This window comes from Scaptodrosophila lebanonensis, unplaced genomic scaffold, assembly GCF_003285725.1.
Source record: "Scaptodrosophila lebanonensis strain 11010-0011.00,11010-0021.00 unplaced genomic scaffold, SlebRS2 tig00000092-arrow-pilon, whole genome shotgun sequence".
NCBI classification, from domain to species: Eukaryota; Metazoa; Arthropoda; class Insecta; order Diptera; family Drosophilidae; genus Scaptodrosophila; species Scaptodrosophila lebanonensis.
In genome coordinates this window covers 552,617-830,493 of record NW_022060566.1, presented here as the reverse complement: position 1 = coordinate 830,493, position 277,877 = coordinate 552,617, and the positions used below count along the sequence as shown (strand labels likewise).

At 39.3% G+C, this 277,877-nt stretch overlaps 11 protein-coding genes and 1 pseudogene across 14 annotated transcripts; 6 read left to right on the top strand and 6 right to left on the bottom strand.

Annotated features, from left to right (window-relative positions):
* Window positions 1-14,232: 14,232 nt before the first annotated feature.
* On the top strand, window positions 14,233-15,493 carry LOC115627357. The gene is made up of 2 exons (XM_030523006.1): window positions 14,233-14,284; window positions 14,340-15,493. Exons 1-2 carry the CDS (start codon window positions 14,275-14,277, stop codon window positions 15,491-15,493), a joined length of 1,164 nt encoding a protein of 387 aa, XP_030378866.1. The 5' UTR covers window positions 14,233-14,274.
* A 37,193-nt stretch (window positions 15,494-52,686) lies between these two features.
* Window positions 52,687-211,728, top strand: LOC115627081. Of its 3 annotated transcripts, none has more exons than XM_030522630.1 (7): window positions 52,687-53,859; window positions 91,964-92,022; window positions 123,346-123,463; window positions 148,795-148,827; window positions 185,256-185,351; window positions 207,190-207,457; window positions 208,028-211,728. In XM_030522630.1, exons 6-7 carry the CDS (start codon window positions 207,226-207,228, stop codon window positions 209,491-209,493), a joined length of 1,698 nt encoding a protein of 565 aa, XP_030378490.1. In that variant the 5' UTR covers window positions 52,687-53,859; window positions 91,964-92,022; window positions 123,346-123,463; window positions 148,795-148,827; window positions 185,256-185,351; window positions 207,190-207,225; the 3' UTR covers window positions 209,494-211,728. The 3 variants fall into 3 exon arrangements, with proteins under 3 accessions (XP_030378490.1, XP_030378491.1, XP_030378492.1); XM_030522631.1 differs by having other exon boundaries at window positions 91,964-92,026; XM_030522632.1 differs by lacking the exon at window positions 148,795-148,827.
* On the bottom strand, window positions 98,788-100,026 carry LOC115627083 (protein crossbronx-like). The gene has a single exon (XM_030522633.1). The coding sequence runs from the start codon at window positions 99,745-99,747 to the stop codon at window positions 98,929-98,931; it is 819 nt and encodes a 272-aa protein (XP_030378493.1). The 5' UTR covers window positions 99,748-100,026; the 3' UTR covers window positions 98,788-98,928.
* LOC115627084 lies at window positions 167,775-168,526 on the bottom strand (annotated as a pseudogene).
* Window positions 211,729-215,480: 3,752 nt separating the features above from the next.
* Window positions 215,481-215,984, bottom strand: LOC115627346 (uncharacterized protein CG13380-like). Its single transcript, XM_030522993.1, has 2 exons — window positions 215,873-215,984; window positions 215,481-215,809 (listed from the first exon to the last, which is right to left on the bottom strand). Exons 1-2 carry the CDS (start codon window positions 215,889-215,891, stop codon window positions 215,544-215,546), a joined length of 285 nt encoding a protein of 94 aa, XP_030378853.1. The 5' UTR covers window positions 215,892-215,984; the 3' UTR covers window positions 215,481-215,543.
* A 683-nt stretch (window positions 215,985-216,667) lies between these two features.
* On the top strand, window positions 216,668-217,140 carry LOC115627356 (transcription factor jun-D-like). The gene is made up of 2 exons (XM_030523005.1): window positions 216,668-216,739; window positions 216,800-217,140. The coding sequence occupies exons 1-2, from the start codon at window positions 216,694-216,696 to the stop codon at window positions 217,138-217,140; spliced, it is 387 nt and encodes a 128-aa protein (XP_030378865.1). The 5' UTR covers window positions 216,668-216,693.
* Window positions 217,141-229,823: 12,683 nt separating this feature from the next.
* On the top strand, window positions 229,824-230,664 carry LOC115627343. The gene is made up of 2 exons (XM_030522989.1): window positions 229,824-230,009; window positions 230,087-230,664. Exons 1-2 carry the CDS (start codon window positions 229,901-229,903, stop codon window positions 230,587-230,589), a joined length of 612 nt encoding a protein of 203 aa, XP_030378849.1. The 5' UTR covers window positions 229,824-229,900; the 3' UTR covers window positions 230,590-230,664.
* Window positions 230,665-232,366: 1,702 nt separating this feature from the next.
* LOC115627291 (succinate--CoA ligase [ADP/GDP-forming] subunit alpha, mitochondrial) lies at window positions 232,367-233,783 on the top strand. Its single transcript, XM_030522923.1, has one exon. It carries the CDS (start codon window positions 232,581-232,583, stop codon window positions 233,616-233,618), a length of 1,038 nt encoding a protein of 345 aa, XP_030378783.1. The 5' UTR covers window positions 232,367-232,580; the 3' UTR covers window positions 233,619-233,783.
* Window positions 233,784-238,116: 4,333 nt separating this feature from the next.
* LOC115627306 (microtubule-associated protein RP/EB family member 1-like) lies at window positions 238,117-242,225 on the top strand. Of its 2 annotated transcripts, none has more exons than XM_030522948.1 (3): window positions 238,117-238,241; window positions 240,213-240,370; window positions 240,433-242,225. In XM_030522948.1, exon 3 carries the CDS (start codon window positions 240,500-240,502, stop codon window positions 242,123-242,125), a length of 1,626 nt encoding a protein of 541 aa, XP_030378808.1. In that variant the 5' UTR covers window positions 238,117-238,241; window positions 240,213-240,370; window positions 240,433-240,499; the 3' UTR covers window positions 242,126-242,225. The 2 variants fall into 2 exon arrangements, with proteins under 2 accessions (XP_030378808.1, XP_030378809.1); XM_030522949.1 differs by having other exon boundaries at window positions 238,160-238,241; window positions 240,217-240,370.
* Window positions 242,226-252,618: 10,393 nt separating this feature from the next.
* On the bottom strand, window positions 252,619-253,855 carry LOC115627233 (27 kDa hemolymph protein-like). The gene has a single exon (XM_030522855.1). It carries the CDS (start codon window positions 253,841-253,843, stop codon window positions 252,875-252,877), a length of 969 nt encoding a protein of 322 aa, XP_030378715.1. The 5' UTR covers window positions 253,844-253,855; the 3' UTR covers window positions 252,619-252,874.
* A 17,313-nt stretch (window positions 253,856-271,168) lies between these two features.
* Window positions 271,169-271,980, bottom strand: LOC115627295 (cysteine-rich venom protein 6). The gene is made up of 2 exons (XM_030522927.1): window positions 271,855-271,980; window positions 271,169-271,788 (listed from the first exon to the last, which is right to left on the bottom strand). The coding sequence occupies exons 1-2, from the start codon at window positions 271,925-271,927 to the stop codon at window positions 271,601-271,603; spliced, it is 261 nt and encodes an 86-aa protein (XP_030378787.1). The 5' UTR covers window positions 271,928-271,980; the 3' UTR covers window positions 271,169-271,600.
* A 1,567-nt stretch (window positions 271,981-273,547) lies between these two features.
* On the bottom strand, window positions 273,548-276,531 carry LOC115627355 (UDP-glucuronosyltransferase 2B10-like). The gene is given in 4 exon segments (XM_030523004.1): window positions 273,548-274,457; window positions 274,459-274,601; window positions 275,955-276,214; window positions 276,273-276,531. Coding segments are annotated over 4 exon segments (1,572 nt in total).
* Between the last annotated feature and the right edge of the window lie 1,346 nt (window positions 276,532-277,877).

Genomic DNA, 277,877 nt, shown 5'->3' with positions numbered 1-277,877 from the left:
ATATGGCATATATGTAGATATTGTAGTAAAAGGAGACTAAGTAGGAACTATTTAATCTATATGGCATAGATATTGTAGTAAAAGCAGACTAAGTAGGAACTATTTAATCTATATGGCATAGATATTGTAGTAAAAGGAGACTAAGAAGGAACTATTTAATCTATATGGCATAGATATTGCAGTAAAAGGAGTAGCTGGTCGATATAGCTTACGAGACAGAACTGTGTCTGACCTGTTTTATTCAGCTCTTTTTACAATATACAATTCTATTAGCATTTTCTGCAGATTGCTTAAGTCTGTTCTTAGCTTTTAATACATTCGTTTTATCACTACAAGGTATAGAACGTTATTCAAGAAATAGCTCTGTCTATAACAACTTCAAGAATATTATTTGTTTGTTGAAAAAAAAAGAGTTCTAATGTAGACGTAGATTTCAATTGAATTTTAAGAGCTGAACCAACTGTCTTTGGAATGTCGGATCTTCCAAGTTGATGTTTTCTTTCGAAAATATGATTTTGATTCTCCCTGTCCTTATCCTGCTGCCCGAACACACACAGTCGAGTGTGGCTTCCTAATTGCTTTCTGAGACGCTGCTTTCACTTTTCGAGCACTTTGTGTTCTTTCTGTTCCTAGCCTTAGAATCTGTTGCAAGATATGTGCACCTCTACCTGTAGCTGTGTGTGTGTGGCTTTATTCAGGTCACTGGACATGCTAACAACAGGAACAACAAGTCAACAGTGGGGCAAGGAGGCGAGGAGTCGAGTCTCTAACTCGACTGCGACACGTCGGAGGCAATCAAAACGAGGCGGCTCAAGTGACGTCGCATATAAAGATCCTTGTGTACGAGTAGTGTATCGAATGCGCAGCGATAAAAACAAAAGTGAAGGGAGCTGAACAGAAGAGAAAATGCGGTGAAAAATTGCTGGAAAAAAAATATTGTATGTACATCTAGAAAACATTGCGCATACGTCGCGTGTGCCGTTGCTGTTGGACGTTGCGTTTATAGTCGTTGAGGAGTCGCAACTGAGAGTGGAGGCAGTGGAGGTGGCAGGGGAGGCAGGAATGGCAGTGGAGGTGGAGGTGGCAGTGAAAGGCGGGTGACAGCACTCTACAAACCACGCTCGCTGTACGTTTGCTTAGCAAATGATGAAAAATAACGTAGAGGCGTTGCTGCCAACATTTGCCAAAAGTGCTAGAGATGGCAACTTTCTTATCTACATATATGTGATATATATCAGTGGTTCCGAATCGAGTGGAAACTGGTCCTAGTCTGAATAATTTTTTTCATTATTATTCAGTTATAATTGGAGATAGTTATGTTATGGGCAGAAATATGTGAAGAAATCCAGTAATGCCTCTTCTTCTATCTTCTTAAATTATTTCAATTAAAATTGAGTCAGCAGAAATGAGCAATTTCTGCATGCTATATCCAATCAAAAAGTTCGATATTAACTATCCGTAGCCTACACTCGAAAAAAAAAACAAACCACAGCTATACTAGGAATATTTCTTTCAAGAAAAAACTCCAATACCTAAGCACTTTTTTTTAAACTTTTCCATAATGTTTTATACTTTTTTGTTGCCTAATTGTGTCTCAAGAGAAAGGGCGAAATCGATGTCATCGCTGGAGCGAATAAAGTATGTTAAACAAAATCTAAAGTAGTTGCTTTCTATGTTGCAGATCAACCGATTAATAGAGTAATGCGGATTATTTATTTATTAGTAATATTTCTCTCTTGCAACAACAAATGCCACATAAAATATTGGCAATACTCTTTCTGCAGCTCAGCTTTTCAGAGAAAGAAACTAAAGGATTTTTGAAGATAATATCTGGTAGGACTGTCATAAGGCAGTTAGAAACGGTACAGTGCCGCTTCCCTCACTAGCCGGTAAATCGGAACTTGTGTATGTATGTACATATATATATATATATGTATATATATATGTGTGTGTATATAGACAGATACATACAGCAGTCTATGCTTGTACAAGTATCTATGCACTCGCATAGATAGTCGTCTGTCTGCTGCGTCCGCCTCTCTGCTGTCTGCTGTGCGCTGCTGCTGTCAGTCTGTTTGTTTTGGGCTTTCGGCTTTTGGGCTAAACAATCACATAGGCGGAGGAGACAGCAACAACAGTAACAACAACAACAACAACAACAACAACAACAGCCAACGATTGCGACTGCGATTGCTATTGCGATGATGGTGACGCGAGAGTCGTGTTGGAGGCCAAAATCGAAATTGGGCTAATGAAATGCTTGTTAAGTGAAAATGAATTCGCCCAGTTGGCGACATGACTGCGCATGTTTGAACAAGCCAGGCCGAGACTTGGCAATTAATGAGCACTGGCAACTGAAATGAAAAGAACTGCAGCAGCAGCAGCAGCAACATCAGTTCAGATGTGGGTGGAAATGTGAATACGAAATGGATCTAAATGTGGACATAAGATTTATTTACATGCCTTAATTATGCTTCACTGCGTTTCTAGAATTTTCCAATTAAACAAACAATTGTCGATGCGTACATTTGTTTCTTTGTGCTCTGCGTGCAATTATTTAACATTATTTGCCTTTGTTGTCCGTTCTTGTTTATTTATGTACATACATACTCGTATGTACTCGAATGCTGCTACTGTCATATTAAAATGACTTTTAGTTTTTTGGTTTCCTATGGCATTTATTTATTTGCACCTACATTGTATGTGTATGCATACTTGTACAAATGGATGGATGGATGCATGTGGATAGATACTACAAGTATACATATTTATAATTTTCCCCTCTTTTCGGCACTCAAACAATTTTGATTTGTTGTTTATGCAACGTATGTATTTGTTGATTTGCCATGCACATTAGGCAACAATAGTGCGACTACGAATATAAATGGCAGCCACATTTTCAAGCCAACTGTGTGAAGGTTCGACTCCAAATGTGGCATGTGCTGCTGACCAACCAACTGTCCCTTCTTCGGGTCATGGTAGTACGTAATGTGTAATTGACAAATTATAAAAATATGTGTGCTACGATTGCGCAAAAAAAAAAATATAGAAAAAAAATACCAGCAGAATTATGTAACTGCTTAGAAAACACAAAGATTGTGCCCTTGAAGCCCATCGAGGAGAATCAGCAATAGAATCTCATTAGGCACTCAAATGAATTTGGCAGTAGCACCATGACTGACAAATTCTTCAACAATTCAACATTGATTATGCAATTGGAATCAAGGATCTTTGCTGTTTCTTATTTGTCCTTCACAGCAAACGTTTATTTTTTTGGAATTTTTCTTTTGAAGCATGCCGATAGAAGATTTTTCTGCTGATTGACAATTCTTCTATAGTCAGAAGATAAATCCAGCCGCAGAAGCACTAGGTCGGGACAGGCTATGTGATGCATATACATATCTACAAGAAGGGTTCATTTTTCAATCAACACTTTTTGTTACCTCTATAGCAGTGCTCTTGTAGAATACCTATAGAATAGCTACCATAAGAACGATCTGTGCAATTTGTTTGTTTAGAGAGATATTTAAAACCCATATGTAAAACCGTTTAGTTTTATATACTTCCTCTTTATATTCTGAAAATTCAGCCAAATCGGTGCTTGGGAAAAGCATGGGTATAGGGCATTCAAGAGTCGAACAGGCACGACCTTTACGTTTTTTTAAAATGAAAAACTCATTCACTTATAGTATTTTTGAATAAGCGAGGATTATACCAACATCCCTTTTCTAGGATTATTTTCTTTTTTTCGTTTCGTTTCGTTTTTCATTAATTCTCTCACAATATAATGATTAATTTTGAGTTATAGTTTACAGCGTAACCATCAGTGAGTCCAGGCGACTCATAATAAAAACATTTTGAAGTTTAAAAGTATTTCTTTACAACACTTTTTTTGTGAAAATTATTTATTTTAAATTTTTTTGGCTAAATTGTAATATTATCCATTATTCGTTAAATTTTACTTAACCATCAGTGAGTCTAGACGACCCTAAATAATAAATAAATTTTTAAGTTTAAACATATTTCTTTACAAACATTTTTTGTGAAAAATATTTTTTTATTTTTATTTAATTCAATTTTTATGATTCTATTTTATTATTATCCATTATTTGTTTAATTTTACTTGAAATACTTAGATTATTCGTAATGGTTAGACCCCATAAATGATGGACCACATTTGAAAAAATTCTTTCTCAATTTTAAAAAAGTTTTCTCTTCATATCTTTCGCTTTTATTTAGGGTTCATAAAAAGATGCCCCAAAGAATAACTCTAAGACACTTTGCGTCTGTTTCAGAGAAATCCAGCTTGATGTGCATTCTGAATTTGCTTTAAAGAGGCTCGTCTGTACTATAGTATGTAATTGAAGAATCGAATGCAATATTGACAATAAAATACAAGTATGACAATGTGGCTTGGTTGGCCATCTTAATTGTGCACTGCGCTGCCTGCTTAAATCCAGAGTCCAAGAGTCCGGGCAGCTGTTCAGGAACAAATGAATACGCATAGGCCGTATCGGCGGAGGCGGAGGCGGAGCTGAGAGGACCTGAGTCGAAGAGACGATGTGTGCAGGCATTTTCCAGCTCGTTGCTTACGTTTGATCGCCGGCCATCGAAGCCGAGGCGTTACTTTGGTTGCCTACCACTTTGCTGGTCATTGCAATTTTCCAGCGATTTCATTTTAATATTCTCTCACTCGCTTCTGGGACGCTGTGAATATGTTCGCTTTGCTTTATTTTCATTTTCATTTTTATTATTTTTTATTTTTCGTGCATTTTTATCACCTACCCGACGGGCGCCTTTGTAAGGCCCCATGGCTACAAGCCGACTAGCTGAGCGACTTTAAATGCATTCAACATCCATACATATAGTACACGAATACATATATATGTACATATCATATGTGCATATATTTCACACGTGCTGCGGCGCGCCCCTCAGCGACTCATGCATTTAACATGCCGACAAGGATTTGCTCAGACCAGAGCCAGCTCCAGCTTCCAGCTCGCAGCTCTCTTCTCAGTAGGACAGCCACTTGCAACAACTTGCTTTCCATTTCCAACGATTTTGTGGCTGCCCGACCGCCAATGAGCCCCGAAGATGCGACCCAGCGTTGCTGCAGGCGAGGCGGATGGGGTGGGGCACGAAAAGCCGCGGCTTGTTTGTTAATATGACAACATTTAATTTTTAATCGCAGAATCCGACTGGCAGGATCTGAAGCAAAAACAGTTACCGTCCCATTGTCGGTTCACGCGTAACCCTACGTGTTACATATGTTCAATGGAGGGCGCAACACGCACGAGTTGTCGCCTGCCCCCCGCGCCCTCTCCAACGCCCATGATTCCCAAAGCAGTCGAGCTGAGGAAGCGCGAGAGTACACTGCCAAAAAGCAGCTACAACTTGGGCTATAAATAGAGTTAGGAAAAAAGAAAGAAAATATTTATTTACAACTTTAATTTTTTACAGCTTTACTATAAATAGAATTTAAAAATTACAACTTGGGCTATAAATAGAGTTAGGAAAAAAGAAAGAAAAGATTTATTTACAACTTTAATTTTTTACAGCTTTACTATAAATAGAGTTTAAAAATTACAACTTGGGCTATAAATAGAGTTAGGAAAAGAGAAAGAAAAGATTTATTTATAATAAGGAAAAGACATAAGAGAAATGAAATGTACAGATAATAGAGAAATTAGCAGAGGATGCGTTCTCACCAATTATCTGGAAGGAGAAGTACGTTGTGAAAAGCAAAATAATATACAAAATATATGAAATAGAGAACACTACAAAATTGAGAAATTACAATAGAAGAGAATTAAATACCAGTCCAATAGCTCTGAATAAAAAAAAATTAAGATGCTTGGAAGGGAAAAATTCAGAAGCCATTGATAATTAAGATATTTAGGAAAAAGATATAGAATACAAATTTAAAAGCAAAGAGCAGAATGCAAAAGAAGATAAGCGAATAATCTGAGTTAAGGTTTATTTTTAGGAATTTATTTATTTTTATTTATTTCATCAAAAAACAAAGCAGTCGATGCAAAAAAAAACAATACAATAATGAACTTAAACTTAAAAAAAAAACTAAAGAATGAACATCTAATAACGAATCCGACTCGGTGGGGGGATTTTATTTGCCAAATGGCCACCTATGTCCCGATTTGTAGCACAACAGTAGTCCCAGACGTTATTAGACCTAAAAAAAGGAATTAGAGATGAAAATATAACAATCAGAAAATAAGTTAAATTTAAAAACAATATTAATAAATTCTAATTAAAATACTGAAGATAAAAACCTATAAACATAAAAATCAAATTCACCAACAAAGCAAATAATAAGTATAATAATCTCTAAAGAAACTACACTTAATTCGCCTATATGGAGTGTATGCTTTGAAGCTAAGTATACATGACTTCATATAAATATATAGATTACAACTAATTTTTGATAGAGTTACTTTTAGTCTTCTTTCTAAATCTCAATTCTCGAATGATGACATAGATAGTCTACATATATAATGGTTTTTTTTTTCAGCTACTTATACTGAAAAATATTCCTTTAGAGTTTTTTAAAGCACGGAATGAAGAGAATTAATAGAGTTCGAGAGAGAGTTCTCTACTCGAATTTAGGATCTGCAGAGGACTACTATATATATATAGAAGATCTTAATATAGAAGATATAATTTAAAGACTCGATTAAAATCACTTGCAAAATGCATTACATTAATCTCTTACTTAAATCTCCTCCTGTACAAAGCCTGAAAGGAACAAAATAAAGCTGATCTTTACTTTGATCAATTCTTCACGAAAACATTATTGAAATGTTAGTAAGGACTATGGCTAGAATCAAAAACAACGATCGATGCTCACGACTTGATTATATAAAGCATTTTAATGAAATGAATGAGGTGTTATTTTCGAATGATGAGTGATGGAATTAAATTCTGGCTCTCTCGGCTTGGATCAGTTTGCTTGAGTGCGTATAGTATTTCTCTCAGTGCAACTTCTGGCAGCCTGCATCATCGACTGCATTGCCCTGCATGTGCGGCTCAGCCTGTGTGTTGTACTGTCGTTCTGTCAGTCGGTCGGACGGTCGGTCGGTCGGTCGGTCGGTCGTTCGGCTTATATGCCTTCACAGACTCGTGTGCTCCCCATATGGAGGAGGTACGTACCACGTAGAAGCCAGATGGATAGATATGTGCCGTGTGCTATGCGCTTCAGACTCTGCGGCAAGTTATTATAACAGTTCATTGATTTTCAATTTTCAATGCATTTCACAGCGCGAGCATTTCATTGTTTGCCCCTTTTTTTCCGTAGGTCTCAGCCCATTTGCAGTTTGGTGAAAATTGCAGAGCTCCTGATGCCGTCACTGTTGCTGCCGCAGCCGCAGCCGCAGCCGCTGCTTCTTGTTCTGCCTCTGCTGCCACAGTCGACGGGAACTGCAACAAATTTCCGCACTGCAAGTTCACTCGTATGCATAAATTTATGGAAGGCTTTATTGTTGCCTCGTTTTTTTTTTTCATTTGGCTTAAAACCATTTTAAACGATTTCTCTTGTATGAGTTTAAAGTTTGAATCGAGTAGGTGGAGTGAGGGGGGGGGGGGGGGATGTGTTAATAATACGAGACGGCTGTTTCGTTAAAGTTAATTTTTGCATGAGATGAACAATGTTGGCTATTTATTCAAGCCATGTCTGGTCAGGTGAAGTGTCATATGAGCCGGTAAAAAAAATACCTCTTCTGTTCTTTATAAAAATATTCTGCAGCTATTATCCATATGTGAATATATATATGAAGTTAATCGGGGGAACAAAAATAGAGGAATCCTTGTTAGACAATGAGAATTACCCAACATACTACTTTTATTTGAAAATAGGAAAACGAATCCAACGGTTGATTACGCCAAAATATTTCGACTTGGTTAGACCGTTTCCGAACTCGATCAACTTTTGTGAAAGTAAATTTGTCTTAAACGTCTGCACCGTTCTATTTCAAGAGATTTAAAATAATGAAAAATTTTGTGAAAAAAAATGGTTAAAAATGCTTCAACTATTCTACTTCAAGAGCTTTATCTTGGATCTCATTTTCCGCTTGTGATTTGTGCAACAGATAACAAATTTTCAAAACTTGTGTGAACAAGAAATTGTTAAAAACGCCCTTACTATTCTACTTCAAGTGCTTTATCTTCAATATTATTTTCCGCTTGTGATTTGTGAAACAAAATAATAATTTTTAAATATTTGTTGTAAAAGAAATTATTAAAAACGTTTGCATTTCCATTTCAAGAGCTTTGTCTTGGGATCTAATTTTCCGCTTGTGATTTGTGTAACAAATTAAAAATTTTCATTTTGTGAAAACAGGCTTTCACGAGCTGTATATTTTGTGATTTGTGAAATCAACCCACTTAAACGTTTTTCATAACTTCATTTAGATTTCAGGATTTCGCAAATGCTTGCAACAATACTTAATATTCAAATGTTGCTATACTATATTTATGTACTTTACTTAACTTTGTGGGATCCTGCAGTTCGATTCTAGTCCTCCTCCTCCGTTCCAGTCGTCTGCAGATAAAATACCAATACTTTCAAGGAGGAAGCTTCCTGCTTCTTTGGCGGCTCAGAGCAGCCTCAACTGTCAATTCCCAAACACCCCAAGCATCCAATTCCACCAATAATTTGTCTGTCAATTGGCATATGTATCGCAGACTTTTCTTGCCACAATTTTCTCAGCTTTGGCAGGGTTTGGCTTTGTTTTTTTTGTATATATTTTTTTTGGCTTAGTCCCAAACAAGCGCGACGCCCACGCAACCGTCGAAACGGTAGCCGGCCCTCCGCCCGAACGGAACTTATGCAATGGGCCGTCGCCGGTGAAATAAAGTCGGCAACAGAGAGAGAGAGAGAGAGAGAGAGAGAGAGAGAGAGAGGGAGGGAGAGAAAAAAAAAGAAGCAAACCCACTGCAACGTTGCCTATCTCTGCTATTATCTTCGCTTATTATTTATTTAACATCAATTTGATTTCCGTTCAGAGCATTTGGCGCATTAAAATCGATCCAAGTGAGACAGCCTCGAGGCTCGAGAGTAGTGCGACAAATATACATACGAGTATATACTATATATGTATGTACTTGTATACTATACCTGGGGCCCAGTAGACCGCACATCAATGAAAGCATTTATGTGATACAATTGCAATAAAAGCAGCAACAACAATAACAATAATAACAACAAGAGCGAAAATGTTATTGTGGCTGGCTTTGACGTCGCCGTCGTTTTAGTCGTTTTCGTCGTCGTTTATTGTGACACATTTGGACCGGAGTTTATTGAAAAGCCGCTTTTGTTAATTGCGACTTGGACCCGGTGCGGATCGAGTGCCGGGTACCGGGCCTATTGGCGTGCCGCGGTCGCATCTTTCGCTGAGTAAGACGCTTTGATCGTTGCCAGGCCTGATTTGGCATGCCTAATTAGAAGCACTTTCCCAGACAGAATTGTCACAATCACAATTGTCGAGGCGTCGACTTTGTCTTCCACATAGCACTAGTACCTTTGTATGTGAGTGTGTGTGTGCGCGAAGGTATGTTGTCTGGTCAGGGCTTACTTTCAAAATGACCCAGACAATGCTCAAAAGGTTGGTACATCGATCGAAGGTAGGTTTGAAAACTTTTGCAAAATATTCACGGGAAAAATGCACTGGAAAGATGTGTTCATCAAACGATCTAGAAAGTGTTAAAATTATACTTCTTCGAACAAGGTTTGACTGCAATTTGTGTTGAACTGTTCAAATATTGTTTTCCAATATTTATTATATATACATAGACGTATTTTGAATTAGTAAGCAGAACAGTCTTTCCTGGACTTACTATTTTTGTACTGCAAAACAAAAGTTTGGACTGATCGTACATCTAACTAAACGGATTTGGATTCATCTGATTATGAACCACAAAGGTTGGATTGAAAAGTTGAAATATCGCAGGATAATATTTCATATCACAAGTCCTATAGTAACTCCAAAATTGCATTCAAAGCATATCAATAGTTTTGGAAAATTTGTTGAAAAATTGATAAAAAGGAAGAGGAATCAAGCCGTTCTTCTTTATGTCGGAGCAGGACCAATACTACAGACAATACTCTCCGAAATCTGGCATCGTAAAATTTATAATTTATTTATACATAAGTTTCAGGATTCTTTTTCGTTTGACAATTGACAGAATCTAAAAACTAATGAAATATAATGCAGTTAATGAAGAAAACGTGCGATTATAAAAATTAGATTCTAAAATAATATTTGTTTGTCTCCACAATGAGTTGAAATTCTGTTAGCGCCTTCGATTAGTCTCTCTGTCTGTCAGGTGGACAGACTGATCCTATATGACTATTAATTTTTATAATTTTCAAACAATATTATTCATATCAGCAAATATTGTTAAACTTGTCTTCAAATGTCAATTAGAATTGTTTAATTTTAAATTATTGTAGGCTTTAGTATTATTTTGACTAAAAACTCGATTGTATTTCAATTTATGGATTCATTTTTAGCTTACAAGTTTCTATGGAAAGGTTACTCTGATTGATGATTGATTGATTGATGGTGTATAGATCCGAAATGTATGTAGTATGAAATGTATGTTCGACTCTGAAAAATAGTTATGAAACGGATGTTGCTTAGCTTTAATTGAATTGAAGAATTTACTAAATACTAGCAGAGATGAAGTTTATGGTAGTGCTTAGGGCTCTTATTGACTGTACAATCCAAATACTTAGGCCTGTCCTGGTCCTCCAAAGTATGTGGATTAGAGCTGTTCCCTTGTTGTTGTCTTTAATAATCTTCCAGGGTTTCCAAACACACACTCTTTTCCCCCCATATAGCAGTCATTGAGAATCGAATTTAAAATTCCAACAAAAAAAAAAAACAAAAGCTTAAGCAGCACTATAATAAAAAAAATTCTCCACAATTTACACTCCAATAAATTTTATGCAGTTGGCCATAAAACCAGCGAGAAACCGAAGAGGTGAATGCACTCCAAGGGACCCGGATCGTAAGGCATGGCTAACTCACGGCAGCTTCACTGTAGCGACGATCAAATTGTGGTCCGTAGTAGGAGCAGCAGCAGCCTTGAAAAAGCTGAGATTCCCGCAATGATCACCCTTTTGCCGGTGGCGCTCCTCATGGGCTACCATCTGCTGGACGGCTGTGTCCAGCACATGGGCAGGCACATGCAGACGACGCTCGCAACGCCAACGCTGGCCACACTCATCTTCGCCCTGGCGCTGGGTGATGGACTGCTTCGGCTGGAGTGGTCGTCGGCGATAAAGATGTCGGCACTGCATCAGCGTCCGCATCCACATCCACATCCACAGCACACACTGCATGCTGTGTGGCGTCTGATGCTGGAGCTGCTGATCATCTATGTGTCGCTCGAGGCTACGCTCATGAAGCTCTGGTGCAGTCTGGAGGCGGCGGGCGCCGTGCTCTGCAAGTGGCAGTTGATGCCCTTTGGCATTGAGATTCGGCCGACGGCCGAGTGCGAACTCTGGGGGCTGGCCGAAGTACTGTTGGAGCGCACCAAGCTGGTGTACCTGCTCCAGCGGTACTTCAGCCGCATCCGAGCGCACATGCGCGCCCATGGCTGGCTCCTGCTGGAGACCTTGTCCCGACTGGCGCTGTTGTGGCGACGACGTCGACTCTGACTCACGACCCAGGACTCACGGCTCTAGCCAGGCAGGTCTGGGCTGGGCGAAGGTGAAGGAAGTGCAAACAAATAAGCGAAAGTTATTCTTGGTTATGTTTAAGCTGTGGCGTCTATTTCAACTTCTCTTTTCTTGAACTCTTCCCTTTTGGCCGCCAATAAAACTTGTGCATAGGTATGTATGTATGTACTCGTATGTGTGTACATATGTATGTATGTGTTGCAAACGATTATAATGGCAATTATGTATGTATGTATTACATGGTATAGTAGTCCGCTATCCGCTCGATAGCGACGTTGAGCTTCGGGCAAGCCGTGAGGATCAAAAGCAATAACAATAAACAAAGTAATGCTCTAGTATGTATTAGGGATGTAAAAAAACATCGATGTATCGAGCATCGACGATGTTTTTACCACGATGCATCGATGTTTTCCGATGTTTTTTTGCTAACGATCTCTCGTCGATCCATCGATGTTTGTCCAAACATCGAACATTATTCATGTTTTGTTTGACGGTCACATTTCTTTGTGTGGTTTACCGAATATGGTATGTATATTTATATCATAAATTATTTGATGTTTTCGTTAAAATGTGTATTTTATAATATAAATTTTAGATTGTTAAGTATTTGATCTTCTTTTTTTCGTATGTAATGCAACGCGTCGTTATTTTAAAAACTGTTATAATAAGTTACAAGTTCATCAAAAGTCAATATTACGAGTACTATTTTGATTAATAACATTAAGTAAAATGCTATGACAGTCTCTTTTGATATATAAACACTTTTTATTTCAAGCTTCTCTGCTGATTAGCTTCCTAATAATAGCTTTTTTTCTATGGAAAGTTAATTTTTTAAAACATCGGTGCATCGATGTTTTTTTGCGATGCATCGACCATGCATCGATGTTTTATAACGAGACATCGATGTACATCAACATCGATGTTTTCGCTTCGATTTACATCCCTAGTATGTATGAGGAGAACGAACTGATACTTTCGCGGACAGCAGTAAAACTTCGTATGCTTTGGATGCTTGTGAAAATGGCTGTCAGCGATCTGGCAACGCTGGTCTTTTGTTTTGCACAACTTACGTACTGTACGCACACAAATATACTAGGAACGTAAGTCGCGGGGAGAGTGAAAACATCGATGCCGATGTCCATCGATGGGTATTTTTATAAAATCGATGTGTTGTCGATACAGGAAAGCTTAAAAATATTACTTTTTCATAAAAAAGACGCTCATATAAGGGGGAAAACCTACAGGATGTAGGAGAGTTTATAAATTTAAATATGTATATATTAAAAGTACTTGACGTAATATAAAAATTCAGATCAAAAATGATATTAATACCAATCTTTAATTAACCTTCCCACTTTAATGGCAATTACCTAATATTAAATCCAAAAGCTTTTAAAATTGCAATTAATTAATTAATTAAATTCATTGATTTACATACATATGTATATATAATATTAGACGTGGCTATACGCATACTTTCTAGGTATAGAAATATACACAAAGACCTATAATGTATGTAATGTGTGTAATGCACACAAATCAAGAGCGTCACCATTTCTTGTGGTTTTTGGGATTTCAGGAATATTTTTAATGCGAAATAGAACTGCATTTTTTGAGACTCTTGAATGCTCGGATCGGCAATCACCGTTGACGGCGAGTTTTTTTAATATATTTGTAGCGGTGTTTCAAACCATTTGCTATCGGTTTCCTTATATATTTTTAATGGGCTTTCTAGACATTTTCTGGCGCATTTTCTACCCTCTGTTTAGCTACTTATAATTGTTTTTCTTGTGTTTTTATAGCGGGTCTAGCTATTCATAGCTGTTTTTAAGCCATTTTCTAAAGGCATTCTAGCTCGATAACTGAAAACGATAACCATTTTCTAGCCATGTATAAATAATAATAATGTAAATAAATTCAAAATAAACTGATAATACAAAAATGTAACCGATAATCTTAAGAAACACATTATATCGATACTTTTAAGAAAAACGATAAATAATAAAGATGGGGCACTTTAAAGAGAGTGGCGGGAGAGTAAAGAACATAGACGGATATAATTGTTTTACACATTAATGAATATAAAGAATAAAGACTCCCCTCACCAATCATAAAAAAAAAAAATAAACTTGAATCAATATTCCAATACAAACATTAAGTTTCACTTCTATCGCATGTCGCCCTGGCAAACAATTTGCTTGCATCCCTAAAACATACTCAATTATTGTATCGATGCCAATATATATATATATTATTTCCATGCCTTTTGTAACAATTATATATGAAATGCTTCAAAACAAAGATCACATTAGCGCCCGACAAGCAAACTTATTTCCGCTTTTTGATGTGCGTACTGACCGTAATTCCTAAAGAACTGAGTAGTTCATCGAGTACTGAGTACATTTGGAAGCAAGTATGTTGTAAACTAAGCTTTGCAGCTTGTGACAATTGTGTCAAAATTGTAGAGTGTATTAAAACGAATTTTATTGTAAGACTAACACACAAACATACATAGAAACAAACATTTTGAAAACACAACATTACGAACACGATTTAATTTTATATTAGCAGACATGTATCGATGTAAGTAGCGCTACGCACTAGTTAAGTACTTCCCACTAAACACTCGCGTACTCAGTCTGGCATGGTGGAATTTCGACAGAGCATGCGCAGCTCATTCTGGACTGGATCAACTCGCTGCTCCACACAAAGTACACGTCGCTGGCCCAGTTACGCAATGGCGATATCTGGAGCCAGCTAATGGAGGCCGTTGGCCAGGATGTCAGCAAGCTCGAGCTGCCAAATCTGGCGAACAACCGAGGCGATTTCGATGAACTGCAAGCGCTGGCCAATTTCAAGGTTCTGAAGTCTTCGCTGCGAACAGTGGCCATAAATCGGGACCAGCGCGTCAAGGATTTGATAAACGAGAGCTACGAGGACATTGTGCAAATATCCAACTTCTTCGACGAGCTGCATGGCAAACAATGTGTGCATCAGCGGCAGGCCATGCTGTGCGGCAGTGGCAAGTGTGAGGGGCAATGTAGTCAGCAGGCCGGCGAGCTAAAGCCCTCGGAGGTGTTGCAGATGGCACAGGAAATGGGTCTGCTGGACATTTTGGGACGCAAAATGAAGGAGAAGGTGCAGCCCTCGTTCATAGTGCCGCCAAGTGAGCCGCAACCGTATCTGAAGCAACCGATGAGAAACAAGAAGGTCGTTGCGCCACCAGATCTTTCAGATCATCCGAGCCCGCCAGAGCTGCCGAAGCTAGTGACGCCGCAGAATGTGCATCTGTTTTTTGAAACTCTGCCCGCAGCGATAGCGGAGCCTTTGTGGCGCAAACAAGAGCTCAAGGCCAGTAGAAAAAAAGTGAAGGCCAAATCCGCCAAGCAATCGCAAGATGATCTCATGACGGCAGTATCAAAGGCACTGCGCTGGTCACCCACCAACCGGCGCAACTATGTGCTGCCCAAGCGTGCCACACGCTTGCGCCAGAGCCGCGAATCCTCGCGTCGACCTCCCGGCGACTCCACAAAGAGGCACGCCCAGCCGCAGCGTCAGCTGACCAGGGAGGAGCAGCTGCAGGAGGCGGAAAAGGAGCAGCGACGCGAATATATAGCGCGACGCCAGCAGGAGCATCAGCAGCTGGAACTGATGGTGCATGCCTGCATCCAGCTGAAACAGGGTCAGCGTCTCATGGAGCGTCTCTGGCGGGAGCACAAGGCACGCAAGAGGCAGGAGCGCGAGAAACGGCGACTGGAGAACTTGTCGGCCATTGGCAGGTCTCGACCTTAATTACATTTTTCTTCACTTTTATTTTTTTTTGTACTACACACACACAGACACACTTACATAATATAATAATCAAGCAAATGGACATATCTGCCCCCCATTTGTTGTTGCCTGCCCCCTCAGTCTCAAAAGAGCGCGTGTCTTTATAAGGTTTCCCTGCAGCGGACCCCAATTTCCTCATACCACTCAAGTACGCGCGGGCCAAGCTGCTTTACCTGGACACCTGTCGCAGTTTCTTTTGCTGACACAGCACAGCGAAACGGCAACAACTTGCTGCTTGGCTTGCCTCTAACTTTGTTTACTTGTAATTACTTTGACCTTGTGGGGCAACGATGTCGACGCCGAACGCGCAACGCCAGCACCAGCCCCGGTCCCGGCGCCAGCGGCGTTTCACAAAACTGCACCATCGAACAAATAGCGAGCAGTTGTGTTTAAATTTGAAGAGATAAACCTATCGTTGTGTTCAATGAAACAGTTGTGCCGCACCATATCACATTTAAAACTCTTTTTGAAACACTTCTAGTCTTTTTTGAAAATAGTTTTTTTTTTTTTTTTTTTGAAAAAATACAATTATGCTACTACCAATATGGCAGCTTAAGTTTGTTGAAAAAAGAGATGAAAAATCAAAACAATTTTTAAGATCAAAACGCAATCAGTAAGTTCGTTTTAATTATTGATTTTTTTGAGAAATAGTAGATATTTAAAATTTGTTTCACCTTGAAAGTTTTCACAGAACAGACCAGTGCAGATGAGAGTTGGTTGCAACTTCCTACAAAGATGTTGAATGGAATTTAGATGTGCAGAAGTTTAGAGACTAGCTTAATAATTTCTCAGACCAGCTCGAAAAGCTTGCCTTGACCGGTGCTTGAAATTGATCATCGCTTATATTCAAATATACTTATTACTTTCTCTGACCTCCTCAAAAAACTTGCTACACTTAACTGAAAGTTAAAACCCTATATCAATTATAGTATGCCCGAATCATTTGAGCTCCACTGTACGTTCTAAACCTGAGGACGAGCAATTGAATGGGGGTTGCTGACAAAATAAGGCTCTATTAAAACACAAAAAACGTAAAGCGCAGAGGATTGAGAAATACGCTATAAACATAAGATGCACTCGAACGATTTTAAAAATATTCTGAAACGTTACGCTAAAGAAATCAATCACCACAATCAGGAAGCAGGCAGGTCCAGCTAGTGATGCTTTTTAAAATATCAGCAATAGGTGTGTTTCTATATTTATAAATAGCATTTATCTACTTTTCTGGAATATATACTAAATAGCATTTTTAATTTATAATTTTCGAAAAATTTCAATTGTCTTTCTTGTTCACTCATCTTATAGAGACATAATACACACCTAAACAAAAGAAATATTTAAAAAGGGAAATGGGCGTTTATTGTGTTTTTTTGTTCACTTATTATGTTCCACTATCCATTATTACTTGAACAAAAGAATAATTTGCATGTCTATGGGGTGAGTAGACGCACAACAATCATTTTGTAAGCAGAAGGGAAGCAAAATGAAGGCTGAAGACGATGCTTCATCAATCACGAAACTGTTCATTCAAGCATGAGGGCAACAGAACGTTTGGAATGGAACGGAATGGAATGCAATAATGTAAGGCGATGCTTCATCTCTCATTCAACTATTCATACAAGCAAGAAAGATGGAACCTTTGGAATGGAACGAATAATTAACAATCCAGCATGCAATGATGCATTCTTGCAGATGTGCCACAACAAAATGGAAACGGATCGCTTAAGAATGACATTTTGATTACACTGTACCTGCACTGTTAACGGACTTCTTTGTGACTTTCTTGTAAATAAAAACTGGACTCTTGATGGTGGGTGGCGAGCATAATTAAAAATCTTAGCTTTAATGAGTTTTTAGTTCCTTCACAATAACAGTTCCAAATGAAATCCTCGTACACGAGACTTGTTTGAGCATCTAGCTTAATAAATTGAATTTCCCTGCATTTCTCCACATAGCTAGAGAATGAATGCATTCTCGTTTATTTCTCGACCATTGTCCTGGGCACCACACTGTCGAGTCCTTTGCGCCTTAGAACCTGCTCGCACAATTCCATTTCGGCTTGCATTCATTTCACAGGTATGCATTTAATTTGGTCGTTAGTCGTTGCATGACGAATGGCCTGGCTAGCTGGCTGGCCGGCTGTCTGACTGCCAGTTTTGATGGCGATGACCAACAAAGGACTCCGTCCGACACACAGTTCGAGCCAAAAGCGAGAGGTTTCCCGCAGACCGTGTTGTCTGCATAACGATTCCGAGGCATTTGGATGTCTTTATTTATGTAAGTTCATAAAATTTAATTACATTTTAAAGAACTTCCGTGTGACCCTTTGACAGTTGTAGCTTTGTTCCTGTTGCCAACTCGTATTTATCATTGTTGTTGTTGTTATTGCTGTTGCTGTTGTTTCTCCTCACCTTAAAAAGGCGCTGAAGCATTAAATAAGCCGCGGGGGTGTTGTTCATTGGCTTCCCGTTGCTGCTGCTCTTGTTGTTGTTGTTGTTGTTACTTTAAGGGGTTGTTTTAGGCGCAGTTGGTCAGTCATTTGGCCGCTGCCGCTCCCCCGAGGGTAGCCTGCATCGCCAGGCGTTGCAACAACTGCTCAGTGGGCCTGTGCGTCCGAAGGTGTATCATTAATTAAGGAAAAAGGCAACACAAAGCACATGCCAGTGCCAACCACCTAGAGGCATTTGCGAGGCGTATTTGAAGTTGGAACATGACATGGCTTTGATCTACATAATGCTGCAATTTACAGCTAAAGCACGTCCCCCTTACCTAACAGCCCATCTGGTTTATTCCACAAAAATAATTCCACTCCGAGCCAGGCACAATGCATCGATTTCTTGTACGTGTACTTATATTTTTGTCTCATGATATAAATATAAATAAATTTAATTAAACACTTGATAATTCGAACATCCCATTCCAATCAGAATGCGGTATTACTATTTACCTCACAAATTAGGATACTATTTATTTGTATGTATTTAATGTGGTTCGTATTAAAATATAAACTCTACATACGTAATTTATCAGAATATACAAGTACAAATAGAGTCCTATGATATCTAAGGTAGTTATGCTGATTTTTTCGACCATAAAAACTTAATAGATATTATGCAAAAACTAACCCTTTACCGCTTCAAATAAAGTCAACATTTTTATATAAATTGGTAAACATATTGTTACGTGCGCGAAATAAGTCTCTGGAACAAAAATATATTTTGTTGTAAAAACTATGGTGCTTTATTTTTTCACTTCTTTTTTCTAGAAGGAAAAATTAATCAGCAAAAATTAATCAATTTAATATTTTTAATTAATCAATTTAATATTCTCCCTCCATCAATTTTTATGACTAATAACCCAAGTATTCCTCGTAATATAACCCCACCTTCGTCATTTAATATACTTAATGTATCACAATTTAAGTCCCATCTTATTGTACAAAATACTAACCAACTGTTCAGTATAAAATAGTTCTTACTAACCTTTTAAGCAATAGAAAGGCACTTCGTCAATTGGCAATACTTGGAGAAACACATAATATTCTGCCTTTGGCAATACTTGTAGAATATAATGTGGAGAAAGCTCAAATATCAAACAAACAAATTGAAAGAACTTGCTCTTCTAGCCTAAGATGTTTGAAACACTTTCGATGGAGATGAATATTTTCATTTAATTTCATTTTTCTTAATGAAGAAACGCTTAGGAGTTTATACGGTTTATAGAGCAAAAACTCTCTTGGCTGGATACTTGCCGTCCGCTTAAGGGGAAACTGAAATATTTAGTTCACAGAACGTGTTTTGGAAAAAGTCTCCGCCTAAATGGGGTGTCTGGATAAAGAGAGAGTTTTACTGTCTTTTTAATATGATCAGAAAAACTTTGCACTTGCCTCTTTGATGAACTGTTTTTATTATTTATTTATTTAAAGAAATAAAATTACAGATAAGCTTTGTTATTCTACGTTGTAGCGACGTAGCCTTAAGCTTAACTTAACAAACAATATGAATTATATCAGTATTATAATGAATTTATATTAATTGAGCTATTTACAGAAGTGAATGGATGAATTAATGAAGATATTGAGGAGTTGTAATAGAATTATAATTTATGAATTAGATTTGATGCTTTAAGAAACTTTACGAGTATTTTAAAGTTGTCTTTTTACGGACAAAAAAGAGAAGTGGTTGGGTTGGGTTGGGTTGGATGGCTCGACTTTATTTTGGCTTATCTATTAAAATTAACAATCTACTTAAAAATCAGTTGAAAGTCGAAGCTACAGTCATGTCTAATAGCAACTTCCCTTCACAGCAGATCATTATCAGAGGCGACAAAAGGACCTGAACAAATAAAGAGCTAAATATTTCATTTGTATTAAAACATTTAAATAATAATCTTAGCCAATTAAGATGAATGAAGAGTGTAAGCTAATTTGTACTTTTACTCACTTTTGTTGGTTCTTCAGTTCTGTGGAAGAAATCTACCTATAGCCGTTCACAACTATAAAACAGACTATTCATACTAAGGTCTGTGAGATGGGAGACAAGTAAAATGTAGCTTTTAGTGGCAAGCTCCACTCATAATTTTGACATTTTTTTGAGTTTTCTGTGGAGTTTGTTGCATCTGTTTCGTGCGATATGCTCTCCTACATAGACGGGTATATACTTGTATGTATGCATGTTCGTCAGTTGGAACAGAAAGGCCCCTTTCATAATCCAGTTGATCAGCCTATGACACCAACTAATTAGCATTTGCATTTGCATTCTGAAATTCCAATCCAATTCTGGAGGCCATCAGAAGGCACGGGCATGGCATGGCATGCCAATGAATTTTCAACATATTTCAATTTGCCGCATTATTCGATACGTACGAGTACGTTTCCAATGTAATTTCGGAGCGAGGCTGCGCTACAACCATCTACAACCATCCATCCGACGTCCGATGTCCGACACGTCGCGACGTCCGTCCAAGCCAAAGCCAAAGCCAAGCCGCAACCAAAACGACACCCGCGTTCACAATAGGGGATGGCGTTGCAGCAGGTTGGTGGAGGCTCCAGGCTCGAGGCTGTAGACTGGAGGCTGGAGGTTGGAGGTTCCCTCGACGGCGCTCTGTGCCACAAACCGACAATCAACGTTTAAATGATGATAGCAGGGACAGCCATGGATGTGGGTGTTGCTGTTGCTGTTGCTCCTCTATTGGAATGGAGTGGAGTGGAGTGGGGAGGGCAATGGGCAGAGGTGAGAGGTGAGCTAAGCAGCGCGCGTCAATTACATTTCGTTTCGGTTTGCGTTGCAAAATTTTTGGTTTGGTAACAAAATTGACGGCCTTTGCCACCGGCAATAGCCGACGGTAGTCGTTGGCAATCGCTGACGATGTGCCGGCTAGGGGGAGACCGAGGAGATCGTACAATGCACAAGACCAACATTGATTTAGTGCTGCCAACAACGTTGCCACATTGCCAAAATGTGCACAACGATATAGATATTATTGTTGCTGCTCTTACCAGTTTCTGTTGCCAACTGCTGTTTCTATTTCTGTTTCTGTTGCTAGTCGCATGTTAACTCTATAAATGGCATTGGATTGTCGGCATTTCAATTTGAATGGCCTGGCCGGGATGGTAACTGGGACGTGGGGGGGTTCTATTCGAGAAATTGGAGCATGCCCTGACCAGAGGTGTGCCCCAAACTGCAAATCATACATACACATGCATTGCATTCCACGAATACACTATCACTACATACATACATACATACATATGGGCTGCGAGTGTTTTTGAAACAATTACAATTCGAGTTCCTTTGCTTAAATGACCTCAACAGGCACCACCAAATTAAACGTGGTTCTTCCCTCCCACAACCCATGTATATTTATGCCGCTATCTACCAGCAGTGAGGTTACCTAGAAAGCAAATGTATTTTTGTGTGATCGTAAAAGATAGAGTAGTTGAAACATTACTCCCACTGTACTCCCCTCACGTTGCTTACGAATGGATTAAAATCGAACCATTTCCAAACTAACAAATTGTTTTTTTAACATAAAAATTTGAATGTGAAATTAACCCAATTGTGGGTTGAATTTTTGCAAAAACAACTCGGGGGAAAATGAGTTCCTGATAGGAATGATAGGATGTTTAGTTACATACACGGATGTTATTTCAATTCCATTATTTTAAACTGAATGGAATGCGTTTTACGCTCTTGTTTAAGTTCGAAAAATTTCTTAAGTATTCCTATACCGAGCTCTGCTCAGTACTCACATTATTACTTAACCTATTTATCGAATTTGTATTATATCTTGATGAGCTCCAGCTCTCATATACTCGTATGTTAATGTGAAAGACAATCCCTCATTCTCCTCGCAGTAGATCATTCTCTTGAGACACTTTTAGTTAACTGCGAAGAAACGTATATATTTTTATATCTGGAATCTTAATATTTTTTCCTATACTGCAATTGAAATTGTGTGAAAATTCTGCAGTGAAAATTTTTTATTTGGAGAATTGAAAAAAATATTGTTATGTTGTATCACCTCAAAGAGAATTCTCCAGATGAAATGCTGACTTAAATTTCAGCATCATTCTCTCTAGTTAAAGCATAAAAGTGCTGTTAAGACTCTATGCTCTACAGCACCGGTCATTATTAATGACAATTCTCCAGATGACATTCCAGCATCATCATCTCTTGGTGGAGCTTAAGTAGTCCTTGACAAAAGCTCTCAATACTCTATATATTTGAGTACTGTCTAGCTGGATATCATAGGTTATCTTAAAGGGAATTCTCCAGATGATATTTTAACATCATTATCTGTTGTTGAAGCTTAAGTAGTTCATAAAAGCTCCCAGTACTCTATATATTTGAGTACTGCCTAACTGAATATATACCATAGGTAATCTTAAAGAGGATCCTCCAGATGATATTCCAGCATCACCGACTCTAGCATCAACATCTCAAGCTAGATATTAAGCAGTCCATTATCATAGGTCATCTAAAGGAGAATTATCCAGAGTCGTCGTCTTTAATTAGAGCTTAAGTAGCTCATTACAGGTACGAATAAAAGCCACCAATACACTATCTATTTGAGAACTGCCTTGCTGGATACCATAGATTATCTTCAGGAGAATTCTCCAGATGATATTCCAGCATCATCGACTTAATATATCTAGTTAAGTAGTCGGAATGATGCTGCATAGCTGGATATTATATGTCTTCTAAAGGAGAATTTTCCAGCTCCATCATCTCTAATTAAAGCTTAAGTAGCTCATTACAGGTCTGGTTAAAAGCTGTCAATAGAGTATCGAATAGTGCATAGTATGGATTCCTACGACTGTTAAAATTTGTACACTAATATTTGATTTCATGTTTAATTGAGAGCTTTATCTTCTGTTTAATCTTTTGTTCATAGATAGTCGCAGCTAATTTGCCGTTATAGCTTCCCTATTTCGCAGTAGACTAGGGACGAGCATTACAAACACTACAAGTATTAGACGAAACACTATACACAGTTATAGCTTCAAGTTGCTGTAGCATTGAGAATAATTTAGAAGGCTCCAAATCGATTCAAAGTTGATTTGAAATATTCATGATTGAAGATAAAAATGCGTGCTTTCTTTTCAGATTGGCGAGCAATCTCGGCCAGAGTTGACGGCCCAACTTAAAGAGCCATTCAACATTTGTAGCACACTTGTGAGCTGAACTTGTTGGCTTTGTCGCTTCATGTTATTGTTGTTGTTGCTCTTGTTGCTGTTGTTGTTGTTGTCCGCAACAAAGCAACCCCAAGCCAAGCCACATAAGTCGGATAGCTCAGTCGCCACTGCCAGCTACCGACCCCATCCATAATGCATGAAACCAAGGAAAGAAGCAGGCAGCACTCACCGTCGTCGTCGTCATCGTCATTGTCGTCATCGTCGTCATCGTCAAGCGACATCGTTGCCTTCCTCGCAATAATTTACCTTTTGGCATCGACAAGTTCCATGCATAAAAAAGTAAGCGTTCCATCATTTCAGGTAGAGAGAGGGCCTGAAAAGCATGTACTCGTACTGTCCCGCTGCCCAAAACTCTTGCCACTGTCATCGCTTTCGTCATAGCATCAAAAAATATGCTCCACAGCCTTCACAAGTGCCGTCCAAATAGCAAAAGGTGCAACGTTTTTTTCGCTTTTTCGCTTTTTTTTTCTTTTTCCTTCTATCACTCTGATGGCAGGCGCCAAAGTCCTCCCTTCTTCAATAATATTTTTGTGAACGGCCCCCTAAACTGCCATAGTTGCTGTTGTTGGCAGCATTCTTTTTTTTCGTTTTTCGCTTACTTTTTGTAGTAGTAGTTGTTGTTGTTGTTGTTGTTGTTATTTGCAAAAGTTGCGGGCCCGCATGTTCTTGTGCTCGTCCTCTGTCCTCGGTCCTGCGTCATTGTCGTTGTCGTTGTTGCCATCCTGTAGAACGCCCACTGCCTGCCACATCCAATGGAATCTGTGTGTATCAGTGCACAGGATTTATGTGTTTATATTGCGAGTTTGAAGTTAGTTTGGCAGTGCGCGCTGCTGTTGGCCAGTTGTTGTTGTTGTTGCTGTCTTTGTTGCCTTCATGCGGTTGCACAACTGGCGGCCTGGCGCATAAATTGCAACCATGTTTATGTATTTCAAAAACTGTTGCAAAAAATTCCAAAACACAAAAAAAAACCAAAAACCAAAAACAGTGGAAAATGTTGGCGGCTGTCCCGCACAGACAAGCTGCCAGTTTACCGTTTGGCGCATCGCAGGCTCGAGTATAGCCATTGAGTTCAGTTCAGATTGAATGCTCCGGGCCATCAAAGAGTGGAGTGCGCGAGTGTGTGTGTCTGTTCCTGTTTTCTCACTGGGGAGTTGTCAGGCTGGGCGTGCAATTGATTCGCTTGACAACCGGATCTCTGAACCCAGTACCATCTCCACATTTCTGGCCGTAAAGTCTAATTGATTTCAGATATTTGCTAGTATTATCCCCATTTTAGCCTCAGCTCGTAGGGCTTCTAAATATGAGAGATAAGAGATGAGTCTGGGTTTCGGAAAGAGTCTTGTCTACAGTCTGTCAATCCTCTCGATTAATCCATAGGCAACACATAGAATTCCAAAGACTATCTTCTAAAGCTGTCTCTCAAATGGAAGAGTAATGCAAGGCTTTGGAATACTAATCAGCCCCGCCGGCTCACATCTAGAAATCGAGTCTGTTCGAATAAAAAGTTTTGCTAAATTCAATCCAGAAGTGGGTTACTTTGACTTTTTCTTATTTATAGAAGACTACTACATATTCATGATAAAGATTACTAGAAAGTACAAAGAAAGAAAGAACAAATAAAGGGTCGTCTTTGTAAAAAAGACTTCCACAAAAAAAAAACTCTTCAAGGGTGCTTCAGAAAAGAATAAAGATTTGGGCTTCGGTTTTTTTTGAAATCGCTTGAAAAATTCGAAATGCAAAATTTTCTTTGTTGCAGACTGTTGGTAAAAAAAATATAAGGTTTATATTCCAATGATTATTTTAATGAGGAAATATGTTTTTGTTAGTGTTTTTTTTTTTTCTTTTTATCAAATCCTTAGAAATACCTAAGATATTTAAAACTCACTCAACGAGATTTTTGTGGCAACGCGACAATTCGGTTGATATTTTGGCTGAAAAGATTTCTGTAAGTTTTTTTCGGGAACTATTTTTACAGCTGCTTTGCACTTTCAAAAAAAAAAACAAGATAGAACGGTACAATCGAGCAAGCCCGACAGTAAAATAGCCTGTACTCTCCACAAAAAAGAAAAATTAAAAAAAAAAAATTTAAAAAAAAAATTAAATTATTAAAAAAATGAATGAATGAATGAATTAATTAAATTAAATGAGAATACATGTTTATGTTCAGTTTTAACAGCATACATTTACATCACGTACCTATGCGTGTTTATATGCGTGTATGTATGCAGCACAAAGTTGAACCAAAGCAGCAACAACAACAACAGCTGCGGGCAGCGCTGCCGACAGAGGCAGCGCATGAGCAGCGATTTTACTTATGGCTATAACTTTCTACAGAATTGACCTATCATGATGAAATTTGGCATACGGACACATTAGTACTAACTGGATGTACCTACCAAAATTGATTTCAAAATTCCGAGAATTACGGAAGTTATAAGAAAAAACACGAATTGCGGGGGAGTGGGGGGGTGCATCGAAAAAAAACTCAAACTCGTACTTTCTCGGCCTTAGGAGAATATGGAAACCAAGTTTGGTTATTCTAGCTCTTATACTTTCTGAGATCCTTGCGTTCATACGGACAGACAGACGGACAGACGGACGGACAAGGCTATATCGACTCGGCTTCTCATCCTGATCAATAATATATATACTTTGTGGGGTCTGCCACGCCTCCTTCTGTGTGTTACATACATGCGCACAAAACTAGTATAGCCTTTCACCCTTTGGGTACAGGCTATAAAAACTCAAAGTAACACAAAAAATGTAAGAGCATAGAAATAATTCTGTTTCTTCTTTAATCAAGACAGCTTTTATTAAATAAAATTAAAAATACTTTCAAAACATCGTGTACAAATTCAGCTTGCTCTGAACTTCTTAAGATGTTATACAATTGATTGAAGGTGATGCAAAATCCGAATGCATCTAACTTATTTAATGTTTACTGTAAAAGAAGACTGTCTGTCGTTTAGGTGTTTAGCTCGATATTATCGATGTAGCTGGCTTAGATTCGGGGGATTATCTGTCGTTAATTCCCGCTAAAGTCTTTTTATGAAGGTCATTTGTAAATCATGACGTATCCGAAGAATCTTTGTTCAAAAAGCTCTCAATAATATTCAATTGAGACTTTGAGTAAGTTACAGGATTTTACAAAACTGTGGCTACCGGTAGGAGCCATAACTTTTTTTTTTTGAACCCCAAATCAAATATATTTTGAACCGTCAATTGGAAAGGCTTAGAAAGTGTTTTTCGAGTATTTTTAAATTTTCCGCGAAATTATATGAATTATAAGTAGAATTTGAGTATTGAATTCGGATGTATGGAAGAACAACTACAGATATAGTTTTTGTAGAAAGCAAGGGCTTATTACAAATCGGTTTAGACGTTACTTTGGAGGGGAATGTAGAAGAAAGAAAGTGAAGAAACGCAAAATTAAATGAATTATAGAATTTGAGTATTGAACTCGGATGTATGGAAGAACAACTACAGATATAGTTTTTGGAAGTTTAGTTATGTAGAAAGCAGGGGCTTATTACAAACCTGCTTAGACGTTACTTTGAAGGAGAATGTAGAAGAAAGAAAGCAAAGAAACACAAACGAAAAAGAAGATGCGTTTAAAAGAAGACGAAGAAGTGCAGAAAGTAATGATTATTTATAAACACAAAAGAGACAATAAACCGATTCTTCACCAGAACTTACTTTTGTAGTATTTCCAAGGGGGGCTCTACAAGCTCAGTGCTCCTTAAAGTGTCAAGTGAGAGAAGCCCTAAAAAGGATTGGATTACAAATGAAATATTGACAAAGCTATATAGCTGATTCCTGTAAATCAGGCAAATTCACTTGTGATGTAATCTTAAATGTTTGCAGTCTATAGATGGCTTTAAAAAATCTGCCGGTTTTTTTGTTCGTGCACATCGAACTCTGGAGCAGTGAGTGCTAAACACTTTTGAGCAGTTGTTGTTGGTGCGACCCCTACCCTGGCACACCCACAGTCGAATGGATATACGAGTGTGTACTACGCGGATGTGTATATACATATGTATGTACTTGTATGTATGTATGTAGAAGTGCATAAATCGCTTTAGCCAAACATGCGCGTTCGCATAATTTTCAATATTGCGTCAATAAAAAATAATGCACGTTTGTGTTTGGCAGAACGAAGGTTGAAAGCCTGTGTGTGTGTTGGTGTGTGTGCTCTTGCGTGAGAAGGGGGATGGATGTTGGGGGTTGGGGGGAAACAGCAGCAAAAATTACATTTAAAATTGAAAAGCGTTCGTTGCTCTCACATTTCGCAGCCACTTCCGGCGGCAGTGGCTGCCATTAACACCTTGCTGGCAGCAACAGCAGCAGCAACAGCAGCAGCAACAACAACAAGGAGCTGGCTAGCTGCTAGCAAGGGTTGCCACCTGCCATCGAAATGGGGTGGAGGCGCCCTGCAAGATTTATGTATTTATGTGTTGTGCCATGTGTTTGAGTGGGTGCAATATGCTAAAAAATTTCGCTTGGCAATTTTTCATCTGCATAAATGTATATGATCACAAATTTTTTTCTCATTTGCTGTTGCTGCTGTTAGGGAGTTGCTATTGCTGCTGTTCTTGTTGTTGTTGTTGTTGTTGTTTTGGTTGTTACCAAACGTTTGGCGCTAGTTTGTTGCAAAAAGCAATCTAAACTTTTTCATTTGCAGCATCGACACATCGACGCGAAAACCGAGTGCTATATATACACACATATTATAGTTCAAAAATTGATAGATGGAATGAATTTAGAAACAAACTACATTCAAATACATGTACAGGGTGCGCCATCTTTTATGTCGGTATGTAAACATTGAATATCTTTGAAAATAAACAACCGATTTTCAAGTATGAGATATTTTTATTTAATTTGGTTCTGTACTGTAATTTCTTGAACTGAGGTTTTCAACACTGGTCTACTCAAGTCAATCGGTTCACTAATGACAAAATTATTCAATATTTACATACCGACATACAAGATGGCGCACCCTGTTCATGAACTCGTTTGCTGCTACATCCCCGCTTACTTACTTTTAGGGTATTGTGGCAACTGAAATGTGTGCGAGTTTTAGTTTAGATTTTGTTTTCAAACATTTTAAACCTTTTTAGTCTGATCTGATGATTTGATCTTTAAAGCTTTAAAGCTGTTGTATGATTCTCAGATCAGATATCTTATGAATTACACAATTTTTTGGATGTTAATGGCTCCTGAAAACTAAAACTCAAGTGGGTGTTAAAACACTTTTGATTGAACAGTTGAAGAGTTCATCTTAAGAGATAAACATGTGATATAATTCTCGCAATTCTTTGGTAGTTGAGGTGAACATCTGGTTTCTGCCAACTCATACACCGGTTGGAGTGAAACTTTGCTGCTCTTTCAAAATATATTTAGAACAACTTTTCTTGAGTAGCTGAGGCGTTCATCTTTAAACTAAAACATGTGGTATGATTCTCAGAGCAGACTTCTAATAAATTTCACAATTCTTTGGTAGTTAATGTTAACATCTGGCTCCTGAAAATTAAAGCAATGGTGGGTGTTAAGCTTTGCTGCCATTTCAGGATGTATTTATAATACTTTTGATGGGCCAGTTGATGAGTTGATCTTAAAAGTTCAACATGTTAAATGATTCTCCAAGCAGACTTCATATGAATTATGAATGACTTCTAATGAATTCTTTGGTAGTTATTGTGAACATCTGTTTCCTGAAAACTAAAACATGTTATATGATTTTCCGAGCAGACTTCTAATGAATTACACAATTCTTTTGTAGTTAATGTGAACATCTGTTTCCTGAAAACTAAAACACCAGGGTGTGTTAACCTTTGCAGAATATATTTAAAACACTTTTGATTGAACAGTAAATCTCCAAAGATGAACATGTTATATAATTCTCACAATTCTTTGGTAGTTGATGTGAACATATTTTTCCTAAAAACTAAAACACCAGTGAGTGTTTAACTCAGCTTCACTTTCAGAATATGTTTAGAACACGCTTGATTGAACGGTTGATGAGTTCAGGATTAAAGTTAAACATATTATATGACTCTCACAATTCTCTGGTAGTTTGTGTTAACATCTGATTCTTAAAAACTCATGCACGGGGGGTGTCAAACTTTTCTGCCCCTTCAACACGAAAGGACTGATCGGTAGTTAATACATATTTAAATATTAGCGATTAATGTTTGCTGATGTATAATAATTCTCTAATTCTAATTGCTATGATTACTGATTGGTTAAAATATTGGGATTTAATATATTTACGAAAAAAAACTCAGATAATATTATTTTTAACGGGTAGACAGAAAAGAAGTGTAGTTTAAATGGCAAGATTATTTGTCATCTGAAATAATGATATATAATTGCATTTTCTTGCATTTCTGCATCGAAGACTTCATCATCTCTTCTCAGAAACATTGACAACATTTTTGTTGCTCTGCCCGGGGGCAGTATCAGCGACATCGTCGATCCATTTGGATTGTTGCTGCAACTGCGGCAAAATTTGTACTTAATGCCATTGTTGCTTGCGGCTCGCGACTGGCCCATTAAGTGTTGCAGTTGCAATTCGTGGCAACACATTTGGCCACTCTCATGTGCCCGCCAGCCATGCTGCAATGAACAAATTTAACAATAACAACAACAACAATATAGACTCTGAGAGACACAGAAAGGTGGGCAATCTTCGGAATGCCTCGAGTGCTCGACACGCTCGCAAAGGGCCGCCAAACGCTTGCGACATCTGTCCGGACAGCTTCAAGGTCTGCGTCTGCGTCTTCGTCTGCTTGTACCATTAGACACTCGACTTGTAGCCCCCGACAAATGAATCTTTAACGAGTGGCGTAGATGAACAAAAATAAAACTAAGAAACAAAAAGGAAAAAAGAAAAAACGAGCGACCCACTGACCATCAATCGAAAAGTGCATGGAAATTGAAGTCGCTTTGATGAACGCAATGAACAATTGCTGCAACAGTCCACATTGTAGCTTCAGCTTTATGGTGTATAATTCACGATCATTACTCGTATTATCAGCAACTGCCTCGTCATCATTATCACCGCCATCGACATCGCTATTTTTGTTTCCATTTCGTTTGTTGGCTCATCAGCATTTCCAACTAATTGTCGACACCTTGTTGAACGCCTCAAACCTTTGTGCGTAAGGTAGAGCTTTTCATTATCTTTAATGTTTTATTTTGTGCTTTGAATGGCGCTGATTGATCTACATACTCGTCTATGGCATAATCCTCAGTTTGGAGGGGCGGAAGTGCCAAGTCTTCCATTACAAAAGTATTGCCTGCACACACACACACACACACACACACACACACTTACGCATAAACACATCGCAAGCGTTGCATTCAGAAGTGTAATCGATTTGCGTTTATTTCTTTGCACTGCCTATCCATACGCGCTCGTTGAGCAACAATGCAGAGCAGTTTCATTTCATTTTTATTGTTATTTCTGTTTTGTATTGTGTTGCTCTTGTAATTGGTAGTTAAAGGCTTTGTTTAACCCCAAACTGCTAGCAGTGATACGGAAGAGCAAGAGCTACTGTATATTCAATTTTCTGCATAGTGATCGGCTCACTAGACTCACTAGATGGAAATGAGAATTCGAAGCTCAGTGAGAATTACTCCAGAAATCATGACATCCCCTTTGCTGATGGATAATAAGTCTCTGATGAATTATTATGATTACTAATTGGTTAAAAAATTGTGATTTAGTATTTTTTGGCAAAAAGAAATCAGGAAGCAGTACGGAAATAAGACTTAGTAAGCAATTTATATAATTATTCAAACCTCATCCAAGATATTTCCAAATAGTTCAGTATTTCTAGCTCGTAGATCGGTCCCAGCCATTTAATTCTATGCTAAGCAATTAGGGATTAATGTTTGCTGATGGATAATAAGTCTCTGATGAATTATTATGATTACTAATTGGTTAAAAAATTGTGATTTAGTATTTTTTGGCAAAAAGAAATCAGGTACAATAATATTCAATGGGTGAAGAGAAATGAATGATGAAGTTTGAAAAGACCTCAATCTATAGGGAAGCCGTACGGAAATAACACTTAGTAAACAATTGATGTATGTAAATATTCAAGCTGATCCAAGATGTTTCCAAATAGTTCAGTATTTTAGCTCGTAGATCGGTCCCAGCCATTTAAATACTTTGCTAAGCAATTAGCGATTAATGTTTGCTGGTGGAAATTAAATCTCTGATGAATTATTGTGATTACTGATTGGTTAAAATATTTTGAAAAAATATTAGTATTTTTTGTCAAAAAGAAAGCACTGTACTCAGTTCCTCCTCTTGCTCCAGAAAAAGAAGTGCAGACTCCTAACATGCCTGCTCGCAGATCATGCCTAGAAGCTGGGCGCTGGATCAGTCTCTCTGAAGGGTCTACAAAAGCACAGTGGTCGAAAAAATAGCTCTAGATATCATCTATCGTGAATAAATCGGCCCATAAAAAGTTAAGAAGGCTTTTGATATTTTATTGTACTTAGTATGTAGTTTAGTATTATAAAATTATAAAATTCATTCTAACAGATCGAAAACAGATTTATTCAAAACTGGCTCATGCTTAAGTGGTAGCTTTCCCGTTATAAACGGTTTTGATGTAAGGAGTAGAGGATTGAAGAAATCTTCTGTTTGTTGTCACGTGAGAAATTTTTGTATGTCCTTATTCAGCAGCTTCCTTGCTCAACTCCTCATGCGGGCGACCTGAAATACACCTAATTCTGTTTTTACACGGTAGATTGGTTCCAGAAACAACCGTGTAAAAAAGTCATTGATCTTATGCAAAAATATGTGATTGGTTCCTTATCTCTAAGGAAATACAAGTATATATGAACTTTTAATTTTGAAACCGTGTTATATCAAAATCGTGTAAAAAAAGACCGTGTAAAAAGAGAATTAGGTGTACTTGCAATATGTTTGAATGAAACAAATGAATTAAGCAAAAATTGTTGGCTTTTATTTTTCCTTTCGGTGCAATAAATCGAAATAGTCGCCCATTTGTAGGTATAGGAAAACAATATTTAGGGAATACATATTAAGTTATATCTATATTTGAGTTTGGCATTTCAGCATTCAATTTGAATTTGAAAGAGCGCTGGGAAAGTTTGTCGATTTGCGAAAACTAAACTTCTTCGTCTTCGTCGACTGCATACTGGAATCGTGGTGGCGCGATTTCCGCTCTTAGATAATACATAGTAAGTATGTACTTAGCAGAGGTATGGCGGCCAAAAAGTTGCAGGAAGAAGAAAAAAGTTGTCGACTACTTCGCTGCCTAATCAGCTGACCAAATCGCAATTCGTGACAGAAGGAAGAGCCGCATGAATTATTCAAGGCGGGCCGCCTTTAGGCCCGGCCCGGTCCGGTCCGGCCATCAAGGTCTGCATTCTTCTGCCGCCCGCTCTCTGCCACTGGCACGCATGATTTGAACTCCGGCACAAAAGTTCAGCTCAGTCTTTGCACCTTATGTGTGACAGACGGTCAGACAGACAGAGGAGACACAGTAGTCTCCAAACTTAAATTTGCTGCCAGCTTTTGGACTGTGCGTGTGTCAAAGAAAAAATCGCAAAAAAATGTAATGTGTATAAATCCAGGCTCTGTCTACTCTATGCAAAATGCAAAAGTTTAGCTACTAAATCTTTGCAAGTGGCACATAAACTTTGCAAAGCAAACTTTTTTTCTCAACTGCAAGATAAAATATAAAAAATAACAAGAAAATCCAGTGCGAAAATCTAGAAAAAATGATACAGTGCCAAAAAAAAAAAAACCAAAACAAAACAAAAAACAAACAGAAAGTGCCAAAGAAACTTGAATACAAAAACGGAAGGAAGTTGAAACCTGAAAAGAAAAGCAAACCAAACCAAAAGCAAACATGGACAAGGATATGGACATGGACATGGACATGGACATGTACATTACATCGATAATATTTATGAGCTCCGTATTGATTAACTTCGTGTTCATTTATTGATCATTTGATGTGCTTGCTAATTGGTGCATTAAGTCGCGTTTGGCATCCGCTTCGATTGTGTTCACAATTGGCGGAAGCTGAGCGATTCATGTTATCATCATCGTATTCGCCAATTAGGTTTCAATTGATTGGCGATTCAACAAACTGACTCAGCGATATTATTAACCTTTCAAATTTGTACATCTGCTATTATGATTATGGCCATCATTATTTGCATTAAGCAATAATATAATTAGCATTCAAAAGCTATTATGCACACTGCAGCAATGGCGAGAGAGTTGGGAGATGGGCGGCCAGACTGTTACCAGATATCTACAAGATATGATGCTATACCCAGAAAAACTTCCGCCCATAGCAGACGTATAAAGAAGGAGAAAAAGAGCAAACCCGCTCCTGCACTTTGGGGGCGTAGTATTGGCGCTCAATTATTTCGCTAATAACTTATCTAAGATTGGTCCGATTTGAATGAAACTAGAATTATTATTATATATATACAAAACTGTTACATGTATATGGAGAAAAATATTATATATAAAGAATTATTATATACAGAACTTTATTAATATTTATTAAGAGTGCAGCTTTGCAAGTATCGGCAGTATTGACGAAATTCTGTAGCATTAAGGCAAGGGAAGAGAATTTAAAGAAATTAAATAAACTTGTGTTGTCTGGTGATAGGAAGAATCTACATACTAAGTTTTGTCAATGTGGGCTCAGACGTTTGCAAAATCCAGGCGTTCATACAGACAGACGGACATGTCTAAAACAATTTCTCTCTTCATTCTCATTAAGAATATTTGTGTTTATGGGATCGTTGATGCTTCTCCTTGAAACACAAACCCATAACACACACAAACCCCCTTTAAAACTAGGTACTCAGGAAACACGGAGAAGTCAATTATTACTTAACACAAATAACTAACACTGATATGGACAACGTGGAGCACTCCATATTCCACTGTGGATAATGCAAAGAGACCAAATTTCAGGTATCACAACAAAGAACAGCAATTATTTTGATGAGAATAAAATATACACTTTTGTCAGAAACTAGTTATTGGCTTAAGGCATCAAAAGAAACGTTTCTTCTCAATTACATATCGGTGGTACAAATTTAAAACTTAATTCTAAATAAAACATAAGAAATTGATTGTAGATGATTATTATCCAGAAAACTGGAGATTTATTTTATTTATGAAGTGTTCCTATGCGATGTGAAATACGAACAGTAGGTACAAGCTATAGCTCCGTGGCCTGAATCTAAGTCACTATAAAATTATTGCTAAAAACTAAAACTGGAGATTAGTAGCGGGCTATGTTGGAGACCGTCTACATTTCAATAAAAGAACAGAGAAAGGATGAGAGCGTTTATTTAAAGTAATACACCTTTTTCTACCTTGAGTTGCATTTTTTACTTCATTTGGATTATCGTTTCAAAAAACTTCCTCAGAAATATTTGATACAACAAAGTTGTTTCTCAGTTCCTAAAGTACGGAATGGTCGATTGTTTTTTAATGGGGACTATTACATTACATCATATTCGCTGTTCGTCTGTGGATCGAGTTATCCCATAACTTAAAAGTAATCAGTAGTAAAACGCATTTTAGAATTAGTATGGTATTCTAGCACACTTTCGAGATAACAACTAAATAAAAATAAACATATACATATGTACAATTAATAACAATAAAAAAGAGCCAACAATAAAAACACTTTAAGTTTAATTATACATATATAACCAAAAAGGTAACTAAATTAATAAATTTAATAAATAGGAATAACATTAAATTGAATGTATTTAGATAAAATTATATAATATGTATTGTTAAAGTATATTGATATAGATCTAAATATTTAGTGACTAACTTAAAAGTAAAATACTTGTAAGGCTAGGATAGCCTAGGATTGCAAATAAAAATTACATTCCGTTTCAGGCGACAGAGTCTACTCATATCTACTTTGGAAGCGCATTGTAATTACCGTCCATTTTGTAGATAACTTAACCCTTCAATCATCAATCCTTCAATTTGTCAACTTGCTGATCGTTTGTAAAGACAGATTTCCATTTTCGGCATAAATGGAGGTGAAGAGTTTTGGCATATTTCTGCTCAGAAAAGGAATCCTTTCTTTGTTTAATTGTAGAAATACAACAAAAAAAAACGATTTATGACAAGCACGGGGAATGGCGAAGCTAACTAATATTTTGCACCGAGCCATGATTAGCTGTGGGGGGGGGGGGGGGGGGGGGCGGGGGCGAACAATTTCCTACCAAACTATTTTTGTAGTTTGAGGAAAATGCAAAGTGACACAAAAAGTTTTACTTGTTTGTTTGCTGTCTGCAGCGTTACGAATAGCAACAACAACAACAACAACAATTACAACAACCAACAAAGTGACATCAATGGCTGCAACAACAACAACAACAAAATGGTGGCAGAAAAAAAAGGAGGAGAAGAAAAAAACGTTCATTTACGTAAATGTTTGGCTGTAGCTTAAGTAATGTGAGAAATTAATCAGCAAATGGATTTTCAATTTCCCATTAACACTGCATGGCAGCAGTGCTTGAGCGGGGGCTGAACCTGAGGCTTAGACGGGGACTATTGTAAGTCCCGATGGAGATGGTATCGGCGTCGTCGTCGACGTCGGCGTCGTCGTCGGCTTTGTCGTCAATAGCGGAAGCATTAGTTGGCCCTTGGGTGTCTGTTTGTCTGCCTGCCTGCCTGCCAGCCTGCCTGCAACGCTCTCTTTTGTCTTTTGCAATGCTGTCGCTGCAGCTTTTTGGCACAAACAACAACAACAACAACAACAGCAACAACAAGAAGAAGTAGTGCCAACAACAACAGCAACAACAACATTGCACAAGAGCATATGTAATGTTGCTTGGCTTTAGGCCACTGCCCCACTGACTGGCTGGGTTGGACAGCTTGCAAATCTTCTTGTCTTTGGGCAGATGCAGTCGCCGCACAAAAATACAATATATATATATACATATATATAATTAGATAATGCCAAAGAAATCAGGAAACATGTTGCATCAGTTGCAGCTACTGTTGCTGCTTTTGTTGCAGTTAGCTATTAGGTGTTAACTTGTTACCTGCAGTTACATTTGCACTTTATCGCCATTGTGTAAGACACGTTCGGTGGTAGGCACTGTGCAGCACTGTGGATTTTGGACAACAATTGCATAAATGCTAAATGCTGTAAAATATTGGCCAAACAAGGGTCTTAGGGTCGGTGTCGAAACAAATTCAGTTTTGCTATTCAATGTTTTGAAGCCTTCTTAAGCATTTAGAGCAAAAGAAATGCACATTCGTCTGCTCAAGCACTTGTTTGTCTGTATGAACCGCTTGATCTTGAGAAATATATATGTGCCGAAGACACAAAACTATCCATTTCCATTGCTCTAACATTATACGTATTTAGTGCTAATTTTACTTTTGCTTCAATATAATTATTAATACTATTTCGTTCAGTTTCTGAGAAATGCCATTCCATACCAAAATCGGAAGAATTTTGAATTGTGCGGCCTGTAAAAATTTTTGTTAAAGTTGATTTGGGTTATGAGCGGATTGGGCAATGAATTCAGTTTCAAAGCTGTCCTCACATAGCTAAGTACTTAGAACAATTCCTTAGCATTTAAAGCCAAAGACATTTGTTTGTCTGTATGAGTCGCTTGATGTTAAAAAATATGTATGTGCTGAAGACACAAAACTTCTGTTTGCATTGGTTTAACATTTATATCTTCAGATAATTATATTTTACTTTTGCTTTTATATAATTATTAATAGTATACATTTATAAATATTTAAGCTTTTTAGCTTATAAAGCTTCATCAAATTTGTAAAATATAAATATATATTGCGAAGATTTTGTAATGATTTTAAAAACTGGTACATGGAAAAGCTAGATGGAAAGAGTTTCAATTCAAATCCTATCCTGTTCAACGTCTTAATCATTATTTCAATTGTTAAACACTGCTAAAGACATTTCCTTAACAATGTCTTTAAAGAAGAGAATGGAAGAAAAAGACACAAGTAAATCATTTTTTAAGAAGCTAACAATAATGTCAAGCTTCTCAAATATTGAAATTATTTAAAAATTTTAAAATGTATTCAAATTAAACAGGAGATTTGTAAATGTTCAGATTAAAGAAATAATGGTGAATCATATTAATTCGAAGAACTGTAGACTCTTAATACGACTTGATTCTGAATTGTGCTGTCGTTGGAAACTTTTGTCGATGTTGATTCGGATTATGACGCACGTTTAATAATAAGCTTCTGTGAAAGGTATAAAAACGAAAGCTTGAAACCGAAAACAAGAGGTGTAAATTGAATGAGCAATACAACTGATACTCGTATTGTTGACCCAATTCTTTATAAATAATCGTATTCGTAAACGTATGCTTTATAGCTGGAAGTTCTTTTCAAAGCGTTCATCACGATTTCGGATACAAGTCCACATATGTCTGTATATATATATATATATATATATATATATATATATATATATATATATATATATATATATATATATATATATATATATATATATATATATATATATATATATATATATTTATATCTCTGTCTTGGCTTAACCAACACAGAGTTGGCCAAGTGCGGGTTACGTGCTGACTGGCTGCTTGGCTTCCCTCCCGCTCCTGGCTGGCTGCTTAACTCTTGCGTTTATCGCTCGTCCCGCGCTCATAAAGTGTCACGATATTCATAAAGATAAAGTCGCATGTGCGTCGTTTAAGCAGAACGTGCGAGTAGCAGCATCATCTGCACGTTTTTTCCCAGCTTTTTTCCCCCGCCCCGCCCTGCCCCGTCCCTGTACTCTCTGATGAGTACATCATCCTCTGACGACGCCTTCAACTATAACGGACTGCTGACTCTATATATATACTTGTATGTATATACAAGTATATGTGTGTGTGCGTGCATCAGATTTTTATCGCTTTGCTGGCAAGTTCCCTGCTCGGCTCTGCTCTGTTCTGACCGGTCCGGGGGGAGCCGGAGAGGTTGAGCGGCCTTTTGTGGGTTGCTGCTGCTGCTGCTGCTGGTGCGCCTTTGTCGGCAATTAAAATGCCTATTAAGCTCTATTAAAATACCGTTAGTCGGCAAGTGGCCATTCGGATTGAGGCAGTGGCAGTGGCAGTGGCAGGGGCAGCTGAGCCTTTAAGTGGTCAAAGCAGAAATTTCGTCTATGATTGAGTAGCGTTTGTGGCCAATATAATGCAATTACACATGGCACACACACACTCTCACACACACACACACTCACAAGCACACATTAACGAGCTTGCACAAAATGTCATTACAGCTACAACAGCTACAACAACAACAAGAATAGCATCAAACACTGCCGAACAACTCAATTAATTTTGGCAAAATGGCTCTCAAACGAGTTAAGTAGACTCGGCGGTTGATTGGTGCAGAAGGGGAAGGGGGAGGGGGAGGGGGGGTGACCGATCTAGTCACTAATCACAATTAATTTAGTGAATGTGCGCAACAATATTTAAAATAAGTAAGTAGAACAGGTTTCCATTTGCCACTCCAACCACTTAATACCGCACTTATCTTGCTGATCACATAATTGAGATAATTCACAGGGGAAAAAAGGTTCATCCATCATCTACTATACATCCAAGTACAGTGAAAACTCTCTCGACCAACTTTTGCCCGCTTAAAAGGATACTTAAACATTTAGTAAACCGAACAAATGTTTTTCTAGAACAGTGTCCGGCTAAACGCGATGTTCGAATAAAAGAGATGTCCATTAAGAGAGTTGGGTGATAAGTTCTCTGACGGAAGCGCTTAATTTTTCATGTGTCTACACATGACCTTTACTGCGAAGATTCAAAAACGATTTCGAAAAAAAATAAAACTCAAAGCATAATCATTATTTTATAAATTTTATTTTTTTGCTCATCAATAATGATTATTGGTTAATTTTTAAAGTAAAATTCTAAATTGATCATAAAATTGTGAGCGAATGAATAAAGAATTCTATTTATAAATCATGGTGAAAATGCATAGATAATCCTTAAAAAAGGATATCTGTAAACTCCTCGCTTGTGCAAAGTAGGTAACAGGTAGAAGGGAGAAACATTTCCGATTCCATAAATCACATATATTTTTATATATATTCTTTATCAGCATTCGCCTCGTCGAATCGATCTGTCTGTTTGTCTGGATGAACATCTGGATTTAATTAACGGCTGAGCCCATATTAAGCATTCTTGGTCTGTAGATACTCCCAATATCCAGGCAACACGAGTTTACTTTAGTTATTTGATTCCTCCCTCCACTGCAGAATTTTTTCAATACTCTGCACAATTCCACAGCCTCATAAATAAAACTTTGCTTACATATTAAATATTGTATATTTGAATTTTCATTTAAATCGGTATATTTTTAGAATAGTTGTTAGTACTTATAGGATTCACTCTTCTTTTTCTTCTTCTTTTTTCTGGATCAGGGTTGGAGAAATCTGTTTAGTAAATAGGTTAGTCCGAATGAACATCGGAAAGAATTTGTTGTACGGACCATAGATGTGAGGTTCAAGAGTTTACTGGAAACAGGTATACGGGTAATTCAATCTAAAGTTTACAAATCAACCGTTTATGTTTCCAGAACAAGAACAAAATGTTTTAGTTAAGTGATTCTGTATTCATAACAGAAATACTATATTTTATATCGAAACGCACTTGAAGTACAGAATAAACGAGTGACTATGCAGTTTTATATTGCAGAAAAGTATATTATTAAGGATTCCCAACCGATTTATATAAATTATAAATGTTAAATTGTACTTAAGACTGAACACCTAGCTTAAGTTGTATTTGTATAAAATTAATTTAAGTTATAAGTATAACAGTATAATTAAAAAAAAAATTATTAAAGAGTTTTAGGGAAAAAACGATTGTTTAATTTTAAATGAATTGCATTCTTGATTGTTATTTGAACGGAGCTTAAGAACAATGTGCCCGAGAAAGGGGAGCCATTAGACGGACTGGCCTTCCAGTCTTTTATTTCTCTATACTTTTAAATTAGGAAAGGAACATCAATTAATGAAGTACTGACTAGCCTTCCAGTCTTTTATTTCTCTATACTTTTAAATTAGGAAAGGAACATCAATTAATGAAGTACTGACTAGCCTTCCAGTCTTTTATTTCTCTATACTTTTAAATTAGGAAAGGAACGTCAATTAATGAAGTACATAATCAGATTAGAGAAACCCTTCAGCAGCCTCACATTCTCGCTGCAGTCCTCTGCAGGATATTTCCATAAATATTGTATTAAATGGCTGTAAACTTTTACGAGTGTGCCCATGAGTTCATTTTCAATTTGCGTTGTAAAATATTAGCTCGTAAATGGTAGAGCGAGCACTTTCTGTCGCTCAGGTTCATTGACTTTGATGTTAACATCCTCCTTAGGTGCTTCTCGCTTTCAGCAATGCCGCATAACATGTTGCACTCTCATACTCGTAGCTGCAGCGAGTGGCGGCATGTCCTTAAAATCAGAACCCCCCCCCCTCCCCTCATCCCTCCTCCCACCCCACGCCGATCCACCGACTTACCACATTTGTCGTTAAATTCAACACACCGTAGCCTTATTAAGAGTCACAAACTTTTAAATTAGCACAGACAATGCGGGCGAGCGTGGAATTCGGCATGCAAGTGGGCGTGGCATCAGCTTACAGTCTGCCGCCTGCTGTTTCCATTATGTGCCGCACAGTGACTCAAAAAGTAGCTTAATAAACGAAACTGAAAGCATCAGCTACAGCTACTTATTTATACGAGAATGACAATGACGTGCTAATCATTTATTTTACTTTCCACTCACTGCTAGTTCTTGGTTTCTTCATCTTCTTCTTTTTATTTTATTTTTTTAAATTCAAGCCGCTTTCGCGATTAAATAAAATTTTACTAAAATACGCTTTAGCTTTAACAAACACTTTGGGGAAGGGACTTTTATTCGATGTTGAACTTTTTCAAAATGCTGACACAGATAGGGATTATTTATTATTAAAAAAATATATATAATTTAAGTCAGCATCTTCTTTAGAGCTAAGAACAAGCTTTTGGAATGACTTCGACGTCCCTTGGACGCTTTCCTCTCATGGAAAGGCATTTTTTCATAACGGATTAAGTAATCTGAGCAAGGCTTGATGGTTATAATGACAAATGGTTTCCCTGTTTAACACAAATAAGCTCTCAAATAAATCGTTTTATCAAGAATTGACATGATTCACACACTATTTTACCAATACTTTACGAATTTTAACTAGTATAACAAATCAAAGTAAACTTAATAAGAAAAACCAATTTTTTTCCTCAATCAAATATTTCAAATTCTGAACATAAATCTTTTGAAAAACAAATAAAAGAAGGTTCCATTTAGATATGCAAACGCAATGCAGGGGAAAAATCTTTTATACATATACCCCTACATATTTATTTCTAGTTCTGAAATCTTAAAAACTCATTGAAATATGGAACAAAAATGAAAGGATCTATGCTTGCAAATATTCACGTCACTGTGCGATGCTGACGTCTCAAAACTTTAACGAGCAGCAAAGGGAATGGGAGAGTGGGAGGAAGAGTAAGAGAGTGTTGGTGAGAGAGAGAGAGAGAGAGAGAGAGAGAGAGAGCGAGAGCTAACCAAGAAATTATTATCAATGTACGCATAATTCATTAAAACGAGCAACTTTTGGCTAAAACTGTAGTCTGACGCCTGCCTGCATGACGGCGACGACAGGGACAGGGATGGCGACAGCGACAGCGACAGAACGTCAAGTGCAGCTGCAGCAGAGAACGGTAGACAGTCGGTGGGAGCGAGGGAGTGAGTGAGTGGGTGAGCGAGAGATGGAGTGAGGAGAGAGCTTTGAGTTTGCTCTCCTGCTGCTTCTTCTGCTACTGTCCCCTCTGCTGCTGCTGCCTTTTCTTCTTCTTCTGCTGCTGCTGCTTCTTCTGCTGCTGCTGCTGCTGCTTCTGCTACTGTCCCCTCTGCTGCTGCTTGTGCTTATTCGATGACAGCGCTGGCGACATGCGTTGATGATAATAATGTCAAAGTGCACTTTGTCATTATATCAAGCCGCACTCTCACACTCACACTCACACACTCACACACATGATGTTGTCGCTGCACGCCCGGAAGCGGAAGGAAGAAACTAACTAACTTTGTTAAAAGTATTTATGCGTGTGTGTCTGTGTGCGTGTGTGTGTGTGTGTGTGTGTGTGTGTGTGTGTGTGTGTATTTGTATGTGTCACAGTGCGCGCCAATGAAGTTATCGTCCAAGTTTTAAGCGTGAACTTTTTGCCATGCGAAAAGCCACGTACCCAACCATAAGATCCGAGCAGCGCTACACTGCATTGAAAATTGGACGCCTACTGAGAAGACGATGGCTGGCTGGTTGGCTGCCTTCCTGGCTGGCTGGGCTAGCAAAGGAATGCGTTGACTGCGCGTCATCAAGCCCCCACAATGCCTTCCCTCATCATAATTCGCTATTAGAAGTCACTTAAAAAGTTTCGCAAGTTTTCTATGCGCCGCCGTCGCCGCCGCTGCTGATGTCGACCGAGCACAGTCCCTGGGTAGCATCTAAGAATTTCTGGGGGGATGAGAAGACAAGGACGAGACTGAGACTGAGAACGAGAACGAGAACGAGCCCATCACGGCTGGCACAATTTGCGCCAAAAAGTTTCGGTTCGGTTTCTGGGTTAAAGTTATATTAATTGCGCGGCGGCATGCACTTTTAATTGAATAATTTCTTAATAGGCGTGGTGGCGCCCCCAAAAGGCCTCAGTTAAACGTCAAGACAGCAACAAGGCTGCCAAGGATTTACAGAAGGCAGTGTGGGAGGGGAGTGGGCGGCAACAGTAACCGATTAGAAGAAATTATGAAGCTACATTGAAGAAGAAGATAGCGACAGCAACCAACACTTATAATAGTCAGTCAAGGTTATAGTTGTAAGGGTATGTGTGTACAGTGATGGAAAACATAATAGAAACGGCATTTCTTCTTCTTCTTCTTCATCACTAGAAACTTCAGAAACGTCTATAATTTCTGGTCAAGTTATATGCGATAATTGTTTAATAATAATTGTAGAAATTAAAGTTTCTTTTTTTTGAAGGAATGGTCGACCTTAATCCTATTATTTATGGCGATTATTAAAAAAGAAAATGTCCAAAACTGGCGACGATTTTTGGCAAAAAGTTTCAGACTATGGATCCTCTTCAATGTTTGCCAAACTGGTGAAAAATCATGGTGGCATTAATTGTTAATTACTTGGATTTAAAAATTTCTATTTTGCAATTTCTATTTTTTTCCAACCAAAACAGAAAAAATACGTTTTTTTTTTCAATTTAAATATTTCGTTTTTTAAATATTTAGAAAAAATAATTACAATCTGAAAGAATGGAAAAAGAAGAAGAATCTTGTCGTTGCTATTATTTTTTCTAATTGTTAATTACTTGGAATTAAAAAATGTATATTTTTCAATTTCTATTTTTTTCCAACCAAAAAAGAAAACAGACGTTTTTTCGCGATCTAAATGTTTATAGAGCTTATCTTTGTTCAATTTAAACACTTAATTTTTTAAATATTTAGAAAAAATAATTACACTCTGAAAGAAAAAATATGTGTGGAGAAAATTTCGAAAAAAATATGAATCTTGTCGTTTCTATTATTTTTTCCAGCGATGTATATTCTTGTATATCGTAGTTTTGTTCTTTGAGTATTCTCTTAAGATTTATAGCTTTAGTGGAAAATTTGACGCAAGAGAAGTGATTTTCTCAGTCCCTTATTTATTTCGCTGTGCTTAACAGTTCTCTTCCCTGAATTCTTCCGAGTAACTTTTAATATTTTCTTAAATTAGAATATTTAATGTATAATTTAATCTTGATTTAATAGTTGATTTTTAAGGACAGATTTTAAATAAAGCAACAATTGAAAAATAATAATAGAACGGAACTGGGATTGTCTGCTCCAAATACCTGTGCCAGCATAAGGATCTCAATAAATGGCAAACGAAACCAAAAGCGTGCTGGGTATAGTTTATACATAAATAATAGCATTAAACGATTGATAATTGTTTTATCAGCAGCTCTTCCCACACCAAAAACTTAATCTACGGGTCTCTGCCTGTCTGTCTGTCTGTCTTACTATACAAGTATTTGTCAGCTCTCGGCTGTCCGCTTAATTAACTTAATTTGTTTAATTTCATTGCATGTAGAAGAGAAAAAGCGCATTACTTTGTTGTTATTTTCGTTTTTTCGTTTTTTTGTTTTCTGTGTATTTTGTTTGTTGTGCTTAATTCAATATTGCGTATACGTTGTGTGTGCGGGGCAGCTCGTTCAGCATTTTTAAAATTAATTTTCATGCGCATTACAATTGAATTAATTTCGCACAAAGGCTGCAGTCCAGAGCGATGCGTCCAGTGGCTGCCACCGTCCGATAAGTATGCGGCGGTTGCCCCCCTCTGAGCCCCTGCCCCTGCCCCCGCCCCATCCACAGCCCCTATCACTGCCGATGCCCATGCCCATGCCTTCATGGCCGCACATAAAAGTATGCAGCCTGCAAATAAATGCATAATTGCTTTTTAAAGTGCAGCGGAGTGCGAGCCACGCCTACTACGCCTACACTAGACTAAATGATTTGCATGCAAACGATGCTGGCTGAATTAATGCATTTGTTTATCATATAAATATATGAAACAATTAGTCCTTTTTAGTTTAATTTCAAATAAAAACATTCACTGGAAATTTCAGCGAGATAACAAAACATTTCCCATCCCCCACCCACAACCCCTTAATGCAGACTCGGCTGCAGCAAGGAGAATCCATTTACTAGTCTAGTCTAGTGTAGTGTATTTAATAATTACCTGAAAAATAAAAACCCCACTGCCGCTGTCGCTTCCTTTAAAGCCAACATCCATTTGCTTGTCTGCCGTCATATTGTCCTTTGTAGCAGACGCTGCCCAAGCAGTAGCAGCAGCAGCACCAGCAGCAGCAGCAGCGCCTGCAGCAGAGAGAGTGCAAGAGAGAGTTTTAATGAAATCGACGGCGATCGCCTAAAACTGGCCGCATAAATTAAAACTGCAAGCGAAACCAAAAACGCATGTCGACGCAGTCGCTGCCTTTGCCTTCGTTTTCGTCTTCATCTCCCAACTCTCGATGGACGCTAGTTCCAAGTTTCGCTTCGCTGCACTTCATTACCGACTGCCTCTGTCTGCTGCTTTGAAGCTTCGCTGCTCAGTCTCACGGCGACGCCGACGCTGCTGTCGACGCTGACGTGGCCGCTGACTGATTAACGTGATTTGCTGATGAATTTGACGCTGAAGCAGCAAAGTTTGAAGTCGTTGTAGTTGCTGTTGTTGTTGCTTTTACTCTTCAACGCTTCTTTGGCTTGTTGACTTTTTGTTGTTTGTTTGTTTGTTTGTTTGCTTGCTAGCTTGCTGTTGTTGCTATTGTTGCTGCTGGTGCTGGGTGCTGTTGTTTTAATAACTCCGGCATAACCCTAGCATGACGGGGCGCCACAGACACAAGCTATGTATGTATATGCTATAGCTATAGCCACATCCATAATTCGCATCTTCACATTCACAAGGTTCTTGGGTTTTAATTGAAACTTTGCCGTTCCACACGCTCAGCACAGCGCAGGCCGGCACGTTTCGTTTCGTTTCGGCTCAGCTCAGCTCATCAACATCGAACAAGTGAAAGAAGCAGCAGCAGAAGCAGCAACAACAAAAGTAACATAAGATGAATAAGAAGCAGAAGCAAACTGTAACTGCCTTTGCCTTTTGTAAATGTAGAAAAAGTCAAGCGCAACGAGCTTCACGATAATGAAGTGGCAGCACTGGAGCACAGCAGAGGCTCTCTGCTCTCCCCTCCCTTAACAACGTACCGTTCCGTTCCGTCCCGTTCTGTTCTGTTCTGTACCCCACCTTGAGGCTGGGCAATCCAACACCAAATGTGAAATGGATGAAATGCTCTCTGGGCCTTTGACCCGGCCCTCAGAGGCCATGCACTTTGGCTTGATTTTGACTGCCGATAATGTCGAATATGTTACCGGCAATGCGAGAGGATAGGGAGTATAAGTGGGAACACAGACAGCAAGCATACAAAGGGACAGCCGATAATTAGACGCAAGGAATCAGTGAAGTAAAATTTGATGGAATGCTGCAGGAGAGGCATTAAAAGCTACTGACACATTTAAATTGTGTTCCCAAAGCGAAAGCGCTGCATTTGGGCCATAGTCGGAATCGGAGTCGGAGTAGGAGTCTTGGAGTGTTGGGGGTGTGGCAATAAAATGCTGAGCGCTCCAAAGGCCTAAGTGCTCTCTAAGTACGGGCTGGTGAGGGATGTGTGGGATGAGACGATTTTTCTGTAAAAGAGGCACATGCCCAGACACTTGGACGTATGTATGTATGTATGTATGTATGTATGTGAGTGAGGGAATGTCAATATTAACGATGTAAAAGCTTTAGAAAATTCCACTGATGCAGAACTACTTAACTGCCAAGCACAATGATGATGATGATGATGGTGATGCTGATAAGGAATGATGTTTATGTGGATTAAGAAGCAAAAATCGAAATTCATTTCATACACTCCAACTAGAACTGTAGAAAAAAGAAAACGACTGCCAAGGGCTTTTTGTGATGGCGCTGAAGTGTTGAAACAAATAGGAAGTAGAACATGAGCAGCCGACTCTTGCATACACTGATAAAAAAGTTGCATAGTACAGATGAATATTTTCACATTCAATTTAATGTTCTACTATTTCATATTCAAATCAAATATAAACATCGTAAATTTTGCTAAAAACATATTCAACTCGTGATTTCAATATGAAAAATATTCAAAAACAAAGTGCAAAACTTCGTTATTAAAGTGTGTCATATTCAATTTAATGTTGAACCATATTAAATATTAATATACACACACTTAAAAAAACAAATAGTTAAATTTACTATATTCCATACTAAATTTTTATATTTTTCTGAACTTTAATTTGAAGTTTTTTGTAGTCTATATAAATATACTAGAAATATATTAAATCATATAAACGTTAAAATTACTCTCTGCTAAAAATGGTTCTATAGAAAAAAAAGAAATGAATATTGAAATAGAAATATTGAATATAAATATTCAATATTGAAAAAGGGTTAACAAACCAGTAGAGCAGACAAAAAAGTGGAAAAAATATTTTATAATTATAGAAAAGAAATCTTTGGCGTAAATCAAACCCACGTCTCCACATCATCACTTGTGATTTAATATCGTCACACTTTGAAATTAATATTTTAATATTAGAAAAGAAATAAATATTGAAATAGGAATATTGAAAATGCATTAAAAAACCAGTAGAGCAGACAAAAAAGTGTAAAAAATATTTTAGAATTATAAAAAATAAATCTTTGGCGTGAATCTTGTGATTTACTTGTGATTTAATATCGTCACGCTTTAAATTTAATGTTTTCATATTAAATTTATATTTACTAAAACACACGATGGTGCAAAATCGATGGTAAAAATAGTTAAATCTATATTGAAATTTCAGTGTTTTTTTTATAAGTGTACTAGCGCTAAATTTAATTCATTTTTTTTCTTTTTTTTAATATACATATGTACCATAAACACTGTATCAAGCTTAAAGGATGATATGCTGAGAAATAATAGAGAGATATTTCTTGGCCAATTGTTGTTGTTTTTGTTGTTTTTTTGTCGGTTACTGCTGGCTCTTAAGTAAATCCCAAAACAAAGAACATATATTTTCATAAATATAGAATTTCCATGCCCTTTTATTGAAATTACATTTTTGTGTGCATTTTTTTTTTGGCATGTCTGTTCCAGAATCCGAGTGTCAAACGGAATTAGTCAGTGGAATTTTTGTTGTTGTTGCTGTTGTTGCCTGTTGTTGAAATCGAAATTGAAATGCAAAGCAGAGTAAATAACATAAAATGGACAACGAGTTGGCATTGGCATTCAAAATTGTTGATAAATTTTCGGCCTATGCTTTTGACACTGAGCTGTTGCCAAGGTCGACAATTAGCTGCTACGACAGTAACAACAGCAACAGCAACAACAACATTACCAGCACTAGCCACAACAATAACAACAACAACAACAACTATAGCTATTCAAATATGCACAGGTGCGAATGGATCGGCAGAGCGCTTGCTGGCATTTAAATGCATTTACTTGGCTAGACGTGGCAGCAACATCAACATCAACAATTACAGCAAACTACAACAGCAACAACAACAATTGCGGCAACTACAACAATGAGCATTTAATTACACAATTACCCCGCGTCGCTTGTTCGTTGTCTATTTTCAATTTCAAAGTCAAGTGCAAAAATCCAAGTAAATTCAAATGAAATAAAATCAAAGGGGGGGGCTGCAGGGGGGGGGGGAAGCAACAAAATATATACAATCACAACAATGATGATGATAGCGATGGCGATGGCGATGGCGATGACGTCGGCAGCAGCTCATTAAAATGCCGCTGAGTACACACGATTGCTTACGCATCGCCCAGCGCTCAATTTCCTTCTTCTTCTTTTTTGTACCTAACCCCCCACAATTCCCAACTGTCCAAATACCAGTTGGACACCTGTCGCACCGATAGCCTCGTGACTTGGCCCGCTTACGTCGCAGACGTGAGCAAGCAGAGATGTGTAGAGACATTGTATTCCCCACAATATCCTTAACATTTGCATCAAGATCTGCGATTATATTTCCCATTTCCCCTTAATCCAGCGGGCTGATTCAATTCCCAGTACATGAGCAATTCATAGACACATTTTCGAATAAATAAATTGTATTTATTTTATTTAATAAATCAACAAATTATGCTGGCGATACAGATTACCAGAAGATGTTCTTTACATTCATTTACAGCAAACATATAGAATAATTTGATGCTATAATTATAAAAAATTACTATACTATGCAGTAATTTATAATAATAATAATAATAATAATAATAATAATAATAATAATAATAATAATAATAATAATAATAATAATAATAATAATAATAATAATAATAAATAAATAAATAAATAAATAAATAAATAAATAAAAAACTATAATGTCTCCGACAGGTTGGGCGAATTTAATTTCCTATTTGGCCAGCTATGCTCCGATCTTGAGCAACCTTTATATGCACAAATGCCAGAGAGATGCTGAGGCAAAGTTTGCTGCCTGTATGTCCTACAGTCTTCAATATTGAGGCGTTCATTCAGACAAACACATAATTGGAACAATGGACGCAGAAGCTGGCCTACAGAGCTGTCTAGAACGTAAAAAAATTGCTTATACTATAGTTTGCAAATCTGTGACTAACCGCGTGCTCAGTTCTTTCACGATATAAGGTGCGTTCCCAAAGCAAATGAGTCTTTTTATAAATGGAAACACAGAGCTAATATTTTGAAAAAAAAAAAAATAAATAAATAAAAAGGTTTTTTTATAAAATCACCTTCCGACTCAATCCAAAACCTATTCGAACGAGTGTTTCTTCAGAAGCCTTCGACATCCCTAAAACGCTTTCTTCCAATGGCAAATCCAATTCCCCGAAAAAGTAATACTGGGGATAATGGGATATTTTGGCAACAAACGATGAAACCGATTTTTGCAAAAATAGAAGAGTTAGAAGAAGAATTTTTGATTATAATTTGTTGCAGAGCAAAAGTTGCTTTATAAATTCTAAAATCTATCTTTAAAAGGGATTTGATAAAAAGCGAGTAATTATAGGTCTATAGAAGAGTTAGAAAAACAATTTTTGATTATAATTTGTTGCAGAGCAAAAGTGGCTTTATAAATTCTAAAATGTATCTGTAAAAGGGATTTGATAAAAAGCGAGTAATTATAGGTCTGTAGAAGAGTTAGAAGAAGAATTTTTGATTATTATTTGTTGCAGAGCAAAAGTTGCTTAAAAATTTATAAAATCTATCTTTAAAAGGGATTTGATAAAAAGCGAGTAATTATGGGTTAATCAAAGAGTTAGAAAAACAATTTTTGATTATAATTTGTTGAAGAGCAAGAGTTACTTTAAAAACTAACCAAACAGGAGAACTATAGTAGGATCGGATTAATTATTCACTCGTTTATTCTTTGTTTGTTTTTGCACAGTTCCAATAAATTCAATGAACAATATAATACTCCTCCTGCTAAAATTCCTGTAATTTAAATAAATGTTGCAATTTTTGGAGGCGTCTTTTTCGGGCATTATCGTTAAGATGTTTAATTTCTCGACAACTGTTTAGATCCCAATTAAGATTTGCAGATGAAAACAATTGAAATTCTTGTGCACACATTGTTAATCGGCGTTACAAAAATGCTTCGATTTTGATCTGCATAATGCCCGGCATCCTACTCTCCTGTGCCCGTACCCGTACCCTTACCCGAGCCTGTGCCTGTGCCAGTGCCTGGGAAGGCGAATAAATAAACAAGCAATCAGCAGGGCCGGCCAGAATTTGTGCTCAACATTTTCTTATGCAAATTAAAGAAACATAAATCACTTTTTGTGCGGCAATCTCCATGGACTGCAAACTTTTCCCTGCTTCCTGCTGGGGGTTCATTTATGCAAAATAATAGACAACGGACTACCAGTAGTAGCCGGCTATATCAGGTTGCCAGGTTGCCGGTTTGTTACTCGTGGGTCGTCGCCAGACAGGCAGGTGGCAAACGCTGCACCGCCGGCGGCGGTCGCAAAAGTTCGCGGCCAAGCGATGCTGACACGTGCATAATTACGAGCGCATTATGCCATGCTTGGGCCGACTTGGGGAAGGTGGGGGGAGGGGGTTTCGCGGTAAAAATTACGACAGAGTAGTGGAGTAAGGGCATCCCTTGCTTGGTTTCAAGTAACAAATGACTTGTGGCCATAAATATGCAACACACACACACACACACACAGATCGCAATTGTATATAAATAATTGTAATTAAAAGCTAATAAAAACCAGAATGCATTTCATTAATAATTATTATAAGAACGGCATGGTTTAGCAAGTAGTTTACGATCTCCAAGAAAAATGCAAGCATTTTATAGCACTCTTTACAGGCAGCCCAAGTGCAATCGTTACTCAACACTACTAAAATGGTGGCAATGGGGATTCGCTTCCAACACCCTTCTACGCAACTTACATATTTTTTTTAAATTTGTATGAAAGCTTAGTGGATTTACATATCTTTAAGAACAATGGAAGCATTTTACAGCACTCTTTACTGGCAGCCGAAGTGCAATCGTTACCCAACACTGCTAAAATGGTGGCAATTGTGATTAGCTTCCAACACCCTGCCACACAACCTATTTATTTTATTAAGTTTGTATAAATGCTTAGTTGATTTACATATCTTCATATTTGTGTATATTTATTTAATTACAGCCCACTCCTTCTTTCAGTGCCCAATTCCCTATGCGATGGACATTTGAAAACAAACAAGAGAAATGTCGCATTTGATTGACGAAAGTAATAAAGAGCGGAATAAAAACAAAAACAATCGTATCCCACCGACGCGACGACTGACTGCTCAGCATAGTGCTTCGCATGCCCCCAAATCAAAATATTCATGCATATTTATGTATCTTCATTTGTTATGCTGAATTGGCAGCAGGGTCAGAAGCACGTGTTAATTAAAATGAAATTAATTTTGTAAATAACCGGCTTGAAAATCGAAATGTCTGTAACTAGCTGCTGTATGATTAACAGCAATGTTAGCACTTAACAGCGCCACTGTTAAGTGCATGGCAACACAACACGCAACATGTTGCGGTCCACTGTCGCAATGTGCCAGGCGAACATGTTGGAATAGTCTGTTACACACACACACGCACACACACACACGCCACACACATACATGCGTTATTCAAACTGTTGCGCGGGATGCGCTTGTGTTGGCGAGTATTTGTGTGCCTGCCTGCTGCTGCATTTCGTGTTTTTGTAAAGCAATAAAAATCACAAATGTTGATAATAAGTCATACGTGTATGCACCAAACGTTTAGCAACATTTTGACGTTTCCATCAATGATTTTTGGAACACCAGTCAGCATCAATGCATCTTTATACTTATTACAGGCTTACAGATTACATATATGTATGCATAAATAATCATTGGCTGCGTTCAACAAATTATAATATTTAATTAGATCGAACAATAACAGTATCGTATTGGTATTGGTTGAAGCGGCAGCGCTGTGCCAGCCACACAATTTGTCAAAGCGGCAGGCGCGCATGCGTACGTGCTTTGCAACCAGCAGTAGCAGCAGCAGTCAACAGTAGGAGTCCCAACAACAGCAACATCAACAACAACAACGAACGCCTTGTAATGGTCATGGCCCAAACAAAACATGTTGCGCACACAAAGCCACTATAGCAACGCAACATGTCGCTAGCCGCCGCTTGATTCATTTTCACTCGTACTCGTCCGTTTGTTTAGTCGTTAGCCGGCATTCATTTGATTCGCAACGAAGTGCGCGTCGCTGGCGGTAGTTTCTTGTCCGCTTTGATAAAACTGGTCGCGTAGTTTCGTACGAATTCTTTTACGTTAATTTGGCGCGCCAGTTTCCCAGTTTTCTTTGTAAGCCAATAAAATATACATATGTATGTTAATAAAATGAACATATAAAACAATAAAAAAATTAACAAAACAACGAATTATAATTATAAAATAAAGCGAAAAAACGAGTCGGGAGCATCGCAAATGCAATTGATTAGAAAGTGCATTTACTGTTGTTTAATTGCCGCAGGACAAGTGTCGGTGTCGGTGTAGGCGTCGCTGCCGCCGCTTTCTTTTGCTCTGCATTTTGCGTTATTCGTCGCGTTGCGTTGCGTCGCGTCGCCGTCGCTACGTTCACGTGTTATGCGTGCGTGTCTTTTTGTTGTGTTCGTTCGCGCTTCCTTTTTTATGACCGCTCTTATTCCCATTGCATTTCGGGCTGATCTGTGCGTTCGTCTTTCTCTATAATATTCGTCGTTTTTTTTTGTTGTTTTTTTTCTGTTGTGTGTATAAAATCAAAAAACGTATGTATGCATGTTTGTATGTACATAGCCATTACAAGAGTAACGACAAGAGTAATTTTTTGTCGTGCAGTGCGTGAATAAATTAAATCCAAAAAAAAATCTTCATCATTCAGAAAAGTCAAGCAAAGGCAACACGTTAAAGGAGGAGAAGTGGCCGCCGCGGCAGCTACAACGAAAATAATTATATACATACACACACAAATACATACATACATACATTCATATGTACAAGCAAATAAGAAAAAATTCCAACAAGTTGAAAGAAATTTAAAACCGGATTCAATACCAACAACAAATAGCAACGACCGTCAGACGGCACAACAACAACAAGTACAACAAAAATTTGCTGCTGCTTTGAACTACACTACCAATAACAACAACAAAAGCAACAACCACGCAAACGCAAACGCACAACTCTTGCTGCGTTGTCGTCAACGTCTTCACTGATCCTCAGCAGCAGAGCCGCAGCCGCAGCATCCAGCAGCTGCCAGCAGTGCAGTAGTTGTTGTTTCCTCTGTAAACTGTAAACTCTGTGAACAGGCGCAGCAGGAGCGACAGAGCGCTCTCCGTGCATTGGCTTTGTGCTCTCTTTCGGCATTAGAAGGTGAGTGGCATGCAGAAAACAGAAAACAGATAACAGGCGAAAAATTTGTGCTTAGAGATCAACTTCTGTGTTATGCCTGTGTTGTTGTTGTTCTATTTAATTTGCTTGCTTTGTGCGTACGCATGCATGTATGTATGTATGTATGTATGTATGCACATGCATATATATGTATATTTATATATGTATGTGTGTATAAACGAATGTTTGCAAGGCTAGGTCAGTAATTGGTCTCTACTCTTTGTTTGTTTGTTTGCTCCCCTAATTGAAAAATTCTCGGAGACAATTCTTATGAATTGTTTCAATACGATTATAGTAAATACTAATACATAGATTTATCATTTGCTCCAGCAAGCTGATCAAAATGTCTGGCTGTCTACCAATTGTTTGTGTTGGTTGATAAAAAAAATGAAATGTCCAAATAAATGTTATAAATAAAGATAAAAAGTAATTGATCGGTTTAAATAGCGATATCATTATGATTTATGTAGGTATACTTGTATACAGACTTAATTGGTCTGGGTGTTTCGTAATAAAACTTGTCAAGGAGTGTTTGTTTTCTAATAAAAAATAAATAGAATGGAAGTTTGTCGTGTCTTAGTTTTAAAACGATTGCTGGCTAGACGGGTTTCGGTATTTCAAAAGAGTTTTCAGGATACAAATGGGGCTCACAGCTAACTCAAAATTTCTAAGGCAGATTGAATTTCGGAATAATATTATTTATTTGCAAAATTGTCTGTAACTGTTCCTGGCTGTTTGCAAAAAAGCTAACGATAAATCGCTTTACTGTTTTGAAAAACACTTAAAAGATCTTGCTACGCAATTATGAACGCTACAGCTGTGCTCAAAATAATAGTAGTGCTATTTCAAAAATGTTGCTCGATAAAAAAATTTATGAAATGGTGTTTTATTTATTAAGTATACTATATTAACAAGTAAATCAAAGTATGTATTAAAGGAAGGTATGCCTGGAACGAGTGTCAATTTCAATTCTCGGATCCGATAAAGCAACATTTCATGCCTAATAGAGTACCAAAAACCTGAAATCTTTCGATCTCAAAATCCCTCTAGGAACCAGTCGCCAGAAAGTTGTTCTCCCGCATTCCCCTAGGCTCTGGCATGTTGGATTAAAGTCCTAAGTGCGATTATAACCGGCTTGGGAAACCCAAAATATCAACTTACCCAATGGGGGCCAATATGCCATTTCATCAATACACCGATTCGGTCAGCATAATGTGACAGGTGTTGGCCAATGGCAGCATTGGGGGGCAAAAGCCAACCGCGTCAACGAAAACAATAACAATAGTAGCAATGAAAAGACAAAACAAAAACAACAACAACAACAACAGCAGCAGCAGCAAAAAAAAGCGCTGACATAATGAGCTAAAAAGCTAAAAACAATGTGTGACTGACTCTCTCCCTCTTCCACTCCCTCTCCCAGTCTCTGGTGTCGTAGCCCCCCCTGGCCCCAGAGCAACGCCGGCTGTCACGTCGGCAACAAGAAGCATAAGTATAATTGTAGATGCATATGCATATTCATATGTTAATGCTTTGTGTGGCGCTTGGCGCCGTGGTAATTACAACAACAACAACAACTGCAGCAACAATAACAATTATAAAAGCAACAACCAACAACACACACTTCTAGTGCATATCTAGTTATGACAAATGCTGTTAGCATTGCACTTTGCACAATTTTGAGGTTGGTCGCTTGCTCGACTTTTACACACGTACATAGATATATACATACATACATACATACATATATGGATATATTTGTATACCCATGTAAGCGTGTCGGTTCGTACACTAAATAAAAGGTCAACTAGGAAAGGCGATAAATGAATAAAATAACATCCATATAGAATAATCACAAAAATATTTATGAACAGCTAAGGAGTGCTTATTGAATGCTTATCGAAATTCTGATTAAAATCAATTGATTAGTCAGTCGCTAGTGGGAGTTCCCGCGCTTCGTCAACTCGTCAGCAACATTCAAAAAAAAAAAAGAGCCACACAAATGTATAAATAGAAGGCATTCATACTTCCCATTATAACAAAATTAAAACTCACCTAAGTGCAGCTGCCAGATCAGCAATGGTTTCTTTTTAAACATAATTGATAATGATCCTACAAATTAATAAAAATATATATGTAGTCTTTCTACGAACCAAATACAAAGAAAATTGACATGAATATAATGAATAAATAATATGAATGTTTTTAAAGTTCTAGCCTTTCGTCAATCATTCAGTTATCAAATGAAAACACAAAATCCAAAACATCAAGGACATTCATTAATTAAATCATATAATTGTTTTTAAAAATTTCGTAAGAGAAATTCGTTATCTTCAATAGTCGAAGTGTCGTTTTATATTTCCTGTAGACCCATAAGTCTTAAGCGATCAGAGTCTTCTGCATTTTTTTTAAATTATAGATTTTTGTCTTGGTGTACCAGTTTTTCCAAAAAAAAAAAAAGCCCGCCACAAATTACGTTAATTCTTTAAGTATGAAACCCATGTTTGTTTAAAAAACCCAGACTTTTCAAACAAACTTCAGAGGCCATTCCAGAAACCAAAAACCATACATACATCATAGAACCATAGATCCGAATTTTTAGTTTCCTATCGTTGATCGCTAATCAGTTAGATATTATATATACATACATACTCGTATATAGATTGGTGATGGAAACTTCAAAAAATAATTCAATGGACATTTATTCGTAAAAACTTTAATACCTATTAATCCAAATGATTTTCATAACCTATAAATCCAAATAATTCTCATGAATTGGCATTTATATTTTCACCACATACCACATATCTTTTTAATGACATTCAAGTCTGGACTTGAGCTGGACAGTCCGAAATAGAACTCCAAAGAAAAACATGCCTTAAAAAGTTTGGTTGCAGGATAAATGTTTCTCCAATCGGGCTGTCATCATCAGAAGGGAATCACAATATTGATACTCAAATATTGGAAATGGTTCATCCCTTCCGCCATCACTCACTTTTTGTGTTCAAAACAGATATGGAAGCAGATTTATTTTCAACCAAAAGTTTATTTTTGTCTGAATAAACAAACAAAAGAGTCCAGATTTGGGAGCTTCAGCGTTCTTTTTCATATCCTGTTAGATACCAGCCGTCTTCCCTTAACATCGGTGACATTTTTTCTCTACGTGTGTTTTTTGTTGTTGTTGTTGTTGCATTTTGTTACACTTTCGATTCAGCGATTAAAGCCATGGTATCTTGGAGATGTGCTGTTGTTGCTGTTGTGTTTACTTCTGTTGCGTACTTAACAACACTGTGATAATTTCCAATTAAAGTATTGGGCCAGGCCCCAACCAAAATGCCACTCGCCAGGTGTTTTACAGGCTTTTGGGCTCCCAGACTTCCTCCGCAGGTCTCGCCAGCGCCAAAGTTTTCTTCTCTGTTTTATAATTTTTATTTATTTATTTATTTTTTATGTATTTCATTCGTTGTTGTTTATGTTGTTGTATTTTCTGTTTTTCGCCGGCGAGCGATAAACGCGAATGCCGGCATACTCGCATAATACCGCTAATTGAATTAGCGCCTCATGCCGCCCGGGCACCAAAAACCAAATTGGATTAATGCCGAATATGTATTGTATCGGAAGAGACTGAGGGAGCATTTAGTAGAACATTTGCGAAAGGGCGCACACGGCTCAGACCACCATGAATGTACATACTCGTATATTAAAATTGAAAAATAAGACGAGAGCAATACAAAAAAAAAAAAAAAAAAAAAAAAAACCAAAAAAAAGAGCTCAGCAATTGTTGCAAAAAAATATTGCAACAATAACAATAACAGAAACGAGGCAACGGGTCAACAGGCTTCAAACAAATGAAAATAGTCGTCACATTTGTTGTTGTTGTTGGTGGTGTTGCTGTTGGCATATCTTTTATGGCCACGATATCGATATTTTGATTAGAAGTGGTTTTTTTTTTATATTTTTGCGCTGCTTTTGAGTCTGCCATGCAGATGGAAAGCAACGTTTGTAAAGCGAAAAAAATGGTTGTAATGTTAACAATAATATAAAAAAAAAATTAAGAAAAAACGAAAACAGCTGGCAAATTCGCATTCGGACAATGAATGGGTCTTGTTGAAAAGTTTTCGAAAGCAAACATCGAATATAACAATTATGATGATGTCTGTGGGCTACAAAGCGAAATATCCGCACAAAACATAAAATCAAATCCCGATAAGCGTTCGTTTGAATGGCGTTTTATGTCAACAATAACGAAAACCTATTGGAAATGGATTAGTTATGCAATAGTTGGAGAGTACTTCCTGGACACCAAGCCATGAGGGATTCCCAAAACGAACGCATTGGAAATTATTTCCTAAGCCAGATGTACAGGAGTGAATCTATTCTTTTCATTAAAATCTCAAGGCATAAAAGCCGTTGTTAAGAACAGTAGTAGGAGCGAAAAGTATTGATTATGATAGTATAGTCTCTCATACTATACATAAGAGTATACATAAGAGTAAACAAGTAGACAATTATATATAAATTATGTGTGCAAAGTTTGGTTTAGGTAGCATTTGAAATGTGGACGCTATTGACGAAATTCTGTAGCGGGGGAAGGGGGGGAAAATTAAAAAAAAAAAAATAAACTCGTCCTTACTCGGACCTAGGAGAATCTGGATGCCAACTTTGGTTATTCTAGCTTTTATAGTTTCTGAGATTCTCGCGTTCATCCAGACGGACGGACATGTCTAGATCGATTTCTCTCGTCATGCTGATCAAGAATATATATACTTTATGGGGTCGGAGATGCTTCCTTCTGTATGTTACATACTTTGCACAAACCTAATATACCCTTTTTACCCTACGGGTACAGGGTATAAAAAACATTGATTATGATAGTATAGTCCCTCATACTATATATACGAGTAAAATAAATTGTAATTTTTTCCAGAATATTTCATTTCGATAAGCAGAACTTCAAATACATACAAACAGCGACAAATTTTTGGGAAATCAGATAATTCTCTAGAAATTGTTTTTTATAGACCAGTTAAATAAATTGAACATTTTTCCAGAATATTTCATTTCGATAAGCAGAACTTCAAATACAAACAAGGAACAATATATTTTGGGAAATTCAATAATTCTCTAGAAATAGGCTCAAAAGTTCCCTAATCGAAATGGAATCTAATTTGTTATTCTTTTCGAAATAAGCATCCAACAATACTTGAAAATTCAATAATCCTTCAGAAATTTTGTTCGATACACAGAACTTCAAATACAAAAATCCAACAATATAATTTTAGAAATTCAATAAATACATATCTAGAAATTGGTTTCAAGTTTCCCCAATCGGAATGGAATTTAATTTGTGACTCAGTGACTCACTCGCTATATCAGCTGTTACTTCCACTTGATCTTGAACTCGATTTACATTCGATCGACGATTCATGTTGCGCCATAACTTTGCATTAATAAGCGCAATAAGTGTCGGAGCTCAAATGTGACAGCTACACAGCAACAAATCACATAGAGTTCTAATTAAAATTAAAGCCGACGAAATACAAAAAAAAAAAAAAAAAAAAAATAAATAAATTGTTTAATGAAAACAAATCACAGGCGGCCCTCATTTGAAGAATAAAATAACACACAATTCGATTTCAATTGATTTTATCGCCTCGAATCAAATCGAGATAAACGGCGCCGACGCCGATCGACAGCCGACAAACGACAAAAGACAGCGGACAGACGAGAGCCGAAAACCGAAAGCGACAAATGCTTTGCATATCGAACAATTAATTATTCATTTAATTGGCACATACGGCCGCCCGCCCGATCTTACACATCTATATGTATCAGATATGTATCTGCCCAAATGAGTTTTGTGAACCTCAGCGCAAAATTTTGTTTGGAAATGTGCGCGACCTCAAGTGTTGGGCGCTTTTGAGGCTCCCGTTGATAAGATTTCCTCCTGAAAAGCCCCAAAATGTTTGTTTCCCACATTTATTTGTCGAAATTTGGTAATAGGCTGTTTAATCATATACATATATACGTACATATTTAAGTATATTGTGAAAATATCAAATATCAATAGAAGATAGCATTTCTTACCCATAAACCCAAATAGCGCAGAGACAGTTAATTGTAATCAGTTAATGAATTGCTGATAAATCAAGCGTAAGATAATTGGGCAATAAGTTATTACTTAAATGTAACCAAGTAATTTATTAGTGAAGCTCTTTACAAGTCTGCGATAGTGCTTGAACAATGCTCTGATTGATAAGTCTCTATAAAGTTATTAAAACGATTACATAAATATCAGAGAAATGATACACTTAAAACATAATTAAGTAATATATACATATATGTATATATAAATAAAGATTGACGAAATCTTGTTAACATATACTGACTTCCCAGTCCCTGCCATAAAAAATAATTATAAACTTTTTTGCCCTAAGAAAGGGGTCTTCTCCAATTCTTGCAAACACACCCAATGGAGTAGTTTGGATCGTCTTTAAGACACACACACTATGTCCATCAAAGCTGTTCAGTTGTTGAATAAATATTTATGACTGCTTGAAGACCACAAACAGTTAATTGCAGATGATGATCATTCTTTGTTCTGTCCCATGAAATTCTCAGAAAGTTAAGCACCAGTCTTCTGAATATTAGAATCTATTTATGCTTGTAGTTAGTTACAAGTCTGCGATAGTGCTTGAACAATGCTCTGATTGGTAAGTTTCTATAAAGCTAATAAAATGATTACATAAATATCAGAAACACGATACACTTAGAAGATGAAGAAACGGGTCTTCTCCAATTCTTGCAAACACACCCAATGGAGTAGAAGAGTTAAATGTTTTATACTTACGTTTGGATCGTCTTTAAGACAAAGCTGTTCAGTTGTTAAATAAATATTTATGACTGCTTGAAGACCACAATCAGTTAATTGCAGATGATGATCAGTCTTTGTTGTGTCCCATGAAATTTTCAGAAAGTTAAGCACCAGTCTTCTGAATATTAGAATCTATTTATACTTGTAGTTAGTTATTTTGTTGAGAGAGGCATTCCTTTTGTTTAATTGACTGGAGAATGAAAACAAAGGCAAATGCATTCATTATAATGGGTTTAAAGCTCTTTCTCTTTCCGGGCCTTTCGAACCAACACTTAAGCCGAAATCAAGTAAGTTTTATGATTGGCATTAAAAATATATTATGCATTGAAGTTAATTGTGTATTCATACAGACATATTTATATATAGATATATATATTATTTGCAGAAGCATTCATGTACTCATATGTATTCCTGCATTTGTTTACTTATGCAAAAAAGAAAGCTCGGTTCGTGCAATGATCATCTGATGGCCCTAAGGCCATGAACTACATACATCATTCAATCATATTCATTCATCACAGCAAAAAAGCCAGTGGAGCTGGAGAAGAGAAGCAAAACACTTGAGGCTCTTTTCAGCATTTCATGTCTAACTAATTAAAAAGTTATCCGCAAATTTTTTGATGTCTTTTTGATTACAGACCGATGGCTGGCTGGCTGGCTGGCCTGCCCATCGAAAGTCCCCCAAATATTTGCTTTGATTTCATGCAATTTTTTTGTAAACATCTACAGACATGCACATATACATTTGTATTTATTGGGGCGAAAGGCCTCAAAACAATGCAAAATGAAGTACTTATATGAATGACTCGCACTGTACTAAATGAATGCTGGCCAATGGCAGTGGGGGAGAGGGGGTTGAGGGGGCTGTGTAGGTGGGGGAAGTACTGTTGATTGCAGAGGCTTCAATTTCACATTGAATGCTAGTTCGTGTTGTTTATTCGAATTCGGGCATTTGCCTTACCTTAATTCCGAACAATATGTGAAATTTGAGCTTTGACTTAAATTTCGCGTACATGCCCCGCCTCCCCCTCCGCCCCCACCCTCACCATCGACCCTGCCACTGACCCTCGTGCTCGTAATTAGACAGACGATGAGGCAAGCAATCAAGCAATGGGAAAGTTGTACGGCTGTGGATGTGAATGGCATGGATTTGTGTGTGTGTGTGTGTGTGTGTGTGAGAGTGTGAGTGTAGGTGATGATGCATCAATGAATACTTATCAATCATTTATTGCTCAATCATGGCCTGAATAAACTTAAGCCTCTTACAACGATAAGTGCTTATATGTGTGACCTGAAATCGGGTCGGTATCATCCAACACGTTAAGTATGCAGTTATTATTATTATTATTCGGTCATCAATTCTTTCATAAATGAATTGCCTTTCAACTTTTGATCGTATAACCCCATTCCTTCCGCATGGTACCGCATGGTACTATAAATCTATTTTTATGGATGCAATTCAATTTATTATATATTTATTGGTTTCCCCTAATTAATGTTCTTAATTGAATGTTTCCTCACCGAACACATTTATTTACAATCTCCCTATCAAAGGCGTGTTGCTTATCGCTATTATGGACAAACTTCCATACTTCTATAACTTATTTATAAGATAAGGGCAAGCGTTGTAGAAGAGTTGTAATCGTGACAGGTACTTGGACACTTTGATATCAGCAGACCTATTGATCATCATTGTTGTTACTGGGTCATTTGGCGTTATCGTTACAAGGCAGCAAGATCAGTTTAGAACCAGCCCAATATTCGGTCATACTTGTATAGCTCTAAATAGGTTACATATGTATAGTATAAATCAATCAATAGCTTAATTATGAAGGAGGGAGCACCGTTGTTGAAAATTCGACTCACAATGGGGGGAAGGGAAACAAACTTTTGTCAGAAATGTACGTTGAAATAAACTCTAGTTAGGCTGCAAAGAGAAGTTGAGCTAGAATTAAAAGTTAGGAAAAGTGGAAAGAAAGTTAAACCATATTAAAAGCTCATAAACGGACTGCTATGTGGTTGTAAATAATAATAAAATAACATAAAATGTTACGGAAAATTAAGGAAAATTTTCTTGCTCAAGTTAGTATCAGGACTCTCTTTATGTAACTATATATTTTTTAAAATTTATTTATGCATCTAGCTGGCTATCTCTTTTACGAACTATCCATCTATCTAATTGTATTTATCCATCCATCTATCTATTTTGCTGCAGCTTTATAACTCTCTATCTCCACATCTATGTACATTTCTACCTATGATGGTTTGGAAATTTCATTTTCATCGCTGTTCTCCATCTCTCCTCTCTAGCTGTTCTCCCTGTCTGCCCCATCCGCCTCCCCCTCCCCCTCCCCCTGTACCCAGTGCAATGTTTACCACTAAATGCGCCAACCTTTTGAGCAGTTCTTATTCCCATGGTGTTGCTCGTAGAAGGCAGCCAGACAAACCACAAAAACTGAAATTTCTTTAGCTGATTTATTGTAAAATGCGCTTATTATGTTGTTTTTGTTGTTGCATCTCAGTTTGTTCTTGTTGTTGTTGTATTTTTTCGTATTTCCACTTCAATTGTCTGCTGTGCGGCGGTGTTGCATGTTTTTTTTTTTTTTTTTGTTTTTTGGCTGGCTTGAAATTATTTTATATTTAGCTGCCTGGCTGCCTGGCTGGCCCAGCATCTTCTTCTTCTTCTTTTCTGCATTCCCCTCCGCTGCCACATCTACACCCCTTGTGTGTCTGTGTGTGTGTGTGTTCTTCGTGCTACAAGCATGCTCTTGTCGTCTGGGCTTCTTAAGAGTTTTCGCTGTTGTTGTTGTTGTGGTTGTTGATTTTCGCGCACTTCTTGGCTGCTCACGAAAAATACGCAAAAAAAAAGAAGAAAAACTACTCGCAATGAGCAACGATGAGTGAAAAAGTGCACAATGAATGTTTCGTGTGGCATGATGTGAGAAACGTGTTGATGCTGCTAGATGGAAGAGGGTATGGGTGTGTGGAAAATGGCATGGGGAAGAGGGAAGGGGGCGAGGGGTAGCATACTAGTTCATGTATATACATATATTGCAATTGTTGGTCAGAAATAGACATTAAAGTGCAAGTGAAATCGTTCAATCGCCGGGCATAGCCCTTTTCTTCTATAACTCCCTACCCCCAGCAATTGGCTTTATCAATTGAGGCCCCCTCTCCCTCCCTACCCTCAAACCACGCCCATTCAGTTGCATCTTGCCACAAACGTCAGCTCCCAAACTCGACTCGACTCGACCCTCCAGTGCCGCCTTCTCCCCACTCCTCCCATGCCCCCATTCTCCCAGTCTCTGACAAACTTAAGTCCCAGTTGCCTTATCCATGGAGCATACAATGCCGTGCATTATTGTTGTTCTTGTTGTTTTTGTTTGTTTGCTGTTGCCTCGATTTCCACAGCTGTGCAACACGTGTGAGACAACGACGACCAACAAACAACGAACGAGGATGATGATGATGTTGGGGATGGAAATGGGGATGGGAGAGGACGACAGGAGTCGCCCCCAATTTCGAGGAATTCATTTGGCCCCAAACGACTGTTTTTGCTTTTGTTTTTCCGCTCTGACCGACCGCCCGTCCGCCTGTCTGTTTGCTTTTTGGTAATCGTGGTTTATTTTTTATTTTTTATGCACTTTGTGGACAAGTCAGAGTCACACATGCTCGCAAGCACATACATATATACATACATACATACATTGGTACATACTCGCATGTATATAGGTTGGCACGTGTGTGTGCGTGTGTGTGTGTGCGAGTACTTTTTGTGTAATTAAAATAATAATAATGGCGCATTGCACGAGTGCCTCGCTTTGGGGGGCTGCTCTCAAGCCGTCTAGGTGTGAATAATTTGCTGCTCATTGCAATTGTTTTCTTGTTGTTGTTGTTGTTGTTGTTGTTGCTGTCGCATGTCTTGTTGTTGCCGGCTTAGCTTTTTGCATAGCATTTACAAGTAATGATGTGTTTACAGATTTCTGCAGCATTTGGGGGCATTTGCGAAAATGTGACTCATCAGCTCTCTACCTCCCTATCCCCTCTCTCTCTCTCTCTCTCTCGCATTCTCAGATCCTAACGAAATTTTGAAACGGAAATCAAACAAATTGCTTATAACAGATAAATACATTTGCAATCCAAGAGCTTTCGAACAACCCACTAATACAAAACGAACATAAACAACGGCCGCTGTTGACAGAACTTGGACAGAAAATTGTTTCGTGGCTATAACTTCCTTTAGAGATTGTCTACAAATCAATAGTTGCATAATATTTTGGCGGTTATCAGCAATAGCTTCAACTAGAGAAGTTTGGGGAAAACTAGTACTCCTTTCTCGCGTCTGAAAAGAAAGTGTGCCCTTCGTAACATCTTGGGTTTTCGGCAAGGTAGCATTAAAAATAGAGCTGTAGTGCCACGTTTTTAAACATGTTCTTAATTTGCACAAATGGTAGCTAATAATAGGGTAGAAAGTCACATCCGACTCCATTCAGTATATATTCTTAAACATTCTTCATATATATATTCTTAAACACTAAATCGATGTCCGTCTGAATGAACGGCTGCATTTCGGAAACGTCCAAGTCCACATTGTCTAGACTTGGTATGTAAACTCTCCTCCTTTTGTTGTTATTCCTCCCTTGCTTCTCCCGCTACAGAGCCTTATCCACAATTCTTCTCTACCTTTTTTTTTGTTCTTCTTCTGCAGTCAGACTTGCTCGTCTGTAACATTCCCTCCTGTTTGAATTAAAAGTTAATTTGTTCCCCCCACAGAGACCGCTTGAAAGACAACATTTAAAAAAGAACAAACTTCATTTGATTTTAATTGCTTTTATTAGTTTATTGAAGTTCGTTGTATAATCGAATAAAGTATCATCATGAGTGTTCAATTGTTTAACACTATTTTTAGCTGATTTGCTGCCTTGATTTATTTTGTCTTAATCATGTGGTGAGGTTGATTACACGTTTCTCAACAAACTATCTTATCTTTTTTTTAATTTCCTATGAGGAATACTTGTATATATATATATACAAGTATATAAATATGGAGATAACCAAATCTATAATGACAATAGCAATAAATAATGACAATAATAATAGTTCCCAGTGGCGATCGTGATGCTTAGAATCACGAAATTCTGAGAGTAAACCTTTTCCAAATAGAACTCTATAGCTTAGAACAATCAACCGCTTAATATTTAGGGGAAAACCCTCAGGTTGAAAGAATCGGAATACTTGTACTTATCCCTTAGAACGAGAAGCATACTCTCCGTACTACCCAATTTTTAACGAAATATGACAACCCTATTGGATGGCTTATTCGTTGGCATAGTTGTTGCTTTTTGAATTCCTGAATCATCATGATGTGATGCCACAGTGTTGACTGCTTTTAATCAAATCTGTCGCATCGATCATTTCTAAGCTGTGTGGTAAGCAGAAGAAGACAAAAGTTGGTTGTGATTTGTAAACTGGTCTTGACTTGTTGTGGCCAACTCCGTGGCAGCTCCGATCGTAACCAATGCGGAAGCGTTGACAAAGCCTCCTTCAACTCCAACAACAACAATAACAAATAGTTGTTGTTGCTGCTGCTGCTGCCAACGTCTTTGCCAGTTGCATGCATAATTAAAAGTGGAATCCACAAAGCTGTGGTGTGTGTGTGTGTGTGTGTGGTTCGCATGGAGGCAAGAATCGTCGGTAATTCTAGATGCGGCCAAACATATTGACAACTTGGGCGCCGCCGATATTGATTGAAAGCCAAGCTATAGACAACATTAAACCAAACGCGCGCATGCAAAACACAAAACAGATACAACAGCAACAACAACAACAACAACAAGAAAAGATGATGAAGAGAAGCAAAAAAAAAAAAAAAAAAGCGAAAAAAAATGATGTGGAAAAAATGAAGAAGCGACAGCCAAGAAAGCAAGCAAAGTAAAAATTTGCAAACGCAACCGGTTTTGGCCTTTGTTGTTTTTCGTATTGTCGTTGCTGCTGTTGTTGTTGTTCTTGTTGTTGTTGGTATTGTGTATGCTTTGAACAAATTCCTGCTGCGGCTCCCGCTGCTTCTTGGCGAAAAGAAAAACCGAAAAAAAGGAAAAAAAATGGCGTAGAGAGCAGGGCGCAAAAATTGAAGTACGGAGCCGTAGACGACGACGACGAACAGCACGATGGCGATGATGATGGCGATGATTACGATAATGACGATGATGGAGTCGACGCATGTTTTTTTCCCAAAGACAACGGCAACAACAACAACAACAGCAGCAGCAGCAGCATCGACAATACATAGCAAGCAACACAGGTTAATGATGACGATAGGCCACATCATTATCAGCATCATTATAAGCATTGAGCATTTTTCTAAAGAATTTGATGGCAATTAAAATATGTGTGTGCCTACAGCCATGATCCAACAAATAGATAAAACCAGCTAGCAACAATTGGCATTGGAATTTTCAACTTTCAGGGACTTGGTGGAGAAGCTTTCGTGTTGAAATTTGTCGAAAATATAAAACCATTTGTTTTAAGTTACATTTAAATTATTGGTTGATCATCACGCTGATCACGATATACTAATATATTAATCGACAATACACTAACATGTATATCGAATGAGGTAGAACATACATATATCGATAATAAGGACGATAGAGAACCGATTGTTAGGGAGGAAAACCTACATACCCGTATGAAGTTTAAATAAAGTGAAGAAGTGAAAGAAAGAAACCTTCGATATAGTACATATATCGATAATAAGGAATATAGAGGACCGATTGTTTAAGAGAACTAAAAGCGTGTCCGTGATAACCGGAAAACCGGGTGTAGTTTTAATAGAGTGAATATTGCGTCGTCCTTATAATTGTTTTTATTCAAATAAAATAAATAGATGCCGAACATTAAGTGAATTACCTAAACATTTCTGTTCGCAGACCAAAACCTCTTTAGCCTCTGCGATATTTCTAGGCTTGTGTCATCGTCCTGGGAGCTAGGATTATAATTATGTTTATCTATGATTTAATTTTTGTTAACAATCGAATGACAATTGCAGTTTTCTTACTATTTGATGACTTCTTTTCTTCTTTCCTCTATTACGCCTGCGATTTCTGAACGGATCAGCCAGCTAGTCAGAGCAATCAATGATCATGAATACTAAGTATTGCTTGAAGCAACATTCTAAAGTCAATCGAGCCAATTCAAAATAATTGAATTCTTCTTCTTCTAAATGATCCGCATTCATGATAGGTGCTTGGAATCGAGCGCAATGGCTGATTTTTATACCCTGTACCCGTAGGGTAAAATGGGTATATTAGGTTTGTGCAAAGTATGTAACATGCAGAAGGAAGCATCTCCGACCCCATAAAGTATATATATTCTGAATCAGCATGACGAGAGAAATCGATCTAGACATGTCCGTCCGTCTGTCCGTCTGGATGAACGCGAAGATCTCAGAAACTATAAAAGCTAGAATAACCAAAGTTGGCATCCAGATTCTCCTAGGTCCGAGAAAGGACGAGTTTATTTTATTTTTTGGAATTCCCCCCCCCCCCCCTTCCCCGCTACAGAATTTCATCAATAGCGTCCACATTTCAAATGCTACCTAAACCAAGCTTTGCACACATAATTTATATATAATTTTCTACTGTTCTTCAATTCTTTTATTCAATTTGGTCAATTCTAAGAAAAGTTATTAGCGAAACAAATTCTCGCCTATACAACCCCCACAAACTGCAGAAACAAGTTCGCTCCTCTTCTTCCTCTTTTTGCTGCTGCTATGGGCGCATATAACTCAGCGACGGAAGTTTACCTGGGTACAGGGTATTATACTGTCGGGCTTGCTCGACTGTAGCGTTTTCTCTTGTTTAAACTGTTCCCAAATCGATTCAAAGCAATTGATCGCAAATACATAATAACTTGCTTCAATTCGAGATTTTTAATTATTGTATGGTTTCAAATCATCTGTGAAAAATGTAGTAATTTTTCAAGAATAAATACATTTCTTGATGAAATCAAAAAACCCAGCGGAAGCTTTTAAACATTTATTTTTGTAAAAACAATGAGATATAGCTTCTTCTTCTTCTTTTAAATGATCCGCATTTATAATAACTGCTTGGATACTTTCCCAAATCGACTTAAACCAATTGTGAAAAATCGATATATTTTTAGTACTTGGGTACAGGGTATTGTATTTATATTGAATAGCATCATATATATTTTCCATACTAGCTACCAGCTAGTATAAAACAACTTAATTGCACTCCGAAGCATTGAGAATTGTTTTGTTGAGAGTTCTACGCATAAACATACGAGTATAATCGTAAAAGTTTCAAGAATTGGTTTATCGGTTCTAAGCATAAATGTTCCAATAAAATCGAGAACTTGATACATTTTTCTTCCAAAGTATGTGTGTACATACATATATGTTTGTATGCACATATATGTATGTATGTAATATGTATAATCGTGCTGTGAAGCTCTACAGACAAGCGCTGGCTCTGCGCTACCATCATTATCATCAAGTTGATGTTAATGAGGTGTACTCTTGAATTAATCTGGTGTATGGGCAATGCTTTCAGGGCATGCCACACAGATGTCTTTCTGTCTGTCTGTCTGTCTGTCTGTCTGCCTATCTGTCTGTTTCTGTGTGTGTGTGCGCAGAGTGAAATGTTAGTCAAACAGTCCGGTGAAAATCGCCGGGTACCTCAAACCCAAACTCCAAACTCGATGCACTTGTGTTTCTCATCAAGTGCTGGCGGCATACGAAATCAAATCTTGAGACCGAACTGAAGATGCCACCTAAGAAAGTTTTGCCTATTTGTGTGTGCACAGCCAGCAGATGAAATAAGTAATAGCTGTTTGTCCGTCCAATGGGTTGCATCGAGGGAAATAAAACAAAAAAAAAAAAATAACAACAAAAACAACATGAGCTGCAAGATTTAGTGCTCTTGAAAGGAAGCGGCAACACGATCATGAAAAAAAAGCGCCATACTTTCAGAGCGAAGCGTTTTCTATCATGCCATCAATCTGGCCGCAGCCCCCATCTTATATCCATGCCCACCCAGCCCCTCCCCCAACCCCCAACTGCCCGTGCTCTTGGAATCCCTGACAAATGGAAGCTCAATTGCGAGCATTAGAGAGACGCACCGTGGCCAACAATTTGTTGATAAGACAGCCCAGACAAGACCAGAAGAAAGAACGGTAGAAATAATGACAAAAAAAAAAAGAAAAAACAAAAAAAAACACAAAACTACAATGACGGCAACTAGAAGAGAAAAAAAAAGCAAACCAAAAATCTTCTCATGCGTGCCAACAAATACAACAAACATTTCACTTTGGTGTTGCACGACGGCAGGTAAGCAACAGCAATGAAATGCCAAGAGGCAGCCCCAGAGGCACACACATGGTGTGTGTGTGTGTGTGTATTGGTGTGTCTGTGTATGTGTGTGTTGCCAATTGGGTGAATGCTAGCAGCAAACTACAAAAGCAACTTCGACTGCGACTGCAAGCAACATGCGATAAATATGTGAGCCAGGCCAGGCCAGCCACATGCCACATGCTGCACAACATCAGCAGCAGCAGCAGCAGCAGCAGAAGCAACAAAGGCATAAGGCAGCATAAGAAACAAACAACAAATGCAACAGCAACAACAACATTTAGAAACAAGAGAGAACGCTACAGTCGACACTAAAATACCCTGCGCTCTCCAAAAAAAAAGGAAAATGAAAAATAAATTATTAAAAAAAATTTAGTTAATTAGTTAAATTAAATAGAAATACAACAATGGCTATAACTTTCTTCATAACCTAACCTATCATAATAAAGCTGGCATACAGACTCACAATCCCTAACTAGATGTAGTTTCGAAATTACGGGAATTATGGAAAAAACACGAATTGCGGGGGAAAGAAGGGAAAGAGAAAGAGAAAAACACAAACTCGGCCTTTCTCGTACTTAGAATAATCTAGATACCAAATTTGGTTATTCTAGCTCTTACACTTTCTGAGATCATTTCGTTCATACAGACAGACGGACATGGCTATATCGACTCGTTTATTCATCCTGCTCAAGAATACATACCCTTTGTGGGGTCTGGCACGCCTCCTTCTGTCTGTTACATATATTCGCACAAAACTAGTGTACCCTTTGGGTGCAGGGTATAAAAAAAAGAGCAATAGCAGCAGCCGCAGCCACAAGAGGCAGCGACCATCCATCCAGGCACATGAGTGGGGTGTTTAACAGCTTCCCGTTGAGCGCTTAACCCATTTCCTCGCCAACCTCGCCACAAGAAAGGTCTGGGGGGGGGGATTGCATTATTGTTTAGGAAGTTCAGAGTGCAACTCCAACAACAATAAACACATTTATAACTTTTTTGAATATTTGTATGCGGGCTATAATTTCGTTGCCAGCATTCGATTAAAAATGAGTTAAAAAACAAAAAGAAATACAATGACATCCAATAGCCCCGATGCGCGAAATGCAATCAACCGATTACAAAGTTCAAATTCTAATAAACAATTGATGAAATAAATAATATAAATATGTTCAAAAAAATAACACAAAAGATAATATGAATATATTAGCCATAAACAATTACCACAAAGTCTCTGACCCAGTGGAGGAAAATTTATTAGCCAGTCCGGCAAGCTGCGCCGTGTCGTGTCATCTACATTTTAAAAGTGCTTTAATCGGTTATTCGCACTATTTTGATCATACTCTCAGACAGATCTCTAAAATGTTTACGTAATAAATAATCCACAAGCAATTTGACCTCAAAATTACAAATTTAAAGCAAGTTTTTTAAAACAAAATAAACTGAATATTTTAAAAAGAAATCAAATGCTTCACGTAGCTTCATAGACTGTACATTTTTGTGAGTTTTCTCTTTTTCGTTGATTCAGGTAAATAGATAAAATTGGATAATTAGACAGTGGATAATTAAATAAATAATTAATTGAAACGATTGGTTTTATAAAAATGTTTTCATTCTCTTTAGAAATAGTTCCCTCTATAGCCAAGATTCTTTGCTTAGAAAGACAGTAATGTGCAAAATAATAGAAACTTTGGAATTAAAAAATTTAAACACTATTTCTAATCCTCGGGAACGATTTGTTACATTACTTGCTGGTTTGTCCAAGGCAGCAAAGAAGTTGTACAGCCATGCTCAATAATTTATTTATTTTAAAAATATTTCTATGTCTCAAAGGTATTCTACGACTTTATTATCTGCTTTTTAGAAATGGGAAAGGATGAGATTCGTATGAAAATAAATAAACCCCACAATGACTGCAAAACGCCGTAATATTGGAATAGGGAATAGTAATAAATGGACAAGGACGGACAAAATAATCTTAAAATCTAGAAAGCAAGTTGCTAAGATGAGTGAGACGAAATAACGGGTTCTTTTTCATTTATGTCAAGATGTTTTTTTTTTTTTTAATTTCAAAACTTCCACTATTCGCAAAAAACGAAGGAGAGTTGTGCCTGTCCTTGAATACTTTAAATAAATAGCCATGTCTTGTAAATTTATATTAAAGCAAACATACAAACATGGAGGATCGGTCCAATATATATTCGTGCATTCATGGCTGTTTTTTTCGCTTTATTTCCATAAAGTAGAATCATAATATGAAAATATTCCCCTACTGTTTACACGTGAGTCAGAAAAATATGCCATTATTTTATTATATTTTATTTAATATTTATATATATTTATATAAATTTATTTATTTAATTGAGTCGATGAATCGCAAACGTGTACAGTTGTTGGACATTTGAAGGTACGCTGCCTGACAATGGGTTAAGCTTCTGGATGCCGAACTAACGTCGACACAGCCTGCGCATGAGTGGACGGCTGACTGCCTGCCTTGGGGGCCAAACGGCCAAGCGGTCAGCCAGCTAGCCAGTTTTCTTCTTCCTCTTATTTTTTTTTTTTCATTCGGTAATATAGAACAGGTACCAAGTAAGCAGTTGCTGGTTGCTGCTGCTGTCGTCGTTCTTGTTGCTGTTGTTGTTGTTGTGGTCGACTGGTTGTTGCCGTGGAAGGCGCAGTGCCCGGTCGGTCTGGGTGCCTTCTCCAGTCTCCCTGCCTTTGCCATGTGTTGTCAGTTGATTGTTGTTGTTCTTGTTGTCGTTGTTGCTGTCTTGTCTCTTGGCTGCTTTATTCGTTTGCTGGAAAAATGTTTTGAGGTTAAAGCGGGTGGGGCTAGAATTGGGTTGCTTGGCTGACCAGTTTTTGATCATCATCGTCATCATCATCATCATCACCACCAAGAGACAATTGCGGTTGGTGGGTGCAGATGATTTAACTAACAAGCCACACACTTGCATATGTTTTTGATATGCGCTTTGTGGCTGGCTAGAAACAACAACAGGAATTGGTACGAGTGTGAAGCTGTGGAAATTGTGAAATCAATTTTAATGCATTTTCTAAAAAGTGTCAAATGCACACATTTGTGTCTAAGAATTGCATTTTTTGTCTATTCTTTTTGATATGCACACGAAATTGAATTTTCATTCCATTGTACGAGTATACAGTCCACATTCAATATAAACAGCAGCACCTTAACAAACATTAAAAGCTGCGCCTGAATGAGAAAAGTTTAAAATACTCTGTAGTTCTAAAATAAAATGAAGATTATTCCGGTTCTCAATATGACCGTACCCTTACTGTTGCTGTTAGTTGTTTGCACATTCTTTTAATCCTTAGACATGTTCGTTCTTCCTGCCTTTCCCCTTTAAATTAAAAATTAATAATTCGTATGTGAAGTGTATATTGTAGATTGGCTTCATTTATCGACAACAACACCTATCCGTGGCACAACAATATTACAACTACTCCTGACAAGGCCTAGTTTTCAAGGACAGTCAGAATTTGTCATGAATATTATACGAGTATTTTATATTTTATTTTTCGCTCTTACTACTCTGTCTGTGAGGAACTGCAAATAATTGACCAAATAAATATTGTTCTGGCAGTCAGAAAATTGTGTTGCAAGCTCGTGAAAAGCCTGGGGACACAATAAACAAAAGCACTTACATAAATGCGCTTAGGGTCCTGCAGCAGTTGCAACATTAGTCCAGGTTCTAGTTAAATCTGCTACCCGGCTGCAAGTCTCTTTTCCGCCGCCCAACAAAGCGATTTGAAGGCATATTGCCAAAAAGCTTTTTGTGCCATGCTCTCGTTACACCACCACCCTACACACCAGGCACTGAAAGGTATATTCGTTTTGGGCCAACACTCGAGAGAGGGACATTACAGTGCCCATAGAATAGGAGTCACTTTCACAGATCATCCTATTTGTGGCTCTGTTCGATTGTTTGTTGTACGCTGTGAATGCAAAAGCTATGGATAATGGACATACCAATGTTTCCCTAAATAGATTCCTTTTATTGAGGAGCAGAAAGCCTCCCCCAAAGCCTCTCTTTCTTCTGGCATTTTCTTCATCCATTTGGCAGCCATCTGATAAAAAGTTTTATTCATTCATTTGTTCGTTTGTCCGTCTGTATGAACACAAAGATCTCACAAAGTATAAGAGCTAGAATAACCAAACTTGGTGTGCATATTCCCCTTAACGCTAGGCAGTTCCAGTTTCCACTCCTCTATTGATGATTTTTCTATAACTCCCTAAATTCTCCAGCATTATATGTACACCTGTTTTATATCCCACAATTGGTTGCTCATGCGTTTATTTTTGTTGTTTTCGGGTTTAAAATGAATCACCGATTTAGATAGTTGGGGGTTTTTCATCGTACGTTTTGGGTGTAGGGTGCTCTAAAATCAATTTCGTTTGTGTTGTTGTCATTATTTTTGCTGTTTCTCGTCCTGCAACGTGCAGGTTGAGACTCACCTTCAGCTACAGCCTCAGTCTCAGCCTCAGTCTCAGTCGCTGCCTTAGCCTCAGTCTCTGGCTGCCGCAATGTTCGTGCACGCCCGTTTATGCAAATGCACGTGAAAATATTCAAGATATTTCACTTTTTTACATACTTTTTTTGGTTTTGCTGGTGCTTTCCATTTCAGGCCACTCCACCTCAGACAGCATCGCAGCCGTGCAGCACCCATAAGACTACTTAACAAAAAAAAAAAAAGAGAAGTGTAAAGCCCGCCTGCCGGCCCCTCTATTTGGCCCCTCTATTTCGCGACATTTTTCGATTATTGCGCATACTTTCGCCTGCTACTGCTTGATGCTGTCGTTGTTTTTGTTCTTGTTTTTGTTGTTGTTGATTTTTTGTGTTTTTGTTTTGGGCTGAAAAATTTGTCAACGCCTGAAAATGCAATCAGCCTCTTTCTCTGCCAGCGTCGCAGTCGTAATCGCTGCCTCCCATGCCATTGTGAATGAATGAGTGGCGTTCGTCTCGAAGTGCAAAAAAAAAAAAGAATACCAAGAAGAGAAGTATAAAATTGTATTGACAACGTCAACGCCAACGCCACCGACGCTAACGTCGCAGACGACGCCGACGCGCCTTGTTTAATGGTCGGGCTGTTGTAGTTGTTGCAATGAGGGCCCGACGGCCTTTTGTGCAATGAAGCAAAACGCCTGCCGGTTTATTCTCTCCCTCTCTCTCGTCTCTCCGCTTCTTCACTAGTACTTTAGTCTGCGGCTGCGGCTGCACCCGCTCACTTCTTTTCGTCTTTGCTGCGCTGCCGCTGCTTTGAAGCAACAGCACCGCAGCGCCCTCTCCCATCTTCTAACAGTCGATGAGAAGCCGCACCCACGAAACGTGAAGTTGTTGTTGTTGTTGCGTTTTATTTTTATGGAGTTTCAGCGCCGTTTGCTTTATTTACCAATGCCACGACCACATCGCCCCCCTCCTCCGCCCACACCTCCTAACTGTCAGCCCTTCATCCATTTGCTGATTTGCGTGCGTTGCGCGTCTTTTGTGCAAGTGAAAATTTCATATCAATCGATTTATTGCTGCAAAGTGCAATGATTTTTATTTTCCTTTCAATTTTGTTGTCGTTGCCATTGTATTGTCGTTTCAGCTGTTGCTGTAACTGTTGTTGTTGTTATTGTTGTTAAGTAACCCCACCACGACCGATGTGCGAGTATATTTTGTTAGTCATCGTAAAATAAGTGAAACGCTCAAAAGTGGCCGTAGAGCGCGTTAAGTGGCACACGAAGCTCAAATCAAATCAACTCTCTTCCTTAAGTGTAAGAACTCCTTGGGTCGACAGACATTGCGATCCATATGGCTCGGAGGGACTACAACCAACTAGCTCCAACAAGCCATGACTTAAAGCTCTTAAATAGGCGCCTATGTAAACAGTTAGTTGATCTTCTTTAACAAACGCAATTACGGTCTATAACCACAATATTTATTAATATATATCAAGAAGGAAGGAAAAGAAGTAGATGGAAAACAGCCGAGTCTAAATACCAAGTTCATTCTTATGGCAAGGCACTCCTTTTTAATTTTATTTTTAATTAATAAACTATATGTTCCCATTAGCTGAAGAGTATAACAATTTGGCAACAAATAACATTGAAACAACGTTGTTATACTCTTTATCCCAAGTGTGAAAGCGTATTTTACGAAGATCATGATCAGCATATGATCTTCATATATGTCACTGAGCATTTTTGATCTATACTTAGTAAAATACTATACACTTGGTGAACTTCTTCTATCCATACTCTGGTCAAACTTATTATAGCCCATTTTTTAACTCATTGTTTTATATATCTTTAGTAACATATATGCTAAGAAAATTTGGTACTCATGACTTTTATATAGCGTCTCACTATCATCCGAAGTTTCATCAAAATTGGTGCAGCTTTTCATATATATAGTTGCCATAGGATTGATAGGCTGATAACCACTCTTAGTGAGATAACATTTTTTTCGTTTATAAAAAAATGCGTTTTATATACATAGTGCATAATAATATTCTCCAGTTTCATCAAAATCGTCTTACAGTATAGCTTATATAGTATAGTTGTTATAGAAACGATCGCGGCAGAAATCAAGATGTTTATAAGTAGATCTAGTATATTAAGCAAATTAGTCATTTATGAGTTTGTTAGTGTCTCTCTCGTACCCTGCCCCCATAACCAATCGATATGGCCATGTTCAGTTGTCTTACAGCTTGAGTTATATTAAATAGAGAAAGAAAACTTGGAATGTAGAAGAGTCCTTCTTATTCGATTCGACAGTGCTTTGTGTTGCGATCTCCAATTCCTATTCCTACTTGTGTACTTGTAAGGTATGGCCTCTTTCGAGGCCCATTTAAATCTCTATTTGTAATTCTATTACTGTTATATTGAGCATGCTTTGGTTGATACTCATATAACTTAGTTATAAAGCAACACCTCAAAAATACTACTTAAATAACTTGGTTATAAAGCAAGTAACAATTTGTAGGCAGTGCTTAAAATATCTTTGACATCATCTGTTATATCTTTTTAATAAATCTCCGAACCTTTCCTTTTCGTTACAGGTATGTGTGCCCAGCATTTTGAAATGGTTGATCAGGAGATACCTATGAGAGGTAACATCGGGCTTACTCCTAAAAAATACTCAATTATTTCTTAGTTTGATTTCTTCAGCTGTTTTGGCCTAAAACTTGATCAATCCCGATTGTTTTGTATGATTTTTTCATGTCAATATCAGTTATAGGTTCACTTAATAACATTCCTATTCATCTTCGAAGATTGACGCACAATGAAAATATTGAATTGAATTGGATATGCACACATATTATATTATAGCCAAAGTAATTTTGGTTATACGAGTATGTAATTAGGTTAAGGGGGTTAAATGTGCTCACATACTCGTACACATATATAATATATATACATATATAGTATAGTAGTAGTATGTATGTGTGTTTAACACGTGCCTTGGCTTGCAACTCGTGGACCTTATTGGTAAGCCGTATGATGCAATTATAGCCCTGAGCTGACCTACGAACCAGGCGCTGAACCATGGCTTTCGGGCCAACAAACAACAAATGTTTCTTGTGTTTAATTAACATTTTGGGCAAATGCCAAGGGCCAAAATGCGGCCAAGTTTACGAGGCGCTCATGCGCACGCGCACGCGCTGTAAATATATTTCGTTATGACCAACAGAAATATATGTATACATATACAAAGTAAAAATTTATGTTTAGTTCAAATTAATAGCGCAGCAAGCGCAACATGCGTCGCAATATTATTAATAAATGAAAAACGCACCAATATAATACAAGCGCTTTCATTGTCTGGCAAGATGCGCACGCATGCATATCGAGAAGATGAAGCCCCAGTTACAGATACAGATACAGATGCGCAACTACCAGCAGATATAACAGACAACCGACTCGTATTGTGGTAGACAGAGCAGACCGCCTTGCACAAGTTCGCCATTTAGGTTTATGTTACTTTTGCTTTTTGCGAAACTTCATAAAAATCGCATTTTGGATTTCGCAGCGATCGCATAAAGAAACTTTTACTTTTCATTTTCAAATAATCAGAGAGAGCAGGGTAGGCAGGGCAGAGCAGAGGGGAGTAGGGCACACTTTTGGCGGTCTACCTGGCACAACTGCAACAATAGCAACATCATTGTGGTCCAAAAAGTTGATTACTGTTGGCATGCAGTCAACATTTGACAATCATGCTTCACATGACAAAAGCCTCACCTGCATGAAGTCGACTTCATGGATGCCTTCTCCAAAGAAATGTGAGTGAAATGAGAAGAAGGAGAGAAGGCTGCTAGTTGCTAGGCATGACTAGTTCTTCTGCAACTCAAGCTTTGTATTGCCAGCTGTAATATTTTTTGAGATCTCTGCGTTCATGCATGCAGACAAAAGGAGAATGAGACAAATCTAGCTCGACTTTCTTCTTCTATATGCCCTTAGCGTTCGAATATTCCCTGTTTAGAGAGGCTTCATTGTTTCTAGCATGCCATATATTGATTTTTAACTAGTTATTCATTGGGCATCAAAAAACCCGCACTCCAAGTTTTGTGTTTCCAGCTGTTATATTTTCTCAGATCTCTGCATTCATACATGCAAACAAAATGAGAATGAAATGCGTAACTTAAAAGAACAAATTTGTCGACGGATGTGTTTAGAGAGGTTTTATTGCATGTAGGACAGCTATATAATGACACCAGCGTTTCTGTATCCCCCAATTCTTGCGAAATCTATCCGAAAAAAACATAACTAGTTCACTGGACATTGAAAAACCCGCACCCCAAGCTTCACCTTGCCAGCTGGTATATTTTCTCAGATCTTTGCGTTCATATGTGCAAACAAAAGGAGAATGAAATGCGTCAAGCGTTACTTTCTTGTTTCTAATCGGGCTATTAAATGAACCAATTGGTCGATGGATCTGTTTAGAAAGGCTTTATTGCTGCTAGGATAGATATATAATGAACCAATTGGTTGATTTTAAGAAAAAATTAATAATAGTTCAGTTTGTTGACGTCAGCTTTTAGTTAGTCTTTCTAGCTATATAATCGGTGCATTCTAGTCGGCGTTTATTTTTTATATGCATTTAAAATAAAAATCTGTTTAAAACGCAAAATTCTTGTTGTCCTATCTGTGGGAACAACTTCTTCGATCAGCTTAAAATCTCCGCCATGGCATGCTAATAAAAATCTAGAGTCTTTTGGACCATGGTGCAATAGAAATACTCGTATTTAGGGTGAATGGAGCTCTGTGTTATTATGCCATTGCCTTGGCTTGGCTTGCATTTGCAAAGCCCAATAGCAACCGTAAGCTGCAATTGCTTCGATTCGATATTTTTGTTGCAACAAAAAAAAAAAAATAAATAAAAAATAAACAAACGAAGCGCAACGAACGTGCGGCAGCTCCACCTCTTGGCCCACCAACTACCGCCAATGAACGCGGTTGCAAGTTGAACAAAGAAGAAGAAGAAGAGACAAAAATCGCTAAAGAAGAAAAATATTTATTGGCCTGTGCAGGCATTTGGCAGCTTTTAAGCAAAAACAACAACAACAACAACAGCAACGACGACGACGACACTCCTTGGCTGTAGATCGCACGACCCGCAGCCAAGTTTGGTGTTTGGTGTGTTTGGTGTTTTGGGCTCCTTGGCAGCCGCAAAAGCGTTTTGGCCAAATGTCAAAGTGACAAGCGCCTTTATTTGCGCGCATTTGACAATCGTTGCTCCGGCCTGGCCCGGCCTGGCCCGGCCCGGCCCGTGCCTCGAATGCTAACTGCTAACTGTAAACTGTTAACCGCTGCCACGTAATTTGTAGGTGTAGCTGCAGCCATGGGATTTCCGCGGTGGGGTCGCATCTCTGATGCAATGATTGCTCGATGCCGCCGCTGCAGCCATCGAAATGGTGGCAACCTTGTCGCCGACCCACCTCCCCCCCCTCCCTTCCCTCGCCTATTCGAAACCTACTTAACTCGGTTGGGCACAGGTACGGTTATGGTGATCCAATGCCCAAATTGATTTCACTATTTCCCATCAACATGCATGCAGATTGGAATTTAATTAGCGCTCATGCGCACCGTGGTACAAACAACCTAATTATCCACTTAAAAACCAAAGCATGTATTCCATTTCATTTCATTTAATCGCCTCCAAATGCGTTTCCTGCATTTTGTAATCCCAATATACCGAATAAATTGTTTGTGGGCTAAAGGATAAATCCTTTCCGCTCATTAGGTTTCGATTAGTGTTCAATTTTCTGCTGAATAGAAATGAATAGAAAATTTGCAAAAAGTCAGCAAAAAACGCGACCAAATTATATACGATACTAAAAATATAGGTAAGCGCATTTTCAAACACAAGTCAATAAAAATAAATAAATGCTAATTAGAATGGAATTGTAGAGCAAATCAGAATCGAAATCAAATCACCATAGTGATTACACTAGTTGCTGATAAGGTGCAGGTTAGCGTTTTTAAAGACATTATGGATAGATCCATTTCTGGTCCGTAGCATTAAAATAAGTCGACTTAACTTAATTAACAAATTGCGCTGTCGATACAGATTACAATACAGATAGAGATTGATATTATATTACACTAAAGATCTAAAAGAATATTACGTTATAATTTCAACAGTTCAACAGTTAAGAACCCCTCAGAAATAAATGTCGAATAATGTCTATTCATGCCTAAGACACGTTGCCCCCATTCACAGCCAAATGTGATTACACCTAATTCTGTTTTTACACGGTTTTGATTCAACATGTTTTGAAAATTAAACAATTTATTTATGGTTAAACGACATTATTTTAAATAACATATGATCATTCTCTCTTTTAACCCGGTTTTTTTTTAGCCACTTTTTCTGCAACCACTCTACCGTGTAAAAACAGCATTAGTTGTATATCGCATACGAGTTGTCTGATATTTCGCCAACCAAACCGATTTGGAACAGCAACAGAAAGAACCCAAACGCCCTGCAATCGACTTAAAAAACTTTCTATAAGAAGGTACTCGCGTATAGAAACAATATTGATTTATTTAAAGTGATTCGTTGTCTAAATATATCTACAAGTAATGAGACAAATCAAAGATTCCTTTTTTCATTTTTGTTTTCTATTTTAACTTAATTAAATTTTTTGATTTATTAATTTAAATTGTTTATTTTTAAAATACTTGTCTCTGACTACAACGATTGGCTGCGAATCGGGGCACAGTTGGCCGATTGGCAAATAAAATGTCCCCATCGAGTCGGAGGCGTTTCTTAGACATTATTATATATTAATTCGATTTTTCCTATATGGGCTTATTTAAGTTTGAAAGGCTTCATTAAAGCGTTGTTGTATGCTTATGCCTACAGCTTGTGTTTGTCGAACAATGAATTTGTAAAATTAAATCAAAAATAAATGAAATATGCAGCTTAGTAGTTAACGATTTGCTGAGAAGCCTTTGAACTTTACTTAACTGGGTCTTCAAATTATTATAATCCTTTATACATGTATGTATGTATTTGTATGTATGTATATACATTTCAATTGTATGGTAATCGCGCCCACCATTGCACCGAATCATAAAGCCTAATAAGCTGCCATTATTCTATTTTCAACCATTGTGCGGCGACTGCAGCTGTCTTGAGACGCCTCAGCGTCAGAGAGAGCTCGGCTTCGGATGCTCTATAAGCGGCTTATCAGCGGCAAACGCAACTGCAGCCAAAAGACAAACGGGCCAAAAGGCACAGTGGGGAAGGGGGGGGGGGGGAAGGGGAAGGGGGAGGGCTAAAGTCTACGGCAATGTTGCTGGTGTTCAAGCCACTCAGCAGCCGACACGCTTTTGACATTAATTTACGTCGTACCAGCGCATACACACATAAATATCTATATATATATATATATATATATATATCTATATATATGTATGTATCTATGTATACCTACATATATCACAGTTCTTTTTTGTTGTTGTTGTCTTTCTATGACAACAGCCAGTTGTGCTTGCCTAGCCTTGCTCTGATCTGTTCAGGCCTGCTTATGAATAATTTGCATTAGACGCATTTCAACACACATACACACACACACAAACAAACACACACACACACACACTTACTCACACATTTTAACACACGTAGCCTGGCCCTTTCTATTGGCAGTTAACCTGGCCTGCTGACCAGCTGTGGCTGCCAAATGTCCCTTTTTGTCTGGATTTGGATTTGTTTTTGATAAATCGCTTTGAAATTTATTTTCGGCTGCTGTGGAGCTTGGCCCCCATCCCCTGACCAGCCAGCCCCCACCCCCCATAGACAAAACTGATGCTGATGGACCAACCAAGCGACCGACAAGCGACTCGACTCACTAACTGACTGACAGACAGACTGAATGACAGACAGACTGACTGACTGACAGTTCTATCAACTGTGTGCGACTGGCCATTTATTTGGCCAACAGCAATATGCCCGTTAGGCTGCTGTTGCTGTTGCTGGCCAGCTCGACACAGCCCGGCCCGTCTCGTCTCGTCGTCATTGTCAACCAATGTTCCAGTCAACCGGTTCCAGTTTTTGGTTTTAGGTTCGGGTCTGGGTCGCGATTGGGCTGCAACTGGTTAGCCATTTCTAGTTTACACTTGGGAGCGCGTTCTAAAAGGTAAAACGAGCCGTTACACCCCACCTCCATACCGCTGTGCCACCCGGACTCCTGGGCTAACGCGCAGCCAGCCCACACAATCGTTGGTTTTATCTTATTATTGGGTCGCATGCCTTTTGTTGCGGCCGGCAATGGCAACAGCAACAGCAACGCTTTCCCAGATCGGGCCGACACGAACACGCGCGCACATTCTGCTTCGCATTAAAGTCAAATACAAAATGCGCGCCATATATCAAAACGTATTTGAGCCAGTCTTTTTACCGAGTAGTAGGCAGACATACACACATACTTACTATAGTATATCTCTTGTCGATGCGCGCTTGTTCCCTTTGTTATGCCTTCTGGCTCCGGCTTTAGCTTCAGTTTCAGTTTCAGTTTCAGCTCCAGCTGCTGTTGCACATCGCACACATTGATTTTCCAGTGCTGATAAGCGACAGTAGCGCGTTCTAATTTGTTTATAATTATGTTGACAGTAGCAACAACTCATGTGTGTGTGTATCTGTGTGTAAGTGTGTAAGCGGCTAGAGATATGGGCAGATAAAATAAATGACCGGCATAGCTCACACGCCCACAGGACCAGACCGCTCACGTACTATAAATAAAGTATCTAAGCTGCCATTAGATATTTTTAGCACAGAGAATAACAGTTACATAATAATTTAAGCGCCTTTGGTACAACGACCCAGCACCCCAGCAACCCGCATGCTGCCTCAAGCCCTAAATCGTTTACAAAACGAGCCACTTTCATTGAAGCGAAGCCGAAAAAACAAAAAAAAAAAAAAGAAGCCAGCCAGCCAGCCAGCCAGCCAAAGGCAAAAGATACAATATCTCAAAGATTTGCATAGGCCCCCCGAAAAAGCGCAAAGCGAAGAAAAAACAGCAAATAACAAAAATCTATCAAAGGAAATGCCAACAACAATACCAGAAACAACAACAACAAACAAGCAAGCAGTAGCCAAAGAAAAGAAGAGAAATGCTAAAAAGGCCAAGACAATTTATAACAATTCCTTTTCGTTTACGTGGCTTGACCCGCCCTTCGAGAAAAGAAAAGAAAAAACAACAACATACTTGTAATACAAAAACTAGCCAGTGTCCCATCCCCGTCCCCATCTCTCACGTAAATTTGCACTATTGAATATTTTATAAACGATTTTAATAATAAATGCTGGGGCTGAATGCCAATTTGGCAAGGCGTGCAAAAGTTGTTGTTGTTGTTGTTGTTCTTCTTATTTACAGAACGCCCATCAGCCACGCCTATCTAGTCGCTCGTGACTTCTGCCTGCCCATGTGAGAATGACCTCAAACAATGCAAATGTCCGACAACAACAACAACAACAAGACTAATACCGACACCAACAGACAAATTTAAGGCAAACAAAGTCAATGCCAGCAAATTATTATTGAAAATGTAAATGAAAACGCTTGAAAATGTCCGAGCATGTGTGTAGGGCCTAGGGCCCGAAGCGACGACCGTCGACGCCATTTCTGACCCTCATTTTGCGCAATGAGCAAACAAGGCAACACCAACAACAACAACAACGAGAAAAGCAACAACAAAAAACATGCAAACAAATGGCAAAAAGAGCGAAAGTGAAGGCATCACAGCTCCTTGTCTAGGCAATTCGGTTGGCCCCCAAATGGTCAACAGCAACAAAGTTGAGCCTGGCATGTTGTTGTTGTTCTGGTTGTTGTTATTTCCTACGATCCCGCCTACACACACACACACACACACACACACATACACACGCATACGAGTGTATGCATGAAGGACTGAAGGACGACTGCAACGCAGCCGTTTACTCGCAAAGATAAACAGCCTTTGATTGTGATTGTGTGTGTGTGTGTGTGTGTGTGTGTCGTTTTGCCAGCGCTTTGTTTCTCTTCTGTGCTGTTTATACAAGTACAATACCCTGCACTTATGTAGGGCCAGTTAGGTCTCTTAGTTTTTGCATCCATCTACGCAACAGCATAGAAACCTCTTTTTATTTATTTCAGCGACAAAAAATGCACTCGATGTAAAAGAAAAATCAATATTGTACAATGGGGAACTTAAACTAAATCAAACTAAAGAAAAAAGAAATAAAAATTCTATCAAAATGACACAAATAAAATATTTTATTTGCCAAGCGGCCAGCTATGCCCCGATACACAGCAGACAGTAGTCAGATACGTTATTAGACCTAACAAAAAAGAAGTGGAGATGAAAAAATAGCAATAAAACATAAAAGAAAACAAATTAAAATTAAAATACTTAAATGTTAGTTGTCTGTCTGTCTGTCTGTCTGAACGTCCTAATCTCAGTAGCTATAGCAGCTAGATGTACCATATTTTGTATTGCCATTCCTCAGCCTTCCGTGCAGATCAAGTTTATTTTTGAAACAAAAATGTGTCAACATTTCAGAAACTATCAATTGAAAATTAAATCTATATATGTTAGAAATATTTTTGTATTAGTATTGTTGAGACCTGCTTGTAGTTAACGTTTCTTTGTGAATATTTTATATATCCATTCCATAATATCAACGCCATAGAAATACGATTTTCAGAAAATATGTCTGAGTATAAACATATTTGTATCCCTCTTATCATTCTTTAGTATAAACCTAATTCTGTTTTTACACGGTCTTTTTTAACACAATTTTGATATAACACGGTTTGAAAAATAAAAATTGCATATATACAAGTATTTCTTCAAAGATAAGGAACCAATCACCTTTTTTTGCTTATGATCAATGTCTTTTTTTACACGGTTGTTTCTGGAACCAATCTACCGTGTAAAAACAGAATATTGTGTATTAACACATTTCAATTACCATTAAATGGTAAACCATTCGGGGGCTACTTTGATCTAGACATGCCAGTCGAACAGCATGTCCATCGGAATTCATCAAAAATACAAAATTCTGTATTAACATTCCTCAGACATCTTCGTAGATTCAGTTGGTTTATTTGTTTTAATTGAATAAACTATTTTTTTTTATAGAGAAAGCCCATTTAAAAAAACAACCGTATTTGTCATAAACATAAAAACATCCAATCTTTAAGCTTTTATTTAATAACTAGAACATTAACCTGGGTACGACCCTTAAATAAAAAATGATGTTAGGGTATACAATTGTCGACTGGTCCCATCACATTTTCGTATACAGTTTGTTTATTTTTTTTTATACTTTTTTTGGGAATGTTTTTGGTGCCCCTGGCTTGCCTCTCAAGGGCTGTTTAGGGCTGGCGCGGCGTTTTTGAGTTCAAGGGTCGCTCGCATCGGCGGGCCTGTCATTGTCCGTGTAATTGCATAAGTGTAGTAAATTCTTTTCGCCGCCATTGACTTATGGAATTTGAGGGCTCGTCGGCACAAGGAAGACCCTTCCGCATCTATGCATGCAATCTCGCATAACACGTACATTCAGAACATTCAGAGGGTTGCTATTCACGAGAATACGCGTCCATGTCTGTCTGGCAATTCAGAAGCTATGCCGCACTCAAAAATATGTGTTCGTGATTTTCAAAACAAGTTGCTCAAGAATTAATGCAATGCTTGAGCAACATTTCCATTGCAATGTATTTCGAAAAAAAAAAAAAAAAAAAAACACCGAATAATTACCAGTATAGGTATACCCCGAAAGCAATACCTGATGATGCATTTGTTTTTGTGTTAACAATAAAATTACAATTCGTATTGATCCGTCCGGAGGCTGCAGTCCTGGTGGCTCAATACTGAACTACTACCTATATACATATATGTATGTACTATTCAGATACATACTGGTATATGCGTAAAGCGAACGCTGCGAAATTAGTTTGCAATCATGCAGGGTAATAATTATTGGTGTCAAAATTAGGGGGAGAGAGGGGAGGAGTATCTGTGGGTATTGCCGAATCCATCGTTTCCTTGTTTGTTAGGGGTGTACGTTTTGGAATGCTGCTGGAAACCTCTCGTTTCTATTGCTCTCATTGAGCATTTAAACATTTATGAAGCTCGGGTCTATAACAGTAAATGCACTGAAGGCCGAATTGACGGTCCATTACATTAACTGTCAGTATAAGAAAGAGACACAAAAATACATACTACATATAGGAAGTAATCACTAACAGCAGCCACGAGATGTAATCAAAGATATATGGCTTCATATACATCATACAAGTACTATCATAAATATGGTAATCATAAAGGTTTTTGTGCTAAAAGACTGTTTTTTTTTAAGTATCTCAGCTAAATAAATGGGAAATTTTTGATGATCAAGCGAATAAAACTACTGCCTTACTAAAAAAATTATGAATAAAAAATAATTGAATAGAAACAAGTTGTTCTTAAATCACAAATTAAAAGAAATTAACGACCTTTTGCTGATGAATAAATTATGCTATATATTTGAAAAAATGATCTTTTAGTGGTCGGAAAAGACAGAGAGAGGAGCGGAAGATTGAATGTGATTTTATAATCATAATCATTATCTTAGCCGTAGTCTTGATCATTTATAATTTACAATTCATCCGAATGTTTTGAGAAGATATCAGCTTAATGATTTTCATAAGTAGATGGAGTGTTTAATTATAATTGAAGTTTTGAATTTAGGCGACAAATTTTAAAATGTATGTAAAGCTGCCATGTATTTGAAATTCATAAATGAAATCTAGTAAATTAATTGTCAAGTTTATTTAACCAATTTAATGATTGTCGACAATAGACAGTTTAAAATAAAAATACTTTGCTAATACAAAAAAAAATGAAATAAAAATGTATTTGAAATTAACTTGTTAAGATTAGTTCTACAAGTAAGTTACAAATTTAAGAATAAACAAAAATATATCAATTAAAAATTAACCCAAAGACGACTTGTGGGTTAATCTTTTTGACGATGATAGCTATTTATATTGCGACTCCATTACTTTCAGTTTCTGCTCTTCTTAACAATACAAGTATACCTTAATACTATATATCAAAAGTTTGTAAGTTTTGTAAATAATTAAGCCTTTCTTGATAAAATTAATTCTGAAAATATTTAATGTAACGATCATTTTTTGCAGAAACTGAAGATAAAATGTTTAAAGGCAGAACATAAATAGTTTATATATAATCTGCCAAAAAGAAATTATCTTTTCTTTTCTTTTGTTTTTAGTTTACAAGACCAATAGTTGAATTCAACTATTTTGCAATTTGTTTTAAAGTTTTCATAAGTAGTATTACATTTCCCTTTTCCGCTTTTCTCGTGAATTCAAATAATTTGTGGCCGTCACAATTGAAAGTCTTCGTGCTCTGAAATGTTGCGGTTTTCAGAGAAAATAGGTAAGTATAGCAGATCCTAATTATCATTATTATTTAGGCAATCGTGTGGCTACAACTTGTGACAGGCCGAATTATTAGTTTTGTTCAAATACTATATTGATAATGAAATACGATTTTGTTGGCAAAATAAATTGTTAGGCGAATGGTCTCTTAGTCTTTCATAAAAGTGGACGAATTCATGTGTAATTGTGATTTGGGATTTCTTAATTGCTAATTTAGAGCTCTCATTAGCTGTTTATTACTCGCGCTCTCTCTCTCTGTCTCTTTTTCTCTCTCTTACACACACACTTCTCTATGATGGAATTTGAAACTGCGTTTTTGTTGTGAGTCTGTTTTAATTCGCTTATCTCGTATTAAAAAAAAATGAAAGCTACGTTAATTGTAATATTTATTAACGCCATTATGGTCATCGTTGAATGCTGCTCTTATAGATGTTGCCGCTTAGTTGTTGCTGTTGTTGCAGCGGCTGCAGGCAGCTGTTGATATTGCATTACGGTTTTTGTGGTTTCAATTTCACGTGACTGCCATTTGGTGTTGAAAACGTTCAAATGCCGCCTAATGTTTGCACATCAATTTGTTATGCACTCCACTCATCACATGCAGCCCAGCACCGAAAAACAGAGCCCCTTCCACCTCCCTCCCCTTCCCTCCGCCCCCACAGCAGCCTTCACGCTCCCAATGATCCAGCCTGTCTTTGTTTTGCAGCCCACGCGCTGCAAACTGCTGGTCAACATTGCTGTTTAAATTAAGTGTTTAATTAATGATGGTTTTTCATGTGGTTCGGCCATCAGGGTGGGCGGCAATCGGGGGTCCGGTCCTCTGCCCCTAACTGCATTTGTTATATCAATTGATATTTGATGCTGCGTGCAGCTTTAAAGCGGTCCATTGAAATTTGAATATGGACAACACTCTACGGACGTAGTACGTACTTGTACTCGTATGTGTATGTTTCTCTCTATACGAGTATAGTACATACACTCACAAAAAACAGTTTTTTAACTACATGAGTACATAAGTACACTAATAAAAAATATGTTACCATCGAATTTGCAGCACAGTGTGCACACTTCTATATCGATTTCAGTGTGAAAATATTGTACTTAAAGTGAAACTATAATTAAGTACAAGTGATGACGTGGGCGAGGTTTGCTTTTTTTAAAATTATAAAATATCTCAACTTTTTGGTTTTAATGAAGACATTTTGTAATGCATATTATATATATGCATTTATTTCCATATATAGAACATCTTTAATAGAAATGAATTTTGCAAACTCTTGTTCTTATTATAAAGATTGATTGATATTAAAATTGAGGAATAGCTGATTGAATACATTTACTTGACACATATTTAAAGACCATATACGATTATGTATTTATGCCGCATAAGAGTCGGTTTTCAAACTTGGGATTTCTAGTCAATGTTTGTCTCGATTTCACATCTGAAAATATTCGAATTGAATATTAAAATGTAATATATTTTTTATATATTTTAAAATCAACTACAAAAACCTTTTAAAAAGGTTGAGTAAAATATTAAAATAATAAAGTAAATATTACTATATTTAAATGAAATATGGTTTCAAATTAAATTGAGACAAAGACATATTATTCATATTTGAAGTAGCAATTGAATATGTTTTTTCTTAGTTAAAATTACGTTGTTTATATTTGATTTAAATATGAAATATTAGAACATTAAGTTGAATATGATAATATTCATTTATACGATTCTTTTTTATTTATTAATTTTTTTGAGTGTACATATCATGTGCTTGGCCAGCCAATGACCAGACCAGTTCGTGGAGTCTGCAAGTGAAACAATTTGCAATTAGCTGCCATTAAATTAAATTGTGGACATACATTTCAATTTTAAAGGCAAAACAATTCGTTTTAACATACTTAGGCAATTAATAAAATTGTATGCAATTCTTTAAAGACAGTTACTCGACTACCGTTTGTACGTTCGACCGTCTGTCCGGCCTTATCTCGAGCATTCCTCCGAAATGTCTGCAAATGAGGTTTATTTTTGATTTTATACGTGTTCGTTGTTTTGGGAACAATGGATATTATTTTTAACAATTATACAATCAATGAACGCCCAGCAATTCAGAGAAACTTCACGATTTATCAACCATACAAGTATAAGAGCAACAACTACAAGTATGTCACGCGCACTGATTGGAGTGCAGATTGAAAACAGCTGGCAGCATCCAAGCTAAAAGCTAGACCGCAACCTTGCCACATTTTCGACTTAATTTTCTGCTGCATTAAAAACGTAAACGTAAATATATAAAAACAAATGCAATTTTCACTTTTTCAAACATGCTTACAAACACTCTTGGCTGGCTCATGCCTGAATCACTGATTTACTCGCTAGCTGGCTAACTGGCTGGCTGGCTGGCACACTGACTGACTGGGCCAAGATGCCGTGTGTTTGTTTGTCAGTCGGTTGGTCGCATGGTCGGTCTGTTGTTCCGTCGGTCCGTCGGTCGGCCGGTCTGTCGGTCGCTCGCCAAGTGTTTGTGCGCTGCCAAACATTGCGCATACGCCACGTTCGACATAGAAGAGTACGAGTAGAGTACTTTAAAATGAAAAGTGTGAGTGTGAGTTTGTATACAAGTATATAAATATATATATATATATATATATATATATATATATATATATATATAAATAATATATATATATCTATATATATATATCTATATCTATATATATATATATATATATAATATATATATATCTATATATATATATATTATATATATATATATATATATTTATAAATATATATACATGTGTATGTGTGTGTGTGTGTGTGTATGTTTGCGAGTGCATGGAAATTGTGAAAAGCGTATTTGGAGCAGAAAATGCAATGTGTCTGTCAGGCTCTCACCCGTTTGTATTTTTGTGCATTCGCATTATTTATGGATGTACATACATATATAATTCCGATTTCAGTTTTGCATTATATTTTCTTTGCCAATTAGCCAGGTTGCGCACCCAGCTTACATCTAATATACTCGCACGTTGAGTACCAGAAAGCCCGACTACCGTTCTCTTGATTAGATTAGTTGGTTAGTCGCATTTTTATCGGAAGGCTACTTTCAGATAAGATTACCGGTTAGCAGCAAAATCACAACAATTGGAAGGACAGCTCAGATCTTTGTGCTATCAGCTTTGGAAACAAAATAAATAAACATTTCTGGTAACATCTTGGGTATTTTAATTTGGCTTAGCTTTTGCTGTTATTGCTGATAAGTGCGCTTAAGTACAAGTATGCCTAATCAGATGTCGCATATGAATGACAAACATTGTACTTTTTAGTTGCTCTTGCCATTCTGGTCATATATAAAACTTATTTGTGTAATAAGATAGAGTCTTAAGCCATTTGTGCCAAGGCTGAGTCATGAGCGGAAAAATTTTGGATGCCATCTATCTAGTGAAGTAATGCGGAGGCATAGAATATGTTGTGGAGATCAAGAGATAATCGCGAACAGATCTTCAACACTTTAATTGCGGGCGTTGAATTATAAGTAATGTGTTGACGGAAAAATAAAAGTTCTATAAAGCTGAGCTTGCTATAAATTAGACGACTGTTTAGCAACTTTGTCAAGGTTGCGGTACGTGTTCAACATATTTTGTAATAATTATTTGTTAAAACGCTAAAAAACGAAAACAGATGAGTGCATAAAATAATAAAACTTCTAAGATAATAGTTGCCTAGCTGGGTAAGGTTAAAAGTTTCGCAATTTCTCACAAACTGGTGTTAGTGCAGCAATTTATTTGTGAGCGCCAACTACTTGTATTGTACGTTTGAGCAGCTAAGTGCTGGCCCCACGTTGGGCGCCTATTTGAATTATACGTTCAGAATGTTCGTGCTAACAACATACTTTTCAATTTTCATTTTACAGATCATTGAAGAGAAGCAACAATAAAGCATAATACAATTGACGGATGCAGATAATAACAAGTGAGTAAGTTGTCAGATTTTCTGCTTCTATATACAAGTATATTACTATATAGTATGTTCGTTGTATATATGCTATGCATACACGTATACATTGGCTGGCTCTAATGAATAGGACTGCTTGTATTGCAGTGACATGCTCTTGCTGTACAACAACAACAACAACAGCAACAAATATTTTGATATAAATTGCATGCCATAAGCAGCAACAGTCCGCTCTCGAATGGCTCAAAGTCCATATTGAAGACAAGCAGCAAGTCGTCTAACTTGTCAGATCGCGTGCCAAGAAATAATAATGAAGAAAAATCGTGTTACTTAGTAGTCTGGTAACAGCAGCAGCAGCAGCAGCAACAGCAAGAACAGCAACAACAACTACAACACTTTATGCCTAATAATCATAAAAACAACTAGCAGGCAAAAATATTCACGCAGTCTTTGGGTGTGTTTGTTCGCCCCCAACAACAGCAACAACAGCAAAAACAACAACAACAAGAGCGTTCACAGCAACTTCAAATGAAACTGCAGCACAGCTTCGAGTGCAACCAATTTTGTTGGTGCGCCTGCGTGCCGTCTAATTAGCGCTCCAACATATTTACAATGAAAAATGCAATTCAAGAGAACGTTGGAGTCAACATTGCCGTTGTCGTTGTCGTCGTCGTCAGCATCGTCACCATTGTCGGCATCGTTGGAGCTTCAAATTACAACGCTTGACATTGCTAGGCAGGCAGTTCAGACTGAGGCTATATCTGTGACTGTGACTGGGGGCTGGGTCTCTAGAATTTTTGCTGGTTCTAGAGTCTGGTCTAGCTGGGCTGGGTCGGGCCGTTTGCATGCCTCGCCATCGTGCCAATGACCGCGTTGACTTGTAAGATGGTAAATTAATCCGCTGGCCTGCATTGCATGTCATTGATAAGGGGGCTCTGGCACGTAAAATGTAAATTTTAGTCATGTGCACATGTTGTTGTTGCTATCGTTGCTGCCATTGTTGTTGTTACTAGTTGCTGCCACTGCGTGTCGTTGCTTTTGGGCGTCGAACTAATAGGCCAATTGTGCAGCACGCAGCTTAGTGCCTATTACCTGCTTAAGTGTTTACGGATCTTTGATTTTGTGCCTATTACCATAAGTAGTACTTACTCACTGTTTATGCACACACATATATACCTGAGTGTGTGTGTGTGTGTGGGTGTGTTTGTTAGAATGCAGTCCCAATCAAGCGATGTTACTGTGCCATTATCTCTGAAACTTTAATGGGCTAGGCAAGGCTTTGGTCCGCACATGTTTAGTGAAGCTTGGCGTTGCTAACTAAATGGGTAATCGGATATTCAAATTAATTGTGTATTTGTCATTATATTTATCTCATAAAATGGTTAAAAAGAGAGTATGCCCGAAAAGCAGAAAAGTCAATATTAGAAGTGCTAAATAAACTATCTAAACTAACAAGAGAGAACGCTACAGTCGAGCAAGCCCGACTGTGCAATACCCTGTAACCAGGTAAATTTCCGACACTGAGGTATATGCACCTCTAGCAGAAGCAAAAGGAAGAAGAAGAGCGAACTTGATGCAGTACGGGAATGAAATTGTTTCGCTAATAACTTTTCCTAGAATTAACCGATTTGGATAATTATATAAAAATGATGCGTGCAAAGTTTGGTTAATGCAGCTTTTGAAATGTGGACGGTATTGGCGAGATTCTGTAGCGGGGGAAAATTCAAAAAAATAAAATAAACTCGTGTAGCCTAGGGACTAGGAGCGCCCACATACCAAGTTTGGTTAATGTGCGCTCAACCGTTTCCGAAATCCAGGCGTTCATACAGACGGACGGACGGACCGAGATCGATGTCTCTCGTCATGCTGATTCAGAATATATATACTTTATGGGATCGGAGTTGCTTTCGTCTGCATGTTACATACTTTGCACAAACCTAATATACCCTTTTTACCCTACGGCTACAGGGTATAAAAATGTTCAATTCTGCTGATGATGTCATGAGAAATAAAGCTATAGCCTGAGCACTTAGACCCACATTTTTCCCCCCTTTTCGCATTCATTTGGAGTGCTGCATTAGCTCAGGCTTCCCATACTCTCAGAAAACGAAATGAAGGCGTTACTATCATCATCAAAACCATAAATAAATTCAATGAAAAGCTGTAGCGCTGGAATCTAATTGCAAGATGATTAAAATAAGTATATATAAAAAGTTTACCCTTTACATTAATTTGAAATGTACATGCATAGTAGTAGCAGATGTGTGGCAGCTGCCGTTGAAAAGGCTTTTCTGGCAGCCACAATATTGAAATCCAATTAGAGAAACGTTAAGCGCACAAGCGGATATTCTGATAAGCCAGTGCTACGCATGAAAAGCCAAAGGAGAACACTCCTCCTCCTCCCCCTCCTCCTTCTCCTGTTTTAATCCGCCAAACCAAACCAAACCAGCCGAACCCAACCCAATTGCTAGATAGCTAGCTAACTATGTAACTAGCACTTCACTCTAGCCGCACATAATCCTCCTGATGCGGCTGGCTTAATGCGCTCTTCAAACTGTGCGCACCTGTGCAAATCCCCGAGCCGAGTCCAAACCAAACATGACAACCAACAGCAACAGTAACAGTAAAAATAACAACAAACGGGGGCTGCCATCAACGCCAGTCGTCGTCTGCCACATTCGCATTTTGTTCTTCAACTAGGCCTCCTCATCGTCGTCCTCATCCTCGTCCTCGTCCTCATCCTCATTCTCAGTGGCATCATCGTCGTTAGTCGTCGTAATTGTGGCCGCAGACAACATGCTAATTAAAAGCCACTTTGCCAGCCGCATTAATATACACAAAACACCGCAAAAATCATGTGCTTCTATTGTTGTTTTTTGTTGTTGCTGTTGCTGTTGCTGTTGCAAAGTCTGCTGTGCCCCGCTGTATTAATATACACATTTTCAACCCAAACCAATCGAGTGCCGAGCACGTCCCACGAATGACAACAATTTGCATTTGTTTCATTTGAATATATATTCATCAAGCGCTCAGTTGTCAAACAGTCAGTCAGGCAGCCAGACAGACAGACAGGCAGCCAGACAGACAGTCCAGCCGGCTAACCCCTTCCACACCGGACCGGATCGGACCAGACGAGGCCAGTCAGACAGTCCGTCAGCCAGTCCTGGCCATTGAGCATGTCTGGACTCTAACCGCAGACAAGAGCCGCGCTGGCAGCCAGACGCTGTGCACTTTTGGGCGCCACCTACACGGCTATTCCGGAGCCCATTACCCCCCTCTCGCGCCCTCCCTCTTTCCCTCTCTTTATGCGTTACGTTCCAAATGTGCGACATGTACTCGTAACTCTCATTAAAAATGTCTTGATAGGCTTTGCGGCTTTGATTTCAATGCTACATTTTCTGCTATTTGTTGCCATCGCTCTTATCCAGTGTAGCAACTGTTGTTGTTGTTGTTTTTATTGCCTGCCTGTCGTCCTGGCGATTTCCCATTGACAACTGCATGTCTGTTTCTGGGCGGAGAGTTGCGTCGATTGAGCTGCGGATACTCGTATTCTGCTGCTAAGCTTGATTGCACCATTTAGTGGAGCTCTCAAAGCTCTGTTCACACGACCATTTGCAACAACAATGTTGTCACCCGAAATTGTCGCGTTCTCAGATAACTTGAAGTCTTAGTTTTTTGGGGAAACTACTACTCACTACTAAAGAAATACAAATACACCTAATTCTGTTTTAACACGGTTTGAAAATTAAAATTTGTATATATGGTTACACGACTTTATTCCATTTAGCACGATTTCAAATAACATATGATCAATGTCTTTTTTCCTGTTTTTTTTAAACGACTTTTTCTGGAACCAATCTACCGTGTAAAAAAAGACATTGTTCATATGCAAAAATAGTTGATTGGTCCCTTAACTCTAAAGAAATATAAAATTTTTATTTTTCAAATCAAAATCGTGTAAAAAAGACCGTGTAAAAACAGAATTGGGTGTATATTTATTTGTATATTGCTTGGAATTCCTTTAAAGGATTTGGAATTACATTCTTGTGCTGTGTCGACAGATTTAGCCAGCTTTACCTGAGGGACTGTGAATACAAGAGCATTGCTTTGTAAAATAGGTTAGCCATTAAGAAGAGAGTCTAATTCATCAAAAGAATATTCTAACCATATAGAAAAACTCTTCAATCTTTTATCGTAGTTTTTTGTCATTTTCTTGGGACCTCTTCAGCAATAAGATTGCTAAGTGGGCCACAGTTTTCAAGCTTGAAGGACACAATTCCTCTCCACTGTGTGTAGAAATTGGCAATGCTTGACCACTCGAGGAGACTGCCTAGGCACTGGATCTATTTTAAAATACGATTATATATCTACGAGTATTTGTGACTAAATGAATAACGGAATCAATTATCTTGTACACGAGCTCTTTTTGCGATTGTGGGTGCTAGTTGGATGTGTATGGTTTATGGAGCTAATTTCCTGCATAATCGAACTTATCCGTGTAAACATAACTTTTGGCTTTATTACCAGCCTGCAACGCCATAAATTATGCAACACTTTTTGTTCCTGCAGCCAAGTGTCAAAGCTTAAAATTGTAGTTTTTCCGTTTTCACTTTGTCGCTCTCCCTCCCTCTCTCTCTCTCTCCCTCTCTCTAAGCAGTTGAACTTTTTTAGTTCCTGCACTTTTTGGCAGTCATAAATTTGCGTCCAACATGAATTCGACAGCAGCAGCTAGAGCAGCAATAACAACAACAACAGCAAGAAGAGCAGCAGCTTTTTTTGTGAAAGAGCAACAACAATAACTTTGGTGTTGTGCGAAAAGAAATGCAAGCGGTAAAGAAAACTTTAAGTTCCAAATCTGTTAAGCGGAATGAAAACTGGCTGTGCACTTGCACTTGGCTGCCATCATTTCTGCCACGCCCCACTGAATGCTCACGGGTGTGCGTCTGCGTCTGTGCCGGAGCCCGGGCCCGGGCCCAGGCCCTTGGTCTGGGTCTGAGTTCGGGGCTTGGTCCGGTCTGGCTTTATGTATACTTTGCACTGTGTAGTCAAAACAAACTGCAACTTTTGCAGAAAAGCGCCATTACATACTCGTACATATTTTCTGATGGTGTCCAGCAAACGTCCCCCCACGCCCCCCTCCGCCCCCGACAGACGCAGTCGTTGGTATTCTGATCTGCATGCCTTTTTGAAATTTTTAGTTGCTGTTTGTTCTCTGGCTTACAATGTGTGCAAGAAAATATTTGCCTAATGATATTTGTGGTGAATGTTTGGGGTTGTGGGAATGCTCAAAAGAACTTAAAGGGGAGACGTTGTAGCGGATAGTTGCACAAATGAAAATGTCTTTCCTGAATGCTGGCAGTAATCTCTCTGCGTGATTATAGAAATAAGGTATAAGCTAAAGGTATAGAGTGATGCCAAACATAAAGCATTCAAGCTAAAATGGCACAGAATTGTATGAAATGGCTGCTAAAGACGACGCAAAATTAATCAACAGTAAACGAAGCAACCGTACTTTTACATGAATTGGCAAACGAGAATGGAAAATGGAAAGATTGATGGCAAACCCTTAAGGAGCAGAACATTTGGATATCAAATGAACTCCTCTCCAACTTTAAACAAGAGAGAACGCTACAGTCGAGCAAGCCCGACAGTGTAATACCCTGTACCCAGGTAAACTTCCGTCACTGAGTTATATGCGCCCATAGCAGCAGCAAAAAGAGGAAGAAGAAGAGCGAGCTTGTTGCTGCAGTTTGGGGAGGTTGTACTGGCGAGAATTTGTTTCGCTAATAACTTTTCTTAGAATTGACCGAATTGAATAAAATTTTGAACAACAATAGACAATTATATATAAATTATGTGTGCAAAGTTTGGTTTAGGTAGCATTTGAAATGTGGACGCTATTGACGAAATTCTGTAGCGGGGGAAGGGGGGGAAAATTAAAAAAAAAAAAATAAACTCGTCCTTACTCGGACCCAGGAGAATCTGGATGCCAACTTTGGTTATTCTAGCTTTTATAGTTTCTGAGATCCTCGCGTTCATCCAGACGGACAGACGGACGGACAGACGGACGGACAGACGGACGGACATGTCTAGATCGATTTCTCTCGTCATGCTGATCAAGAATATATATACTTTATGGGGTCGGAGATGCTTCCTTCTGTATGTTACATACTTTGCACAAACCTAATATACCCTTTTTACCCTACGGGTACAGGGTATAAAAATGGTGTTTTTTTTCTTAATCTGAAGGCAAGAATTGGTTTGCATAAAGCATAAAAAACGTAACCAATGGGCGAGCATATAGGAATGCGTTGGACAACATTTAAAAAGAGTATTGAAGTCTAAAAATGAGATGAAAATTAGATGTTCCAGAGACAAACTATAGTTTAGTGGAGTGGAATTTGTTCCCAAATAATAAAAAAGCCTTAAGAGAAACAGAAATAATTTATAAGTTTCAAAATAAAGTAAAACAGTTGCTTAGATATTTTAGAGACGAACTATAGTTAAGCACACTAGAATTTTGTCTCCAAAATAATTAAAAAGCCCCAACATTTAACTTTATAGACAACATGTAATAGATAATGTTTCAGAAATAAACTATGTTTTAGCGAATTTTAACATTTTCTTCCTAATAATTAAATAGCCCCAAAATTAAACTACATTTAAAGTACATTTAAGTTTGAAAATAAAATGAAACAGATGCCTAGATGTTTCAGAGACAAAGACTAGAACATGTTCTTCCCAATAATCAAATAGCCTCAGCTTCCAACTTTAAAGAAAACGTTTAAAAATAACTTGGCCGTTCCAGAGATGAACTACTTGTATATTTTCTGCTTGCTTTTACTGAATAAAGAAATGTCAGCTGTTTTGATTACTGATCGATTTTGCAAAATCTGGATAGAAAAGTGTTTAATTGTGAGGTCGCTACGAAATCTGGACTTGTTCAGCACTTGGCCCCTGTTGCTGTACCTCCTCTATTTCCTGCTCTGGCGTCGACGCGTTTGGCCCGAAGCCTGGCGTTCTTTTCGAGCGTACCACCTTAAGTCGGCCAGCCAGCGATGAGGACGCCACCGGATCATGCCAGCTGCGGCTCTTGAGGCACTCCAGCACATGCTGGTGTAGGGTCGGATTGTAGGGCTCGAACACAATGTAGTGCGGATCATCGGTCGGCGGATCATCGTACATATGAGCAACACTCCATTCGATGCCCTGCTGGACCCGCGCCAGATACTCCATACGACTGCGGGCCAGCAGACGTAAGGCGTCCATGTTGTGGACCTCGCGATGGGGCCCCATTATCACTTGGCTGAGTCGCACACAGCCTTGGGCTGAGCAGACGCTGCCCTCGGGATCAGCGAATATGGCCTGAATGTAGCGGAGCAAATGCCAGATGTGGTGTTCGTCCTTGCGCCACTCTCTGAAAGCGGAAGTTAGATCCAGGCTGTGCGTCACCGGACAGATGAGCGGATGGAAGACATCTGTCTGGAAGATCACAGTGGGTAGGACGACATCGTCGGGAAAATTGTCGGGCAACAGTATGGAGAATCGGAACATGCTCTCCGCATAGAGGCCGCTCCTTATGAAGATAACACCGAACCAGTGAACGCCACTCGAATAGCTGGGAATGGCATAGATGCCACGCAGCTGCTCTTGCTCGATCAGATTGTACTCGGCCAGGATGATGTAGCCCTGCCTGATGATGTCAAGCACTTTGTTGGGCTGATGCGGCGTTTCCAGACACATTTTTCGACACTCTTTTCGGCTCTCATCTAATTCTGCTTAATAACACGCGGAATTTTGAATTTATCCCTTCTTCGGTCTAAATGGCTGCACTGCGTGTGTGTGTGTGTGTTGGTGTGTGTATCTGTATCTGTACCTGTAATATATGCCGGTGCTATGTATGTATGTGTGTTGTGGTAGGTCTGGAATTGTCAGAAATTTGTATGAAGTACAATGGAATGTACAACATAAACTGAAAATTTGACAAGTAAGACGCAGGCAAAAGGGAAACTCCTTGCCACTCCTTGCCACCCCACTCATCAGTCCAATGTAAACATAAGCTGTGCACCCTTCTATTAAAATCATGCCAAGGAAAGCCATAAAACTGCTCCAGCATATCAGACAGACTCTGTACCTTTTGTCCCGCCATCCACCCACTACCCCATTAACTCCTCTTCTGGCCTACCCGGTTGCCTGCTTCCCAGCTCGTCTGCTCGCCTGCTCGCCTGCTTTCTTTCCTTACACAATATGTATCACTTATTCATTCGTCGCTGCAATGCGTTGCCTTTTGCTCCTGCTCTTGCCGCTGCTCCTTGTTCTCCGCTGCGTAGTGAGGCTTCCTTAATACGTTTAAAAATAAGTACGAGAGGCGCGCAATGAATGGCAAAGGCAACGCCAAAAGACAACGCTGACAACGAGGACGAGCCTTCGACTACACTTCAACGTACACTACACCCAAGAAAATTTATCTTATTCAGTGTGCGCTACAGTAAGAACTCGCAAAAAGGAACAAAGGCTTACCAAATGAAGGCACTCGCTTGCTATGAAACGAAATGTGGAAAGAGCAGGCTCGCCAAGAGCCCCCCCTTAATAGCAAGTAGTACAAAAAAGTAATCCAACATTATATCATTGGGATATATATAATCTTGTTGCTAGTATCACAAAATTTTGTACAAAATAATTCCAAACAGACTTTCTAATTTGAAAATTTCGTTAAAAAAGTATCAACTTTCAAAAGATCTTCTACAAAACATAAACTGAACAAAAGTAATAATGTTTTAGACACACTGTAGAAAGAATGAATAGAAAAAATTTTTTTTAAATAGTTATTAAAATGTATTTATTTATTTATAAACATTATCCGAGTTACAAGTATCAGATTACATTACATATTTATTTCTAATGTAATTCCATTTAGTTTAATTACAAATTTAATTTAATTAACATTAATTCATGTTTTGATGTTTTAATAACATATATACATATATTTTTTTTTTCTTTGTATATATATATTTTTTTAAATATCTTTGAATTGTATATTTTTTACTTGTATATTTTTTTAATACTTTATATATATATATATATATATATATATATATATATATTTTTTTTTTTTTTAATACTTTTTATAATAAAAATATTTTTTAAATATTATTTTTCTATTTTTTATAATATTTTTGGAATTTTTTATTTATATATATATTTTTTAATATTATTTGTTATTATTATTTTTCTATATTATTTTTCTAATTTTTATTTATAAATATATTTTTTTTTAACTTTTATTTATATATATTTTGTTTTTAATTTTTAATTGTGTTTTGAGAAGGATTATATTGAGTCCCGATAATGGAGGTCTACCCTTTTATCAGATGCAGGGTGTAAAAAGTGGTTTGGTGGATGTTATAGCGAGGCTCAACTGCAGTTGTTGCTGCTCTGCAAAGGCATTGACTACTTGAGTAATTGAAGCAAGTGCTTATATTGCTTATAGTACATGTGTGCATACATATAAAGTACATATACTACAAGTATATGTACAGAAATACAAGTACATAAGTATGACAAGCTCGTCCGCTCTGTAAATGAAGTGAAATATAAGCCACTTAACAACTGGCCGATTTTGGCTTGGTTATAGAAAATTTCGTTGACAAATAGCTTACATACTTGTACATGGTTGCTAATTGAAATCGTTTTGCATAGCTAGTTAGCCAATATTGCTATTATTTGTGTGCCCTTTCACCGCATAATGGTCAGAGACACCCAAGCACGACCCACATAATTGCCATGGATGCTCCATAAAATCGTTCAACAATAAACACAACTCTGTCAATAGAAACACACACACGCAAGTACACACGTGGTTGCTGGACAAACACTTTAATAATTAATTAGAAGGGAAGCAGTTTGGCAGCCAAAAACTCGGCTCTCACCTTTTCGAGCCAGAACAGTTCGTTGGCCTCAGCGCCTCGTGTATTATTTATTTGTTATTATTCCCTTATGGGTCAGATTAGGGAGCGAACGAATAGAAACAACAACCACAACAATAACGATTTACACACTTGATTTTTTATCTGCGGATGGGTTGTCTGTCATTGAATTGAGGAAAATGCAAGACTATTTTGTTTTATTACGGGCTGTACAAGTGGTGATGGCTACAAATATCTAAGGATCCCTAACTGTTTAACACTTTCACTTCAGTGTCATAAATAGTTGTTTTGCCAGAAAACTATTCGGTTTTTGCTTCAATATTGCAAATAAAATATGGCCTTAGAGGAGAGACCGGAAATTCGTATCCTAATTTTCTATTAAAACTAAAAACTGCACGGCTTTGTAAATTGCCGGCTAAGAATATAAATACCTTCTGGGGTGGAGATGCTTCTCTCTAACTGTTGCATACCTAGCATGCCCTTTTTTCCCTTCCGGTACTGGGTATAAAAAGCACTAATTCTACAGATGTATTTACGGGTATATTGCAAAAAACCGACTTTACTTTTTATCTCTGTTCATCCCTTATTCATATACTCATATATTCGCATAAAAAGAGAATGCCTTGGAACTCAAAGTGTTTTACAAGTTAAGTCTTATGCTTAAGAAACTTACTACTATTAGATAAAACTTAAATATAGGATATAAAATTACAAAAAACTTACTACTACTTGTATTGGATACAACTTAAATATAGGATATATAAATGCAAAAAATTGTGCGATGGAGCTAAATGAAACAAGAGAGAACGCTACAGTCGAGCAAGCCCGACAGTGTAATACCCTGTACCCAGGTAAACTTCCGACATTGAGGTATATTCCCCCATAGCAGCAGCAAAAAGAGGAAGAAGAAGAGCGAACTTGTTGCTGCAGTTTGTGGGGGTTGTACTGGCGAGAATTTGTTTCGCTAATAACTTTTCTTAGAATTGACCGAATTAAATAAAATTTTAAACAACAGTAGATAATTATATATATATGATATGTGCTAGTTTGGTTTAGGTAGCATTTGAAATGTGGACGCTATTGACGAAATTCTGTAGCGGGGGAAGGGGGGAAAAATTCCAAAAAATAAAATAAACTCGTCCTTTCTCGGCCCTAGGAGAACCTGGATGCCAACTTTGGATATTCTAGCTTTTATAGTTTCTGAGATCCTTGCGTTCATCCAGACGGACGGACGGACATGTCTAGATCGATTTCGCTCGTCATGCTGATTCAGAATATATATACTTTATGGGGTCGGAGATGCTTCCTTCTGCATGTTACATACTTTGCACAAACCTAATATACCCTTTTTACCCTACGGGTACAGGGTATAATTAGAGTATAAATATTTTTGTAACTAAATACCGAACTGGTCTAATTTAATGTCAGTCTTCTTACAGTTTTAAGACCCTTCCGACTTATCAAGGAAGGCAACCTGCTAGGTACTTTCAAGATAAGGTGTATAGTTAGTAGAAGAAGGAGACATTTTAGTCGGTTAAAGGCTTGTCTGTCGCATTTCCGTTGCCATTCAATTGACTGGTCGGGGATGGGGGGAAGAAAATCCAAGGCATTTGTGCCACAAGGTCTTGAAGTTCGTCATCGCCTTCATTGTAAATACGACTACTTACTTACTTCTTCAGTTCGGTTTCCACAGCTACGATTCATATGCAATTCCTACAAACATCACAGTGATTGTTAACACTTTTCAATGGGTATTTGAAAAGCTGACTGGCAGCTGTTGTGTGTATAGGTATACATTCGTATAGTATGTATGTACTTGTATGTGTGTGTGTATGCGTGTGTGTGTGCTGTCTTCCTTGGCCTGCTTGCCACTCTCAGTAACAAATGTGCAACGAAATTGGTTTACTTTGCCCCATGATATGCGCACATTGTTGTCAGGGAATCGATACCGAGCTAGCTGTGTGGCCAAGAATAAGAAAAGAAGTGCCAACACTTATGTACAATATATATATATATATATATATATATTTATATATATATACATTTATACATATATATCTATATCTGCCTTTAGTTCCTCACTTGTTGTTCGCTCGCCGCTACTTATTTAAGCTGCAATGCATGGCTATGTTTGTTGAGTAACTTGCGGAAGTAATGAATAAATGCACTTCTTCAGAATATCAAACAAAATATATAAACTGCAGAAATAGTTGAGCTTTATTAGTAGTAGCTAGTTTTTTTAAGCCGCAAAACATTGAATCCCTTTAACTAAATATTTTCCTTAACAGCTCCACCTAGAATGGTTAACAGTTTTGGTTTAAAAATGTTAACAACTAATGTAATTATTATGTTTTTAAATATATTTCCTGATATGCATAAGTTTTCGAAGTTTCGTTAACAACTGAACTTTTATTCAAATGTATGCTTCTAGGCAACTATTTTATAATTTATTCGAATGATTTGCTACAATAATGTAATCAGTCCCGCTTGAAGAAAAATAATACAAAGTCTGGTCCTTTTAAGATTCGTTCAGTTTAGTTTCAAAATTAAAGGCTTAACAGCAGATGTTTTTTTTTTGTTTTTTAAACACCGTACCTGAAGGGTTAAACATGGAGAAAGGAGCAACTCCAATACAGAGAGCAATCAATCCGTCTGTCTGGATGAACGCCTGTATTTCGAAAACGACTGAGCCCACATTTACCAAGTTCGGTATGTAGGCTCTTCTAAGCCCTAGGCATGACTTATTTATTTAATGTTTTTGATTCCCCACCTTCCTCCCTTTTTTTTTGCCATTATTGCCCAGGCTTATATAAAATTGCCTACGCAATTAATAAATCCTCGTACCCCACAGACTGGGAAGCAAGGCCATGCTACAATCGCTTTTAGCTGCTCCTATGGAGTATCCATCCATTTCATCTTGTAACCTATAATGTGATAATATTATTTACATTTCATGTGCCTATAATCGTGCTCATTAAGTTAGAAGGGCATAAAACAAACAAGCACTGGCACTTTGTCAGTCATAGAGATATGCGCGCACATATCTAAATATACATACATATATATGGTATAAATATGCGAGTGTGTTTGCATTTGTGTGTACATATAGTATGTGTGTGTGTGTGTGTGTGTGTGTGTTGCAAAAACCGCTAATGTGGTCTGCTTTATTGCCTCACATCTGGTGCGTACTACAAACATACATAGATATAATATTTTTTTTTAATGAACTCTGCTGCACATTATGAACTGTAACGCGGCTCAATTCCAACACTCACACCTCCCTCCCCCCCCCACACACACACATACAAACGCGCTGTTGACCAAACGGCCCGTAAATAAACAGCCAGTCAGCCTGTTGACCAGCGAGGCAAAAGCGAAACTCATTTCAAAGCTATTAGCCGGAAACTGCAGCAACAACAAACATAACAGCAACAACAATGAAGAGAAGAGCAAGAGGAAGAGCAACAGCATCAGCATCAGAAGCAGCGGCAATTGCAAAAAAACAACAACAAAAACAAAACAAAAAGAATAAGAGGGCAGAAAGCGCCATGACTACAAACTACAGGGTAAACTACTTTCAGGCCTCGTTACAATTTCTTTTTGCAATATTTGCAACACTTCGAGGGGCGTTCGTGCGAGTGTTGGCCAAGCCAAGCCAGGCCAAGTCAGCAGAACAACAACAGCAACAGCAACACCCACAAACACAGTCGACAGAGTAGTGCAGTCAGCCACCAGCTTCAGCTTGAGATTCAGCTTGAGCTCTCGGCTCGCAGCGCTTAGCTCTGAACTGTTGTGCCTCGCTTTTGTTTGTCTTTTGTTTGGGGCAAGGAGCAAGGCTGGCATCGACCTCGACGTCGACGTCAACAACAGCAGCAGCAGCAACAGCCACTCAAAGAAATGAAGGTCATTAGATATGTACTTTTGGGTCCGGTTGGTCAGATGGGAGGGTTGCTCGGAGCCTTTGTCTGGATGGGAAGAGAGAGGGAGAGGTGGAGGTGGTGGGGGGAGGGGACACACAACTCATTTGCACTTAGCCAAGTTGCAAACCCATCAAAAGTGCGTAAAACGGGCAAACAAAAATAATGAACGAAAACAGACGGAAAAGAGGCAAAAATTGCGAACAAAATGAATGTATGTATGAGCGACAACAACAACAACAACAGACGACGAAAGTTTTCTTTTGTTTTTCCTTTTGGCAAACAAGGTATGGGTCATTAGGTGACGAGCTCAAGCTGTTGTTGTCTATAACTGTTGCTGTTGTTGTTGCTGCTGCTGCTGCTGCTGCTGCTGCTGCTGCTGCTGCTGCTGCTGCTGCCATTGTTGTTTCAAACGTAATTAGTCTAAGCGACATGAACATGTAAAGCAGGGCGCCTGGTCAGCGAAAAAGGCAAACGAAAGGCCCAGATCGTCTGCTCAACGAGCCATGCAACGAGCCATGCGGCCAGACGGCAGTTGACAGTCCACAGTCCACAGTCATTTGCCCCATTGATGGCACTTGCAATAACAAAAACAACAACAACTTGCAACAAGCCACGGCAAGGCAGGGGCAAAGCAGGGCAAAAAGCAACGTCGAAGCAACGAAAAACTTGGTAATTAGGATGTTTGTGTTGGCAACGTTGACTAGCAAGAAACTTGGCCCGAAATGAAAACGAAGACCAGCTAAATGTAAAGAAACCAACAAGCAAATAAAAACTAAAAAGTTAAAAAGAAACGTCAAGTGAAATGCGACAAGAAGTGGTGCGCCCGACGTTGAAAGCAAAAACCCAAGCAAAGAAAGTGAATAACAAGAGCGAATACTCTGCTCGCTCGCAACGGACTGAGAAGAGCCGAGCTGGGCGGCTGTCGAACTGACAGACGTCGAAGGGTTAAACGAAATGTTGACTCTGACTCTATAACCGACGTCGACGCTGAAGTTGACGTTGACGTCGCTGTAGGCGTCGCTGTTGGCGTCTATAACACTGCTGACCCAGTGCAAGGTAACTGGCAACTGGCAACAGAGGCAACGCTTTTGCGAGTCGACGCGACGCGTTTGTAAATTAAGTTGACATCTTAAGTTCAACTTTTTTAATTAGATTTTATCATTATAATCAAGTCACAGTGACGGGCGAACCCACTGTTGTCACTACTGTGACTTGAGATGGCCCGCGGGTCGTCGTTAGTCTGACTTTGGTCTCACTTTAATTTGCACGCTTCGCATTTCTTTTCCTTATTTATACGCGTATTTATTTTATTTTCTGTTGCTCTCAAAAACTTTTTCGTCCTCGTCCTCGTCCCCATCCTCCCCTCTATTTGCCAAATACCAGTAAATTTCAGAAAAGAGGGGGCGTCAGTTCATTCAGGCCGATTCGGCCGCCTCAAGTTTGGTTTAATTATTTCTTTTGCCTCTCGTTTGCTCATGGGCACGCGGCAAAGTAGGCTACGATTTTTGCACAGCCAAAGGTCATCTTTAGTGGGGCCGAAATGCCCTTTAACGAAACGCTGCCAAGTCAGTCAAGTGGCATAATGTTTGAAGGCTACAATGTAGCATAGTTTTCGGCGCTCTGGTGTGCGGCTCTGTAAATAAGTTTGTGTGTTGTGATGAAGAGGGGGGAGGGATGCGATTGCTAATCAAAGCAATCATTAGAATAGGGTTGTTTCTTGTGTACTACTAATAATTATATGTTACAACTACCCTGCAGTACATAGGAAACAGGCAGATTCATCGATAATTGAATATTATACTCCTCGTACATGTTGAATGATAAGTTGTACAGGGAATCGTACATATAATTAGAAAGTGAAAGCTTTTATACCCAACTAATGCTTCCATAAATAATATGTGCTTTTGATTGGAAAATGTTTTTTGTTACGATGCAGCGCTTTTATAATACTTGTCGGTTATTTCAGCAATGCTATTGTATCTACATCTTTATCCAACTTTGCAGCCACACGATGCAAACTCAAATCATTAGCTACCATGTTCTAAACGGATCTATAAGTAATGTTCAGATCCGGATACGCCAGCTCTCTGATGGTTAATTTACGATTATTGAACAATTTTTCTTTCACTTTATATTGAAGCTTTCAGCAGTTTTCGATGTCGACGGCCTGCCACTAGGCCGCCTATGAAGTGTTCCCATATTTCTAAACTGAATACAAACTCGTTGCTGAAAATGCAATGGTGAACAAATTTTCATTTGAAACAAATAAAAATATAACTCAAATTAGTTGACTTCGAGCGTTGCCAGCGGTTGTTCCGCGACATTTTTGGATCAAAATAGCATAAGAAAGTATCAAACATATGGAAAAATATTCATGTAAAGCTGAAGAACAGCCGATAATAATATACCTAACAATATAAATATATGTAGATTAAAACGCAGATAGTGGTTGGATCAGATATTGTCTACGAGAAAAAAAAATATGATCGATACGCGATTAAAAACTCAAACTGAAAAGTAAAGTTTTTAGTTTGCGATTGGCTCGGCTGATATGCTTTTTATATTCACATCGATTCTCAAACCCGATAACACAGTGAGGGTGCGGGTGACGAATTGAATCTTACACTCGAATATAGTAAGCATCCAATGCATTGGAATTTCAAAGTTACACACACATTTGTGTGTACATGTGTGTTTGTGTGTGTGCGCACGTGGTCTCATAAAATTGGGGCATATACATATTTAACTCTTTATGTTCAGATAAATATGTGTACATTAGCACACAAATGCCCACTTACCGCTTTCTATTGCCGGTGGTGATCAGGCAGCAGCAAAATGCAAATGCCATTTGCACATTTCTGTCTGGTGGACTGTCTCTGCAGTCTCTCACATTGCTCATACGCCCCATTGCTCGAATGCCATGGAATCGGTTGAGACACCCAACTGTTTTACGGCATGTCGAGATAGCAGAGGCAGAGGTGCGTGTGCTTGTGCCTTTGCTTTTGCCTTTGCTTCTGCCTTGGCTTGTATGCTATTTACACTTGCCCCTTGCTGAGCAGCAACAGTCGTCGCCTGCCCTCTACCAAGCATCCTGCATGTGCTGCAACCTCAGTATGCGCCCATATCTACAAAAGGACGAAGGACCGAACGAACGAGCCACCGACCACCATCACTTTTCGTGGTCGTTTGAAGTTTTTATCCTTATTTATCTTCATAAAATATTCATGCACTTTGCTTTCAGCTGCTTTATGTGTTTGTAGGTATGCTTGTGTGTATTGTATGTGTTTGCTTGAGTGTGTGTGTGTGTGTGTATTTGCGTCTGCAAAGCCACTTGAACTTCAGCTGTTCAGTGCCGAAGTGCTGCAAGTGCTGGAAGTGCTGCTCTGCCATCAGGTGATGACCGCCTCGGTCAGGTTGGCTCGCTGGTTAGTTGCTGCTCGGCCCAACTTGAGGCTGGATCATATTGTTGTTGTTGCTGTTGCTGTTGCTTTTCAATTAAAAATTGTTTTTCACTACATTTGAGTTGATTGATTTTTAATTGATTGCAATTGAGTCGGTTGTGTGTGTGTGTGTACCCTTGCGGCATAAAGATATCCGTGAGAGCTTTTAACACATACGCACTTGTACACACACACACACGCACACACATACGCACGCTCGTCTGTCTGTCAAAGAGCAGGCAAATATTTTGAGCATATTTTTAGTTGGCAAACAACTTTTGCCGCAACACTTATTTATTATTGATAAGGCATTCCGCAAACCGTCAACGCACACGCCGAGCCTGCCTTGTAAGCTTCTCAAGTCACTCCCACACACACACACACACACACACACACACACACACACACACACATAGACACACATGTATTTGCAATTTGTTTGGGCCAACCTGCGGTTGCGAGCTCATCAATTCTTAACAAGAAGTTGGCATTTAAATAACTAAAGCACATGACAGCTCCCAGCAACAGCAACAGCAGCAGCAGCAAAAACAGAAAAGAGACAGCAAAAAACTTATGCATATTTAAATAAAAACGAAACATTGTTAAGTGAATTTTAATTTGCCATAAACACTAAGCAGAAAGGCATATCCTTTCAAGGGCTGCCAACCCGCAGTCCTTAACCGGATGTGCTTATTCATACATGCTAGTACGAGTACGAGTTCTTCTCACACATGTGTGTGTGTGTGTGTGTGTCACACGTGACAGGAGGGTTGAGGCGAAACAAAAAAAAAAAATACACCAAACCTGCGCCAAAGTTCGTGTGCAAAAAAAAAAAAAAAACAGAATGACTTGCGGCAGACAGCCAGGCAGACAGGCCCAAGGTATAACAAGGCTCCATTCCCAGCCCATTCCCATGCCCATACACCATCCTTCATGCCTTAGCACCGCCTCTGGGCTGGTGCGGACAACCCTTTGTCATGATGTATTAGCAACAAGCTGGCGAAATTGAAGTTAAGCAAGCAAACAAGTAATAACAACAACATAGTCAGCCCAAGCTGAGCAGTGGTGGTTATGGGGATGCCAAAAGGAATGAATCAGGGCTGAGTCGGAAGGAGTCGGAAAAACTTTGCAAATGGGTAACAACAATATCATTTACCTTTCTCTCTCTCTTTGAGCGGCTTTTCGTTTGTTTCTTTCGCACAGGTGTCGATGGTTTTGCGAAATGGCATTAAAAGCAGACGGTGCATAAATGATTTAATGAATGAACGAATGAATAAATGATAGAACTAGCTTCATCAACATTGCTGCAAATTTATTTAATAATGCAGTGTACTACTTGTATAGTATCTGTGCCCAATCGCAATTATCCGACGCTGATGACTTTCAAGTGTTCTTGAACACTAATTAAGTCCTTGCTAAACACTTTGCTTATAGTGTGCAACGAACTAGATAAGCTGTCCAAAAACTCTGCTATATTGCTATTAGTGCCTTGTACTCGTACTTTTCCATGCAATCATGCTTCAATTAATATCATTCGTTATTCGATAAATATGATATTTTCGAGCCAAGGAAATTAATACTTTTTCATTTACAATTTGATACTTTTGCTTATTAACTTGGTATTTTTCTTCTGAACTGAGCAGCTAAAAATAATATTGAATAATTTCGATAATATATAAATTTGATATTTATTATTGGTGCTGAACAGCTTAAAGAGCCTTTATTTCAATTCTAATATAAATATGAAATACTTACCTTATATTTCTCCAGCTGCAGAAATGTGGACAAAAAGGTTTCGTTCAAATATGCAACTGCTTTTAATGTTAGCTTTGAAACTATACTACTGATTTATATTTATGTTGCCATGTGATTACTTTTGCTTTCTGACTACATACATACATACGGGTATAGCAATAGGTATGGATATACGAATATGTGTGTACTAGAATGTGCATCGAATGCGCTGGTCTGGAGAGCTGCTCGCCACACATGGCGTATGAATGATATGCAAAATGTGTGCGACTCTTATAGAAACGTATATTTTTGTACAGAGACTGACATTAAGTACATAGTATATGGCCACCCGACAATTAAATATTTATTCACTATCCGTGAAATGTTACTTCAAACAATTGTTCAAGTTTAAGCTCAGTTCATGCAACAATATATTCCAAAATATATTAGTTAGAATGTGAAAGAAAATGCAGCTTTAAAACTGTTTCTGTCTCTCAAGCTTTATCGTCATTTAACATTTTTGTTATGTTCCTATCAAACGATAATATTTCGCATAGACAATGATTTGTTGTAGTGTCTTATTCGTGAACTTATTCATATAGAGGGGATATTGTAAATCTGGTTAATATTGACAAGTTTGATTTTCCCTTATTATTTAATATGTAATTCTCACCAGTGAGCTGGAGTAAAATTGTTTCGCTAATAACTTTTCTAAATATGGACCGATTTGGATGAAATTTAAAAGCAATGTAGATGCTTTATTGATTACGTTTGCAAAGTTAAATGTGAACATTATGAACGAAATTTTGTAGCGCTGGAGAGACGGGAGGGGGGAAATAAATAAAAAAAAAAAACTCATTTAATTATGTGTATTTTGTGAACTAAAATATATTGCATTGGATAAAATTATAGGCCAGTTAATGGTTTGATATAGTTAAACATAAGAAAGTTAGTGAAAGTCGGCCATGTCGGTTATGTGGCTGCTATATGAAATACTTGTAGAGGGACGAAAGTATGCGTACAAACGAAATTTGGGGTAATTATCTTAACCATTATTATCTTAAGGTTTTAAGAAGTGTTTTCCATACACACACACACCCGTATGTGAGAAGTTTGTGTGAAGAGTATTTATTGGGTCGGAAAAGTTGCTGATAAAATGCAGATTAAGATTTCACCTCAGTGTTCCCCAAGCTCTACTACTTGTATCTTTGAGGATTATTGCCAGTTATTGCTTGATGATGTCACTCTTCGATCGGTTTATTGCTACTGAATCCGAATGCTCTCCCCTTTGTCGGGTGCGCGAAACAGACGTGCACATCCGAAAATGGAACAAAAACTGAAAAGAGCTTGTCACATGTGTCGCTCGTTCGTGTTCTTGTAGTTGTAGCTGTTCTTGTTGTTGTTGTTGTTGCCGCCTGCTTTGGTGTTACCTGAAATTTATGGCAAAACTGTCAATATGCATAAGTGTGTGTGCGTGCGTGAGTGTGGGTGTGTGGGTGTGTTTGTGTGTGTGTGTGTGCGTGTGTCTCAGTGATTTTTTATGCAGCTTTTGCTCGCCGCTTGCCGCTCGCATGAATTATGACAGCAGGGAGTAAAAGTCGGAGTCCTCCCAATACACTCCACCACCCTCTGAGTGTGTGTGTGTGAGTGTGTGTATGAGATTGTGTGAAGGGGACGTTAAGTTAAAGGGACACACATGTCGCTCTGTGTTAGCAAACTGCCTTGTCCTTGTCATTGTTGCTGCTGTATTTCGGTGTTGCTGTTGTTGTAGCAATGCGTGTGTCTCTCTGTGTGTGTAAGAAAATTGTTTTTGAAATGGCTAACAAGCTATTAGCAAACAAACAAAGCACTGTCCATGATGATGTTGTTGATGATGATGATGATGATGATGATGATGATGATGATGATGCTGATGATGATAACTTGACTAGGAAGGTGTCTCTCTGACGCCTCTATCTGTTTACAAGCGTGTTTATGTGTCTGTGTGTCTTCTGTCTGCGTCAGCTGTTGCTTCACTTGTGGGATAAGTGAAATTTAAACGATATGCCTAGCTAGGCATCCAACACATCTAACATCCATCAATCAAGATTTTTTTCCATTTCCGTGCCACACAATTCATTATCAGCGTTACGTTTCTGCTTCCCTTTGTGTTTTGTTATCGCTGTCAAAATGGCACGCTCCTTGCTCACTTACACTTGTCTTACCTACCGTTAGTCGATTTCACGCACACAAACACACACACACACACACACACACACAAAGGTATATAGACATGCAGACACGCCTATGTGCGAATGATTTATGATAGCATAAGGAACATCGAAAGGGTTTCAACCAAACCATTTAACTTTTTGTTTTTAAATGTCAAATACACATCGACATATACTCGTCGTATATACTGGTGCGTTCCTTCATATTTCAACGTGTTGCTCAAAATTGAATTACGATGACAGAAGCCGTACATGTATTTATGTCTACTACACTGTACATACATATATGTGTATTTATGTATATGTATGTGTGGATATTTTTGTACTTTTTCTGTTTTTGGCGCTACCGACATATTTTGACATATTTTTTGTTGTGGACCAATGCGATTGATTGGCAAAACAAGTCAGCCATGCGTATCAAAAATGTCATATAAATCATACATATCCTTATTAAACATGCACGTATTTGTGTGTCACAAAAAAAAAAAAAAAAAATGTGCGCGAGAGTATCATTTCGTATTCATTACGTTCACTTGTTACTGGTTTAAAACCACAAGCTCAAATATAAAATCAAATTAAACATGAAGATATACTAACCATAGTGTAAAGCTGGCAATATTCTCGTATTATTTTATAGATATTTCAAATGTGCTTTAATATATGGAACTTAATTGTGAAGGCATGGGAAGCAGCCCCTATGTTGGCTACTACTTTTGAATGAAAGAACGCTAGTCTTTTAATTTGTGAGCTAAAATAAATCTTTTTTTTTCTTTGACTCTATTTTATTATCTGACAAGAGTCGCCCACTTCCATCTTCACAATATTCGGGTCAACATAAACCACATTTGGCCAGGTGAAACGAATGGACGATGAATAATTGTCAAAAATAAACCGCCATTGATTCTTCAAATGACTTTGACGCTTGGTTTCAGGATCGTCCACCTTTCATAATAGTCACAATATTGTACAAGATGTTTTGATCTTTGGTTCTAATTTTGAATTGTGAGCAAAATGTTATTTATGTTTATTTTTGTATCGCTATCTAAATGTTGTCGTGTTGTCGAACTAATTGATATTTTGAAAAATTGCTGGAATTGAGCTTTAACTCTTTAGTAATCATATTTTGTTTTCCTTTAGAATTTAAACCTGAGACACAATTGAGTCCAATATCGGCCTATTTGAACATTTCGGTGCAACATAAACACTAAAATTCAATTCGAATAAAAATCAATCGAACAAATAACACTCTCATAGTAATAGAATAGGCTGGGAAAATAATGGATGAAAATATCGCACATATCCATTTTGAGAATTCAGTTATTTCGCTCAAAATCGTTGCCACAACTTCATCGAGGCGCCTGGGAAGTATGCAACATTTCTCCCTCTACACCCATTCTCACTCTCTGTCTCTCTCTCTCGCTTGCTCCAGCACGTATTACGTATACGTCCATTGTGCGCGTAACCATAGAAAATGCTCTTACTAGCCACGCTAAATCGAATTTCGATGCCGGCATGCCGCTCGCCTTCTTGCTCACCACCCAGCTTGTTGCCTCAAAATAAAGAAAAAAACTAATTAAACTTCTGGCATTTTGTGTAGTGAAGCTCCCCAGATATAGAAAATAAAAAAGAACAAACGAAATTTTTTAAAATACGAACAAAACAGTCATACAACAAAAAACAACAACACCAAAAAAAAAGGGAAAAGAAAATAAAATAAAAGTAGCTGCAGAAACAAAAAGCGGTAGCTGTCGAAAATTCGAAGGGAAAAAATTGTGTTATACGCTTACGAAACGGGTAACATGCATCAAAACACATACTCGCACTCACACTTGCGAGCAAACGAAAATCAATTAATATTTGCCACACACACGCACACTCACATTCACACAGACACTCACACACAGACACATGTTGGCGCACTCACACGAACAAGCAGTAAATGGGCAAGGCAAAAATTAAATAAAAAGGCAACAAAACAGCAAAAATCGTGTAATGCCGCACACAGACAGGCAACAAAAGCAAGGCACTCCACTGCTACGCCCCCTCCCCTCCCCCATCCCCATCCACATCGCCCCGGCCATTGAGGGCCTTTCGTGCCAGGCCAGGGGGGGTGTGCGTGCGGCGTCTAGATGAGTATGTTATGGGATCAGTCACTTTTACTTTATTAGTGCGCTGCTTTGCGCTTATTAAACCTATACTACAAGTACAACAACAACAACAACAATAAACAAAAAATGAAGCTCTGACCATACACGCACACACACACACACACGCACACTCACTCATATGCGTATTCACGCCCCTCATCAGGTCGCAGCCGGTTTTACAACAGAAGGCACAACGCCGTGCAGTTTACCTTTCTGGGTGGGCGGCAAAACAAATGAAAACCCAAATTATTTTGACACCATTACCGAAAATTTTCACACAAACACGCACAAACACGCACACACACGCACGCACACGCACTTGCTTAAGTATTGGCTAGACAAGAGCGAGCAGCGAGCGGTGTCCGGCTAGAGGGGGGACAGACATGGCAACATATTGTACCATGTTTTATGCAACAAAAACAACTACTACAGCATACACACACATCCACACACACACACACACGCATTCACTCACACGCATGTGGCCAGAGAATGGGGGAGCTATTGGGTCCAAATGTAAGTGGAAGCGAGGGGAGTGGGGGCTGATGGGCAGCACGACACTCACAGCTCATGGAAAATTGCTGCCACAGGGGCTGGGGCCGGGGCCGGGGCCGGCGCCCAGTGCCTGTCAGTATCCCCTCTCCTCCCCTGCCCGGCCGTATGTTGTACGTGCGTGGCGCGTACTGCTGCAAATTGCCAGTTAAAATTTCTGACATGTCAGCAGACGCTGCCGGCATCGCACAATGGGCCACGAAATCTGAATTTCAAGCATTCCCCCAGGGACTAGGACAGTCAAAGGTGTTGTATTTACCAGCAACTGATAATATTTGTAAGCATTGTACTTATAATTCACTTTATTCTACATTGTTGCTGTCCAACTTGAAGGATTTACGACCTTACGGTTTTAATTGATACAGCGGCCAGGATCAGATTCTGCAACTCAATAACATCAGTTTTCTTTTCCTGGAAATTACTGCCAACATAAATTTGTTAATCCTGTTGTTAGTCCTGTCCCGAAGTGACCTAATGTTGTGTTTGTATACCCTTTATTCGTAGCGTGAAACGGGAGAATAGAAAGTTTAAACAACAAATGGATGTAAAATAAAGTTAATTTTCTTCAGAACTCTGAACTAAAACCAAACGCAGAATAGTGCCAAATTCGTGCTAAATATTCAGCATATTTAGTGTATTATTATATGAACTGAAAGTATTCCAAATTATAATACCTATATTATAAAATAAAATTATAAAATAAAATTATAAAATAAAATTAAAAATAACAAGAAAAAATAATAATAAAAGCTAAGAAAAATAAAAACAGAAAAAAGGAAATATTGTATTGTTTAATGTCAAATAAAACCAACATAATTTGTAATAAAATTAATTTAAAAGTAATCTGAAGACTTATAAATAAATAAATATAATTTCAAGGTTATTTTTAAAGTGTTTTTATACCTTTAGTAAGCAGCATACAGTTGGGTTAAGCTAAGTGATCTAATCGCAGTGTATTACAGTGAAAACTCTCTTGGCCAGACACTCACGGTCGCCCAATTTTTGTCCGCCCATGGGGATACTTAAATCAAGTATGTTTTAGGAAAAGTGTCCGTCGAGGAGAGCGTCCGGATAGAAGAGGTTTCCATTAAAGGAGTTTTCATTGCAAGTACATAAATTTTAGCTTTCTTGTAAGAAATTACTGTAAGAAAGAGCTGATTTGTAATTACTGCAAAAACAATTCGTGAAATTGGAGAATTTGTTCAAAATTCGAGCCTACAGCAGTTAATTAAAACACAAAAACCTTTGCCATTCGGTATTTCCATAAAATGTAGAAATAGTTGTGCAAGTTTTTGTTCAATTGTGCCCAGTTTATGGCCACTGTGCGGCGTCTCCATGCGAGTGTTGGTTGGCGGGCTGACTGGCTGACTGGCTGTCCGGTTAAGTGGTAGCTGCTTGCTGGTCTGGTTGTAGGATGCACGGCGGCTTGACAGGAAATCAACAATGGCACGCTTTGTCATACGAAAAATGGAAGACATGTAGCAGCTAGGTAGACGGAACAGCACTGTCCCGACAGACCAGAGGACGGCAACGACAATGGGAACATATTCAATAGATGTCATTCTCTCATTTCCACCCAACGACCCAGAGACCGCCCCGTCCCGCCCCGCCCCGCTTGTCGGCCAACTAGCTGCAGCACCGGCGCCGATGCAGCTATTGACAAGATTCTAATTGAAAGGAAGCTGAGCTGAGCCGTCAGTGCTGCAACATTTTGTATAAAATGCACACACAAGCCGTGCCCCAGACATAGGTGTCGCCATTGTCAACGTCACCCGCCACCCGCCACCAGTCCCTGTTCTGGCCGTCTTTGTCGTCAATGTCTCTGACACTGTAAGTTCAATATAACGTATAATTTTGACAAGTTCCCCATAAGCTGCTACCGCCAGCTGCCCTGCCCTTCCCGCAGGCATTCTGCGGCCAGGGAGGGGGCAGGCGTTAAAGGCACTGCAACAAAATTCGGACCAGCTGGACCAAAATTGTTCTGCCCAAGGGAGGATGCAATAGAATGGACTACTGTTGTTGTAGTCAAAGAATTTAGTATTTACTATTTCAAAACCTTTTCTATTCTTTTTAATTTTTAAATGAAGCTCTTCAAAATTTGTTTCTCTTTCAAATTGTATGATTATTGGAAACTGCATCGAAATTTTAGAAGTGGCTTTATGTATGTAAGCTTTATATGATCCATTATTATATTTTAAATGCAAGTCTAGATATACATATTCCATAAACTAAATGCAGCTCTTCAAATTTGTTTTCTCTTTCAAATTTTTTTGATTAGTGGAAATTGCAATTGTGGGTATAGGAAAATGATTTATATAAGCTTTATATGATCCATTATTATATTTTAATATGCAAGTCAAGATATACATATTTTAGTTATTTCTTTGATGAACTTAAACTTATTCGCAGTGGCAATACTCTGAACAGCTTTCTTTGCATTCATAAATCCCATTATTGTGGCTAAACTTTAAGCGTATTTGCTAAAGAATATTAATACTTAATATGTAGCTTATGATTTTATTTATAAGTAGCTAAGAAATGCAAAATATTTATATGTTTTACTTAATCACAGTTCAGAGAAGTAATCGTTAAGTTGCCAATGACTTGGAGTTCGCATCAAAGAAGATATTTCCCGAAACTACTACTTGTGCGAAATTTGTTTCACTGTCTTTGGGGCCCTCAGCTCTGAAGATGTGGCATGCAGCTTCTGTTTATGTGCTATCGGCGCCACTGCAGCAATTTGTATGGCAAGCGGCTTAGATGTTGCAGCCTGGCTGGCTGTTTGGCTGGTGGCTGCTGGCTGGTTGCTTGGCTGGTTGGCTCTATAGCTGACAAAATGGATGGTTGTCGGGGATGGCTGTTTGGAAGCTGGGTGGCTATCGTTAAGCTTAGAGCAGCACATCTGCACCGCTGGTTGCAGCCCCTGCGTTGCATAATACGCAGCAGAGGCAGCAACTCAACTGAAATGGCAAGCAGGCTGTGTCAAATGTTAGCCATAGTTTCTTGTTCCTATTTATTGTGTGAGTGCAGCTCGATGCTGTGCCACTACTTGTAGCTTGGCTAGAGCCGATTAGCAACAACTTTTGCATGATATCAGTTGAACAATTGATTGCACAATTCCTGGCTGCAGACGAAGTGGCTGCAACTAATTGGCACACACACACACACACCTACATATACCCAAATTTTTATGTGCGAGTAAATAAATCAATGCTACTGCTGCCATTATTATTATTATTATCATTATCATTATTTGCTTAAATCCATAATAGCATCAAAGTAAACAATATTCATGCATATTGCTTGTGATCGCCTAAACAATTGTCGAAATACTCGTATACTTTCGGTAGGTCGGAGTGTGCCTCGAGTGCCAATTGTCAACGCCTGCGCCAACTCCAAAGCGCAACCTTGTCCACTTGAGCATGTGAGAAAACAACAGGCCGTACATACTGCTCGTGCATATGAGCTGTGTGTCTATAAATACTTATAATTGAAAACTAAATGCCGCCAAATATAAACACACTCCAGCACCAGCACCACCACCACCACGCACCACGCACATTCCCAAGGTCGGGCATTTAATAAACCTCAAGCGTGCCCAGCACACTAAATGCAGCGCGACAATGACATCGAACGCCTCGAAAATGCGAGTAATAGCCGAAAAATGTGCCACCTCACATCACACAACACACACACAGACACACACAGACACACACGCCACACAGTGGTGCCAGACATTCAAATACGAGAGCTTTACATATTGTTTTGGTTAGTACGCTTATAAAACATATTTCAAAAGTTCTTCAAATAGATAACAAAAAGGTCTTCTTTCGAGTTTCTTCAGGCTCCAGGCAGCACTTATATAGTATTGATATACTTATGTAGCTAGTAAGTTAAATGCTTTGCTTTAAACGCATCAACAAATTAAACTTCTAAGTCAACATTCCAATTGATGACTAATGAAAAATGGGGATTTAGCAAACCATGTATGTTTGAATGTAGGATTTAAATCAAAAGGTCACCATTAGCGAAAAAGTGCAGGAAAGATCAGTAAGTTTTTCGAGAGCAAACAATTAGTCTGCATGTATGAACGCCTCGATTTCAGAAAATGAAGAATTCAGCCAAACTAAACTTAATCTAGGACATTGCTTCGGTATTTGTGCAAATGAAGTTAGTGTTTTGAAAACTTACAACAACTTAAAAGTAAAGAAATCGTGAACAAGAATTTAGCAGAATTTCAATAATATATAGTATTAGTCTGCATGTATGAACGCCTCGATTTCCGAAAATTAAGAAGCTAGCCAAACTAAACTTAATCTAGGACGTTGCTTCGGTATTTGTGCAAATGAAGCTAGTTTTTATTTTATTTAATTGCGTAGAAAACATAGACTCTACAACTTGAAAGCAAAGAAATCATGAAAAATAATTTAACAGAATTTCAATAATATATTCTGAAGTATTTGATTTGCCGATTTTGGCCAGAAACGTGGCTAAGATGTAACAAGAAAGAATGTTTTAAAATAATTACCCAATTAAAAAATAAGTAGAAATTGGGAAAAGCAATTCAAAAATAACTTAAAAACACTTTTGACATGTCTGTTAAATCTTTGCTCCTTGTGTGTTTAAAAAGCTCGTGCATGTTTTGTGCTCAATCTTGCTTTGGCTTGGGAACCACTGTAGCCGCACAGTACGTTTGCACGCCTGTTTAACAGACAGTAAGATACAGTCGCTTGGCCACTAGGGCGCTCAATTGCGCGATTGGAACATTGGCCTACCCTGCTCGGGTCTGCTCTGCTCTGCTCTGGTCTGGTCTGCTCTGGTGTGCTCAAGTATGCAGAGCACAGCACGTTATAAAAGTCAAGTGCAGCAGTGAAACAACAAAATCAACAATTTTTGTATATAGCTGTACAATGTACTATACATGATTGTCCATTTGTCCAGTTGTCTTGGCTTGGCTTGTCTGGGCCTCCGGGGCCGGTGTCAACATATTGGACACTTTGTCGTAACAGCGGCAAAAGTGATAAAATGTCATTGAAATGTCAGCAAAGCTGGGCTCAGCTCAGCTCGGTTCAGTTCAGTTCAGTTCAGCTGCTCAGAGCTGCTCACTTGGCCCAGCATTATTGTTACGTATACGCATAGTTGGCGCACACAGTCGAAACGAACTCACAGATTTACAGACGCGTAAGCACATTTGTGCGGCCGTCTGTGAATTTGCAGATACTTGACTTTGGAGCGGGCCTTAAAGCACGCGGCGCCTTTCGCTAAATCTGTTGACAGTTTTCATTTCATTTCATTTGAAGGCAGGTGAAGTTTTTGAAAGTCGCTTCAAAATAATTGTGTGCGGAAATGTTCGGCTGACCAGGCCATGTGCGGTCAAATATCGCAACATCGAATCGAGCTCGGCTTCATCGTTAATAATTTTAATTGCGTTATTCATATAAACATATCAAATATATAAGCCCGCTCCATGCATGTGCACCGTGCATGAAATAAAAAGGCATTAAAAAAAGTAAGAATTATTTGCATACAAGTACAATTGCGAATGAAATTCAATTTGTTTTCATGGAGAAGAAAAAAATAAATAATACACAATTGTTCGATCGATTTATGTATATGTTTGGGTTAATATTCATAATTATGATTGCCGAATAAATCACTACTTTACTTTTTTCGCATGAGCTTTAAAAGTAAATTTGTTTAAATATGAGTATGTTAATCTTATTTAAAATGGTATGTGTTAAACTTTTTATATGTCCACAAACTCCATTAGTTATCTGACTGCATGATTATTGAATAAGAGAGATAGTCGTATAAAAGTGGAGCCAATTGCACGACTTCCGTTTGAAACTTGCTATATTTGATTATCGAATGAAATGCAACTTAAGAGGCGCTATAATTTCTAGGCTTTTCCTTCCCTTTATAACGAATCATTATTTATTTAGTTATCGTGTATGTATATTTATGGCACTGCAACTTCCATCATGCAAGTCTCTAATATCTCTCAGTATTATGTTTCTATTCAACCTAAAATTGTCATTGCTCATTCAATTACATTGTGGGCACATCTTAAGTATTTCTTTTGTTCATTCTTTTGTCATTGAAGCACATGCTTTGATTATTGATTATGATTTATGTATACGAGTATATCGTATGTGGCAGGCCTTGACATTGAAGCGACGTGGTTTCCCACCTTCGCTCTGCATTAAATAGATGATGTGAATGAATGATATGAACTTCAGCGGCTATCATTAATCTTGAACAAAATGCAGATCATGCTAATTAAACGAACGCAACTTTGCCTGATAAAGCCCAAAATCGTTGGGGATTTGTGTGCTGCATACTCGTACATAACATTTCTTCAATATTGGGGCATTTAAATCTCTGTGGCAACAATAAAATAAATATCAAACGTCATAGCTCTGCTCCTACTTATTAACTATCTAAAAGGAAACATCTACCGTCGTCGTCGTCATTATCATCATCAGCGTCGTCATTGCCATCGTCTGTAATCAGCAACGACATTTCCATTGACGCCATTGTACCCAACTCCCCCCCCCCCCACCCCCTCCCCTCCCACCATCTCGCATAATACGCCAAAACGTCTGGCTTCTGCCAAAGCCCGCACCGCACCCTCCGGCCACGTGTCAGGACTGCCACTTGTGCCGCTTTGTTTTTATTGTTGCCTGTCACTTGGCGATTTGGCGCACATTGATAAATGACGCGCACTCGACACATGTCAGGGGGGTTGGTTGGGTGGTTGGTTGGTTGGTTGGCACGCAGAAATATGTGGCAGCAGCAGGAGCGGTGGCAAGGAAGGACCGGAAGACGTTGAGCTAATTTTGTGTGACAAATTTCAAGCTACATGTCAATTTTTGTATTGTATCGCACTTACATTGAGTCAAGTTCGAGCGCTTTTCAATTGCAAACATCATCATTAGGATGAGTGGGAAGTGGGGAGCGGGACAAGGACAAGTGCAAGCAAAGGGACATGATATAAGCTGAGCTGAGCTGAGCTGAACCGAACTGAACTGACCATAGTCCTGGCGCTGATTGCAGGCACTTGGCACAAAGAACAGCTACTCGTACATACTCGTAATACGACATTGACATGCAAATCTGTCATTTAGAGTGGCATGATTAGGCGCCGTCATTCTATATACACGTCTACTAAGTATATATCCCAGAAGTAAAGCCTGACATTTGCCCGACGACTCTTGATTGTTGATGGCTTATGCAAATAATGGTTAATACATATAACCATATGTATGTATGTATGTATATTTTGGCCTACCTGTATATTGCCATGCCTACGTGTATGTTTGTAGTATGTGTGTGTTGTTTTATTTACATACAAGTATATCCACGAATGTTGCCTAATGCTAATCCCAATTGTATTCCATTTCTCTTTACAGTTTAAATTTATGTTAATTTCATGTTGGCATTGTGCAAAAATCAACACGAGGCAACAGTCAGTCCATAGCCACAGTCTCAGTCCCGGTCTCAGTCACAGCCACAGCACAAGGCATAAAGGTAATTAAAAGTCTATTAAGGGTAGCTCTTGATATGCCCGTATACATGTACATACATACTCGCATACTCCTATATACGAGTACGAGTACAGTACATGGGCTCTACATAGGCTCTGAATCTACACAGGCCATTAAGTCGTTCGAGTCGCACAAAAACTCATCGTCGTCGTCAACGTTCTCATCGTCATCGTCGTTTTCTTTGGCTCTTTCGGGGTCTGAGGCCCATGTTAAACACGTAAACTTCTAATGAAATTTAATAGAGTCATTGCAAAACAAAAACAAAACACCATCAACTCGAAATAACAAAAAGAAAAAAAAAAACACAAAAAAAACCCAGCAACAACAACAACAACAACAACCAATTCGCAAGAGCTACATGGCGAATGTTTGTCAATGAAAATAAATTGAAAGTTAAGTGGAAATTTTGTCGCAACTTTTAAGAGAAGCAAATTGAAAAGTTGTATCGGCTTTTTGTCTTTGAAATATTTATAATTAAATCTTGCTTTAATGATGTTCTTAGCACAAAGCTCAAATTAATATGCAGAGAGGAAGAGGAAATTTAATGCCGTCAACTTTTATTTTGAGATGTTGAGATGAATGGAAAATATACCGATTCTAAAGAATTGCGGGAATCGATAGAAAGCAACTAAAATGTCTATAAACGCCATAGACGGAGGAAACTTGCGCTCAGAGAACAGTTTAATTATCTCAATCTACATATAGGGACTTTCAATTAGCTGCGCTATTTCTAAAATAATTGCAGCAACTGTAAATGGAGTAATCAATTTTCGGGTACTTTCTACCCCTTCCTCTATGGATGACGGATGATGCACACATATGGATCAAACGGCCATTCCCGCTGCACCAAATAGCTTCGACACGCCTCATTTGATATCGCCAACTTAGGCCAAGCCTTTAACCCTTGAAGCTTTTTCTTTACTTTCCCATTAAAACTATTTGGTAAACATGCTGCTAAACTATGTTATATTCCCGTTTAAGAACAAGTTGTAGGCTTACTTTATCTTACAATTTTATGATATGCTCTTAAAAAACATTTCATATTTGCATTCCGTCCTAATCGAACAACAATGCAGAAAAACATTGTTGACTAAGATCCGTTTCTTTGGTTGTCTCGATCTCAGACACTGAGACAGCTAAAAAAGCCAAACATTCTGCCGATCGCATTATGTTTTTGAATAATCTGTGAATGGCCAACCGCCCTTTAATACCCTCCACTTGAGGGCAAAAATTAGTGTTTTGAAAGCAGTGCCACAGCCGATCCAGTTACTATGTCCATCTGACTGCCTGGCTGTCCAAGCTTATATATGTACTATACATATTTAATAATAATAATAATGATAAGAAATTTAATGTTTTTGTTACATTTTACCAAAAGGCTTTGAAAAGTTTTTCGCACAAAAGTTTATTGTAGAAGAAAATCACATTTAAAATATAATTCGTAGTAGTTTTCATTGTCAAGTCACATTAGATTCTCGACATATTTGTGAATATTTATTATTTGCTTGTTTGACCGTAAATCAACAACACTAAACGGATTACTTATTATTTATGTTTTAAGACACTCATAAAAATAATGTTTAGCTATATATATTTTTTTACCCAGCCATTGAAGTATATTTGTGCGCAGGCGTGCAGGCTTGTGTGCAAGGGTGTACGCAGATTTTTCCAAGGGGGGCTCCAACAAATTTAAATTTTGACTGAGTAATGCACGGTACTTTAAAATAATAATAGATCAATAGAAAAACGTTAAGAACTCCAACTTAGTGCCAGAAGTGCGCGAAGAAGCGCGCCATTATAATAAATAAAGATTAAGGGGAATGTTACCCCCCCCCCCCCCCCCCTGCGTACGTCCCTGCTTGATTGTATCTATAAGTTCGCGCTGCATCGCTTGGATGTGACAGTGATGTGCCCTTCCCCTTTGCGTTTGATCTGAGAATTATCTTGACACCCTGTCTAGCATTTAGTGCTGCGCATGCGCATGCGCAGCTGCACGATAGAGGATCGCTTGTGCCCATGACTCGTGTCATTAGCTTCTATATACGAGTATATAGCTGCCACCTGCGAAGAGAAGCTGCTGTTAACTCCATCTCTCCCGCGTTATCTGCGCATGCATCCTCTGGCAATTAATTAGTTTCATGTGCATAATTAACTGGTAATAATTTTTTTTATTATTTATATCTATCGACCTGCATTCTATTTTGAATGATGCCGCGCACTCATAACCTCCTGTGCGTTGTGTTTGAGTTTTTTTTTTTTTTTTTTTTTTTTTTGCATTGCACATGGCCGGCTAGTGGCTCCATACATACATACTATATATGGTCGATACAGAGATGCTTTGTATGTATGTATGGCTGTATGGATGTATGGGTAGCCTCATAATGGGCAGCAATTACGGCGTAGTTCACTTGGCAGTGGCGACTCGCTGATCAGCGTGCGCTCATCTTTGTGGCTGGCCGACCAACTGCCGGAAGTTGTCGTCGGGCATAACTACGAACAATATTTTTCCCAACTGGGCACAGGGTCGGTCGGTGGGTCGGTCTGAGGGGTAATTGATGGCTTCGTAGTCGTCTCCGTCGCAGCTTATTTTTGATTATTTGATTTTCATGGTTAGTTGAAGTTGTGAAGTTTGTTAGGTTGGCTGTGTCTGTCTGTCTGTGTGTGTGTGTGTGTGTATTTTAAATGATTTTTTGGTGTTGATTTTGCTTTTGTCGATTTTTTTCCGCAAGAGTGGAAATCGCGACTCAAACAGCAAAGCATACATTAACATACGAGTATTATTAACTTTTGAGGATTACAGAAATTTGTACAGCATTTACCTAATGATTGAATAGGAAGTGGTGGCCGGCCGGCCTGGAGAAGCAGCTGCCAGCCACTTCGGCATATTATTATTATTATTATTATTGTATGAGTCAAAAGGTCGGCAGTTGACACGCAACGCTTTAGTCTTTAGGCCTTCTATATAGTACGAGCAAGTAGCTAACAGCAGCTGGCACTGAAACTCATTAAAAACGGCATAGCAAATGGGTAATATTATTGTGTTTATTAATCTGCCGTTGCCCATACTCGTACTGCTGATTTCTTAATTATCTATTTAGGCAGAAACTTAGCAACGACCAGCCAGAGTCGTCAACATAATCGCATGGGCCTCCTCAGCACATTGCGCATTTCATGAATATAGAAAAGAAAAACAAAAAAACTTTATAGATGCGTGATATCATCGAGCATTTTATTTGGCCAGTGTGTAGAGTGTGCGAAGGAGTGTGGGAGGGGGGTAGGGTGTTGGCAGCATCATAATGAGCCATAAAAACAATGGCCAAGCAATGGGCCCATCAATATGCAGGCAATAGCAGCTGGCTGGCTGGCTGGCTGCCTGGCTGGCAGTCAATGAATAGCAATGGCATCGGCAGTTTTCAAGCGTTTATTAACTTATTTTTTATTTATATTGTTTAATAAATTCACAAATGAATATAAAGTGCCGGCGCGACGCAGCGTGTCGTTGTTGCTGTACAATTTTTTATCATGGTGTCATTATTTTTATTTGTTGCTATTATGTATTTATTTATTATTTGTTCATGCATGTTTCCCCACCTCCCCTCCCCCATCCCCCCATCGACCACCAATCATTCGCTTTGTTAATTGCGTTAAGCCCAAGTCAATTATCAAATACAGCAACCAGCCACGAGTCGATGGCGATGTCGATGTCGATGCAGAGGTCGTTGGCGGTTCGTTGAGAGGTTTTTAATTATAAATCTATGACGTTAACCACGTGTTGTTGTTGGTTCTTTTCTTTTTTTTTTTGTCATATTTTTTAAACTTTTGTTGTCACTAGTTGTTGTCGTCGCTGGTGCTGGCGGTACGTGCCGAGTAGGCTGTCCCGGCAGCTGAGAAGGGGAGGGGCGGCGGTCAGTTGACAGCCGGTTGCAACAGTAGCTGACATCATAATACATAAATAGTACATTCTTTTTAATATGCACACATATTTATGTATGTATGTATGAATGCATGCGCCACGTGCGAGCTTACAGTTTGTGAAAAGGAGTTTTACTGTCACATAGGGATTTCGGGCGCGAAGCGAAAACGAATAAAAGAAACGAGCTTAATGAAACGGAAATGCAAAAAGCAGAGCTGCAACTTAAAGGGCAGAGTTATGGAAGCTTTAAAGTGCAGTTAGGAAACATTCGAAGCACCATTAGAAGCATTGTATAAAAATAGTTTGAATAAAAAAGTAATATACTTGTACAAGTATGATGTACGCGATTGTTTTAAGTTACAATCGTTTTGATGTCAACAGGATTTAGATTTACTTCTCCGTTCAATACAACTCTGTGTCCAACAAACTTAGCCAGGCTTACATTTTATGCGAATACGCTTCAAGAAAAGTTAGGTTTGCCAACATGCGGAAAATACTAAGTGATCTTTCAGTGAGGAAGGCAGCATTTTCCTAATTAGATGATCTCTTGTCAACAATAAAAGCCGTGTCCAACAAACCATTGCTGGCTTACATTTTATGTGAATGCGATTTAAGATAAATTAAATAACATCGACAAATATTAGATGATCTTTTGTCAACAATAATTGACCATTGTAAAAGCATTGTCCAACAAACCATTTCTGGCCCACGTTTTATGCGAATACGCTTCAAGAAAACTTAGGTTTGCCAACATGCGGAAAATACTAAGTGATCTTTCAGTGAGGAAGGCAGCATTTTCCTAATTAGATGATCTCTTGTCAACAATAAAAGCCGTGTCCAACAAACCATTGCTGGCTTACATTTTATGTGAATGCGATTTAAGATAAATTAAATAACATCGACAAATATTAGATGATCTTTTGTCAACAATAATTGACCATTGTAAAAGCATTGTCCAACAAACCATTTCTGGCCCACGTTTTATGCGAATACGCTTCAAGAAAACTTAGGTTTGCCAACATGCGGAAAATACTAAGTGATCTTTCAGTGAGGAAGGCAGCATTTTCCTAATTAGATGATCTCTTGTCAACAAAAAAGCCGTGTCCAACAAACCATTTCAGCGCTGCCTAAAGGGTTCAAATAGTGGTGGTCTGGGCGAATGACCGAAACAGCAGTTTCGCGAACAAAATTGAATTAAAAATGAAATGTTTGCGGCGAATCAAGGTTAAGACCTTACAGAACTCCATTTTGAGCGCATATGGCTTGGCAACAACACACAACAAATGCCAGACATGGATTTATCAAAGTTTTTTGAACTCGAGGCGGAAGTGTGTTGGCAGCCCGTGAGTCATTTGGTTGATCTGTGCGACCAGATAAAACGAAGCTGTCCGTCCGTGCGTCCGTGCGTCGCCAACAACAATTTACCTGCGATAAATTGTTGATTTTTTCTCTCCATTTTTTAATTTAACACGTTCCCCTTTTGTCTACGACTTCGCTTATTGTTTTTTAGGGTCGTTAAGCGGCAATTATTATGAGCGATGTGTGGAGGGCCCAACAAATTCAAATGCGTTTAGGTGTCGCGGCGATGCTTGTATGTGTGTGTGTGTGTGTCCATAAATTTGTTGTTGTTGCTGTGATTCTCACCCACTTCAACACTTCATTTAATAAATGCTGTAAACACGCATGAATTGAATTATTTATGTTTATGTGTCATAAATTCATTTAGCAGGCAAGCAGGCACCCAAGACGACGGCGACGGCGACGACGACGACAAACAACTTCATGCCTACGCCCACGCCCACGTCCACGTGCGATACGAGGCGACACGACACGACCTCAAGAGCCACCGATATAGCCGAGCCAGCCAAGATAGGCCAGGCGGCAATTAAGAGGCAAACGGCATGCAGAGGGCTTAAGGGGGGCGCCAAGCGCCATGCCCCACAGCCCACAGCCCACGTGTCATTCGCCCTCCCCCCATGGTGTAGGAGTTTTCCGGCGTCTGGCGCCGACTGACACTCCACTCCACTCGCACTCGCACTCAAGCGTCTATTTTTAAGTTGGCCTCGCCAAGTAACATGATTTACGATACGGAAAACTCATCGCCCAGACATCGATCCATGTGCACAGGAGCGCAGGAGTTTCATTTCACAAGAAAGCTTTCACTTGTGATCTATATGCCATAAAAGAGCCATTTATAGTATCTATGCTGCCCCTGATCAGTTATGGCTTTCGACTTCAGCAAATAAATGTTTTATGAGCAGTTGTAGAAGAAATACTCGCATCTGCCGTAAATAATCGATAATATAGTAACACTTTCTTTCTTGCCATAAACAATTGTTTTCTTCTGCATATGTAAAATATTTTGAAGGGAAACCCACCTTCAATCAAAACAAACTCAGCTTCGTTCGTTTCTGTATATTTGAGTCGTTTTTGAAGAGTAGTATAAAAGCTCTAAAAATTTGTTTACTTTACCATTTTTGGCACAAGTAGCTCTTTTGTTTTTCTTATTTTGGATCTCTTCTATGTGGGATTCCAAAAAACCAAAGCACTTACAGCCTGTGGTCTGGCCTGAATGAAGCCCTTAATAGTTATCATGTTTTCAAAAAGAATCGGGCAAAACAAAGAATGGTGAATACTGTAGTAACTCCTGTGACTTAACTCATAGTTAAAAGAACTAAATACATGATTAATTCAAAGATAAATTCTTTGTCTATTCTTGCATCTTGATAATGCAGACAACAACGGATTGAACCAATATACAAGTATATCATTCAATACGAAATGATGGTTGACAAGCTGTTTGTTGTTTTTTAAAATATTTTCATTAACTTTATATTTTTATTGAAGCTTAAAATGGTGTTGTATCGGTGATTCTACAAAATATCTGTATTCTTGGGCAGCATGTCGATATCGTCCGATCTAGTCGCTCGTACATCCGTATTCTAGCCCCTGGCAACTTGAGTTTATATCAACTGTTACAGAATACCATCAATATTGTTCGAAATTCTAAAGGTACAGACACTTAATGCTGCACAATTCATCTATTATTATATCTCTATGGCTATTTTAAAAGATGATCGTTTTTTCTCCCCTGATTAATAATAAAAGCTGTTCTCTGCGCTTCTCATGGCCAGTGCCTAACGGGAATCATTCCGCCGCTGGTTCAATTAAAATGATGAGAGGCAGCCACACTGGCAGGCGTGTTTTGTCTTAAATGAATGAATTGAATTCCCCCACGGGCGTTGTTCAGAGTATTCACTGTCGTTCGTGGATATTCAGGCCAGTGGCGTTCAATTTAGTCTTTGGCTCGATAGTTTGTCTGTTACATTACGTTAATTGGAAAACTGTTGGCAGCCTGGCAGTCTGTTGGCCATTTGGTGTGGCAATTAAATTTGCGCCTTTTGCTGCTACTGCTACTGGTGTTGGTGCTGGTGTTGCTGCTGCTGTTGCTTCTGCGGCGGCTCCTTAGCGCAGTTTTATGCAAGCAGCTGACCCATTTCCTGTGGCTCTGCATGCTCCAACTGAAAGAAAAGCACACACACACACTCACATTTATATAGATATATGAATGTATATGTATATATATATATATATATATATATATATATATATTAAGTAAGGAAGAGGGAGGATGGCAAGCGGGCGAGCGGCAAGCTGAGGCAAGTCGCCGGCTTTGAAAATGTATGGCAGGAACAGAGCCAAAAGGAAGCTTTGAAACTCAAACAAAACAGAACGCTCGACCGACCGACCCAGAGGCCGCCCCTTGAGCCAAACACCACCCACCGACCCACCGACCCACCTCCCATATCTTGGGCATCCTTTTGCCCATTTCAGCATCAGGATGGAGGAGCGTCGTCTGCATTTGTCTGTTGAAAATGAAATGAAAATGGAATTAAGCACAAAACATAGAGTATAGTACATACATACATACGTACTTGTGTATGTACTCGTATGTATGTACTATACTCGTATGTATGTGTGTACATATGTACATATATATACAAGTAGTTGGAATACTTGTATGTATATTTTTAGTGCGCTTAAAGATGCAAGAAGTAAAAACAAAAAGTCAAAGCAAAAGTAGCTGTCAGAATGATGTATGTTAGAGGCACACACACACACACACACGCTTAAATATATATACATACTACTTATAAATATATTTATGCTTGTTTGTCGGCTTGTTGCTGTTTCAACTGCATTCTAGCATTGAAGAGTGTAATAAAGTCAAGTTAACTGAAGTGTGACGCTTGTGTTGTTAAAGACAACATGCGCCCCATCTTCGGCCCCCCCCCTTTTTCGCTCCATCTCGTACTTTCTGACTCTCTCTCCCTCTCTCCCACTCTCTCTCTCCCTCTTCAGCGAACTTACTTTCACGCTCCTTTTAACGAACATTTTTGCAGCTGCATTCTTTAAATATTTGGCATGCTCTGAGTCCGATATGCAAACTGACAACATTTGCGGTTTTGTGTAATCATAGCGCTCATCTGCAGCTCCGTGCTCTTCTTCTTTTTCTTCTTCTTCTTAACGATTATATACATATATATGGGAAATAACCCATTTAAATGAATACAACAAAAATGCGCTTTAATTTGAAAGCGAAAACGGATTAAAAATAAAAATGGGTTAGAAACACATTTAATTAAAGTGCCTGGCCAAAAAGCATTTGGTTAACCGACTTGGCAACGAAATACGAGTATTTGCAGACATTTCCTTTTATTAACAAGTGGAGGAGCTAAAGTCGAGTGTCCCGACTTTGCAATACTCTGTACATACTTGTATGTGTAGAATAATTGTAGAGTTTAAAAAAATTAAAAAAAGTAACAAAAATATTGATCGATTTTACCTCCTTTTGCATTAAAGGAGCTGTTTAACTGCACACTTACATAGAAATTGTATGTAAGCTCAACGTAATCAATTAAAAAAGATAATTGTGATTTTAAATAATTTAAAATTATATAAAAAATTATTTAACCCAATACCATTACTGAGCCACAGTAACACGTGGCTGGATTTAGTTAGTATAATTATAAAATAAATGCAACGGTTTATGCAACATACGACCCTATAAATCAAAAGCCCTAGTCACTGAACATTGTTTCAATAATTAAAACAAAACGTCATCAATTAAAAACCTTAAACTAAAATAAAATTATTGTTGCGGAGAAATTATTTCAATGTAGCTGGACACTTCAGATGCTCTGACAGCCACAAAAGGCTCCGTGCCTCTACTAAGTATTCCAACAAAAAAAAGGTTGGTAACTCAGTTTATACCGACTTTGAAATGCTCTGTACATATGTATGTGTAGAATAATTATAGAAACCAAAAAAAATTAAAAAAATGTTAGATTTCACCTTCCTTGGTCTTTGAACTCAGTTAGAGTTCTAAATTCCAAGAAATACGGGAGTTATGGATTAATTACTAATTGCAGTAAAGGCGGGGGAGGGACGGAAATTCCAAAATACATTTTCTGTTACATAAGTCATCTGGTGTTCCTAGGTTTCATAGTCTCCGAGATTCTGCCTGTCACATTTTTCAGCTAGCGCAAACCTAATATACTGCTGTACTTCTCATGGACAGGGTATAAAAAGCCATTTAAGCTTAAAACTGCGGCATGATGGGCCACCACTTTGTCCAAATTAAAAGTAAACATTTAATGTATTTCCAATTTTATCACTTTTTATAAATCAGGAAAATTAAAACTCATGTTTGTGCCTAAGGACTATGAGAGTCTATATACCAAGTCTGATCAAGCCAGATGGAAAGGCGGACATGACTATATCGATTTGTCTTACCGATTAAGAATATAGATAGTTGTTTTTGCATTTGCTTTGCAAATAATAAAATATCGTATTATAAATGCTCTTAAATACTTACTAAATTGTCCGCATGCTGGTTAAAACTGGTCGTAGACGAACAAATTTAAATTCTTTACTTCGGCACTATTTGTTTAAAGTCAATGAAGTACTATATGTTAAGTATTTGGATGAAAAGCCGCTACGTCGCTTTTGTGTTGTTTATCTTTTAAGCAACTTCTTTTTAGTTAATGGATGAACATCTTTTCGTATTTCACTCAAAGCTCTCTTAGTGAACCCCTCTGTTATCTGGACACCCCTCTTAGGCGCACCCTTTTTGTAAAACACTCGTTCAGTGTACCAAGTATTTAAGTATCCGCTTAGGCGGACGAAACTTGGCCGACGGTGGGTGTTCAGCCAAGAAAGTTTTCACTGTATGTAAGTAGTACTTATCTAATTAGCTTATTTCATTAACCGAAGCGTCAAAAAACAGGCGAGAACATAATTAAGAATAAAATTGAACATACGTTGTGAACATAATTCATGGATACTAGTATTTTCTGTAACACTGCACTCCTCTAATTATTATTATTATTTCATCACACATTTTAAAATAAAACATTGCTTTACTAGCGATGAAAACCCAATTATTTGAAAATATAAATAAATTTCAAACACAACTGATGGTTAAATGAAATCATAAATTTCATGACGGAAAAGTGCGCCAAAGAACAATCAAATTTAAAGCTGATAAATAAATATGCTTGCCCCTCCATTTTGTATATATATGTATACATGAGTGTGTGTGTGTGTGTGTGTGTGTGTGTGTGTGTGTGTGTGTGCAGGGAAGTGTGTATTCCTTACCTTAAAAGCAAACGAATGTGTGTAGTATTCTATGCTGGCGCTTATATACGCAATGCTAAGGATTTCAGACACAATGCTTAAGCGCCCGCTGTGGCCAGCTTACACACACACAAACACCTATGGCACACGGACCCATACACTCTAATTGTTTGCATTTGTGTGGAACACAATGAATGCCCAAACTCTGGCATAATAGCGCGCAACTTCGGCGGCTGCCCTAAGCAGCCTCGATACTTTGGAACCGGTTCGACCGAATTGTTGTCTCTCTTGATAAAGCGGCTACGCCGTCAGCGGATTAATTTCCCATACTTATCAGAGCAGAGCTCGAGCATATGGCGGTGCTCTCTAGCTCCCAGTCCCCGTCCCCGTCCCTGTCCCCGTCCCCGCCCCTGTCCCAGTCCCTGTTTGCTGTCTGCTGCCTGCTGATCCTTCTGGTGTTGTTGTTGGTGTTGGTGCAACATTGCGCTGCGTGTCGACGGCGCTTTAATCATTCAGGCGTTGGCGTCGCGGGGCTAACAAACAACAGACAACAGACAAGTCTGCCTCTGGCTTTGGCTATGTTTCTGTTTCTGCTTCTGCTTCTGCCCGATCCTGTGGCTTGTGCCCCTGTCCGTGCCCCCGGTTCTTCTGCCCATCTTGCCTGCCAGCCTGACCGCCCGCCCGCCCGCCTGTCTGTCAGCTAGCGAATGTGTTTTGAATTATTGCGCTGTAAATTCAAAAAGAGCGTCAGGATGGTGGCGATGACGATGATGATGCGATGCGATGCCTTGCAACGGGAAGCTGCTCACAGCTCACACAAAAATTGCAAAACAAAAGGATATTGTGACAAGGATTTATTAGTGCAGCGTCGGGGGGCGTCTGTTACTGCCATTGTCCTGTCCGTCCGACTACTCAGGGCTGTTGGCATTTATGAATTTCAGGGTTGATTTGAGTCGAGCTGAGTCGAGCTCTAAACCGGCGGGTCACAGTCAAAGCCCACTGCCTGCCCTGTGCCCGCTCGAGTGTCAAAGCGCAATTATTGCTCATTGCAATGCACGCTGTTTCCGGCATTTTGAAAAGAGGCCCACAACTCCAGCCCCGTTCCTGCCAACGTATCCCAAATCCCGACTCCCATCTCTCTCTCTCTTAACTTTCGGCTACCGCGACACTGACACTCAACTCAACTCTCAAACCGACTCGACTCATTCACTCAACGCCAGGACTAAGCTCAGCTGCGATTTATTGCATTCAATCTGTTTTCGCAAATACGCTCAGCAAGCGCACACTTTGTCTTCACGTTCTTTTGTCTGTTTTGTTTGTCTCTTCTTTTTTTTTCGCTACATTTCCTTCCCTTCCTCTCTGCCCCTCGCTCTGTCTTGGAGTTTAATTACATGAAAATTTCCATGAAAAATGCTGTTGACAAATGTTTTCGGGTGGTGGACACTTTTGTTGTGCGTTGGTCGCGTTGACAAAACAGCTTGGGGTAGAGTAGAGTTCTTGTTATAATTGTTATTGTTGGAAATTAAAGGGTGTTGTGCCAAGGCAGGTGCTGAACTGCGTCAACCCTTAGGCCAAGCCCCGATGCCACCAACCAAAATCCCATATACTCACAATTAGTCCCCGCCACTTACGGCGCTCACCGAGAATGTTACAAAAACATTTGACTAATTTATTTAATGGCCTGGTTATTACGCGAACATGGCGCTAGCTGCTCGACATGCTGAATTGCTGATTGTCTGTCTGGCTGGCTGGCTGCTTGATTGGGAACTGTTTACACTACGCCTAATGGTGCTGGAAAGTATTGAGTGCAAGGCTAAGCGGACAATGCCTAAAGCTTTAATTTTCTCTATCTTAAGCAATTTGTTGCGAAACAAGCTTGAGGAGCAGATAAAGCTATAATTTCATTGATACCTTTAGTAATTATTAATCGATGCAAGAAACATTAATTTGAAGTCAACATGTGGATCTATTTATATATCTGGTTTTGGCTACAATTAGTTTGCATATTAACTTTCAAATTAAATAGTGTTGGAAAACAACATAATACGGTACACAAACTGCACAGGAACTGCACTATTGTGAATCTTAAATCTGCTTGCATTATTAAGTATTAATAATTGAATTAAGAAGTGTTGGAAAACAAGATAAAACGGTACACAGACTGCACATGAACTGCACTATTGTGAATCTCAAAATGGTTGGCATTATTAAGTATTAATTTTCAAATAAAAAAGTGAAGAATTGCTTGCATTATTATTTATTTTCAAATTAAAAAGTGTTGGTAAACATAAGGAACTACACTATTGTGAATCCCAAATCTGCTCGCATTGCTGAAAAACCTGTTAAAATGAGGCAACTAAACAGTGTTGGAAAACATGTTAAAATGTGGCAGATTCGAAAACATGAATTATAACTGTGAACGATTAACATTCTTGTGCTTAGCGAGCAGAAGACTTGAAATAGTTGCTTGTAGTTTAGTAGCTCAGCTTCCCGCCTCTAGCTCTGGCACGTCCATCCCCCCTTCTGGGGAGGCTTGCAATCCAAGCTTTGCCATTTGCAGGACCATTGAAAAATGGCCAAATATGCTGCAAAAGTTTTATTGCACTTGCCAAATTAATTCGCCCCAAAAGTTGGATGGTGGCTGTGTTGAGAGTTGGCCAAGTTGTTTGGCGCTTGATTGCCAGCCTTGTTAATTGCGTGACGTGTGACGACGCTTGGCAAATGGGGGGGAAATAGAGGGTCAGAGATAACCGCCCATTGGTGGCCCCATCAACTAGCTGTGTGGTCCTCACCCCTCTCCCTAACTCTCCGCCAGTCTGCTGTTTGTCTCTTGACTCGCGTAATGTGCGTTCATTAATTTAATTTTTCATTATGCTGGAAAGCAAAACGCTCGATAAAAACGAGGAAATGAAAAGTGTCATAAAGCAACACAAAAGCTGCGGCCATAAACAATGCTTGAAAAGAATGCTTCGACCACCGAGCAAAGAAATGACAAAACCACCGCTTGCTGCCGCTGGTTCTGCTCATCGCACTTCCACAGCCCGAGCCCGAGCCAGTGGAGCCAGGGTTGCTGAATTGAAAGGTAGCACCTTTTATTTTAATATTTGGTCATTAAAAAACAGTTTAGGTCACTGGACCCTCTGGCACGGCCCGCAACAGTAAAGGCGGTGAAGAAAGTGCGTAAAGAAAAATCAAATCGAAACAGCAACAACAACGAAACAGCAATAACCTTTAACGCCCCCACACATAGCTTAAGAGGAAGAGGAGGAAGGAGAAAGGAGGAGGAGGGAGGAGGAGGAAAACAACAACAACAATTAAGGCTAAACGCTTTTATAACGCCAATGGTGGGCGGGGTCTTCGGGCGGTCCCGTTCGTCGCACAGATTAATGACACAGCCCGATTTTTACGATTGTTTCTCAACTTTAAAAAGTAACATGGCGTTGTTGTGTTTTTTTTTTCTTCTTCCATTTTTACGAGTATATGTTTTTGTATTCTTTTGTGCTGTTGCTGTTGTGTTGTTGTTGTTGGTGCTACCGAAACGAAATTTATGAAATTTTACCTTTCGGGCAAGCAATTTGCTCCATTTACATTCTTTATTAGCCGACGCAGTTAGCCCGAGTTGTTACTGCTCTTGGCTGTGTCGGCGGGGCAGGTTCAAACTTTTGGTGTTGCTGCAAAAGAATTTCGTGTGCAAGTTACATAAATTCGCAACACAAAAGACGCTTAGGGCCAACTTTTGCCCCCACTTCCTCTCTCCCTCTCCCTCCCCCTCTCTGTCTCTCACTCTGTCGCTGTGGTCCGCTTGCTCCTGCTGTGACCTGAGCTTGAGGCTTGCGGCTGATGGTGGGGGGCTTTGCGGTGTATCCACAAAACTCGAATCGAGCGCTAAACACAGCCTGACGCCAGCATAGCGAATTAAAATGCTCAACTTTGTCAATTTTAAAGTCATATTTCATAAAAACATATGGCTAATATTAATGAGAGTTTAAGAAAATGCCAGGCGAAAGGGCGTGGAAGGCCGTGCTTGAGAAGACAGACGACTTCAATATTATCAAAGATTATCGCTGCAATGAGTGGAAACCGCATTTTCACTGAACAGCAAAGTTAACATCAGAAATGTTTGAATCGCCGATGTCTGTTGAGTCCCAAGTTTACGCAACTAACTGGCAATAATATTAGTGCAAACATTAGTAGCAACAAGTGGTGAGCTGCTAAGATGTTCTTAAAAGCCTTTCTTTAAATGTTAGGCAAAAAATGCAAACTTTGTTAGTATTTTCAAACATGTGATTGTTTCAAAATATGATATTCAGGATGCAATTATCCAATAATATTTTTCAGTAAATTTTGTACTTAAGATCTTTCCAATTTTAAAAAATTCTTGAATTTTATAATGACTGACATTTTTCGAATTGAGTGCCTACTCAAGGTACAAACAAGTAGTACAAGAAACTTTTATCTAAAATTTTTTCTATTTGCTATTATGCGTGTTATACCGATCTAAAAAATCTCTGTTTATCAAATCTTGTCTCAGTTTTCAAAATATTTAAAATGCTCGATCGTTAATTCAGTTTGCAACATAACCAATACTGATACTAATTATTTTATGATTATCCTCTTATTGGGTCTCCTATAGGACCCCCGATTAGATCTCGTATTGGACGTCTCAGTGGGCCTCCTATTCGGCCTTTCTTTTTGGGCTTCCTTCTATTGAGCCTCTAACTTGGCGTTATATAAATGAAGCACTTCTTCGTAAGCGGCTTGCAGTCCTATTTGCTTTGAATGTTTACACAACTGACTGGCATGTTGGACAATAAATAATGTTTCAATTCACATTTTAAATGAAGCATAAAGATTTGACTGCTGTGCTTTAGCTGATCGTCTCAATATCTTTACACGCTGCAATCCATTGCATTTATCTTCCTCACTCTGGGCAGCACAAAGATTTCTCGCCCATCCATCCCATACCTTCGCCCTGCCCCTCCACGAACCCACTAGCTCAGCTATAGGCGAATTTAATAAATTCATCATCTTTCATTTAGTCGGAGTTGGCGTTGAAGTTGGAGTTGGAGTCAGAGTCGTAGTCGTAGTCGTAGTCGGAGCACCATCGCAGTCTGTTACGCTGTCCAAAAAAAGAATGGAAATCATAAAAAAGCGGCAGATAACGTGCGCGAAGATGCCGCTGAAGCCTCTCGTTGGAGAGCGGGCGACGCCTGGCGTGCAATGACAGCTTCTGTGCGGGGTTGTCGGCAAAGTTGCCAAAAAAGCAAAAAGCACACACACACACACACACACACTAAAAAAAAAAAAAAAGAACACGGCCGAAAAAAAAGCAAAAGCAAAATCGTGACTGTCATTTCAACGAAGCGAAGTTATTTTTCATGACAAAGCAGCAGCCGAGGACCTCGACTCATTTTGCACGTTGGCTGGCGACTGGTGGCCAGGCGAAGGGAGCCAGTCGAGAATGGAGGCGGGGGCGTGGTCGCTGGCTGGAGTAGTGGCTGGGCGAGGCGAGAGGGCGGAGCGGGGGGTTAGCATTCCAGCGTTAAAATACCTTTTACTGGCACATTACAAAAATAATAATACAAAAAAAAAAAAAAAAAAAAATGAACTCACAGACACAGACACACACTCATACATACACTCTGAAGCGAGTGCAACGCGTCGCTGGCTCCGTCGCTGCTGGTGCAGCGTTTTCTTTATGAAATTATTACGACTCTGGAAATGGGGTCGGGTCGTACCAAATGTCGTTACATCGTATGTCCGCTTGCCTCCGCTTGGCTCCGCTTGCTGCGCATCCCACGGTGGTTGCCCCAAACGCTCACTTCCCTCGTCATTCTAGTTCATTGTTGAACATTTTCTCTCCCTCTGCCCCCCTCTCCCTCTCTTCATCTCTCGTTCTCTGTTGCAATGTCAGGGAGCAGTGGTTGGGGGCATACAAGTATACGGAGGGAGTAGGTCAACTATCAAGCGGAAAGTATTTTTGAAAATTGCTTAAAATTTAAGCTGCATTGGCCAGCAGACAACTTTCTAATCAATATCCATGCCTCAAATTATTAGCTTTAAAGCAGCAATTTAATGAAAATGCACTTTTCCACATTTCCACGAACTCTTTTGATCGATCTCTGCCAAGCACCGCTATTCTCAATACAAGACTCCAAGCCCGCAAGCCTGCTTTATGCAAAACAATAGAATGCTGTCAAAAACTACCAACCACTCAGCCAGACCTAGACCGAGCTTTAGATAGCAAGACAGCTGGTCTGTCATTTACATCATCATCGTAATCATCATCATCATCATCATCGTAATCGTCATCTATGCGGCATGCAGAGCCCCAGCCTCAGTTTTGAGGCCCAGCCCTGCGAACCCACGCGACATTCTCACGCACTTGTGACAAACGACAGACCAGAGAGCTCAGAGGAGGCGCGCATTTGACCCACAAAATGAAACCAAAACCAAACCATAACCAAAACCCTGGTCTAGCCGCCGCCCGAGCTCTCTTCTCAGATCTTTGTCACACACTCGTAAAGATCGCATTAAAATGCCATAAAAAGCGACACATTACTTTTATTTTTTTTCGCTTTTCGTTTCGGTTGTTTTCAGTTTGCTTTCTATATGGCGTCGGCTTTCGCTAATGAAGTTGCCCGCCAACTTCAAGAGTGGCCACAACGCCATAATCATCATCATCATCATCATCATGAGCATCATTATTGTCATCATCGTCAGGAAGAGAACATCAAGAATCTAATAAGCGTGAAATAATTGACATTTAAGCAAAGCGCACGCACATAGACAATGAAAATGCGCAGTGGAAGCTGGCCAGCAAGTTCGACGGACAGTAGAAATTTGTTAGGAGCAACATCTAGATATTATCTACCGCCAGGCGGGCCAATAATTTGTCTTCATTATTTTTTGGAAAACTTAGGCGGGCAGCCTACAAAATATCTCTTTCAAATTGGGAACATTGGAGTGGTAATTTAATATATAGTTTAAGGTAATCGAGACATTACATAAAATATATATATTCAAACTTTTCATAGGAAATATAATGATTATAGAAATTTCTATAATATGGGAGTCAAACTCCTTTTTATGAGAGTTTTGATTCATTCGATCTTTGTCAAATACTTTCTCCACCTTTTGTAAACGTTTCTAAACTCTAAACATCTATCTGATTTCTTGAACTCACTACTTGTATATAAAAGCAGTATGAGAATACCTGCTTTATAACAATTATCTCTAGGACCTCGACGGTACTTTATTATCAGATAAATATTCGTAGAAAATCAAAGCCGTGATTTAATTCAGCATTGTCAATTACTTTTCCTATCTATCATAAAACTTCTTTATCTCTTAACATCTATCTGATTTGTTGAACTTTCCATACAAAAGCAGTATGATAATATCTGCTATATCACAATTATCTCTAGATCAGATAAATATTCGTAGAAAATCATCTATAATAAAACTTCTTCATCTCTAAACATCTATTTGATTTGTTGAACCTTTCTATATATGTAAGAACAGTATGAGAATACCTGCTATATAACAATTATCTCTAGGACCTCGACGGTACTATATTATCAGTTAAATATTCGCAGAAAATCAAACTCTTAATTCAATTTATCTTTGTCAATTACTTCCCCTATCTATCATAAAACTTCTTCATCTCTAAACATCTATCTGATTTGTAGAACCTTTCTATATAAAAATTAAGTATTTTTTTTTTTTTTTTTTTTTTTTTTTTTTTTAGTTTACATATATACAATTTATTAAACTAGTTTTCTACTACCAATATGGCAGCTTAAGCTAGTTGAAAGTTAGGGAATACAAAAGTTGTCTATAGTAAGCATCTATAGGACGCACTTATATCTATGTACATATATACAATATTTACAATGTTTTACATGAAAAATGATTATATTTTATGATATATACTATGTATTTTATACAAGGGCTCTTGTGGGGAGATCCTTTGGATGGCACTTCTTCAGTCTTCTCTTCTTAGGTTTGGACAGGAGCCGCCTCGCTAGTGCGTTGGGGTGACTGCCGAGTCGCTTCTCGTAATTGCTTGCGTGCATTTGAATGACATCGCCAACCTTGGGGACACATAAGTCTCTTTCGATGTCCCTAGTGCGCATATACCAGGGAGCGTTGCATATTTTTCTGAGTATTTTAGCTTGAGCAACTCTTATTTTGTTTAGGTTTGAAGCAGCGGCAATGCCATAAATTGGTAGCGCATACTTCCATATTGGACTTAATATGGACTTATATACTGTCACCTTACTGTGCAGGGACAGCTTGTTGCATGGTGCAAGCAGCCATGCCATCTTTCCGGCTTTCGCCATGACCGATCGCTTGACCATTGTTGTATGCTTGCTGAAGTTGAGTCTTCTGTCCAGAATTACACCAAGATATTTGTGCGAATTTGTATGACTGAGCGTGGACCCCAACATTGTGATATCTCCGCATGACGACGGCCTTGTTGTAAATGTGACATTCGCACACTTGCTGGCGTTGATACCAATGTTCCAATTCAGAGCCCACTTCTCGAAACTACTTACATACTGCTGTAAGGCTTCCGAAGCTACATCGATATCTCTGCTTCTGGTAAGCACCGCAGTGTCGTCTGCGTAAGTAGCTATTAGTGCGTCATCCTCGTATACTCCAATGATCTCTTGCGGTGCAGGCATATCAGCAGTAAATAATGTATACAGGGTAGGACCGAGAACACTGCCTTGGGGCACTCCTGCACAAATTGAGCGCCTCGTGGATTTCACTCCATCAACAGCAACTCTGAAGCTTCTGTCCCTTAGAAAGCTTTCGATGAGTTGAAACAATTGAGGAGTTAGCATGCCTTTCAATTTGCAGAGGAGACCATCATGCCACACTCTATCAAAAGCTTGTTTAATATCCATAAACACAGCCACTGAGTACATCTTTTGCTCCATGGCTTCCAGGGCGAAGTTGACCACACGGTGGAGCTGTTCCGGTGTTCCGTGACTTCTTCGAAAACCAAATTGCCATTTTGGAATTCTGCGCATCACGGCTTCGAGCTGGAGAATCCGGTCCAGAATCACACGTTCCATCATCTTCCCGAGGGCAGGTAGCAGACTAATCGGCCTATATCCATCTACTTCAGTATGCTGTTTCTCTGGCTTTGGAATCATCGTAATTAGCGCCATTTTCCAGCAGTTTGGAAAGTGCCTCAGCCTGAGTATGTTATTCATGAGCAAGACAATATACAGCAGAGCCCTTGTGGGGAGCAGTTTCAGCGTCCTGTTGTCTAAAAGGTCTTCTCCAGGCGCTTTTTTTACCTTTAGATTTTTTATCTGCTGTACCACTTCTTGAAGTGTAACTGGGCTTGCAGGCAAGGCCATTTGGAATGGCATCTCCAGCCTAAGCTCGACTACCCTTCGCCTATCTGCTGTTGTAAAGTCAAAAGGCTTAAATCTTTCCTCTAGGCTGTTTGCAAAGATTTCAGCTTTCTGCTGACTGGAGTAGCTCCATCCACCTGTAGGATCCTTAATTGGAGTCTTAGGGATGACCAGCCTCTTAAATCGCCTCGTAAGCTTCCAGAGCGAGTAATTAAATGATGCATCTGGACCAGCACTTTCCAATATGTCATCAATTCTGCCTTGTCTGATTTTAGCAAGCTCTTTTTGCAGTCGATTGGACAGTCTTTTGTAGATTTGATGAATGCGAGTATCTCCAGTTCTTGCATATTCTTTCCTGACTCTTCTTTTCAGGCTTAAGAGCGCAGCAGCCGTTGGTGGTAGACTAGCTTGACTATGTTGGGTTGGCAAGCGTAAAGTTTTCGGTGCAGCAGAAGACGCAGCCAGTGAAATGTTCTTCATGAGGATTGATATCGCGTCTTCGATATCCTCTGGGCTGTTAATTTCGACGTTCAGGTTAATTCTTCTTTCGAGATCGGCTTTAAAAACATCAATACGGGAGCCAGGTGGTAGAATATATTCCCTCTTGGGATTATATTGCGGTGCATGATGTAGCGTCGCTACTACTGGAAGGTGATCCGATGCGAGCTCATATTTTGTTTCAACGGTGAGTCTGTTTAGGGCAATCCTGTTGACAATAAAGAAGTCTAGTGCAGAGGGGTTAAGCCGTGTGTTGTAAGAGTAGAAAGTTGGCTCTCCAGTAGCAAGAACTTGGCAAGTAGTACTAGCTATGGCCTCTTGCAAACACCTTCCTCGCCTGCAAGATCTGGAATTACCCCACCATTGGTGTTTTGCATTAAAATCACCGCCTACAATAAACTTATCTCCTAAGGTTGCAAGCAATAGATCAAAGTCGGCCCTGCACCAAGCTTCATTGGGAGGAAGATATAGGGAGGAGACTTTGATGCTTCCACCATTCGTCGGTATAGTTACGCTGGCCGCTTGGATGCTTGTTTTTAGAATTGGCTCATTCTGTGAATGAGCGATACTTGATCTAATGATGACTGCAGAACCACTTTTAGCGGTGCCACTAGGATGATTAGCGTAGTACTGGTCGTATCCTGGCAAATATGCGTTCAAGCCAGGACGCATATGCGTTTCGGTTATTAACATGATATCGATCGAGTTTGAACTTAGGAAAAGCCTGAGTTCATCATTGTTTTTGACCAGGCCCCGTGCGTTCCATAATCCGATTTTTAACAGCGGATTTAACATTTGGATATTAGTTTTTGTACCAATTCACGGAAGGCTCTATTGGAATCCATATTTTCCTGTATGAGCTTATACATTTGATCCATTCTTGCGTTTAGATCTAAAATCGCCTTTTCCAGCATACTAAATTTGTTGTTTAGATGCCAATCTTCGGCGGAACTGTGTGATCGGGGCGAGTTTTGGTTTGTTGGCGCGCTGGTACGTTTTTCTCCAATTGGCCTAGCTGCATCAGCATAAGAGAAGCCACTCTTAACAGTAGAGTTTGAGATAAACTGTACTTTAGTGCCTTGGTTATTTGGGTAACTCCTATTGCTACCGATAACTAGTCCATCTTTCGGCAACCTCACAGCTGGCTTAAGTTTTTTGGCTAGATCAATTCTTACCTTGCAGCCTCTGAAGCTCGACATGTGGTCTTCGCCGCAATTAGCGCATATAAATTCCCCATTATCATTCAGGTTACATGATTTTGAGCCAGTATCATGGTCCCCCGAGCATTTACCGCAAACCGGCTTTTTAAGGCAATAGTTCCTCGTGTGCCCGAAATCTTGGCATCTGAAGCATTGTACCAGCTCTTTACTCTGTTTGGCCTTTGATATTGTAACCCTGTGTCTACCAATTTGAGTTATTTTTAGTGCCTCAGCAACGTTGGGTGCGTTCTGGAGGTTAACGTAAAACATATTTTGTCTTGTTTTAACATTATTTATGTCCTCACCATCCTCCTCATTAATTTGAATGTTACGCCAGTCCGGTTTTCTGGGGCAATATATATTCAAAACTGTAAAGCCCTTGTCGGTAAAGGTGCGCTCTATTAATTGCCTGGGTACATTGGGATGAATATCTCTGAGCACCAATCTGCAGGGTTTGTTCTCCTTCAACTGGTGGTGCCAGAATTGACAATTTTGATTGGACAATAATTTGATTATTGCACGAAACGCATTCGAATTCTTCGTATAAATACGCGAGATCCCAGATTTCGATGTGCGTATGTCGTAATCGTTAGGGGAGACAGCAGAATTGAGCGCCACCTCCAGCTTATCCAATTTGTTGACTTGTGGCACACATATAGCAGGAGGCTTAGGAATACTACTTCCCTGCTGGAAACGGCTGGCTTCATTTTGCTGGCTCGATGGATCTTCGGAATCTGGCTCTTCCATTTCCATAATGGAATCAGCTTCTTCCGAAAGGGCTGCAAATCTATTATTTTGAAGTGCTGGCGGAGAGGAGGACGCAGTTCGTTGTCCCTGGGTTGTATTGACAGGAGTTGGCTTATTTTTTTGAGCCGATTTTAGTGACTCGACGGCTCCTTTCCGCTTCTTATTAATACCGGGTACTGACATTTGAAACGAGCAAAATTTGTCCAGAGTTGGATTTGCAACTAAGTTTGTGATTGAAGCCGGTGTACTCACAACGGCGGGTGTGGAGCACAAACTGCCATTTGATGTCGCTACTGTAGTATACATTGATTGAGAGTTCACCACAGAAAATGTTAGGGTACTTGTAGTCGATGTACAAGTGGTTGAGGCAATCCAGTTACTGGTTGAGATTGACGGCTTTAAGTATGGTTTTCCCATTGACATATGCAAGTCCTTGGTTATTTTTGCTCTCAGCTCCGAAGGTGATTTACCAGAAATTTTTCTCATCTCCACGTACTTCGGCAGCTTATTGACTACTTCCTCAGCTGCTCCGAGAGCGGCCGAGTCTTCATCAGCATTCATTTACGTGAGATAAGATGACTTGCAAAACAAGCAAAGAAGAAAAATTCTGGGCTGTCTCTGCTCCGATGACGTGTATACGTCAGCAGAGCAGCCCCATACAGCAGATTAATTGTTGATTGGAATCCAAGAAAATAAGGATACTAAACGATTGCCAAAAAGCCAAGGTGAAACTAGGTTTCCGGGTGGTTTTTTTTTTAACGCACTATACGCGAAATAATTGAAAAAGAGGAATTTATTACAATTTTTCACGGAGCGCACAATAAAAAGTCGACTAGTCACTTTGACAGCTACCAGGGTTGAGTGAAAAAAAATTAAGTATACTACTAAGTATTTTATTAGAGAAATATTCGCGGAAAATATGATCGCTTAACTCATTTGCGCAGACAGCAAGCTTCCAATATTTTTGTAGGGCAATTCTTCAGATATTCGCAACTGTTCCTTTTTGGCAATACTTACTGTAGTATGTACGAGTATGTCCGCACGCTTTGTAGGCCAAGCGAACGCAAGTGAGCGACAGACGATAAGTGAAGAATCATGACAGATGACCGCACGTACGTTCCACGTTTCGACACGGACGCTAGGACGGAACGCTCGAGCGGAGGGGTGTTGGGGCGGGCAAAAGAAATGTGCGAGACTGAGTCTGTCAGCTCGGTTCAGTTCAGTTCTACATCAGCGTCGCGTCGCTGGCACCGTCGCGTCGTCATCATCAGATTTCTGGGTCATGAACCAAAAATGTAAAATAATGAGTTGGTTTTACACAAGAACACAAAAACACACACACACACACATACGCACACGCACATAAAAAAACAAAAAATATATATGTATGTATCTATATTTAAAAAAGAAGAAGAAGAAATACGCTCGGTTCAAGCCACGCACTGGGGCCACGTTTGTTAGTTTAGTATAAAGAAATGACAGGCTGTTGGCATTTTGCGTGTCACACCTGCATCCACACCCGTACCCGCACCCGTACCCGCACCCGTATCCGCACCCACGTGGTTTGGCGCTCTTTGGCCAGTGGGAGGAGGCTGGGGCGGCGGCACCTAGCAGCAATGGGAACATCTGTAAAGCCGACACGTGATGTGTTTGCAGAATTGAGGCATTCAGCTGAGCTGCAGCTTTATTGTGACATACATAGTAGTAGTTTAAATTTAATGGCTGCCAAGGATTGCAATTGTGGGTGGGGGGCATCATCACTCTATCAGCTCGCATTAATCAATCATTGTGCACAATCACATCCCACCACTGCACCACTGCACCACCGCACCACCACCCAACAATAGATTGAGTGCAAAAGAAAAAGTGTTGCAGTGAAATGGGGACGTTGGCAAATACCTCTTAATTGACACACATTTAGTTCGAAGCAATGTGAATTTAATTAGCGAATTTCGTGAGCAGGAGGGCCATCCAAATCCAAAATTTGGCTCGAAACAAAGTATAACCTACATCAATGTCACCGGCACGACGGTACAAGAACCTGTTCTATTTTCATTTAGTTCGATGAATTCATTAGTCAAACGTCCGCTACAAATTATCCCCCAATTAGCAGATGGAATTCGTCACCTGAAGAACTCATTCATTCACGAGAAAGCTATAAAAATGACAACCTAAACCCCAATATTGTTGTTGCTTACTTTCAAATGCTGTGCTATTATTAGTGTCACTCAGAAAGGCTTAATTGTTTATGGGTTTTAAATAATGATCGCAAAAGCAAATGCAGATTTTAGAGCAAAGTTAAATGCTTTGGTTTGTGCCTGTGCTGGTATCTTAAAGATGCAAACAAATGAAGTCTCTTCTTTGGAATATGATCTCTATAACTTCTCAGGTATCTCAAAGACTGGTTTCAATATCTGACTGTTTTATAACCAACCATCATGACAGATGATTCAAATGCAAAATGTAATAATTGTCTAACTTAAGACAGATCTTAAATAAAGGATTACAAATAAAATAATTAATATACAAGTGTGTCTTCATGGGCGCTATAACTGACATCTCTTAAATTTATTATTTCATCGACAAACAAAGCTGTGAATGAAAAAAAGAAAATAAATACATTAACTTCTAATAACGAATCTGATTCGGTGAGCGTATTTTATTTGCCAAACGGCCAACTATGCCCCGATTCAAAAAAAAAATAATAATAATAATAAGAAATGGAGTTAAAGAAATAGCAAAGAACCCATCTGAATTCTCTCTGGCTTCTTCACTCTGAGCAGCTCATGTCAGCTTGCTTGATCAAATACTTGCTATTTAAGTTTAGTTTTTAAGTTTAATCCTACAGAACTTATATTCAACAATTTTGAAGTTGCAACTCCTTGACAATTCTTATATTCCTCTGACACCCTTTTTCTCTCTCTCTCTCTCTCTCTCTTTGCAGTTAACATTGCAATCAATGCCCACAACTTAAATGGTAAGTGAAACGCGTCACAAAAGGAAATGCCTTTCAATGCCCCCTGATTCTTTCCCCCACATCCCTACATAGTGCCTCTCCTCCTCCTGCCACTTGGAGTGAGATCTTTTCAGTAGGCGGCCAACTAAATTGCTTTCAAGCAATTTTCCAAAGCTCGACAATGCAACGCCGACTGCACAGTTAACGTCGCTGTCGCTGTCGACGTCGACGTCGGAGCTTACCTATAAACCAAAATGAATGACTGGACGTCATTTAGAACAGAGGCTAAAGGCAGTCCCGCTGTGCGGCCAGACGGTTGGTCGCCCAAACGGCTCGGTCCACCAACAAAAATTGCAATATATACGAGTCTGAATGCATATAAATGTGTGTGCGAATGTGTGTGTGCGTGTGTGTGTGTGAATGTGTTTACTATGGATGGACTCATCGTATATGCAAAAATTCCATGCTGACTGCAACGTCATTCACAGCCGTCCGTTCGTCCGGCCGGACAAGCTGCTGCGTCATGCGCTCATCATTAGGGGGGTGGGCAGCAGACCTTGATGCTTGGTTGGGTGGGGGCGGGCGCACGTCTGTCCACAGTTGTGGAATGTGCCAGCCAGCCAGCAGCGTTGCTGCCCAAACAGCCAAAAGCAAAGCAAAGCATCATCAGCAGCCGCCGGCGTGTGAAACTCTAAACGCAACATTTTGTTTTCTCCATTAACTGTGACGCGTGGCCGACCATTGAACACGGCCGTCTGCTTCTAATCGCCTACCAGGAGGTGGGGGATTGGAGGGGGGGATGTGGTCTGTAAAATGTTCCCATGTTTTTATTAGAACATTTTTGGCAGCCTCAATTTGGCGTCTATGTGATGATGAATCAGTCAGCACAATGAGATTTGGCAAATGCTGATGGCCATGGTGATGGCGATGGCGATGGCAATGGTTTTGCTAAAAGCATTATCACATGACAACAATGGTGATGATACCGTTCCATAGTTGCAAGTGAGCTCAATTTGTTGCAAGCTCCTTTTGGGGATGCACAAGCAGTTGATTTTTTTGGGAAATTAGTGACCAATGCCTGACCATCTAATTGTGCGCAAAATATTTCTGACTGCTGCTCTAAAGTTTTGTGCAACTTGCTCGTAATGTGTATGTGTGTGTGTGTGTGTGCCGGCACTCTGCCACAGCTGAGTGCATCCTGTACAGTAAATTCAATTAGGGCATCAATGCTGTAATGTTGCATGCAAATTTTGTTGCGGTTGCACAATGGCCACAATGCACAATTAAATAAACAATTTTGTTTGCTTCCCCACCACCACCACCACCACCACCAGCTATATAGTTAAAAAAAAAAAAATGCTCAAATATTTTAAATATCTGACTCAGCAGAAATGCTTTAAAGTGCATTTCATACTCAAAATTACATCAATCGCATGAATTACTGATGTGCCGGAATACGGACATGGTTTCAAGGATATTTTCACTGAAGGATGCTTGCTTCAAACAGATTTAATTTAAAAATGAAATTCTTGAAATTTCAACAAGAAGCCGCGTAAATCGGCAAAACTATTTTATATGTTTCATAAATTTGTGTTTTACAGTTGAGCTTTAAAAGCAGGCAGTACCTTTTAAAGAACCCAAAATTTTGATAGCTTCAGTATAGAACAAATAGAGTAATAGAGTATACTAAATGAAATAAATAATATATAAATAAATAAAATCGTACTGGGTTCTTTAATGTATTCACTACTCGATTTGAGTTTATTTCTATTTTTTGTACCCCATAAAGGGAAAAAGGGTGGGCTGGAAAGTCTAAACAAGGACACTGTGGTATGAGCAGATACCTATGTATATAGTATAATCAGAAAAAGTGCTGCATCGATCAAGACATGTGCGCCTGTCTGTCTGTCTGTCTGTCCGTATGAACAGCAAGAACTTTTAAACTAAACTTGGCACGAACACTTTTTCTATCCATATGCAAAGCAGGTTTATTCCAACCCATATACTCGCATTACTTTTTACCGGGCATGAGTTTATTGTACAGCTTAAGACAAACTGATGAGAACCTAGAGTTTCATACATAAGTTTCAAAAAAGTCCTTTGTGTGCGATTATAACCTGCAGGATAGACATATAGAATGTTCAATTGCAACTGCTTTAGATTTAATATTTAGGTCGAGGCTAGGATATATAGTACTTATGCATATTCTGCAATTTGCTTGAATTGTCTTTTGCCAACACTCTTGTATAAATCCGTTTGCATTTGCATATCTTGCTCTTCTATACCCTTACCGTTTTCCCATTACCACAGCGGGGCAATCAGTCTAACAAAACCTAACCTGTGCATACATTTTGACAGCAATTTAAAAAAGAATGGAAAGGAAGAAAGTACAAAAAGTACATCTCATTCCTGTTAAGCCAACAAACTGTGAAGGATTCTTCAGGTTTGCTTCGCAGCTCGCATCTCTAATGGCGAACACGTGCGCCATTTTGCATGCATTTTAGTTGCTGTCATCGTCGTTATGTTGTCGTTGTAGTTAGTACATAGTTGGTGTTGTTTAACCATATTTGTGCACAGCACCCAGACCCCCTTAACAGCATCCAGGGGGCCGCTTGCCGCTTGCCCCTGGCCCATATCTACATATCTATCTATTCACGCGTTGCTTCGCTGTACGTTCAATATGCAACGAGCTTTTTATTTATTTACACAACTCAACAAATTCCAATGATTTTTTCATAATTCGCCTGCTGTGCACTGCAATCGTCTCCACTCCCCTGGCCCCCAATGGCTCCACGGTCCCAGCTCTCGTTAAATCATGACATAAACACTTTCGCACTTTGGCCATCCAACGGATGCTTTAACGCGTCGCGTTTCTGTGCACACCACCACCACCAACAACAACAACAACAAGAAACGAAACAAAACAAAAAATTCAAATACACCAACATATAAATAAATAAAATTTTGCAGTTGCTTGTTTGGTGTTATTTCATTTTTATGTTTTGTTGATGACTTTAAATGATTTGTGGTCAGGGACGTGCAAAACGCCGCACAGCAATGGCACGACAGAAAAAAAAATAAAATAAAAATAAAAATAGAAAAAAAAAGAAAAATAAATGCAAGTGCTATGAGACCCCAACATGGAGCCCCACATTTTCAATACTCACTCGTATGGTTACCTGCGCAAATGTCAACGCTAGGCAGTTAAATAAAGCCCATGTAGCACGCCATTGTAACACATACATAAGCAGATGTATGTATCTGTGTACAAGTATATAGTATATGTATTAGCATGACTAACGTACATTAAATGGCACATCAGCATAAGCGCTTGTGTAACCAATTAGGCAAGTCATTAAACACAACCAACAAATGCCTATAAAGTATAGTAGTATGTACATACAAGAAGGCCATTTTTGGAGAGCCTTAGCCATAGCCATAGCCATAGCCACAGTGTATTGATAGGCAACAAGTACGGGTATGTGTTATGATTTTATCGGAAATTCGATTCATCATCTATTAGTTCATTCAGACAATGCTTGAACATTATTAAAGACTTTACTTCTATTATGTTGGCGTTTTATTTTTGCGTGTGACTTTCTTAAAATCATTCGCCACAAATTCCATATACTTAGTATTAAGCACTTGAATTATTTAATCCTGTAATGTGTTTCTTTTTTTTGCACTAACACGATTTTATTTTCATTCGACCCAGAAATGTTAATGAAATTAATATTTGATTGAATTTTTATGGCTCATAACAATTATTTGCAAACAGCTCGGTGGTTCATTAAATTATGAAGTGCAAAAAACAGAAAAAAAAATTGCCTATATTTTCTCATTCATATTGGTGACAATTTTTTTTTAATATCTGACTATACATATACTATATATACTTGTATGAGATAGAAGAGCCAATAAATAATAATGACACGTCAGATTTGTGCTTGGTTTTCAATTCAATATACATATTAACCAGACATTGAATTGCTGTCATGTTTATGTGTTGTACTCGAAGGGCAGAAAAAACCGGTATACAAGTATTAGAACAATAAAAGGTTTATGCAGAGGGAAGCATCTTCTTATTCTTAAGCAGCATAATGAGGGAAATGTCTGTCTGGATGAACGCCTGTATTTCGGAAAGAGCTAAGCCCACATTAATGAAACCTGGTATGTGGACTCTTCTAATCGTTAGGCAACATGCAAATTATTTTAATTTTGGTTCATTTCAATTCAGTTTGTATTATATAGCAATAAAGACTTACATGACTATGGTAGCTTGAAATTCTATTGATAAAATAGAAGCTGCTAAGGCAATAATTAACTTTAAAACAAAAACAAACAAGCAAACAAATTCAATAATGTATCCCAAAAGAAAGCTCTCATTTATTTATTTATTATTATCATAGCAATTACGAAATAAATACAAGTATGTTGAAGATTATCTCATAATCCAAATGCGAATAGAATTATTTTGCAAAACGCTTGTTTAAATATATTTAGAGCATGACAGAAATACCCATAAGTATTAAATTATTATTATTATTATTTTCTATGTCTGCAGCAAAAGGACCTTCTTCTGCTAACTCTTCATTGGAAAGTATTTCCTACTTGTGTTGCATTTGATCTCGTCAAGTGATTATTTATTCCATTTAATCTTAATTCAGGCCTCACATCCGCTGAACAAAATTAACTTTTTAGATTCGCGCTGAGTGTAACGCAAACATTTGCACAAAAAGTTAGATTCCTGGAAATGAATGCTCACCAAATGAAGTTGTAAGATGAATTTAAATTGTGTGCCATGGACTTGTTTGTGCGTTTACGTTTCTAAATTTGTTGTAGCTTTAAAAACACTTAATAAGCTGACAAAGAGCCCACTTAAGAGCCCAGTCGTCTGGAAATGAAAACCATTCGAAGTGCATACTACGGTGTCACCTATAAAAACAAAATTATCTAATCGGCTTCGAAACGCTCTTCTATTACTTTACAAGTATATTGGCCAAATATTGTCATAAGCTGCCGGCGTCATCGTTGCCCGACCATCTTATCATCAAAAATAGAGCCAATAAAGTAAGTGCTCGTAACTACAAACTGGCTGGCTGGCTGGCTGGCTGACTTGGTGAATGGCGAACACAGCGACTAAATTGTGGTGTGCGGGCTGTGTCAGTAGTGTGGAACAAAATGTTGTAAACCGAACTGTGCAATTATTTGCACAACTAATAATTCACTGTACTGTTCATTCAAAGCTAATATTGGAAGAGCTGCGGCGGCAGTGCTCGGAAGCTAAAATCGTTCGAATTGTTCGCAGCCACTGCAGCATAACATGTTGGCGGGATTCGCTTCGACCGGAGCGGCCATGATTCGAGTTGGCTCCATGAACTCATGAGTGAGTGCCTCGGGCTGTCTGGCAAGTGTCACATCCAAATCACAGAGCTTTGCCGAAAAGCAAACAGAAAAAAATAAAAATACTAAAGGAAACAAAACATGCTCCATAAGTGCGGCTCATAAACTTAAACTGAGCAGCGAATTTGTGCAAATGGCTTTTATGGGCGTCTCTTTTTTTTATGGCCATTTTAGTTGTGATTTCTGTAAACATTGTTGTTCTATGGTTGTTGTTTTTTTTTTCGTTCGTAAACTGTCATCAACACTGGCTCGTCAAATGTAGCAAATCATAAAAAGCTCTAAAGAACTGACCTAGAGATCCCCTACCCTGCCTTCGAAGTGGGCTGAGCATGCAAGTCATGCGCCATTGGCCTTTGCTTTTTATGTGCGTCTTAGATGTGTCTGAGTTGTCAACCGAATGTCTTGAATCGAGCCGCATCACGGCCTTGGTTCTAGCCCGATTGAACAGTCGCTTTCAGTATTGCCAACATGATAGTGAACTTTGTGTGTGGCTTGTTCAATGAAGCTTAAATACCACAAAGCAACTGCTATTTCAGTCCGATTTAATCGATCTATTGATTAACGAAAGTGGTATTGAGACATGCCTTAAAACAACCAAACATTTCATTAAGTGCTGCGTTGAAAGCATTGCTTCAATTTCTGCCTAATTGATTGCCCTTGCAATTCAGAAAGATATCTTTGCTGCTGTTCTACTGAATTGAGTTGAACGGCTTCATGCGATGCTGAACGAACTTGATATTGAAAATGGCATGCGTCGATTGAATTAAAATGCGTCGAATTGAAGTGCACTCACTAACTGGCTCCACTGCGAAAGCAATTGCTATAAATGTTTGCCTTTCTGGTTGCGGCTGTTGTTGACTTTCAAGTCGACTGGCTACGCTTTCAATTAGCCAAATGCAGCAGCTGTTTGTTGTTGCTGCTCTAGTTCAATGCACTGGAAAGAAATTGTAAGCAAATTTATGGCGCACATGTTGCAATGCGAAGTGTTTTCAATTTGACAAGTGACTGAGCACACCCGCGGTCATGTAAATAAAGTCAGTTGTCGTCAACTACCAGTACCACAACTACTGTTCGTCATTCACCTTCAAAATCGTGCCATGAAGCGGAAAAACCAGTAATTAAATGACTCGACTTTTTCACTTTTTCTTCGCATTTCGTTTGACATTAAAAAACCAAAAGATGAAGCAGGAAGGAGAGGGGGGACAAAAAATGAGAGAAAGAAAAATTCGCGCTTATGTTTTTTTCTTTCTTTTTCTTACTTTATTTTTTACTTGTTTTTTTTATTAGTATGTTTTTGTTGTTCCGATGCCAGCCCCCAGCCGCTCCAATTTGTAATTGAAACTTTCATTTTCATTTTTCACAGTTTTGTGAACTGTAATGAAAAACCGGTGACAACCAGCCAACCAACAGAGAGACAGACAGACGGACAGACAGACAGACGGACAGATAAACTGAAAAACCAGCAGCTAGTCAGTCAGTCAGAAATTTGGCTGGTTGACTGGTTAGTAGCTCTACATAGTGGGGGTACGTTGTACACAAAACTTGGCCCTCCCTTATCGCTTCCCCACAACATCGCTGGCAATTTTGGAATACTCGTATACTTGTATGTACTATATGTATGTATGTGTATGTGTATGTAGTGTACGAGTAGTACAAGTAGATTTTATTGACAGGCGAATGTGTCACAACGGCAACAACAAATTGCAATTATGTTGCTCAATTCTTTTCATATTAAAACGGAATTTGTCTCGTATCGAATGGTAGCGTTGCATACGACGAGCTAAGCAAAAACAACATAAACCATTTGTCCAAATATCTGACAGCAGTAATTTCAATTGCAAATATTTGGCATTCTTCAAAGGTAACCAGTTGGATTTTTCTAGTTTTGGGATGCGCAGAAATGAAGTTGTCAGTCAGGCCGAAAATTCGTTTTTATTTAAATTACTGACATATGCAAATCATATTCAAAGTAATATTGCCATGCTCGACAAATATTTTACAAATATACATAGTATCTTGTTGAATACATACTTGTATGTTGTGTTGCACAAATAACTGGATTCAAGAGGGAAAAGTTAATACGAATTGAATGAAGAAATTTCATACTTCAACGGAAAAATAGAACTATACTCGTTTTACTTTAATTTAGCTTCAATGTGAAAATTAAAACTAAATTGCGTTTGAATTGAAAATAAATAAAAGGCACAACTCAAATAATAATAATGGACAAATTGTTTATTCAACATCCATCTGATGATGTTTATTGTAACAAATTTATTTAAATTGTTCAACCAATATTTATATGCAATTTGTATCATAACGGAACTCTCAATTACGTCAAATTGAATGAGAATTGAAGTAAATTGTTTTGTTTTGTTTTGTTTTGTTTGCTATCTATTGCTTATTATTTTGGCTACTTAACTCAAAATACACAACTATTTACTTAACTAAGTTAAGTACAATTTGTTAATGCCATTAATATTTTGATACCATTTATTAACACCATTACGACACGGTAGATTGAAACTGGCTTTTAAATGTTTGAGTGACTGTATTCCTAAAATGGTGCCATAATTGAACTGAATTACCTTTTCATGGCCTTTGTTCATCGTAAATATTTTATTTGTATTACAAAATGATGAGCTAATTTTAAGCACGTTCTCAACGATTTTACAAGTAATTTTCAATTTAGCATTAGTCTGCCGTTGTCAGAAAAACGTTCAGTCAGTCAAACACAAAGTAATGGATTTCAGCGAATGTGATTAAATATTAAGCATTCATTGAATAACAATTTGCAAATAAGCAAAAATACACTGAAAACTGAATGAAATTGAAATGGAATTGTGTTCTGTCACGGTTGGCTGAAACTTCATTCAAGCGAAATGTTTTATGTCCTCACACAAAAAGTGGCTAGTAATTGAATTTACAAAACTATCAGATAATTACCAGCACCTTTCAATTGTTCAACAATCCACACACACTTATTAATGTGCCTTGAAGATTTTTCAAAATTTCAATAAATGCAAATGCTAGGCAAATTTTCTCAATTGAATGCAATTAATTACTTAACTAATGGGAGAATAAATACCATTCGATGATTTAAATGAAATGAAATGAAATGCAACTCCAGCCAAGCGAAAATGTTGATGTTCTCGCCAAAAAGAGGCCATTAATAAAATTGAAAATGTTGTGAGATCATTCCCAAATATAATGTGTACTACAAATAGCTTTCAACATGTTTGATTGTCAATGGACTGGACAATGGACACACCTAGCTACAGTCCACATTTAGCGCCCTGCCAGTTGTGTAAAGAAATTGTCTTGAAACCCGATGACTTCATGGAAAGCGAAGCCAGGAAAAGACCGCAAACGTTGTGCAACTGCTGCTGCTGCTGCGGCGGCGAGCCGAGTTAATGACAAGCGCGACATCCCAATGAGTGGCAAGCCGCGTTGCCGAGCACCCAATATAGAAGACCCCAGGGCCCAGTTGCCAGTGCCCCCTTCCCCCCTTCCCCTTTCCCCTCCCCATCTGTTAACTGATCGCCGTGTCGACGGACAGTTAGGCAGGCAGGTGACGTCCAAATCGATAGCTCGGCTCGACTTGGCTTGGCTTGGGGCTGAACGCGAGTAAATGATGAAATATGATATGAGGCTGCATGGTCGTTGGCCACTAACTGCCATGCAGATACATAGTACTTATTTATGTACATACATACATACATACATATGAAGTACCGTTAGCGTAAACGAAACCAAAACGAACGGCACATGGCTCTGCTCATAAACGGACTTAGTTGCCGAATGGTAAGATGAGAAATTACCACAGAAACGAAAAAAAGAAGCCCTTCCTCACACACACAGTGGCATACCAAAAAATTGGTACACATTCGTTATATTTGCCTTGTAATTAGAAAACCATTCTGCACATTACTCCCATACTATTATTTCATTTTATTAGGCCTCCAGAATGAAAATGTATTCGAATGCAGAGATTGCCGTGTGCAGAGAGCTGAAAAGATATATTTATAGTTTTCCAACTTTCTATTTTATTTTTATAGAAATGTGTAGTTGCTTAGAAGAATAGCCACTTTATATTCATCTATATTTTTGACTCATACTTGTATTAATTATTTATTTGACTCATATTAATACACGACTCTAACAATCTTACAAATAAACACAAGAACATGTTTTTATCCTTCATTTAAGTTCTATAAAGCTACGAAAAATATTGTGGTAATACAATCTATTTATCCCAAATCAAATTTAAAAATATTTCTTTAAATGCCATCTCGATAGCTCGGGCACTTGATAGTGCAGAGTACGCGTATTTACGGACTTCCATTAAAGACTCTGCAATTCGAACATTGCTTTTTTTGTCTCTTCACAAATCCAGACAGCTCTTTTTTTATTGTATTAATTGCGAAAAGTTTCGACTGCTATCGACAAATCGACACTGAAAATCACAAACATACACCACAATCTGAAGTGTCAACTTACTGTTGTCGTTTCTGTTGACAAATTGGCTCAAAAAAGTTGTGCAATGATTGATAAGTAGGGTAAAAATCTAGTCATGGCACTGAACAGGCAGATGGTGGGAAATCCTACAATGTCAAGATAAAGAAGTACTTAAACCAATATTTAATAACATTGTTTAACATTTTTAAACAACATTTTTTAATAAGAATGGAATGATAGAATCTAAACCAAAAAATAAAATACAAACTTAACCTTGCTCGGACATAGGAGAATCTATATACAAAGTGAGGCAGGCAGATGGACATGGCTACATCTTTTCATACTATGTATACTTTGTGGGGTAACTAAACCAGTATACCATTTTTTCCCTTTGGGTACAGGTTATTATAAATTCATAAGTCCATCAAAAGCAATACGAATAAATATTAATTTTCGAACTTTGGCTGAACACTAATTGCTCGTACAATCGCAGCTGTGCTGTTCTAGAAAAATCATGTTTCATTTGTTATTAGAAGTCAAATAAAACTCCGGCTATCACAAATACTTGGAGATATCATAAGTGAGAACTGCATTGGTGAGAAATTGAAGAAAGAATCAATATTTCATTTATATCCAACATGAAATGAGCTTTCATAATGAAGTCCTGTACTTAATTGATTGTGTCAATACTTTTATGCAGCACTATAAATGTCTGCATGTCTGTACATAAATACAGACACATACTGGCGTATCTGTTTACGTTTATAGGAATCATAGGGAGTGTGAGAGCGGTTGTCGGCTTTAAGTTGTCAACGTCATGGCAAGAAATGAAGTTAAATGAATTGCAATGCGACAACGCCAAATATTACGCATACGCTCCGTAAGCAAGCAATGCGCTCAATGATAAAAAATTGCCTGTAAATGAACAAAAAATAATTAAAAATTCATTTTTCATTTAAGCATTAAATCGCGCACATTTACACACACACACACACACACACACATATATGTATATGAACATACAGTCTTGAATATTTTCACATATACATATAAAGATTTATGTATGTATGTTTGTGTGTGTAAGCCGGCAAGCATTCATTTATTTCATTTATCTTGGGTTTGGCCCGCTGCCTGGACGGTTCATTGATTACAGGCTGTCCAGACGACCGTTGTTGAATTTATGTCATTTTGAAATTATCATTAAAGCTTGGCGTGGAGCGGAGCGCAGATATGACCACTTCATTTTGCCAGTAAACAGCGTGCCTGCAGTAATAATAACTACAACAACAACAGCAGCAACAGCAGCACGTGCACAACTGTGCACGGTTTGCCGCCCTGACGGCCATTGAAACAATGCGCGGAAAAACGCGTGTAATTAAAACAATAAAAAAAAAAAACAGAAACAGCAGCAACAACAAGAACAAAGGCAACTGTAGAAAAATGAAAACAAAAACGACACTCGCAACAGCAAAAGTGTCGAGTTAAGTTTTAATTTTCCACAAGTGTGAAAAATGCTATGCATGTATTTATAAATACAATACATACCTGTATGCACAAATGCCAGTATGTCTATACTCGCATGTGTGTGTGTTTGTGTGTGTAAGGGTGTATTCAGTCGAGAGGCGGCTCACAAAGCGCGCCTCACAACGAGCCATTTCCGCTTGCCATGAAAAGAATTTTTCTCGCCTTATTGCCGTTGTAGTCGCATAAGTTGCTGAACTGATTGCTTTGCTGTCGTGCATTAAATTATATGGCTGCTATATGTCGTGTAATGTTAATTTTGTGGCGTAAATCAAAGCGTGTAGAAGAAGCGAGCATGTAACTTAACTGCTTCTAGATACATAGATACCTACACCAACAAACAAGCAAATAGATACACGACGTCCACAATTTGAACACGAAGAGCATGTGAAATATTTTCATTTTCTACGCAAAGACTATTAATTTTCCGAGATTCTTCTTTAACAGACTGTATGATATATACGGTACATGATGATATTCCTTTTAATTATAATGACACCAAAAAATCTATTCAATTAATTGCAAGACTTTATGTTATCTTCCTAGCATAATATTTGTATTGTTTTTTCCTGAGTTTCTTTCCAATAACATTTCTAGGACAAAACCTTAACAGCCAGCTGCTACAACCACTCTGTTATTTTGCTAACATGCTGCTGTTAAGCGTAACATGAATTCGAAGCTGCATGATAACTTAACATTTCCCCTTTCTTCTTATTCTTTAAAGTGCTTTCTCTGGCAATGTTAAGCCTAAAATAATAATTAAATTATATCTCTTGATCTTTAAAAATGCAGACTTTTTCAGACCAGCTTAATAACTTAATAAACACCTGAGTTGTTGTAGTTAGTTTAAGGTGTCTTTAATATTATAAATTATGTTGCGAATCGGCCTGCATTTAACATTTTTGAAAAATCAATTTCAATTTCATTTTGAACAAATCATTGATTGGAGCCGAGCGACCGCTCTGGGACTAGCTCACATTGTGGGACTCCTGCTAGCTCGTTAAGCAGCTGTAACTGTAACTGCATTTCATTCAAACTCTAATTTGAAACACTGACACAAAAAAGCTGCTAAAATATTGCACCTGTCTGGCCCAATTGCGATAAAGGGAGATGAGCAGAACAATTGCAGGATCGTCTTCACCTGTGCATTAACTTTTGCGGATACAGCTTCAAACTGTCACTATTTATGTGCCTATTTGTGTATAACTAAGTATTTGATTCGCCAGTGCAATAAATGGGGTCAAGCAACCCATGATGATCAGTTATACGACTATATGTATGTGTGTGTGTGTGTGTGTGTATTTGCAAAAGTGAATGGCGCGCCATTTTCATGATTCGTCTGCGCGCTCATTTTGTTTCTAATGCTCTTTATCACTAGACACAATTGAAAGTAAAATGTTTTTCGATTCGTTGTTGTTGTTGTTGTTGCTTTTTTAAGCAGTCAGTTTGATTTTTGTGGCTCGTCTTCTGTGTCTGTGGTGGTGGCGGTGGCGCTTATGCAACTTATGACAATGATGTGTCACATTTTTGACAGTCACTTGGCGGGCCAGGGAGCAGACCAGGCCCCCGCCAGACCACACCAGACAATGACGATGACGATGTCGATGTAACAGCACCAATCGGAAGTGGCCAAATAGCAGAAATCAATTTTCATTTCCATTTTTTTTTTTTGGGGGGGGAGGGGGTTCTTTTTTTTGACAGTCGCCAGCTGCATTGACGTCGCAGTCGACGTCACAGTTGTTGTTGTTTTTCGAGAAAAGTGAAGTAATCAACGTAAACAGTAAAGTAAATAAATAAACTGTTGATGAGCAACACATACTAGTGAAGAAGCTAAATTGTACAGAAAATAAAAACATAAAATTATATACAAACATGTATGTTGCTGTAGAAGAAATGCCAATCATGCGCGCTAATAGCAAAAACAACAACAACAACAGCAGGCAGAACGTGCAGAGGCAGCTGGCCAATAGCAGTGGAAGAGAGGGAAAAAAGTCAATAAGAAGAAGACGAAGAAGCATGTCGAAAATCAATTTAATGCAGTGCAATCAAAAGTTGATGTTTGTTGAGAAAACGAGTGGCGGGGTGGTTTGGTGTGGTGCGGTGCGGTGGAGCGGCAGGACACTGCCAAACAAAGTTGAAAGTGCTGAGCGCCTCTGAGCCACCAATACGCGTACCAAGTAACAACAGCGGCAGCAACAACAACAACTTGTTTGATTAGTTGCATAAATGTAGCGCTCTCCCTACTTGGCGCCGCACTGAAGACGCTCTAAGGGGATACGCATCTTAAGAGCCAAGACCCCGCCATAACACTAATGGCAACAAAAAGCAGAAAGACTTGACAGCTTGGCAAATGAATCAGATACAATATAATCCCAAGAAGTGACAGCGAGGAGTGCATTTGCGGCACATTTAAGGACACTTAACAAGAACAACTTCTTCACATCATGGACATTTTATTTAAAGAACTATAATCGCCATAACAGGACACTGCTGTCTGTTGCTATGCGTTTTTTTTTTGACATTTTCCCAATCTCTATACATGTATAAAACAGTTCGTCCTGACTGACTGACGGACTGATTGGCAATCAACGCACAAGTATCCTTTCATAGTATCCAGCATAGTGTAGGTGCGCACTAAGAAAGGCTTTTGGAAAATTCGAGCTCCAAAGGGGGGAAACGAGCTTTTAAAAAATATTTTATTATTATTAATATTATATTCATATTAGTTATAGTGGTCATGTGTGTGCACGTTTAACGAAATATTTTGGCAAGAACAATAATGTAACGGACTACTGAACAATTGTTTGTCAAGAACAGAAAATGTCCATTTAAATGCCTCCCTACTGGTAGCTAATAAGGTGAAAACATATGGGTAGGTCATGCACACAGAAAACAAATACAATTTAAAACATTATATTAAGACGGGCAATACCTGCTAGTTATTTATATTTTATGTCCCAGTAGCAACTATCTTCCATTTCCATGCACATCAATCGATTGTGTGTAACACATTTGCAATATATTGATCGAATAAAAAGTAACAAAAAATCCCATACCATACGGCTGCCATATACGTGTATGCTTCGGCTATCCAAGAATTCCCAAGGCATCTCTAAATGTTGATTGTGTTTTAGCTTTAGACTATTTTGTCTAAATAGCCATTTCATGCAAATAGGACATTTTTAAGAGCAGGTATTCCCTCTCTTTCTCTTGGAACAACTAATTTATGCCTAAAAAGGTGCCGTGCCGTTTCATCCTGTGTTCGCTAAGATTTGAAAATTTCCTTTCTATACCCTATAACAAGAAAATGCGTAGGCATATTAGTTGTGTGCAAATGTATGTGAGATTGTATAGATGTGAGGACTGACTGCTATTCGAATTATACTTGTAATTATAAAAATTACTGTACTATTTTATGAAATGTGGTGAGTCTCTCCCCAAATACCTTTTGTTCGTTGTTATGTTGTGAATGGCTGTCACTGTAAGGGTATTCCATTGTCAATCTCACTCGACCATTGGCAACATTCTATCATTTTCTTGTTATTTGTTGTGCCATTTTGTTGTGTCTCATTAATTTTCCTAGTGATTGCGAAACATACATACAGTCAGGCACTCAAGCCGAGCCATTCACTCACATTGGCCAATGCAGTCAGACAGACACACACATAGTATAGTACATATCTACATAGATACAGACATAGACAAACAGACAGACAGACAGACAGGCGGACACACACAGACATTCTCTTTGCAAATGATTAGGAAATTGCCTGGTCTGTCCGAAAATTGCGCCAACTATGCAGTCCCCCAATTTTGATGGCCTTTCTTCTTCCAGCACAAATCGTTGGCGTCGTCATCGTCATCGTTGTTGTCGTCGTTGTGTGTGTGTGTGTGTGTGTGTGTGTGTGTGTGAAATGCTGTCGGAAATTTGCATAAAAGAGCCATTATATGCCATTATCATATGCATATCTACGGCACTTTTACGCCACTCGCCAGCTGACCAAAAGACCGAAATACCAAAAACCAAACGGTCGAGCGACCAAACAAGACTGACACCTTCACTTTCAACGTTTTCTGTTACACAAATGTGTCAACAATTTGTTTGTTGGCTTGGCCTGGCCTGGCCTGGTCCGACCGTCCGATTGTCCGTCCGACCGGGCGTTAAGCATACAATTTGTATGCATATTTTCGGCATATTTCCGGTAACTATTGAAAGTGATTTTGTTGCTACTGCCGCCGCTTCTTCGCTTCTACTACGCTCTAATACCGTTTTTATATCTGACAGTGGGAATAGGGTCGAGTCGGATCGGGACGGGACGGGTCGGGTCGGGACGCCCACTGTGCCGCCACGCCCATGTGTTTGTGCTTATGCAATAAGTCTGCAATATTAAGCATAAATCAAAAACAAGCCAGTAACTTAAAAGTGGAAGTGACACCAACACAACAAGCCAGAGAAGGCAAGCTAAGATATCAACCTACATATATACATACATATACAAGTATATATAAATTCGTAATTCGTCTGAGATGAGAGGTGAGCGGAGAAGTCAAGGTGCGGCCAGGTTGGGCGCATGCCAAACTGTCAATTTGTTGTTGACTTTTGTGCGTATATTTAACTAATTACTGCTCATATAAAATAACAACATTCCAAACACACACACACACACACACACATGCAACGAAACATTTCAATTTTAGAATTGCATGAGTTATGGCGTGAAAGTTGCTCGACCTCTTACACAGAGAGCTTATGAGTAATCTGGAAACCAAATAAAAATACAAATAAAATGTTGCGGAAATCAAGTGACGGAATTTTGTTTGCCTTGTTGACGACGATACTCGTATACGGTATACGGGTATTATTTTATTTTGTTTCTTTCTACTTTTTTCGTAAATTGTCAATTAATCCAAATAAATTAACACATTTTGCGAGGGAGAAGAGGGCCGAAGAAAGGGCGAGAAGGGCGACTCAGCAGCTTCCATTTAACAATATGCTAATTTAATTGAGTGCTGTTGCTGCTTCTGTTGATTTATACAGGCACTGTAGAGTGTTTATCGGAATACGAGTACACGTACTATATGAAAACGTTATACTGCAAAATCATTTCGATTGTCGTGCGACACTTGACGACGACACAGCAACAACAACAACTCCTACATACATACCTATAATACAAGTAAATGCTCGAAAATAAAAACCCCATCAGGCGACCGACTACCGCCTCTGAGTCATGGGCAAGTCAGACTTGTCTTTAGATTTAACATATCATGGTCATTAGTCAGACAATTTTTGCCAAATGTAAATATCTATCTACACATACGAGTATCTACAGATCTTCAAACCAGAAAATATGCATAGAATGTCCAAATAGTCGGCGAATTCGCTACTAAGTTAAGACTTAATAATTAATAAAAATAGTAATAGGAATAATTTAAATTATGTTTTTTGCGCCATAACATCAAAAGCACTATTGAAACAAGAAAGGAATGCTAAAGTCGAGCAGGCTCAACTCTTAAATACCCTGTACCACCCCACAAAAAAGTAATTAAATTAATTAATTAATTTAATTAAATTAATTAACTAAATTAATGTAATTAATTAACTAAATATTAACTAATTAAATATAAAATATTCCATGCATGCATACATACATTTACAATTACATCAGAATCGTGTCTATGCGTGTTTGTGTACTTGTACATATGTATGTATGTGTGCATTGAGCCTGGTTATATGGCTATAACTTTCTTTCCGATCATTCTATCATAATGAGACTTGGTATACGGTTATATAATTACTAACCTAATGTGACAACCAAATTTTAAAATTTTTTTAAAAATTCCAAGAATTACGGGAGTTATAGAAAATCGTTAATAGGGGGGGGAGTGGGGGGGTGGATCAGAAAAAATGAACACACTCGTCCTTTCTCGGTCTCAGGAGAATCTGTATACCAAGTTTGGTTATTCTAGCTCTTATACTTTCGGAGATCCTTGCGTTCATACAGACAGAAAGACGGACAGACGGTCAGACGGACAGACGGACATGGCTATATCGACTCGGCTTGTCATGCTGATCAAGAATATATATACTTTGTGGCGTCTACCAAGCCTCCTTCTGTGTGTTCCATGTGCACTCGCACTAAACTAATATACCCTTGTACCCTTTGGGTACAGGGTATAAAAAACAGGTCCAAAAAATGTTATTCTAAATACGATTACCTACAATAGACAATTTTGTTTGATAAATGATTGAATGCCTTTTTTACAAAACGCGTTTCATGCTTAAGGGGAACATGTAGTGTATTTTATTTTATTTTTATTTAGTAAATCAACAAATAGTGCTATCGATACAAATACAAAAACTATGATTTATATTAATATGATTTATATAATATAAATAAAATAAAGATATTTAATAATACAACGTTATAATTTCAACTTAAAAGATAAGAAAGCCTAAGAAAAACTATTTAATAAGTAGTAGTATCTGGTTTGCTAGTCTCATCTGAAGGTAATCTTCTTGCCTTAGTAGTTTAGGGGGAGTAGTAGTAAAGATTAAAGAGATCTTTAACGCACAACTATAGCGATTGCTATAGAGAACTTATAGAAGTTAACGAAACATAGAGTATATGTCGTGGATCATTTGTTCTTGCATTGGATGGCTTAAGTATGGCTTATTCCAAGCAAACCTCAAAATTCCATCGATACTATATATCTGAAGAATATCTAATAACTGAACAGCTCTTCCCCCATGGTGCACTGCAATTCGCCTTTGAACGAATTAAGACCTGCTTCAAGGTCATGCACCTGGTATGTACATAGGTATGTAGTATGTTGGGTATACGAGTATCTAGGCAATGCCGAATACAATTGGATATTTGCAAACTGAAGGAAATTTCCTGATTTTCCATTTCTATTGTGCAGAGCAAAGCCTCATTTCTGTTTATGCAAAACAAGCAAACGCATATTGTTCAAATGATATGGATTGATTATGAACATACTATAGAGGCGCACACAATCACACACGCACACACACTAATACACACATACACACACATACACTATTGTAATATTGGTATAATGAATGGAACCGTTTGCTGACTCTTTGCCTCGCCAGCGCCAGTGTTGTTGTATTTGTGCTGCTGATGATGAATTGTTACGATATTTATTTATTTATTAAAAAAAAAGGCATAGAGGCAAAACAAAAAGAAGCAGAAGAAGGTGAAGAAGACAAAGACGAAAAAGAAAAAGAAAAAGAAAAGACAGCACAAATTATGATTATTATTGTTTGCATTGTGCAGGCCATTGTGTGTTTGGCCGTTTGTTTGTCTGTCCGTCTGATTGTTTGTTTGCACGATTGGTTTACTTGCTTCCACTTTATTTTTGCGCTTGACTTGCCGGAAATGGCCATTTGAACTAGATAATTTGGATGGAGTGGAGTGGCGTGGCGTGGAGTGGTGTGTCGATCGATAAGTCCGTAATTCCGATTTTGTAGTCACTTACATAACCGATATGTGATAAGAGCAATTAAAGTCGCTTGTCTCGTCTCCCCCAAAGCCTAACAGTAAGCGTATTGAATGGTGTGATTTGTTTTTATTCGTCAGCCGAAAGAGTGGATTGAACATTTTGTGAACTGCAGCTTTACAATTTGGACCGGAAAAATAATACTCGTATAGTAATGTCTGACGAAACCAATCCATGACATCATTGCATCATTGCTATTGAAATTGTTGACCCTCGTGTTGACGCGGCTCTTTCTCGTTCTGGTAGCCAGATTCGTGCATCAGCTGTGAAGCCTCGATCGGTGACAACAGGTCAGGATTGCGGAACTCATCGGCTGAGAAGCGTGTGATTAGTATACCCATGCCCTCAAACATGGCCAGAAGCATGCCGCCCATGAAACCACTGCCAGCCATGCTGAGCATTCCTTTGCGCGCGGCCACTACGCCGCCAGCGACAGCGCCGCTTACGATTCCATTCCAGGGATCCTCGCGCTGCCTGTAATGCACGAGGAGGCAGTCAACTGCACTGAAGAGACCGCCCCATACGGCAAACTGCCCGGCCACGGCAGGCGAGCGAGGCTTCAGCTGCATCAGGCCCCCATAAAAACGACGACGCAGCCCGGCGGGGGCGTTGCGAAATCCCTTCACAGCATGGAATGCGCCACCGCCCAAGCAGCCCATGGCAAAGGCGCCACCACTGTCGTCAACAATGCGATATGGACACGGTTCGCGCTGGTATTCCTCCATAATAGTGTCCCCGTTTCTTTGTGTATTGCTAATTGATACTTACACGAATGTATTTCGAGAATTTCTAAAAACTTTTGCAACAATTTCAATAAAACGATTCGTTCACTGAATAATAGATGCTGACAACTCTATAAGGGTTCAGGCATGGCCAGCCTGCCAATACTGAAAGTTCAAGAAGTTATATTCACAAAGATCCGTTCTGAAATAATGAGAAATCGCAAACTCTTGTACACAATTCAATACGTCATGAAATCGATATAAGTAGAGTGTAGTATTGAGAGCTGAGTCAAGAACTATAACCAAACTTGTTTGAAGCTTGACAAGCATTAACTTGTTGATTAACAACTTCCTTCTATGTACATCGGTAATAGACGACAAGTGGCTTTAAAACCAGGTACAACAACAGCATGTGACTTAAATAAAAAATTAAATTAATATGAAAAACTGGCAATGAGTATTATGTCTTCTATGTAATACTTCTTTTTGCTTCTGAATCTGTTGTGAATTAATTTCATAAAAACCAGATTTCGATTAAAAAGCGCAAGATGCGTGACTGGAGCTTATAGGCCAGCAAGGATAATTCAAGTCATGCCAAGAACTGCCGCTATACCAGTTACTAGTTAGTTATTTATTATTTATATAACGCAGTTGATGAATAGAAAACGTTTCGAGACCTTTAAGAAGATCCATGATTTTGCACCATATGTGTAATTTTTATTAGCAATATTTTTAATCATGCCATATTCAAAAATAAGTTTATTTGTTTAATTAACGCTAGCTTAAAGTTAAATCTTACAGCTAACAGGGTTTGAATAGCTATGACTGCCAGGATCTTAAGCTATAACAATCAATGAAAGATTATGTATAAGTAATTGAAAAAGAAACAGCATACTTGTATGTAGTAGATACATGAATTGAAGAAATTTACTTAAACAATATTTGTTATGTAATATTTATATAAGGTAATAAGTTCATTAAAATTGCACGATCATGCAACTTCTTTATGAAGCAATACTTATCACCTATGGACTTGAAATTAAAATGTTGTTCGAACTATGCCTATGTATCTATAGTATATATATATCTGCAGTTCTAACTTGTGGCTGTTGAGTACTAGAACATCCCCACTTCGGATACATAGTATTGTTGTTGTTCATGTCTTAGCCCGAAGTGCACACTTCAAAAATAATTCATTGCATTTAATTGAAGTTCGAAATGCATTTAATGCGAAACTTCTCGGACAACTAAATGGTTGGCAGCCACACAAACTTGTATGTATACTTATGCTTAGTATTTGTCTAAGTAAGTAGATGCTGTTCGCGTTTAATGGAACCAGAGCACTTAACTCTATTGTACTTGTATACTCTGCAATTTCTCCAGTCCCATTTGCAATTACTCGACTTGTCATTGCAGTTGCGCCAGTTCACTTATTCTCCTTATTGTTGTTGTTGTTGTTGTTGTTGTGGTTATTGTGCAAATCTACATATTCATGGAGCAGAATGCGATGCAGGCCAGACCAACGAGATGTGAACCATGGACGATGGACGGCGGACGGCGGACAGTGGATCGGATTGTGGAGCGCGTGTGCGCGGCGTCGAGTCGGAATCGGAATCGGCGCAAAAATGTTGACCGGCGGCCATGTGCCGCACAGGCGAAAACCCGTTTGACACGTTGCCAAAGTTAGTTTTTCAAATTGCAAATGCAACAACAACAACGGCGCGCGGGGCATGACTAAACCATATGCCTCCGCCGGCTCCGAGGCGGCCGTCGCGCGTTTTGCAAGCGACTTTTGCAGCGCGCGTTGCGTCGATTAAACTTGAACTTGCCAGCCGATGCGTGCTACTCGTAGAGTGTCGTCGATGTAATGGCCAAGCCAACGGCAACATTTGTAAGCCGACTGACCGACCCATTGCTATACACATGAGTGCCTGTCTGAGTGTGTGTGTGTCTGTGTCTGTGTGTGGGGGGTGGGGGGGAATTTGTGCGAGTATAGCTGGGTGCATAGATGAATGGCCTCAGCTGCCAGAAAGTGTAGGTGTTTCCACTACTTCATGCCCCCGCTGTTATCAACCGCCTTAGCACTTACCTCTAGCCATCGCCAGCCGTTGTCGTCGTCACACCGTCACTTCGTCACATCGTCGCTCCGTTGTCGTTGCCGTTGTCGTTGTCGTCGTTGCCTTGTGAAAGTTCACTTGAAAACTTTCAAGTGCAGCTAAAAACTTGACATGGTTTGTGGCTTGTCGTGTGCAAAACTTTAAATGATTTGTTACATTTATTTTGCATTGAATTCAAAACAGCGGTTGCCAGCTAAATAATACTATACTACTACTACGGGTATATAAGCGAGCCGAAACCGCACCAAGCCAGGCTTCAACAGCAATGCGAATTTTCCCGCATCGTCTACAAGTAGTTCAAGGTATGGAAAGTTTCAAAAGAAAAATTGAAAGCATTTGCCACCATCTTGGCATTTCAATTTTGTTGACGGTAGAAAAAGTAGTTAAAAGTCCTTCTATACGCTGCTAATGCGAATATAATAGGCATGTGTTGTCTTAAGAGGAAATTGCAAAAACGTCCTATTTGGTTTACAAGCAATTCGTACAAACTAATTCAGATATTTTACATAAATGTTAATTTTCCAAATTTGTAATAGGATCCAAAAGCATTTTATACAACAATTTTTTTAAAGAGTATATATGCTCGCAAATTAAACTCTTAGATATACCACAGAAATACACACATATAGTAGATCGAAAACTGCATTGTTGATTCAAAATCCATTTTTTTTTTTTAATCAGATATCAGAAACAGCAAACATTTGTGTGATGCTATTAAAGCTCTCTTTGAAGCAAATATCATGGATGGTTTTATTTGACCCAAAAATTATTAACTTGAAAAAAAAATTAAATCATAGTCAGAGGAGGCAGTAATCTTGGGCACTGCTCGCTAGTCGTCTATCTGAAACTGTTCGACTGTATGAACATGTTGTTTACGAAGATCATAAGAGCCAGCCACACAAAACTTTGCAAACACATTATCCTGGCACTTAAGCAAATCGAGTTTCATTTAGAATTTTGAAAAGATCAATTTTACAACAAAAATACACGATTTTCGAAAGTAATATAATATATATTTCAATATTATAGCATACTTTATTCGCAGATGGAATATGCTTTATTATAAACCAAAAAGGTGTTTAATTTGTATAATGAATGCAGATTTCTGCTACGAAATATTTGCTCATTTGATAACATAATTCAAGATGTCCCCAAACTCTCACATTCATTAACGAATCGTGCTGAAATGTGACAAGGTCAGGCAGCTATAAAAGTCTTCACACTCTTCACTCACGGCTCATCAACGTCTAAAGCTGTACAAACTGACAGTCCAGATAGCACTGAACTGTCCGCAAAGATTGTCATTGTCAATGCCCCAAGAGCCCAACAACAACAACAACAACGATTGACCACTAAAATATGCCATAGCCATATAGATGTGTGTCTGATGCTGATGCTGGTGCGTAATGTGCATTTAATGGCTTATAAAATCCATCCAAAACCCGAAACGAAACGAATCGATTCGGATCCATGTCCTCAGGCCACCGTCTGACGCGTGCTGCTGCAAGAGTTGTCGGCAAATTTTTGCAAAAAAAAAAAAAAAAAGTTATGCATAATAAATATTAATTTTTATTAACAATTATTGCAACAGACATTTGGAGCGGGCGTCAAAAGTGGAATGAACTTACTGCTGCTGTTGTTGTTGTTTTTGTTTTTGAACTGTTACTGATATTGCAATTTATTTGTATTTTTGTTGTTTCTTGTGGACAAAAGAGCGAAAGTTGATGCTCTTGGACGTGGTTGGAGACAAGACGCTGACTTTTGTCAGTTTTTGGTCAACACTTTCGCATAAAGACAAAGATTTAATGCACGTAAAAGTTTTGCACGGCCATAAAACGTGTTAGCCATGGCCAAAAATAGTGTTAGCCGAAGCCGCAGAAGCAGACGGAGACGCAGACGTCGATCGATGATGATCCACTATTTCTGTGCTGTCGAACATTGGTCCACAGCTGGCGAAAGACTTTCTCAGGCCAGGCGTTGAATGACCGACCATTTCTGCCGTCCAACGTCTCAGCGATTAATTGTCGAAACTCAGGCTTGAAAAAGAAATTAAAACAACAACAATAATAACGACAACGACAACAATTATAGAGCAAACGACAAAACAAAAGAAAAGCGTTTGAAAAGTTATGTCTTTTTAGTTGCTTTTGTTTGGCTTTAACAAGACAGCCAAGCCACCAACGATTCGCTGCGTCAGTCAAATCCGCAGCAGCAGCAGCAACAACAACAACAACAAGCCAACAGCTTAAAGTGTGTGTGTGTGTGTGTGTGTGTGTGTGGGTGTTTTGGATGTCTGAGCTGAGATGAGAGCTGAAACGGAACAACATATGTACATAAGCACAATTATATCTAAGCGCAAAAAATTGAACCATAAATTGGACAAATACATATATACTTGTACAAGTAGTATATACCTAGACACATATACATATTCAATATTTTGGTGTCAGTGGGGCTCAAAAGATTAACATGTGGGCTTATAGAACAAAGCCATATACATACATACGTGGACCCATCTGTATATGTGTGCTAAGCAATTTTATTCTGCTATATCGAAGCATTTGTTATTGACTCTGCTCTGTTTTTAAAGCAATGTCGCATATATTTGTACAAATATATTGGATTTTTCAGTACACTTGTCACCTGTGACCCAAAGGAATGCCAAATATCACAAAGCAATAAGAAAATCCAGAAGTTAAACAGTGGCGGACAACAAATGGTGCATACTTCAAATATAAGCAATGAATCAAAGAATCCAATTAAAAAGTCGATACGCATTCCCAAATTCCTTTGTACATTATTATATAACATATGGCCGGTATTTAATAATCAATATATACAAAGCTCAAAAGTGAAATATCAAAGAGGAAACTGCGACAAATAATTTAACTCATAAGCTCTGAACTACATACTGGAATTGTTCATTAAGAGACAATGCCGACCCGGACGTACAAACAACTTTAAAATTTAAAAGCTGCACACATGAAACAAGACAGAATGCTATGTACAATCGAGCAAGTCTGACAGTGAAATACCCTGTAAATGCGAGCATAGCCGAAGCAAAAGAAAGAATACTACAATAGTAGTGAAGTCAAATTGATTAGCTAATAAGAGTTTTTAAGATAAACTGATTTGCATAAAATTAAATACGAGTAAAGAACATTCAAATTTATTTTCGACAGCTTTGGAATTGTAATGACATTCCGTGGATATTGGAAACAAAAAAAAAAAAAAACCAAAAAAAAAAAAATAATAATAAAAAGGAAATAAACTCATGTTGCCCACGGACTAAGACTGTCTACATACCAAGTTTGGTCAATTTTGTTTAAGGCGCTTCCGAAATCCAGGCGTTCATTCAGACAGACATACGGACGGCTCATCATGCTGATTGAGAATGTATATATTTACAAATCTGAACAACACCAGCTACGCGATCAGCCATAAAGAGCTTAAGTTTCCTTACACAGTTATCCATCCAATATCAGCATTCGCAAAATTATAAATGAATTAACAATTAATAAAATTATTCCTGAATAGTTTCCCGAAATATTCAAAATAAGAGAAAATTCTGAACTGGGGCTTAAGGTTATTATCAATGTATATGAAATAAATCAAATTCAGAAATCAAATTTAGAAATCAAATTCGGAAATCCAAATGCACGGATGACTACAAACTCAAAGTCCATCTTCAGTTTTGTTAAATTTTTGAAGCTCAATTGAATTCATTGCGCTGTTTCTGTAGTTTTCGCCACCAATGTAATAGATCCTGTGCCCAGCCATCCAAAATGCCTTTGCCAATGTTTCTGGACTTGTTAAAATCAAATCTGCCAGCTCTGACCTTTTGCGCTGGCCAATTGCCGTAGTGTCCAACGCCTACACCAAAAATGTTATTAAAGTCCAGGCCGAAGCTCAAAGCCTCAGCCACTAGACAGCAGCACTTCAATGTTGTGTAACTTTTCTATGCAACTACCTTCTACTATAATTTTTTCTCTCCTTTTCTTCTTTTATTTTTGAAGCGCCCCTCAATTTCTTAACATTCCTTGTGCATTTTTGCGCCCCACTCTAATTACGTTGCAAGCAGCATAAGCAGCCACAACATCAGCAACAGCTTGCTCTGTCATCATCATCATCATCAACATGATGAAGAACATCATTGGCATCATCATCATTATCATCATCATCATTATAGCAGCACTGCAATGTAACCAAGCACTCTGGCTCGCTCTTGTCCAGCTCTTGGCCAACTCTTGTCTGTTTGCTGAAGCATGAGACTTTGTTTTCTAATTTGACTTTAACCTCTGGCCAAAGCCATTCAGTTGTGCCTTTAATTATCCATAGCGCACCCACCCACCATCCATCCATCAATCCCTCCCTCCATCTGACCAGCTATGCCGCCCTTGTGCAATGCTCTGTCTGCCAAGCTCCAAAAATCTTTGCCAAAGAAAGAAAAAAATACTGCAAATGCAAAATCCGAGAAACCTAAACCTAAACCAAAACAAACCGAAACAACAACAAAAATAATGCGAAGGTAATTGAACCGTGGCATAACCTTGATTTAGGCATGGGTTTATTCATTTGTTTCTATCGTGAACTCAACGCATACTCGTAGAGTGGAAAAAAAGCTGCGTTGTCGTGTTTGTGTTTCTTGTTTCAATTTTTTTTTCCTGCTTCTCTGTGGCACGCTTTGAAGTTGTCTTTGGGGAGCTTGCCGAGATTTGCAACCCAAAGTGGAGAAAAGCAAATTAATGCCGCACTCGTGCCATACACCGGATCTTTACCTGGATCTGAATCGATAGCTTTGGCTGCCTGTCGTCTGCGAATGAAAAATTCGCGCATCATTTGTCATGAATTCGATTTAAGTTTGTTTGCACTTGCATTGGATCGTCTGGTGGATTGGATTCGATAGGATGGGATAGGAGTGGTCGAGGGTTCGAGGGCAGGATGGCTGCATGGCTGAATGGCTGGATGGCTGGAGGAGGAGGCAGTATGCTGCCTTGAGCAACAGCCTTGCAGCACTTGTGCACCATATCTTTTATCTGTTCAATCTGCCTCTGCCTCTGTCGCTGTGTACTTCCTTTTTGCCCAGAGCTACTGCATCAGCTGCCAAAAACTTTGCCATTTTCTTCCTCTTTTTCCTCAATTTTTTGTTGTTTTTCCCAGCTACAACCCACCACCCGCCTCATTTTTTTTTGCACGTCAAATAAATTGTCGCTGCAAGTTGCAATTTTTGAATGAATATTGCAAATAACTTGCCTGGGGGGGGCGTGGCACCGGGAAACGTACAAGTATAACGTGCAACGCCCTCCTCGTCACATTGAAGCGTTAAGCAATTGAAATTGCAATTCCGTTTTTCTCATTTTAAATGTTGCAAAAAACTTGCACAGTAAAGAGCTAAAACAAAAGCAGGAAAACAGCCGCAGATACAAACAGCCAGAAAAACAGTCAGAAAAACAACCTGTCATCGGCAGTAATTTTTGCGCATGAATTGTGTATTTATCATAATCATAAATGGAGCACAAGTTTTTAGATTTTAATTGAATTTGGCATTTGAAATATTTCAGCGAGCAGTTTTGTTTCTTCTCCACTTTTTACCCATGGAATTAACTAAACAAGTGGGCGCTCAATTTGGAGATCAAATAGAGTTCACCAAACCTGACTTCGCTATCTTCTGACTTAGGACTTGCATGAAAACAAAAATATATTACAAACATGATACTGTATTATAAATATTAATGAACTGCTATGGTACCTATATATTGATTTCCTAAACTAAGGCAAAAAGTCTGAAATCATAAACTGTTATTTGAACAAAAAACTATAAATGCATGCAGATTAATTAAACGTTGTATTTTTTAGATTAGAAATCAATATTAATTTGCAGCTTAATGGGTTTTCCTTCTGGTCGAGTTGGCTTAATATCGGCTTTGAACTTGTTTCCATTTACCGATTGCTGCTGTAGTAGTTGTTGTTGTTGTTGGCGCTGTTATTGCCTTTGATTCTACGCTTCTCTGTGTTAACGGTATTAAGAAGTCTTGTCAGTTCATTGACACGAGACTGGAGAGAACAACTTTTGCAACAACTTTGTGCCCGGCTTACGAAGTCAATCAAGTCGCAGTAAGGCGGCAAGTTCTGCCACACCTTTGCAACCCCCCTCCCCCTCACAGTGTTTTCTCTCTTTCCTTCTGCCTTTCTTTTATCTCTATTAGGCTTTCGCTGTCTCTTTCTCGCACATTGCACTTGACCGCATAATAAATTTGCAGTGATTGCAATGCCATTGCAGTTGAGTCGCCCTCAACTTTTAATTTATTTTAGAAACTTTTTGATTGTTTTGCTGCTGTTGTTGTTGTTGTTGCCTGCTGCCTGCTGCTTGTTCTGCTGGCAACAACAACAACAACAACATGGCCGGCATGCAAATGCGCGCATCGCCTGCCACCACAAAGTCTTCCAATGCCTCCACTATTCAGCTTTTTGCACTTGTTTGATTAAATTGTCTTGTTCAACATCTCACATCTTTCAGATGCTGCTTTCTCTCTCTCTCTCTCTCTCTCTCTCTCTCTCTCTTCTATTTTGTATGTAGTATAACTATTACTAGTTTCTCTTCTCTCCTGTTTCGTTCGTTTTCCTTTTTAGAACGCGACGCACTGTTATTTAAAGTTTTAATTTTGTTTTATTGACACTCCGTCGCCGTGGCCGGCCAACAACAACAACTACATCTGAAGGCAAACTTGCTGCTTTGTCTTCAGAGGGTTTTTCATAATTTTTGCATTGTTGCCAGGCAGCGGTATTCCTCGTCCTTGTCGTCGTCGGCTGCCTTGGACAGCTGTCTAAGCCATACAAAGGCAACAAATTGTGCCGCAACAACCCACACACACACACACATACATACATACTCGTACACACATACATACATAAGTGGGAGAGGGGTGTTGGTTGGTGGGAGGGGGGGGGGGGGGAGTGGCTACCAGCAGCAATCCACTGTCATTACAATTTCCGCAAGCATATCAAAGACAACCTAAATGTTGTTGTTATTTTTGTCGCTGTCGACAGCATCCTTGAATCGTTTTCCGCTGACAACAAAGGCAAAGCCTTTGTCGTCAACGTCTTTGTCATCACTGTCGTCACCAACATCATCATCATCATCATTTTGGTGCTGGTCCTGGTCCTGGTCCTTTTAGTGTCCGCTTTGTACCTGTTAAAAAGTCAAAAACTTTGACAGGCAGTCGTTTAAGTTGTTGTATCCCATGTGCCATGTGCCATATGCGACGAATATTTGGCTGTTGATGCCACATCTGATGCCAATTTTTATATATTTTTGTCGCCAGACTCCTCATACAGGTGTACACTCCACTCCACCACACGTACATGCATATATGTATGTATAGTATGATGTATGATATGTGGCAGCCATGGCTATGAAATGCTGTCAATTAAGTTGCAGCACGTGAACATATTGATTAGCATATGTGCATGCCGGCCAATTGAATCGAGTGTGTTGCGCATAACATACAATTGCCTCATTATTTTCATGCCAAGTGCCTGACTGAGACTCTTGACGGCGTGTGTTGTCGTTGCCTCAACGATATGGCAGCAGCAGCAGCAGCATCAACAGCAACTAAGTATGTACATATAACCACCGTGCTTGGATCAACACCAACATCTCAGTTAACCCCTAAATGAAAACCATGGTCGAATCGACGCATACAGTTTCCAATATCTGGCATTTCAATTTTTTATATTTTCATTGCCATTCAAGTCACTTGCGATCCTTTTACAGCTCGTTAAATGAATAGACTATAAAAAGCAAGATTTATGCAATTCTATGATTGGAATTATTAGAGTGAAGGTGGAAAAAACATGTGATTGCTTGCTTTCAGAATTTACACCTCATTTATGATTTTCCCGAGCTACCCAAGGCCATTTAAAATAATATATATATTCGCTTAGACTATTTACTTACTGCCCCTAAAATGTATTATTATTGTTTTAAAATGCTTCTTTTCTTAAGCTAAGTTAGAGAGTAAGTAAGAGTAGATGTCTAGGACTTGCTGTTTAATTCCCAACTATTAATACTACGCGTTTCCTTCCACTAGGAATGATGCTTCATATCTAGATTGTGCAGTGGAAGCTCATTTTAGGTTCACTCCAGATTTTCAAATATTGCTTTCCAGCTATTAAAGCAACTAATATATGCTGCCATAGTAGTGCCCACTCAAGCTGGTTAGTTATTTAAAAAATATATATGGAGTAACAAGAAAGGAATGCTAGAGTCGTGCGGACTCAACCCACTTAAAATAAAAAAAAAAATTGTAATTTTAAAAATTAATTTAAATAAATGAAATTTATAAAATAAAAATTTTTCAATACAACAACAACAACAGCTGCGGGCAGAGCTTGGACAGAGATTACATTTATAGCTATAACTTTCTTTCTAATTGTGCTATTATAATGATGATTATATACGAACACATAGAATTAGGTGAGTTATAGAAAATTGTGAATAGTGGGAGACTGAGGGAGTGGGGGAGGGGCGTGTATCGGAAAAAATGAACAAACTTGTGCTTTCTCGGTTTTAATAGAATGGATACTAAGTTTGGTTATTCTAGCTCTTATAATTTCTGAGATCCTTGCGTTCATACAGACAGACAGACAGACAGTCGAACATGGCTATATCGACCCGTCTTGTCACCCTGATCAAGAATATATTTATACTTTGTGGGGTCTGCCACGCCTCCTTCTGTGTACACTACATATACACTCTCGCACAAAACTAGTATACCTTTTACCCTTGGGGTACAAGGTATAAATATTATGTAAGTAATCAGAAGTGAATCCAATAGTGGATTTATGTGAAATCATCTTTATCAGAACGCTTACGAATATAACTTCATCGGATCGGAGATGCGTCCTTCTGCCTGGTTTGCGGCGATACCATAACAGGGTTAAACAGCAGCAACAATAACTAGTCGAGCAGGCAGAGCAAGTTACAGTTGTTGCACCCACACACACACACACACACACACACACTCGCACGTGAAACATGTTGCACAGCCTACACTTCTAGTTGACAGCCAACACGCGCTGATGTTGCTGCTGTTGCCGTTGCTGTTGCTGTTACTGGTTCTGTTTCATGAGTCAGCAGCAGCATGGAGCGCGCTCGCATTCTAATTTATTTATGTTAATGCAATAAAAACACTCAATTTACTGCACATTCGAAATGTTTTGATGTTTTTGTTGCACTTGCCAGGCGTTGGCATCGTCGCTTACATGCTCGTGTTGCCAACGTTATCGCTGATGCCGATGCAGCCGCCGCCGCCGCCGCCACTGCCACCAACATTGGGCCGCAAAAACAGCAGCAGCAACAAAAACAACTAACCTTGTTATTGTTACTTAATTTCACTTTTTTTTTTGTTTTGCATAAACTTTGCAGTTGTTGTCACTGTTGTTGTTATTGTTGTTGTTGTTGCTACTATTACCGTTTTGCGTCGGTGTTTTGTGCTGGTTGTCTATTTTATTCTTTTATGTTGCTGCCGTTGCCATTTTGTGCTGGCCACATGATTTATGGCATTGGCGTTTTGTACTTTTTTTTTTTCTCATCTCTCTACCCGCACAGTGCATGATATTCTGGTTTAGCACACATGTGTGTGTGTGTGTGTGTGTGTGTGCATTTGTGCGACAGACATTGGGACACAGTTTTGTTGTTCAAAGTTTGTTACAGTTAGGCCAACTTATAGGCAAATTATCACCAACACAGTGGGTCGATGACTATTGTTTAAACTTGAATTGGACATATTGGCTAAAAGCCAGCTTAAGTCCGTTATAAGAGAACATTTATATTCGAAATTCTAATAAACATTGCTTAGACTTGGTATTATAAGAACAGAATTGCATTTAAATATAAAGAAAATTCAAAGAAGAACAACTGCACATTATAGAAGACATCGACGATAAACTGTGGCTTGAAAACAGAATTTTAACAACAATTTACAAGTACATATGTACATCGAGTATGTTTTTTTTTTAATTGTTACTCTAGTTAAGATCTGTAATCAAAGGACAATTATTAAATCAGCGGCATTTTACAAAAACGAAGATTACATTTTTTTTTTCTAATTTAACATGGGACTGCGAAGATTAAAACTAAAATTTATTTGCTTTGAAAACTAAATGAAGTTCCAGAGATTTTGCCTTGCCAGCTTTATAGTACATTCCAAAAATGTTGGGTTTGAAGACGAAAATCTATGATAATTAATGTTTAACATTGACTAAATTACTTAAACAGATGGCGTTTTTCAATATACTTGTAGTGTAGCAATTTAGCTTAATTATTTGCATTAGTGCACGACTAATAATTTAATTCAAGTGAAATTATTTGTAATTAATAGAGCTTGCATAAAAATTGCATGCTAGATTCGTAGAGCAATTAGTAAAGTAAACCAAAAAGCAGCACACTTTTAGGAGCTATTTCGCATTACTTTGATCCAATAAATCAAACGAATTTTAGATAAAAAATGTATGTAAGCAAGATATATACATATATAATATACGTCACAAGCTTGACTAATTTTTTATTTATACTATTCGCCTGTGAAATCAATTACCACAAAACTTAAAGAAAATAAGTAGTGCGCCGCCATTTGGGGAAAAATTACAGTTGATTTGAAAAAATATTCAAATAACAATATAAAACAAAGTACAACAAAATCCATTCAATTAAGCTGTAAATTTTATAAGATTTTTTAAGTAGGTTAATCAAATCACCTGAAATTTTAGCAAAGAATTTTTTTGCTTGTTAATTTATAAGAATTTTTCATGTCGCACTAGGAAATAATGAATGAAGTATAAGTATAAATATTTGATGCCAATTTAAATAATTAGGCATTGCACTTGCTCCACTGTGCAGCATTTTGCATTCAATTCGCTTCCCCTTTTTTTGGCCGAGTCCGCCCACTCTTGTAGCCAAAGGCAGCAAAAGTGCGTCATTTGCATTTGTCATAAAAAGGTTGCGCGGTTGCTTGCTGGTCGGTCGCTGGCTCTGTTGGGTGGTCGGTTGGACGGACGGTTGGTCGGTCGGTCGGTCGGTCGGTCGGTCGGTTTGTCGGTTTGTCGGGTGGTTAGCCCAACCTACTGTCTCTCCTTGCGTCTGTTGTTGCAGTGCCAACACGATTTACTCGCCAGCGCACTTGCGAATGTCTTTATTATTATTTGCACACTGAAAGTTTATAAACACGCCTATCCTTTTTTGTTGTTGCTGTTGTTGCTGATGTTGTTGTTGTTGTTGCTGTTGTTGTTGGCAGTGCGATTCTTGTTGTCGTTGGCCAAGTGGCGGCAAAGAGCCCGCTGTCAAGGCACAATGTGGCGCAGAGCTTTTTAATAAAGTCATTTTATTTACATTTGCGCTTTTGTCTTGTTATTTATTTACTTTTTTATGCTCTTACACATGCACACACACACACACCACAACAACACACACACACACACACACACGCATACATACTTACATATGGAGTGTATGCATATTTTTAATGTTGTTTTTGTTACTACTGCTGTTGCCATTTCTGTAGCCGTTGCCATAGTCATAGCCATTGCCATTGCCATTGCCGTTACCCAAAACATTTTAAATACCATTTTAATTATATTTGCTCTTTTGTGCGTTTGCCGGCAAATGCCTGAAAATTCTCCACTCGGCTGCTCTGTCCGTCTCGGTTTCTGTCTGCATGCAAGTTTTTCAATTAAAATGAAATAAAACGACATAAATCAAGTTGCCTGGTTGACATACTATAATGCAAAGCTCGACCGACCAACGTTGCTGCCAGCTACTAAGCAAACACAGACAACCAACCAACCAACCAGCCAACCAACAAATAAACAAACAAACAAACAGACAAACCAACAAACAAACAGACTAACAAATAATAATACAACAAATTAAAAAGAAACAACAAAAAATCAACAGCGAACAAACCAACACACAGACAGACAGCCAGACGAAATTGAATCAAAAAAAAAGAGGTGGCTAACACAAACCACAGGCAACTTCATTTGCCCGGCCGGGCCACATTGCGTATGAGCAATGCAGGGAGCTCAGCTAAGCATCACAAGCCATGTGACAGACTTGAGCTGACATTTGCATGACCAGCACTCAAATGAGCAGAAAAACCAGCAGCAACAGACACAGCACCAGAACCAGCATCAGCAGCATTATGGAGATTAAGGGCTCCAACTGCAATGTGGGTGCATTTTTCTCCCCTTCGGATGTTTATTTGGGGTGCTCTGATCGGTGGGCGATCAGATGAAGCGGGCGGGCTGTTGCCGCACTATCTTTGCATTTGTGGCTGCGAAGTCATTAATCAAAGTGGGCTAAAAGCAAAGTCGTCTCGCAAACACACACACACACACACACACACACACAGACAGACAGACACACCCACAAGCTACGGATACACATGCTTGGTTGGCATCTGTTGACTGTCATTTGGCATCTTTCGCTTAAATCTCACGCACAAACACTTTAAGACCACCCCCTCAGATTCGTAGCCGTATCCGGCCAAAATAAAATGCATTCACAGCAGCAGCGGCAAAATAATGATTTGCAAACAATAAAAATGTATGCCGCGATTTTCAGAGCTACTCAGCTTCGGATTTCAAATATCTGTTTTAAAGCATCTGCTCTGATGATTATTAATGCATTTTCTTAAAGCTACAATCTTCACATTATTTTATTTATTAAGTTGAGAATCGGCCTGGCTTGTTAACACATTTACCTGTGGGCCGCACTTATTAAAGATTACAATGTGGAGGAAAGGTCAAGAATGCATTTTGACCTCTTGGTAGGGCACTGAGGCACTGAGTAGAGCAGTCAAGGCACGAGCAGCAATTACATTTGATGTCTTTTCGGTTGGGATATGGGGTGGTCCTCAGTAAAGAACCTGACCACCAATCTATTTTGTCCCCGATCCGCCGCTGTGCCTACGAGTCGCAATTAGTGATTAGCTTTATTCTGAAGGGTGCGGTCCTGAACCTTGCGGAATAGAGCTTCTGAATAATACTCTAATTATTATTTTCGATTCTCCACGTTGCTCGTTCGAAAAACTCTTTGGCGGATTAAGTTTTTTCAAAATTCTTCATAGAACGTTTGTACAATGAGCATCAACAGCAGCAATAGCTCAGTAATGTTATAAAGATATTTGACGCTGCCTAAGACTGATTATCAGAGAAAGTGGATCTTATGTAACTTTTTTGAAACCCCTATTTTGTGTTTTTAAGCTGCCGTCGGCAATGAATGATCAACTGCCAAAAATAATTAGCTAATCAAACTATTAGGCTGTGATAAGAATAGATTTATTATAGTTGGGTTATACCGTTTAGGGTTCTTGGTCCCTGTTGTTGTCGGGTATAGGAGATCAGTTTGTAAAACGTCAAGAGTGCGTTGGGGGGGGAGCTTATAGTGGCATAAAAGGTTCTCCAATGTTTCTGTCTGCAATTCTGTCTCAGGAGCTGTTAAAGGAATCAAGAGAGTTGTTGTCTCCATAGCTCGGGAGATGTATTGAACATGTTCGGGTGAGGAAAGTCTTCCAATGTAGATCTCATGTAGATCGGTTATTTAAACTATGGCCACACACTCTAGCATAATAATAGAATAAGTAACTACTTGTAAAGTAGAGGCGCGCTTGTCTTTTTTTTCGCTTTTCATTTAATGTGTGAATGTGTGTGTGTGTGTGCCGCACACATACATACGAGTAGAGACATAACAGTACTCTCACATGAGTGATGACAAGGAAAATCGCTAAAGCCGCATCGGCTCGCTTACTCTGAGCTATGAGCTCTGAGCTCTGAGTTGGCTGGCAATGCCAATGTGCCCCGCCACAGCTCACCCGCCTGCACTTATCAACGCCAATCGCAATTGTTTTTAATAATTCACTTTCACTTTCTCGCTCACACACACACACACACACGCACGCATACACAAACACATGCATACAATGCACAGAAAAGCGCAAAAGGCGCACACCCCAAAAACCTTGAACCACATTCATTTTTTGTTGTTGCTCTTGTTGCTGTAGTCTTTTGGCTTTTTGCGTCTGAGCTGTTTTGGAACTGTGCTCTGGTATTGTGGGCCACTTACTGCCCACCCCGTCCCCATCCCCATCCCCGTCCCACCCAGCACCCCCTTTGCACAGCCTGCCATTTGGCACTTGGCTTTGTCTGCTGGCTTTTGCTTTTTTGCGCATTTATCTGTGCATACTACTTGTATATACATATACGAGTGCGAGCATACCCATGTGTGAGTAAGTGTGTGTGTGTGTGAGTGTGTGTATGTGTGTGTGTGTCTGGGTTGATTTTCAATTTTTTATGCGGCACACTTGAGACAAGCGGACAGGAAGGAAGGAAGGAAGAAAGAAAGAAAGGCAGCCAGCCAGCCAGTCAGTCAGTCATTCACTCAGTCAGTCAGTCAAACCGGGGTTTCCAGCTTGGCTGGCAGTAGTGCAGAAGGCAAATAAAATTAATGAGCTTAGAGGTAAACCAAAAAGCCAAAAGCCGATTTTTAGATTCTAGCTACTGTTTTATATATTTTTTTCTTTCTCTTCCTTCCTGCTGCCGACTGGCTCTGTTGTTGTCAAGTTGTTGCTGTTGGCGACTATTTCAACTCTTAATTTAGCCTGCCTACTTAAGTTAACAATTTTCCTTTGCTCTCCTACCTTTGCAGCTACAACAACAACAGCAACAGCATCAGCAAGAAGAACAAGAACAACTGGCATTGCTGCTCGATTTGCACTTGTAGGAAGGCGCATACGTTACGTAGGTAAGTGCTATACAGACACACCCACATACACCCAAACACACACACACACACACATGCAGAAGCCACACACCATTGCAAAAGCAAATAGCAACAACAGCAACAAAAGCACAGGAATAAAATCACAGTGCCTGGCCGCTCTCGCAGGATCAAGCTTTTATGTTTCTGGCAGTCGATTTTAAAATATGGTTCATGTTCACACCCGACAAAAGTTCGAATATCATTTTGAATGCAAAACCCACAAAGCAGATGCAACAAATTTTCAGTTCGATGAGTTTCCAATTTGTATTACAATTTCTACATACTTTAATAAATGACACTCCATTTGTTAAGTTTTAAATTTGAAAATTGAAAAACATTCTCGTACTGGAGGATCATTTAACTCGTGATATTATGGTTTATTTCTAAATGAAATGAAAAATGAATTCAAATTCAGGCCCTTAAGTCAAACAACTGTCATCTTTTTGTAGCACTAAGAAATAAATAAATAAAGAGATGGGCTTCAAATACAAGTAATATCGCTTTGAAAGTGAAAGGTGTGCGATATTGTGTTGAGTTGGAAGCATCAAAAGGTTCCATTGAATCACACTTTTGTTTCCACAACTACAATATGATGGACTTCCGTTTGATTCAGAAATGTGTAGTTAAGGTAACAAATTATATTCATGTTCATAACTTGTTAGGCAGCGGAGAAAAGGATGCGATTCCGTTTAAGAGTTAAAACATTTGCATTATTTGGTCAACTGTTGAGTTAAGGTATCACTTACTTGTCCAAAAAAAAGATTAAAACAAGAGCAGAATAAATTTTGCAGTTTGGTTCCATTTCGAATACAAAAGAGAATAAAAACGAAAATAATGGGGCCGAATTGAATTGAAATAAAATAAAATTAAGTAAATGAGTTCCCGACTTTCGAAAGGATATTCCAACTAGAAATGGAGTCTCCAGAAATATATATTTAGCAGAATGAACACGTATACTTTGTCGATTGAACAAGGACTCGGCAAAATCATTGAACTTGTGAAATGTGAAATAATATTCCAACTAGAGATTTAGTCTCCAGAAATATGTATTTAATATAATGTACACCTATACTTGTACAAGTACTTTGTCGATTGAACAAGATTGAACTGAGCAGAATATTTGAAACCAATAACACCCACACAATCCATGGCGCACAATCCAAATGAAATCGGAAACAAGGATCAAGTCGATTCTGCGAACTGATGAAACAATGGCAATGTTCTTTATAATTTTTTGAGTATTTATTGAGTCCTGCAAGCGAATGGCTTAAAGGCAGCCGGAACTGAATTCAATATCGATTCATTATACTTATTTCTTTCTTTCTTTCGAATGAAAGCAATTGAAAATTGGAACTTCTTTGCTTGCACACAGTACACATGCGAGTGCGAGTACGAGTATAAGGATTTTAATAAATTGGAATAGCGTTGGTGGCGTTATTTATCGTGTGGGCTGTGCACAAAGGATATATGCGCCATATACAACTCAACAACAGAAACACACACACACACACACACACACACACACACTCGTACATGCGAGTGGAATTGAACACTCACTTTTAAGCCTATTTATTATATTTTAACTTGTTCAATGTGCCGTGTGGCGTACACTTGTGTTCTTGTTGTTGTTGTCGTTGTTGTTGTTGTCGCTGTTTTCTTTTTGGCCATTTTGCTTGTGCGCTGCGCACGTTGCTCCCTCCCCTCCCCTCCCCTGCCCTCCTTCATTTCCCTGGGCCTGCTTCGCAATGCGCTGACTGGTTTTTTGTTTCAAGTGGCAGGCCATGAAATGGCCAGCGGGCACAGCAACAACAGCAACAACAGCAACAATAACAACAACAACTGAGCATTGAGCGTAACATTAAACGAGTCGTTTTATCCTTTCTGAGCCTTCGGTTGGTTATATACAAACAACAAACAAAAACCCAGTAAGTATGTAAAGTAGATGATTTTTTTTTCTTCTTCGTATTGCATTTTGCGTTTGGCTTTTAATCGAAAAATGCTTAAAGCAATTGCGATTGTTGTTGCTGGAAAAAGTGAAAGTTGCTCCAGTTGCCGTGCCACATAAATCTCAAATGGAGAGTGCGCATCAACAACATTACCAGACGTCAGAGCATTATCTTGCATCATGCATCATCTAATTTATGTTAGACAGAGCGACAGACGACATGCAGGCAGGCAGGCAGACAGACAGACAGGCAGTCCTCATCATCCTTAGCTCCATCCACACAGCACAGTCCACAGTCAGAGTCACAGTCATGGCCAGGCCGGGGCAGGCGAAGTGAGCGCAGGCAGCATCCAGCCCAAGTCTCATTTCATTAATTATGCAACAAAAAATAAACAAGAGGCACAAAATCGCAAAATCTGGCAACAGCACCAACTCCTTTCAGTGGGCTCTCAGCCTTCCACTTCGTTGTTTCTTATATTTTTTTCTCCCCCTGTTTTATGTTTTTCTGACTGTTTTGTGGTGCGGCCACAAAATCTGTTTATGTGTTGCCGCCCCCCCAGATCCAACCGAAATGCACCAAAATGCAGCAACAGCTGCCTCTACACTTAAAAAATTATATTCATTTTCAGTTTTCCATTTCGCATTTGTAATGGGAAGGAGTAGGAGGAGCTGACATTTCAATGTGAAACCGATACAGATTCGATACTTTTCTATTGAGGAATAACATAAATAATATTATGGGAATTTATGTACGCAATTTAATCATCTCTGCTTGAAGTTTCAGGATAATATATTTCTAAGCTAATTCTACTATACGCGATCAAGCCGCAAACATAAATTACAATTCTCCCCAAATCTTGTTAGGAGCCAAATGGCTTAAGCTTAGATTGTCTTAAAGCCATTATTACTGTCAGCAATATCAGCCTATCCTATATCGAGCTACTAATAAAATGTCTCCAAAAAAGATATAAACCGGAGTCTTCAAAACGTTTAAGTATTCTTTAAAAACACTGCAAAAGGTTCACTTACAATTAATTAAATTTAACAATTAATTGTAAAATAAATTAGAGTACGATTTGATAAATTATTGTTAGACCCTTAAGAAAATAAGCGGTTAATAAATAAATTAAAAATTAATTCTAAGCGTTAGGTAAAGCAGTATTGAACAAAAGCAGTATTCGAATCTTTCTCTAAAAGTAATTATAATCAATACAATTATAATTCAAATGAGAACACAAATTGAAATCGCGTAATATCTTGACTAGTTATTGTATTATTGTCCGACTCGGTGGAATTAAGAAAAACATGAAAATAATTGTGAGATTAAAAATTGAATTTACAGCTTCGTTTTCTCTGAGTGTAGCCTGGCTGGCCTGGCTGGGCTTTATGCTCAACTCAGCTGTGCTCAGCTGGACTCGCTGGCATTTTTCGCCTTGCGTTTTGTGCATTTGACTTTTATATGAACTAATTCATGAAAAATGCATGCTGCCTGCGCCATGCGCTTAAATGAAGAAAAACCTGGTACCATAAATCGTCGTCATACTCGTCGTCAACGTTGCCGTCAGCCTTAGCATCAGCCTTAGCATCAGCGTCAGCATCAGCATTAGCCTTAGCCTGAGTCGAGTTGAGTCGAGTCGACACGGCTCGGCTCGTGGCTGGAAATGTGAATGGCAAATGCTGTGCGAGTTGTTGCTTGTTCTGTGTACTTTTTGTAGCCTTGCTATACTATATACTATATATTCGGTTTTGTTCGTGTGGCAAATAATTAAATTAAGATTTTTATAGCTTAATTGGATGTTTGTCGAGCGCATGCAGCGACTGCCAGCCATTTCCTCCACCAAGTGAAAGGCAACAAGTCTGCGCAATTGGCAATTAGAAGCGGCCTCCGTACGGGGGTGTCGTAAAACGCGCAAGGAAAAAACGGAATTAGTTGCTGTACCGGCTGGTTGGCCGTTTGGTTGCTTGGTTGCTTGGTTGGTTGGTTGACTGCCTGGCTGGTGGTATAAAATGCCTGCATTTGTAAAGTTTCTATTGGCAGCGACTGCAAGGTGATTTGAACCTGCTCTGAGCCGAGCCGAGAATGTGGCAAACATGGACTAGATATGTATGTAGACTGACTGAAAGAACAACGAAAAATACTTAAGATGTTCGCAACGTACGAGAATACGATACGAGTAAACGCTAGAGGGATATCAAAGAATGTTTAATTAGATAACAAAGTGCAGACTAAGCTCATAAAGAGCAGCAACACATTTCGAATTCTTATCGCAGCAATGGCTTCACTTACGACTAACTACATAATTAAAAGTAATGGCATAGACAGGTCAATCCATCGATTACATAGTAACGGTTCACAGTACCTAATTGACGATTCAATTTGTCATTAAGCACTCTTTGCTGTACTCGTAATTGTTTCTCAACGTTTAAAATACATGTTCGAATCTCTAAATACAGGCCACGAGAAATGCTGAAGCTACTTGGCATGATTTAAAATTCCTTCGTGACTATTCTGATATTTAAACTGATGCTCATTGTAATAAACTTTTGCATGGAATGTTTGCATGTATGTTCTTAATGTGCGTCTAAACTGTTGCATCGATTGCTATGAAATTTCTGCAGTGTATGTACAAGTATAGTCAGTGTATATATAGGCTATGTATTCTATCTTTAATAAAAAAAACTATTCAAATATTCAACTTGAGTTGAGAAAATGCTACATAATTTAGGCTTTGAAAAAAAATCAAAGAATATAAATTAGAGACCTATTTTAAAGCACATTTTGACTTTATATCGAAATAATTGACTTTTCACAAAAATGTTAATCAAAAACTATTCAAAAGTATTTGAAATTAGACACAATTATCAGACTTGAGTTGAGAAAATCCTACATAAAATAGGCTTTGAAAAAATCAAAGAATATACAATCGAGATCTATTTACATATCGCATGGCTGCGCACGCTTTTTGATTTTGAAACAAATGCTTACCCCAAATAGTTACGTGCCTTTAAAAATCAAAATAATTGACTTTGCACAAAAATGTTTTTTCATTTTTTTTTTCAATGCCATCAACACAATTTTCTGAATAGCAAACTATCGCACACACTCTTAGCGCCATTCCTCGTAGTACCATTCATCGCACCCATATTTGTGTTACCCATAACAGGCAAGCCTGGCTAGGCTTTTATTTGTTAGCATTTGCCTACCTGGGCCAACAAAAGACTGCTGCAGCGCAATCTGCAAAAAAAAAATCTAAGCTCACGACAACGACGATGGCGATGGCGATGACGATGGCAGCAATCCTTGAACTTTTCGCTTTTCAAATATGCATGGAGCTTGAAAAAGACGCTGCTGCTGCTGCTGCTGATGCAGCGCCCATGACAACTAGTGAACGTCAGCTGTTGGTACAAGCCACACACACACTCAACACACACACACACACAACCACACACACACACAACCACACACACACTCCACACACTCACACACATAACGTACGCTTACGACCAAAATTCATGCGGTACATAAATGCAGTTGGCTTTCATTAGCATGCAGTGTGATGCCGACGTCGACGCCGACGTTGACGTTGACGTCAGCGCGACATTGGCGCAAAAGCATAAATTCCATATGTAAATGGCGCAGAGGGTGGTCGCTTCGGCTTGTTCTAATGGTGGCCACGTACCGCACCTTCCCCAGCACCCCAATCCATTGCTCAACTAAGTTATCCAGCAAGCCAGCCAGCCAGCCAGCCACACGCTTTCTGCTGCATTTTATTTTATTTTGTTTTTTTGGTTTTTTTTTTTTTGCCGTTCTTTGCTTGGGCGAAGGCAAAAATTCTTACAAACGGAGCACAGCATGAACAAAAATTACAAAACGAACGGAAAAAATGCCGTCAAATAGCCAGCAACAACAACAACAACAACGACGGGAACAACAACAACAACAACGACGGGAACAACAACAACGACGAGAACAACAACAAGAAAAGCGACAACAAAATGAGCAGAGCACAAACAACGGCAGCAGCAACAAGAATGAGAAGAACTGCATAGAAAAGGGTGCGGACAAACAAAATGGCTGACCAAAGCACGCCCGCCTCCTCCACCCCACCCCCCCTGTTCATAGGTTGGTGCCACTATTTGGACTTCTGTTTAGCTTCCAGGCATCCATCGTTTGCTTACTGCATTGTTTTTCATTGCCGTTGTTGTTGTTGTTGCTGCTATTGTCGCTAAGGTGATTGTTGACTGCAATTGACAGCACTTGCGGCTTTCTTCATGCCTTTTAACTGGCGTTTGTGCTACGCTTTGAATGAAATTCATAAACTGTTCGCACTGTGTTTGTCTAATAAAGCGCCACTGCGTTGTTACCATTGTTGGACTAGCTTATAAAAAGGAGTTTTTGAAAAACATCAACTGAAGATCGGACACTACGAATTGTTTGCCAAAACGAAGTTGCTTTGGCGGGATACTGATCCGAACCGATGCCATCACCCCTGCTCGATACATATTCTCAGTCTTTAGTTATGTTTTTGTTAAGAGAGAGTCAAAAAAGTCTCAAAATTTGCGTACCCAAAGCGTTTAAAGGGTATATTCGATTTTTAACACAGCTAGAAACAAGAAAGCCTCTCTTAATCAGCTAACAAGAGACATCGTCCGTTCGTCTGTATGAACGCCTGGATTTTGGAAACGCTTTAGCCCACATTCATCAAACTTATTATGCAGACTCTCCTTAGCCAAAGGCATCACGAGCTTGTTTTATTTCCTTAATTAATTTTAAAATTTTTAATATTTTTCGAGTTTTTAAATAGGAAATGAAATGTATTCTGCAAGTTTTACAATAGTTTCTTTACCTTTAATATTCTTTATTTTAATCCACATAAATATATTGATAGTTCAACTTGATAAAAAAGAAATATCTATTTAGGTACTCAGAATCCTTAACAAATTGCATTTCAAATTCAAATTTGCAGCTTCGCTTTGAACTATTATTAACTAGTACTTTCCTGTTAGTGAGGACGAGTTCTATTGTTTGATGGTTTGGGGTCAATTGGCGGGAGACAACAGCATTTTGGTGCAACCTGAATTTGGGAAATACGATTCGTATGTACACACATGTACTAAGCCGAGCTGAGCGTTGGCAGTCGGAGGAGCACGCTGTCTATTGACTTATTGTCGGCACATTAAGCGGCAGCTTCTGATGAGTCTGCTACCATCGCTGGGCGGCACAGTGGATGTTTTCTGGGTCGCAAGGATGCAGCAAGGAGTGGCGCAGCTAGTTGCCACGCCATCATCAGCGTCTTGACAATTTCGGCAATGTGCGTTCAACCAATGCATGTCAACGACTGCGACAGAGACAGGGACAGGCACAGGGATAGGGACAGAGACAGTGGCGGGGGACAAGAGTGAAAAGAAGAGGAAAATGAGGAAGGGGGGATGAGGACGTGGATGACATATGCAGCAGAAGAACATCCAACAGCATTCAGCATCCTTGGCGCATTGCAATCAAAGTCGGTGCACTGACTGACTGACTGACTGGCTGACTGATTGACTGACTGACTGACAGCGCGGTGAACTTACAGATACTGCTATAATACATACGAGTTTACTGAACATTACGTTCTCTCTGTATGCCATTCAAATGCTGTTGACAACTTGCATCCCTCAGTCGGACGGACCGACGGACCGCCTAACTGCCTTACTGACTGACTGACTGACAAACTGACTACCGCATGGGGAATGCTCAGACGGGTAGCCAGGCAGCCAAGCAGCCAGCTTCTGACTGCTTCCTTATGTTGTTAGCAGAAACGTGACAAGAAAATCAAATACGCAAAAATCTGCGACTACAACGATGCGATGACAGCGTTGCCGGCCCACAGACGACTACGACTGACTGCTGTCTAGATAACGCCGAGCGACGACTCTGCCGCAAAATGCTAAGCAAAGATATCACACAAAAAAAGGATAAACATATGTAGGTTGTGTTGAATGCTATACACACCTCGCTATGTATTTCCAGACACAAAGTTGATTGCTTAATGCTTTATTATCGGACATATTCCACAACATAGTGGAAGCTGACTAAGAAACTTCAAGATCAGCTATCTCTAAAAATTCGACGTTGAGAACAAAAAATAGCGTACCATTATCTTAGAATCTTTCCAGGACCTATAGTTTCGATGACTGCTATCTGCTGGAATCCCAGACCCTAATAAAAGGCATGAACTGTCGGATGTGTTGATTTGCGTATGGATTCATTTCGTCCCGCTGAATAGCTATGTGGATTCCTTTCTTGTGTTATTAGAATGTGCATGCTCCTTCAGCTAAAGTGCAGGGTATATGGAAACTGAAAGAGTGAAGAAAAACACAAACTTCGGACATGTCTTGCAGTTAGTTTCGCTGCATGTTCACTGCGCAGATTTCAGTGGCAACTCTAAACATTTCGTGTCGCATTTATAGATAACGTGCCGCTGTTTTTCTTCTCTTATCCGCCAGCTGCCGCCTTGTGTATGGGGCTAAACGTTGATTTGCTTTTCATAAAATTGTTTCTCCCCTCTACGTGAACATTACGATTAGATCGAATGCATTCACGAGGTCTAAAAACTTTTGCGATTCTGTGCCTGCTTCTTACGATAGTTGGTTTATATATTTGATAGCTAGATTGAATATGAGAAAGTCGTGCTTATTAGCTGATTGATTTATAAGCTATGTTTGGGATTCATTCATGCAGTCCTCTAATACGAATATGTAGCACGCAAACTATTCAATAGTTTATATAGAAAAAACTTCAGTAGACTAATGAGGAGAAAGCTCCCAATAAACAATTTATGTTTTAAAAACAACAACCAAAGCTTCATTTCGACCTTACTTAGCACTGGGTGGTTATACTCAAAGCACCTATGCTGGAAGTATAACATAGCTCATGTCTCCTTTATATATGTATATGCATATATTAGTTATTTATAAGTATATATAAATATATATATTTTTTTATAAAACATAGAACAGCATTAGCTCGTAGAGGCCTACATAATTGAATTACAGAACAATGTACAAGTAGTGGCTCCCCAACAGCAAACGAAGATGTGTGTGTGTATGTGTGTGTGTGTGTGTGTGTGTATGTGTGTGTGTGTGTGTGTGTATGTGTGTGTGTGTGTGTGTGTGTGTGTGTGTAATATGTGGAGCAATGTGTCTACAGCGACAAACTAATAACAAATTGTGGAATTGTTATCGCACATCGTGTCTATTATTGTCATATATGTTTACACAGTCTTTTGCTATATTTCCTCCATTGTTATTAGCATTTTGATTGGCAAGTGTTTCCTGCCTGCCGGATGGCCTGCCCGTCTGCCTCTGTCTCTGCCTCTGCCTTGGTGCGCGTTCGTTCGCAAGATACAAGTTCAGCAGATACAAGTAACATCAGCAACAGCAACAACAACAGCACAACATGCCATCCGATTGGTGACCCCAAACCATCACCTCTCTCTCTCTCTCTCACTCTTCTTCTTCCTTCTCCTCAACCGACCATGTATTACAGCTTAATATACATGTATGTATATATGTACTTGTATGTACGAGTATGTATATAAATGCTGATTGCTGCCTGGCCCTTGCATATTTTTGTGCAATATTTATTGCGCTATTTTGTACAGTTTTTCCGTCCGCCATTTTTGTTGAGGCCACCCATTTCGTGTACTCGTAGTTGACAATTTGGCGCATTGTGTTTGTTAATTGTTATAAATTTTAAATCACTTCCATTGACAACAATTGCAGTTGTTGCAGTGTCGCGTTTACAAATTTATGGCACTGCAGCTCAACATTTACGTGTACGCGTAATCGTAAAGATGCCCCTAATTGTGGATGCCACTTAAATCCACAAAAAACTGATTGCAATTCACTCTACTCGTATACTATATAAGTATATAAAACAGTTTGTCCTGACTGACTTATTGGTGATCAGCGCACAGCCCAAATGGCAAGAGCTAGGAAGCTAAAATTTCACAGTGAAGATGAGCGATAGCAAGCGCTTTTAGAAAATTCAAGCTCCAAAGGGGGAAAAACAGGCTCCAAAGTTTGTATGAACAAGAAAGGAATGCTAAAGTCGAGCAGGCTCAACTCTTAAATACCCTGTACCACCCCACAAAAAAGTAATTAAATTAATTAATTAATTAAATTTAATTAATTAACTAAATTAATTTAATTAATTAACTAAATTAAATATAAAATATTCCATGCATGCATACATACATTTACATTTACATCAGAATCGTGCCTTATGCGTGTTTGTGTACTTGTACATATGTATGTATGTGTGCATTGGGCCTGGTTATATGGCTATAACTTTCTTTCCGATCATTCTATCATAATGAGACTTGGTATACGGTTATATAATAACTAACCTAATGTGACTACCAAATTTAGTTCAAAATTCCAAGAATTACGGGAGTTATAGAAAATCGTTAATAGGGGGGGAGTGGGGGGGTGGATCAGAAAAAATGAACAAACTCGTCCTTTCTCGGTCTCAGGAGAATCTGTATACCAAGTTTGGTTATTCTAGCTCTTATACTTTCGGAGATCCTTGCGTTCATACAGACAGACAGACGGACAGACGGACAGACGGACATGGCTATATCGACTCGGCTTGTCATGCTGATCAAGAATATATATACTTTGTGGGGTCTACCAAGCCTCCTTCTGTGTGTTCCATGTGCACTCGCACAAAACTAATATACCCTTGTACCCTTTTGGGTACAGGGTATAAAAATCTGCACTTTTTTAACCAATCGACTTTGAACTTGGTTTCCTGGGGACTGAAAAAAGATTGGGACACAAAGAGACACCGCATCAACAGCGCACAGCCCAAATGGTAAAAGCTAGAAAGCTACAGCTTTGGAAAATTCGAACTCCGAAACGACTCGTAACACTCTCATAACTACTCCTGTACCGCCAGCTCACTACTGATTGCTTAGCACGATCCTTGACGACTGACTCCTCTTCTTCACCAGCTCTTCTCCTGTTTGCAAAAGCATTTGATGAAATCTTATCTATTACGAGTTTTGGATGCAGGTCTCTCGTCCCAGAGAGACCAGGGTGGTCCAGTAATGGTTGTCAGGATTTTGGGTGCTTGCGTTGCCCCATAAATCAGAGCCATCATCCCTACGGGAGGACTCTATCGTCTAGGCTAAGCAGGGAGCGAGCGTTTAAAGGCCACTTGACTTTACTTGCCTTAAGTTTCAGTTGCGTTTTCTTGGCTTCTATACACTATACGTGTAGTGTATATATGTGGTATACGTGTTCTGTTTCGGACCAGAAGAGGGCAGCTTTGTTTGTTAAGAGTAAACAGAAGACTCCTCAGCTTTTAGGTGCCGAGCTAGTTGTTCAGTTACTGGACATCGCTTTGAAACGCAGATGTGGTTAGCTGATGGTTTGTGTACAGCCTTGGCGCACTCCAGCACTCAGACGAATATATCTCAGTCGATTTGTCAGATCATGCCGATAGGGAATTGGGAAACATTCAACAGATTTTATAAGTACATAAAAGAACAAAGAGAGGAAGGATTGTAAGGGCTCCAACGAGTCCAATCAGCATAACTTATCTACGTTTTATACAGATTATTCAAATCTGTGTGGCAGGTCCAACATATGAGATCTCTATAGTATATTATCTAGTAAATTTGTTGGCATCAAATTTTTATAACCACATAATCAAGTAATCTCCGAGTAATAGATTTGGAATCTATCAATAAATCCTCTCTTCGAAGTACTGGCTTCAGGACTGCTTGTCAGGCCTTGTGAGTAGAATCGATCCTTTGAAGCCTTCTGCCTGTTACAAACTGAATAAAGCCTTTTTTATCGTCAAAGTGGCCGAACAATTTGTGGCCCATCAATTGTTCATATGCATATCAATTTTAATTTAATAATTGTCATTGTGAATAGTGGCTCTTAATTTAAATGACAAGCACACGAGTGTGCGTTAACCATTTGGCCAATCAGAGTACGCATGCATTTTATGAATGTGAAATCGAGTGTGAACATATAGTATATAGTATGTCTGTTTGTGTGTGTAGTATATGTATCATTTAATTTAAGTGCTCATCAGACACTGCTAATAATAATAATGGCAATAAAAGCATGTAATAATAATTGAGCAACGCGCTTTGAATTTTTAATTAAAAATCCAAACTAAAAAAATGTCCAACAGAGAAAAACACTTATATATATATATGTATATATACACATATATATGTATGTCGTGAAATGCATTTATTGTGTTGCGCGAGGTTTTTATAATTGCATTATGATTAAATTTGCCAATAAAAGAAAGGGAGTGAGCAGGAGATGGAAATGGAGATAGAGATGGAGGGAGAAGGGCGCGTTTAAACAGTATTTTTTCGTTGACGCTAAGCGAAATGTATCTGGTGGATACGAGTAGATATTGTGGCAACAATGGCAGCCAAATTTAATTTGCCAACGAAAATCAACTTAAGCTCGCACGCAGTCTGCCAACAACAAAAACAGCAGCAACATATTGCCAAATCATTTGCTATCAATCGATGGATGGCGCGACAAACCGTCGGATAGCGGATGTCGGATGTCGAATGCTCGATGTCGAATGTCGAATGGCGTCGAGCAGCAAGCTTCGGGGCGTCGTCTATCTCTTGGGTGTGTGTGTCGCATCTTGCAGATATTCGCAAACACTTTAAAATAGAGTCGATGGCGTTGGGCGCGCGCAGATTGGCATACGCACACGTACGCAAATAAAAGGATGTGATGCGAATTAAAATGCCAGCTGCCACATATGCCACACAGTCGCACTCACAGCCGCCGTGTATCTTACAGATACGAGCACAAAACGCACGCACGCATGCTGTCATGCTACTCTTAAGTTCATTTGCGCCACTTTGTGGCTGTGCATTTTAAATACGCGACATGTTCGCTTTTTAATAAAGTCAAAAGATACTTTTCGATGCCACCTCCTCCTCATAGGTTGGCTATCTGGCTATCTGTCCCATCTGGGGAGCCGCTTCAAGAGATGGGGATGGGGATGGGGGTCACTAAACGCCTATTAAGTGTCAGGCTCTAGGCATTGAGCTGCAGTTGTCAAGCTGCTGGCACAATAGGCGGCCAATCATGCAAATCATCGCATCGGAAAATCTAAACCTAAACCAAAAGAACCAAAAAGAACAGAACAGAAAAAAAAAAGAAAATACAAAATACAAAACGGTGCTCTGTGCCAGTTCGCTTTTGAAGTGTGTATCTCATTTCATTTGATTTCATTGTGCGCTTTGTTTCTTACGCTGATTCTTGGATGCGGATAGATACACACATACATACATACATACATACACATGTATTTAGATGGGTTTAAGTGGCCATTGCTCATGTATAGAGTTCATTGAATTCATTGGCTTGTCTGTGCGGCTGCTGCTGCTGCTTTGCATTTGAATGGTAGCCCCAAAAATATCCATAAAGTAGACTGGCCTGCTCATCAATGCTGCTGCTGATGATGATGACGATGTGAACTGTAGTTGTTGTTGTTGTTGTTTTATGGTGGTTTGTTTGGGGCGTTTATGACAACACAGTTTTCAATTTGCGGTTTCACAGTTGTACAATATTTATGTATCTGTATGCGAGTATTTTCCGTTGAATCGCTCGCTTGACAAAAAATCATAAAATCCAATCAATGAATACCATAAATATGCGTTATTATGATAGTTCAACGGACACTCATGAAAGTGCCCAACCAGCCGAGCCGACCCCACCTGAGCTAAATGCGACTATACTTGTCGAATTGTGTGGGAACTGAACAAATACCTATAATGCTATCGTGGAGCAACAAGTACTTCAAAATTTAAGGAAACTAGAGAGTGAGATGATATCTTTAAAGACACATAAGCAACACATTATTTCTTACGCTAGGAATGGCGATTGTTCCTTTAGCAGCTATATTACTATAAACAAAAATGATCCATAAATTGTATAGCGGGTTTTTTTTTTGTATAATTTATCCACTGACAATTGTTGTTTAACTTTTTAAATTTCTCCATTTTAAGCTGGCTTAACATTTAGATATATTTGCCTCACTTGTAAATGCATATTGTTTTAAGAAAAGTGAATAAATTTAAATTGAAAAATAATACGGAAATATGCCTCGATTTCAGGGGTGCTTCGATGGTGACAACACTTTCTATTTTTAAGTTGGCAGCAACATTATTTTGTTATTGCTTAAATGGATATTTTCGATCTTTTTAATTTCTGAAAATTTATAACACAGAAGTTCGGTTAAATATTGTCCAAAGAATGGAATTTCTGCAGCCGAAATGTTAAAAAGACTTTCTGATATGTCAAAAACACAAGTTAATAAATTAATAACATCTTTAATAAATCAAAAATGGATGCTGAAGAGTCCTCAATTAGCAAGAAGAAGAATCATTCAACATTTCGCAAAAAAAGAAACAAAAAAAGCGACGTAGTTCGAGAGTCACCTTATTAGGCTGATATAAAAGGCGAGAAAATTCAAGCATAGTCGAAGAAAGTACTGAAGGCCATTCCAAAAAATTTATTTTTTGATTATTTCAAGGATTTGCTGACATGCATTGCATCCGGAAGGAATTACTTCAGAGGCAATCAAATAGATTGAAACGAATAAATAAAGACTTACAAAATTATGACCTTAAGTCCGGGTATTTGGTAGTATAACATCATTTGGCTACATTTGGTCTGCGACAAGCTTTATCCAATCTCTCTAGTTTTGTATCCCTAACTGCTGTAATTCAAAAGTTTGAACATATATATATTTTGTTCTTAGACCTTTTAGTTCAGGTTTGGTGTACAAATATATGAGTAATTAATATAACAATTAATTGTAAGTATAGATTAAACTTTTGCTTGTAAATTCCTTTATACTATATCTGCGGGGAACTAAACCACTTAAACGAATGGAGGTAAAGAACTTTTAGGCTGTTACTAAGTATAGTAGCGTTTAGGGCTTAATAAAAAATTTGATATTTGATGCACATTTATTTGCAAACCAATTGTTTTCATCAATTGAATAACAACAATACAAATATGCTTAGTTAATGCAAAGCATGTTCTCAGATAGACATTTTGTGGGCTTATCAAGAAACTTTATCTAGACGCTTGGGGATATAGGGATGAAATGTACTTATTTATCTAAATATATTGTCTAGGCAATTTTTTTTGAGAATGCAAATCACACATGGCACCAACAGCAAGTGGCTCTAGAGTCGTGGGAATGCCTTAACTCATATTCTTCATAATTTTTCTTCCATATGCATACACATGTATGTAGCTATTGATATATTTAGTAGATACGTAAGAGTATATGCGTTTGTCTGCTTAATGAGCGAGCAGGGACTTGCGAGTACTCGAGTACAGCCCCATGCTGCGCCATGCTCTGTCACTTACAATTGGCCGTCATTGTCAGGGCTGGCCCTGTCGCTGACAGCTCATGCAGCCTTCGGGCTCAGGCTTAAAATAAACAGTCTCCCATCCATCCATCCAACTGTCCATCTGACCGTCCCACCATACAGTCAGCTAGCCAGCTAGTCAGCTAGTCAGCCATGCATCCATCCATCCTTTCATGCGCATTTTGCGATCGTCTGTGGTGGGTTTTCCCCCTCACACACAGTTGCATGATAAACTTTGATTATATGTCTCTGTCAGCCCCAACCCCCCCACTTCCCTCTCTCCCTGTCCGTGTCTCTCGTACGCAGCTGCTGCTCCTTCAGTTGCGTTGAGTGGCATTTGTATATATGTACAACTACTACTATGTACATATGTGTGGCAAAAATTCTATAAATACGCGATGGGGATTGGGATTGGCATGGGCGGGAGATGTGGCGGGGGCTGTGGCTGGGGCTGGGGAAGGGTGAAGAACTGCTAATTATGCGAGGCAACTGTGAGAACTTGTATGCGGCATTTCAATTGGCAGGCTGCAACAGACTAGGCATTTCTAAGAAGTTGCAAGTTTCTCAAACCTGCAGAACTGCAGAACCTGCCGTCGCTAGCCACGCATTTCCTGTGCACGACTTTTAGGCTGCCACACACACAGATACATACACACACACGCACACTCTTGTGCCTCTTTCCCGCTTTTAATTTATATTTTCATATTCAACGCGGTACGAGTGTGTGTTTGCTTTGAACTTGTCTGGCCACTTTTGTGCGAATGCGCGTGCGCAACAAACATTTCCGTTAGGCGATGTCTGATCAATGAACCGAACGCTTCCAAGTAACGATGACGACGATGACGTCGATGTGGATCTGGTGATGAGATCAATGGACGCAGCAACTGCGCTGCCAGCTGTTTAGTAACCGGCAATGTTCACATTCGGCCTCTTCTTAAGCAGAGCTCTGCTAATCGAAATTCGTATGGAATTCATTTAGATTGTTTTTCACGGACCCCCCCCTCTCCACTCCTCTCCACTCCTCTCCACTTACCTCTCCAACTCGACTGGAGTCGAAATGTAAAAGTCATGCGCTCATTGACCCATTTTGTAAGCAACTGCCGCTACCCGTTTCAAATAGCTGGGCATCCATCATTTAAATGGCTTTCAGCAAAGTGTTCCAAATGCTTGACGCGCATTTGCTGTTTGCTTCGGTTTCGGTTTGCTTTGGCTATATTACTTATTTATTTATTTCTTCCGTCTACTGTTTTTTTTTTTGTTTTTGTTGCTTTATTTTTTGGGTGCGACACACATTGTCTTCTGGGTCCCGGTAGCCAGCCGAGCAGCATAGATCGAACCTGTTTTGCTTTGCAAATTAATTACAAAAAACACAGCGCCGGCAAGTGCGCCACCATCTGCGCCACCATCTGCGCCACTCAAATTCGTTGGCCGGCCAAAATCTCATAACCGAAACGCGTATTTTTAATGGCCAATTGACCCAAATTGCCGAGCCGCTCTGATCGGATCCGAGCATGCGGCTTAGAACTGAATCCAAAGTGTCTTAAAGCACGCCCAAGCCAAGCTCGCATGCATACGTGAAAGTCCCAGCCAAGCATGTAGCTCCATAGACATGCAAATAGATGGCGACATCATTCCATTGGGGTCACAGATCTTGTTGCTGTTGTTGTTGATTTTCTGGCAAGTTAATGGCTTAGAAGTACATCAGGCATGCCTATGCTGTCCCCCCCTTTCTGTGAACTAATCTGTCCCATTTCGGCTTCAGCGCGCTTTCCACTCCCAAGATCTGCCAAAGGCCGACTTATACACATACTTGTATATTCTCGTATACCTTCCCAGCCATTTCCAGCAGACGTCTCCAAAATTGTACGAATTTCCCAATTCTATTTATACTAGGCGCAGCACTACGTTTTATTGTTAAATTGTAGAAAGGGTGCACAGATCTAAAATGTATTAGCGATAGAACTCACAAGAAAGAAGAAATTTGTTATACCATAAATAATTCTAGAGCTTTATTTTCATAAATGTTCGTTCTAGTCACGATTCCATTATACATATAGCTTACAACTTATATACTACATAGATGCGATTATATAAATTGAGTGAGCTTTATTTTTATAAATATTGATATACCTATGTATGTTAATTAACAATGAATAATTATAATGCATTAGTTCTTAGGCTGTCCTTTGCTACAGACTATAGAAGCTTTATTTCAAGCACTCTGTTCGGGAGCTGTACTACAAAGCTATCTACGAATTAAGTTCAATGATATCGATATTTAAAAGAAAAAATAGCAATCCTTCTGATAATTTTGCAAAATCGAACATTTCTTACCGTCAATTCTCTGCTACAGTCTATCAGATTTGGGTTTATGTCAATCGAATTTCAATTTCCCATAGACTCCTCATTTATTATTTAACTTAGATGTTCCTTTAAATGAAAGCTAATGCCATCCGTTGAACAAATGGTCTCCCACATCTGCGATTCTGACTGGCTCCGCCGAATACTATACAAGTATTGTTGTTTTTGTTATTTTGTACAAGCGATTAAATAGTGAGACGAACGTTGAGAAGGTGGGGCTTTAGAGATCTGATGGGCGATATTATGTATGCGACATGAGCCCCAAGTACTTATCATGAAGCGAGCAGTAAAGCAAACAGCTTCCCAAAGGACTATATACTACCATACTCTACGTACAAGTACACATACATGCATAGAATATGTATGTACATGTGTGCGTAAGACTATAAGAGACAGGAGTTTGTGCCTTACAGAATACACGAGTACGAACGAGCATATATATATATGTATATCGGTATGTGTGTATGTATGTTTATATAGTAAACATTTTTGATTATAATCATAAAAACTGTTGAGTTGAGTGCAAATCATAAGAGATTTATGCTTGGCACACTGGTACAAAGCTAAGAGAACAGACAAACAATGCATGGTTAAAGTTTACCATCGCCCTGCACCTGCCCCTGCCCCTGCCCCTGGCCGTGGCTCTGGCTCTGGCCCTACCTCTCAGTATGCCCTCGTCATTGTGATTACTCACCCAGGTTTGTGGCATAAATATTTCACGAGCATTGCACTGAACTTGCGGCAGTTGCTTGAAAATTGTTGAAAGCTTGTTGCAAAATATTTTGTAGAAAACTTTTGGCGGCGCAAAATGCAAATGAAATGAAAACACTTGAGCATAAACACATAAACTCTTTCTATGTGTGCGTGTGTGTGTGTGTGTAGGTGTGTAGCTGTGTAGCTGTGGGTGGCAACTCTGGCCAGGCATTGCCTGATTTCTGTCTGCGCAAATGTGTTACACAAAGTTTCTGATTATGTAAAAATTGCATTCAAATGGGACCAAGATGGGGATGGAGGTGCGGGGGGACGAGCAACTTATACAGCCAATTACATACAGCACTTGAGCAGCTGCTGCTCCTGCTCCTGCCCCTGCTCCTTGCTGGTCCACCTCCTGCTCCTCCTTCGTCCGCTTCTGGTGCCATTGCTGTCCGACATCCCACCCAAGCCTCAAGAAAAATGCGCATAAAAACCCACACAACCATTTCAGCTACATTGTCCAGCCAGCCAGCCAGCCAGACAGTAGTAGTACGGAAAAGCCAAACGACCGAACGAACGAACAAACAGACAGACGGACAGATGGACGGACGGACGGACAAATTCGGACTCGGACTCGTACTCGGACTTGTACGTTATAATGTCTCAGGTGTAAGAACTGTCTGGAGCTTTGTGCATGTACGAGTATGAGAGAGCTTAGTTGCCTTTTGTTGCGCACGACTAACAAAGCGTTTAGTAAAAGGGCTTTGCAGGACTTTGGACACAAACTTGCCAAATGCGCTACACAAACCGAATCGCCAGGACTTGCCCGCAAAGTTTGTGGCAATGCTGAACATATATGATAGGTTCTGACAGCTCGCAATAAAGTTAAACTTGTCAGATCAGATAGACTTAACTAAATCCATTGCTGGCCGGCTGACAATCAATTTTTACACGAACTACAAATAGATTTGACTTCATTTTTCACTGATATACAATAACTTTCAGCTCACTTTTAAATTGATGTATTAATCCTGATTAGTCGCCAGCTCTTAAACAATATTTGTCGAAACATTCTAAATAATACAAGCTATACTTTGGTGCGAAATGAATTCAACAAAAATGTGTGCAAATATTTCTTTAAAAACTGATATCGACTGCTATGCACAGATCATTCATTTGAATTTCAATTTTCTATTAAGGAAAAAAAAAATGTTGCAATCGTTCCAAGTGCCTTTTAAGTCGAACTTCAAGTCGACAGATACGTGTACATGGACTTTTCCTTAAACGCTTGAGTGCATAGCGATTTGAAATAAAGTCTAAACACAAACCACTTTAAAAACTCTGCAACGAAGCGAAGCATCACAGTCACTATCAGATGATGGGAATAATTCCAATTCTGATATACGCAAAGGAAATGCTGCAGAGTATCCGTAATTTTAATATGCCTCGGGCTATATTATCACAATCTTCATCATGGCGTTGAGTGTCTGGCGAGCGATTGCAAAGAAAATGAACTGGACATGCAATTTGCTCGATGCCGAGCAATGGAAAGAGCCTGTCTGTCTGTCTGTCTGTCTGTCTGTATGTCAGTCTCTCTGTCTGTCTGTCTGCCGCCTGACAATTGAAACTGGTCGAACGCACTTTAAAGTGTCTGGCTGCACAGCAACTCCCCCCTCTACCCCAACATCTGGCCCCTCTGCGACTCTCCGCCGTGCATTTCAAGCAAATGACAAATTCCAATGGTCAACGTTGTTGCCACTTGCTGCGCATCTCGACGTGCATTGAGCAATTTGTAGACAAAATAGAGCTATACTCGTTCACGCACAGACATGCTATATGTGCATATATTCATGTCCAAGCATATACTCGTACATACAAGTATGCCCCATACATATAGTGCGAACTGAAAAGCGTGGAGTGGCGAATGGCGAATGGCATTGCCTTTTGTTGCAGTCAGGGAATCGCCCAGAGCAGGTCAGCCTGATGCGTGCCTGGCCAGCAAGCGACCAAGTGGGTGGTGGTTCATGTGGGGTTGAAGTGGGTGAATGGGGCTGGCAGGAGGCTGAGGTGCAGGTGCAGTTTGCAATGTCATAAATATTAGAGGCCGCCGCCAGACATGACGCCGCCCGCACGCACAAGGCGCACGTTGCCAAGATACAAAGCGCAGATAGACAAACAGATTGTCGCCTGAAGTGTCGTGTCAAAGCGTAGACAGGCACAAGAACAAAAAGTGGTGTTGGTGGGTGGGGGGACAGGAGGCCAACAGAAGCACCAGATGCAGATTCAGAAGCCGAAGCAGAAGCAGAAGCAGGACCAGAAGCAGTGAGCAAAGATACGAGTAGAAGGAGGTCCCCAGAGTAGTGGTAGAAATAAAAATGACCAGTGCCCAACCCCAGAGCTAGCAAGTGAAATGTGCACCACATACAATGGGCTGCAAGTGCACTTTATTGTCTTTTATAGGCAGTGTACTTAACTGATACAACAATGTATCTCTGTCTATTAACTATCTGGATTCAAGTATTCCCCTTTTTAAAACTAGTGTGATGAAAATAAATGATCCAACTATTTGTACAGTTCCGTATAACTTGTCTTTTCAATGCGTAGCACGGGGTCACCAAATGTTGTGTCAACAAACCCGATCGATTTCGTTGATCGTTGATCACTAACTGCAAGCTGTAACTAGTATACCCTTTTGCCCTTTGGGTATAGGGTATAATAACAAATGTGAAGCCCTAGAACTTATTTAATTGTGAACTCATCTTAGATGCTTAGCAAACACCTTATACATCATGCTTTGTGCATGGTGTGTCCTCAGTTGCGTGCGACTTAAGTACAATTCAGTCGGCGATAACAGAAATAATAATCGCATAAATGCTGCCCATTAACATTGTTGAGAGGACTGCCATAAATACAGCGATGAAAGGAAAAACTATAATCAATCGGAAGTAGGAAGTAGGAGGGTCCTTTCTGTCCCATTGTGAGACAGTCTCGGTCGGCACTCTGTCCTCAAAATGTTCAATGTCTGTGCGCATTTTTAGATTGCTTTCCATTAGACAGGCGCGTTGTTGGTTTCCCATCAGTTTGCCCGTCCTGCATGGTGGTTGCATGCCAGCCCGTATGCCTGGGCCTGTCTGTGGGCTGTGAGAAATATTACACGCAATTTTCAAGTTGAACATTTTGCAGGAAACGGAAATGGACGCGCGGCTGGCCGCCATATTAAAAATGAATGACTTGATTTTATTAGGGCCAAGCATGGAGAGCTGTGTCCGTTGGCCATCAATAAAGCAAGCCCATTTTTTCATAGCTTTAAATTTTCAATGCGCCACTAAAAGCATGAATGGATTTTTCCCTAGAACGTCAACTAACCTCTTCTTATTTTTATCCTATCTTCTTTCAGTTTAGTAAGCAACTTGGAAACTTGCAGACACACAAAATGGCGCACTCAAAAGTCATTCTGAAGATTCTATTCTCATTATGTGTGTGGTCTTTTGTGATAATTGGCTTGTTTAAGATGCACGGCACCAACCTGGTGCCCCAGGAATATCAACAAGTGCCCCTAAATGGACGCATATTGTTGCAGAAGGACATACTGCGCTATGCGGAAACCACATCAACTACCACAGATCACTTCGATCCATCCGAAATACTTGTGGACAATCGCACAGGTAAGGGTTCAAGAGCTCCACACTTATCATTTTTCTGACTAAAAGAGGCAATTGATTCGGTTCCTTTAAGGTATTAGCTTGAAATGAAATTAGGATAAATGTACATGTATATAACTGTTAATCGATTATTCAGTGAAGATTGAGAAAGACGAACATATGATAGATTCAAAACGTACTTCAAAAGCATAATTATGAGGGGGACATTCTTGAATGTTTTTGTGTCACTAGTTAGTCCTGCCTCCGAGATCGAAGGGTACATTCTGTGGGACAGTGAGCAGAATTTTATGTCCGAGCTCAGTTTCCTGTTCTTCATAATTATTAGCGGGACATTCTTGCAAGTTTTTGTGTTTCTAGTTAGTCCTGTCTCCGAGATGGGAGGGTTCATACTGTGGGACAGAGCAGAATTTTATGACCGAACTTAGTTACCTCTCGTGGACGGGCTAAAAGGAGACACCGAACGAGGCACACTTTCCATGACTGTACAGGAAACCAACTCCTTGTGGTGTAGCCAATGAGCACAGATCCTATTAGAAGCAATAACCATACACCACACTCTTATTTTAATTCCAGCCATGGACGACGATCAGTTGGTGCGGGACGTCGAATCGCGCATTCCTTCGCTGCCCATCGCCTACTGGAGCAAGAACAAGAACTTTCTGCAACAGAAGTCATCGACTTGCGCCAAATATCCGTCGATATTCGAGCTGGAGTTCAACAACATCTATTGGCAGACGTTGCGCACCACGAACGGCACATTCCAGCTATTCGGTGCCTACTACGACATCAGACGCACCTCGCTGCTGGGTCCTACGGTGCGCATCCTGGGCATGATCGATCGCATCGAGCCCAAAGTGAAGACCTACTGTCAGTTCTGGTTCGATGGCCAGAAGGAGCCGTTCATTGTGAAAACGTTCGAGTACAAGTACATCTGGTACAACAAATGGGGCAACTACAAGCAGGGCATCTACCAGCCGTACCTAATAGCCTGCCAGATACCGAAACCCTTCCATGGCGTGGTGCCCAGCTCCGTGTCCATGGTGGAGAAGGAGTGCGACACAGCCACAAATAATTTGCGGGTGATCTACAATAGACCGCCCGATGACCAGAAGAAGGGCTTCGCCGTCTGTGTCAAGGGTCTGGACTTCCTCTACGACGACCTGAGTGTGCGTCTAATTGAATGGATCGAAATGTTGAACATACTGGGGGCGGACAAAATCTATTTCTACAACCTGCAGGTGCACCCCAACATCACCAAGGTGCTCAATCACTACGAGCAGGAGGGCAAGGTGCAGGTCATACCGTTGACGCTGCCGGGAGGGCAGCCGAATGTGCCCGGCTTCCAGCATCTCTACCTAACCAAGAAGACGAACCACAAGCGTCAGAACGAGGTGATACCCTACAATGACTGCCTCTACAAGAATCTTTATCTGTACAATTACATCGCCCTGCTCGACATCGACGAGGTAATCATGCCCAAAGGCAACACGGTGCTCTGGTCCGAGCTGATGGACAAGGTGCGGCCGGAGTCGCTCAAGATAAAGCCGGACGGTTTCCACAGCTACAATTTCCGGAATGTCTACTTCCTGGACGATCAGCAGCACGAGCACGGCTGGCACAAGGACATCCCCAAATACATGCATATGCTGCAGCATGTGCATCGAGCCAAGAACTACACGAAGCCCAATCAGTATGTGAAGTGCTTTCACGATCCGGAACGCGTCCTCACGCTGCACAATCATTTTCCGCTCTCCTGTCTGGGCGGAGTCTGCAAATCCTATCCGGTGGACACGCCCGACGCCCAGCTCCAGCACTATCGCGCCGACTGCGTGAAGACGCTGAAGAAGAGCTGCGAGGAGTATCGCGAGAACTCGGTGGAGGACAAGACCATTTGGAAATACAAGGACGAGCTAATTCGCCGTACAATCAAAACGCTGGACACGTTGGGCTTCTTTCGACGCACCGGCTCGGCCGGCTTCGGTGGCAGCAGCAGCGGCCTCGGCGGCAGTGGCGCTACGACCCACTCGACGGAACGGTGATTTCCACTCCTGGGCTGGTGGCCCTGGCTGCAAGGGAGCAGCATTAGCAGCAGTAGCAGCAGCCTCGATGCACAGTATGTGGACACGGGCGGCGGACTGAGCGCTGCCTCGGGCAATGAGGAGTTTTTCGTTTAGTGGCAGACCTCTCCAGATCCACTTCACAACCGAATACACCCGTCCCGTCGCGTCCCAGCCCAGCCCAGCCCGGCCCGGCCCGGCCCGTCCCATTTGTAGCTAAGCTTCATATTCGAGCTCCATTATTATTCTGTATTATACTAGGAAGGGTATTTCGATTCGTTCAGTCTCTTTCGCATATAACCAACCTTTTTTTACAACTCACTTACGAGTACGAGTACATTATCAAATGTTTTATTTTTATTTTTGTACGCATCGAAAATATGCACGATACATATAAATCTATATATGCATAGTTATATAGATGAGCCTAGTATATAACTACAAGCACACACACAACCACACAACCACACACACACACACACACATATGTACTTAGTTGTGGGCATATGTATTTACATAGCATAGGAGAAGCAAACACACTATTAAAATTGTGCCTTCAACTTAAATTGTAGTTGTAAGTGGTAGGGTTTTAGAGCGTCGAACCCCCAATTGTCCCGGCTGTCCCCATCATCTCGATCAAGCACTTCGGAGTCAGCTAACGATGGATGATGAATGGAGAGCGGAAACTATCTGAAATATATACATACAAGTATATATAAACATACGAGTATGTGCATAGGTTATATACGAGTACATATTTAGAATCTTAAGCCATTAGCTATATGACTATAGCGCGTCTGACAAAAACTGTCTCAATGATATATATATAAAGTATAGTATACTATGCGAGTATGTGTGTAGGTATATCTATGGCTAAACACCCAGACACACATACACACACAAAATATGTCACAAGCAAGTTAAAACTGAAAGGAAAAAAACAAAAAAGAAACCCTAAACTAAGTTCAAGACTGATGATGTTTATTAATAACTAATTGCAATTGCGATTGCGATTGCAGAACACATGCAATGCTCGTGAAGTACATTTTAAAAACGAATTTGAACAAATTCCCCAACAAGCTAATGATCATTCAAATTTATACTGAAAAAATGTTGCTAACAATACCAACAAACAAACAAACAAACAAACAAGCAAACAAGTGAGAACTTCTTTGTAAAAAGCATTATAATAAATTAACTTAATAACTAACATTTATATGAATTAGTTAACGAACAAAATTTGCCTAAAAAAAAAAAGAAAACGAAAAGAAACGAAACAAATATCATTAAATGCTAAGCAACCGTTCAATCGTAAAAGAGACGCAGAGGCAAATCGGAACTCGATGTAAACGAAGCCAACTAATAATAAATTGTAAATAGAGAAATTGTTGAAAATAAATAAATATAAATACAAATGACACAAGAATTTGAAAGCAAGTGGCAGTAGTGGAACATTCTAGCCACGAATAGGAAAGGCATACTAGGCTATACATAAGTATTTGTATACTCAAGCAATTGTATCTAACTAGCTCTGTAAAGCAAGCTGCTCAATTATATCTAAAATTAGTTTTCTCCTAAGTTAATTTTTTTTTCTTTTTTTGTATATTTTTTGTTTTTTTTTTATCTATCCTATACGTTTTAAGCGAACGGAATAGAACAGAACAGAACAGAAAAACACATGCCTTTGATTTGCGCTACTTACTCGTATTATCTTGATTGGCGGGGGGCGCTCAGAGGGCCCCTGTGCCCACTTGTTAGTATATATACTATATATTTAATGTACATAGACATTACAGCTGTCCTATTATGTATTCGTAAGTTGCAGCTTCTTTCCTACAATCCTACTTATACGTATCATTATCCAAGATGGTATTCAGTTTTTGTTCACCTAGCAGTGTAGTCGTCGAATTGTTGAAGCAAATGGGTTTTGTACATTTTGCATAAGCGTTGATTTGTATATGGGTAGTGCATGAATGTGCACACACACACACACACACACATACACACACACACATAAACACACAAACACACACTTAAATTATGTACTAGACACATAGAGCTACATACGCATATATCTACACATAGTATATATGTATACCCTATGTATTAATGTTAGACGATAATGATATTGAAAACAACAACACTTTTTTTTGCGTAGCTAATAACAATTGATATGAAAGCAAGTGATTGAAAAATAAAATTAAAACAATATTGTAAGCAATTGTGTGTTTTCATTTTCATGGCATCTCGGATACACGTAAGTTTTTGTACCCTACACCCAAAACGGGTAGCATTCCTTTCTAGTCTACACTCAACTTATCTGCACAGCAAAAAGCGATTCAATAATTGACTCAAATATTTAATAATCCATTTTATATCAAGCCGCAACTGCAACTGGCTTATTTATTATTTCATAAATAATTTACCCAAAGGGTAAGAGGCTACATTAGTTTTGTGCGAATGTATGTAACACACAGAAGAAGGCGTGGCAGACCCCACAAAGTATATACAAGTACATACATATATTATTGATCTGGATGACAAGACAAGTCGATTAAGCCATGTCCGTCTGTCCGTCCGCCTGTCCGTCTGTATGAGCGCAAGGATCTCAGAAGGTACAAGAGCTAGAATTACCAAACTTGGCATCCAGGTTCCCCTGAGCCCTAGGCAGGTCAAGTTTACTTTTTTATTCTGATAAAATCGCTGCCCATGCTCTGCCCGTAGCTCTGCCCGCAGCTGTTGTTGTTGTTGCTGCTTTGGTTCACCTTTGTGCTGCATACATACACGCATATAGACACGCAGAGACACGATTCTGATGTAAATGTATGCTGTTGAAACTGTACATGAACATGCCTCCACTATCGTATTGAATAATTTGTATTTCATTTAAGTGATATAATTTTTTAAAACTAAACAATTTTTTTTCATTTTTTCCTTTTTGGTGGGAGGTACAGGGTATTTAAGACTTGAGCCTGCTCGACTATAGCATTCCTTTCTTGTTTAATAATTAAAAGTGTCAATTTAATTTCAATATTGCCTTCTGCACGCGCCTATAAGAACAGATCAGATCCGCGGATCACAAATACATACATACATACATACATATGTAGGTCACTCGAATACTTTTTGCCGGGCACGTATTGCTGTTCCTGCCATTTACACTGAGCTATGCGTACAATTAAAACCATTATTGGTTATCATTATTGATTATTGAAGACATTATACATTGGCTGTAAACTCTTAGACAGTCATAATTACGATAGAAATTGCTTTACAAGTTGCTTTATTTGTGCCAAATGTACAGTAGCTTTTTAACTAGTGTTGTAAAATGCTCGTACTAAACTTCATCAAAACAAAATACTAAACAAATTCTTAAGGTATCTTACTAGTACTTTTTCATATCTATCTATTACGTAATACGGATAATATAATAGAGTAGAGTACACAATGTGATTGCCATTGGGCGCCTAATGGCAACTGGGCGACATTCAATCAGCTATTCAGAAATTTTAATATATAGGATGTACTCCATGCACATTATTATAAAGAACTTACATATAGTTGCAATGAAGATATACAGATTAATGAGGCGAGTTAGAAGATATCCCATTCGAATAATAATAAGTCCAATACTACTCGTACCATAAGAAGTTCAATTCCCAAAGCCTATCTAAAGATTTACCGAAAAAAGGCTCCCCTTTTCTGTGATAGGTTCTGATAGTTTATAACACTGCCAAAGCGCTGTACTGCCTCACTAATCAAACATTTTAGTTGTCGACAAACTTCAGTCGAGAATTGAACTTCGGGAGAGACATATTTTGGCAAAATCTGGCTAAAGACGAAAAGAAAATGTCCAAGCGCGGCAGACGTAATACAAAATCGGTTGCAGTTAATGCAGTAAATGTTTCTAAAATATCCGTTTTTCCAACAGCACGCAATCGCTTGGTAACCCTACCCGAATCCGATCCCGAACCAGTGGGCCTTGAATGCATTTGCCAGCGCCAGTACAGATCGTACCAATGCACAAAATGTGGAAAACATTTCCATGGACGTCTTGCCGAGATATGCAAGAGCCATTCATCCGTGTCCTACCTAATGGACTTCCGCTGCTGTCCGTACTGCGCGGCAGACACCGTGTTTATAACACAGTCCGATCTCAGCAAGGAAGCAATTCTCAAACGTAATGCTATCAATTAATTGATAACCCAGTTCCGAAACCAATAACCGACAAATAAACATGCCTTTTTGAGCTCGACCTCTCCAGCTCCAGCTCCAATTTCAATTCATTTCGAATGCTTGATATATAGTATAGCGCGTACTACTGGCGATGATATCGCTTTAGAGTGATTAATCAATACAAGCGTTCAGCAGGGGCCACAGATGGTGAGCAGCTTATTCTACATTGGACCACCTTTTCTGAGTCAGGCATCCTTATTAGACATTTCGCCGTTTATGTCCTTCGAGTCTGTATGCAAACAAAGGAGTAAGCATGTGTGTAATGAAGAGTAGTATAAGAATTAATGAAAACGCCAGAGCCAGTCCTAAACTCTTTACCCATGAATGGCCAATAAGATTTCGCTTAATGACTGGCACGCACACGCAAACGCACACGCAAAGGAGTAAGTCTAAGGCAGTCCCAGTCGCAGACGCCAGATGCCAGACTTCAGACTCCAGTATCCTGTCTCCAGTAACCTCCACATGATGTGCGTGCGAGTGCTCCATATACTTGTACGGGTACTCGTAACTGAACATAATCGTGAAACAAGGCAACTTAAATGCTGAGGAATTTTAATAGTTAGCGTAAATGGTTTTTGTGGCGTTGGTAATGTTTATTAACCAACTTAAGCGCCAGTGTCAAGCACAACAAGGACTCCAAGGACAACGCACCGATGCCGGGCCCTCGTCGCCAGCTTCTCGGGCATCTACAGGCTGCGCCAAAGCGTAGTGAAGCGTCTTTAATGCTCACTTAAGTTGCGTTTATACAAATTTCTTTGGCAGTCGCGCCGTCGCCGTCATGTGCTGCTCTAGAGCACTCCCCCCCAAAAAAAAACCACACCCTGCCCCTGCCCGTGCCAGTGCCTCTGCCGTCCTGCCAAACCCCTTTCGACAATGCCTCGCCATGGCAGTTTTCGTTAGCTCCATTCCTTCCGCCACTTCCTGGCGCAAGAAGTTCGTGTGCAGCGGCAGTGGCTCAAGGTATGCCAACTGTTGTTTTGTGTCCTGTGCGTCCCGTGTGTCCTGGCTGGCCGGCGTGTTCCTGCGTAAGTGGATTCATTTATGCTCGAAAATAAATGCTTTGTTGTTTACATTCTTGGAAGTTTTGCCTCTCACGTCCTGCCAAGTCGGCCGAGCTGTAAGCAGACACCGACGCCAAGTTGTTGCATCCGTTCAAGTGTAAAAGGGTTGGGGCTTATCCGAGCGTGAATGAGTGGGGGAAGAAAAGTATGTAGCTTATTCAGTTTCCAGTGGACTCGAGCTCAAATCCAAATTCGGCTCTGATTACTTGTATAATGCACCAGTCCGTGCCAATTAAGTGGCACATTCCTATTGAACTGGCACCGCTTTGAATGCCATATCGAGCGAGCTGAAGAGCCCAATAAGCTTCGCCGTTCCTGCCCGACCAACTGCCTCACTGTTCTGGCCGTAGAAAGCTGTCGCGCACGCTCCTGATTAATAGAAGGGTAGGCAGCCCCTCGGATCGCAGATTCTTTCACATAGCCATTGGCCAAAAAACTGGTCTCTGCAAATAAGACAGTTGCTCTCACTCCTTGACATGCTTTGAGCGTCCACGAAAGGCTAATCAACAAAACGCTGGCAAAACGTCGACTCTCCAAAATATAGGTGAACCTTATTTGTCATTACATATCGATTGCCATGCAGGCCCCGTAAAATACAAGTAGCTTAGCTAAGAATTCTCTTAGGAGAGAATATCAACAATCCCAATTCAAATAGTTATAATTGCCACTTAATGCCATTGCATTGAAAATACGCTGTTTATTTGTCGATTATTGGTTTCGGAACTGGGTCATCAATTAATTGATAGCATTACGTTTGAGAATTGCTTCCTTGCTGAGATCGGACTGTGTTATAAACACGGTGTCTGCCGCGCAGTACGGACAGCAGCGGAAGTCCATTAGGTAGGACACGGATGAATGGCTCTTGCATATCTCGGCAAGACGTCCATGGAAATGTTTTCCACATTTTGTGCATTGGTACGATCTGTACTGGCGCTGGCAAATGCATTCAAGGCCCACTGGTTCGGGATCGGATTCGGGTAGGGGTACCAAGCGATTGCGTGCTGTTGGGAAAACGGATATTTTAGAAACATTTACTGCATTAACTGCAACCGATTTTGTATTACGTCTGCCGCGCTTGGACATTTTCTTCTCGTCTTTAGCCTGGTTTTGGTGTCGCTCCCGAATTATAATTTTCGTCGTTACTTGTCGACTGAAATTTTTCTGGTTAGTGACAAGCTGCCACAGGCTCTGTAGTGCTAGTTAACAGTTTTGGACAGAGCTTCCCAAAAAGCAACGCCTGCTTCGCTTGAAATGCTCGAATTGGAACAAAACATTTCGCTAATTGAAAGCGAGACACGTGAAGGGCAATCGAAATATTATCTAGTGCAGCATTTCTAAATAAAGATTTGTTACTAAACACACAGAACGGACGATGAGGAATCCGAATAAAACATATTCAATGAAAATTGTATGCTGATGGTAACGCTAAAAAAATAATAGTGTAGGTCCTGGCAGTTGGGAGCTCTTTCTCCAATAAGAATCAATGAATAGCCAGGTACTATAACTACTGAAGACCTTGGGCTTTCCTGCCATAGATTCTCTGGGTTCACAGTTGCTGGTCTAACTGGACCTTTTATATATGAGTCTTAAATTTCTTTATTGTCATCTTTTCTTCTAAATGGAGATGCGTTATTTGGCGGCATTTCCATTAGATCACATTTATTGCATGCTTTCATTTAGGAAGGTAACCTTCTAAATAATAGTCCCTAAAAACGGAACTGTAGCGACTGTTAGACAAATGAGAAACGTGACTGTAACCCAAGCAAGCTACACATAACTGCCCTAATTATTGACAACGTTAACCAGCACTGGATATAGTTTTTCTCTAGACGTGAGGGAAATTTTTACAGTTTTCTTCATTTCGACAAATTTTTACAACCCAACCATGAATCATCCGGAACCTTTCGGTATTTCGCGATTGCGATCGAAAAGTAAGTAACACATTAGGCATCTAGGCTCTAGGCGTATCGGCTGATATTAATATCGCACAGATCCGCCCAAATACTGGCGCATGGCCGTGTATCCGCGTCAACACCGGCCTCCCAGCAATTTTATTTTTAAGACTCGCAAGGACTCGGGGCAGGAGTTGCGCAAACGTCTGCCCGCCATTCCTGAGGAGAATACGATGGAGGCTTTGATGGATGGGCTGGTGAAGAAAATGGATAGGCTGGGCAGAAAGGCAGCCACACCTGCTGGAGGATCTGTTGCCGCTACCTCTACCTCAGCTGTTGCCAGTGGTGGTGGTGGTGGTGGTGGTGGAGGTGGCGACGGCGACGGCGGTGAAGGCGTTCAAAGCGGTGGTGTCGCCTCCGATGAACCGATGGAAGAGTGATTTAATGCTTAGCATTCAATCGACGCAAGCAGCAATTGAAACGTCCGTTAAACAACAACAACAACAACAAGAGACGCCAACCCGTCTTATGAATAATGAATTATGAAAATTAAAACATTTTTTGCGCAGCTACCAGCACCTAAAAATGCAAACTAATTAAAAGTGCGTTGCAGCTTTTGCCGCCGATACAGTGAAAACTGCCCTAACGGACACCTCTTAGACGGACAATTTCTCTAGAACATTCGCTTTGGTCTACTTTTTAGAGCAAGTTCGACTCTCTTGTGCGGACACTCTTTTCGTGAGATTCGACCTAAGGTCTCTCTTGGCTGGACACAACAAATTTGAAAGAAAACCTCTCTGGGCCGGACGCGCACGTTTTGGATGCACGTAATGGACGTTTCAAATGCATGCAAAATAACTGTAGTGGGAGTCTTCATTAAGTTTCATCATCCATATTTTTGATATTCCTGTTATTTCGTTCTACAAGATTTTTAGTGATATTTAATTATTTCACAATTAAATTCTCAGTTTTGCATTAAAGGTCTACAGTTGAATCCGAAAAAATCGAAATGCCTGGTATTATATAAAAAGAAAATTAAGCCACTCAATCTAGAGAAATTGAAACTCAGCAATGAGCATATCGATTACGTAAAGAAGGCAAATAATTTAGGGATAACCCTCAATGAGACTATCCTGGCATAATCACGTTAATAATGCAGTAGGAAGAACTTATAGTGCACTAAGGCAGCTCTCTTTGACGCAGAATTTCCTCTCAGGCAACTCAAGCTCCTTATGCAAAGTCATACCTGATACCCTCATTATTTTATGGGGTTGAATTATTCGGAAACTGCCATGCCGCAAGCCAGAATAAATTAAAAGTCGCCTTCAATAGCATTGCGCGATATGTCTATGACATTAAAGGAAGAGAATCTATAACGACATACGCTAACAACATTTTTAACCTGACCCTTCACTCATGGATAAAACTTATGACTCTAATTTTCCTGCATAGAACCATTAATCGTAAAGAACCGAATTTTTTGTATAACAAAATCTCATTTAGTTCATCAAGAAGAACCAATGATATAGTTTGCGAAAGATATAGGTTATCCAGTTCAGAAAAGCACTTTTCATCTTTGCTGTTCGTCTGTGGAACGAGCTACCACATAACTTAAAAATAATCAGCATTTTAGAACTAGAGTTGAAGCACACTTTCAAGAGTATAACTAACGAAAAAATCAAAAGGCACTAAACCTATACATTTACATGTACATTAGGCATTAGCCATCACTTTTGTACTAATTTAATGATAACGATAAGAGCAAAAGAAGAAATCGGAAAGGAAAAACCTTAAGTTTATGTATTAATATTAATCTTATAAAAAATAGGTTTAGTAGGTTATAAAAATCACTTTAATGTTATCTAAGAAAATTGCATACTTTGTGACCTGTACATTAATTTATAAGAAATCTTCTTGTCGTACTAGGAATTAATAAACAAACAAATAAATAAATCTGTTCTCACTGGCGCGCCTTTACTTAAAAATGAGTTTTTAAGGGAAAAACTTAGAATAAGGTTCGTAATATTACTGTATGTTGTCAGTGTAGATGTATAACCAATCTTCATTTTTATTTTTGATTGTTATATGTAAGTACTTTCATAATAAAGTGAATATATTTTAATCGTCTGCGTGTCTACGTTTCCTCTTCACCGGCCACTCCCCTTGGCCGGACCAGAGTTGGTCGACCGTCGACGGTGTGGAGTGTCCGGCCAAGAGAGGTTGCACTGTACATAAAAACCGCTCTCGCACACACACACTCGTACATATACTAGTAGACACACATAGTATGCATGTATGCAAATGCATATATTTTATACATACATAGTTACGTGCATATTTATATTTTAAATGCATATGAATAAATCCAAAAATTAAGCGCATGGCTTAAAAAGATTGCGAAATTAAAATGTGCAATTATTTTTCACGGCATGTGCGAGAGGGGGAGGTGGAGGGCACCTGTTTTTTTTCCTGCTTTTGTTTTTTTTGTTAGCCATGGCAGTGGCTTTCAGCTTTTGGGCATTAAAAACTAAAACCACATTTAATCCGCGGTTGGTCAACTTGACGTTGCACAACGAGCGAACTAAGGCTGGCCGCATAAATTATGGCAAACCGTAAAAGCGCGGACTCCTGCCGCCCTGCAGGAAGACAAAAGTGCGAATACGTGCCGGCATTTAATTGTCTGTATACAAGTATTAACCGAAATCGCCTTTTCACATGCATTGGATCATTGTCCAGTGGCTAAGAGGACACTGGAGGAGCTACCAAATCCGGTTTGACGCTAAGGCTTTTAATCACTGATTCTTAGCGAAGTCTGGGAACTGATGATGTAACCATTAGCTTTCTCCTTCGCTTCTTCTCGGAGTAACCGGATTGTAACAGTCTTCCGTATTGAGGCACTGAAGTTGCAGACTAATACAAGTCTGGGGTAGCTTTCTACAGTTCCTGATACGTCATGAATAGAGTAATCTTCAAGTGCAATTAACTTAAAGAGAGAACAGTATGACAGCTATGGATATACATATGGCAGAAATGGATGGCTAGTGGTAGAGAAAACTGCAACGTACTGTCCATTCACTGATAACTATCGTCGACTGTCGGAACAGATAATTGCGACTAAGTTATTTGTGCATTAACAAATCATTTCTAAGCATTTCACTGTCTTTAGTATTTCATCTCCATATACAAAGGCAGCTCTGGGATATTCATTTATTTATATGTACGTATTTAGATATATTCATAACCATACCTTGAATATATTTTAAGAAACTATTAGTAATCTAAATACTTACAACATTTTGCTAACAATTTGTACACTTTAATCAATGGACTTATGCTGATGGACGGATTCTGATGGTGTGTTGAAGATGAACTAAAGACAATGAAAACAAATGGATCACTTAACGGTAATCTAATATAGCATAACGATAATGAGGAACAAAAGATGATAAGGAGAAATTATAACGTAACTAAAATGAAATGATGATGATGATGATGCTAAAGATGACTATGAAGAGCACAAAATGGAATGAACTGTTAATAATGAGTTGATCACGGCGAGCTAAAGATGATGAAGCTATGATGATAATGCGATGTCTAGCTTTTTCTCCCATTTAAAAACCCATAATGAAGCAAATGATATGTTATTTAACTAGCATAGTAATAAATAATTGAATTATTGTATTCGGACTATCCAAGTTGCCTAATTTGTTAACTGTTTACGTTCATAACAATATGTATAGTATGTGTGTCAGTGTTTTTTCATTCTTTGTCCAAAGCATAACAAAATATTGTCTGCTCGAATTGGAAACATCAGTCTGATATCGCAATTGCTTACTGAATTCATGAACTCATGTCCATGAATATGAATAAACTTATCATGCTGAGGTGGACTCGAAGATCGGAGAATATGACAAATTATTACCACATGTCTTTCCAGCAAATGCAGATGATGAAAAGTATTTGCCAAAATTCCCAACCACATTTTTGATTCTTGATGACAGGATTAATGCATTTTCAATTATAAATTTCAAAACACAAATCGGACCTACATTGTTGTATAAATTACGGTATAAGTATAATAATATATTCGAACGAAGCTCCAAAAGTTAACAAATTACACTTGTTCAAGAGATATATGAACGGGTCGGGGTCGGCTTTAAAATATAAGCAAGAAAATGTTCAAAAGCAAAAAGCCATTTGTTTATCCAATTATATTATAATAATTACTTTAACAATTCTGTATCGTTTTTTAAGAATTGTACCAAGAAGAAGCTACCAACATAGGTCTGTCTATCTAAGAATTTTGCTCGCAATTGTTGCCATTCCTTGATTATTAGTTACGGCTCTATTCGGTGTTATCACAATAATGGCCGAAACATGAATAATTTTCTGAGCCTTCGGTATTTCTATTGAATGTCATTTACATATGAAAGTGCTTTAGGTTTATATTTATTTCTATTTACCTGCTAAATCTTGTCTAATTCGAAACGATATCTTGGAATTTGCATTCAAAATCGATTACAGATTCGAAGGGTTGAACACGTCCACACAATACTTGTAGAAGGGGCACATCGGAGCGGCCTCCCTTGCCGGTTATATCCAATATACTTTATATTATAAAATGAATTGTTGCATACAGATACTTGTAAATTAAAGGGGTAGCGATCTAAAGGCATTCACAACTTTGGGGCACTCCAATGCCATACCTTATCTGTGCGTGAACACACAAATGTGCTTCGTAAATATGTACCGATTTATCACATATGTGTGTGTACATATAGTACTTATATATAGTAAGTATATTAGATCATGCATTTAACATGCAATTCGGCAGCTGTTTAAACATTCATTTACAGTTTGCTGGCATGGCAAGAAAAAAACAAGAGAGAAAAAGGCGAGCCCAATCGGGTCAGAATGAGAAATATAGTAGCAACAATAACTGGTTACTGGAGAGTGGGCGCAGCAATAACACGCTGTTGGCCATAATTGTGATCAGCTATGTAGCCACACATGCATATTACAAACCAGAAACACACACACACACACACACACACACACACACACACAGACGCGCACAATTACACGCACATGCTTGGTTTTTGGCTGCCATTGCCAGGCAGCGCGTAATTATGCGAGTGTGTCGGCCATTTGTTTGAGTGTGTGTGTGTGTGTGTGTGTGTCGTAACCGACAAGCCAAACAGGAAATGCTAATTACGTGTAAGTGTAGACATATGCCCAGGCGTGTGAGTGTGTGTGTGTGTGTGTGTGTAGATTTTAGCCATGTATGAGCCAATGTGCATGCATATGTCGGTTAACACGCATTGGCCAGTCCTTCGCCATGGAGTCGTCGAGTCGAGTCGAGTTGATTCGGAGTCGCTCGGTTGGCCGACATACAATATTATTGCCCGCAATCTAATTAACCGCACACAGTTTCACACACACACACACATACACACACTCCTAAATATAAGTGTGTGTAGTTTGCCTGCCCGGCCTACACACACACACGCATAATGCAAATATTTGTGCCTCATTTGGCTGCCACATACGTACCTAGCTCCCGGAACTGCCCGATGTGGGTTGTGTGTCAAGCTTAAAGCAGCACACACACACACACACACACTCACAAACACACACAATGAAAATTATACGCTTAATTGAGATCGGAATTCCCGCTAATTCAATTCGTTCTGGCATCTCAAATTTTACATTCGTCTCCCGCCGGCCAGTGGCCAAGAGTTTAAAGCTGGCCGCCACACTTTCCATTTAAGGCTCTGCCTGCTTCTGACACACTTTTGCACTTAACACTTTTTTGTTGCTCCTTTTTGCACACACACACACACACACACAGACAGAGACGGAGACACACATTCCACACTCCACTCAGAGCCAGTCCCTGGGCCATGCGCTGCTCTGTCGCTGCTGTCGATTAGTCAATTATGGACAAATGGCCTGGGAGATTCGCGACGCGACGCGACGCGACAGTGGGACAGTGGGAGCGCTATGTAAACAAGCCATCAATACCAAAGACTACAAGGCGCACAATGGTGCACAGGATGGAAGCAGGATGGCAGTGGGAATGGGAGTGGGAATGGGAATGGGAGTGGGAATGGGAGTGGGACCGGCAACATCGGCAAGCAGTGCGGCCAAGATAAAAGAATTATGTATAAGCAGCGAGTGGAAGGCACATAAAAGCCGCACAGGCACAATGCTGCATGGGTATGCTGAAGGGGCTGGGAGATGGGGGGTGGGGGGTTTAGGGTGAGGTTCTCCAAAAGGAAACCACAAAACACAGTAAAAATTCAATGAAGAAATGGGCAAAATGGCAAGCAACAAAAGAAAAGAGTTTCAAATGATAGCGAAAAGTTGAACGATACGAGCAGGTAGGGTGTGCAACAATTTCTTAAAAAATATTACTCACCTGCGTCCGTTTAGTAGCACTCCCTGCCTCTTAGGAGCATTCTTTTCTCAGTCCGTCGATAGCTTTTGCGCCAAACCCGATTATCCATACGCAGCTCAAGTTTGTTATTGTACGAGAACTCGTATATAGTTGCTATAGGATCGAACGAACCGCACCTAGTAACTGTGGTTCCTGTAGGCCCATAGCTATTCTTTCAATAGACAGTCTTTGCAAGCTCTATAAATAATCCAAAATAAATATTAAATGTGAATTTGCGGCAAACTATTTATTTATTTATACTATTTACGAAGACTGCACAGTGGTTTTTCTTCACTTTTTTTTGGCATAAACACAACAGGATATTGAGACTATTAGAAATTAATAGAAAATAATTTGGGTGGATTAGACCACGCCCACTCCTACTTCCCATACGAGTACTGTGAGCATTTTCAGTGTTTTAAACTTTGCTATTGTTTTGTTTTCAATTATAATAGTAATGCTATAATATTATAGGTATATACATATCCATCAACTTCGACAATCATGTTGAAAGCAAAACAATTCGTGTGTTTTTTTGAATTTCTATAGAGTTTCATTACAACTTGGAATGTGCTTTTTAATATAATTGGCGTAGGTCTTTACTTTTTCCGATATCAACATAGAATAATATTCATCGAAGATTTTTACTTCAATTTTCTGCAATATACAAGTATACTGCTTGAATGTGTTTTCTGAGTCTTTGTTGCTGCTCCAAAGTCAACAATTTCTCCGTGCACGGTTTCGCTGCAATAAATGCGATTTTTTCGAAACGGGACAAATTGGGGCAAGAAGTTTTAGTTAATTACACTTAATTAATTAATTACACACTTTGGTTAATTGCTCTCCATTAAAAAATACAGTTATACTTGTTAGGTTTAATCTAAAATGATTGAATTAATTAATCTAAAAACACGCCACAATTGGGGGAAAAAAAACACACACAACAGTGAAAAAACTGTTATTGAACTGAAATTTTGAATACATGAACTAACGTTTTTAAACCCTGCACCCAAAGGGTACAAGGGTATATTAGTTTTGTGCGAGCGTACATGGAACACGCAGAAGGAGGCTTGGCAGACCCCACAAAGTATATATATTCTTGATCAGCATGACAAGCCGAGTCGATATAGTCTGTATGAACGCAAGGATCTCAGAAAGTATAAGAGCTAGAATAACCAAATAGATTACAGATATACAGATTCTCTTGAGCCCGAGAAAGGATGAGTTTGTTCATTTTTTTGGCTACTTGTGCGCTACTTTGGTGGACATTTCGTACAGAAAACTAACCGTGGTACACAATTTGAATATAGAACGTGCTTCAAGAATTATTTGAAGTTGATTGAATTTCCCTTTGCTTAGCCTAAATCACTCTTATTATTCTTATCAATAGATGTAGTACATTTTACAATCTACAAATAACACCTAAAGCAATACGAAGTCCCAACGTTAAATTGAAAAGAGTGGTCTAAAAAAATGTGATTAGTTTATAGTACAACTACATTTTGTGTCATCATGAATCATTTGATCATTTTTATTACACATTGTGGTACGTAATTAGCAGACGACTAAGATATCGTAAGAAACTTTGGGGTTCTGAAAATATGCTGAAAGAAGATCGTTGGTAGGCTATAAAGAGGTGTAATATTGGACTTCACTTCTTTTTTTCTACTATTTGTCTTCTTTTTGCTTGCTTATTTTTTTCTTAATAATTATTTGATTTGATCAATTCCGATTCTATTATTTTGCCATTATTAATGTTTTTTTTGGGTTGATTCCTTTGTTCCCCTTTATTCGAAATACTTTTCCTGCATTTTCCAGCTGGTGCTATTGGAACCAGAGATATGTCCTACCTTTAAGCTGTTAATAATATAGCCTTTAAGAGGGCAAATGCATTGCTGCGGCTGGATGTTCGAGACTATAGTTACGGTAGTAGCGAGCAGGATCACATAGATTTGGGCTCAGCTTCCAGTCAAATCTAACTTGGAGATTAACAATATTAGCCGCTCAAGTAAAATCAATGAGAGACAAATAAAGTTTTATGTCGGACCTTCAAGCAACCTAGCCATTACATTGTGGCTCTCCAATTTCTATTCCACTTTATTACTTTAATTTACTTTTCGCGACTACTTCAGAGGACACGTCTATTCAAAAGGAATTCACTGCAAAGAGATTCTAGCCTAAATGAGTTAGTCGAGCCATATTGTGGGAATCATGAATAAGAACTATTCACAAACTCAAACAACTATCTTCTTTAAAGCTGAACAATACCCTTAAAGTTGGGAGAATATACTATTAAGTTCAGTGGGCCAATCAATATAATACGATTCTGTTGGTTCTGTTGTGCTGCACTCTTTGCTCCAAAATGGTGCACCGTCCCGATAAATGTGCCACGATATTGTGGGATAAACAAAAGTATTCACTGCCTTTCATGCCAGAGTCTCGCCACACTTTTGGGAGCTCCTGCTGTTGCTGCTGCTGTTCCTGTTTTTGTTTCTGCTGGACTATCATTGGAGCGACTACAAAGGGAGCAAAGAATGCAAAGTTTAAATTGTGTATGGGTCTGCATTGACCACAATGACAATCATGACAAACGCACACAAACCCGTGGGCACACACCCGCACCCCCACCCCCCTCCACACCATCGCCTACTGAAGTCCGAGGCATGTGACAAATATTCCGAGTTGGCTGAACATTGGTGCGAAGGCAATTGAATTGTTAAGAGGATTAGACCTCATCGATGACCAAGCCCACTGCTCCAAGCTACTGGAATTTTGCGAAGATCGGGAACTGCACCAGAAGAACTAATCTAGTCTTAAACATAACCGGACTTGATTCAGTTGTACATAGATTCTTTCATTTTTACGGCGAAAAAAGAAACATCCCCCCACTTCTTTACAAAGCTAGGTTCTTAAAAGATAAGATTAAGCAGTAGGAATACAGCTAACCATTTATTCCAAACTTGAGACTGGGTAGAAATTAGGTTTACAAGGGTATATCGTAATTCTGCACAGTCGCTCCTCTTCTTTTAATTAAAGTGAAAGGGAATTATGAAGAAATATCCCCCCACTTCTTTACAAAGCTAGGTTCTTTAAAGATAAGATTAAGTAGTAGGAACACAGCTAACCATTTATTCCAAACTTGAGACTGGGTAGAAATTAAGTTTACACTCTCACTCACTCTTCTTTTAATTGAAGTGAAAGGGAATTGGAAAGAAACATCCCCCCATTGCTTTATAAAGCTCGGTTCTTTAAAGATAAGAATAATAGGAACCTAGCTAAGCATTTATTCCAAACTTGAGACTGGGTAGAAATTAGGTTTACAAGGGTATATCGTAGTTCTGCACAGTCTTTCTATTCACGCTCTTCTCTCACTTTCTTCTTTTAATTAAAGTGAAAGGGAATTGTGAAGAAACATCCCCCCCCCACTTCTTTACAAAGCTAGGTTCTTTAAAGATAAGATTAAGCAGTAGGAACACAGCTAAGCATTTATTCCAAACTTGAGACTGGGTAGAAATTAGGTCTACAAGTGTATATCGTAGTTCTGCACAATCTTTCTATTCACGCTCTTCTCTCACTTTCTCTTCTTTTAATTGAAGTGAAAGGGAATTGGGAAGAAACATCCCCCCACTTCTTTACAAAGCTAGGTTCTTTGAAGATAAGATTAAGCAGTAGGAACCCAGCTAACCATTTATTCCAAACTTGAGACTGGGTAGAAATTAGGTCTACAAGTGTATATCGTAGTTCTGCACAATCTTTCTATTCACGCTCTTCTCTCACTTTCTCTTCTTTTAATTGAAGTGAAAGGGAATTGGGAAGAAACATCCCCCCACTTCTTTACAAAGCTAGGTTCTTTGAAGATAAGATTAAGCAGTAGGAACCCAGCTAACCATTTATTCCAAACTTGAGACTGGGTAGAAATTAGGTCTACAAGTGTATATCGTAGTTCTGCACAATCTTTCTATTCACGCTCTTCTCTCACTTTCTCTTCTTTTAATTGAAGTGAAAGGGAATTGGGAAGAAACATCCCCCCACTTCTTTACAAAGGTAGGTTCTTTGAAGATAAGATTAAGCAGTAGGAACCCAGCTAATTATTTATTCCAAACTTGAGACTGGGTAGAAATTAGGTCTACAAGGGTATATCGTAATTCTGCACAGTCGCTCCTCTTCTTTTAATTAAAGTGAAAGGGAATTGGGAAGAAACATCCCCCCATTGCCTTAAAAAGCTCTGTTCTTTGAAGATAAGAATAATAGGAACCCAGCTAAGCATTTATTCTAAGTTTGAGACTGGGTAGAAATTAGGTCTACAAGGGTATATCGTAGTTCTGCACAGTCTTTCTATTCACGCTCTTCTCTCACTTTCTTCTTTTAATTAAAGTGAAATGGAATTGTGAAGAAACATCCCCCCACTTCTTTACAAAGGTAGGTTCTTTGAAGATAAGATTAAGCAGTAGGAACACAGCTAAGCATTTATTCCAAGCTTGAGACTGGGTAGAAATTAGGTCTACAAGGGTATATCGTAGTTCTGCACAGTCGCTCCTCTTCTTTTAATTGAAGTGAAAGGAAATTGCGGGACGGGTAACGAAAAAAGGCAGTCTATGGGTGATATCTCTTATTTGTGGATTGGTTTCTGTTCCTCACTGCTTTTATATGCCCGCTCTTCCCCTTCCAGCAGCTTGACGCTTTCAAATTGTATGCCAATTTCGAAAATCAGTATAAAAACGTTTTTCCCACAGAATGCCTGTGGGTGATCCTTTTCACAGCAGACTGTGATGCTGTGGCCAGAAATGATTGCCTTTTGGACAACTTGAACTAAGCTCATCGCTTACATCGCTCTTACTCGCACAGCCATACTCGCAGGCAGTCGACAGTGTGGCACATTTCTAATGCGATTGTTCCAGAGTGGTTGCCCAGCAGCACCTTTTGTCTTCTCGCCTGGACACAGACACCAGACACCAGACACCCGTGGCCCATTTTGTGCCACTGCTCCAAAGAGCACTCAGTGTGCAGGTTCGCTCCTAGTCTCTGGCTCTCTATCTCCGTCTCGCTCTGCCTTGTTGACCACACGATTTCCGCCAAATGCCAGTTTAGAAAATAGGTGCCCCCCTCCCCCCTCCCCCCTTCCCCAGCTTTCTCGCATTCCGCTCCTGGCTGGCTATTCGTTCGTTTGTTTGTAGATAGGACTTTTTGAAATCCCTTTGGCGCTGTTGCCCCTTGCTTGGATGCCGCCTGGCCAGGACGTTCGCATTGGCCATCAAACTGTGTGAAAACACAATATAAACAGAAATCTAGTTAATTGGGTAAATGCGGAAATTGAAAGCAAAAGCAAAACGCTGCCAACTGCTTAGTGGGGTGCTGGTTGCTGGCTGCTGTTCCACAAGGATCGGACAATCGGAGAGGGGCGGGTGTGGAGGGCATGGAATGCAATAAATATCATACAATAATAGCACTATGTACGGCTGGTCTGTGGCACTTTCTATGCTTGCATTATTTATCGATTTATGCAAATTTATGCGTGCATTTTATCGATAAACAATAATAAACAACAGTAGCAGCAGCAGCAGCAGCGGGAGCGGGAGCACCCGGAGCTACTGCCTGCCGGGCAGTGGCAAAATGGCGAGGGCGGGGCAGCGCACAAAATTGAAAACGAAATTTATAAATGCAAATTGTCAACGGCAAACAGCAAATAGCGAGAAACCAAAAACAAAAAGCAAATGCATCATTTTTGCATACTTGTATATGTATGTACTCGGTACTCGGTACTAGACAAATTTGCGCGAACGCCGCGCCCCGCCGCGCCGGCAAAGGCAGAAACGTCAAGGGAAGAAAAAATCGTCAGATATTTTCTGTTTTGCAATCAAAAATGAAACGTCCAAAAACCAACAAGAGGCAAACACAATGCATAGCAAATGGAGCACGAGCGACGAGCACAAATGGCCGCAACAGCTACATACATACACGCATACCCGTATGTAGATGGTACGAGTCGATGGCGACCCAATGGGAAATATGGCCAGATGACACCATAAGGGGCTTATTAGGCCATATCCGTGGAGCTTAGCATCGTTGGCAATTGGAAAAATAAAAATCTCACTGATCTACGACCAGCCAGCTGCAGAACCACATCAAGATCACTGTTGATCCATTTTAGGACTTAATTTCAAATACAATTCATCTGTTAAGGCTCCACCGCAATTTCTGAAACAGCTGTTTGGCGCTAGTATCGTTGGGTACTACGAGTATCGAGTACTTTGGAAAAGCAAAGAGTTGCTGGCAACAAGTGGGGAGGATAGGAAGCACTGAACAGTTTTCCACCGCTTTCGCGGAAATACATCTAAAAGAGTGCTGTAAACAATTCGCAATATTCGTATTGAAATGAATTAATTATGTACGCACAAATAAATATCCAACAATCGTTACTCAAGACATCTTTCTAAAATCCTCCCTACACTCCGATTATGTTTGGCGGCCTAGCAAAACACTTAGTTTATGAATATCGGAATATCGGAATAACCGAATTCCCCCGCCAAAACCATTATTACACATTTATCAACGGGACTTTAAAGGATGATAACATTTCCAGTCGAGTCTAAAGTTTTTCCAAGAAGATGAAAATACCAAAGTACAGTATAAAATGTGGCCACCTAAAAAAGCATTACTCAACACTGGTATAAGAAAAAAAATTAATTTGGTATCCGTGGAGCTTAGAATTATTGGAAATTGGAAAAATACAAATTGCAAGAAACAACTAAAACACTCGCATAATGTCGAAAATCAGCGAATTTGATGTGCTCGAGGGATACGATCAGAGCTTGATTCACCTGCCACAGGGGAAGAAAATAAGGCAGTCGCAAGGCGATGTGAATTGCAATGGTAATGGTGGAAACTTAACTGAACTGAACTGAACAGAACACAGAAATTGGGGAAACAATAATTCGTTTGATTCACAGATGTTAGCAGTTGGAAGATATTGACTGATGGCTTAAGCGACTCGGATGGGGAGGTTGAAAAACCTAAGTGCATATATGAAGATCTCAACCTCGAGAAGGTCTTCCATAATGCTCTTCCATCGTCCGCAAAGGAATCTGGAGACCCACTGTCCAACAACTATCCGAATGGGCCGTCTCGCCACCAGCAGACGGCGGACCCGCAGTCAACCGGATTCAAATACGACTTTGCGCCGACGCAGCCGGATTTCGTGCAGCTGATGATGGAGGAGCTGGTGGAGAGGCAGAAGCAACCGCCAGTGAACAGTGCTTGGCCACAAGTGCCCGACAACACAAATGGGGCTACCGGCAAGGAAGTCGACCAAATGCCAAATGGTTATAAGGCAGATAACACTAGCGAGCACCTGAAGAATAAGAAGAACGCGGCCAAGCCGAGGGAGAAGAAAAAGTTGAAGCGCAAGAATTTCACTGCGGTGGCCTTCATGGGCCTGCCCATGAATCTCTAATTGAGTAATACGCGTCTGTATGCAATAGCTTGATAAAATAAAATGCCAAATTTCCACTGGGCAGCTCACCCGAAACATAGCCCGACACTGAATGCATCAGTCCCACAAGGACCAAGGGGCAGGCAGGCGGCGGGACATGGCTCGGCCACGGTTTGTGGCGATATTTTTGCATACTTTTGTACGGGCAAACAATTTGCATTTTCCATTTCGCGGCGTCACATGAAATGGAGGGCGAAGGACTCGGCCAGTAGTGTGTGGCAAAGCGGTTGGTCAGGTCGCAGTTGCGCTGCAGTCTCGCGACGTGGTCTCGCCTCTTCCTTGAAAATGGCACACAAACACACCTACACACCTACACATATATACATATATACGAATGGATTGATGATTTATGGCTCTTTTGACGGCATTGATATTTCATTTATTTGCGATGAAGTCATTTGTTCGGCACCATCACCATCACCATCACCAACACCTTCGCCGCCATTGCTCCGTAGTCCACTCTCCTGCGACCAGTTCCCGGCCATGTTGTATGTATTTCTCGTTCTCGGGTGATTTATGTCGAAGTTGTTGGAAGCGCACCTTCAAGCGGGAACAGATCGATTCATAACATACGAATATGTATGTACTATATATAGATTCCTTCAGATATATTTGTCGTAATCATCAATCACTTTCGCCTTCATCTTGTCGAGTCCGGCCTCGAACTTTCTGCACAGTGGTCCGATTTTTAACCATATTTGAAATTTTATTTTGTTTCTTTCAATCAATATTTTGTGTGCAATAAAATTAAAGGAAAAATACCTTTACGTTTATACTATATTTATTGCCTTTCATTGAAAATGACTAAAATAGTGCAATCAATTATTGCCGTCTGATTGGAACAATTGTGTACAAGAAAGATAAGGCAACTGAAGTTTCTTGCAGTTTCCAATAATCGAACTATGGCGTATAGTAGTAGCTGCCATTGGACCCATTGACTGATTTGGCGAACAAACCACAATAGTCTCTTTGCTGCTGAAACTAACCCAACCCTATCTAGCATCTACTGGCCTCGACACATGCATACAACCAATTGGAATCCCCTCTTAATTAGAGAAGACACACACAGAGAATTTTTATTATTGATTTACTCAACTACTTTAATGTACTCTTATTTTCTTTTTACACTTGAACGTCTTTTTCAAGGCGCGCAATTAAATGCATGATTAACATTCCTTAAAATTCCTTAATTATAAATCTCTTTAAAACCAAGCGATTGCAAAACAAAACATCTGTCATTTAAAATATTCAGCATCTAATTTGAAAACGAAAAGAACCATTTTACTAAGTTCAAACTGTACTTCATGTTGTGATTAACTTTGGTCAAAAATCAAGACCTGTGGCGCCCTACGGATTCCCTGCTGGTGATGCTACGGTCACACTGAAAAAAGCTGCACTGATAGTTTCTCTTCCGCACTTACGAACGAAGCGTTTGTACATTTCAATTGATTTACATATTACCGCAGAGTAATTGGTACAAATGGCTCAAGAGCTAGCTTTGCAAGTCTTGCCAATAATTAGTCTAACCACAGCAGGCTCCTCTACGGCCAGTGTTGCACAGCTTAGGAATATCGCAAATAGCAGAAAGTTGAATGGAATAAATGTTGCGGTCGACATCGTTTTGTCAGTTGGCATTAAACAGGAAGGCAATGCCATTAACTTCAAGCTAAATAATTCGAGAGCAGAAAACCCATAAGCCAACAAATATTTCATAAAATATCATCCACAAATTCGTTTTGGTTCAAGTTTCCACTTTTGGTTTCCAAATTTTTGCAACACGTTCGCTTCGGTAGTCCAAAAATTTCTGTTACGTTGTCATATTGAATAGAAAAAGGAAATTATAGAAGCAGCAGTTGCTGCAGGACCTCCTCCGCCCTAGCTCCCTCCCTCCCATCCACATTTCAACCACATTTCAACATTTCCACAGCTACTTGGATAGTCTTACAAGTAGAATGTCTATGCAAGCCTTCCATCAGAGTCTGAAGGTGCCGCTGCGCCTGGTCAACTTCTGTCGACCTTTGCTGTGGCGCGGCAAGGCCGACTATGCCAAGACCATTGGGAATCTGAAAATTAAGAAGGAGACTAAGGTGCTGGTGCAGGGATTCACCGGCAAGCAGGCCACATTTCACTCGAAGGAGGCGATAGCGTACGGCACCAATATTGTGGGTGGTGTCTCGCCCAAGAAGGGCGGCGAGAAGCATCTGGATAAGCCGGTGTTCAAGAATGTCAAAGAGGCCACAAAGGAACTGAAACCGGACGCCACAGTCATCTTCATACCGGCGAGCAATGCGGGCCAAGGCATTTGTGCGGCCATTGAGAACGAGATCGGCCTGATTGTGGCCATCACGGAAGGTATTCCACAGCTGGACATGGTCCGCATATTGCAAATGCTGCACTGCCAGGAAAAGTCACGTCTCCTGGGTCCCAATTGTCCAGGCATCATTGCGCCGGAGCAGTGTAAGATTGGCATCATGCCGGGCAACATTCACAAAAAGGGCGTGGTGGGCATTGTCTCGCGCTCGGGCACCCTTACCTACGAGGCGGTGCAGCAGACCACAAAAGTGGGTCTCGGCCAGACCCTGTGCATCGGCTGTGGTGGCGACCCCTTCAACGGCACCAACTTCATTGACGGCCTCAGCATCTTTCTGAAGGACAACGACACCAAAGGCATCATTTTAATTGGAGAAATTGGCGGCACATCCGAGGAGGAGGCAGCCGACTATTTGATAGCCCACAACACCGGATGCAACGCCAAGCCGGTGGTGGCCTTCATTGCCGGCCAAACAGCCCCACCAGGACGTCGCATGGGACATGCTGGTGCCATTATAGCGTCCGGGAAGGGCAAGGCCAGCGACAAGGTGACGGCTCTGAAAAAGGCGGGCGCCCTCGTTGCCAAAAATCCCACCCAAATGGGCAAGATGCTGTACGACGAAATGCTGCGCCTCAAGCTCGTCCAGCCGGGCCAGTCGGAGCAGAAGAACAAGAAGTAGTGAGCATACAGAGCCAGATACGAATTGAGATTGACAAGCAGGAGAGACCAATTGATATTTGAGTGCCACACCCAGCCGTTCTTTACACGTGTTCTTTACAATCTTCTAGCTCTTCACATTTCTACCGTCCACCAGACAGTTAATAAATGCTAGAATTTACGTAAACTCCCTAGCATTCGCTTCATGGCATCAGACATGGACTCAGGGCTAGACTTTTCCAGCATATTATCAGCTATATGGCAGCTACTATTGCTTCACTGCGCCACTGCCATGGGATACCTATTGGGGTCGACTGTAGTTGTGCCATTTTCTACACTCGCAAAAAAAAACACACGTAGAATTCAATAATTTCAGCACCGATTTCGATATATATATAAACATTCGACTCTCTGCTATATAAGAAAACGACGCGTTATATCGAACTCATCGGCGTCCAACACTCGACAATTCAAAGTTGCATAAAGAGCCGGACATAGGCGTGGGTTTGATTATTTTATATAAGTATAAAATACTTTTCCTACTTTTTGTCTACTCTACTAACAAAATTAATTATTTTTTTTACATTTTTAACATGCATGTATTTTCGTAATGCATATTATTATTATTATTATATACTCGTATATGTATTTATTAATATGCAATACAACATTTTTATTTGAAGTTAATTTTCAAAACTGTTTTGCTATTTTTTATTTATAAGCTTAGATCTAAATTGATATTCTAAATGAGGAGTAGCTGATGGAATACACTTACTTGGCCCATACTTAACGACCATATACGAGTATGTTAAGGAGTGTATTTATAACCGCTCAAAACCGACTTGAGAATTGTAGCCAATGTGTGTCTCTATTTTACATTTGCAAATATTTAAATTAACTCTTAAAAATATTCAAATTACAAAAATCTTTAAATAAAAAAGTTCAGAAAATATTAAACTTTTCTATAGAATATATTAATAAATTAACTTAATTGTTATTTGAAGTAGATGATACATTTTAATATGGTTGAATAAAGATTTACACATTGCTTTGAATATTAGTTATAATAAAATCAGTAATTGAATATTATTTTAGTTAAACTTAAACTTTGTTTAAAATATGCCTTACAAATTGAAAATCAATGAATGATTTAAATCTGAAATGAAGCTTTTTGGGCTGACTTAGGAATATGTGCTCATTTTGAATTTAATGGCAGCTTTTTTTAAACATCCATTGATATTGGGAAAACAATCCAAGTGCAGATTGTGTTCAGGAATATTATTTGAATTACAATAAATTATTAGTTTAGGATCGATCTTGGTAGTTGACAAATATAGCTATTTATAGTTGGAACTATACTCTCTTATTAGAAGTGAAACAGTCGGTTTGCTGGTTTGAAGCATTATTTGAGCACAAACAAATATTTAACAAAACTGTTTTATTAAATGATTAATTACGTGTTTCATAAAGCATCGTTTTTAAAATAAATCCGTACTTGTGTATATTTGAGTTTATACTTATAACGATTGCCCTTTACTCTGTGGGTTAATTAATCTTAATGTTTCGCTTTCCCAAAAAGGGTTAAGACTTGATGGGCTTGCTGATTGGATAGCTCCCGGCCCTGGCCCTGGCCCTCGCCCTGGTGCTGGTCCTGGCCGAAAATTGTTGTGGTTACTGACTACCACAATGTACGTGTAAATGCCAATTATTCCGGGCGCTCTATCAAAAAAGTTCACTCAACTTTTGTGTGTTATTGCTGCTCTAAATAGCTAATTTTGTTACATGTGTTTGCTTGTCCGTCGCTGTTGTTGTTGTTATTGTTGTTGTTGTTTTTATTACCCAAACATTGTCTATTTGTGTTAGCCAAGCCATTGCCTTGCTCCTGTTTTTGTTGCGGTCGTTGTTGTTATTGCATTGCCTGCATGTCATGCAGCAATTTTTCCGTGTTTCCTTTAACTGCCGGCTATAAACTAATTACCTCGCATTTTTTCCTGCCACTGTTAATTTTGTTTTGTTGCTGCTCCTTGTTGCTATGCCTTTTTTGGAATGTGGACAGGAGGGGAGAGCGGATTCAGTGCATATGGCTTTTGTACTCCAGAGATGAGCCAAAATTTAAACTATTGTTGGGCGCTTTCATAAAATATTGAAGCCGCCTAAATGCTGGTTTATAAAGTTATCGGCCATCAAGTTTGGCTCCAGCCAGCTCGTATAACTCAGCAGCAAGCCACATTAAAGGCCAACAATTGCAAGCAAGCATTGCATTTAATTGAAAGGCAGGCCCTCAAGGCTAGGCCTGTTTAATATAAATAAAAATGAAAAATTCCACCCTTACACTTTCGCGGGTACAGGAAAAATCCAACAATTTGTTTTTATGCCGGCTTCTTTCACAATCGTTATATTTCTTTCTTGCTCGGCATATGATATCCTTGCGCTGAATTCTGTTAAGAAAATCCTTGTCGATGGATGTATCAAACATTTTCAAATTAATAACTTCATTTGGAAAAAATAACTTTGTTATCAACATTCTTTAGCTTCAACATTGGCTGCTGCAGCACATGGCGTATACGTAACGCGCCCAAGCGACACATTGACTGACTGACTGACTGACATTAAGGAGTATCCAGCCACAGCTGTTGCCGTTCATCTGGACGAGAGCCATGTTGACAAATATTTAAATCATTTGCTGTCAGCAAATGTATCGCTCTGCTCTTCTGCTGTTCTGCTGCTCTGTTCCCCAACCTCATGAATTCCTTCGTCAGCATTTGTAGCTGTATCTATTCCTACTTTTGTGTATGTGCTGGTGCGTGGGTGTGTGTGTGTGTGTGTGTGTGTGTGTGTGTGTGTGTGGAGTGTGTATGCGTGCTTCAAGCTGCGCATAATTTAACTAAAACCACTTGAACGCAACGGGCAGAGCCGGCAAAGCAAGTGAATCCAACTGCAGGAGCGCCAAGAAGTCCTGCTAAAAGCCAAAACGGCCACGCCCACCTGTATGCCATGCCAAAAAAGTAGGCGTTCGTATTCAAGTGGCAACCACACACACACACACACACACACACACATACACACTCACACACGTTCGCACGAACCACTTGAAAATTTACGGCAAAAAGTTTTTTGCCAACGAACTTGCTCGGGTCGGACTGTGTCTGTCTGCCCCCGTCCTGGCTGTCCGTCCTAAAATATCTGTAGATATATAGTATGTATGTACGCATCTGGTGGTATCTTTCAGCTGCTTAGGTGTCAACGTTGCACTTGAGTTACGTGTATTTTTGTGAGTTATTTCTATGCCAGCTATTTGGGAAATGCAAGCAAGTACAGTGCCAGGACCCTCTTCATCCCCAACCCCATCCCCGTTCCCGTTCCCGTCTCAGCCACAAACACAAGCAGAGACAACGACAGAGACGGAGACCGAGAGACAGGCCGAGAAACTCAGTCATCCAGACAACTGCAGCTCCATTTTGGCCAAGTGTGCAGCACTAATGCGTTTCCTTATTAAAAGCCAAAGTGTTAGCATATGAGCGCGCGTGTGTGTGTGTGTGTGTGTGTGTGTGTTTTTCTCTATCTAGGTGTGTGTGTGTGTCTTTGGCTTTCATTTAGATTGTATGGCAAGCGGCAAGAGCATTTTCATTTTTCACCTTCCCAAAGAAATGAATGCAAAGTTGAAATTGTTTGCACATCTTGAGCTAAGTTTGGAGTCCTTTAGCTCCAGCCCCGATAATGTCATTCACCAGGATGCAGAGTATAGGTGGGCTGCTCTGTGAAGGGTGGGCGTGGCATTTCGTGCACTTCGTGCATTCGACCGCAGAACAGTGAAAAGCAATTAAGGGCCGGGCTAAGAAACGAAATGGCACTTGGGTTGGGGGCGTCTTTTTGGACGGGTGCAACCATCTGGGGAATACTGTACCTACATACTTATAGCTTGGTTCCGATTGTCGTTCTATCGTGTTGCTATGGCACTCTTCAGAGCCCATAATTTAAAATGAAACAATCGGGAAGATCCATTGGGTTTTCTTTGCACAAAATAACTTATCAACTGTAACGGTTGGTTCGAGAATGCAGAGGATATCGGAGAGCACTGGACATAATCTTCTCCATCTCTTTAAAATGTATCGTGAGGCTTCTCTTACAATTGTGTAACAGAAATAATTTCATCCGCTTGATAATAAGTGTTGTCTTTATTGGCATAAAATAATAGTCTACTGGTGCGTATAATATAATTACATTTAAATCATCGTTTAACCCTAAAATTATACTACGACTATTAAATAATACTACAAGCCACATAAAAACAATCATTGGGTTATAAGCCTCATAGTTTTTCTCAACAATCTGCAAATGACATTTCTCCGAAATTCTTCAGCACCTGCCAGTTTTTCGAGCAATTTCAATAACAATTGAAGCGCAAATCTCTAAAGTTTTCTGTAATCTTAAAGCGAAGGGCGATTCACAAAAAGCCGAGCTACCCGGTAAATAGTTGTCATACAGTTTTTGCCAAATACACTTGGGATTTTGTCACACAACTCATTAGGCTTACAACTATACTTGTACATCGGAGGAGAAAAAAGGAAAACCCAAAAAAGAACTCAACAGAAAACACTTTGCAGCACAGACTACAGACTGCAGGCCGCAGACATTTGGTGGGCGGGTAAGTGTGGTGTGGATGGGAGGGGAGTGGAGGGGAGGGGAGGGTAGGGGAGGGAAAATCATTTTAATGTGTTCAATTGGCTTGGCTGTGCTATTCTGCCACAACTTGGGAATCTTATGCCGCATTTTATGAGCTGCATTGCCGCTCATCAGGCTAATTGAAAAACTAAGCCTTTAAGCCAAACTTTTTTAGTCAACACCTAAACCAAAAGCAAATGCAAACCCACACACATACCCGTGTGTGTATTGGTTGATACGTCCGCACCCTCCACCCCCCAGAAGTTTTGCAAAATGCAAACAAGAACCCCAAAATGTAGCACTTAATTGCAACTATTAGAAAACTTTGTACGCTCCTGCCACAACCACACCCAGAGTGTTGTTGTTGCTGTTGTTGGCATTGTGGCATTGTGGAAGCATGTGCGCCAAACCAAATAGCTTTATTTTCTTACTAAATTCTTATGACACGCCCTCACTTGGCCACCTTTGGGGCACGGGGTGGAGAGACAATCGGACGATGGCATCTAGTCCCTAATGCTGGGATACGGTCATCAATTGGGTGGCGCTGTCGCATTTAATGCAAGTTGAGAAGCAAAAGTGAATCCTGCAGCAAAATCATGTCAACTATCCAAACGATTTTGTCAATTTATGCCCCTCAGCGCCCCATCCACTCCAGCTCCATTCCTCCTCCAACACTCCTTCTGCAATCCCATTTGAATTCAAGCTTCGTTTCCTTGCATTTCCTTGCATTTCGTTTCGTTTCGTTTCGATTTGTTTGCTCCTTTTCAATTTGTTGCTGCAAAATGCAAACAAATGAAATTCTACACATTTCACTGTCACAGAGCAAGCAAAACGACAGCTTTTAGCCCATTTGTCCGTTTGTCTGTTTGTCCGTTTGTCCATTTGTCCATTTGACCGCCTCACCGCTCGTTCATTTGTTCAGATCTCGGAACGCTTGCGGATGTGCTGGGCAGTTGACAGTTGCTGTCATTAAATCAGCAATTATGACAATCAGCAATTTATCTATTAATAGAATGTATGCATGTATGCATGCATGTATAGTATGTATGTATGTATGTGTATGCTTGAATTATACTTTGAAGGCAAATGATGACACAGCAAAATGTTTGTTTGCACTGTTTGCTAATGCCGACCGATGCTTAATAAAGCGAATTTGCATGAATAAACCAGAGCACATAATTATTTATTAAAAGGATATCAGTTAAGTGAAGTAAAGCCTTTGTAATTCAATTATCTTCAATAATATCATTTCATCGCATTGCATGGTTCCACGTTAGCTTTCAGCTTCAGCTTGAGCTTGTCAGTTGCATCCAAACGGAAACTATATTTGAACCCATATTTGAACTCTACTTGAACAAAAGTGACATCGAGCCACAATGAAGGCAATTCGTAAATACTCTTAGAGCAAAGGAATTGATTGAGCATTGATTTATGCATCTGAAGGTTTCCCACATTGTCTCATTTGATTTGCAGTTCTATTTGAATTTGAGAATTCCCGAATTTTAGCATTCCTCGCATACTTTACTAAAGGCACTAAAGGCCCAGAAACGAGGTGAAGGCGGAAGATATTTGACCAGAACTTATGAAGACTTTACGAGTATGACTAACGAAATTAGATTTAGGACTGGACTACTACTTGTCGTACTTGGTCTTGCAGCGTCTAGCCTTTCTCTTCCCCAATTATTTACATAAAGGAACCGTTGCATTTCTGTAACGTAACATCATCGCCTGTTTCAAATGCAGTCTCCCCATTTCTAAAATCCTATATTTGAATGAAAATGCAGCTCGTATTAGAAACATTGCAAATTATTTATAAATTTAAAAAACAGAACTCATAGACTCTCTGGTAATAAATGCAATCATTCTATCTGAATAGCTGCTTTCTACTGCTATAATTTAAGTATTGCTTCAAATTGAAGGTATTTTGGCACTGATTGCATAATTTTCCTTTCAGATAGCACTTCTTATATCCGAAGAAAGAGTTGGGATATATATTTATATTCAAGGCGGCACTTCTAAATTGTTCTCATTAGCGTTCAGCAAGTAATACGTAATCGTCTCAAATAATGGTTGCTTGAAAAAAGTGAACAGTCGATCGTAGCTAATCACAAAGTAAGTCTTAATTGTAAAGCTATAGTCCGTATAATCCCAATGTAATCCTACATCCCATTTAGGATAGCCAACAAAGCCTCAGGCAGTAAGCAAAACAATAACACTTTTAAGCTGAAAAGAAAAGGCAACATGGCCGACTCCGAGTGCAGAAAGAGTGTTAAGGAGAGTCCTGCTGCTATGGTCGAATGGATCAACGCCAATCTTGGTAGTAACTTGAGGCATTGGCGGGAGCTGCGGAGCTGCGCTCATTGGTGCCAGATCATGCATATGATCGATCCAGCTGTCCTGGATTTGCGGGACGTGCGTTTTGCCGTGTCCGGCCGGAAAGATTGCATTCACAACTACGGGCAGTTGCGGCAGGCATTTGATGCTGCTGGCCAGATCCTTCAGTTCTCCGCGGCGCAACTGTTGCGGCCCGACGAGGAGAAGGTGCTGCAGCTGGGGAAATGGATGTACGCCTATTACCAGCTCAAGTATGATGGACACCCCTATGATGCGGTGATTGAACGCCAGGGTCAAGAGTTTCGCATGCTGTCAGAGCCTTCAACGTCCGGCAAGCGGATTGGCGCTGAGCCGATCCCCAATTCGACCACCAATTCCCAGAGAACGAGCTTCACAAGCCTCGTGAAGAGATATATGAGCTATGCGAAGCGGAAATCATCATCAGGAACGGCATCTAAGCAGGCCATATCGGCATCAGATGTGGACATAGTCAAGGGTAAATCGCTCGTGCAAGTCTATGGCAAGAGCGATGGGAGCTCCGCAGAAGCTAAAACAAGCACGCCGACCTCCAAGCAATCGCTCTTCACGCGCATCTTCCGCAAAGCAACGGACATCTCTGCGCAGAGAGACAGTAGCAGAAGCAACACAACAAGCAACCCCCCATCTCAGGAACCTTCAACGCTCGACCCCCAATCACACACCTCCAGCTCGGGCACGATCGAGCTCACGGCAGTATACAGCAGCGACAAACTGACTCGGCCCAGCAGTGCCACCCTAATGCCTTGTCCCAACAGCAGCCTAAACACTAGCCGGCCGGCACCAGCCGAGCTGGAGACGTGTCGGGGCGAAGATATCAACACTGAGAGCACCTCAGTCTTTCAGCATCTGACGTCCAAGTTGGAGGACAGTGCTGGGCCGCACCTCAGCAGCAGCTTAAGCAGCTTCACCAGCTGGAACAGCAAAAGCACGCCTGTCCATAAGAAAAGCGAAATGATGCCGCATTTGGCAAATAGTTGCTGCAGCAGGTGCTTTCCCAGAGACAGTTGCTCGGCAGCAAGCAGCAAGAGTTTCTCGAGCCCAGGCTGGGAGTATCGTGATCGGGTTCGTGAGCGTCTGCGGGTCAAGCAGAGTATCGAGCACGTCCAGAGCTGGCTGCAGGACATGAATCAGAATACGGCGTATGCTAAGGGCGACGACGACGACGAAGAGTCCTCTTCCAACGACGAGTCAGACCAATTCTTTAAGAATCTAATTCAACACTATGGCGAGGCACGTGCCCTCATGATCAACTACATTCGTCGCGAGAGAGACCGTCGATCAGAGGAGCGCAAACGCGAGCAGGAGGCCGAGTGCAGAGCACAGGCTCGCTGCCCCTATGACGAAATCGTTGGCTTAAGGATAGCTGGAAAAACTGCCACCAACACCAATCAGCAGCCGAAAATTGCTCCCCAAGCACCAGTTAAGCTCAAGAAAATTGAAACATTTCCACCAATAAACCACACCCAACGAGCAAACGAATACGTTCGGAAATAAACAAAGATACACTATAAACAAAAGCCCAATCAGTGTGTAAGGATTACATAAATGCAAAAAAAAAAATAAAATAAAATAAAAGCAATAAATAGCTGCCAAATAGGGAACCCATTTGTAGAATATAGATCACAAGGAATATAAATTCCGTCTGCTTAAAACAGATAGGTTTTCGCAACTTTTACGTTTCTATCTATAATTTAAGTTCCATGGAATCAACTGCAATAAAAGCAGAGTAAAGTAGTTAGATAGGACTTGACTGGACGCTTGAAAATTCAATTGCGTTGTCAAGAAAATTTCATGTTGGATGCAGAAATGCACATACTTATAGCTTTTAGACTCAATTTTTGTCAACTTTAGAAAGCAATTTCTTTATCCAAATGAGTATTCATATGGAAGGTAATGCAGTAACTCAAAGGAATTAAAGGAGCCTCTTTTTTTTAAAAACTAAATTTCTTAAAATTATTCGCACGCATGAATTTGAATTGTAAATTTCGTTGTGTTTAATTTTCGCCACTGCAGCGCTTCGCCTCGCTGTATGTTGTGGGATTGAACGATTGAACGATTGAAATGAAAACAATTATTTATTGCGTAGTCGCACGCACTTCCTGAATAGAGCGCTGATTCAGCATTGAAACATTTATTAACATTCTTGCTGCTCCGACACCACAACCAGGGACCAACAGCAACAACAACAGCAACAGCAACACCAACAGCAACATCGATACAAACACACACTCCATTAAGCTATGCAAATTTGCCAACACATGGTAAAGTGTCAACTTTGTGCTTGGCGCGCAAATAATTAGAAAAGTTCGTTGACTGCTGACAGGAGGAAAAAAAGTAAAAATAAAAAGAAGGAGAGGAATAACGGCAGCGTACTAATATGTATGAGAGCATATGTATGAGAAATTTATTTAAATATGCAAAAATAAATCTAATATTCTGTGGAAAACGAAAAGAACTCTCCGGCAACAAAAGGCAACGTGCATTTTAATACTATATAGTTGGCTGCATTGGCATCATCTACGCTCTGTTGGCCGGGTGGTGAAGGAGGAGGGGGTGGGGGAACTGAGGCTGGTTTTGTGGACTGCGGTTGCAAACTTTACTCTCGCAATTAATAAAGTTTGCGTCGAACAAAAAACCGCGAGTGAGCGAGCAGGAGTACACCATCAACAACAATAACGGCGCCAACATGAGCAGAAATAACGATGCGACAGTTAACAATTTTGCAATTTGGGCCCCTTACGAAAAATGGCTGACATTGCGTATACGCGGCGTGTAACGGGTGTGGGTGTTAACAGCCAACGTAAAGTGTCTGCATATTTTTAGACAACCATAAACCGGTGACTCGAATGTCACCAGCGGTCCGCTCACTCCTAGCTATCTATTTTATTTTATTTCATTTCTTTCTTGCTTTTAAATGTTACTGTCTGATTTGTTGGCTGACAGCGATGGCGGCTTTGCAGACAGAACTGACAGCTGTCAACGAATCATGAGCGCGGTTTTAATCAAGCCATATAAGTGTTTGCTTAAATTTGTATGAATCCACAAAATATCGTATACGCAACAATGGGACACAAAGTAGAGAGTAGAGAGGAACAAAAAGTTCGTATTAGACCACACACAGTGAAATATATACGTAAGTTGAAATACAAATCATATAAGTACTCATGTGAGAGCAATTAAATAAATTTGATTAAATGCAAAAATTATGTATTTTCTGTTGAAATATTAAACGCCTCTTATTTGTGAGCTCCTTGTTGGACATTTGAACACTGCCTGAGTATTGATTTGTGCTATGTTTCAAGGCTGATCCAATGAACATAAAGCAAAAGCAAAAGAAAATGCATTTATTGCACGTACGGCCCAAAAGTATGCAACAGTTTTTATACTCTCTACATGGAATGCACAAGAGAATCTTATTTTGGGAAAATGTAACAGCCAGAAGGAGGCGTGGCAGATCCCACCCATATATTCTTGAACAGCATGACAAGCCGATCTATGTCTGTCTGTCCGTCCGTATGAACACCTGGATCTCAGAGACTATAAGAGCTAGAAACACCAAATTTTAATCCCAGCTGCCTTATGTGATTACTACCATTCCTCCCGCAATTCTTAATACTTCAGACCCAAATGTGGCAACTAACTCAAGTTAGTGATTATGACAGACTCATAATACCAAAGGCGGTAAGGTTTATCACATTTTTTTTTTAATTTCCTAATTTTTTTAATTGTTAATTTCTGTAATTATTCCACACATATGTACAGAGTATTTCACAGTCGACCTTAGTTTCTCCACTTGTTTCCTATCCATTTACGCTTTGCTCGTGGAGCCCGCGATTGTGGAGACCATTGGAGAAGGGGGCTGCCAACTTTGCGCAATTAAAAGCATATCAGTAGCAACAACAAGAAGCATGCAACTATCCCACATACTGTGCCTCTGACACTGCCTCGGACCTGGATTTTTTCCTTCGGTTTCTCGCCAGCTCCAGCAACAGTTGCAACAAAAAGAGCTACAAAGTGCATTGGTAACGATGGCAGTAATACTCAGACTTTGTGGCGCGCTGAGACTTTTGCGGTTTATTGCCCCGACAGTAAAACACCAAGCCGGCTATATACATACATATGTATGTATGTATGCATACTCGTATGAGCGTGTGCGTGTTTGTGTGTTTCACGCTCCTTAGGTGTTTGGCAAAAGTTTTGTCGACATCTTAATTTCTCACTTGTAAATTGAGCTGCGCCAGCAACCGCAAATTAGACCCCAAAGTATACGTACTTTGTGGATGCGAAATATACGCACACTCACAAGCACATTCATGCGTAAAACCAACATCCACGCACGCACCAGCACAGACATCGACACACACTCACCCACACACAAACACACACACGTAATAGAAGCGAGTGTTACAAAGTTGAAGTGTGCGACGTGTGGCGCCAATCGCAGCAGCAGCAGCAGCAGCAGCAGCAGCAGCAGCAGCAGCAACAACAATAACGGGCAAAAAGAACAGCAGCACCTGATGGAAAATTTGGCACATGCTTGAGGCAGCCTCATTTCGTATTCCTCCTTTATAGTATATAGTATATGGCATATGTATAGCAGCTCTCTTATATGAATAAATGCCTGATTATCAAAACTTTGCTTATGCTACTTGCCATACATAGTAGTTGGATAAAAGCAACAATAGAAATAAATTTCGATAAACGAAAAGTTATCTCAACATGAGTCCAGATTAAAAACTTATAACTGAGACGTCTAATATATAAATTTGTTATATTAATTAGAGTGTGAATGGGATCGATTGAGCTTTAATTTTCATTCATTAAATAATAACACATAAAGAACCAATTTATTTGTACGAAAGAATCACTTTCTCCACATCAAGATGAACAAATAATTTAGTCTGCCTAAGATATAAATTAGAAAGCTCGGAAAGGCTTTGCTACCTAAAGACGCTCCCCAGCAAAACCCACTTTAGATTTAAAACTCAAGCAGACATGCAATAAATAACATAAATAATAATACCTATACACTTATAAGTATTAGTGGGACACATACATGCAATGTTATAGTAATAGTAATTAAAACTAAGGGAAATATTAAAGAATAAAAATAAACAAACAGAAATTATTAATAGCAATGTTCAACGTCAAATAAAACTGAATTAAATTTGTAATCAAGTTAAATTAAATTTGAAATACATATGTAATGACTAGCGTAACAACTTAAATGTTATCTGGTACTTGTTTATAAATAAATAAAAAAAATAATATTGCAGTAAGTTCGCAGCCAGTCCGTTTATTTGATTTAGGTCATGGTGCTTCGTGAAACCGCGGACGTACCAATGGCACCTAGTGGTAAGCCGCAGTGCTATATTCTGAAGTAACTGGACCCGTCTTTAGTTGAACGATGCATGCAGTCCCAAAATCTGAATTTCGTAGGAGCTGCCTTCAACAAGTAAGTTTTTTTACCTCGTCGGAATTAAACTAATCCTCCATAAAACGATTGGTCTTTCGTTCGAAAAGTGGAATATCAAATAATACCATCACCTCTTAAATGAATAGCAAATGGAAACAGATCTGTTTAAATGTAATCTGGTACTTGTTTATAAATAATTAAATAAATAAAAATAGAATAGAGTGCTTCTGTTCTGAAGAAGGATATATTTAATATCAGTGGGGCGGCTTCCACCTTTAAATGTGGAGCAGTTTTCCAATACCCATGCTGGTTTATTCGATCCAAAGGAGCTCGCAGCTGCAAGCTCAGCCAGTGAGTTCGTAGTTGAACCTGCTGCCAAATTTCTCACTGGGCACGCAGTCAACTCCTCGCTTCATGCCCTGCACGCTCCGCACACGTAGACAAACATTTGCAAATGAGCGCTGAAGCGTGGGACTCCTATGCCGCACCTGCCGCACTTGCCACAGTTACCTGCGTTACCAGTTGGAATAGTCGTTGCCGTTGTCGTTGTCGTCCTCGTCCTCCTCCTCCTCGTCGCTGCCACTTGCCCCCACCATTGTCGCCGTTTGGTGACAGCAGCGCAATGCGTGCGCAATTAGAGATAGTTGCAAGCTTTCGGTGAAATTGAAATATTTAATTTAATTTTGCAAGCAAGTATGTGTGAACCAACACACCATACCCCTCACCCCACACCCAATGCCATTCGCATCTTTAACTGCTTTGTTAAAGTCCTTGGCAGTAGTTTGTTGTCCTGCTGCTGCGCACCTTTAACTTGAGTTTTCAGCTTTGCGCTTGTCCTGCATTGTAGTACGAGCGCCCCATAGGTGCGCCTTTATCGAGGACCAATAATTTGGCGAATGACTTGCAATTATTTGCCAGAGAAGTTTTGCCCATACCCAAGACGCCACATCCGCTGCCATTCCCACTCCCATTCCCACTCCCATTCCCATCTCCAACGCCGCTGCTCGTCCCAACACTTTGCCAATTTCTCGCGTGGCACGTAGAAAGTTTGTCTACTCCGCGAATGCGAATGCGAATGAGAATGATTCATGGTCGTTGCAATTTAGCTGCCAACTCGCGAAAAGTACCGGAAACGCATTCATTTTCCGCATTTTTCACATCAATAATAAAGTGCCCGGGTCGCGACGTCCGCGACGTCCGCCAGGTCCGCCATGCCTGCCACGAGTACGAGTGTGTCTGCTAGTATGTCCAATGGCAAGTTGAATTGCTTTTGAAGCGCACAAAACGAAGCGCAGCAGAGAGGAGAAAAGCGCAGTAAAACAGAGTAGAGCACCCTTAATTAAGTTTGTAACATTTATGACTTGTTAGCTGCTGGCAAAGGCAAAAAGAGTTGACTAACTGAGCGGTCCAAAGTTCGCCTTTGCTCCCGGCTGCTCCACCTAGACCAAATTAATGGCTGCAGCCAAACTGTTAAGCCGTAAATGCATGGCACACGTGGGATTTGAATGCATATTGCATGCAAATACCGGAAATGCAGACGGCCTCTTCGCTAAGGATCGAAGGATTAATTGAAAACGAATCGATTCAGATTCAGATTCATATTGATTTTTCACTCTCCATTCCCGAATCTCAACATTTCGCGGCATTAAATAAAACATTTATTTGCAAACAAGATATTTATTCTTTTTAACTTATTGTGTTCAATAATTTTTAAGTTCAGAAGCTGCCTTTTTTTAAATTTTGAATTTTATATACATTTCATTACTTTAGTTGTCTTCAGTTTGAAGCTGCAGCCAGTCTCTAAGCAGCGTCGGTATTAAACTAATCCATCAAGAAAGGCTTGCTCTTTCCTTCAAAAAGAAGCACACTAAAAAATACCATCACTTCTTAAACGAATTTCAAATAGAAAACAGATCTGTTTAAAAACTGCAATTGAATTCAATATGAGGCTTGAAAATGTTTAACGAAAGAGTGTGCACTTTAATTTTTATCGAAAGCGAACTTAAGTCAAAATCTTAATCTCGATTGCATATTTTTATTGAGCCAAACAACTTTCAGGTCAGACTCTTTGGATCCCCATAATGATAAATCTCTAGGCACAAAAATGTTTGCCTTGAATTAAAAGTAAACATTTAGAAAACCCAAAACTACGAGCAATAAAAGGAAATGTAATCAAAGAAAATCACGTTGAAGAGGCCTTGCAATTTTAGAAATTTAAATTATTATTTATTTATATTTGTATACGTATTTAAAAAAGTTGAATGAAAGAAAAGACAATTCTTGCGCATCACACATTAATGCAATATTTGTGGCATATCTTTACTGAAATTTATGTGATTGGGACATTTGTGAGCATTTGTTCTGTTGCTTACTTCCTTGTCAGCACATCTACTCGGGGCCAGGATTTATCTTTCTGCTCCAGCGAACTCCTTTTCTTTCTCAAGCCGTTCAATCGTCTGAATGCAAGTCATTCGATTATCTTTGGATATCCACGAAACTTTCGACCCGCTTAAGAATGGCGTGCACTTTTTCAGCTTCCTTCTAATAAAATTAATACCCTGAGCCCGGCCGCACATAAGTCCAGCCAAGTCGTCGTTGTCGTCGTTGTCGTCTTTGTCGCCATCGTCTGGCCAAACTCCATTCATTTCATGCTTCGGTTAGTATGAAATGGCATCGCCGTCAAGTTATTGACCCGCGTCCACCATTTGGGCTTCCGCTTCGGCTTCGGCTTCGGCTTGGGCCGCACTCGTCTGTGAAATGATGACAGTTGCTGTTTTTCCTACTTTTGTGGCCCTGGTTGTTGCCGTTGTTGGTCAGATTTATGAGCAATTTTTTTATGATTTACGACACGGCACTGAGGTAACTGCTGTACACTTGAATCAGTTTCGTTATTTAGCAACAATTTTACTTGCAAACATGAACTCGCAAGTATGTGCATTATTATTATTATAATTTTATTTTTTTTTTTTTTTTGCCAAATGTGCTTCGGACACACAAACATACATACATATATGTGTGGTTGTAAGCGCCTAAAACGTTGAGAAAAAGAATAAGAGTGGTTCAATATTTCAATATTACTAATTCTATTTTTACACGGTTTTGATTTAAAACGGTTTGAAAATTGAAAACATTATTAAAAATTTTATTAGAATTAGTATCTTTCAAAATAACACTAAATAAATAAATAAAAAAACACAGCTAGAAACCATTCTTATATCGGTTGTTATGCACATTATATATGTGATTAAATACAATAAACATAAGTCCTTGGTTTTTCACTGATTTTAATAGGTTTTTGAGATAAGGAACCAATCAACTATTTCTGCATACCAATTTTGGAAACAATCTACCGTGTAAAAAGAGAATTAGCTTCAATCATTTATTCATTTTAACAAAGAAAAGCGTAGGACTTGAAAGGATGCACTACTGGCATAGCTATTTATAATTACTTTACTTCGATTCTAGCCTATAAGATAGTATTGGACAAGGGTCGCAACATCTCTGGCCAAAAATCTAAATGAGCTATAGAAAATAAATTGAGATGATGCATTTCAAATTCAAGTTGAGTTTCAAATTTGCAAATTTTGTTGAAATCCAATCCATTTAATTGCATTCACCCTCAGACATGCTCTACAGAGGCGTTAGGCCTGATATTGGGATTATCACACCAATCGGTGGACGGACATCCCTTTGTGCGTGTTTGCTCGTGTTTGTTATTCCTGCACCTGATCTACTCTTCACGGAGCGCGGCTACAGATTAGTGGGTGCTGCGTCCCTCATGCTGCTGTCAGTTGTGGCAGTGCCGGACACGGACGGACAGACAGACGGACAGACAGGCAGTCGGTCAGACGAACGGACACATGCTGATAACGCCAGGCCAGGCAGAAAGCAGCAGCAGCAGCAGCAGCCACAACAGTAGCCAGCCATGCTGACCCAGGCGTGGGGCGATATGGAAAGTGGCAGAGGCAGGGATGGGGGTAGAGATGATGACGACGACCGCTGGCTGCTAACTGACCGATAAGCGCCTCCAACTCTGAGCTCACAATATGGCCAGCGCGCTGTTGTCGTTTGGCTTTAGCTTTGGCCAACTCGTTTGCTTGTACTTCTCCTTCTACTCGCCCGCTTTGTTGTTTTTTATTGTCCTTTTTTCACGCTTTTAAGCCTTAAGCGCCTTGCCCGAAACGTGGCCAGGGACATAAATGTGGTGACTCTGCTCCAGATGCTGAGGTTGCTCAGCGCGCTGCCGCGTGGGGTCGTTCTGTTATCCAGCTTAACACTTTTAGCATTAAAAGTCAGCTCGTTAAGCGGCTTAGAGCGAGCGACTAACCTGATGGCCATATTGCGCATACGAGTTCGTCTCAATCTTCTGACATTGTCTTCAAAACTATAAAGCGAAGGATGGGCGCCAGAGATAAGCCATTAATTCACCAGATGAGTCTTTAGAAAACAAATTGAAGGGATATATGCAGTGCATATATAAAGTTGTCAGTCTATATCCAATTTAAATAATATATGAATATATTTTTTATTTAAATGAGCAAGTCAATCAGGATCCTTCATTGCCGTTGGCTGGCAGGGCGAGTGTTTCCTTAGCTGACCGTTGAAAAGCTATATCTCCTTCGATTTTTTTCGCACTATTTATTATTTTATTAGTCTCTGGAAAGAAATGGTTCATGAAATTTTCGATTTTGTTTGCCCTTTTTTTTGTTTGTTTTGCTTGCAAGCAATTTTTGGAGTCCTCCAATTATCCTTCAACGCAAGCTTAATAAGTAGGAGCCTGCTGGAATATGGTGGTTCCAGTTTAGACCACGAAGAGCAAAAAGAAGAAATCAAACGCCTTCTATACTGAGGGCACTGCTTTTTGTTAATACACTGGCAAAAACGACTAACATGAGCTTTAGTCTTTAAATTGTAAGGGTTTTTGTTTCTCCGCAAATAGCTTAAAAAACTATATACAAATATGTAGATTTTCGTAAATATCAAGATTTGACATTTTCGTTGCGAAAGTAAAGGTTTTCAATAATGTCTTTGAAGTGTTTTTCAGTAATTATATTAATTACTTAATGTTGAAACAAGACTTTTGCATTTGTTATTCAAAGCTATCTTGCAGTTTAGCTTGTAACTATTTATTGTAATTTAATATAATGTTTAGTATAAGTTTTCAGTTCCTCTATATTTTCCTCACTTTTAATTATAGTTTAATACTTGTATAATGTCTTCAGTTCCTCTATATTTTCCTCATTTATTTTTGAAAGCTATTCCTGGGTTTGTGGCCAACGCAGCAAAGCTTTCAAAATCTGCCAAGCCACAGCGCTCGCATCGCTCTTTCCACAATATATAAGTATATATATATAGCTTTCGCATCTCAATACTTGTAGTTTCATTGATTGTTCAACAATTGCATTTACATATGTACATATATACATATGTAGTATGTATATAATCGACTGTAAATCAAATCTTGATCAGTTGTTGATGGCTGACATTGGAAGTGTGTTGGCAGCTGGGAAAACAAGCCACTGCGATATACATAATCAAATGCATGGAAATCGACGGCTAGGCGCGCTCCCAACATCGGACGACCCATATATAGTACTGTTGTGATTGTGAATTGTGATTGCGTTTCAAAAACAATATTGACTCGCTCTATGCGCTACATATACGAATGGGGCTGATGATAAGAGCACTTGGGTCCCACACAACACTGAGCAACAAAATTGAAAAGCATTTCTTTGTTTCCCGTTATCTGTTTGGGGGAGAAATACTCAAATAAATTAAAAATCATACATTTTAAAACACACACACGCACCCTTCTTTTTGCTATGAGTTACTAAGAAGGAGTTCAATTTATTTTGGATATTATTATTTTATTGAATTTTTGTTCGTTTTTCGATTTCTTTGTTATTCTTTATTAGGTCAGAGGTTCTCTGTAAAAGATATTTGATTTTTTGGTAGAAAACCAATTGATTTTCAGTGGCTCCGACCCGTGATAGGTCAACATACAGTAAATCATTGGTTTCGTATGTCGCTCCCTACTAATTCGAAGGCTTTGCCTTGGGACTACCGGAAATTGAAGCCATATAAATGATCAAATGGGATCATCGGTATCCTCGTTATATGAGCTAGTTGGCCAGTTGCTGGGCCGTTGATAATAGTTGCGACACTTAAATTGTCCTGCAATTCCTTAATTTCTCAAAAAAGTTGTTGCAGTCCAGAAGGGCTTAGTGCATTTAAACGTCTTCAATATTAATCACGGTGTCGATCGATTTGTAATCTTTTATTTGGCTGGGGGCTTTTGAATAATATTGCCTTAATATTTATAGTGACAATGTTTCGAGGATGATTATGAACTAACAGCATTCACGCGTTTTCAAGGTAATTTTTTTCACACATTTGGTTACATTATTGGCGTTTTAGTTAGGATTCCATTCTTTTTGCAAATGTAATTAGCCCAACAGTAAGAGAATCCATTAAATCGGCCCAGCAGATTCGGAGCCTTTTCACTTCAAACAAACAAACAAGCAATCAAATCTTTCCTCTTTCCTCTAATATTAGCATACAAGTAGATATATAAATTCGTTTGAAAGTATTTTATTGATAACATGAATGGCTTATATGTGTCCATAAAGTCGCTCTTCACAAGAGACATATGTATATAGTATTAGTTTTTCTTGAAAAAAAAAAAAAAGTATATTTATAAGGAAATGTTTTTTTGGAATAACAAGAGCATTCCAAGTCGCGCACACACACAAAGACTCTCTCCCTCTTGGTCCGACTTCCTGAGTGTTTCGAATATGCCTTAAGTTCCGGCCAACAGAATCAGCCGGTTATGTTGAAAGGAGCATTGGGAGGAGCAGAGATGCCGCCAGCATCACTTTTACGCCGCCCCATGGCAAGGCCGCAGCCTTTGAGGAGTCGGCCTGCAACTTCTGGGGTTGCAGCGTCTTGTCGATCTCCGCCTGGCATTTGGACTGCTTGAGCACAAACCGGAATATGGACTCGACAATGTTCGCCGGCGTTATGTTGCTGCATTGCTCCACATGGCGCACCACACACCTCTCCAGGTCGCGCAGATCGAGGCATTGGCGCGGGCCGAGCAGCAGCTCGGGCAGCTCCACAGCCGCAGACAGCTCCTTGGGCATATAGCCGGCGTATGTGCTGTTGATGCACTGGCCAATGTGCTCCTTGTTCTGCATCAGACACTCGGGCCCCGCCTCGGCTATGAACAGAGCAATGTGATCTCCGTTCTTCATGCAGATAAAGTTGAGCAGCTGGTCCACAATACTAACCATGACCGTGTTCTGAGCACGCTCCGCGCTGGTCATGCACGGCAACAAGGCATCGTTGAAGTCGTGCACACAGCTCTTGGCGCGCGGCAGGTTGGCGCAATATTTCTCGAAGACCTCGTCGAGATCTCCGCGCGGCTTCGCCTCCTCTATCTCCTCAAGCAGCTTGGTGACGTTGACCAGATCTTTGGCGCAGTCCATTAGCCGGTGAACAGCGGTCTCAAGGCGCACCGTTGTTGCCGTCTCGTTGAAGTCTCCAGCGGCGCGCTGCGAGCCGTCGCCGCCTTCATGGGCCTTGCGGCACTTCTGAAGCACCAGACGCTTGGCATCATCGAGTGTGAAGTTGGACTTGGCATAGCCTCCGGGCAAGTACTGAGCACCAATCTCATTCAACTGGCTCATATCAGGGACAGACAATCGCTCGTTGCCGGACTGCTGAGCGGCTGAGCAGCAACCAGCGAAGAGTCCCACGCAGCTGATCGCGAGAAAAAGCCGTTGACGCGTTCCCATTTCTTTAGTTGTTTTCATGGCGCGAGTGTCGGTTCTACTGGCCCGGCCGCGCTCGGACCGAGGGAGCTATGCAGCTCTTTCCGTCGACTATCGCGCCGCTTATCTAATTTAAATCCGGTCGGTCGGCTGGCGAGCATCGACTTCGACACATTCCGGCGATTAGCGGGCTGCGGTCAATGTCGGAAGCCGCGGCGAAGGCAGACCGGCAGCAGAAACAGAGGCAGCGACGTCGTTGGTCGCAGACGATTAAGACTCATGAGCAATAAATGAACAATAAATACTGCATTACATTTTTACATACACACAGACGCATTTATGGTGCATGGACATGGGCCAGGGGCCATGGGCCATGGGCATTGGGCCAGAGACAATTAATCAACGTCTGGGGATATGGCCAAGCAAAATGCTCAACTGAAGCGCTACAAATCGTTGAATCGTAGAACCATTTGCGGTGACGGTAACGGAATGGAGCTGCGGACGGGGACGGTTTTTTGCAGCGTACAATGATCCTTACAATCTTAGACAATGGGACGAATTATGCCGCCATTTTTTAAGCTGAACAATTTATTAAATAGAAAAAAAAAAACAAGCACAAATAAAACCTATGCACTTGTTAATAGCACATAGGCATAACATTTGAATATTTACCTTATTTCCCATATCTGTAGAAAATTAATACAGTGCTCTATACATACAAATACTGTTTTTCTCCTTTAACCTTTTTGTTTCTCTCGCAGCCATAGAGTAGTGGGATTCAGTTTCAATCTCTATATATATAAAACAGTTTGTCCTGACTGACTGACTGACTGACTGATGGGCAATCAACGCACAGCCCAAACGCTACGAGCTAGGAAGCTGAAATTGGACACAAGATCCCTCTCATAGTGAAAGTGAGGGATTATGGAAAATTCGTACTGCAAAGGGGAAAACGGGCTCCAAAGATTGTATGAAAAATCTGCAATTTTCATTTGATTAACTTTAAACTTGGTTTGTGTAATCTGTAAAAGAATTCAAAAAACACTGCATACTTGATTTTTCACCAATTTTCCTGGGGCAGAAAAAAGGGGGGTTTTCCCGTGGAAAATTTGAAACACAATCAACACCCCACAGCCCAAACGGTAAGAGCTAGGAAGCTGAATTTGAACTCAAGTATCCCATCATAGTGTAGATGAGCAATAAGAGAGGATTTTGGTAAATTCGAGCTCCAAGTGGGGGAAAACGAGCTCCAAAATTTGTTTGAAAAATCCGCATTTTTCCACCAATCAATTTCAAATTTGGTTTTAATAATCTATAAAAGAATGCAAAAAAAACTGTTTACTCGGTTTTTCGAAATTTGTGTTGGAGCTTGAATTGTTGGGGTTTAAATATTTATTCACTTTTTAAAATAAAATGTTTGTGTTATAAATTTTGTCCGATCGATTTGAAATTTGGGTAATGTAATCTATCAAGGATTTAAAAAAAAAATAAAAATAAAAATTAACGAACAATTTAGGAAAACGGACACATTCATTATTATGGCTCACTTTTTCGCTTTAAGTGGAACTGAGTTGGATGTCTTGAAGTTTTTTAAATAATGATATGCACAACTTATTATTTAAAAGCACCGTGCATTATTAAACTAAAATTTTAATTTGTTGGTTCCCCTTTGGAAAAAGCTGCGTACGCCCTTGACTGCGCATACACGGTTTTCTACGTACGGTTAAAACAGTAAAGATAAAGAAAACAAAACCCATGCATGCATATGTACATACATACATAGATTGTATGTACATACATATCTACATAGAAAACACGAGAGAACGTTACAGTCGACCAAGCCCGACAGTGAAATACCCTGTACCCAGGTAAACTTCCGACATTGACGTATATGCGCCCATAGCATCAGCAAAAAGAGGAAGAAGAAGAGCGAACTTGTTGCTGCAGTTTGAGGGGGTTGTACTGGCGAGAATTAAAAAAAAATAAACTCGTCCTTTCTCGGACCTAGGAGAATCTGGATGCCAACTTTGGTTATTCTAGCTTTTATAGTTTCTGAGATCCTTGCGGACAGACGGATGGACAGACGGACGGACGGACTGACATGCCTAGATCGATTTCTTTCGTCATGCTGATTCAGAATATATATACTTTATGGGGTCGGAGATGCTTCCTTCTGCATGTTACATACTTTGCACAAACCTAATATACCCTTTTTACCCTAAGGGTACAGGGAATAAAATTTTTGCCATATTAAGTCGACCACACGTTCATTATTATGACGCATTATTTCGCCTTAAAATGGATCTGATCTGTACATATATGTGTGTATATGTTTGTATGTGTATATACAGTGGATCATCGAACACTGTTGTGTAAGTCACTGCTTATAGGAGGCTAAAATTTGGACTCAATTATCCTTACATAGTATCCAACATAGTGTGGGTACGCACTAAGAAAGGCTTTTGAAAAATTCGAGCTCCAAAGGGGGAAAACGAGCATAAACAAGAGAGAACGCTACAGTCGAGCAAACCCGACAGTGTAATACCCTGTACCCAGGTAAACTTCCGTCGCTGAGTTATATGCGCCCAAAGCAGCAGCAAAAAGAGGAAGAAGAAGAGCGAACTTGTTGCTGCAGTTTGGTGGGGTTGTACTGGCGAGAATTTGTTTCGCTAATAACTTTTCTTAGAATTGACAGAATTCAATAAAATTTTAAACAACAGTCGATAATTATTTATAAATTATGTGTGCAAAGTTTGGTTTAGGTAGCATTTGAAATGTGGACGCTATTGACGAAATTCTGTAGCGGGGGAAGGGGGGGAAAATTAAAAAAAAAAGAGAATCTGGAGAATCTGGATGCCAACTTTGGTTATTCTAGCTTTTATAGTTTCTGAGATCCTCGCGTTCATCCAGACGGACGGACAGACGGACGGACATGTCTAGATCGATTTCTCTCGTCATGCTGATCAAGAATATATATACTTTATGGGGTCGGAGATGCTTCCTTGTATGTTCCTCTGTATGTTACATACTTTGCACAAACCTAATATACCCTTTTTACCCTACGGGTACAGGGTATAAAAAGTATAAGTAACAAGAACAAAAATGTAACGGACTAACTGAACAATTTTTTGTCAAGAACAGAAAATGTTCATTCAAATACCTTAAATGCCTTCCTACTGGTAACTAATAAGGTGAAAACATGTGGGTAGAAAATAAATACAAATGAAAACGTTATATTGAGCCGGACTAAGACGGGCAATACGTGCTAGTTGAAATATATATTTCTTCAATCAATGCATGGCTTCAAAAGCATGCAAGTCATTTCAAATTCTGCCTTAAAGCTGTACAACTTTAATAATAATTTGCTTATAAACAGCTATATATGTAAAAACAAATAAAAATAGTGCAATTGATCAATTAATCTGCACTTATTGATAACCCTTTTGTAACATTTGTCGAAATACAATCGAAAAAAAAATCAATTGAATTCAACTTTAGCTGCATACTTGGAATATGGAAATATGGGCAATTGAATTGGTAGCAATTGTTGCTATTCAAGCAGCCAGTTGGTGGACTTGGTAGACTGCAATTTTTAGGCAGTAAGCTGCAGTGCACTGGAATTTTCGATACGCACTTCCAATATGCTGCCATTGTGCAAGTTTGAAAAAGTTTTCCAAACAACAACAGCTGGCCAAACTCAAACAGAAAAACGCAACAGAACTAACAACAAACACACCAGCAACAAAAAACTAACAATTTATCTTCGTTTGTAACGGAAGTTGCAGTGTAATAAACAACACATAGAGGAGGGGATGGGGGCTGGGGACTGGGGGCTGGGGACTGGACGAAAAGCCAGGAGCAGTAGCTGAGAGGCATTACACAAAGAAATTTGGTTTCGAAATAAAAATAGAAAATTAAAAAAAGGAAACAAATCCAAAATAACAACAAAATACAAGGAATTGGAATGGAAAGGAAAGGGGAAGCGAGAATGCGAAAATGCGAGTAAACGAGACGTTGGCAAAAATTGAAATAAGCGCGTGAATGGCTGCTCAAAAAAAAACCAAAAAGAAAATGAAGGTAATTAATTTTTGTTGCAATTGCAGCGAGAGCGCGCAAGAAACAAGACCATTACGAGAAGAGTATGGGTGTATTAGGGATTGGGGCGCTCCTCCATACTCCGCGCTCTAGGTTCTGGTCGTACGTCTGCTCCTGGCTTGCAATTAGTGCAAGCTCTGGGCTCTGGGCCAATTCGCATTTCTCACAGCAAATGGAAGCGGAGCGGAAGTCACAGACCGCTGCTGCAACCACTGATACATATTCATATTTTTGCGCAAATCGCACTTCTCGCTTAAAACGAGCGCTTTTCCATGACAAAAAGGTATTTCCAAAGTTTAAATTTCAAATATTTGTAATTCCTATTTTAACTGCATATATACGTAGAATTTATTGAAACTCCCCAGCCGTTTCTGGAAAAACAGATAAAGCCACTTTGCAGCATTGTCACTAATGTCCACAAATCTTGGAGGCTTTTCCTGCCAGTCTTACTGCATTGTTTTCCAGACCACGAACTGTAGAATGGCACCTTTACTTTACAACAGTTACTAGAACGGGCAACTAAACTCAATTCAGATTTAGTTAGCCACGAAAGAACGGTTTAGCGAGAAATACAAATCACTTATAAAAAAGAAAATAGTTTGAATTCAAAACTGTTGGATCTGTTTACAGTATTAGAAGTCCATATCTTCTACATACCTTCGAACAAATTGCTCTTTCTTTATAACAGATATCAGGTTATTTATTATTTTTTTAACAGTTCGCACTACTCATTTAAAACTGTAGAAAGGCACCTTTAAACAGTTACCAGGAATGGCAAATATTCAATTCAATTCAGATTAAGTTAGCCACGAATGAACCTTTTAGCGATGAATAAAAAGTACTTACAAGTATATACTTCATACAAGTATATCATAGCTTGCCAGACTTCTTCACCTTTAATTTTTAATTATATATAATGTTTTATTATTTAAGCATTTTAATTTTAATTTGTTTCTATCTTTTATTTCTTTCTTTAGTTTTATTTATTTTATATATATATATATATTTTTTTTTTAAATTCTTTTTTCTTTTACATCGACTGCATTGTTTGTCGAGGAAATAAATAAATAAAATAAATATATACGAAAAGAAAAAACAAGTCCATGTAGAACAGCTTCCAACAAATTGCCGTCGACGAGGTTCCTTCTTTATGACAAAGGCCTGAAAGCTATTAACTATTATTTATCTGTGGATCCACTTTAGCGCTCAGCTGTAACGTGCTTGATGAATTCAACATTTTAAGCAAATTTTCGAAGGTGGACACTTGAATTTTCAGGCATTTCCAGAACACACCTGGCAAGTCAATTTGTTGCAATTCGGAATGAAATGTTTAAGTTAAGCGATCCCCATATCGTTGTGCCTCTGTCACATCCTACGAGTACTCGTATGTTCGAAAATGTTAAATTTGAATGACAGCTTTTGGGAGCGCGGAATCAAATCCGCTTGGGAATTTTCCGACTAGGTATGTTGCTGATGCTGTTACCATTGCCTCAAATAAGATTATGTCATTGGATGGTTTGAGTGTCAAATGTGGGCCACCAGCAACAGAGGGGTGGGGAGGGTAGGGGAGGGGGAGGGGGAGGGAAGGGGAGCGCGAGCACGACAAGCCATTTGCCAATTGCTTTTTCAACGTTTCCGTTTCCGTATCAGCAATGCGTGTGCTGCGTTCAGCTGATGATGTTGTTATTGTAACACAGACACACACACACACACACACACAGAGAGAGCGAGTGAGAAACACAAACTGTTTGCCTGCGTGCATGCGTTTGTGTGCGTGTGTGTGTGTGTGTGTGTTTGTATATTTTTCTATGCACTTCAATGCAAATATTTCATTTTCATAATCAAGCGCTGCATGCGCGGCGAATTGAAGCGCGCTCTAGAATCCTATTAAATGTAGGTCCTTTATATATGTATGTGTACGTGTGCTGTAAATCACGCAAATACGTGCACACTCACACTCACACACACACACACACACAACTAAACTTTGAGGTAAAAGGTCTATGGCTTAATAACAAACGCACTGGCTGCGTAATTAATTACCCAGCTCGGGGTTATATGCATTTCCATCATGTGCGTGACTGTCGTGTTGGTTTGCTTACGTGCCTATGTATGTATGTACGTGTGTGTGTGTGTGTGTGTGTGTGCTCTATGCACAGTTATCTATACATTAGTCTGTACTTCAATCCATCTAACTGCGCTAATTACCACTGCATTCCCTCTCCTACCCAGCTCGCTGCAGGCAACAGCCTTAAACAAATTAAAAAGTGGAACGCAGCGGCCCGCCCTCGGACCACACCACAATGCTCTGCAAAAACTGTATAATTATAGATAATATATATGTATGTACACATGAATGTGCATGCATCGATATAGTTAAATCTATAAATATGCGTGTGCAACTAAAGTTTAATTGTTCTTCAATTAAGAACTTAACCTGCAATGGACTGCATGGCTGCAAATAGAAGTGGAGGTGGAAAAGGAGAGCTCTGTGCAGAATATATACAAGTATATGTATGTATGTATATATACGATCTATCGTCTTGATCAAGCTGAATCCACAACTGTGGAGCAAATTTATTCCCCTGCTTAGTCGCCTTTTTTGTCAGGAATTTTGATTACCTGTAGTTTATTTTTTTTCTTTTTGAAGTCGTCATGAATTCATCTCTTTCCTCCTTCTAATCCTTTTTCTCAGCAACTTCCTTGTCTTCTCCACCAAGTTCCGTTTTCTCAGCAATTTTCCAGGGCTCTGTTGTTACCTCTTGCTGTCCTTAAACTTAGTTGCATTTTTCTCAATAATTTTCAATAGTTTCCATTGTTTTTCTATGATAATTGTCACCTCTCCATCATCATTTTAGGCTTGGAAACATATAAGTAGGATGTCCGGATGTGTAAGGCAGCTGTTCAAGATCCGATTGCTACTTTTCATTTCCCTTTAAATTAAACTGTTTTCGCATTTCCCTTCACAAATGCTGACATTGTTATCATTATGTTGTTCAGAGATTTATTGAAAACACTTGTCAGATGATAAATTCCTGTTTGTAGAATAATATTTTTAATCTACAACTTGCAAGTTATTTTATTCAACAGTATTTATCATTAATTAATTAATAAATCAATAAAAAGTGCTTTCAATACATAGCAAAAAAACTATGTATTATATTATAAATTAAACTAAAGATAAATAATCGTTATAATTTCAACATAGAAGATAAGAAAGTTTAAGAAAAGAAGGGGGAATTTTATTTGCCATTCACAGCCATGTACCAGACACATTATACTTGTAGATCTAACAAACTAGCAAAATAATAAGTAGAGGAGGAAAATTAATTAACAGCTAATTAAGCATAAAGAGAAAGAGAAAGCAGGAAAGCGAATAAGCAAAATCTCTAATCCGGTGAGGGAAAAATTTAATTGCCAGTCCACCAAGCCATGATATATTATATCATTAACTCAATATATAATAAATAAATGAAGCTATTAATTCTACAACAATTAGTTTGTTTACCAATTGGTTTCTTGCGTTGCTTAAAGAAATTCTTTCGCTGTGTAAAGCAGCCAAGGCTTGTGCTTAATTAAAACTGAAAGCAGCTCATCTTGAAAATGTCTCCTTAAGTTCTATTGGACATAATCAGCCAGGAAATGCTTCCTTGATTACTAAAATGTCACGCTGTAAGCCCCCAATGACCCCCCCGTGACGTATTGGTAGAGCGTTAAAATAATTTATGTAAATGTACGAGTGCTCGCATGAATATGACAATTATCGATTATTAATCAATTGGTCGTATTAGTGCTTTCAAAACTGTGCCACAACCGACTGCTCATGTTCATATTTGATTGACAAGTGCTTTCATAAACGTGTGCGAGTGTGTTTTTGGGAAAACAAACAGCCCTCCCACAAAGTTCTAGCCATACGGTTTGCCTATTATTCTGTCACATGTGGCAGGGGGCCTGGCCAAACATAGAACAAGACAAAGCGGAAACATCGACGTGAAAAACCACAAACACAAACAAACCGCATTCAACTTTGGCCACAGAAAGCAAATAATAAAGGGCCAGTACCGCCCAGTACGTACACCTGCATTTCTAGCATATACGAGTGGGGGAATGGAAATGCTATAGTGGTTGGTGGGGGGATGGGGATGGGGATGGGGGGTGGAGATGGTCAATGGGATTTGATACGAAATCAATAAACTGCCTCGCCACCGAATGGTGTCAAAAAGTGAAGCCGCTTTGTTGTTTTTGTGGCCATAAAAAGCTCTCCTATGGCAACAACAACAACAACAACGACCTTAACAACAATAGCAACAAAGCAGAGCAACAGCAGCAACAACAACAACAACAACAATGAACAATGAACAACAATTGCATTTTGCTGCAACTTCAAATGTTGCATGAGTAGCAGGCGAGCTCAAGTGCTTGCCCATGGATTGCATCGCTCTTTGTGTGTGAGAGAGTGTGTGTGAGTGTGTGTGTATGTGTGTGAGTGTTTTTTTTTTTTTTTTTTTTTTTTTTTTTTGTATTCTTTAATATGAATTAAATAAGAAAGTTGACAGAGCAAAAATATAGATAGAAAATATATATACATAAATAAATAAATAGATAGATATACATATACGCAGGTTGTAGACCGGGCGGTACGGCTGTTAGGCATTGCTTCGCCCGGATGAACAGCCCGCCTATATGGTGCTCCTCTCACGCTCCAGCTTTCTGAGCTTGCCCATTATTGAAGCAGCAAAGCTTGCACTCGCCGCCCAAGCGTCCTCGTTAGCGAGCATGTTCGCCACAAAATTCGTCGCCGAGGGAGGGGTTCCAGTAGTCGCCTCCCATCTCAGTCTTTCCGCTTCAAAACGAGGGCATTCGAAGGCTGCGTGGTTAGCATCTTCAATTACTCCTCGGCAGGCGGGACACTCCGCACTGGAGTCGTGCCCGAATCTCTGGAGGTAACTTCTAAAGCAACCATGGCCGCTTAGGAGTTGCGTTAAATGAAAATCAACCTGCCCGTGCGTTCTGTTTATCCACAGTGATACGTCGGGTATTAATAGGTGGGTCCATCTGCCTTTGGACGAGGCATTCCAACGCTCTTGCCACGCGCTGATAGTTGTTCGTCTAGCCCCCGCCCGCGCGGATCTGCGAGGCTCTCCAGCTGCAATTTCGTGAAGTTTGCGGGCTTCTCTGATGAGGAGGTCAATAGGGGTCATCCCTGCGATCACTAACACGGCGTCATCCGAAATCGTCCGGAAGCCGCTGCAGACGCGGAGTGCGCTCAGCCGATACGTTGCTACGAGGTCCCTGACGTAACTTTTCCTGGTTACCGCGGCAGCCCATATTGGTGCCGCATATAACATTATCGACTTCGTTACGCTCATCAGAAGTAATCTTCGTCCTTGCTTGGGGCCACGCGTGTTGGCCATTATTCGCGACAGCGCCCGTGTTACCTCCGCAGCTTTCTTGTTTGTTTGCTCCAGATGTTCACGAAAGCATAGCCGTGTGTCCAACCTGACTCCAAGGTATGTAATGGAGCGCTTGGAAGGAACTAGTAGACCTCCGATGCGAATGTGCGCCTGTTCTACGGTTTTGCGACTGCTGATAAGCACAACCTCAGTTTTGCCAGCCGCCAGTTCGAGGCCAACCGTGGACAGCCAACTCATTATGGTTACGATGCATCGATTGCATGCATCCTCCACAGCCCTGATCTCTTTTGCAACGCCTACAATCGCTATGTCGTCTGCATAACCCACTAATTCCGTGCCAGGCGGTAACTGAAGGCAGAGAATTCCGTCGTACATGACGTTCCAAAGCAGCGGCCCTAAGACCGACCCTTGAGGAACTCCAGCGACGACATTAACGGTTTTGGTGCCTGATGAGGTATGATATCTAAGTAAGCGATTGCTAAGGTAACTTCTGATGGAGCGTACTAAGTGCGATGGTATCCCCTGAGCTGCAAGTGCGTTGAGGATGCATCCCCAATCTGCCGAGTTGAACGCGTTTTTGACGTCGAGGGTCACCACAAGGCAGTACTCCTTTGATCCACCTTTCCACCTGTTGCCTGATATCGCCTTAGATGCGATGTCCACCACTTTGCTGATTGCGTCAATCGTGGACCTCGATTTCCTGAACCCGAATTGGTTTGGAGATAGGCCGATGGCTGCCTCGAGTCTCACGCACAGCAGTCTCTCCAGCACCTTACCGATTGAGTCCAGGAGACAAATCGGCCTGTACGACGAGGGGTCTTCAGATGGCTTGCCAGGTTTTGGCAGCAGGACTAGGTTCTGCACCTTCCAGCAATCTGGGAATATTCCTTCTCTGATGCACTTTCCAAAGAAAGCGGCGAACGTCTCGGGGTGCATGCACATGTTTGTGTGTGTGCGTATCATGCACACTGCACAAATGTCGGGGCGTCAGCGTGTCAATTGCCAAACAACTTGAAATCTGTCATGGATTCTTCGCATAAACTCCTTTTTTTTAGTGGTATGTTGTGTGCCTCTGCATGTGTATGTATGTATGTGTGTGTGTGTGTGTGAGTGTGTAGGTGTATGTGCAATGCTAGCAATGCCACATAACAACAGCAACAACAATAACACGAAGTCAAAGGCAATCATTATAACGACGCTGTCACTGCCACTGCCACTGCCACTGCTATCGTCATAGTTGAAGTTGCCATTTGATGTCAACGTCATTGGCATTGTTGTTTTTGATATCGCTGCTATAGTTGTTGTTGTTGTTGTTGTTCTTGCTGCCGCTACTGCTACTGATAATCAACGGCATATTGATTTGGGGCCTGTTATGGCCGCCGCCAACGCTTGCAAAATTTACAAAATGTTGACAATCTCACGCCATGCGAGCTCGGACACACACATCACGCCCTATGTTTATTAATATGGAGCTACACAGAGAAAAATCAATAAGTTCTTGTTGTGGGGTTCTTGCGAAAGTTCTTGTGGGTAGATCGAACATCTGTTTCTCTTTTTTTTATTTCTTAAAACTGCTTTGCGGTCTTTTTAACAAACAACATTTTATTCTATTTTAAAATGAATTTATCTTTTTTTATTTCTTATGCCTTTTTCTGTGATCAATAATTAGTATGATCCATACAATCAATACTTTTAGAAAGTATTACAATCGAAAGTGAATTAACGGAAAGACAGACAATCTGTACCTCCTTCAAATTCGTAATTCAAGACAATATGTATTCTCCTTTAAATCTGTTGAGCTTGAGTGAAGACGAGTTCTTATTGAAACGAGAGGGGATCTGAAATTTCAAGTATGATTCGAGACAACGAGACTGACAACGTTCAGCCTCAAATAAAGACTATAATTTTTCTGTCAGTGTACATATGTGTATGCATTTCAAAACAACATAAAAAATGGATATTGCATAGCAATTAAAAATTAAGAATAAATGTTGCTTTAGCTTTATTTTTCAATTCAATTTCTGAAGTATTCCTTTCCTTGAGATCCATCAGATTAAAATACTGTATTTCATAGACATTCCGAGTATCCATTGGAATAAAATTATCACTAAATTCAAGTTAATCCAAAGGAAGTATCCGTTTTTGCATAAGTACCTTACAGTATCTATGATATGGTTTTTGAAGAAAAGGTTTTATTACATATTAATAATGTAACCTTTAAGGTGTTATTTATATACAAATTAGTAGAAAATCTATAACCAAGTCCAATGGGTTATGTATTTCTAAATTGCGAATCGAATTGCTGATGGTCACAAGACCTCATTGATATTTGCATTTTGTATGCATTGAAAAATAGAATAGAATGGAAATAAACACATCAATTAAATAAAAATGTAAATGCAAAGGAAAATCTGAAAATGCTTCCAAGGAGACGCTTATACTTGTACTCTAAAAACACATTTGCAGCTAATCAGAAAATCATGGCTCAAAACAACAGAAGAAGGAGGATTTCGAGATTAAAGTGAAATAATATGATTGTTGATAATACATTAAATATTTACCCTATATTTGGTTCACAAACAAATCTACATTCAAATGTGTTTGCTGGATCAAATCAAAAACTTAAAATAATGTTGATGGGCTTAGCTTCAAGAGATATACTGCAGATGCGACATTTCGGCTTGATTTGAATCGTGCTGATTTATATAGGTAGGATGGCTGCAGGTCCTTCGCCTGCTCCAAACTCCAAAGAGTATGAATAGGTAATAAATTAAATATTGTCTGCAGTTTAAATCTGAAACGCGGGTATATTGAAAAGTATGCTATCATTTTTGTTTTGCACAGATAATGTCCGCATTGACATGTTCTATGTTAATAGACAGTTGTTGTATACTTAACGAAAGCCAACATGAATATAAATAGAAATGGCTTTATCCCTACAACAAATCAATCATTCAAGCTATTAAAGGCGAAGACAGATGCTGTTGCTGTTGCTGTTGCTGTTCTTGTTCCTGTTCCTGTTGTTGTTGCTCAGCACCCGTTTCACTGCCAATATAAATACATATTTATTTATTTGAACGAGTATGTGGTAAGTATATGTGCATAATACTTTCGGTTCGCCCAGACCCGACAAAACACACACATAGGTAGAAATCGAACGAGCCATCAAGCAAATGCGCAAAATCGGCCATGCTTGCGCAAACATGTCCGCGCTCGCACACTTTGCAAAGCGGCCTTTTTTTTTGTTGCCAAGCGCTCGCAAACACTTGAAGATTGACAGTCGATGTTGATGCCGCTGCTGATATGCCGGCGATATCTTTGTGTCTATGTGTGTGTGTGTGTGAGTGTGTGTGTGTGTGTGTGTGTGCATTCGTGTGTTTACACAGCAGCAGGGCTTTGAGTTAGCACGTGTGCTTGTGTATGTTTATTTGTGTACATGTGCCAGATACTATATTCATATATGCAGTCAATTCTTTCCGGGTCTCTTTTGTTGCCACATTTTTTTCACTCTAACTTTTCACTTTGATTGCGTTTGAATTTCCGTTTCGCTCACTTTTTCAAAAACGCCCAACCAACAGACCGCCCATCGTGCACCGCTCGCCTCGCTCGACCCGCCCCGCCCCGCCCTGTGCCCCAATGCGGCACAGAGGCACAGCGTGTGCTTCGCATGCTCTCTGGTGTTTTTCTTCTTCATTCTGTGTTTTTTTTTTTTTTCAAATTCATTGAATTTGAGGAATATTTTTCAAAGCCTAGCACACTGCTGCCACGACTCCGTCAAACCAAACAAAATAAACAAACAAGCCGGCAAACTGACATGGGGACATACATATAGAATACTATATATGTACATATGTATATATACAAGTAGGCAGTACAGGAGTACAGAGTGACAGACAAAAAGATAGACAGGCAAACATGTTTGCATTTCAAATCCAAGCGCGAGTTCTCTTTAGTTTTTCTGCACGCTGCCATTAAATTGCACAGAGGGGGGAACAGCAGCACTTCACGCAGAGAAGAGGAGGGGCAGAGACACACTAACACACACACACACACACACACACACACACTGCCTTATACAGTGAAAGCTGCATAATTATGACCCAAAAACAAGCAAAGAACATTAGCAGGCGTGCTACTAATTTTAATGAACTTTGAAACCTGCCTACCAGACTTATCCTCAATTTACTTGTAGATAAAGAGATGCTTCAAGAGGCAAGGGTATTCCTCGAATGCCTAATCGAGAAGGCACGAGTTGGGGTTTTTATTTGATGAAATGCAATAAACATGTTCAAGCTGCTGTAATTTTGTTTAGTTGTTCCTTTGGCGCGCTTCATCGTTCTATTTTCATCCCATGTTGATCCAAGTCTTGTAATAGTGATTTGTGGCATCTGCGACGCCTACTATATAGCTGTGGGTGGTTTATAAAATAGATCCACCCGCCAGCTGAAAACTGCTTAGCCTTTTGTTGTTTTTTCTCAAAGAAGGAAATATATATATATATATTTTTTTTTATTTTATTTATTTATATCAAATGATCTCTAAAACAATCTTGCGATGTTATACGAGTAGGTTCCACAATCTACATATGATGGCCCGAGTTCCACCAACGTTCTTCTATATTTTGTAGGGTATACAACTACGGTGAAAACTAACTTAATGGACACCTCTTTTATCCGGACACTCTCCTCGGCGGACACTTTTTCTACAACATTCGATCGGTGTATCAAGTATTTAAGTATCCCCTTAAGCGGACAGTCCCCTTTGGAGGACAAAAATTGGCCGACTATGAGTGTCCGGCCAAGAGAGGTTTCACTGTATTTTAATAAGGAGTATGAAGAGTATGATTATGTAGCTACTTTTATTCACTATTTGATTTGCATTTGGATTAATTTCTGTGGCATCTGCGACGCCTACTATTTACTATATGTATCTGTGGGTGGTTTATAAAAAAGATCCGCCAACCAGCTGAAAACTTTTTACTCTTTTGTAGTTTAATATCGAGGAAAAGAGTAATTATTCGATCTTAAAATGAAACTTGCGCATTTTTCTATATCTTCTAGGGTGCTTAGGTAGGCATGTATAGTAGTAGCTATGTATGTATACTTTGTAGCTTCATTTTCCCCTTTTTTAATTTGCATAAATGAGTATTTCTTTTCGGTTTTTTGCCTTTGTTTATTAATGCCAATTAATCATATCTGTTTATACTACTACTAATAATAATAGACAGTTTTAAAAAAACTGCTAATACAAAAAAAAAAAAAACTTATAATAAACCTCAGTTAATATGTACATATTGGTTCTTACTGGAATAGTCCCTGATGGGCACTATAGAATTTATTTAACCTATGATGATACTACTAACTTATACAGTTGTTGAAAAAGAAAGAAATTACATTTAACATGTAATGGAAATTGGCCAAAAAACATTACTAATAAATGTTACAACATTTTTTATTAAACAGGGGGGAATATTTGAAAACTAAAAGGATTTAAAGAAGGGGATCTACTTAAAGGCGATTATCATTCGTTTAACCACTAAAGTTTGTTGCGTATTATGGTTGTTTTTGTCTTTATCTCTTTATCTTTATCTTTGTTTTTTTGTCTTTTTTCTCTATTTCCTATTTTTTTGGTCAAAACGCATTTCATTAACTGCTGATGTGTTGGGCATGTTGATGGTTTTTGTTGTTGCTCTCCCATATATACTATACTATATAAATGTTGTGGTATTGGGATTCCTTATTATTTCATTATTTCTTTTCTGTTGTAAGTTCGGATTAGGCTGCTTGCACTGTACTCTACACACACACACACACACTCAGACACACACACACACTCAGACACACACACACACTCACACTCACACTGACGACGATACTGACGACATATTTGCACATGTAAATCGAATACGGGCCGCAGCTGTGAGTTTATTAACGTGGTTGGTTCAGTATGTGGCTGTGTATATGGCATGGCATAGGTATGTACAAGTATGTGCTGGGTAAGTGCTGAGGGGTGAAGGCTGGTCCTAGTACTAGTATAAGGGGGGCCCACTCCTGCTCTGTCGCCCAGCGCACATTTTCGACTCAATGACAGCAAACATTTACATTTCGTTGTTGTCATCGACATCGACATCAACATCGCCATTGCTATCGCCATCAACGCTTTCCAATGCTCACGTCACGCGGCTTAGCCGTCCGGACCCGTCCGCTCCCAATTGTGTTTTGGCAACCGTTTTGCTCTTGGCTGCCCTTTGTTGCTGCCATTCGACTTGTCAGTCATTGATAAGACTTCGGCACTTTCAATTTGGTCGGTTGGGTAGGCCACATTTTTTATTTCGTCTCTTAAGGCTTTCTCAGCTCTCTCAGTTAATATTTATTTTGATGGACCACTGACCACGGACGCTGTCAAGTGGGAAAGGGTACGACTGCTTATCAGACAAACCCCTAAAGCGATACTTCAATGCTTCAACCACCACACTTTCTCTCCACAACTATCGTGTGTTTCTGTGTGCAGATAACCCGATCTGCTAAGAAAATATATTCTTAAACAATGATGTGTTGATAAAAAAAAATGCACAAAAAGCAAACATCATTTAGATTAATTGCTGGCACACAACACAACAATTATGGTTTCTTATCAGACTAGAAGGATAGGTGGTAAGGGCGTTTTGCGAGCCCCTCTTGCCTATCCTCCGCACCTACTCTCCACCCTACCCTGCCTATAATTGCGGACTTAAACGGCATTTCGTGTTTCACTTTTGCCCAATAAGCTGTGCAGTTATAGCTTTAGTATAAGTGAGTAATAATAATCATTTACATATACACACATATATGAGAAGTACGTTTAATTATCTGCGACATAATCTCTTTAGCGTGGAGGGGCAATTCTTTGTCTATGCTGTTTGCCTTTCAAAAACAATCGAAACCTATTTAAAATATAACTCAATACTTGTAATTATTAAGTTATCAATTAAGTTAAAAGTAAAGGTAATAATTGTTATTAGTACTGTAACTTTGATTTAGTTTTAGCATCAGTTCTGCACTAAAAAAGTGTTGGAATTAATAAATAAATAGCTTAGTCATTAAAAAATGACGTACTTAAGAGCAAAAACAGACCTTTTAATAACCCTTTAATAACAACTTTTGTGCTACCGTTTCTTCTTTGAACTAACATTTCGTTTACTGAACATAAAAATAATATAATATACGCCAATATTACGCAACACAACCTGAAACCACCTAACTAATTTGTTTAGCTTACTATTTGAAATAATTTGATTTGATTGTAAAGCCCTTTTGGATCATCAAATCAGCTTTGAAGTTTCTGAATAGTTGCTTGCCTTTATCCTATATTGTTTTTCTTTCTTCTTCTTAGTCTGTTATTATAATGTTTTGATCCCATAGATTCGAATGAATTAACAGGGGTTAAGGGGGTAGGTCGTTGGTGCTTGTTTCTGTAGCTTCTTATAAAGCCATTTATTCATTATTGGCTCTACCTATATGCCTCTAGGTCTGGTCACATTGCAAAAATAGTTCACACTATTTATGGGAGAAAGTAGAGTTTATTTAAACTATTTGAACTTTCTGTAAATTTCAAAAATATGTAACCGCCAAGAAGTACGTTCAAGTGATGGTAGTAGCCCAAACTGCCGGTAGATGGCGCGATTTGTAAATGGTTGGAGTTTTCACTACACAGAAAGTAGCTTTGAAAAAGCTCAGACACTAGACTAGACACAACACGTGTTGAGTTTCAATTAAGCGCAGACACCACTTGTATACCCTTCACAAAGAGGCAGTCTCTGACTACAAATAATAACAGAGCTGCATAAAATGCCAAACTAACCTAACTCCTTGATTTCATTTATTTATTGACATACAATGGGTTGAATTTAAATATACTCTATCCATACTTATTATTAAACAGAAAAAAGACTGAAAACCCGGAAACACTTTGATTAGCTGTTGCTTATAATTTCTTTCTAATGGACGTTATTCTTTTGTTGAAATACTTTTCAACCAGTTCGGCATATTAGTACAAAATTGTTTATTGGCTTTGATTTAAATTTAACATATTTATTTATTATTGATTTTCATTATTTTTTGGGTCTGAGACTTGTCTTGTGTTTGTCCCCGCTGTTCACATTCAATCGAGCACTGTTTTAAGTCAAATAAAGCACTAAGAATAAACAAAAACTCGTTCAAGTTGTTAATCTGTTGATTCTTCTTCTTTGTTTATACAACTAGCACTCTGTTGTTTTGGGGGGAGACACCAGAAGTCACTCTTTGCAGTTCGCCAGGGGTATGCATCGTCCCAGTGGATTGCGCGCGTAGCCCTTGTTGCAGTAGCAGCCATCCGGACAGCGTATGTGCCTGATCAGGCACGGCTGGCCCAGGGTGTCGCACTCGGTCTGGCAGCTGGGGCCGCAGGCCAAATACGACTCATTCGGTCCGCACTTGCGAGGCGCTGCAAAGGTCAAGTTCCGGGGGCTTAAGTGGGTTAATCACAAATGCCTGCAATGGCTATACTAACTGCCTATCTGGGCGCATACAAGCCCAACAATTGCAAGACAGCTCAGCACCAATAATAGATATTGTCTCATCATCTTAGCCGCTGCTCTGATTTTTTATTTCCACCTGCCAGGTGCGGTCTCAGCCAACAACTAAACTGGTTGGCGTGTTCTGAGCGCGCTTTTGTCTACGATAACGCCGAACAATCGGAACGATCGGCGGGGAAGCACAGCACGTCGCGACGTGTATGTTAATTGAAGCTCAATACTACGCGTTAAATGAATTGATTTTTCACTTCTCGTATTGTTTTAAATGCTGTTGTTGTTCCTTTTAACCAGGTATTTATGTAATACAAGTAAGTAAGTAGAACACGTATTACATTCAAAATATTTATCTTTCTCAAGTCTCAAACGAACTCTGAACGTTCAGATATTATTTCAATACGACATTTTTAGCAGGCGGCCCACAAGTGTTAATTTTTTAAGCAGCACAAGTATTTGTATAAAATAAATAAATAAATATTTGTAGAAAAAAAATTGCAAGAATTTAACATTTCTTAAAGTCAAAGAGAATTCAATACTGAATACATAGTATACATATTTAAGGACTTCCATAAATATTATATCATCAAGATCAATTAACCCTTTTATTCACAAAAATTTGGTATCTTCTCTAGAAGTGAAAATTAAATTTGCCTTTAAAGTGCTTTTAAGACTTCTTTTTTGGAAAATTATTTTTAAAAATTTCTCTGGCAGTTTGTAACCCAAATACTGCAGCGTAAAAGTTGAGTTGATATTGAATAATAAAACAATTGGTAATTCTCGTATCTTTATTACAAAATATTGTTTAATTTTAAACTTGTAGTTTATAAGTTTTAGTTCGAAATTCATTTCTAAAATAAGAATAAAATTCATTTATAAAATTCAAATTCTTAACACAATTATTAATTTTTCACTTTGTAGTCAATTTTATAATTCACCACTTGGACAAAAAATGGCGAAATCCTTGTATGTTTCTCCCAGGAAAACTTTTGATACTAATCTTTTAACTTTCTTTTAATATTATTTAAAATTAATTTCAACTAAAACTTAATTTTAATTTTTTCTACATTTTATCCGTCGCGTAAACGTGGCCGCAGAATGCGTCTCCAACGCTATTATTTGCGACTATACTTGTATGCATAAATTATAGATCAGCGTAAGGAGAGGAGTCGATATCTATATGTCTGTCTGGATTACGGAGAAGGTTTGACGTACGGCAACCAAACTTGACATTTCGATGCACCCTAGAATTGGAAAAACAAGTTTATTTTATTTTTGGTATTCCCTTCTACCTCCCTTCCCCTCTCCCAAACTTCAAGGCAAATCAAGCCTAGGCCTGTTAACATAATCTGAGGAAATTCAAAAAAGTAAAATAAACTCGTATAGACTAGGCACTAGGAGCGTCTGCATACCAAGTTTGATTTATGTACGCTCAGCCGTTTCCGAAATCCAGGCGTTCATCCAGACAGACGGACGGACAGATGGACGGATAGACGGACGGACAGACGTACGGACAGATGTACGGACATGTCTAGATCGATTTCTCTCGTCATACAGATTCAGAATATATACACTTTATGGGGTCGGAGATGCTTTCTTCTGCCTGTTACATACTTTGCACAAACCCAATATACCCTTTTTACCCTACGGGCGCAGGGTATAAGAAGTGTCTATCTAGCTGTGCTTCATTTTCGAGCCTAGAACTTGTCCACGGCTTAGAAGCCGATTCTTGGCATAGCGTACACTCAGTGCTAGGAGGTAGAGCGCAGACAAAAGGAAGGCCAACAATATAAGCCAGGCGTCCAGATTGTGATATTCGATGAAGTTGAGTTGCTGCGAGGGGCTGCGCAAATGATGGGCGCCCTTGTGTCGCGCCACATGCTCCACCCAGAAGATGGCACGCTTCAGGGGCTCCTCAGGCTGGTCCCGATAGCGCAACGACATCTCCCGCACCAGTTTAGTGGCCTGCGTGTCGTTCAGGATGCGTTCGATGGCCCCCACCAGCTTGGCCGCCGTCAGTTCCCTGTAGCTGACGGTCAGGGCATATCCATTTCGCTCGGCACAGGCCATGTTGAAGAACTGATCGAACCAAACGGGAATCCCCACAAAGGGCTTGCCATGGTAAATGGCCTCAGTGGTGCTCAGCAGTCCGCCATGCGTGATGAAGGCAACAACGCGTTCGTGGGCCAGTATGTCGGCCTGTGGAAACCAGTCCGAGATGTACACATTTTCCGGCCTATTTGGCAAATCGGGTTCCTCAAACTTCCACAAGACGCGCTGCTTCAAGCTGCCCAACGCTTTCAAAATCTCTACACGCTTTTCCGGCGACATTGTCGAGCTGCGCAGCACCGAGCCCATCGAGAAGTAAATAACGCCGTGCTCGGCGCCGTTAATAAACTTCTCGATATCGGCAGGAAGTGGCTGAGGCTGGCGCCGGATGTGCATGCCGCCCACTTCGATTAAATTGGGCGGATGGGGTCGCGCAAAACTCAGCACTGGGTGCTGATTGAGCAGCAATAGCGACGTATTCCGGCGCATGTCGTAGAAATTCTGTGTGTTGGCGGGGAAATATGTTTTGTAAATCCTGCTCGGGCAAATATCTGAGCTGTGCATATAGGTGATCCAGTGTCAGTATAGCCAGATTAGTCACACGCTCCCTCAACGACATCTGGCTGCTGTACGGCAACAGGCCATGTGGCACATAGGATGGTGGAGACAGAGCACCAATCTAGGGATATGACATGTATTATCTAGCTCCTTGTTATCAAAGACAATTAGATTCCTTGACAGGTCAACTTGCTACCCGTGTAGTAGAAAAGAGTAGAGGGACAGACTCACAGAGAGAGAGAAAGAGAGAAAGCGAGAGAGAAAGTACGAAAAATCACCTGAAGAGTTGTAGAGTATCAGTCAAGATAGAGAAGGTCTGCCAGCCCATTATCCAACGCATCTATGTATGGATATGACATGTATTATCTATATCTATATTATTTATATCTAGAGAAAGAGAGACAGAGAGAGAGAGAGCGAGTATAAAAGATCACTTGAAAAGTTGTAAAGTATCAGTCAAGAGAGCAAGCAATTGCTGAAATTTAGATTCCTTGACAGGTCACTTTCTACTCGTGTAGTAAAAAAGAGTATGGAGAGAGAGAGAGAGAGAGAGAGAGAGAGAGGGAGAGGGAGAGGGAGAGAAAGAGAGACAGAGAAAGACAGAGAGAGGGTCAGAGATTATAAAATAAATCTATCTATGGGTATGACATGTATTATCTATATCTATATTATTTATATCTAGAGAAAGAGAGATAGAGAGAGAGAGAGAGAGCGAGTATAAAAGATCACTTGAAAAGTTGTAAAGTATCAGTCAAGAGAGCAAGCAATTGCTGAAATTTAGATTCCTTGCCAGGTCACTTTCTACTCGTGTAGTAAAAAAGAGTATAGAGAGAGAGAGAGAGAGAGGGAAAGAGAAAGACAGAGAGAGGGTCAGAGATTATAAAATAAATCTATCTATGGATATGACATGTATTATCTATATCTATATTTTTTATATCTAGAGAAAGAGAGATAGAGAGAGAGAGAGAGAGAGCGAGTATAAAAGATCACTTGAAAAGTTGAAGAGTGTCAGTCAAGAGAGAACAAGCAATTGCTGAGATTTAGATTCCTTGCCAGGCCAACTTACTACTCGTGTAGTAAAAAAAGTAGAGAGGGAGGGAAATACAGAGAGAGGGTAAGAGATTCTAAAATATATCTATCTATGAATATAGGATGTATTATATATTATATTATTATATATCTAGAGAGCGAGTACGAAAATTCACTGGAAAAGTTGTAGAGCATCAGTCAAGACAAATCCAGCCTACCAGCTTATTATCCAAAGCAGTGGTCATATATCTCTAACCTATGGATAGGACATGTATTATCTACCTCTTCATTTTCAAAGATAATTAATGAATTACTAAGATTTAGATTCCTAGGCAGATCAGTTTGCTAATAGTGTAGTAGAAAAGAGAAGAGAGACAGAGACAGGGAGATCATAAAATATCACTTGAAATGTTGTAGGGTTTCAGTCAAGATAGATCGGGCCTACCAGCTCATTATCCAAGGCAGTAGCCATATAGCAGTTGAGCACAATCAGGGGTGCATTGAAGTGCTCGGCTAAACCAAAGTGCGCCTCTCCCATATAGAAATCGAGTATGACCGCGTCGAAAGTTTGATTCGAGCGCCTCAGTTTCTCAACGGCCGGCTCCTTTTGGAACATTTCGGTTATAACAAGGCCGATTCCGTACAATATTAAACCTTGCTTCACTGTCCAGCTAGCGCCCAAGTCAAACAGATTCAACGATTTTTCTACTCGACAAGATACGATGAATTAGCTATGAATTGGATCGAAACTAATTATACTCACTCTCGATATTATGAAGTACGTTCGGTACGGGAATGTCAGTTATATTTTCAATTGGCTCCTTCAAGCTAAAAGGCGACACAAGGGTCACCTGGTGACCTGCCTCGGCCAGACCTTTGGCCAGCGCCAGACCGACATTGTAGTGCGATCGCGCAGGATTCGGAAGTGCAACGAGAAAATTAAATGCAGACACGTAGCCCAGAACGCTGAGCAGAAGCAGCAGCAGCAGCGTAAAACCAGTTTGTCTCCCAACACACGACATGGCTATTTACGCGGCACAGTCTCGAACACAACTGCGGGCCACCGCCTGGCTGTGATATTCGTATACCTTGCGAGGAGTTGGGCACTTCGTGTGCAGGTAGACAGAGCGACTGCAGGGTGTAGAGGGGGGAGAAAAGGTCGCTAGAGAGAGAGAGAGAGAGATAGTTGAGCTGAGCTCTTAAACCCTGCACAGGAAACATGAGAGATTCAGCGCCTCATTATTTTATATAAGTTAAATATTATTAAAATCAAATGATTTGAAATTTTTTACAAGACCGACAGTTCTTTTTTATTTGCGACATAAATCAGAACTGAAGCTACTTTAGATTTTCTATTATTTGAGCGCAGTTGCGTCTCTGCCTGCAGTTGCTCAGGTAGACGTGGCAATTTGTTCCCATGGGAAGTGCTTCAAGCACTTGGTCAGCATATGTTGGTAACTTCTTTGGTGTTAACTTATATTCACCTAATTCTGTTTTTACACGGTAGATTGGTTCCAGAAAACACCGTGTAAAATCAGAATTAAGAGTACTCATAAAACACACGCCCACACGTAAATTTAAATATTTACACGTAGATTTAAATATTTTTACCATCGATTTCTCACCGCAGTGTTGAATTTCGAGTTCAACATTAAAATATTACATTTAAACTTTAAATTTTAAAGTAAGATGATATTTAACATCCGCATAGATCTGTTCTTTTAAAAATTTCTATAGTCTGACAAATTTTTAAACATCCTCTATCCCGAAATCGATCCCTTATTTATGACCGACTCAGCATTTTTCAGAATTTTGTATACACTGTACCTGCAGTCAAATATTATATATTAGGTTTGTGCACAGTATATAACAGACAGTAAGAAGCATATCCAACCCAAAAAAGTACATAAACGTATATACTTGTATAAGTATATATAGCATGACGAGAGAAAATCCGTCCGTCCGTCGGTCTGTTTGTCTGGTTGAACGCCTGGATTGCGGAAACGGGTTTCTTTGTCATAAACAAAATATTTTTAACACTTTTTTGTCTACTCTACTGTATTTAAGTGTTTTCAATAATGACATTTTGGAATGCACAATTTATTCATATAAAATACTTTTATTGAAAAGTATTTTCCCAAATTCTTCTGTTATTTATAAATGAATTCATGGCGTAGATGAATATTGATATTAAAAGTGAGCAAAATCTCATTGACATATTGAATATTAAACTGTACTATGAAATATAGTAGATTTAACTATTTGTTATTTGCATATTAAAATAAAATATGGTCCAACATTAATGGCAAAGATATACACTTTGTTTTGAATTTTTGAATCAGAAATTGGATATGTGTTTAGGTAAATT

What these genes read in the sequence shown, in the direction of transcription:
- LOC115627083 (XM_030522633.1), bottom strand. Translation starts at nt 99,747, where the DNA reads ATGTGTCTGGAAACGCCGCATCAGCCCAACAAAGTGCTTGACATCATC.
- LOC115627081 (XM_030522632.1), top strand. Translation starts at nt 207,226, where the DNA reads ATGGCGCACTCAAAAGTCATTCTGAAGATTCTATTCTCATTATGTGTG. An exon ending in ACTTGTGGACAATCGCACAG is followed by an intron (nt 207,458 to 208,027) that starts GTAAGGGTTCAA and finishes TTTTAATTCCAG; the next exon opens with CCATGGACGACGATCAGTTG.
- LOC115627356 (XM_030523005.1), top strand. Translation starts at nt 216,694, where the DNA reads ATGAATCATCCGGAACCTTTCGGTATTTCGCGATTGCGATCGAAAA. An exon ending in TTCGCGATTGCGATCGAAAA is followed by an intron (nt 216,740 to 216,799) that starts GTAAGTAACACA and finishes AATATCGCACAG; the next exon opens with ATCCGCCCAAATACTGGCGC.
- LOC115627343 (XM_030522989.1), top strand. Translation starts at nt 229,901, where the DNA reads ATGTCGAAAATCAGCGAATTTGATGTGCTCGAGGGATACGATCAGAGC. An exon ending in AGGCGATGTGAATTGCAATG is followed by an intron (nt 230,010 to 230,086) that starts GTAATGGTGGAA and finishes TTTGATTCACAG; the next exon opens with ATGTTAGCAGTTGGAAGATA.
- LOC115627291 (XM_030522923.1), top strand. Translation starts at nt 232,581, where the DNA reads ATGTCTATGCAAGCCTTCCATCAGAGTCTGAAGGTGCCGCTGCGCCTG.
- LOC115627306 (XM_030522948.1), top strand. Translation starts at nt 240,500, where the DNA reads ATGGCCGACTCCGAGTGCAGAAAGAGTGTTAAGGAGAGTCCTGCTGCT.
- LOC115627233 (XM_030522855.1), bottom strand. Translation starts at nt 253,843, where the DNA reads ATGGGAACGCGTCAACGGCTTTTTCTCGCGATCAGCTGCGTGGGACTC.
- LOC115627295 (XM_030522927.1), bottom strand. Translation starts at nt 271,927, where the DNA reads ATGATGAGACAATATCTATTATTGGTGCTGAGCTGTCTTGCAATTGTT. An exon ending in TGTATGCGCCCAGATAGGCA is followed by an intron (nt 271,789 to 271,854) that starts GTTAGTATAGCC and finishes TGACCTTTGCAG; the next exon opens with CGCCTCGCAAGTGCGGACCG.